This window comes from Ursus arctos, unplaced genomic scaffold (assembly GCF_023065955.2).
Source record: "Ursus arctos isolate Adak ecotype North America unplaced genomic scaffold, UrsArc2.0 scaffold_1, whole genome shotgun sequence".
In the NCBI taxonomy this organism is placed as follows: domain Eukaryota; kingdom Metazoa; phylum Chordata; class Mammalia; order Carnivora; family Ursidae; genus Ursus; species Ursus arctos.
In genome coordinates this window covers 99,405,462-99,693,819 of record NW_026622763.1, presented here as the reverse complement: position 1 = coordinate 99,693,819, position 288,358 = coordinate 99,405,462, and the positions used below count along the sequence as shown (strand labels likewise).

General features: G+C 41.5%; 1 protein-coding gene across 3 annotated transcripts; it reads left to right on the top strand.

Annotated features, from left to right (window-relative positions):
• The first annotated feature begins 53,631 nt into the window (after positions 1-53,631).
• PID1 (phosphotyrosine interaction domain containing 1) lies at positions 53,632-267,458 on the top strand. Of its 3 annotated transcripts, none has more exons than XM_026491775.4 (4): positions 53,660-53,955; positions 62,551-62,613; positions 151,102-151,248; positions 265,317-267,458. In XM_026491775.4, exons 3-4 carry the CDS (start codon positions 151,114-151,116, stop codon positions 265,791-265,793), a joined length of 612 nt encoding a protein of 203 aa, XP_026347560.1. In that variant the 5' UTR covers positions 53,660-53,955; positions 62,551-62,613; positions 151,102-151,113; the 3' UTR covers positions 265,794-267,458. The 3 variants fall into 3 exon arrangements, with proteins under 3 accessions (XP_026347558.1, XP_026347560.1, XP_026347559.1); XM_026491774.4 differs by lacking the exon at positions 53,660-53,955 and adding an exon at positions 55,300-61,701; XM_026491773.4 differs by lacking the exon at positions 62,551-62,613 and having other exon boundaries at positions 53,632-53,955.
• The last annotated feature ends 20,900 nt before the right edge of the window (positions 267,459-288,358 follow it).

Sequence of the window (288,358 nt, the reverse complement as noted above, 5' to 3'; positions counted from 1 at the left end):
TTCAAGAAACATCTGTTCTGCGCCAACAATTTAGGGTGAACAATATGGACTCAGGTTGATGGTCTTCGAGGAACGGCAGTTGGGGAGGAGGGTGTGTTGAAAGCGTTGGGTAGGAGGTGGGCAAAGGGTGTAGAATGTTGAAGAGCCAGACCCGGCTGTCCGTGTGCTCAAGGCTGGGCCTGCTGCATGCGCGGCGCCCTGGGTCAACTCAGAGTCGAGAGGCTTCTGTCTTGCAAGAGCAAGTGATAAGTGATTGCTGGTTATTTCTGCTCCAGCCCTGACTGTCCTTTTTCAACCCTAGGCATTAATTCTTCTGCTGTCAAGTGACGCGCCCAAGAATTCAGGCTGAGCAATTTACCCTCAGGGGCCGTGGCCCTTGGGGCTTTTTTAAAGGTCCTTTCTCACTAGCAGTGAATTTGCAAATGCCAAGGACATGGTTCAACCAAATGGAGAATTGTTTCAGCACAGTCGGACATTTGACTCTCCTTGTGGCAGAAAATAGCCCCGATCTCCCAGTTTCCAAAGACCTCAGAATTTTAATCCGTAAGTTTTCCATTTATTTGTATTAAAAATAGATCTTTCTGCTCAAAGCACTGTCAGACTGAAATCACTAATTTCAGATCCCGCTGTGGCAAAGGAAATGGGCCTGGGGAGGTTGGCAGCGCAAGGCTGCTTGGCTGGGTTTGCTTCTCCCAGGCTTTGGGGGTGCCCGTAGGTGATCATAGCTGCTCTATCCAGGGACGTGAGGTTAGCGGGGAGAGGTCCTGGCAGTCAGCTGTGCCTTTGAACTCTGCTCCGCTTCGTTTCTCCGAGTCTTGCACCTGAAGCGGGTTAGTTCTTTTTGGTTTTTTGTTGTTGTTGTCGTCGTTGTTTTTTAAATGGGTTGGTTTTTAAGCTGCCCATTAAATAAGAGGCATCGGAGGCCATTGCTCTCCCTTCTTGCCTTTGTTCCACAGACAGAAGCGTCTTGTTTGCTCCTAACGTTCAAGAGAAAGTCTCCTCCTACTTGAAAGGCGATGAGAAATGGACGTGCTCTGTGCACTCAGGTGGCTCCCCTCAGCATCCAGCAGCGTCCCCAGAGAATGGCTCCCAGCAGGGGTGACTTCCCAAGTGCCATTTTCCTCCAGTTAGCCAGCAAGCTCTAACTTGTCCAAATAACCATATTCCTTAAGGAACTGACCTTCTGTCTCACGTGCATAGTATCCAGCTATGTTCGTATATTTACAAAAGGCCTCCTTCTCCAAAGTCAAGACACGCAGGCCCTTCACCATGCACAGAGCTTGGGATGTATCCGCCGGGTCTTACTGAGGGCTTCTGTCTGTACTTAATCCTCCACCGAACACCGTTCTGCTGGACAGTCCGTCTGTGTCCCGGAGTGGTCTGTAACAGCGATGGGTCTGTAAAGGCCCACCCTGCTTGGCTCATCTGAGGTTGCAAGGCTTTTCCCCCTTTTGGGTTTCCCCCGCGGCAACAATATGGGCATTGTACGTCACTGAGGACGGTCTGGTGTTTTCATGAGCATCCTGTTCTGAGGTTTTGCAGACCACATTGAAGGCAGAAGCTACTATTGGACCACTTCCCCCTTTTCAGAAGTCCTTTTGTTCAGCAAGGAGAGGTCACAGTTGGTTGTAGCAACAGTGTCACTCCCTGGTGGGTGGTGGAGCATAGGGCACAGCGTCTCCCTGATTCTCAGATTCCTTCTCTGGAGAAGGAGGCAGCTCTTCGAGCCCTCCTGGACCGTGAGCTCTAGGATTTATTTCTGTTTATTGTCCGAAATGTCCAGAAATTTCCTGCCATTGCCAGTTGATGCACGAGTACTTTACAAGAATTGCTTGCAACAAATATAGTTGCCAAATGTCTTTGCAGTTTAACTGTTAGGTGATTTTTCTGTAAGATGCAGAAGACTTTGTGTTTTACACAAATAATTCTTCTCTCCCTTGGTGCCTTCTTCCGTTGCCCGTCCCCTCGAATGTTCTTAGAGCACCAATAATATTCTTATTATATCCGAAGCTTACAAAAGTCAGTATGTAAAGTCCTGAAATTCAGCAGAGTAGGAAGGCACACAGACGATTTACACAAGAAGTACATATGCTAAAAAAAAAAAAAAAAGCTAAGAGAAGAAAAGAAAAAAATTTGAATTCACCAGTAATGAAGCTGGTGACCTCTCAGGACTGACACCTCAGGAATGACATCTTAGAGCTGTAAAGTTCACTGTCTCCCAGGCGTGGGGGCAACAGCTGCCCTAAAATCTCCAGGTAGGAAGGACTAAGGTTGATGGAGGGGGAAGGAGTGGGGGGAATGGGACTTTAGGAAACAATCTGTGAAGTTAGATTGAATTGGTATGTGTCCAAAGATTGAGCAGAAGACTTTTTTAAAAAATTTATTTATTTGACAGAGAGACAGTGAGAGAGGGAACACAAGCGAGGGGAGTGTGAGAGGAGAAGCAGGCTTCCTGCCAAGCAGGGAGCCCAATGCGGGGCTCGATCCCAGGACCCTGGGATCATGACCTGTGCCGAAGGCAGATACTTAACGCCTGAACCACCCAGGCGCCCTTGAGCAGAAGACTTTGATCAGCCAGCTTAAAGAACAATGATGAGGGGAGGCACTCGGTTACCCCTCACCTCACCAAAAGAAGAAAGCCATCCTAGGGCACACTCTGTGAGGAGACACATGGGTCACACCATGTCGTGTCATGCGTCCAGAGCATAAGATGGGCTCTCTGCCTGGTCGAGGGGTAAGAGCCAAACTTAGAGCCAGATGTAAGGGGATCAGGGAAGGTCTCCTGGAGGGTGTGATTTCTGGGGGGAAACCAAGGGATGGCTTTGTCAACTGGGGAACCAGACGGGCTGGTGTGTGGAAGGAATGCATCACTCACCCAGGCTCTGGTTCGGTGCACGCCGAGTGCGCGCCTGCGTCGCACCTGTGTCCGTCTGTGTAGGTGGGCGTAGGTGTGTGTACTTAAAAAACAAAACTGCAATTATATTGATTACTGTTTTTTAACCTTTTTTTTTCAATGTGACATTCTTTTGGGAGCATTTTCCCTTCCTTAAGTATAGTTGTTGTTTTTTAAGTTTTTATTTAAATTCCAGTGAGTTGACTTACCGTGTAATATTACCACATAGCGATTCAGCACTTCCATACAACACCCGGCGCTCACCACAAAGGATAGTTTTCCATGTCTCTGTTCAAATACTTCTTTCCCAGGAAGACTAGCCAATGACCTGTGTCAAAGAGAAGCTCCTGCCACTCCCTAAACACCCTTCCTACTTAATTTTCTCCTAGTCCTAATCGCTCCCAAATAGACGAACACACATGTACATCCCGACAGGCTGTAAGCTGTGGGAAGGTGAGACCCTCCTCTCTATTGTTCACACCTGTCCCCTCCGGCTGGAGCTTCAGACTTGCACAGAGTAGGTACTCCATGAATATTTGTTGAATGACTACATGAACGAATGCAGGCCACAGAAGAGCCTACCGCATGGCTACTCTCTAAAATATGAACCTTATGTTTATTACTGGACATTCAAAGAATTTCCGACTTTTCACATTTGTCAGTAAAACTCCAATGACCATCTCTGTGCATAAATCTTCATCAGTTTCACGGAGGACTTCCTTCCCTGGAGGTGGCCTTGTGGGTAAGAGTTTGAAGGCTCTTGTAAGGGCCTCATCCCTTAAGGCAGAGGCTCTGTCTCGGGCATTCGGTGTTCCCACTGTGTAGCATCAGGTCCAGAATCGATCAGCTCGGAATGTTTGGTGAATGAACCAACTAAGCAGCCAGCGGAGCCAGAGGACCTTTGTGCCCCAGGGGACTGGGCGCCTGTCTCCTAAGCCCTCCGGGGACCAGCGCCAGGGTGGCCAAGTGGCCTTGCCCACGGAGGCCTGTTGGTGGACGGCTGCCACATGAGTTATCGTGGCTACTGAGAATGGCCGGGGAGCTCAGGCAGCCTATTGAAATGGGCTCTTTGCCCCAGGAAGCATTTTGTGGATTCCAAGGATCAGAGGGGACCTTAGCGAAGAAATGGATTTCATAGTCTTAACCTCAGAGGCGACAAATGTCTTCAAGAGTTTTCTGGGCTCTAATTGGTCATGTTTGGAGCAAGACCACAGTAGCGTCCTGGCAGAGGCCATCTGGAGCGCCAGGGGGGAGGAAGACAGGGGCTAATTGGTTATGTGTGTATCTGGTGGGAGGCTGAAATCTCTGAACACTGGCTGGAAACCCAGGGTTGGCCAAGCAGCTGCTCACTCCCAGGCTGGGAGCCTGGGACGCCGAGCAGGAGAAAGCCAGCCTTCCTTCCCACTTCCTTCCCGTGTGCTCTGCCGAAAGTCCCAGTCATTGCTTTCTTCCCCGTCGCCCACACATTGCTTGTCTTGGATTTGGGGTCTGTTTGAATGGGAGTTGGTCTTGGTCTGAAGGCCCAGAGCAGAGCCCCTTGTTTTCCATGGGAACCATTTGCCATCACCACGAGTAGCAAAATAGGAAAATGTGCGTTGGGAAGGCCCGTCTGTTTGTGGAACTGTGAGGTTGGGTTACAGGACGTTAGCACTTTTACAAAGAGGGCAGCTTACAGGAATCATTCCATGTAAAAAATTCATAGTTTGCAAATCACAAATGAGTCTAGAAGTTCTTGAGCTCTGGGAAGTTAAGCCTATCGGATGACTCCCTTAGACTGTTCCTGCATGGCCACGGTCCAATCCAGCCACCAGCTGGTGGCTCCTGGCTCCAGAAGCTCCCCGTGGCCACTTGGCAGGGTTTGGTCTACCATACAGGTCTCCCTGTTCCCGGAACAAAGCTCCTGGGCCCCAGTGCGGGCCTTTCTCTTTTCATCACACTGGTGTTTGCCGCTCTAAGACACAGGTTCACTTGTTTCTTGCTGGTTTGGGTACATTTTAAATCCTGAGGGTGCAGCTCCCTGTTCACCAGGGCTGGGAGACCAGAAGCTGGTGGGAAGAAGCGAGGTTACAGCAAGAACCTACATGTCACTTTCAGAAGATGCTCCGCGGCTACTCCTGGGCCCGAGTGAAGGAAATCGGTGTTTAAGGGCAGGAATTTGCTCCTGCTGGGAGCGTTTAGCCTCTGTCCGGGTCTGGTCAGGGGCCTATTTTACTCCGTGTACATGTGTGTGGGTTCAGATGAAAGGATACTCTGGCCAACCATAAGCCACACACCACAGAGCATCACAAACCGCTAATATCTACCACCTGCTTCACTTGCCTTCCAATAAATAACGTCTTGTTTCTCTCTTCTCAAATTGACAGCAAAAAGTTGTAAATGTTAGGCCTGGGGACTTGATGATTCACAAGATGTCAGCTGATGGCTCCTGAATCCTGTCTGACGCTGGGCATATTTGGGATTAAAGGTTATCTATCCGTGTGCAGAGTTTGGTGCCTTGACCTTGAATGGAGTCCCTACGGAGATTTTCTCTTAAGCCTGGCTCCTGAGCTTGGCTGCGCCAGGGGGGACAGATGAAATGAAGGATGCCCAGTCAAACTTGAATTCAAATAAGCTCAAATAACTCTTTAGTGGAAGTATGTCTTATGCAATATTTGGGATGTACTTATACTAAAAAATGTATTTGTTCTCTGATATTCAAATTTCACTGGGCTTCCTGTATGTTATTTTCTAGACCTGGAAATGGTAGGCTTAATGCTGGAATCATCTGGAAGTTTTGGAAAATACTGATGTGTCTCACCCCCCAAAATTCTAATTTAGTTGGTTTTTTTTTTTAAAGATTTTATTTATTTATTTGACAGAGAGAGAGACAGCCAGCGAGAGAGGGAACACAGGCAGGGGGAGTGGGAGAGGAAGAAGCAGGCTCCCAGTGGACAAGCCTGATGTGGGGCTCAATCCCAGAACGCCAGGATCATGCCCTGAGCCGAAGGCAGACGCTTAACGACTGAGCCACCCAGGCGCCCCTAATTTAGTTGGTTCTGATTGGGCCTGAACATAGGAGATTTTAACAGCTTCTCTACTGATTTTAACATGCAGAAAGGGTTGATCGCCACTGTGCTAACAGGGTGGCTTCTTAACTGTTTTCAGCTTTGCAGGAGCCCCTGTGTGGCTCCGTCGATTAAGCATCTGACTCTTAATTTTGGCTCAGGCCCTGATCTCAGGGTCCTGGGATGGAGCCCTGTGTAGGGCTCTGCATTTAGCAGGGAGTCTGCTTAAAGATTCCTCTCCCTCTGCCCCTCCCTCCCACTCGTGCTTTCCTTCTCTCATGTTCTCGCTCCTCTCTCAAATAAATAATAAATCTTAAAAAAAATTTAACTGCTCTCAGCTTTCAAAGCTTCACACATTTTTTTCATCTGAATGCTCTAGATTCCCTCAACCGTCTGCTTTACTTAATTCAATATTGTCGGCCAGTCAACCACCCTGAGCCTCAGTGCTCTCAGCTGTGAATGGGGGCATGGAACTGGGTTAACACGTGACCCTCAACATTATCCATCAAATCACTCCTACGTGCGGAGAAGGAGGACCTGTATGTATCCCGAAGGGCCTAAAGCCACTGGCCACAAGCAAGAAAACATTTTTGAGCTCTCATGATTTAATCTTCAAAATCCCTGTGAATTTTGGGTTTTCCTCTTTGTTGGACATTTGTGCACCTTAAAATAAAAGTAACGAATTGGTTTTCCTCTCCAGTGTTCGCGTAAGATTGACAGCAAAGGAAGGCGGGCTCTGTTTATCCCACAGTGTCGTGGGCCTCCTGGCTCACGCAAGATCTCTCAGAGGGAGCACACCCTGAGGTCATGCTCCTGGGTGCTGAGGTGTTCGTCGATCTCACTGAGACACAGTTACTACCTCTCTGCACTTAGAGAAATAGAGAACTCCAGAACTCGGTGCTAGGCACAGTTGAACTTGCTACTGGCTCAGGTCTCCTTCTGGCTCAGGAACAGAGAAGATGAACAGAGACAGGCTTGAAAAATGGCCCCAAACTTAGAAACACCCTGAGACTTCATCGATGCAAGACAAGGTGAGTAAATCATGGCATTTCACGTATAGAATTCTGTGCTAGTAAAAAGAATGAGGTACATTTTTGTTGTTGTCGTTGGCCCGGAAGGATACTCATTCCTTATAGTTGGTGAAGAAAGCAGATTACAGGATAATCTAGCCTGGGCAGTAATCAGAGAGATAGGTTGGGTGGGTTGGGGATAGAGGGAGACTATCCCGTTTGCTAGATTCGTTATAGCGCATCACTGGGACTTGGTGGAAACGCAGAAGCTCAGGCCTTACCCCAGACCTCCCAGTCGAAATCTGTTGTTTCATGAGCCTCTTAGATGTTTAGAATTCACATGCAATTTTGTGAAGCACTTCTTTAGACGACTCTGGGTTGAGAAAAGTGTCAAAAAATTAAAAATTTTTTTGAAGATGTGTTTGTAGGGTTCAGTATATATAGTGTGTGGGGTAACTCGTTATTTTAATCCAAGCAAGTTTCTACCACCTGTGCTGTTTCTCTGCCAAGGACGCAAGGCAGGATGGACCTAAGTCCGCCGTACTCTGTGTCTGGTGGTTTCTCTGGCTTACCTTGGTTCAGGTTCTCAAACACCAGCCTGTGTCTGCACGTCCCCATAGGACCGGGACTGAGCGTGGCTGAGTGTGTCTGCCTGTCACTCAAGGCTGCGGTGGCTGTGTACCAGGGCGTGGAGGCTGGCGTGGAGGACAGTCAGCCCTTCCGTGAGCTGACAGTATTTGCTAAGTGGCAGAGTGGCTTTGCAGAGTTTGGTCTGGTCAGTTAGGAAACCGGCTAGACCAGGGAAATGCTATGGTTTCTGGAATTGTAAATAATGTTGAACAGATCCCTTCTTCTAGCAGTTTCCAAAGCAGTCTGTCATAGCCTGCTCAGTGCCTTGGGAGGAATTTTCAGTGGAGAACGAAGCAAGGCTCTGTTGGTTTTGCTAATAGGATAAACAGTTCTCCTCTGACTTGCAGACGGGCGGCAGCCCCACTGGACGCTCTCTCCGCACATTTCAATATCCTATAAACCATCCTATGAGAAGGCTGTGCCTGCCGGAGATAGGGCCGCAATGTGGGATCAGAAAATCTGTGAGCCAGAGTCTCTGGCAGAAACTTCACTTTTAAAGGAGAAGAGGGGTATCTAAACAGAAAAATGAACTATTACAAAAGACCCCGGGGCTGTCTCTTTTGAGCCCCCTGAAAGCCAACTGTAGACTTACTCCAATGGCCCACAGGATTCCCTGAGCCCAGTGAGAAACTATCCAAAGGGATCGTTGGGGATTAATGAAGTGTTACCAGCTCACAGAGTTAAAGTGTGCCTGGGTCTAATTAGCAGAATAAAAGATGGAAGCGCAGGCTTCATTGGGAGAAAAATGGTGGCCCTGGATGACCTAGTTTGGCTGTTCTTGCTGGCCTGACAAAGATGAATGGGAGGACAAGTTCTGCTTTTGATGAGACCCAATGAAGTGATGTCTACATTTTATAAGGTCATATGCAAACACTTCACCCTTGCCAGAAACCAATGTGTAAACATAACCGCAGAAGAAACACAGATCCTAGGAATGACCAGTCTGTTGACACTTGGAAAACCACTTGGACCCCCACATCGAGAGCCAGTGTTCTCTGATTCTGCACCATTTATTTTTACCCCATGGTTTATGATCTGAACATTCTTCATTTAAACCCAAAGGCTCTTTCGGTATCAAAAAGTTGTATTTCCTCTTCCTCCCTCAACAAAGTAAATGTCTGTTGTCTTCTGTTTAATTGCCTGGGAATGAGCCATGCTTTCTAAAGCATGAAAACGAATGGGTATCGGCTTGCCGTTGTGTGACTCAAGTGTTTGTGCAGAAAAAAGAGGTACCAAATGGAGAAAGTGTCACTGGGGACATCTGCTAGCTCTTGCCCCATGGGAGTATCTGGTAGGGTTTTGTTGGGATGTAGATTTGCTGACCCAAATCTGGGAGGGAGTGAAAATGAAATCAATTCAGTCCTTATCTCTTACAGGTGAGTTCCCTGGAAACCAGGCTGTTCCCATGTCCCTGCCCAAGATGTCTCCCATCCCTGGAGTACCCTGCTCCTTCTTCTTTGTCAGTTTCCCCCCAATCGGGCCACCTCTGCCGGAAAGGTTTCTGTTACCCTCATGATACGTCCAACCCCCAGCAAGTAACCTCACACTTAAAAAAAAAGTAGCCTAGTAGGCAACAAAATCATGAGAGGCAATTTTCATCTTTGGATTTCATAAAATATCCAAAGCTGAGTGTGATGGGTTGGGGGTATGGACAAAGAAATAGCCATGTTTCTTTAAAATCCCTTCTTGGTACTCTCGTTGCTCTTAATATCTTTTACTTGGATCTCTTCTTTATCTTTTCAGTCTCAGTTCCCAGTAAAACATTCCCCAAACTTGGCCTAATAATCCCTTGACTTTGTGGTTTTGCAGTTTGCGGACTGGGGAGCCAGCTTGCCTGTGTTACAATCTCTGCCTTCTCATTTGTAGCTGTGTGTTCCTGGTAAGTTACTCAGTCTTTTCCCACAGCTGTAAAATAGGGACAAAGTTCATATGAGTTAATACACGTAAAGTACTCAGAATCATGCCTGGCACACAGCGGGGGCTAGGTATGTGTTTACTGTTACTATCATCCATTTCACTTCCCCGCGGTCTACTCTTTCCAACAGCTAGTAGGACCCTCTCTTTCTAAGACACAATCCATCAACCACTCTCTTTTGCTATTTTTCCACCTGCCCAGTACCCCAGGTCTCTCTACCAAAGCAGGGGCAGGGATGAGGAGGAAGAGAGGCAACGGGTTATCTTGTAGCAATACTTTTTCTCCAATACATCAGCATGCTAAACTTCTAAACTTTAAAACCCAGGCAATGCTGTCTCTGTGACCTCTTTTAATCCTCCAGAGAGAGCTCTTCCTTCCCTTTCTTGAACCATATCTGTACATCTTTCTACTATTGTGCACCCCACCCAAGCCAGCAGTATGTGCTTGTCTTTCTAATGGCACCGCCAGCAGTGAACGTCTTTGAGGGGAGGGAACGTGTGTTCTCTATCACAACCACGGTATTGGGTACACAGAAGGGGCTCAGTCAAGCTGGTAAAACACAATCAAATGAGACCTTCCATTGCTTACGGAGAAGGCAGCGGTGTTCTAGACTTGGGGTGGGAGGGGCTGCAGAGGATGGGGTCAAGGAAGGCCATGGGGTCGTCTTGCCACCACTCCAGCGAGGCAGAGTGCGGAACCGCTTCACGCCGGCGCAGAGTCGCTCCAGCTTGCAGCAGCTACGCTCTGAAGGGCTCCTCGCCCGGCGCGCGAGAGTAACGAGTGCTATTGACAGTAAATACGATAATTATCTAATGACATTCATAAGTGTCTGAAATACTTGGCACAGTGCCGACGACAACATGGGAGCCGTTTTCTGTTTCTTGAAATGAATCTGACTCATTTAAAAATAATCGCAAACCAATCAGCACCAACAAAATAACCCGTATGTTGGATAAGCATTTGGGGTCTTCTTCTGCCCCTCTGAGAGTACGGGCACGGAGCTTTCCCATCCTGTCCATGGGCAAACACTTCCTTCTCTGGCTGAATTTGCCTTTTAAGAAGACTAGGGCTTGAGGGAGAGTGAAAACAGGCCTCTTTGGAGGCTCAGGTGTTAGAGAGCAAAGCTTCTAATTAAAATTAGACCGGGACAACCCAGCACAGAGGCTACAGAGGGGACACCTGCGTCCTGCCACCCTACCCTACCTGCTTTGTGTTGGGAGAAGGCAATGCCTTGGGGGCAGGCACACTGCTGGGGCTGAAAAGAAGGTGGTGATGACCGGTGAGCGTTGCCTGGTCTTTCTGTGTCAAGGTCCAGGATGACTGCTGGTGCTGGGAAGAGCTTCAGGTGTTCTCGCTAAGGTCGACCGTGACCAGGCCCACAGAGAGGGCAGGAGGGGGCCTTCCCCTGCAGAGGGACATGTGATGGTGGAGTTTTGTGGAGACAGAGAAAAGCAAGCTCTCTAGAGGAGGGCGAGGCCGCAGTTCCCATGCGCTTCAGTGTGGAAAGTATGACTTCATCCTCCATACTCAGGTACAAAAGCATCATGTTTGTTTTTCTGAATCATATTCAGCCTGGCTTGGATTCCAGCCTTCTCCTGAGATAAGGTACAAAAATCTGACACTTACACAATCTTGAGAGGCTGAAGAAGAGCCCGGGGTCACTGGTGACCTCTGAGCTACTGAGGAGACAGGGCAAGAGTCCCTCAGAAGATACAGAATGGGGCACCTGGGTGACTCAGTCACTTAAGCCTCCGACTCTTGATTTTGGCTCAGGTCATCATCTCAGGGTGGTGAGATCGAGCCCTGAGTGGGGCTCCATGCTGGGCGTGAAGCCTACTTGAGATTTTTTCTTTTCCTCTCTCAGCCCCTCCCCCACCCCCACTCATACACACATGCACACTCTCTCTCTCTAAAAAAAGAAGATGAGGGATGGGGGAGACCAGATGATTTGCCCACATTCTCACAACAGCTAAGAGACAGGGCCATGTTTCGCACATGACACTTCCAATCCAAGTCATTTGATTTGCCCTGTCTCCTTCACTGGCCAGAACATTCCACAGGGTAGCAGCTCTCAGCAAGGCTGCCGTGGAGAAGCCGCCATGTGCCCACACAACAATTCTGCAGTGCCAGCGTTGTTCTCACCAGCCTGAGGGACGGTTACGAAAGCTGAGTGAGAGGCTTCCCTGTGTCCAAGTCTCGTGCCCAGGGTTCAGAAACCAAATAGGAAGTGAAACCATAGAACCATCTGTAAGTGAAAAAATAAAGAAATGAGGAAGCCAGGAGGAGGAAGCATTGAAATGAACCCTGATCTGGTACCAATGACGGTTGAATAGGGGCCATGACATGATCAATGACAGGAGTCTTTGTTTTATTAAGAACCAAAAGATGATTGCAGTTCTTGCAACTTTTATAGTAACTGGAGAAGAGCAAGGTGTACCTAAAAAGAAACTTACTGGACAGCCCAAAAGGATATACTAAAGGAGTTTATGGTCAGAAATACTTATATTTTTCCTCCAGAACCATCCATGAAAATTATAGCTGACATCTTCCAGTGTACAGCAAAGCACATGCCAAGAATTGATTCCACCTCAGTTAGTAGATACCGTACACAGGAAGCAGGGGCTGATGCCATTCTGGAACTGGCCAATACTCTAACAGGTGTGTTGGAATACGGTAGAACTGGACTCCAAGTTGGCCTGACGTTTGTTCAATTTGCACTGAGATTATCATTCTTCTGGGGGAATTGGGATGAACTTCTATATGGAAATAGCAAAAATGAGAGCTGGGAGAAGACTCTGGGCTCACTTAATAGAGAAAAGGTTTTAAGCCTAAAAACTCTAAGTCTCTTCCTCTGAGAGCGCGTTGTCACTTACCGAGTAGGATCCTTACAGCAACATTATCTGACTTCTCCATGCCAGGTCCTCTGCAAGGTACTGGGATATAATGATTAATTAGACCTCAAGTTCACTGCTTAGTCCACGGTCTGTCTCTGACATGCTCAGTTCATTCAGTGCAATAGATTTAACCCCAGGTGTCTGTTACCAGATACAGAAGCTCTAGAAACAAAGTGTGACTTCATAGTTCATGGGATCAGTGAAGGTATTGCTCACATATCAGTGGTCCTTGGAATTTAAATAAAATTGATGCCGGTCCCCAAGCTCATGAATAAGGGACAGCCAGTGCCTTCTCTATATTTTCTGTCAGTTTTCAGGGTCTCATGGATTCACAGTTCTTGCTGACTCTGAGAATCTGACAGATGTCAAACTCATAAAAGAAATGTCTCACTTTCTACAGCTTTTCCTTCCTCCGCTCCGCTCTGATCCACATATGGAACTCATCCTTTTTGTACCAAAATATTTTATACCAATTGGGGTCATATCAATGAACAATAGTATGTAGGTGGACACTGAAGACCAGAAACGAATTATTACCAGTCAGAATAGACATTCGCTGTAAAAAAAACTCATGTGACCACTGGTACATAAAGCTGGTAATCAGCTCTCCATATTAAGCAAATGTAGGGATAACTAATTTTAATGAAAGTACGTGGACTTGGGTTTTACAATTAAAGGATGCATAATATAATATTGTATGGTCCCATCTTTAAAGGGCTTTCTGGCGTGTCATGGGAGTTCCTCATTGGTTGACTTTCTCGGGAGTTCCTGGCCCTCCCCCATAGTGCTTGATCATCTTTCCCTGGGACCCTCTTTGCCAATCCACGCCCACTTGCTCTTCAATTTTTCTGAGGTACAATGTACATAAAGTACAATAAAATGCATTCATTTTAAGAATACAATTTAGTGAGTTTTAACCAAAGTGGGAACCCAATTAACCAACACCGTCAAGACATAGAATCACCCAGAAAGTTCCCTCACGCCCTTTCAGGAGGTATCATCCCCATCTCTGTCTCCAGGCAATTAATGATAGGCTTTAGGCCATTCTAGTTGCATCTGCCTTTTCTGTACTGTACAAATGGGACCATTCAGATGTATTCCTATGTGTCTGTAAATCTAGTCATGAGATTGAATTTCACTGCAAAGACATACTTCACTTTATATATAACATTCCCCTGCAAATGGACATTTGAGTTTCTCTTTTTTGACTATTACAAAGGATGCTATGAACATATGTGTACAAGACGTCGTGTAGAAATATGTGTTTATTTCTTTTGAGTAAATACCTAGCAGTAGAATTGCTGAGTTGTATGGTAAGTATGTATTTATCGTCATGAGAAACTGCCAGACTGCTTTCCAAAGAGGTTGTACAAGTTTACCTTCCCACAAAAGATGCACAGGAATTCCCGGTGCTCAACAGCCTCACCAAAATTTGGTGTTGCCAGTCCTTTTCCTTGTCGCCGTTCTATTGGGAGTGCATCTGCGCTATCTCATTATTAGTTTAATTTGGCTGCGATATTAACCATCTTTTCCTGTTTCTCGGTCGTTTGTATATATTGTTTTGTGAAATGTCTGATTGGCTCTTTGGCCCATTTAAAAAATTGGGTTGCTTATCTTTTTATTAGGATGTGTAGAATTTATATATTCTGGGCACAAGTCCTTTGGCTTTTACCTGTTTTGCATATATTTTTTTCCAGTCTGTGGCCCACCTTTCCATTTTCTTTATGCTATCTTGTGCTATCTTGAAGAGAATTAAATTTTTGTTTTTGACGTAGCTCAATTATAAGTTTTTTCTTTCATGATTTTTTTTTAAGATTTTTTATTTATTTATTTGACAGACATAGAGACAGCCAGCGAGAGAGGGAACACAAGCAGGGGGAGTAGGAGAGGAAGAAGCAGGCTCATAGCGGAGGAGCCCGATGTGGGGCTCGATCCCACAATGCCGGGATCACTCCCTGAGCCGAAGGCAGACGCTTAACCGCTGTGCCACCCAGGCGCCCCTCTTTCATGATTTTTACGTTCTGTGTTCTATGTAAGAAATGACTGGCTACCCCCAAATCATGTAGATTTTCTCCTGTGTTTCTTTCTATGTGTTTATAGGTTAGCCTTTACACTTTCATGATTGGTTTAGCTTTTGCAAATAGTATGGAGTACGAGCCAAGAATTATTATACTTTTTTTTTTTTTAAGATTTTATTTATTTATTTGACAGAGATAGAGACAGCCAGGGAGAGAGGGAACACAAGCAGGGGGAGTGGGAGAGGAAGAAGCAGGCTCACAGCGGAAGAGCCTGATGTGGGGCTCGATCCCAGAACACTGGGATCACGCCCTGAGCCGAAGGCAGACGCTTAACCGCTGTGCCACCCAGGTGCCCCAAGAATTATTATACTTTTTTAATGGATATACAGTACCAGTTTTTGGAAGGAAAATGCTTTTGAATAGCCTTGATATCTTTGTCAAAACTCAGTTGACCATCAATATCTTATACTTTTCAGTGTATAGGTCTTTCCCCTCCTTGGTTAAATTTATTTTTAGATACTTTTTTCTTTTTGATGCATTTATAAATGCCATTGTTTTCCTAATTTATATACTTCAGTAAAAAAGAAATCAGTTGACTATATATGTGAGTGAGTTTCTTTCTGGACTGTATTCTGTTCCATTGATCTGTATGTCCATCCTTACCCCAATACCACACTGTCTTTGTCACTGTAGTTTAATGCTGTTTTGAAAGCAGATAGCGTGGGGTATTACTCTGTTCCTTTCTTTCAATTTTGTTATGAATATTATGTTATGAATGCAATTCTAGGTCCTTAGGTCATTTTATTTTTGCATACATTTTAGAGTTAGCTTGCAAATTTCTAAAAACAAAACCTTTTGGGATTTGATTGGGTTGCATTAAATATTTAGATCAATTTGAGGAGAAATGGAATCTTAACAATAGTGAGTCTTCAAATCCATGAACTTGGTATATATCTCTCTATTTTTTTAAAAGTCGTCTTTAATTTCTCTCAACAATATTATGTAGTTTTCAGAGTACAGAACTTCTATGTGTTTAATTAAATTTGTCTATAATTATTTCATGTTTTGATGCTTTCTGTATGTTCTGAGTTTATTTTTCAACTATTTGCTGTTATACGGAAGGAGAATTGATTTTTATATAAACTTTCAGGCCGCATCTTTGCTGAGCTTGCTGATTAATTCGAGGAGCTTTCTTGTAGAATTGTTCAAATTTTCTATACACATAGTCATGTCACAATGTCATCTAAATTGTCAAATTTCTGGTATAGATTTATTCATAGTATTATTTTTGTTATTAGCCCTTCTTATCCTTTTAAATTGATAGAATTTATAGTAATGTTCCTTTTTTTATTCCTGATATTAGCAACTTGTATTTTCTCCCCCCTTTTTTTTCTTGACCCATCTAGTTTTCTGCTTCTTAAAATGTAATCCCCAGAAGCATTAGAATCACTTGGAAACTTATTAGAAATGAACATTCTTGGGCCCTACTCCAGACCTATTGAATTAGACGCTCTGGAGTCAAAGTCCAGCAATCCATTTTAATAAGAATTCTTGGTGATTCTAACGCAAGTTAGCTTTAGAAGCTGCTGCTTTAGAAAGAAGCTTATGAATTTCATTGATTTAAAAAATATTTTTGACTTACTTGAATTTCCCTATCATTTGTCCACTTTCTATTTCTGCTCTAATCTCTTTCTTTCTTTCTTTCTTTCTTTCTTTCTTTCTTTCTTTCTTTCTTCCTTCCTTCCTTCCTTCCTTCCTTCCTTCCTTCCTTCCTTCCTTCCTTCCTTCCTACTGGTGTTTAATTTGTACATCTTTTTCTATCTTCTTAAGGTGCAAGCTAAGTTAATTGATTTTAGACCTCTGTTTCTTTCCAATGTAAGCACTTAAACCATAAATTTCTTTCTAAGCACTGCTTTGACTATATTCCATAATGTTTGATATGATTTATTTGCATTTTTATTTAATCCAAAATATATTCTAAGCTTACGTGTTATTTCTTTTTTGGCCCTGGTAAGTTTAATTTTCATATATTTTGAGATTAGTTTTCCAGAAATCTTTTAGTTATCGGTTTCTAATTTAAGTCCTTTGTGGTCTTATAATATAATCTTTATGACTTCATTTCTTTTAAATTTATTCAGAATTTTCTAATGGTTCAACTTATGGCCTATGTTGATTACTTTTCCTCAGGCAGTTGGAGAGAATGTGCATTCTGTTATCGTTGGATAGAGTTTTCTACAAGTGTCAGGACAAGTTGCTTGATATGAGTGTGCTTACTGATTTTCTTTCAATTACTGAGAGAGCGCTACTGTAATCTCCAACTGTAATTGTGAATTTAGTTCTCCTTTTATGTTAGTCTTTGCTTCATGTATATTAGATGTGTACACTGTAGGGATTATTATGTCTGTTTGACAAATTGATTCTGTTTATCATTATGAAAACGTTCTTACTCCTGTTCTTTTCATTCTATAGCCTACTTTGTTCACCATTGATATCATCACTCTAGCTTTCTTTTTATTAGTGTTTTCATTATATATATATATTTTTTCATCCTTTTATTTTTACTTATCTCTGTAATTATAGTTTAAGTGAATTTCTAGCCAGCATATATTTGGGTCTTTCTATTTGAATCTTGCTTTTTTTATCTGTTATGATAGTCTATCACTTAATTGGGGTGTTTCAATCATTCATATTCAGCGTAATTATCAATAAGTTTATATTAACATTGACCATCTTGCTGTCTGTTTTATACTTGTCTGATTTGTCCTTTTTTTTCTTTTTCCTGACTTCTTTTTGTTTTTTGTATTCCATTTAAGGTCCTCTATTGGCTTATACATTTTTGTTTTATTTAAAAGTGCACCATTTATCTTTTTAAAAATTGTATTCTATCTTCAAATATGTTCTATCACTTCATTTCATGAAAGAGACTTGCGGCAGTGTATTTCTGGTTTCCTCTCCCATGCTTTGTGCTGTTGTTGTCATAAATTTTCCTTCTACATATGTTTAAACTTATAATTTTTTGTTTAAACAGTGAATTATTTTTTAAAGAACTTAAGAATGAGAAAAATTTATATTTATCTGTATGTTTCCCGTTTCTAGCACTCTTCCTTGCTTAGTGTAGTTCCAAATTTCTACCTGGTTTTAAAGGTGATGGTTTTCAATACATGGATGGAGCTAGAGTGTATTAAGCTAAGTGAAATAAGTCAGAGAAAGACCAATACTATATGATCTTACTGATATGTGGAATTTAAGAAAGAAAACAGATGAACATGTGGGAAGGGGAAAAAGAAAAAAAAGGAGAGAGGGAAGAAAACCATAAGAGACTCTTAACTATAGAGAACAGACTGAGGTGACTGGAGGGAGGTGAGTGGGGGATGGGCTAGATGGGTGACAGGGATTAAGGAGGGCACTTGTGATGAGCGCTGGGTGTTGTGTGTAAGTGATGAATCACTGAATTCTACTCCAGAAACCAATATTGCCCTGTATGTTAACTACCTAAAATTTAAATTAAAACAAAAAACAAACAAAAAAAACCAAAGGCGATGGCTTTAACAGTAAGTCTTTGGGTAAAATTGGTGGGAAATTAGGTGAAGGAGATTTGGAGTAACCAACTCCTAGAAGATCCTTAGTGCCATCTTACAGACTTCGGACTACCTGAAAGCAACGCAGGTTATGAGATTGCATTTGGATTATAGGAAGATCATTTTGGCGCCTGTGGAAACATTTATTTGAGGAGCTTGAGAGAACTCAGCTGCCTATTGCAATAAATCAGAAAGAATGATTCAGACCTGGAGAGGACTGATTCAAGAGAATTTCAGGAGCTAAAATTAATGGCACCAGGTGGTTGACTTGATGTTCGGGGGAGAAGGACTTGGAGAAGAACGGATGCCTTCTGGATTTTTACCTGGTGACCAAACATGGTCGTGACACCAGTCGAGAGAGAGAACATCGAAGAGCTAGTTTGTGGGAGAGGGGGGTGAGTTCAGCAGTGAACGCACCACGTTTGAGCTGTTTGTGGGTGACCCAACTGGGGAGAGATGAATGTGTAGCTCTGAGGAAAGGTTGGAGTTGGGCCTTTAAAATACAAAATAATATCCATGAGTATTTGGTAGCTCAGACTACTTACCAAAGACAGAATTTGTCAAGATGCGTGATAACGAATCTCCTGCATCAGCTTCATCTGCAGGTGGGATAAAGTTGGCAGGTTCCTGGGCAGCCAGTAGGATCGAGAACCTGCATGAATAAGCCCCACAGTGGATTCTCAAGTAAAAATTAAAAAAAAATACCAAAAAAACCTGATTTAAAAAGTAAGAAGAAATTGGGTATGTAAGTCTTCCCTCTTCTGTGTTTTCTCTCACATACAAAAGGTGTGTGAAGTCTTGAGAGCTGAGGCTGGAAGACACCTGGTGTTGGATGTCAAGCACTGGTTATGGAACATGAAATCAGTAAACAGATCTGCAAATGAAATGGAAAAAGAGCTTGTAGTGGAAGTGGGTTTTTATGTTCAAGTTCAAGAAAAAGACACTTTGAAGGCCATGGGTGATTATATATGAAGTGAGAGGAGGAGGTTACAAAACTGCAGATGATTTTAAATATTAGGATGATTTACTAAAGAAAGCAGCAATGAAGCCCTCTTTCCTAACAAGATATCGTCATTGTAGCCTGAGAACACAAGGACTGCCTATCTGGATTAAGCCCACGGTCATATCAGCATCCTGTCTCTGACAGTGGGACAGAGGATGCATTCTTGGGCTCTGTGAGGTTCTTCTTGAGGTCAACGCACAAGGTTAGAGTTTCACCTTCTTCAATTCTGGTTGTCGCCAATATTGATTGCAACTCTACCTGCTTATATAAAGATATATGTAAGTACTTGCACAAAGTGCTTGCATAACTACTTATATAAAGATAGGCAAGAGAAGCATGTTATGATGAATGATGGCATGCTATTGCCCGGATGTGTTGACCTTTCTTATGCAATGTAAACAAGGAAGGTGTAGTCTTCACATTGTTTAATATCAATTATTAATTTCTCCTTGGGATATTTTTGGCACTTTCAGAAAAGTGGAGACCATGTTTAGCACATGAAATAATAATTCAAAAGCAGTGAAGAGTATGGGGGTGGTTAGCTTTCAGGGCATCTAGAAGTTATAAGAGATCTTGAAAAGAGTAACTATAATTACTGGCATTACTGAATATGGTCAATGCCCTGTTTTAAGCATTTTATGTATATTAATTCCTTTAATCTCCTTAAAGGCTCTGTCCGAGGTAGGTACTATCGTGATCTCATTTTACAGATGAGAAAGCCAAGAAGCCCAGAAGTCACCCCAGGTCGCAAGCTGGTAAGAAAGAGTCAGAGCTAAGATTCACATCCAGGAATGTGGCTGTAAAAACCTGCACATCATAATGATGAAGAAGACAATAAAGAATAGAAACAGTGTAGGGGCGCCTGGGGGGCTGAGTCAGTTAAGCGTCTGCTTCTTGATCTTGGCTTAGGTCTTAATCTCAGGGTTGTGAGTTCAAGCCCTGTGTTTAAAAAAGAGGAAAAAAAGAATAGAAACAAGGTAGGATCACTGAGAAAAGAATGAAGCCAAAGACCTGAAAAGAGGCTTTAAATAAAATATTTTTAGCCTACAGGAAATTGCATAAGTAGCCGAGGTTAAAAAATACTTAGAACAACACATTATCTTATATTAAAAATGGAAAGGCTTCTCTATAACTGATCTTTAAGATTCTTTCCTCGAATTCCACCATCTGATGTTACCAATAACCAAACGCTGAGCCCAGCTGTGTTCTGAAAGCCCTCTCGCATCCATGATCCCCTGTGATCACTCACTGAAGTTCCACCTGTGGATATGCAAGAGCATGTCAAGAAATAGAGCATAAAAATGTGGCTAAAACAATTGAGAACAAAAAATGGACTTCAAGATTACCTCAAAATAAAAACAAGATATAAGGCCTGCAAAGTTTCTCAGAAAAGGGGACCCAGAAAAGCAAGGGGAAGTCTCTGGGCTCCCTTAAACTGTTTCTGACGTCAGAAGCAATGAAGGTTTAGCAGGAATCAGCACCTGGCTGGTGGAGAGCTACTAAAGACAGCTTGCTTCTGGACCAGATGGGCTTATTACCAGGTGTGAGGAAGGCTCCCGGGAGGGCTAAACTGGCCTTGTTAATGGACTTTAATGAAATTTGGGAAAAGGGAACAGTGACAAAGTCTGTAGTAAAATACGTATTGCTCACTTTATTTAGGAAAAATGTATAGGCTCTTTACAGTGAATTTTGACTAGAAAAATATTTGCATTTATTACCCTCAAACCAGAAGGCAAGGAGGCAGAACGAAGCACAAGGCCCACTGAGGCAAAAAATGAATGGGAGAGGCAGGCTGCTTGGAGACCTTCTTTAGGGGACAACGGGAGGTGCCAAAAGGGGGTTGGAGTTGCCCTGCAGTCTCATCAGCTGGATGAAGTGAAAGTTCTTCCCAGGAGCAGGCAATTTGGGGGTCATGGGGAAGGTGTGTGAGCACACATCTGTGTTTGTGAGTCTGGCCTTAGACTTGGGGGGTTGAGAAAGGAAATTGGGTTCATAGTGATGAAAAGCCAGGAGTCTAGTACAGTCCAGTATAATCAGCAGGAGACAATAGGTATATTGAACAGCAATGCGGGTGGTCACACACAAGGCTAACAAATGTGAAATACAGCTTTACGTTCAAGAATGATGAAGAGACACATTTAATACAGTTCAACATAGAGTGATTTGGGGAGGAAGACATCAGTGTATAAGAAGGACCCCTTAAGGGGCGCCTGTGTGGCTCAGTCGTTAAGCGACTGCCTTCGGCTCAGATCATGATCCCATAGTCCTGGGATTGAGCCCCGCATTGGGCTCCCTGTTCAGCAGGAAGCCTGCTTCTCCCTCTCCCACTTCCCCTGCTGGTGCTCCCTCTCTTGCTGTGTCTCTCTCTGTCCAATAAATAAATAAAATCTTAAAAAAAAAGGACCCCTTACCCTTAAGTCTAATAAAAAATTCAAATGATAAAAGAGTTGAAAGAATGATGAAGAGAATGGAGAGTTTCTTTAAACTTGTCAAGTGTAACTCTAGAATAGAGGGTATGTGGTCAAAGCAGTTTTAATTGAGCTGTACATGCAGGATACCAACTGGTAATGTGCTTCTCTGTTGGAGATCTTCAAAAATTTGTTTTTATAACTGTAGGGATAATCTGATTCAAAGGCAGGTGATATCCACATTTCCTAAGGATTAAAGAGTAATGCCTTTAAAAATACATTTAATAAGGAGATTGGGAATGATATGTAGGGACCATTTAATCTGTTACGGAGGGACAATATTTGCAACTTTGTGCAAGTCACTTTCAGCACCTGATGCAGTGTCACAAACCAGTAGGCACTTCACAAATGTCTTGCAAATAAGTACATATTTGAATGAGAAAGATCTCAGTTATTAATGCAGGAAGACACAAGAAAAATGGAGTATGTGTTTTAAAAGGAGAAAGTAGGGTGAAAAATTTTAACTATGTTTGTATGTTTTTCCAATGAAAATGGGAAAGCTTGAGTTAACAGAATTATAAGCACAATAATTCAATAATGTCTATTTGAGGCCAAAAAGCTACTTTTTATTATTTTCACTTTATTATAATTTTGATTTCAAAGATATTTTTCAAAACATGCTACCTCAAATAGTTCTGTGCCCACATAAACTGGAGATTTGGACTAAATGTGTAGCCTCGGAAGCATCCCCCAGCTCCAGCTATAAAAACCTGCTCTCAGCAGGCTTGCTTCTGCCCAATCTGATCCACTGAGAATCTGGTTTATACGGTGTTAGTGTCTCCTTTATTAAGGGATGAGGTGGTAGGGTGGGGGTTAGGGACAGTGTCTGTAAATTCAAAAGGAGTCTCTCCTGTGTTATGATGCCTACACTAGCTCTGGGCTTCCACTTCCCTATCTGCTCCCCACTGTGGAAGACAGTCTGCCCTGGGGTCACTTCACACCTCTGTGGCTTTGGCTCTATTCTCCTTAAACCCTAAACAAAGCCTTGTACTGCCCCCCTCAAATCATCCCTATATGTTATTCCTCATAAATGGACTTGTCTTCCAAGGCTCTTACCCTGCCTCGTGTGGATCCCCCAGTCTTTACTAGGGTGCATTTAAGAATCCTACCACTTCCTCTCATAACACCCCAGATGGACACCAACCCTTCTGAAAGTGGGTTTTTCATGGCCTGCTGGCCCTTCTCTCCTGGTAGCTACTCTTGTGTCTCTCATTTAGTCTCTGGAGTCCCAGCAAGTCTTACGTCAGTGCGTGTGTGTAGCTTTGGACCATCTTTTAATATGAACTAAGGCATAGTTTGATTCTTCAGGAATTGATCATTTTCATTGACAGAGAAAAATCTTTTCACCAAGGATCTAGAGCTATGGTTATGTAAAAATCAGGGTTCCCCAGAGAAACAGAACCAATAGGAGATTGCGTCTGCATGTGTGTGTGATTATAAATATATAGTGGGGAGCTGGCAAGCCCAAAATCCATAGCGCAGACTAGGGAAGCTATGGCTTAAACTCAATTAATAAGCCTTCATTTTCCCACATTCAAATACAGTGGCTTATAGGAAATAAATACAAAGGCAACTATTTACAATCAGATATCAAAATAATTTTCAGGAAAGAAAAGGTTCTTTGTTTAAAAAGAACATTCTAGAAAATATATTGTCTCAGATCTTTCAATCTGGCTCAAACTTGATATGAAAGGTACTATTGACAAAAGAAAAATCTACCAAACTGAATGAAGGAAATGGATAAAAATATTTATATAAAATTTATTTGGTTGGAGGGCTTATAAAGCTGAATTGATAGGTCTATGTAAAACTTGAGAATATTCTGTAGATTGAGTTAGAAGAAACAGAGTGTACTAATTACATAGATTTAGAAGAACATGTGTGGGGGGCGCCTGGGTGGCTCAGTCGTTAAATGTCTGCCTTCGGCTCAGGCTGTGATCCTGGCGTTCTGGGATCGAGCCCCACATCAGGCTCCTCTGCTGGGAGCCTGCTTCTTCCTCTCCCACTCCCCCTGCTTGTGTTCCCTCTCTCACTGGCTGTCTCTCTCTCAAATAAATAAATAAATAAAATCTTAAAAAAAAAAAAGAACATGTGTGGGTCAGTGAGGTATATGGAGGCACAAGCAAGATAAAGAGAGAGACTGTCAAGATTCTATATTCCTGAGATGAGAGCATACAGCGAGCCAGGAACTTGGTTGGGGTCAGAACAAGTGGTCAGAGATCTCAATTAAGAAACAGACAACGTCAGAATCATTCCTTCTTGCTGGGCACAGCATTGTCTCCTCAGGCTAATGATTTATAATGAGTAGAGCCACCTAGAAATGAATTACAAAGTAGTTAGGAACAAAACAGCTATCTTGCAAGTTTCCACTTTGGAGACAGGATTTGGGGTGAATTTGGAAGGGGTTTGAGAAAAAAGAAACCAATATGGTGAAGGGTTTGGGCTGGGAATAAAAGAGACACTCCTATCTACTCTAGAGCGTCTTAGACATGGTATGTGACTGCTATTTATCTTGTCACCCATCAGTGCAATTAAGCCCAGTGGATTCCTGGCTTGTCTGGTATTCTCTTTGGATGGAAGAGGACCCAGGAGGATTAAACAAGATCATGGGTTTTAGACCAGGACTGTCATGTTATTTCAGGGACAAAGAGATCTCTAAAAAGGGATTAGTGGCATTCAGAATAGTTGGGGAGCATAGACTGGTGTGATTATACAGGAAGTCCTGGAATGAAATCATACTTCAGAGAACTTGTCTGAGAAGTAGATGGAGCAATCAGGACGCGGTAAGGAGATTCAAACTCAGAGTCAGCTGAGGTCTGAGTAAACGAATAAGGGTAGAGGGTATATATGTTATGTTCAGAGCCCAATTACTTGGGACAGGTGATGGGGTTCCAACTGATAACAAAGGGAGAGAAATTTTGTTTCTATCTTCTCCAACAAGAAGAATGGTAATAAAACTGTTTGTTTTATACTCTATAAGATGGGAAGAAAAAGGGAAGGGAGATAGAGAAGTATTAAGAACATCTAGCAATTTCAGATGGCTTATTTTATAAGGACCAAAGTGAACAAACCGGTGTGTGAGCTGAGTCACTGTCAGGAATCTGGGAACCATCTGACCCTGGGGAATGGAAGTGGGGCCAGGGGATTAGTGATGAACAAATGCTCTTCCAGTTTTGAGAAAAGGAATTCTGCAAACTACACACTGGCAAATCTGATTTTATTCCAGGGAGGGCTTCTAAAATAGAATATTAAACAGATGGCGTGTGAACACAGAGAAGAGGAAGCAGTGACTCACTAAGGAAAGTCATGCCAAACTCATAATCATGCTCTTTTTTATCACGTTCCTAGATTGGTGGAACAGGAAAAATGGGGGGACACCTTTAGAAGAGCCTTCCTTGATTTCAAAAGAGCATTTGCCAAAGACTCTCATCAGAGTTTAGAAAACACAATAATGAACTATTAGCGGAACGATGGGACAGTCAGGTGAAATTGTGGCTGTTTAAACAATAACCTCCAAAAAAAGTGTTGATTAATAGGTCGATGTCCACTGCATGAAATGTTGAAGAGAAAGGTCCCATGGCTTGGCTCCCGGCTGACTTCACCATTTCGTCAATTGCTTGGCTCAGGAGATAGAAGGAAGACCACATAAAATTTGCAGATGATACAAAGCCGAGTGACAGAAAGAGGTAATATGACAGATGCATGAATTGAGATTCAAAACTATTTTGACATCTAGGACTCTAGGCAGAAACCACTGAGATAAAATTTAACAAGGACAAATGTAAAATTCTATACTTAGAACTTCACGGATATGGAATGTTAATGACCTGCCCAAATTTCCAACCCCTCAGGCTCTAACACTGACTACAGAATCCATGTGTCTCTGCCATTTTGCCTACTGGCATGACCCTTTAATTTCCCTGGCCAGAGGTGGGAATATAAGAAACTTTTTATTAGTATTTCCAGCCATGCTGTTGGACTAGCCCTGAGGTTATTATTGCAATTCTCACTTAAACAAGTGTTCACAGTAACTGACTCCCAGATTCTATGGCCCTGATCTCCAGTCTCCCTTTGGCTGTGTCCCTGACTCTGTTGCTCAACACCTGTCCATTTGGATCTTCATGGTAGTTGACGCTATGGAACTCGGCAAACCCCCTGCACTGGCCCTGCTTTAATAATTGTCTTTTATCCTGGGCTTTTGTTTGCAGTACATAACTTGTAAGTTTGATACATGATTTGAATGCGCTTCAAGCTCTTTCCTCCCATTGACTGGCTGGAAATATCGTTTTCGGTCCAAAGCATGAAAGCAATCAGCTAGGTTGAAGTTGAAGCCAAAGATGTGATTATGACCTCCAAGGAAGCAGGTGCAGAGTAAATGAAGGGAGCCAAAAACTGAAGTTGGAGGGAAACCAAAGTTGTGGTTAGAGTAAGGAAGACTGCAGAAGAGACGGAGAACAGGACAGCTAGAATGGTGGAGGTAAACCAAGAGACGGTGTCACAGAGGCAAAGCTGTGGACAATTTTCAGGTGAAGGGACTGATCAATAGTGCCAAGTACAGCCAAGATGTCCAAAAGGACAAAAGACCTAAATTATTTCTATTGGATTTAGTGAAGTTTGGATCACTGATGGCACTGGCAGAAGAAGCTTCTGGGGAGAGAAATGGAGGAAAAGGCTAATTGCCACAAGTTGAAAGGGAAGTGGTTTGGAGAAATGGAGATAGGGAGAATCACCAGCACACTGCAATAAGGGAAAGAGAATGAAAGAGTAGTAGCTAGAAAGGAGCAGAGTGTTGGATGAGGGAAGGCTGTGTGTGTTGTTTATGTATGGGGCAGATAAAATGTCATCAGAGGAATATATGAAAGATTCATAAAGAAAATGTGTTTTTGATGTGAGGGAAAATCCCTACAGACCCACCTGTATATTTTCTTGTTCCTCCTCCCACCTCTCTTTCCTCTTTTCATCCCACTTCTTCTTCCTTCCTATCTCAGTCCTTCTGTTCCTCTCTCCATCCTTTTTCCTTTGGAGGTCGGGGACCAGGCTTTGTATTTTTCTGAATTCACACTACTGTCTTCATAGCCTTGTTTGACTGGGCTCAGTGACATCATGCCTGAACTACCATGAATAGGGGCTGCTCGAAACACATGCTAATAATGGAATTGTAGTGCTCTAACCACTTTGATACTTTGTCAGTATCAGACACTAACAAAGATATTTTGAGGGATATGCATATTCACGAGGGTGTACCTTGAAGCAAAGATAATGTCCAGATGGATGAAGGTTCTGCAAATCATGTCATATGTGGAAAGTTACATGAAACTGAAAGTTACATGAAACTGAAATTACAATAGTCCCCCTTTATCTGTGGGGGATGCCTTCCAAGACCTCAAGCGGATGCCTGACACCAAGAATAGTACTGAGTCCTGCATATGCTATGCCTTTTCCTCTACAGACATACTTATGATAAGTTTTATCTATAAATCAGGCACAGTAAGAAATTAACGACAATCACTGGTAAATAAAATAGAACAATTGCAACAATGTCCTCTAATGAAAGTTATGTGCATGTGGTCTCTCAAAATGTTTGTAGTCTTTGCCCTTCTTCTTGTGATGATGTGGGATGATGAAATGCCTATGTCATGAGATGATGTGAGGTGAATGACGTAGGCACTGTGACTTAGTGTGACTATTGACCTTCTGACGATATGTCAGAAGGAGGATCATCTGCTTCCAGACTGCGGTTGACCGCTGGTGCGTGAAGCTCTGAAAAGTGAAACTGCATGAAGGATAAAGTGGGGGCACTACTATAGTTTGATGTTGGGAAGAATGTGCCATGTGAGTCCTTTGATTTGTTCTCTTCCTGTTGCTAGAAGCTTGAGCCGGATCACATTGCCTCAGGGAGGAGATGGCTCCTTGCAGTCCCAAGATGGCTTTTGAGTTCTTTCCTAAAAATTCCCAGCAAAAGCCCTGATAATACTCTTGCTGGATGACCTAGGTCACCTGTCCATCCTGAAAGTGGCCAGGGAAATGGAATAAATTATCTAGATCTTCTCACCTGTTCCATCCCTTGCATTGTCTTTATTAAACCATGGGGAGCCCTAAATCAGGCAGCTTTGGGTAAGGGGGAATGGAGAAATCAAGATTGGAAAGCCAACAGTAAAAATGCACAGTGCAACAGTATTCTCTGGGGGATTGTCCTAATTAAGAAGGAGTGCCCATGCTGAAGGTTCAGAAGAAGGAAAAGCAAAATCAAGCAATTATTGGTTGTGAACTCTTTACATTTTTCTCCCCTGAACATTGGCTGGTAAAATTGCTTTCCTACATTCCTTTCTACTCCCCTCCCTTTTTTTCATTTTATGCTTCTCTTTGGAGTTCATCTCTTATTTTCTCTCCTCTGTCTCTCAAATCCCAAAACCATGTTTAGGATGAGGTAAGATAGCAAGAACAGGCATAGCTAAGGGGTAGTGAGAAGGTATCCTAGTTTTACCCATTCCTCCACTTTTCCTCTCTATGCCCCTCCACCCCTGGGCCCAAAAGCTCCGCTTATAAAGAAATCAGATATTTTTAGTGTGACTTTATGAAAATTGTACCATTTTTATAGTCAATATGTGTCAAAAACTATTTTGCCTTTTTATTAAAACTGTTCCTGACTTTGAGCCTTGATTCTCTTTTATCCTATGGCTCGATATTCAATTGCATTTCTGCTTTATGCATTCAGTACATAGTTATTGAGTTTTTGCTCTATAAATCTGTAGTCATCAATGACCACCATGGAGAGTGCAGAGCAGGCCATACCTCATGGTTCTATCAATGCATGCAACAGACCCAAGAACCTCTATGGCTGTTACCTTCTGACTTTTTGTTGACTTTCCTCTGTTAATCTGTTAGTGCAGTTGGCCAAGACCTTGTGTATTGACTGCTACGAGTCTGTAGGCTTGGTCTATAGAAACACTTGCTTGCTTATTTCCATTCCCACTATTAGTTAAGAGTTGTAATGTCAACTTGACTCAGTACTCTTCTGACCCTATGCAGTGTGATCAGTGAACTCCAGGCTGGACCCTGGAACTGCCAAAACATTTGGAGGTGAGACAGGGAATCTGACTGTACATATGAGTAATCTGGTCATTTCTCTTTTTAGTGGGGGAAGAAAACCAGTTCTCCAGTTCACTTCCCCATTGGCATTTACAACTCTGCTGCTTTCATGATCCCTGGGGGTAAAGGTTGCAAAAAAAAAAAAAAAAAAAAAAATTCAAGCTCTGCAATTTTTGTGCTTAAAGAAGTTGCTTTCTATTTTTTCTCCCCCAGCAACAAAGTCTCTGGCAAAACCCATCTCTGCTGGGCTGGATTCCACAAAGAAGAATCTATGGGAGAAAAAGCATTAGAATTAGGTGTAATTGCTCTGGGTAGATGACTCACCCAGTGTCTTTTCCAGGCACGTATTGGCTTGGTGATTTGCTATGCTTCTCCTTAACCCTCACCAAAATGACCAAGAATGATCCTGTTTAGTTTTTCTGATTCCACTGTTACATACTGCAACAGTCATTAATCAGTCAGTTCTCAAAGGATCAATTTATTGAAATTTGTTTTCCTAAAAGCACAGTGAGGAGAAGAATGCAGTAGGGGCCCCAGGTGTGCTCTGGTGGTGCAATGAAGACGAGGAGACTGCACGCACAGCAGTAACTCTGACTTTGCTCGTTCCAGAGTTCATAATGACGTGAGAAAAAGAAATGCTCCTCCTCTTTCTTCACCACCATTCTTCAAAACTTCAGGAGGATTTGTTAGGGTAACAGCAGTTTCAGCATTAAACATGATGCAAAAAACTTTCTCTATCTTGGAAAAGACACTCATAGGTCTCACAGCAGCCAAGTCAGATGAAAAATGTAGGAGTGCAGATTACTGCCTACCTGGTTTTTCAGCTGAGGAGTAAAAACTAACCAAAGATGTCTTGGGCACGTTTGATTCGGTCCTTCGAAGCACTGCACTTAGGAGCCACGTGGGTTGTGGACAGAGCACATGGGAGCAAACAGTAGAGAGAATGAGCTGCGTTTGGTTTAAGCTGATGGATACTGAAGGTCCTTATTAATGCCATCCCACCCTACTCGTAGTCTACCTTCTAGAAGCCTATTTCTGACTTCTCATCAGGAGAAGTAACAAAGCATAAATGATGCAGACACCATCATGATTATGCTTATTTGTCAATCTGTAATTCTTTTGTGGGTTTCCTCGTAGAAATTGGGAGGTTTGTCACAAGACTCTCCCATATGCACCATTTGACCTCAGTGATTTCTCCGCCATGTAAGATAAGGCACTGCCCAAGGTGTAAACCTCTGTCAGAATTCCAGTTTCCCTGTGTTTGGGTATATATTAATGTAACTAATATACATGCATATCTTTATTAACATCAGCTAGAATTTAAATATATAGTATGTAGCTTCCAAAGTTGATGTATCACACCTCTTACAAAAATTTAATAAAGTAAACAGGTAACTTGGGGTTTGCTTTTTTCCTTCTTTCCTTCTCTGTCACCGTGACATTTAGGATTGGATAAATGACAACCCATTGAGTTTGAAAATTTCCTTCCCCAAATCTGTTTTTGTCCCCTTTTGTGGTTTCCATCTCCTGGGAGCAGGATCTCTGATTGTCCAGTTCATTTCATTCAGAGAACATACATTTTCTACTTCTTTATCCTTTTATTAGGAAGGTAAAGTTTTTTTATTTATCTGTTTTTGTTGTTGTTGTTTCTTTGTTTTTCTTAGTTCAGATCTTTCTCCAGGCACTGAATCAGGTGTGATTCTAGAAGGCAAAATTGGGGGCGCCTGGGTGGCACAGCGGTTAAGCGTCTGCCTTCGGCTCAGGGTGTGATCCCGGCGTTCTGGGATCGAGCCCCACCTCAGGCTCCTCCACTGGGAGCCTGCTTCTTCCTCTCCCACTCCCCCTGCTTGTGTTCCCTCTCTCGCTGGCTGTCTCTATCTCTGTCGAATAAATAAATAAAATCTTTAAAAAAAAAAAAAGAAGGCAAAATTGGCGGGGGGGGGAGGGGGTTGGTCAATAACTAAAAATAATTATGAAGTCATGTTACATAAATTCTTCAATGAACAGCCATCAGTGGTGGTGGAAAATCACAGGGTTGTTATTTTACTTAAGCTAAATAGAGGAAACTCCATCCAAATGGGAACTAATTGAAAATGTCTTTTCAAAAATGTCCTTCAGACTCTTCAAAATAAAGATTGCAAAGCCTAAATGGCTTATAAGTGTCTATAAAGGACATAGTTTAAATGTTCAGTCCCAGGCACAGAAGAGTTTATATATGAAGAACTCTAGGCTCACTTAAAAAATGGACTCATTGCATTTGATTTTCATAATGACCTAAAGATTCTTTGGAGGTTGGCAGAACCCAACAGATGCGTCAGTCTTGTCAATGACAAGACCCACACAATTTCTCACGTGGACCACTTGATTGTTTATTACAACCAAACAATGTATTAACGCGGTTGACCGATGAATGATAATTCAAACTTTTATTTTTGGCACAAAAGTCTGTTTGAGTTTCAGGATCCTAGATTTTAGTTCATGATACTGAATTCTTTGAAAATCTCATATGGCATTTTAAGTTTCATTGTGTGGTTCCCTCAAATTCGTAGGTGGAAATCTTAACCTCCAGTACCTCAAATGTGCCTGTATCTGGAGATAGAGCCTTTAAAGAGGTACTGAAGTTAAAATGAGTTAGAGTGGGCCCTAATCCAATCTGACTGATGTCCTTATAGGAGGAAGAGATTAGGACACACAGAAAGGCACCAGGGACGTGTGAGCACAGAGGAAAGACCATGTGAGGACTCAGTGAGAAATGTTTTTGCAAGCCAAGGAGACAGCTCTCAGCAGGAATCAAATCTTCCAACACGTTGATCTTGGACTTCTAAATGTGAGAAGATAAATTCCTGTTGTTCAAGCCGCCTAGTTTGTGGAATTTTGTTATGGCAGTCCTAGCAGACTAACATGACATGCATATCAGCAAACCAACGCACTACCCATATCGGCTGTTGATTGGTCTTGTCCACAAATTAGGATATGTTGGCTTATGATTAGTATGCAACAAATTAGAGCAAGATGTATTTCCATACCCAGGATGGACTGAAATTCTGGATTAGAAATTTTATTTCCTCTAAAGAATCTAGATGAAAGATTATATAGTCATGTGACAGTGATTAAGCTGTTTTTTTTTAAGGGCACCTGGGTGACTCAGTCAGTTAGGTATCCGACTCTTGGTTTTGGCTCAGGTCATGATCCCAGGGGCCTGGGATCAAGTCCCGTGTTGGGCTCCCTGTTCGGTGGGAAGTCTGCTTCCCCGCTTATGCTTGCCTATACTCTCTCTCTCAAGTAAATAAAATTTTTAAAAAGATGTTTGTTTATCAATGAAACAAACCTCCAATGCCACCTCTACACATATCCTTCCATGAAGAATCAAAATTCCTTGTTTGGAGCAGTGAAAATTAGCTGTTAGTAACATTAGTAACATTAGCACCAGCTTTCCTGGTTTTACAGTTCACCGTCTGCACACCTGAAACCGTCAGCCTTCTACTGAGCACTTTCACTACCCAGAGGGTCCACTGTGTGAAATGTCTTGGTTCAGAATGGCTGAGAAGTCCCATTGCCAGCTATCAGTGTAGCCTGTGGGCGTGAACAGGACAATGGGGGAGGATCCAGCATCCAGACATCAGTACATCAAATAGCTTCTTTAGTCCTTTTGTCTCCATGGCCTTCAATTGCTCAGGTGCCAGGTTGGAGTTCACCTGTACTCCGAAGAAAGAATGAAGCCCGAGGAGGTTTCTCTGCAGCCATCAACATTTGTGGGTCTGGTGAAACCAGGCATCATCTCCAGCATGTAGTCGTCTAATGGAAGTGACCTACACTTTTGAAACCGCTCACTCTACCCACCCCATATTCATCTTGAATTTTAACTCCATGTTGTGCTATACCAAATACAGTCCAGAATATGTAAGATTAAGATGTGTCCCGTGTGTTTCTGAAAGCACTTAACTCCCCTTTATCAGTTAAAGCTTTTTTTTTTTTTTAAAGATTTTATTTATTCATTCGACAGAGATAGAGACAGCCAGCGAGAGAGGGAACACAAGCAGGGGGAGTGGGAGAGGAAGAAGCAGGCTCATAGCGGAAGAGCCTGATGTGGGGCTCGATCCCATAACGCCAGGATCACGCCCTGAGCCGAAGGCAGACGCTTAACCTCTGTGCCACCCAGGCGCCCCCAGTTAGAGCTTTTTGATACCAGTCACAAAAATATATTTAGGCTAAACTCAGCAAAACAATTTATATCCATATCTATATCTGTATCGAGGGAGGTTACAAGAAAAAACAAGGAAACAACAAAACCCCACAAAAAAACAAAAACAAAAAGCAATGCAATACTGACAACTTACAATTAAAGAACCAGACAAAAAAATAAAGAGAAAACAGGCAACTCTGAAGAATTTTGGTAGCAGGAGCAGCCAGGTTTTGTCAGGCTTTGCTGCTGCATTTAATCAGCTTCAGCTGGCCTCAGTGTCTTCATGACTCTCCTAGGATTCTAGTCTAGGAAGGTTCTGGGCCTTTGACCATATGGGTTACCTGCCCCTTCTTTGGCTGGAGAGGGCAAGGTACCTTGAGTAACAGTTCCATCCCACATGTGCAATGAGGCAGAGACCTTCCCCCACTCTTCCCCCTGCCCCAAATCATGACGTAATGTCAAAGGAAGCGGAGAGGAAGAGTGGCAGCCAGATGGCAACAAACAGCCACCCTGAGCTTCTTTACCGGAGCGAGTTGCACTTGAGCATCACTTCTGTGGTTTGGGCATACTTTAGCGTGCATCCGGCGGTGCTCCTAGATGCTTCTTTTCATCTGGCAGCTGGTCCACTCATCTTGTCTTATGGACAGAAAGTGTCCCTTCTGCTGTGTTCTCTCTATGAGGGATCCATTGGCTGCTCTCAGGGTCCACTCTGGATTCTCCATCTCAGTACATCTGGCCCTGAATTTGTGGCATACTTGTTCTAAAGCACTTTGAGATCTTTTGGCGCCATGAAAAGCTTGTTCGTGTAAATATTATTATTAATAGTCATTATCGGAAACAAGGAACATCTTGTTGGCATGAGAAAAAGAGGAACCAGTTCTGGTTGTGTGCCAAGTGAAGCAGCTGTGTGGAGCAGACATGGAGCTCCGAGCTGCCAGACACGTTGGAGAGCTGCTCCTCACTTTGGCATTTTGGTGGAATTTCCCAGAAGGTGGCAGAGGCCTGGGAGGTTCTAGGCGTTGGAATGTGAATCTATGTGCTTTAGGGCAAAGTAAGCTTTTTCCTTAGGCTGACTGTGTTTGCAAAAACTCCCAAGGGCCGCATTCTGTCCTTCTGAGGCTTCCAAATGAGAATGTGTATTCATGAGACGGGATATTTCAGACCTCCTTGGGTCTAGGGGCAGGAGCCCATTTGTGTCTCTTCCTTCTGGTACCCCAAAGGTCCAGAGAGTTGGGGTACAAATGGAGGGGGGTCCACTTGGGAGTGAGAATCATGCAAAGTTACAAAAAATGGCCTTTCCTACCATGAACGAACCGATCACAAAATCCAGCCAAACATTGCAAAATGACGTCCCCTTAGTTATTGTACTGTTGCATAATGTTTAAAGCATCCAACACTCAAAGAAGAAGCACAGTTCTATTGAGTACAATAGCATGAAGCAAAGCCATAATATTCAGTGTGGTATTCATGGTGGATTAACCTATCCACTGAGGAAGTTGTGAATGCAACCAAGAGCTTCATGGCTGGACCCATGGAAATGAATGTACTTGGCGGAAGGAGATGTTGCTGGGAATTTCTTGTAGTGCCTATGTAACTTCTTGTTTCCACGGGATAGATGGGGAGAGAATACCGAGCAGCTAGAAATAGAAGAAGGTCACAGGGTACCTCTAAGGAGACTTTGAGTTTTTCTTCTATAAGCAACATGGCTGTTTGGTGGCACCGGCAAACCCAAACCATGGGAATGGAGTGAAGTCCATGGATGGTAGGAGTGTATTCAGGATGGATCTGAGTGGCTAGGACAGATCAGAGCGCAAAGTTCTGGGCAAGCTGGAAAGACTGGGTTCTGCTCCTGGAGGCATGATCCAAAGCAAACTTCAGGGATGGAAATCCAGGAAGGGAAACTCCCTATTGCTCAGACTTTCTCTGCCCCCGGGAGCTTGGTTGACATTTAATGACAGAGATTGTCTGGTGAGATTTTTCAGTTCCAAGCAAATTTGGTGCTTATTTGTTTTGAGTCTGAAAATGTGAAGGAAATCGTATTTTCTTAGAAGGATGATATCAGACCCCCTTGCGTACAACAGATCTGCTTTTTGTTGGGTAAAAAATTTGATAAGGGAGAGAAGCCCTTCTACAACCACTCCCCACAAGAACAATAGTGAAGGGGCATGCTTCTGTAATAAAAAGGAATCTGAGGTATCTCTAAGGGGCTGAGCCCCTAAACTCTAAGGATGTTTTTCCTGCCTGAGTGGGAAGGGCTGGAGCTCAGAGCAATAGAGGAGATTTTGTCTGGGGTGATGGCGAAGGGGGTGGGTAAAGAAATGAAGTGGGGGCACTTAGGAAATATTCAGAGGTAGCACAGAAGTGTCTCATAGAGATTTTATTACATCTTATTTCTAATTCTCTACCCCATTGCTTTGTGAAATTTTCAGGAGAATCTAAATGACTTTGATATAAAAAAAATATGGTGTGGCTGGTTGTGTTTGGAAAATGGGGCAGTGGGCTGTTGCTCTCATGGTGCTATGGTGGTGTGTGTAGGGGTGGGGCTGGGGGGGGCTAGGTGGAGAAGCCAAGGTCGCCCATGAGAGATCTGCCATATCTGACTAACCAATTCAGCCAGCTGTCGCTGTGCCTGGCTCCATGCTAAGCCTTTTTTATATGTTATCTCATTTAATTTCCACAATGATCCAGCACGGGAGGCACCAGGGTGTTTTCTGTTAAATCCGTTTCAATAGCCTCGCTCCTCAGATAAGAGGCCATGAGCATCTCACCGTCAGGACTGGATTTTATTGATCTTTGTATCCCTATTGTCCATTATGGGCTATGAAGGTCCTCATGCACATTTGCTCAGTTGCACTGAACAATGAGGAAGATAGGATTGAAGATGTAGATTGAAACTAGATTATAGAGCCTTAACTGACACGTCAAGTTTAGAATCCATCTTAATTATTGGGGTCGTTGGGGATGTGACAGGGTGAACCAGCAGGATGGAAGTGTTTTGATCAAAAGTCCATTCCAGGGGCGCCTGGGTGGCTCAGTCAGTTAAGCGTCTGACTCTTGACCTCAGCTCAGGTCATGATCTCAGGGTTGTGAGATCGAGCCCTGCGTCAGGCTCCACACTGGGCCTGCTTGAGATGCTCTTTTTCCCTCTCCCCCTGCCCTTCCCGCTCTCCTAACAAAGAAAGGTCATTCCATTTGTCTTGGCTTATAAGCCTTCAGCAGGTAGGAGTTATATTTTAAAGCTCTAGCTGATGCAACACTCTATCTTGCATGAATACGCTATTTGACATGTCATTTTTGATGATTGGCTATAATATCAAGGGTGAACCCAAGGGGTATCCCAGAAGCTAAAGTTTCCCTCGGAGTTGTCCTTTGGTTTATAAAAGAAAATAGGTACAACAAAGCCTATTAAAACAAAGCCTATTTTTAAGGATGATCGTTCTACAAAAAAATAAATGTTTGGTTGGCAATAGATAATGATTAATCTGGCCATTACCAGAGGGCCATGGTTTAACATAGTTCTTCACATCTCTTTCCACTGTGGTGTCTTCTTCAAGTCTCCATTTGTATATCTTGCTTAATTTGGCAAGAGTAGAAGAATCAGAGAACTACAGAAATCACCCTGGAGCAGAAACACGATAATCAGCCATCCCAATGTCTCCCTACTTGAGTCGGCCTAGACAGTAATAAGAGGACCTAAGCTTATTTCAGTTTTTCTAAGAACTTAATAGAAACCGTATATTTTCCTATGATAAGATCATGCAGGCTAACTGAGATTTGCTTATTTATTTCTGGCAAGTATTTCACCAGCCTGATATGCTCACCTTGCTCATCTCTTGCTGATTGGAGGCTCTGATTCTCAGTTGTATACATCTTGGAGTAAAGAAATGAGAAGAAAATGGAATTATTATTTTATAAGCAGTTCTTTGGTGGTAAAAATATTTTCACACAACTATTTCTTGAGGAACGTGCAAATAAAAATGACCGTTGGAAAGGATTGCTGAAAAGTGATTTCGTCCACTGTGCTCACTTTTATTGATGGGGGGGATGGAGGTCTGAGGGTGAAGCTGACCCCAAGGTCAGGAGGCCAGCATCTTTCCACCCCAACACCTGTTTGATTGTCCACGCTGCCTCAGATCCTTTGTTGAGCTGGTGGAAAGTGCATCTCCCCAAATAGGTTTGTTCAATGTGAGGTTCCGGGAATGGCCAGCAATCCTTGTACCGATGGATGAAAGATGACTCCAAACTTTGCTGTGAAAGAAGAAGGCAAGGGGGTCAACGCTCAGAGACGAAGACCCTTTGCTCTTCTCTGCTCCCGCCTTCATTGGTCCTTCGGGATACTCATCAATCTTTATCACTGTTTCTCAAGCACGTCATGTGTGACCAGGGGTCTTACTGGAACTGGGAAGATCTGTTTACAGGAAAGATACGATATGCTAATCTGTGTGTTGAGGAGTTCTGCTAAACATAGCCTAGGGGACGATGCCTAGGTTTCTTAGATCAAAGGGCAGCTGTTTGGGCCAGGAAAGCTTCAGAGGGCAACTCTCCAGGGCATTCCTACGGGACAGTGGTCACTTAGGCCTTGGCATTCCAAAGGCCTACGCCCTTCTCCGAAACCTTCCCTCGCCTCCAGTGGCCTCCGTGTTACGTTTTAGCAAGCTAGGTATTATGGCTGATTTCATGCTCTACATTCACCCCAACATCGAGGAATCTATATTCTCCAAATTCTTTTTTTTTTTTTTTAAAGATTTTATTTATTTATTTGACAGAGATAGAGACAGCCAGCGAGAGAGGGAACACAAGCAGGGGGAGTGGGAGAGGAAGAAGCAGGCTCATAGCGGAGGAGCCTGATGTGGGGCTCGATCCCATAACGCCGGGATCACGCCCTGAGCCGAAGGCAGACGCTTAACCGCTGTGCCACCCAGGCGCCCCAATATATTCTCCAAATTCTATCCCTACAACCTGCCACTTCTGGTTTTCCAGTGAATCTAAAGCAATGCCAGCTCTCGTTTTGGGTACTAACGGCTGCCCGATGACGTGGACCTTGATGATGTATTTGAGGTGAAGACAGAAAGAAGCCCACAAGCGTTTGCTAGACCTCAGGCAGGACGTCCTTTAAAGAATCATCCTGGAGGCTTTGTTCGAACACTTCCTGCGCCTGCTCCCGTCCATCACCGCCTTGCTGCTGGGGCTGCCTGCGAGCCCGCCGCTTTCTTCCGAGTACGGGGGCCCCGAAACAGAGGAGCCCTCATCAGAGAGAGCAGAGCCTCTTTGTGAGCACGTTCGCCTGGGCAGAGTGGCCTCAAACCACTTTTCAACATTCTTTTTAACCAGTATTTTCTCCAGTGTAATGAAAGAAAATATTGAAAAAGAAAAATATGCTTCTTAAGGGAAACAAATTGCTCTTATTTGAATCAAAGGAAAGCACACAGCCAGCCCGAATTTCAGCAAGACAGATCACATGTAAATTGCTGCTAATTCTGGAAAATGGAATATAGAAGACACATGACCGCTTTCTGAAGCAGAAGAATGACACGTGTAAAATACTGACCTTGTGATGATGAAACAGAAGATGTGAAAAATAGTGAGAGTCTGTTCTTCAAGATACTTGCCTCTCACTTGATTGAAATAAACTCAAGGCCTGCAGCGTGAAACAGAGATTTAGGGAAAGCTACAGTAAGCGAAATAGGAGGGAAATGCAACAGGTAACCGTTGCACCCTTTTTCAAAAGAGAGAACACACGTAAGGATGTCACCTCCCCAACCCCGTGCCTGAGGTTCAGCGAGTCCTCCCCCCCAGGTAGTTCATCACGTTCGTGGTCATTCCCCCGCCCGAACCCAAGCCTGTGACATCCATGCGGGACCTGGCCACGGAAGGGACTTGCGCCTTCTTCTCTTACTTGGCTTTTTCAATTGGGATGGGAAGTTCAATTTCAAAATAATGGTAAATGCAATTTAGGAACGTTGAGTTCAGCCGGATTCATCTGCTTATTGGAAAATGAATGGGGGAGTCCTCCCCAGAGGTGCTGCAAAGCTACCTCACTCAACAACGATCGAAGGGGTGAGTGTCCTTCCTCGCCGCACACGCCATCTGGAGGGTAGCTAGCAAGAGTAAGAGCTGAGCACTGGTCTGCCCTTGTTCTGCCTGTGATGCCCCGGATGGTCTTTGGCATCTACCAAATCAGAGCTGGCTGCTTTTTCCTTTATGCACAAATGCTTTATGCTTTTTCCATACCACTTTATGTGCAAATTTGAAAGCTGTGGATAGATTCCTTTTTTTTTTTTATGTGATGCAACCTGGAGGACTATTCAAAGGAACTCTTTCCTAATGTGATTACCAGCTCTCTGATTTGAGAATTTTTAAAAATTGATAAAATTAGAATAAATAGTAAAGAATTATGGCACCGAAACTCAATGCTCCAAATAATAGAGCAACAAATTCATGACTTGTAAGTTGTTTATAACATAAATGTGGCCGAAGTGGAATATTTTAATTATAAAAGTCATTCTGGAAGATAAAATAAGGACACACAGAAGTTGAATCATGGTAACGCAAGATTAAACATTGTACTCCCGAAAGCAAGAATATATTTCTTTTGAAATATATATGGAACATTTTCAAAATAGGCCAAATATTCACACATAAATAGAACAATAATAAATAATACACAGCATTATAATATCATCTGACTGTGACAAAATAAAAAAGAAACAAATAATATGAACTTTAAATTTCTTGATGACTTAGAAACCAAAAAAATAAATTTATGTTCTCATAGCATCATAAAGAGCATTCCTAATAAAAATGAATGGAATGTGTAAAAGAATTTGGAAAGGGAACAGCACATAAAGGTTAAAGATTTCCTATTTAAGCATACACTAATAAATTTCAAAATGTGTACGAAGCAGACAATTACATGAGAAAAGGATATGAACAGATAACTTACAAAAGAGGAAATACAACTGCTTTCAAAACAGAAACTAACGATCAACTTTACTTATAACTAAAGAAATGCAAACTAAAATCATAAGGAAAGCTTTTTTGTTTGTTTTTAAGTCAAGAAAAAGAGTCTACTGAAAATGCCCAATGCTAATGAGGTGATATTCTCATACTTTGTTGCTGACTGTATACTTTCACAATCCTTTTTGGAGACGATTTGGCAACATGTACCAAGACTCATAAAAGTTCTCATATCTTCTGAATACTTCTCAGGGAATATTTTCTAAGGTTAAAACACGTTGGGAAACTAGGGGATGATTATTCTTACACTCTTCGCTGCATTTACGTCAAGGTTGTTTGGGGAATTTCTTAAGTGGAAAAGGGATTCTGGACAGTCACTCAGGAACTGGCTCAGCGAACAGTCTGTGGTCAATGCCAAACCACAGAAAGAGGGTGAGATCAGGCAATGATGAAAGGGAGGGTGTTGCCAAGATCCAGCCCCGGGACATGGTATGCAGAGTCCCAGGAGTCGAGGAGCCTTTGGAACCACCACGATGGACCTATCTCCTTCCTGGGGACTTTCTAGGTGGTTGTCATGAGCTTGTGCTTTGGAGACAGACTAGGAAAGTTTGAATCCTGGACAGTTAGCTGTGTATTCTGTGTAACCTTATGGGGCTCAATTTTCTCTTTTATAAAGTAGAGATAAATATAGTGCCTGAAGTTGTTAACAGCACTAAGGAGCTAATACACATCAGGTGTACCCAGTGCTGACACGTTTCGATCATGAACTAAACCTTGGTTTTTACTAGTTGTCATATAGCTGCTGGAGACTGGGGAGATCAGGTCCCAGTATATCGCTAGCTGGCTGGATGAGTCTGGACACATTAGTTACTTTCTCAGAGAGTTGTGCTAGATTAGATATCTCTCAGGTCCCTCCAGCCTTAGAGATCTACTTATGAGACAGTCCTGTACAACCTTGTGTCAAAGAGCTTAACCTATTAGAGCCAGATACACTGAGGTACGAATCCCAGCTATGTCAGTTTCTAGCAATGTGATTTGGGGGCATAATGTTTAACCCAGTGGCTCAGTTTCATCATCTGTAAAATGGGGCTAGCAAGAGTTCCTACCCCGTAAGATTGTTGCAAGCAGTCCGGCAGATGGTGGTTCCAAGGTACACAGCAGAGTGGCTGGCAAAGTTTAAGTGTTCAATAGAAAACAGCTCTTGTAACAATTCTAGCATGTTTTGATTCTGTCACAGGTTTTTGGCATTGGCAGCGATGTTTGATATGCAGTAAGCATCTGATTTCAGATATTCTACCCGGTGTCCACATTAAACTATAATTTCTGAAGGGAATTCATATATTTTACAGTTCAATTTCTAGCTACCAGGTAGGTTCAGAATTCTGAGTAGTGCTGGTATACTTTGATTTGGGGCTCAGAAAATGAAGTTAGTGTTCTTAGAGATCATTCACTGTACTGGAGGAGGGGTTAAGGATGTTGGGTTTGAGTGAACTTTGAGCGTAATAACATCCTTTGGGAACTACTAGAGAATAAATGGAAATGGGCTCGCTAGTTAACATTATCAGGTGGAATCCATTACGGTGGGATCACGTGTTCGGAATCAGCAGTTCTATGGAGCCGGTTGGAACTGCTACCAGCACTAGTGATGCCGCACCAGGGTCTAGCAGCTGAAGAAGCATCAGTTGATAACAGAAGTTTCCTATTTCAAGACCTCATCTGCCTTACACTAACATTAGAATAGAAACTATCTTCAAACCCCTCTCCTCCAATCCTCCCCACCCTGTCCCACTCTTACCCACCACATTTGGTGTTAGAGATCCCCAAAGGGCAAATCACACAGCGAGTCCCTGCTCTAAAAATAGATTTGAAATGTGGTGAAAAACTTTGGAACAGGCATAGGTATTAAAGAATTCCATTAGTGTTATTGATGGGCCACATTACACACTTTTAATGGGGTCATTAGCCAAAGAAGAGAATAATAAAATTTTAAAGCTGGAACAAAGCTTAGAGGTAAACTAATCCAAATAATGTATTTTACAGATGAGAGAAATGAGGAGGAAAGTGACTTTCTCAAAGTCACTCAGTGGCAGTGCTGGGGCGAGTGCCCAGTCCGGGGCTCGACACGCACCGGAATCCTTAGGGATCTCTGTAAGTATTCCTACATTTCATGATGACATCCCAGTGTCTGTGTTATTCAAGGAGCAAGAGATGCTTATAAAATTTATGGACTCGTGTAAAATATAGCATAGAAAAGAAGCAGGGGTTCTGTTGTTATTCTTTCTTACCATTATTAATGAGTCTTTTGGGGGAAAATATCTCAAAGTTGTCAAATGATGGATATCAGCCCTGAAGCTTAATATTGAAAAGCTCACTAACTCACCAGAGACTAAAATCACATAAACATTGCCACTGTATCTCTTAGTTCCACACCATGTTCTCCTGTCCAATTTTTAGCTGAACTGGAAGAGTAGATATCAGGGAAGGAAAGATGAAAAACTTGACTCACTGCAGGTAGCCCGAGACAAGCAAGAGCGACCATCTGCTGACGGTGACAATCTCAGTGGGAACATAAATGGAGCGCTCAAAGCTTTTGTACTGTCAGTCGGAGAGAATGTGGCCTTAAATTAAAATAATCAAAAATATAAAAAGTATGGACCATTTGTATTTATTCACATTGTCTTGTGTTTATTTGCAGAGGTAGTGGGAGTGTTTTTATGGTTTTAGTCACTGACGAATGTCTGGAATCATGATTGAAGCCAGGTATGTCTGACTCTGGTGTCTGAGTTCTCCCCTGCTAGAGAAGGTTGAGAACACTGCAGCCCAGGCGAAAGACAAAATTCAAAATCACCTGTAGAGCCATCATCTAGAGACAGCCATTATCAATAATGGAGTAGATTTGCTCCTTTGCTTATTTTCCCCTTGCCTTAGATTTGTTTGTTTGTTCGTTTGTTTCTATCTGAACATCTACCTCTATCTTCATCCTTATCCCTATTCCTGTGTAGTTTTTTCAGGCCAAAGATAGGAATAAAGCTGGGGGATAGAGATAGGTGGACTCTGTGTATGTGTGTGTGTTGTTTGTGGGGTGGGTTATAGGAAGCACAGGACCTAATGAACGATAGGAATCTTTGACGGCCTGAACACGTTTTTGGAAGTGATGTTCCTACCACCCGTGGCTTTTTAGAAAGATTGTATTTATTTACTTATTTGAGAGAGAGAGAGAACATGCACGTGCATGGGTGGGGGGAGGGGCGGACGTGGAGGGAGAAGCAGACTCCCCACTGAGCAGGGAGCCCAACAGAGGGCTCGATCCCGGGACCCTGAGATCATGACCTGAGCCGAAGGCAGACACTTAACTGACTGAGCCACCCAGGCGCCCCTGCAAGTGATGCTTTTCAACAGTCGTGCAGACTAGGGGGAAGGATGTTAGGGAATTCTCGGTGGCACACAGTAGGAATACATTTTGTGTCATGATGTTACGTGTGCGCGCGCGCACACACACACAGAGCCGAAACAAGTGTTCAGGAAGCCACACTTGCCTTTATTATGTGTGGCACACTCTGATATTTTCTGTTCTTCTCTTTCTTATTTTGTGTATTTATTTTTTGACGACGCTGAGCATGACTCACTAAACTGATTTCGCAACGTATGAAAGGTGGGCTGAAAGCCCTCAGTTAGGAGTAGAAGAACTGGAGTGGTCAGATGGAGAAAGGGTGGTGGAAGACATTCACGTGTGTCTTTTCTGAAGAGCAGGGGCTGAGGGTGAAAAGACCCCCCAGCAGCCAGAACCGCGCTGTAGTTCCAACCTTAATGGAGCTCTAGTGGTTTGCTTGATTTGGGTGTTTACTTTTTTTCACGTTGAGTGTGAATTTAGTTTTGGTTAGGAGAAATAAACACAGAAATATTTTGGAAAAGACAGGGGGGATAATATTAAGAAAATATTATCATAAGTTAAAATTCTGGCATTATGTTTGCCCACAGGTCAGCTGTAGGGCCCAGGACAGGACTGTAATCTCACCCCTGCAGGGTGAGCTCTGTAAGCACAGAGTGGCCGTTCAATTCACCTGTGCACACCCACCCTGCGAGGCACGTCAGTCGGAGAGGATTTAGGCCTGCATAGCGGAGAGCAATAAGGGAAAAGGGCAGGGTCCAAAACGACATCTGTACTAGAATCTAAAATATAAATATTTATACGAATCATTTTTCTATTTGTACTTTCCAACTTTTAAAAATTCCGCAAGTATTACTTTGTATAATCAAAAGCAAAAAATGACTTCTTTTTCCCCCCTCTAATGGCTTTTTAGATGTTCACGCTTCAGTGCCCTTGCGGTTTCTAGAAAGAGGAAATCCTCACAGTTAAGCTTAAAATTGTCTCTTAATTTTTCTGGAAGCCTGTACTGGTGACAGGTTAAGGGGTGGCAGCTACTGCCCAGCCCTCTGCATCCGCAAAAGCGTCTCATGCCCTGAAGACGGAGCTGCCACAGGGCATCCACAAGGGCCCACAAGTGGGCTCCAGAAACAGTTGGATTCTGGTGATTTCTCAGTGTGATTGGACAGCATTCTCACTATTTCTCTGCTTATCTCGGGAGTGAGCACCAGAAAGATTCCCTTTTATCTTATTAAACAAAAATTTTTTAAAAAATTTATTTGAGAGCGAGAGTGTGCGAGAGAGCACAAGCAGCGGAAAGGGCAGAGAGATAGGAGCAGAATCCCTGGTGAGCAGGGAGCCCAAGGCAGGGCTCTATCCAGCACCCAGAGGTCATGACCTGAGCTGAAGGCAGACCTTTAACCGACTGAGCCACCCAGGCATCCCAAAGTTCTCTTTTATAACTTGAATCTACACAATCACATGTGCGGGCAAACACAGTCCTGTGACATAGTGACTATCCCCGCAAAGCAAAGCATCGACTAGTGATCCAATGCCTTGCTTTTCATTCCTTTCACTGCTTCCATTAAAGACCTTGACCATCAATGCATTTCACTGTAATTAAATGATTCATGTTTCCTGTTGTAGGAAAAAAATGGTATAAACGTTTTTGAAAACAAAAAACACAATGACAGAAGCACATCATTTTAAAACATATTTCTGGAAGCTTCTAGAAATATCCATGTGAAATGTTGAATTGGGCACTGGGTGCCGTTTGGTGTGTGGAGAAGGGGTTGGGGGCAGAAATAATTGCTCTGTCTAGGAAAGGACTTGTTGGTTCTACCCTCACAGTAAGAGCTCATATGGGTGTGCACTGAGTTAGTGGAAATCGACTTCACTAAATCTACATTTTATATACCCCTTTGTAACTTCAAGGCTGCCTGATCTCTCAGGTCAAGTTCTCTGCAAGGCAGACACTGAAGCAGAGATTTAGGAGCAGAGGTTTATTGGGGAGTTCTGTAGGGAACCATATCCAGAAAGGGCAGAAGCAGGACTGGGCAGAGGAAGAAGCCAAACAATTTGAGGAGTTTTGACTCATCACTACCGTAAGAAGAAGTAAAATATTTCCATCATGCTGGAAAGTTCTTTCATCCCTTTGGTTCTAATTACTGACCCCCCGCCACACACCAAGAAACCACTGATTTTCTTTCTGTCACTACATGTCTACAGATAAGCTCTGCCTTTTAGAGAATTTGATACAAATGGAATTATATAATACATGGTCTTTTGTGTCTCCTTCTGAATGTTGCTAAGATCCATCCACATTGTTGCTTGTTCTAGTAGTTTGCTCCCTGTTGCTGTTGAGAAGTATCCTGCTAAAAGGATAAATCAGGATGTTTAACTATTTACCTGTTGACTGATATTGGGGTTGTTTTCAGTTTGGCTCATGATCAATAAAGCTGCTATAAATACTTGTGTACAAAACTTTATGTGCACCTATGCCCTCAGTTTTCTTGGGTTTTTATCTAGAAGCGCAGTTGCTAGGTTGTGTAATGAGTATGTTTGACTCTCTAAGAAACTGCCAAACTGTCTTCTGAAATGGTTGTGCCATTTAATATCCCAAGCAGCAATGCTGAAGAGTCCTGGTTGTCCCAGTATTTTCCCCTCGATTCTTGAGGTAGAAACTCAGATAATTGTCTGAATGTAAGCATTTATTTTTATTTTTTAAAAAGATATATTTATTCCAGAGAGACAGAGAGAGCATGCACATGAGCTAGGGGAGTCGGGGGAGGAGCAGAGAGAGAATCTTCAAGCAGGCCCCCAGCTGAGCACAGAGTCCGACTTGGGGCTCGATTCCACAACCCATGAGATCATGACCTGAGCCGAAACCAAGAATCAGATGCCTAACCAACGGAGCCACCCAGGTGGCCCTAAATATAAATCTTTAAAACTATAAATTCCTCTCTAAAGACTGCTTTAGCAGCAAGTAACAATTTCATTAGACTGATGTTTATTATTATTTAATTGAAATATTTTAAAATTTCCTTTGTGATTTCTTCTTTGATTCATAGGTTATTGGACAGTTGCTTACTTTCCAATGTTTGTGCATTTTTCCAGGCATTTCTCTGTGATTTCTTTCTGAGTTATTTCTGTCGAGGTCAGAGAACACACTGTCTATGATTTCAATTCTTTTGAAGTTACCAAGGCCTGGGTTATGAAGCAGCATATAGGGTTAATACTCATGTGCACGTCAAAAGGATGTGTATTCTGCCTTTCTTGCATGCAGCGTTCTATAAAAAATCAATGACATTAAAATAGTTACTTTGCAAAGCAGAGCTCAATGCATCTTGAGCAAGGAGAGCAGCACTTCTCTTGGTTCAGAGGGGTCAAAGAATCTGGGAATTCAAGATTTCCAAGGGCATCGATCCGTGTTGCCAGCCCAAGCCCCAGGGTCTCGCTCCTTCCCAAACAGGGTGCTGACCTTGGCATAGAACTTCCTGGAGTGGAGAATTCAATCTTCTCTGGAGCTCCCCTCCCTGTATAACTAACTGATTCCTGGCCTGATACTCCGCTTTCTCCTCCACGTAGATGCGGGAGATGTGAGTCTCTCTATATGCCAGTAAGGAGGCACCCTGGCTTTCATGCCTTGCTGTAATCAGCAGCTGCATATCTTTGTCTTTCTCTAATGGGTCCACAGCACTCAGCACCAGTCATCTGATTCCATAATCCTTATAATTACTGTTTCCCTTAAACCTCTCTAATGCCCGAGACACTGCACCCATCAGCACATTCCTTTCCATCCGTATCCCATTTCAGTTCCCCGCCAGCGGAAGTTGTAACAGTCGCCCTGCTACAGCGCTTTAGAGATGGTGAGTGCCCATGGCCATGTAGTAGGTGGTCCGTCTCCCATACCCCCATTTAGAGTCTGTAAGCAAGTGAAGGAAGCAGGTTCAGACAAGAAGAGAAGGTGAACTGGGAGGCAGCTGCCACCAAGGATTTGGCTGAATCAGTAGCAGGCTCTGGAGCTGGAATGACCCTCTACAATCGTACTATCATCCCCATCCCCATTTTCACCCCTGTATCGACCAGTCTTGGAAGTGGGTTGCCCCCACGGAGGGAGCTAACCTCAGGCAAGGGAGGGGAGGTACTCGCCTGTGGGCCAAAGGCTCCCACTCCCAACACTGGCCTGTGCTCCTGGCTGCTCATGCAGTGAGGGCAGTGATGCCGGGGTGGGGGTGGGGGGACATGTCTGGATGGCACATTACAACACCCACTATGTTGTTACTTATCAGTATTTCCTGAATGCTGACTGCACTTCGGAGAGGTCATTGCTCATTCCCTGCTCCTTTTCTCCATCCCTGAAACATGACCGGTAAAAATGGAGCATGGCATACATAGGCATAGCCTCTGCACTAATCCACTATATCTCCAGGTAGTTTGTTAGAAATGAAGATTCAGTTTTCTCCTCTTCTCTCCAATTCTCCATCCATAAGGCCACTGACTTTATGTCTCTCTCTCTCGTGGTTTTACTGGAATAGTCCCAGGAATCTCTGAAGGGTGGGCTGGTCTGTCCAACAGAGCAGGTCTTGCATCACACAATTGTACCTGGAGGGGCGCCTGGGTGGCACAGCGGTTAAGCGGCTCAGGGTGTGATCCCGGTGTTATGGGATCGAGCCCCGCATCAGGCTCTTCTGCTGTGAGCCTGCTTCTTCCTCTCCCACTCCCCCTACTTGTGTTCCCTCTCTCGCTAGCTGTCTCTATCTCTGTCAAATAAATAAATAAAATCTTTAAAACAAAACAAAACAAAACAAAACAAACAAACAAACAAAAACAATTGTACCTGGAGGCCTTGAGTTAAGGAGGGTCAGTGTAGATCAAGACCCTTTCTCCCTTTCTTCCTTCCTCCTTCCTTCCTCCTTCCTTCCTTCCTTCCTTCCTTCCTTCCTTCCTTCCTTCCATCCATCTTCCCTTCTTTCTTTTTTTAAAGATTTTATGTATTTATTTGAGAGAGAGAAAGAGAGTGAGAGAGAGCACGAGAGTGGGGTGAGGGACAGAGGGAGAAGCAGACCCCGCACTGACCAGGGAGAGGCTCGATCCTGGGATTCTGAGACTATGACCTGAGCCGAAGGCAGACACTTCACCGACTGAGCCACCCAGGAGCCCCGATCAAGAAGCTTTCTCACCATGGATGCTCTTTCCAGGACTACTTCATTTCTACAAGTTATGTCCAACACATTTTCCATAGGTTTTAGGATAAGTAATTCTTGGCTTTGATGATGGAAGTGGGAAGAAATAGTGAAAAAAATAGAAATCAAGAAAAAACAAGAGCCTGGTTTTGTGTGAAATCAGCTCAGATGGAGAAGTGGTGGTGAGGTGGGAAGAGAGCATAAGGTGTGGCTTCACACAAGCCCCGCTGGGAACGTGTTTGGGATCACGTGGCTAATCAGTGAGTCAGGACCATGGGAGAGGGCAATGAGGACCCCGAGAAACCAGTCTGCAAAGAACATGGGAGCACACGCATGCCCCTGTGTGCGCTACCTGTGGGAAAGGCAGATCTGAGCCCCAGCCTCCATTCCTGTCCACTCCCCCAGGTTCTGGCTGGAATAAGAGCTGTATTTACCTGTCCCAAAGGATGGACAGCATGTTGTTGACATGGGCAGTATCTCAGAGAGGATGACAAGGGCTGTGGAAAAGCCGATGCGTTCAAGTTTATAGCAAATTGCACTAGAAGAAATCTACCTGGATCATCATATGCCTGGAGCACAGCCCACGTGCCATCTTCCCGTCAGAAGGACCTACTAGAAAAGTGAGCGGGCATGACTTGGCAGCATGGCCCATGCAATCTGAGTCTAGGGCAGAGGTGTGCATGAGGGAAGAAGGAGAGCAAGAGAAGGAAAACAAAAAGGAAATGAGGCACTGGGGTTTCATGTTAGCCAAACTTTGATAAATCTGTTAGTAAGTATTAAGAATGATTCAAAGTTTAGTGGGAAAGTTGAACACTTACTCGTTTTCTGTATTAGTTATCTAAGATTACTTAACAAGTCACCCCAAAACACAGGGTTTTTTAAAAAAAACCCATGTTATTTGCTCACGATTCTGTGGATCAGCCATCTGGGCTGGTCTCAGCCGAGTGGTTCCGCTGGGCTCACCTGGGTCACCCATGTGGCTGCTGTCCTCGGGTGGTGTGACTGAGCTGGCTGTTTGAAGCTGACCTCACTCATGTTGTTGGCTTGGCCCCCTCTCACACGGTCCTCATCTTAAGGAGGCTGGTTTAGGCTTCTATTTGCCATGATCTCAGGTTCCAAGAGGGTGACAGTAGAAGCTGCAAGATCTTTCGTGGCTCAGGCTTGGAAGGTCCACGATGTCACATCTGCAACATTATATCGATCAAAGCAAGTCACACATCTGCCGAAGGACGTCACCGAGAGACACCTGACTGCAGGCTGACCCTCGAGCTAGACATCCCCTCCCCTGTCCTTGGAATGTACTCTGCCCACCATCCCCACTTGGAGAGCTGTTTCCAAGGATGCAGCCTTGAGACAGTAAGGTGTGGTTGAGACCATCTGGATGGTATATATGACTGAGCCCCGTGATTCTGGCCAGCTGGTGCGGAGCTTGATTTGTCTTGTGGCCACCCAAGACAAGCCTTGTAAGTTGCCTTGCTTATTAAAACTGCCACCTCCCAATCTGGATTGGCCTAACTCTTCCTTCAGTCTCTCTTTGCCTTCCCTGTATGGGGGCCAGCTCATGAACCAACAACATCCAGCACAGATTCAAAGGGTGTAGATAAATTCCATCTCATAATGAGAGAAATAGGCAAGCCACAGTGCAAAGGGCTTTAGGGGAGGGGCAGGGAGAGGGATGATTGTGACCATTTTTGAAAATAATCTGCCACATTTCTAAGGCTGGGGATGATGGTATGCAGAAGTAAAGAATGACAACACACATCCTGGGTACTAACCAGTTCTGCCATTTGCCGTTTAACCAAGTTTGCAAAGATAAGCTATGAAGATTTCCTTTTAAGGGAGGAAAAGGGGTATCTTAACACCCCAATAAATACCTATCATTATATAGGGACGAGAGCCAGAGGCTCCATCACTATAGGGAGGTTCAAAGGTTTAATGAATTTTCAGACTTTTCTATATTGCTCGTCTACAGCTGTTTCAGTGATTTTGAAATAAAGTGAGTGATTTCAGAATAAGGACTTTCCAAGGCCTGCCTTGCTAAACATACCACCATAATAAAGTTTGCTAGCCAGCTGAATGAATTAGAAATATAAATGAGCTTCAATATGCTTTATCACTTTTGAGAAAATAAATCGAATAAGCAAAATCTACAGATACTCCAAATGGAAATGACTTAATCACAGGCAACATTTGATCATTTGAACATGGGAACTCCCCATTGAACATGCGTCTCCCCCTATCTTAGCTTCTTTCTGGTATTTATCGAGATTGATACATATTTTATACATGTATTCAAATTATGTACATTTTAGCCTACTTTAAAAAATCTTTAATCATGCCCTAAGAATTTTTTTCAGTTGCAACCCAGCTTTATAATTATCCTCTTTAATAGCATAATGTTTTACTATTTTTTTGATATTCTGGACCATAATTTAATTCACCAATTCTCCTGATGTGGATATGTAGGTTGCTTACCTTAGGGCTCAGAATCATGAACTAGATTAAACATGGCTTACAAAGCCTTCTAGGGATGGTTGTAATTCTTTTTCTGGAGAAAGAGTTATGTTTTACTCATCTGGGCCTTGTCAATCTTTTAAATTTTTTCCTGGTCATTTTTCTTGAAATGGTATTTATTAAGATCATTATAGAGGATTATGCACGAAATAAGGCACATATTTACGTACCTAATATTTCCACTCATTGCACCAAAACACCTCTCGGTTATTTCAAGAATGATTCCCCGCTCAGAACAAATCTGTTTACATTGTAAAGCAGCACTTTGAAACGCAGCAGGAGGGTGGGTGAGGTGCCCCGTCCCAGAAGAGAACCTTGAGAGATCTGGATGCAGTCCCAGCTCTAGCCAGTAGATGTCTCTATTTCATTCACCCGCTGTTGCCGGTTCCTCCTGAATGGGAAGGCTTGGGAGCAAAACTGATGGGTGGGAGGTTGTCCCATCCCTTTTGCCACCTTCCACCAGCCTCCTCCCTACACACCCTCCCACCCTTCGTTTAATGGTTAGTGGCATAAAGGTAATTGAAACAGGAGTGTCGGTTAAACACATTCTCTCTACCAGATCTGTTTGCAAAGTGAACTGGTAACAGAAAGCAATCTCTACAGAACTGAAGCCTTTTCTCTTTAAATAGCACCATACGCTGAACTAAAAAGCTGTATTACTGAGTCATAACAATTAATTACACTCCGAGGTGAGAAGACAGGATTTAACGCTCTAATGCGATTTGAATTTAGGCCGGTATCTCATCCCGCTGCTATTTAAAACAAAATCACTTTTCCACGGAAGCATCTGCAACTGAACATGATTTCAAAGCTTGAGTCTGAAGACATCTCTGGCAACCGAATATTCCCGTTTTAGCTTCCTGAGAGGTTTAATATGCACATTTGGATTTTCTAGATTTTTGCAATGAAGTGCATCGCTTTCTGCTTTGAGATTTGACAAAAGAGAACTAGGAGGCTGAGAAGATCTATTATTCTCATCAGGAGTTTTCTAGGTGTGGGAGGTGTGCAGGATAAGTTATGGGAAAACTAAAAATACCATCTCAAAACAGACCACATGAGCAAGCATCAGAGATGTATATCCACGGGGGGAGGGGTGAGGGCAGACCACCAATACCTCAGCGTAAGGGATTTACTGATAGGTCCAGAGCAAGCGGCAGGACCTAGGGAAGTGCCTGAGAAAGTGAGACCTTGTGCTTTTCAGGCAGAAGTTGGGGGGTCCTGTGTTCATCTGGGGAGACAGAGACCAGCCCCTGAGAAGCACCTCTGTGGCTCTGCCAGAGGCTCCTAGGACACCAAGGGTCCTGGACCTGCCAGGGTGGGTGATGCCGACCCGTAACTTCTTGGTCTGGAGGGAGCTGCCTGGAGCCCTGGTAAAGGAACTGTGGGAGGCCAGGGCCCTGGATCTGAAATCGTCACTGTACAGCTCTCCTCTGGGTGACTCTATGAACCTTGTGTTCCCAAGCCTTGGGGGATATGCTAGGAGGATCCGATAAGCTGAGGGCTGGATTCTGGAGTGCTCTAATGTCTGGAAATCATGCTACCTATGCACAAGATAGCACAGATCCTTCTGGACATAGGGTGTTAATTTTGAGAGTGCACAGGCGGCTTAGGACTCAGGCTGTGCACGTGTCCCAGTACCGAATGTTATCAGAACCCTTCTCCTCCCTGCCATCCCTGCTACTCCCTGGACCCTGCCTCTCAGGAGCTTTGGGCCCCCACATATACGTGCTCTTCCTCTGTCTCTGTTCTTTCTGTCCCTCAGATTTCCCACCATGCTCTCTGCCTGTACTGCATCGACCCTCCGGGCTCAGCTTAGCTTCCTTATCCTGCAAAGTTCCCTGTAGCCCCAGGCCCAGATGGTTGCTCTTTTCCCCAGGTATTGCATGGTCAGAGGACTTACAGGAACAAGTCAAGAACTGCTGCCCGGAAGTCATCTGAGTGTGCGCACTTTAAGCCACTCACTGGCTGTGTCACCTGGGCAGTGACCTAAATGCTACAAGCTTCATTTATCTAATCCATACGATAGGAATCTTGTAATACTTATCTTGCCTAGTTGTCAAGAGGACGGCAAGAGCCATGTTTAGGAAAGTAGTTACTTCATGGTGCGGACACTAGCTTGTGAGACCTCAGTCCTGGGAGCCCACAGGGGCCCCTAGCTTTGGGTTCTTCAGACCTCCTGCAGTCCCTGGCAGATCTCAGGATGGGGGCCTTGTGCTACTCTCCTCACCCAGGTATAGGCACCCTATTCCTCTGCCCAGCATGCCAGCTCTCTCTGTGTACGTCTTTGGGTCTTACTCCAGACATTTCCAGGGTCCCAATCTAAAGAAGCTCTCCTTTCCCCTTCTTCCCTCATCAGTTCTGTTTTATTTTCTCCCTAACATTTGCCGCCACCTGACCCAGTACCCCTTCACGTATCTTCTGGGTCATTGACCGGAGTCCCAACTCGAATGAAAGCTCAGGGAGAGGAGGAACATTCTCCTGTCTTCTGTTCTGCGCCTCTGTATCCCTCGGAACCCAGCATGGGGCGGAACATAATAGCTGCTCAGTTAACTCGACCAGGAAGAATGAATGGAAAGTCTGTCGCGCAGCACAGCGCCTGGCAGGTCGCAGGCGATTCAGAGCTCCCCGCTGTTCAATCGAAGCCCCCGTGCTCCAGGCTCTGCCCTCCCCAGCCAGTCGGTCCCCTCTCCCGACCCGGTCCTGCCCGGGGCTCCCGCGGGGGTGGGGGCAGGGCCGCTGGCTTTGGCCTCCCGGCTCTCGCGGCGGGATCTGGGGGCCCGGGGTGCTGGCTCTCGGGCGGGCGCCGGCCCCGGGCATGCTCAGAGCGCGCAGGTCCGGGCGGCGGCGGCGGCGGCGGCGGCGGCGGGGGAGGAGGAGGGAGCGGTCGCCGCCGCCGCCGCCACCGCCGTGCGCTCGCGGGCCCGGGCGGAGCTGCGCAGTCCTTTCGCAGCTGCGCCAGGACAGACGGCGCGCGGCCGTGCCCACAAGTTGCCGGCAGCCGAGCGCGGCGCCGCCTCCTCTGCTCGCTGCCCCCAGCGCCCACCCCGCGGCGGCCGCCCGCTCCGGGACGCACCTCCAGCGGACACCGACCCCAGATGTAAAGCGGGACCGCAGACCCTTGCCCCCCGGCGCGATTGAGAGTCTCGCCAGCGTTTCCTTTGCCAAACCCCGGCTGGAAGATGTGGCAGCCGGCCACCGAGCGCCTGCAGGTAAGGGGCACCCGCACGGCCGGGGGCCAGCCTGGAGGAGGAGGTGCCCCGGCCGCAGGAGCCGAGGGGGCGCCTCTTGCCCACTTGGCGGGGATTTACCCAGAGCGGTCGTGTGAGACGCATGGTTAAGAACATGATGCTGTCAGCTTACCCCAGCGCCAGGCACCCGACGGGGGCGAAGGGGTGATAAATTGACAAATGCATCGCTTCGGGCGTTACAACTTTTGTCTTGGGGCGTTTGTGTGTGTGTTGATAGATGTAAGATTGCACGTTCTGACCAGTAATTTTAGATTGCATTCCACTGACACAATTTACTGGTCTGGGGTTAGGGTTTTTGCATCCAGATTTTTTCTTCTTCTTTTTTGTCTCCATGAAAGACAGAACAAATGATTTGTGAAAGCCTCCATTACCATTATAATTTAGAAATATCAAACTTACTTTGGTTTGGTCATGGTATGCCTTTTATTTTATTTTATTTTATTTTATTTATTTTCCTATTTGTTGGTGCTCTCCTTTCATCTTCCCTGAACTTCAGTTCCCCCAGGTATTTTGAAAATCAAAAGTTAAGTTCAACCAGGAATACTTATGCTCTGGGTCATCCCATCAAAAGTTTTTCAGAGCTGTCCACTGAAATGATAGACTGCCTTTAATTTGGATTCTGAACAGGGTGTTGCGAAGGGGGTCAAAATGAGAAAAAGGGATGTTTACCGAAAAGAGCTCCTCCAGTGACGCTTGGGACCCTGGAATTGCCCAGACTGCAAGGTTTGATGACTGCCTTTTGCTCCCCAATATTCTCAAGAGAGGGGGTAGCTACTCTGCCAGATGAAATCCACTGAATCCTGCAGTGAAACTTTTGGCAGGCTCAGAGCCACATTGTTTCGTAGTAAACTTTGAAGAAGTGTTAAAGTGGTAAAATACAGCACCATTGGAGGCTGAGTGGGTCTGAAGACTTAGGATGTGGAAGGTTTCTCAATGAAAATGCAAAGCTCCAAATGCAGAATGCAGACTGTTCTTAGATGTTGGGAGAGGCTAACCCTTTGCCTGGGAATTCTCATACTGAGGATTAACCTGCAGAGGGCATTGCATTTAGCAAAATCAGATGCCCCCTATCCCATGTCTAAGCCTCCGTGGCCCTGTGGATTTGTGGGGAGTGGGTGCATATTAACAGAACCCAGGACCCCAGGCCAGTCCCCCAGGGTCTCAAACAAACTAAACAAAAAAAGGGACTTGTAGCCTTGCGGACAAGGTGGTGGGTGACTAACCTCTAACCTCCTCATCCTGGTAAGAGAGTATCACATCGAACTCTGAATGATTGACCAAAGGTAAGTGAATGTGTTTTGGTTGTGGCACCAGTTATCAATTGTGCATTTGAACCCCCCTTCGGTTCAGGGCATGGCTTCTATTCTAAAGGTAGGGGTGACTGAACGGGGTGGAGGGTAGCTCTTAGAAGTCCTTAGATGAGGCCAGAGTTCCTTGAGGTGGCTTTTCTCGCCTGGAGCTCTGCGCCTCTGCAAAGTTTGTGGATTTTTGTCTCTTGAAGTTATTTCTACCGGCCTGTTTTGTTTAAGGACTCCTGTGTGCTCCGGAGCACGTGACCCTTGGCAGGCGAGAGCTCTGGCTTGCGTTCCGCATGGCAATCGTTCCTTTACTAGAAACGTCGTCCTGGCTCCTTTGTGAAATGTACACATGTGTGTTTGGCACGAGTCTGGTTTATTACAGTTTGCGCTTGCAATGCATTTACTTCATTTTGAAGTGTCATGTTGAAAGAGCCGGGGTTTGGGCTTTTGAAAGCTCAGGTAAACATGTCTTATCACTGAGGAAGATCAAATCCCTGCTGGAAGGTTCTTCCCAACATGAGGCTCAGCTTCGTGCTCCCCCAATTTAAATTAGTCAACAAGCCCGGTTCTCTTTTAAAAGGTTCAGCTCAAGTCTTGCGATTATAGAAGTGAGCCAAATGGAGAAAAAAAATCTTCATAGTCCTGGCTTCTTTCCAAATAGCAGCTCAGCTCTTCTTTCAAAACACACAATTTGTATGCTTTTACTTTTCTTTTCTGGGGGAGGGAGTTGTTGAGGGTGAGGTGGTGAGTGAGCTGCGTGTAATAATATTTTATTTACATTCCTTGTGGTTATGTTTGTCACGGTCTCTGTTTGCTGTCTGGGATTTTTTCTTCCCCTTCTTGCCCTCAAGGCACCACCATATAGGAACGTTGGTTTCCGATTCCTTAGTGAATGGGATGCTTTATCTTGCCCTGATTCTGTGGCCATGGAGATGGTGATGGAAATTGTGTTCAATGGGGAAATAAATGATAAGTCCCACTCCTGAATGGAGTTACAGCCCCACCCTTCTTACACAAATCCTAACCTTCTCCTACAACCTCATTAATTTTTTTTTCTTCATCAATTTTTAATGCAAGACTTCAATTTAGATGAGCTGGAGTGCAGAAAATCCTTCAAGGAAGAATTCCCAGAGCTTCCTAATAGGACTAAGGACTCAGGAGCCAATTTATTGTACAAATACCTAGAAACAAAAGAGGCAAGGGAAGAAAAGAATGGCATCTTTTCTTAATTGATTTTATGAGTTCCTGCTAGATGATGCCCCTTCAAAGGGTCTGTGGCCCTGGGAGCGTGGCAGAACCTGGCTCAGGCCAGACAGTCACTCTCTAGCTAATTTGGGGCTGGCAACCAGCCTTTTTTGCTCAGGAAATGACATCTTTGATCAGGTTTGATTATCACTATCAATACTCACTTCTTTGCCAAACGAAATGATGCTGATGTTTCCCGATTTGAGGTGTAGCTGCTTGACCCAGATCCAGCCGGGGCGAAGCGACCTGTTGCCCCGAGCAGCGCTGAGCTGGATCATTTCTCATTCAGTCACACACCCCGCGGCAAGTTCATCTGCTCCCCTGAATGTTAAAACTTCTGTTGCATCCCACTCGAGCCCTGGCTGGGAGCTTCTGCCATTAAAAATATAATAGGATCAAAAGGGATGTGAAGATTTAAATTACCACCCCAACTTTTAAAAATGCATAAATATGGGCTCTTCCCTTTTCACCTTCTGTACCACACAGCGGACTTTTTTTTTTTTTTCTCTTGGAGGGACTCGGGAGAGTTATAAATTTTTAAAGAAGCAGATTTGAAACAGGCTTTTCTCAGAAAAGTGAAGGGGACTTTGCAGTAAAAAAAAAGGCTATGTATTGGTTTTTTTAACATAGAGATGAGATTACTTCTGGCCTTGGTATTTTAAAATTTGCATGGGTTTCCTAATTGTCTTAATTCTTGGGTAGAGGAGAATCTGTTAGAAATGACAGACTCATCCGTACAAGAGTGAGGAGACATTAGCCATAGAAGCGTGTATTTCCCTGGAGCATATGTCTTCAGTGAGCTCCCAGATACATTTTTCTGCAGGCCAGGAAAGGAGGAGAGCAAGAGAAAAATGAACGGAAGCTGAGTTTGAGACAAAGGAGGCCAACAGATCCTTGCCTGAGGGGTAGTTCTTACAAGGGTGGAGTGGGACGTGATGGTAGGAAGGTGTATGGGAAGCAGGTTCCGGTGAGTTCTAGTTGTGGAGTCAATGTGTAACTGTTTTCTCATGAGGTTTTTTTTTTTTTTTTTTTAAGATTTATTTATTTATCTGAGGGAGAGTGAGGGAGGGAGAGAGAGAGAGAGAGAGAGGGAGAGAGAGAAAGAATGAGCAGGAGAGGCAGAAGGAGAGAATCTGAAGCAGATTCTGTGCTGAGCACAGAGCCCAATGCAGGGCTTAAACTCACAACCCTGAGATCATGATCTGAACCCAGACCAGGAGTCGGAGACGTGACCGACTGCACCACCCAGGTGCCCCTTATGAGGGATTCTATAAAGGTTCCAATTTAATCATTTGCCTGTCTTCCCGGAGACTGAAATTTTTCCACGGCAGATCCAGAAAATGCAGAAGTTCAATCCATAAAGCTGGCTTTTGGCTTCTCAGCCTGGATCATTCTCTTGCACTCACCACTCTCCTTTTTATTCTCATTTTGTTCAGTGGCCAAGCATGAGCACCTTCAAAACGGGGTGAAATGAGGGCGGGTAGGGAGCAGACCAGATCCTGCCTTCTTTGGTTTCTGGTGAAACTCTGGGCTGGCAAAAAGGTTCAAGTAAACAAAACTTAAGTTTTACTGGAGCAAAAACTTTGGAGATTTTAGGTAAGAGCACTTTTGTTCCCCAGGATTACCTTTGCTTTCTCTGCCTTGCCTTAGCTGGTAGGTTTCACCTTCACTTGGACTGGGGATTGTTCTAGACTTGTTTCTCTATTATTATGTCCCTTTCACTTTTCCCCTGAGAAATGATGGAAGAACCCTTTACAGCGTCAGCTGGAGACCATTAGACCAAGCCCGCCGGGCAGAGAGAAGACTTTGGCAAATATGACACTTTTCCAGGCTGACCAAATTGACAAAAGGAACACAGATTAAGGAAGGTAATGACAGCGGCCTGTTGTTATAGAGCACACGCTGTGTGTGTGGCACTCCACTAAGGACTTTTATTTGAATTATCTAGTTCATTTATCTTCCATAGCTACTTTTATCACCATTTTATAGTGAAAGAAAAAAAAACAAAACAAAACCCAACAGCCAAAGATGTTAAATGATTTGGTCAGGGTTGGACAGCTAGAAATGAGTGGAGCTGGTATCAGAGCCAGGTGTTCTAGCTTCAGAACCTACTTCTTAACCACTACTCTGTCGTGCACAAGGATAAGACAATGCCCTACACATGCTGGGGCTCTTGTTACTAATAACTAGAATTATAGCAGTGGTGGTCCCAGTGGCTGCTTTCATCTTTCTTGTTGAAGTGGTATGGTTGCCTGTGCCGACAAAGGCTACCCTCTTTGGGTGGCTCACACCTCCAGGGGAAGTAAGCGGCTATGTCGTATTTTAGCTGAAATTCCCAGGTGCCATTCAACTGGAGCTCATGGCATTTATCCAGACTAGAGACCTTGAAGGCTGGTAATCAAGCCTGATCTTGTCTGCAGTCCTACCACATTTGGACCAAAACTGGGGGGAAGGGAGGAAGGAGGTTGGGGAGTTAAGGAACAATTGCTTGGAAATAAGTGGTAGGTATGCTTAGTGAGGCACAGATTTCTCACCAAATCGATTCTAGATTTTGCCATTCTTTCATCCCTCTTAGATGAGTAAGTACAAAGCCTTGGGGTTTATCATTTATAAAGAAACTTGGAGTGATCATTACTTTGAAGTCTTTCAGAAGCAGGATGCTATCTTACATCATTGGATCTTTCTCTGAGTTTGTCAGCGAAATCTCCACCAAGTGCCTTGCAAAATGCCAGCCTTGGAAACAACTCTGCCCCCTGGTTACCCATTGCCTAATTGGGCTGTTTAATGTTGACTGTACTGGGTTATCTTGGGGTGTTGGGCAACTTTTGCATTTTGTTTGATGTTCCAGATTGGCTCTCTCCTCCCTCCTCCCTTGGCACTGACTCCCATCTGAGTATGTAAATTAATCCTGTAAATTGGGTCCTGGAAGAGTCAGTCCTGGACAGACTGGGGAAACAGGCTCCGTTCCACAGGGCTGTTCGATTCCGCAAATAGTGAATAGCAGCAATGCAGGGAGTCGTTAGTGGTCAGCAAATAAAGGTAGTACAGAAACGCTCAGTAACACTGCAGTGTGCTTCACTCTGCCCCCTGCCCAAATCTCAACGGAGGCTTTGTTTAAGTACAGCATGAAGAAATAGTTGAGGTCGTTGTCCAAAGACCTCCTTGGAGTCTAGTGGAGTTAGTTACTATCATTTTATGTTAACTTTAAAAGGAGTTTTGATCCCAATTTAGCTGCCAACCAGTGACACAGCGTCAGAGTATTCCCCAGGTCCCAACCCTCAGGCCAAGAACTCGAAGAGGACAGTGTCAGGAATCAGACACAGACTGGCTTTGTGCCTTGGGCCTATTTCAGTGCTTCCAAAGTCTTGGGGAGCTCTCTCCCCCAATGCTGGTGCCATGTGGGGTCCTCATCTTGCTGAGGTCTTCTCTCCCATGCCTGATGGCCCAGAGCTCCTTCCTCTTCCCTCAGTGGCTGCCACAGTGGTCTTGCTTTGATAAGGGAGGTTTCAGCAGCGAGGAAAACACCACCTCCTGCTTGTTGAAGCTTAGATGCTCATCGAGTCTTTCATTACTTGCCCCTTCGGCCTTCTTAACTGAGGCCCTTACTGAGGGACCCAGGTGCAGACTCAAACCCTGGTCCCCTGTCCTACTCATTGCTATGGGTTAAGTTGTGTCAACACCTTCCGCCTCCCCGCAAACATATGCTGAAGTCCTAACCCTGCTACCTGGGAATGTTGCCTTGTTTGAAAATAGGGTCTGTGCGGATGTAATCGAGTTGAGTCAGTCTGGATTAGGGGAGCCCCCAATCCACTGATGGGTGGCCTTCTGAAGAGAGATTTGAAGGCACAGAGGAAGCACAGGAAGGAAAGCCTTGGGAAGACAGAGGCAGAGAATCGAGTTAGGCTTCCACAAGCCAGGGAATGCCGGGGTTGCTGGCAGCCACCACAAGCTAGAAGAAAGAATTGAGGGAGGGTTCTTCCTTAGAGCGTTTGCAGGGAGCACGGCCCTGCGGACATCTTGATTTGGGACTTCCAGACTCCAGAACTATGAGAGAATACATTTCTATTGTTTGAAGCTGCCCCATCTGTGGTAATTTGGCACAGCAGCCCTAGTGAACTAATGCACTAATGAAACCATATTGCTTTTGACCACATTCTCTGTATTTCTGGAAGCCTAGGTGTGCCTGACTTTCATAAACTGGGGCAAAATGAACGTGTCTCTATAGCGTGCTCTTTTTATACTGAGTGTGTGAATTTATTTACAGTGGATTCAGAGAAAATGAAAACAGACATTATAAAACAACTAAATTACTGCTTCTTTCTCCCTCATCTGCTTTGGTCAACATCCTAGGAACGGCGGCAAACGGGGTTTGTGTTGCTAAAGGGAGCGCCTCTGGAAAATATAGTAAATGTACTTCAAGAGGTAGTTAACTTTGGTCATTAAAATTATGGGATGTGAAGATGTTTGCTTTGAGGTGATCTCAGGGATTCTTTTCCAGGCAGGCGGAGACCAAGGAAGCCTAGGGTTTTATCCTCAACACAGTCCGGGTTGTCAGAGTCTCTGCAGGGTTTCTGGGTAGCTCCCCAACGGGGACAAGGGTGGGTTGACTTTAGATTCTATTCAGGGCCCCCCCCCCCCCCAGATGATGGTCTGGTTGCTTATTTGCATCTGGTTGGGTATTTTGTTTCGTTTTCCTTTTTTCACTTGGTAACGGTATAAATTATCTTAACGAAGAACCTCTTCCCGTTGCGGAACTCACTCTGAAGACAAAAAGCCGACGTCCCGAGGAGTCGTCACACTTGCTTTCCCGGCCGGCTCCTCTTGTCCACGCGGCAGCCCCAGGGAGGGCCGGGCGCCGGCTTTAGCGCAGGGCTGCCCGGGTTAGGAAGAGCCATCTCCCCTTTCGTTCTCCTCTGAGAAGTGGACCGGCAGGCGGGACGGGCAGGCAGGGACCCCGCAGAGCTGCCAGGAGGAGGCGGCGCCTTAATTGTCATCCTTCTGCGAGAACAGACCCGTCCTGATCCCTTCGTGACGGGTCCTTGCCTCACAGCTGCTGCTGCTTCGTAATTGTGGCTCTGAGGATAAACCCACAGATGGCGTCGCCCCGTCTTCCCGCCGCCTGCTTTGATGCCTTTCCAGTCAGGAACCGCTGGCTTCTGCCCAGGTGTGTGCGACGTCCCGGGGTACGAGCCACCGGGGCTGGGGCATCGTGGCGCCCCCCGTTTCCTCTCTGAGTGTGCTGTGGATATTCCCTGGGAACCGCGGGGGGCCGCGGGGCCATGGTGCTGAGGGGTGGCCGGTTTGTGTCGGGCCTAGATTCTCGGTAGCTTATAGTGCTGTGGGCGCCATCACAAAGCACCACAGGCTGGGTGCCTCGGCCACGGAAATTTGTGGTCTCCCTGATCCCGACGCCGGAAGTCCGAAATCAAGATGTCGGCAGGGTGGGTTCCTTCGGAGGCGGTGAGGGAGACTCTGTTCCATGCTTCCCTCCTCGCTTCTGGTGGTTTTCTGGAAATCTTAGCTGTCCCTTGGCTTGTGGCATGGTTGCCTGTCGGCACGTGGCGTCCTCCCTGGTGTGTCTTTTTAGAAGGACACCGGCCATCTTGGATCAGGGACCCACCCTCCTCTGAGCCTGTTTCTAGGTAAGGCCACATTCTGAGGTATTGAGTTTAGGATTTCAGTATATGAATTTTTGGAGAGATATAGTTCAGTCCATAACATTTACTTTAGAATTTTCTTTTGAGTACTTGAACCACTCACAACAAACAAACAAACAAACAAACCAGAAACCAAAAACCAAAAACCAAAAAAACACAACGGGAATTTCTTTTCCCCCAAATGGTAGTGCGGATGTGAAATGGAATGGCATATCTGCTTCATGTCATGGCTACTATTTTACACTTAATTTGATGGAAAAATTACAAAGCAATAGCTGCTTAGGGTAACAAGGTAAGAAATCAGACAGCTGGGAAGTATGCTCAGTTAATAAGCTTGTCCCTTTCTCTGTTCCCAGTTCTACCCGTGAAGGAAACTCATATGATCTGTCTGGTCGTGATTTTTCCACAACTTTCTCCAGGTTTGTGCAAACATATACAAATATATAGAGGCAAATTTAGGTCTTTATCATGTATTTCAGTAATATAATCATACTATATATGTATTTCTATTGCATTTGTTTTTTCACTTTCCAAAGTGTTTCCTAGGTATCTCTTCTGGTCAGTACAGTGCCCCCCCCTTCTCCATGATTCTGCTTTCCATGGTTTAAATTACTTACAGTCAACTATACAGTCCAGAAACACATGATCCTTCTTCTGACAGATCATTAGAAGGTCAGTAGTAGCCAAAGGTTACGTGACAATGCCTACATCCTTCACCTTATTACAAGAAGAAAGATGAGTACAGTATAATAAGATATTTTGAGAGACAGAGACCACATTCATTGAACTTCTATGACAGTATATTGTTATAATTATCATCAGTTATTGTTAATCTCTTACTGTGCCTAACTAAATTAAAATTTATCACAGGCATGTATGAATAGGAAAAAACAGAGCATATGCAGAGTTTGCTACTATTTGTGGTTTCAGACATCCACTGGGGGTCTTGGATCATATTCCCCATGGATAAGGGAGAACTACTCTAACATAGCTCCAACTCATTCCTTTTAGTATCTGCATAGAATTCGCGGTAGAGTTAGACCACAATTTGTTCAGTCCTTTCTGTATCAGGGCGTATCTGGGGCATGTCTGTGTTCTTTTGTTGTTCTCCTGCCTCCTATATAATACTGGTATAACTCCCTGGGCAGGTCCTTACCTACTTGCACTTGTATTTCTTTACATGGGACTAGCAGCACTGGAATTGTTACATCTAGGAGTATGCATGTTTTATGTTTTAGCAGCTGTTAATGAAGGCCTTCTGTGAGTATTCTGCTTTTTGATCAGAAGTGTGTGCAATTCTGGCAAAGGTGCAAAGAACATAGTTTGCTGGAGAAAGGATAGTCTTTTAAACAAACGATGCTGGAACAATGGGATATCCCCATGCAGAACAACCAACTCCAAACTTTAATCCGTACTTCATACATCTGGCATTCAAAAACTCACTCAGAATTCATCACAGGCCTAAATGCAAAGCCTTAAAGCCATGGAACTTCCAGACAAAGACAGTAGAAAATCTTTGTAACTTTTTATACATCAGCGTAAACATTCCTAACATCAAGGCAACAACCAGGTCTGTTACACCCCGATGTTTCTTTGGATTGGGCCAAAATTTCTTAGGACAATAACAAAATCATGATCAATAAAAGAAAAATTTGATTAAATGGGGCTTTTTCAAAATCAAAACCTTCTGCTCTTTGAGCGATTTTGACAAGAGGATGAATAGATAAGACACAGACTGGGAGAAAATACTTGCAAATCATATATCTGTAAGAAAGGACTTGTATCCAGGATATCGAAAGGATTCTCAAAGCTCAATAATAAGAAGATAAACAACCCAATTAAAAACAAACAAACAATTTGAGCAAAGAAGTTATATGGACAGGAACTAAGCACATAAGGCTGTTGAACATCATTAATCATGGAGAGAATGCAAATTAAAACCACAGTGAGATATCACTACATAACTCTAGAATAGCTCCAATTAAGGAGATTTCAACCACACCATGCGCTGGCGAGGATGTGGATGAACTGGAACTCTTACTGCTGACGGGGACCTAAGGTGATGGAAGGCAGAGGAATGAGGATCGGATGTGAGGAAAGAATTTGGAAAGGTTTGAGTAAATGTTTGGGGGCGATGGACGTGTTCAAAATCTTGATTATGGTGATGGTTTCATGGGCTCATATATATGTCACAACTTTGGAAGTTACGTAGTGTATTACGTGTTGGCTATACCTCTATAAAGCTGTTTAAAAAGAGTATGTGAAGTAGTCATTGTATGCCAGGCACAGTGTTTGGTGTTGGGGGAACTAAAACATGGTTCCTGCCCTCCCTTCTGTGAATTCTCTGTAGCTTTCACATTCTTTGAACTGGAAATTAAAAATCCTAAACTAGCATGTAAATAGCAAACTATTTTTTTCTTAGAGTTGCGTTCATTTTTTTTAAAGCATCCCTTTATTTAGTCCTTGAAATGGCATGTTTCACCAATGTTAGTTTGCCTGAAGGTCCTAAAGGAAACTAGTAGTTGAGCAAAAGAAGAAATCCCACCCAAAGTGTGGGTGGTTCAAGTTGGTGCCTCATTGTTCCTTCTGTCATTTAGGATGGCCCCTTTCTTGTTCTTGCTCCTGGTGGTTTGTCTCTCACTTATTTCCAACCTGCCCGGATGGCTTAGTCCTCTGAGGCCTTTTTGGCCCTTTTTCCCAGCACCTGGCTCGGACCCTAGTGGCCAGTAGACTCCGGAGATTGTGCTGTTGAGTGGGTGAGTTTCCAGGATTGTGGCCCCATGGCTGGCTGGACCACCTTCTTGATGTTCCTCCTCCTGCAATAGAAAGCAGAGAATACATCATGCCAAACCATGAATGGGTCTGGATTCCAGTTTGTGAATATGATGTGCCTAGCAGATGTAGAGTCTGGATTTCTTATGAAATAATTCTTTTTCTCATGAGTATGGCAACTCAAAACTTCAGCGCATAGTGACTTTACCAATGGCCTTTGAATCTTAGTAGAATGCTATTGAGAAGCAGTCACAAAAATAATGTTAATCTAGTTTAAAACCATTTTTTTTCTCCTCAAGGAGGAAAATTTAAGGTACCTGACTCAATCCCTTTTAAAGTAAAGTGCAAGGAGTGCAAGACTTTGTTCAATCCATATCTAAGGAGACCATATGGTATATTGTCCAATCTGAGGTCCCGTTGAGGTGACAGGGACACTATTAGTAATTATCTGGCAGAGCAGGCATAAACCAGAGTCCCCTGGCAAACCAGGGTGTGTGGTCACCCCTAAAAATGTCAGGTAACATGCTAGACTTCTGTTCCTAACTCTATCACTTTGGGAGTGAAGGAAAGAAATTTCTACAAAGAGCTAAGCGTGGTAACTGGCAATTACTGGGAGTCCATAAATAACTAATTCCTTTCCCTATTTCAGTTCCAAAGGGTAAACTAGGAATATCCTCAGAGCATCTTAGGGCTAGATGGATAATAGAGTTTTGGTGTTTCTCAAAGTGTGTTCTGTGGAGCCTGAGTTTAGTGAGCTACTCATATGAGTCTTGCCACAGAGGGTTCAGCCTTTAAATTGTTTTGGGAAGCAGTGGGGGAGATGAAGTGAGTCTGGTTTGCTGCAGTACTTCTTGTAGCCTTTAAGATGCCAGTGCCCCATGAATTTCCACGTGAGGGGAGGAGAGAAGCCAACCCTTTGTGGAGAAGCATCCCGCAGTCCAGAGTGCTTCAATACAGAACTTGAACTTCTTTAAGTTGACAAACTGTGAGCCTGAGGCTTGGCTCTAGCTTTCAAAAATATTTCCTTTGGCACCTTCAGTGTCTATAAAAACTTGACAAATTAGTTTCCAGGATTGAAAAATTAGAGGAGTTTATAAGGAAATCTGGACTTTCTGATTCTCTTAGAAAATGGGATGTTCAGGCCACAGTGGGTTCTGATAAAGTGGCTAATGGCTGGCACTGTTCTGTGTGGACGGGAAGCAGCCTCCAGCTTGTCCCAAGCCTTACAGAGCAGGTGTCACTAAGTCCCGTAAGCTGATGGGCCTGCGGCCCTTGGGTTTGGGACCCTGGTCCAGTTCAGCTCCTTTGTTTGGTTGGTGGGAAAACTAAATCTAAAATTCATGTAGTTCTTGGATCAGTATGAGGTTCTTGGTCTTCTGACTTTTAAAAGCCAAGGCGATAGAAAATTGTAATGACTACGTTCATTGCTCTGCAGGTGCAACTCCAGGAGCCCACCTTCAGGTGCCTGGAGGCCAGTTCTTCTCCCCTCTTTCTCGGGATCTGTGTGTCAGAGCTTGTGTGATTGGAGCAGGGACTCGCCACCGCCCCTTCTCTGCTGGGCACACAGAAGCATGAGAACCACAAGTGGCCTTATGCTTGCCATTTACTTATTCTGAGCACAGGGGAGGGCTTCCAGGCAGAAGTGGGAGGCTTCTCTGACTTTTCACTAAATCCACATCACTGTTTCCTGCATAGCCCATGCCAGGCAAGTGGAAATTTCTCATTGTTATAATATTGGCTCGTTTGAGGGCATTTTTACTGCCAAACTTTGGCACAGATTGCTTCCAAAAAAGGGGGGAAATTTAGAGGATGGAGAGTAGGTTTTAATTTAATGGCTTTCAGCATTTTCCTTGCAGATTATCAGCTTATGAAGAAATTCTCAAATGTTATTTCAGGAAACCTAAACTGAAAGACATCTTCAGTGGTGGCAACACCTTCGTATTTAAGAATCCCTGTTTCCACCAAAAACAGAACAAAACAACAAAACAAAACAAAACAAAACAAAACAAAACAAACCCAAAAAGGGAAACAACCCAAAAACCCAATACCGAATCACTCAAAAACATGCTGTAGATGTTTTCTGGTCCTCTTGGGAGCAGATCTGTGGCTTCACTTACCTTCCCAGATGTGTTGCTGGTCTCCTTAGCTCTGCCCATTCGTGCAGAATTATGGAATCTGATTATTTTTAGCATTATAAGTACATGGAGTTAACCAGAAAGTGTCTTAAGCTATAAACCAATGAATTAGACCTCTCACTCTCAACCAATCTATTTGATTTCTGGAGGCACGAACATTGTGTATGTCCTGGTTCCTCTGAATTAGACTGTCTAGTTAGGTTGGAGATGGTTTCCTATTGCTCCTCATTTGGACCCCCTCCCAATAAGCGTTTATGACTGTATTGATAATTATTCTGAAAATTATTGCACACTATACTCAGACTCAGAGTTGGGTTATTGTTTATCTATCTTTCCTTCTTATCTAACCTAAGTTCATCTAAACTGTTTTCCTATAGCACCTTTTATTGTTATTTATTTATTTTTTTAAGAGAGAGAGTAAGAGAGTGCGAGCAGTGGAGGAGCAGAGGGAGAGGAAGAGAGAGAATCTTAAGCAGACTCCACGCTGAGGCTCATCTCAGGGGCTCCGTCTCAGAACCCTGAGATCATGACTGGAGCTGAAATCAAGAGTCGGACGCCTAACCGACTGAGCCACCCAGGCGCCCACCTACAGCACCCTTTAAAACCAGAAATTCATCTGAAATAGTTTCTGCTGCACAGAGTTAACTCTGCTGTAGCAGAAAGGGGAAGAGATAATTCCGGCCAGAACATAAAGTTCTCGGCCAATCTAAAAGCTCAGAAAATACAGTTATGTATTAGATCCTTATATAGTTCTGAAAAGATTGATTTTTGGTTAGTGAAGAAAGAAATTCACATGTTTTTGAAGTACTTTTCAATAGAAGATAGAAATACCACTAACACATTAAAACAAGACTGAAATAAAACCCCTCAAATACCAGTCATATAATAAAGAATTTAGCTGTACCTGAAAACCTAGGCTAGCTAGTATAGCTGAGCCTGAAACCTCCAGCTCTGAGCTTCCCAGCAGCCTAAGTAAGAAGAGAAACATGATGAATTACTTAGGTCTCATTATCTAATAGAAAAATCTCTATCAACTCATCTGGAGCCCCAAGTGTTTTCCTAAATTGAAGACCCTAGAAATTACCGTGTGATTCCACATTGTAGCACAGACTCTTGGGTGATAATATTAATTGTAGTTTTTGACAAAAATGTCTCTAGAAGTTGAAAAAAATAAGTAGGAATGCTAAGACTGTTTATGTAGCAGTCGAAGCAGACATCTGTGAGTTTTTTCTGCCCAACTTCATTTCCCACCTTCTGATAACAGCACCCTGATCTCACTTTTGGGAATTGTTCGCCCTCTCTTGTGTCAGGGGGGACTCCATTTACTTCAAGGAGGGGGACTGTCAGTGTGCCCTCCTCTAGCTGTGGCATCCATGTGTGCTCCTGGTATCTAAGTTACTCAGACACTTTCTCCCAAAATTGGGATCCTGAGCAGGGTGATGAAAAGCCTGGAAATCTCCAAAACTGATTATTCTGCCCGCCGCGATCTGTAGTCCTGCTGCATAGACCCCAGGAGCTTCTTGATCCCCATCCTTCCTGAGCGTGGTCCTTCTGTATCTCCTTTCAATCTGGTATCACTCTGATAATTATTTTTTTTCTTCTCAAGTGAGCTGGGCTTGGTATCTACTGCTTGCAATCTCTGCAAACTCTGACTGATATACAGGAAGAATTTTCCTTGAACCCACTGAAGGTCAGCCTTCAAATTCTGTGTCATGAAACGTTCTATGTGGAACAGAGTTGGCGTGTGGAGAAAAGCGAGACAGCCATGCTTGAGGGTTCTCCAAGATACCAACCAGAAGGTCGTGGACACGTACCTGTCCTTGCTTATGGGTACCCTTTCCTTGTCAAAAGTGTGCTTGCTCAACTGGGAGATGCAGAAAGGGATGCAGACATTTCTCTCCCTGGAATTTTCCTCGCACATAGCCTTACTTTAGTAAGTGCCACCGAACAAAAAGAATCCTCATTATCCTATAGTCCTGGCCTGCAGCTTCTGCATTTTGGCCCATTGCTGGAAAATGATTTTTGTCCTTGTTTATAAGGGTGTAGCCCAACTATGGGTATCTGCTATAAATCTTAAGGTTTTTATAACTTGGATATCACTCTTACCTTTCTGCCAAATCTCTGTACTGAAAAAGCAGCCTATCATTTTAAGTAATGATGCTTTTACAACGTCCAAAACAAGTAAAGTAATTTTGGTCCACATTATAAAATGAATCCCTCTGGTCTCTGAGTCTGGGGTAGAAATGGTGTTGGGGGGCAAACAGCTGTTTTGGCCAAAATAGCCAAAAAGATCCAGTCTCAGGCTGTCTGAGTCTTAGTTCTCGAGAAACATTGGTAGTTGTTGGTTAAAAATGTGAATGGCTCCGTAAGTTCACTCTAGGACAGTGTGGGTTCTTTACCCCAGAAAGTTAAATATGTCCAACTTTGGCAGCCCTGACCTTCTGGGTAGAGAATGTAGTTCACTAGTCTTCAAGACCTGCTTTGCCACTTTGATTTAATACAAGGCGGAAATCTTCAAAACAAAGCTCTCTGAATCCAGGAAAGTTCATCTGGCATCAGTTAGCTTGGGCACCCTCCCCCCCCCCCCGCCCCCCTTCCCCACCCCACCCCCTTGTCTTTTCTCTAGGAGCTAGATGCTTTGTAGAAAATGAATGGCTTTGCAAAAGTGCAAATTTGGGAGAGTGTTGTACAACCAAAGAAAATTCAAATTAGTATTCCCCCTGTGGGAATCCTCTTGGAGAGATTGAAATTATACTTAAATATTCACGTATAGAGAACAGCCAATATCTGTTTTAGGATGTTGACAGACTATTTGAGTGATACAGCTCAGTGGTTTTCTGGAAGTAAGGTGGTCTAGAGAAGGAAGAATACAGAGCCTAAGAAAACGTACTAATTGGTGTTTCCTTCTCTCTGTTGTGTTAATGGTAAATAGCACAGACTCAATGCTGATCTCTTTACTCCTTGGCCCAGAGAACTGGCGTTTTTCTTCATAATGTAATTTAATGCCCTTGTTGGACAGAGGCTGGCCCGTGAGATATGTGTGTACTCTGAACAGGAGGGGACGTGTGCTGGCAGGGTCCCTCGGAGCAGGGCAAGCATTCAGCAAAAACTTGGAGGGAGTCTTTGGAAATAAAACCTAATTTGCAGGGATCTCTACCCGTAAGGTAGACTTGCTCTGTGATTTGGGGCCATATCTGTGTTTTTTCACTTTTGTGTGGACTCTCTCCCTTTCTTGCTTTTCTCCTCCTGCTTTCCTCACAACTAATGGGACTGAAGCTCTTTCCACTCCTGCATTTCGCTGAGCTCTCTTGCTCACTGCTGTTATCTTTCAGACATTTTTTTTTTAGCTCTCCCAGGGGGCGATGGACACCTTTTCTTTCTTCTGTCTTTCTTTTTCAGTGGCTACAGGCTCTTTGGTGGGCTGAAAGTCACAGCTAAATTGGACAAAAATAAGTTTGACTGTTGCTTCAAAGCCATTGTTTTTTGGGGAATTATTTTTTTTAATTCTTTTCTTCTCACTTTTCTTTTTGTTTTGGCTTATGGCTGAAAGCGCATGATCTTTGCCTTACATGGTCATTAAAACTCATTTCTTGGGTTGTAGATGGAGAGGGCAAATGGATTCATTTTGATCCAAGGCCTGGAAGAAATTGATAGACTGTTGATTGCTTGTAAAATGCACTTGAAAAAGTCTGTCTTGGAGCTCAGCAGATGCCTGCTTTCGTTATGTTAAGAAACTGATGCTATTTATCTTTTTTATTTCAATCATTGGCCTCTCTAAATAGGAAATTTAACTTTGATTTGAAGCTATTAATGCCTGCTGGTAAATAAGAAAATGCGTGATAGAGCAAATTATTTTTCGTCTCTTGCATTTCTTATGGGCATCTCAGACTCAGGGGAATTTTTATGTAGCATAACAATTTCATAAGTGTTAACATGTTTTTTTAAACTTCACATTATAAATAGGAGCAGAAGCCTGCTTCAGAAATTTAAAACTAGATTAAAGCTGGCCAGAGCAGAAGGCAAAGTCATGGCTCTGTTACAACTCACATCTTGGGGTTTTGGGTAGTCTACTGACAATGCAGTAGATTCAAATAAAATGCTCTTATTATGGATTAATACTTTTTGACCTATGGATCTTGAACTCGAGAGAGTCATGAAAATTTTTTTAAGACATCTGTGAACCCTGGGGCACCTGGGTGGCTCAGTCGGTTAACTGTCTGCCTTCAGCTCAGGTCATGATCCTTGGGGCCCTGGGATAGAGCCCCATATAGGGCTCCCTGCACAGTGGGGAGTCTGCTTCTCCTTCTCCTCCCTCCCACCCCGCTTGTGCTCTCTTTCGCTCTCTCTCAAATAAACAAATAAAATCTTAAAAAAAAAAAGATGTCTGTGAACCCTATGTGCATTTCCTATAGACCAAAAACATATACCTTGCAAATATATCAAGTACTTTCCAAACCTCGTGTGCTTTATTGAAAGAAATATTTAAAATCATTATGGATTCATAGTGACTTTTGGACTTTAAGCATATTTTCAAGTACTGGGTTATCAAAGTACTATATGTGGGTCAGCAGCATTGTGGGCTTAAAAGGGATTGTGGCATTTGAAAGAGGTGGGGGCCGTAGATTTGATTAATGCTGATTACAGGGGTGGGGTAAAAATACACTGACTTTGGTGGGTTTGTCAGAATGCTTCCCCTTATGTCCCTGTCTTACAGGCTTTACTTTCAGCAAATGTTATGGATCTTTTATTTTTGGGTGAGGAGCCAGACTGAATTATAAGGTGGGTCTAAAGAAGCGGTTCTTGTGCTCAAGAAGGTTTCAGTTAAATAGAAAGTAGATTGTTGTTATGGAGGAAACTTCCATCCCAGGACTATGGAGGGCAAAAGAGGAGAGCCTTTGTAATCTGTACCCTTTTACTGGGAACACGAAAGCTTCCCTTCAACCCTACCCAGGGGGATGCTGACATCTTAGGAATGAGACTATGTGTGTCCATGTATTGGTTGGGAGAGCAGATTTTTTTTTTTTTTTTTACGATTTTATTTATTTGAGAGAGAGAGCACGATCAGGGTAAGGGGCAGAGGGAGAGGGAGAAGCAGACTCCTCGCTGAGCAGGGAGCCCAACGTGGGGCTCGATCCCAGGACCCTGAGATCATGATCTGAGCCGAAGGCAGACATTTAACCGACTGAGCCACCCAGGCGCCCTGAGAGCAATTTTAATTGACACAGTCCTCTGACATGAACAATCAGTTGAAGCTGGTCCCACATGGTCTCAGATGGTTTTCCAGCCCATCTTTCAATAAGAGCATGTTGTGCAATGGCATGTGTTGAAAATTGCCAGGATTACTGAGAAAGGGAGACTTTCTTTGTGATTAAAATAAAAATCTCATCTAAGTGTTCTGAAGTTTAGAATTTTTATGTTTGTTTGGACAGATGCTATTTGGCTAATTTCTTATTTGGGAAAATGTTATTTAGTTGATACTGCTTGTTCTTCTCCTTTCTGCAGTCTTTTGCACATTGGATGTGAGAAGATTGTATGGAAAGAGGCCAAATGAACAAAAATGTTGGTGATTAGGCAGATTTCCTTTTCTCCCTTCTGTGGCCAGTGTTTGTAAAGATCTGTCCTTATCAGATGCTAAGGGGTTGCTTTGATGCTTGGGTCAAAGTCATGTACCATCTTCATCTCTCTACATCTTTTCGTGCATTCTGGACCATTTCCCACATTTTGTGTGTTTTTATGTTCGATGCCTTTGCTAATGCTTCCTTAGTTTGAAGTATCCTTCATCACTTGTATGCTCTGCCGAGAGGATTGTAGCAGATGAGACTGCCCTTTGTCTACCCTTCTTCTGCCTTTACTCCAAGTGCAGTGAATCATACCTTTTTTCTAAGTGTCCACAGTTCTTACGATGCAGTCATCCTGCTTAGCTCATTCTAGTTTTTCTTTTTATTAGAATTACTTGTGGAGTTCCACGTCCTAGAAGCCTCTAAGCCCTAGAGGCTGGGAACTGGGTCTTTGTTCCTCCTTGTATGTCCTTTGCACCTGGTGTAATACTTGGGATATAAAGCTAGGAGCACAATGAAAGCCCAGCGAATATATTTATTTCTGTAGTATTCAGTGAACTAATGATATTTTATAATGTATTTGCCATCTCTTAATTTCTTTGGAAGGAGAGGAGAGAGAGGTAGTATGGCATACATGTCATTATAAATCAGTGCGGATGCTAAAAGTGGAGTTTGACTTTTGCATTAAGGTGGAGGGGAAGTGGGAGGGTGGAGGGAGGGAGAGAAAGAGAGAGACACTTGTATTTGTCTTTAGAGCCAACTTTTAATGGGGAAGCACACAATTCTATGAGTTTGTATTAAGTTCTTTAGAATATATCCTGATCTCCTTGACATTTAAGTCAAAATATCATATATTGTATTTATCTTGTAACTAAGTTATTGCCTGCTTACCATAGAGTATTACCTGGTATATTTAATTTCAGTAATGTGAGAGATGTCAACACTCAGCTATTCATAAAAACAATAATTAATTAAAATATAAAATGTAGAATCTGTCTTGTTTAGGGTTATATCTGTTTCTTGGTAATGGTGGAGTTTTAGACGGGAGAGATGTTTAGGTTGCTTTTCCTTGTGTAAGATGAAATTGTCTCTAGTTAAGCATCTTCAAGAAACCCGGATGCCTCCAGGATCACTAAACACATGATTTGTTGTGCTCTAAAGCAAGGAAATGCTAAAAAGAAAAAAAAAAAAAAAGATTACTTCAAAAGGAAAAGAAACCAGCTTGATTTCCATTGACCAAATAGGGTACACACTGACCCTCAAAATAAAATAAATAATATCTGTTGTGGATTGTAACCCATTGAATAAAATAAGAATCTATGAGGCTATTCTGATATAAACTGATATAAACAAATAAATAAGTGAGGAAGGAAAGCTCTTGCTTATTACACAGTGTCAACTAATAAATAAGGCAAGAATGATGGAGCTAGGAACTCACCATTTTGCAACGATCATAATAATTGGTCCTGGCAAGGATTATTAGTGAGCACTAGAACCGGTGGGTGAATGTTTGATTTGGAACAGGATATTCACATAATCTCAAAGCATGTCTCCATAAATTATCAATTGAAGAAAGGGAAAATTGCACCTTTTCAGTGAAGAAATCAAGTGGGTATCACCTAAACAAATAATCAAAGTTAGCATCACTGGTGTCTCTTGATACGCTGCACTGGGAAGTACCACTTGAACGGAATTCCTGTTTTGGGAACATTTACTCTACAAAATAATCGGCTTGTGCTCTTAAAAAATATCAATGCCAAGAAAGACAAAGAAAGGCCAAGACGCCGTTCCAGACAGGACAACCAAGTGCAGTGTGCGATCTTGAATTCTGGGCCAGGAAAATAATTGCTATAAAGGACTTCATTGACATGGATGGTGGCATACTTTTATGACAGTTATGCAAGAGAGTGTTCTTGTTCTTGAGAAATATATAACTGAACATTTTAGGTGTGAAGGAGGGGTGACATCTGTAGTCTGTATCTTAATCTCAAATGCATGTGAGGGAAGGAGGGAGGAGAAAGGGGGAGAGGAAGCAGGGAGTGAGGGATGAAGGAAGAGGGAGGGGGAGGGAGAAGGAGAGAGGAAGAAGGGAGGAAGAGAGAGAGAGAGAGACAGGAGTGGGGAGGAAGGGGAAAGGAGAAGGGAAGGTGGGAGAAAGAGAATGAATGAGATCGAGAATATATTGTAAAGGAAACATGGTTAAGTGTTGATGGTAGATCTGGTAAAGGGTGTAACTGTTCTTGCTGTTTGGACAAATCTGAGATTATTTCAGAATAAAATGCTAAACAAAAACATGTTACATAGACGTGTTTGCAAAGGCCATTTCTCATGGTTTTGGGGTGGTGGCCACTGAACTGTCTGAAGCCTGAGGGTAGGGGCTGTTCTGGTCTGTTCCTCACCACGCACCCAGCACCCACTGCAGAGCCCAGTGCCTGGCAACAGGAAGCAGCCCATATATATTTATTTGACGGACACATGGCTGGCAGGGCCTTGAAGTCTCTCGAGCTGTGGAATATTGATCTTTGCACAAATGCAAATGCCAACTGGGAGTGCCTATTTTACGATTTTCCCTTGCAGCTAGTTATGGCCACATAACAAGTTCGTGGTAGCCAGTGGGATGTCAGCAGGAGTCTGAAAGGGAGGGTACCTGCTTCTCTGCTCCTTCTTGCTCTTTTCTGGTGGGAATATGAATGTAATGGTTGAAGGTTGAGAGGCCCTCTTAGACCATCTGGGGGGAGCCCTGTGCAAAGGACGGGTACAGAGGGATAGGCAGCTGGAACCTTGATGCCTGGGAGCTGCCACACTAGCTCCTGGTTCCTTACTCCAGACTTCATTTTTGTGAGAGAGAAAGAAACGTCTGTCTTCTTTAAACCACTGCTATTTTGCTGTTTCTTTCGTTCGCAAGTGGAGCTAATCCTACAGGATACTCTGTGTTCTCTAAGAATCCTCACTCTTGAATTTTTGTTCCTCTGTGGAGCTTTGTGTTCAGTTTGTCACATATATACACATTGACTGGAGAAATTCTCCAGCCTTTTCTTCTTCTTCTTTTTCTTTCTGTTTTCCCAGGGTAAAAGTTTTCTCTTTCTGAGCAGGATTCTGTTTCTGTCCTTGACTTGGTGCGTTAGTATCTGTGGTTTGGGGGACTTCACAGGCTGAGGGCACCCTCCTTTCTCCTCTGTCATGGCAAACCTTCTCCATTTTGCAACTTGCTGAATTGGCCTGAAAAGATGGTGAGAACCAGCTTTCCTTAGGAGATTTCTTGTTCTGACAGACCCAGCTGGAGACCGGATGTGCAGAGGTAAGCACTTGCGATAATCAGAAAATAGGAAATTTTAACGATTTCCAGTTGCCAAAAACATTTTGCTTCAGTCGAAGGATTCGGAGCAGGTTCTAAAAGGCCCTCTTCTGCCTGGTGAGTGTTGTTTAGCTAAGCTTTGTACTTTTTGGAATCCACTCATGTTTTTACTTGTTCAGCGGACGGTTCTTTCTTTGGAACTATTTGTTGCCACTAAGGTTTGCGGTGCGTTGGGTCCCACAGATAATAAATGGGTGTGGGTGCCCACAGCACGACATAAATAGAGGAACTGACTTCCAGCTTGTTTATTGTTAGACTGGTATGTAAGCAGCAAAGCTAAACTCCTCAATTATATGTGTGTGTTTCTGCGCAGTGGAACTCAGGAACTTGAAAGTGGACCCTGTAAGCATCTTGTACGACGTTCAGTTGTTTCCTTTAAAGGACTTATTTTTTAGATGTGACATGAATGAAGATTGTATTGGCTTGTGTGGTTCCCCTGGTCATACTATTTCATGATCTGGAGGCTCTGTAGTACGGAGGATGATCTCCTTCCGGTGGGCCATGTTGACTCCTGGTTCTCTGGCTAATGTGAATCTGAGAGATGCTTGATTGTCACTCGAATGTAAAGCATTATATTTGGAATTGCCATGGGTGAGGTCTTCCAGCTCTCTAAACCCCAGCTAGCCTGGGCAAGAATCAGTGGTGGCTATTGTATGCGAATTGTGATTGTATTCCTACAGAAAAGAGAACAATTCACTTATTTATCCACCCACGATCACCTGATGAAGCCCCTGTCACAGTTTGGTCTGTGAAAAAAACCAATCGTAACACCAAAGGAAACCAACCAGACAAATTGGAACCAAAGGAGGGACGCATGATAAGAAGGACTTAAATATTCCCTGGACCCAAGGGAGCCTGGTATGACAAGGAGGGAGGGATGAGCCTGGGAATCGGGATATTTTTGTGTGAGTTTCATGGAAGTTTCAGCCCCACCAGGTGGTTTCACTCTGACCTTGGGCAAGTCACACAAACTTCTGAGCCTCAGTTTCCTCATTCAGTAAAATGAGTCTAATACTAGAGTTCTAGAGAGTGTAGGGAAAAAAAAGTGTTTTGTAAATTGGAAAATAGGTTCAAGTATTATTTAGCAGTTAGCTAATTAAAGGAGTGGTACTGCCCACTCCGACCCCCAATGCTGATTTTCCTGGTAGGGAGCGCTGCAGGGTTTGTTTTTGTTTTTGTTTTGTTTTGTTATTTAGATTTTATTTATTTATTAAGATTTTAGATTTTATTTATTTATTTCAGGGAGAGAGACAGCCAGCGAGAGAGGGAACACAAGCAGGGGGTGGGAGAGGAAGAAGCAGGCTCCCAGCGGAGCAGGGAGCCTGATGCAGGGCTCGATCCCAGGACCCTGGGATCGTGACCTGAGCCTAAGGCAGACCCTTAACGACTGAGCCACCCAGGTGCCCTGGGAACGCTGTGATTTTGTGCTCTAGGTAATTTTTAAGAAGTTGTCAGAATATTTGTATGATCTGCAAAAACAGACTCTGGTTAAAATGAGTAACATTTCCATACCTTCAGGATTATTACTGTTAGTGAAAAGTTTTGAGAGAGAAATTAGGCAAAGCAAAACAAATTGCCTTTCTCCCTTGTCCATGAGCATATATAGACACCTGTGGCATTTACCAGGAAGCTTAGGGTGTTAAAGAAACATCATTTTCGTCTTGGCCCTGCTTGGGATAGAGAGGCATGTGTCCAAGGGAGAAGCTTTATGAAGTCATGTGTTCCAAACTGAATTCAGAGGAAAAGCAGCGCGAGGGACTTAGTCCCGCAGAAGAGTTTCAAACCACAGGTGGGTTTTTGAGAGTGTTGTCAAGGAGGAGATTGCAAATGCCATAATTAGTTTGGACAGCTCTTTTAAGTGTAAAGAGAAACATGCCTACTGGCAGAGATGGAGTTTGTTACACAATGGATCTATATGTGGGATTTTGACCTTAGACAATTGAAAAACAAGTGACATTCTGTTTATAGTACCTGAAGCTTCTCGTCATGGAGTTTTGAGGTTCTCCAGGATGGTTTCCCTACCTCTGTAAGCACCAAAGTGACTGACGCCGTGCTGATGTCATACCAAACATTACCAGAAGCAAAACGCAGACTGGGGAGGGTTTTGTAGGAAGCTTCTGATGGGAATTTAGAGAACAAAGTCTGGGAAATGAGGTTCTTATGAGGAAGTTGAGAAGGAAAGAGGATGTAGTTTCACTTTGAAAAGAGTGGAGAATTACTTTTGCTGATTAGACAATGTGTTGAGATTACAGGGATGGAAAAAGGTATTTTGTATTTGTAGTAAATGCATTATTTGGCAACTAAATGCAGATCAGTGGGAGAGAAGATAATCGGTCTTCTTAGGAGAGGTTGCATAATTTTGATTGAGTTGAAATGAAGAAGTATTAAAGGATTTTGTAGGGTTGAATCTTTTTTTTTTTTTTTTAAGAAGTGGTCTGCAGAGTCAGAATTTTGGGAAAGAGGGTCACTAATATTTGTTGCTGAAAACAATCATGCCTGGTAGCTTTGAGGGGACGCCCTAGAGATGGACTTGATTCCAGTGCTAGTTTTCACAGCTGGTTGCAATTGTTTGGATGACGATAAGAATCAGGGATACTTGGTTCTGTATTTGCAAAAATAATGATGCTTCAAAGTTTGGGAAGAAAGAAGTTTGAGTGGAAAAAGGCTACTGAGTAGAGTTTTTTTTTTTTTTTTGGATTATGATGAATGCTTGACAAGAATCTATGGTTTCTCTGCCGTACACGAGATCCCATGTGGTTAAATGAGGTGGCACTAGTTTTCTGTTGAGAACTAGAAAGTAACATATTTTGTTTACACAATGCTGGTTTTTGCTTTATTCTTATGTTTGTATTAGAAATGAGTAATTTAGTCTCAGAGAAAATACACGTGGGGCTCTCTGCCAAGACCCAATGCCAAACGCGAGTTTTGTGATTAAAGTATCCAATATTAATCTTTGCTTGACAAAACCAAATTAAATTTTTTAAAACCTCATATGATCTGAAAAGAAAGCATTATAACTAAAATGTAGGATCTAGGAAAAGTTGAGAGTTGCTAAATCGGGCTTTGATCAGTATAGATGTGACCTTGATCTTATAAAAAGAAAAGATTTTCAGTTCTCTTGGTATTGGGAGAATGCAGATAAAGGTGATTATAATTATGATTAATACTGAGTCTCCTTGTTTGATTGTTGTCCTTGGGGGGGGTGGGATTTGCACTGAGGCCAATATTTTGTTCCATTCTTTTTAATTTCTGGGCTTTAATATCCAAATACTGCATATCTGTGGAATGTTAGCCACAGAAATGTAGAAGTGATGTTCATTTATTAATTCAATAAATGTTTGTTGAGCATGTACTATGAACCAGATACTACGCTGAGCATTGTCTTTGTCCTCTGGGAGCTCATAGCCTTGAGAACATGAATATGAACATGTAATTATGGTACAGTGGAATGGTCCTGTAATCCAGTAGAGAGGGTCAGTTGTGAGCCCTGTCCTAGATGGGAGTCCTCCACAGAGGAGGGGTTCTTACCTTACCCTAGGCATAGATAAGAACATATGCAGAGCTGGGAACTTGAGCTTGTCCAGACAACAGTGAGCACACCACATGAGGCTGGAATGTTGGAGGGTGGCTACTGGGGAGAAGGGATGTAGAAGCTAACATGTAGTTGAGGCTTGACTGGGAAGGAAGGGTCTCATATGGGCTATGCCTGAGCATGGACTCCATCTTTTAGGCATTGGGAAGCCTCTGGCAGCTGAAAGGAGGTGAAGGATGCAGATGTATTGGTTGTAGGAATATTATTCTGGCAGTGACATAGAAGATGAATTAAAAGCAGGGAAATGAGGAGCCTGTTGGAAATGGTGCAGAAAAAAGAGGATGAAGATATCATGCAAAACAGTGACTACTGGGGGTGAGAAGGTGGTGGAGATGTGAGAGACAGTTAGGCAGCAGAATGGATTGACAGCAGGTTAGCGAGGAGAGAGAGTGTGAAGGGCAGCTGGTGGGGCATCATGCTACATGTGGAGGCTGCTGGGATCTGTAATAGAAGGGGGGCATATTTCAGGTGGCAGTGGGATAGGGTGGGGGCAGAATCACGAGTTGTCCTTTCAGACCTGTAACTAACTATTTTTGCTTGTGAGCATGCAGTTCTGGTTGTTATGTGGAGTACGTGAGTCACAGCAAGTGGTGTGAGTTTTGATTTTAGCTGGCCTCTAATTATGCAGAACAGGAAAACTATATTTTAGCTGTTGGATTAAATTTTTTCTACCTCATGATCTAAAGGCAGAGATCTCTGCCTTTAAAAATAACTATTTACTGAACAATAACTCTGTACCTGCTGTTGTGCTTAAGAGGTACCTGTTGTTACAGATATTTTACAGGCGAGGAGACAGATGCTTATAGAGGTTAAGAGTTTGCCAAGAGTGGTAAAGATGGAATCAAATCAGGGCTGTATTACATGCAAACATATTCTTCTATTTGATTTTTGAAAAATTATAACCCTTATGGAAAAATTATTGAAAAAATAGGAAAAGAGTCTATTTTAACTGCAGCAGATACATTGTAAGGTATTCTGGTTTTTATTTGGACATTTAGGCCAGTTATTAAAACTTTTCTGCCCATCTGAGAAAAATAAAACTGATTGATGCATGCTGTGAATTTTGTACGACTTAAAATCTCACCAACTCCTCAGAATAAATATAGTTTATCTTTTGGAATTATACTGGAAGAACTGGACATCTTGAAAACCCGTGCTCACATAAAGAATGATTTTACTTCTGTTTTATTTGTACAAAATTTAGATTTTCTGTGGCTAGGTAAGCAGTATTTTGTAGGCTTTATTTCTTGGTAAAATAATTTTTTTCCTTTGACTGAGGGTAAATCTGAAATAGACCCATCCTACCAAGGAATAAAAACCATCCACATGTTTAAAGTGATGAGTCAGTAACTTACAAACTTTTTAAAGCAAAAAAATCAACATTCCTGTTACCAGAGAATGACGGCAGAAGTCCTAAATATGTCATTTAACATGGTCAGTGTCAAAGAAAAAAATCTGGCAGGAAAATGTGATATATCGCCAAAAGAAGGAGTCAATAAAAACAGACCCCCAGAAGACACAGATGTTGGAATAGTAGGAAAAGACTTTAAAGCAGCTACTACAAATATGTTTAAACAATGAAAGTTTTTGTTATAAGGAGTGAACAATAGAGAATCTCAATAGGGAAATGGAAGCCATACATAGAACCAAACGGAAACTTTCAAACTGAAAAGTGAAATATCTAAAATGGAAAATTTTGTTCTATGGACTTAACTACAAATTGAAGAAGGAAGAAGAAAGGGTCAGTGAACTTAAAAACAGATCAGTAGATATCATTCCATTTGAAGAACACAGAAGAAAAAAAGAAGAGACTGAAAAAGCTTAATAGAGCCTCAGCAACTTGTGGGACACATCAAGCAGAAGAGGATACACGTGTAATTGCAGTCCCAAAAAGAGAACAAAGAGACTGGGGCAGAAAAAATGCAACAAATCATGTTTAAAAATTTCCCAAATTTAGTGAAAAATATCAATTTTTTTTTTTTTTGGAGAGAGAGTGTGAGGAGGGGGATGGATTGGGGTGGGGGGGAGGGTCAGAGGGAGAGGAAGAGACAGAATCTTAAGCAGGCTCCATCCCCAGCGCAGAACCCAGTGTGGGGCTAGATGGGGCTTGATCCCATGACCCTGAGATCATGACCTGAGTCGAAATCAAGAGTCAGTTGCTTAACTGACTGAGCCACCCACATGCCCCTGAAAAATATCAAATTTACAGTTCCAAGAAATTTAGCAAAACCCAGGTAGGAGAAACCCAAAGAAAGCTACACTTAAGCACTAAAAATCAAAATCATGGGAATGATCATGAAAACGATTAGAGAAAAGCAATCCATTACATGAAGGGGACTGTGCTGTGAATGATCACTGACTTCTCATCAGAAATGATGGAGTGAAGGAGATTATGGCAATGCCTTCTTTTAAGTATTGAAAGAAAAGAATAATTTGTCAACTCAGAACTTTATATTTGGGAGAGATATACCATGAACATGAAAACAGGATTTTCTGCTTACTAATAATTTGTGAACCTCTGAACTGAACAAAGTTAAGCACGTGTGTATGTTTGCAACTTAGTAAATTGGGAAGTTCTATGAAAAGGATATCACATTCCCCAATTTCCAAGCTTTTTTTTTTTTTTTAATACCATACATCATTTCTTCACAGGATGTCTCAGGGGATTAGCTTTATTTATAAAATGCTTCTGGAAATAAGAAACTTCAGGAATGCAGTATTGATATTACTTACTATTCATTTTTATGTTCAGGATGTCTCCAGAATGAAGTGATTTGGAGAATTAATTGGCAGTATATCTGTATCTGTAGCAATGGAAATGTGAAGTCTTAACCTACCTTGCATTTTTTTCCTTCTAAAACATATTTTTAGGTTGAATGGTTTTGGGTTGTTGCCAGGTGAAATATTGTCCAGCAGGGCTAAATTATTCCATGTTGCCTCTTTAGTCTAGGTGAAAATAGAACTCCTGCCTAGAGTTCCCAGTGCATATTTTAGGAGTACAGTAGTGCCAGGAATATAGGTTGAGTTGGATTGCAAAGCAATTATTACCTTTTGTGTCTCTGTCTTATGAGTGCTTACCTGTGCTTTTATGTGCAGTTTAATCATGAAATGTTGTAAATTAATGCTAGAAAAAATGCAGTTTGTATAAAGGTAGTCAGAACTACATTATAAATGACATAAGCCATCTAGTTCAAATGAAGTTTCAACTTCTTGAAATAATTCATTGAAGGATCAAGTGACTTAGGTTTCATTGCTACTGAGCAACATGACCTTGTCTTTGAATATATTTGCAAATGGAGCTTAAGAGATCATCATTCACAAGGTTTGTTTTGAATTTTTTGCTTGTCCTCCTCTCCTATTTCTCAGCCTGGTTCTAGGAGTCTAACATATCCCCTTTCCACAGTTGACTTTGAACCCTCGCATGGACCACACTGAGGGTCTCCCATTGCATTGGCATTGGTTGACAAATGGGTTTGTCCTTGTCTTCTTGCTTGTGGCTATTAAGGAGATGATGCAAATTCATCTCCCATTCTCTCTCTTGTTTCCTCCAGAAATGTGTCAGTCTCAGTCTCTTTTCCCTCTAAATCAAAGATGCCTAAGTACAGAATAAACTTCTAGAACAGTGGTTCTCTAATTGATCTCCAGATCTTCAGCATCAATCCCTTGGAGACTTGGTAGAAATACAAGGTATTAGCCCTCCCATGGATGTACTGAATCTGACACCCTGGAAGTGGGGTCCAGCCATCCATGTTTTCACAAGCTCTCCCAGTGAAAGCCTAAGTCTTGCTTAAGTTTGAGAACCATTACCCTACATGAAGGAAACATTTTGAAATAGTTTTTCTGTCCTGCTGGTTATTCAACAACAAAAGTAAAGCAGAACTCAAGAGTTCTTGGTGGTGGCAGTGGTGGGCTATTGGATGAGTTCCTTTCAAACCGAATGAAATACTTTAAATAATAACAATAACAATAATTAGTAATAATAATAAAGAAATAATAGAAACTAATATTTACACCACATTTTTCTCTCGGTCAAGCCCTTTGCACACGTTATCTCCACTAATTATTACAATATTCTTGAGGTTGGTACTGATGTGATTGCTGTTTTACAGCAAGGAAACAGGTTTAGGGAAGAAGTTGGCCAAGGCTGAGATGTTCAGTAGGACAGCCAGAATTATGATTCTGGTCAGACTAGGGCAACCATGTCATGACCCACTTGGTAATGCTGTCTCAGATTTCGGGCAATGCCTTTTGCCTCCTGTCCCAGCCCATATCTCCCGGTGAGGCTAGAGACCTATTCGTAAATGCAAGAAGTGAAGCCAAAGTTCATGTCATTACAGATAAGCTCGTGTCTTACTCATTTGTGATTTGCTCCCTCTCCCAAATTAATATCCAGAGCTACTTTGATCAAGTCAAGTGAATGTGGCAAACACATTCTTATAGTCTGTTTTCTTTCAAAAGTTGATCTCATTCTGGAAGTAACCAATTCACTGACCTTTTATCTTTGGGCTCTAGTTTGTGGTTTTCGAAGCTTTCCAAGATCAACTGAGCAACGATGTGGTTTGGCATTTTAAACAGTTAATGCAGTATCAAGTTGGATGATTTTGAAAGCAATTAATACTTGAATGAAGTCCTTATCCTACTGAGTCATGTTCCCCCCTTTTAAAAAAACTTTATTGGATGATTAGAGGCAGCCTTTCAAATTCCATTCCTGGTAATTGAGGGATTTATTTTACCTCCAAGATAGTTTTGTTTTCTTGACCAACAAGGAAATAGAATGTTTTAAAGAAGTAAGACAAGCCATATTAAATGGAGAGAAAAGGGCTCTCCAAATTGAAATTTAATATGATCATTTTTTAACATGAAAGCAAGAACTTCAATGAACCTTCAAAGTTACTAATTGATTTGACGCTAGCTCCACCCCCCCATCGTGGAGCTTCTATTTAGTGGAGGAGTCTAAAAGAAGGGCATTAATTAAAATTGGAATGATTAATTTTATTATGTGTAAGTCAGAATAAATTAATCCCAATGTCAGTATGAATTAACTCCAGTGTTAATAATTCCATAGAACTGCTTTCCATGGTTTGCTTCGGTAATTGAGAGTTTATCAGACATTCCTAAGGGTTCAGAAAAGCCTTTGTGTATGTGTGTGTCGGGGGTAGTTAAGGTGGGGTGAAGGACATGTAAGGGTATAGATACTTAAGAAATGTCACTTATACTTCAAATTCTTATTTATGTTAGGGTGGCCTTCAGTTTTAAGCAAAATACCTATTCAGAATGATAAAAGTTTCTCCTTTCTCTCCCACTGCACCTAATTACATTTCTCTCTACCAGTCTTAAACCACACAAAGGTGGAAATAGCTTTGCACTTGCCTGAGATTCAAAAACTGTTCTTTTTTTCCCTATTGCACAAAGTGGGTCCTTGCAAATTATTTCTACATGTCCAGTCAAAACCGTGTACTATTTAGAGAATAATGTTTGTTAGGACAGTTTGGTATGGCAGTATTTTTAGGGGACACTCTCAAATGAATAAAAATGGTAAGTGGAAATATTCATATAACATGTGTTTACTTTTTTTTTTCTTTTTCACCCAAGTCATTCAGAACAGTAGTGTTCTTTTTATGGGTTGACTACTCGCTCTGCAAAACTGACAAATGTTGGTGACTGAATATTTTCTCCTAAATCCTTTAATGTATTCACAGAATGAGTAAAAGTTTGGAATTGGTTTCTATTATTGTTCTCTGGATGTAAAAGGATTCCTTAGTTCCCACACTGGGTAATTTTCTTACACAGGACCTACCACCAAGTTCTATTTGTATTAATACCTTAGTATTAGGGTGAGATTTTACAGTATTTCAAAAACACATACATCGTGATCTGCATTGGGGGTCAGCAGTTTGTGTGGGTGTGTTTGCAAAGGGCAGGGCAGTATTTTAGGTTTTGTAGAACATTCTCTGTTGTAACTATTCTGAGGTAGTGTGAAAACAGCCATAGACAGTACATAAACAAACGGACATGGTTGGGTTTCAATAAAACTTTATATATAACAACACATCGTGGATTGATTTGTTCTGGGCTGCTGATGTATCTGTCCTCTCTAACTGTTCTTCCTGTATTTCAGCCTATTGGCCCCTTCCTTCTACTGGAAGAGGAACATCTGCTTTCCTTCTTCCCTTTGTTCAAGATGCCCCCTCACCCCAAATGCTGTCTTATCTGTTCAGGGAGAATGCTGCTATTGGGATGTGAATGTGACCTGACAGTAGCCTCCACTTCCCACCGATAACCGAGGTTTATACTTCTGGTTGACCACCTGCACTGGGCTTTTCCTTCCTCCTTTACCTCTCCAGGAAGGTCCCTCCTGAAGTTTCACTACTAGTAGTAAAAGGTGATCTTTGGAAAAAGGAGGCTGTTCCTTGGTAAGGGGAGAATCAGCAGTTGTGCTCCCAGATACAGAAGGGCTTGTGAGAGAACCATCTCCGTGAAGCTCCGACAGACCACTCTATCTGCAAATGGTGTCTCCCTGCTCCTCTGAGTCCCCTGGAAATTTTTGGACCTACCTTCATGAGATGCCTCCTGCTTCTCCCTCCTCTTCCTTTTGTCACTTGCCTTTCTCTGGGCTGAGTTTATGTTAGGGAGACCTCTGTTCTTAAAAGAGGACCTCATTCTTAAAAGTTTATACCTGAATTGACCCCTTCACTGACTGTCTACATGTACATGGTTTTCTTAAAAGCTGACACACATTACTAATTTGTTCATAGAGTAAATTGTTTACAGCCTTGTTCAGGTCATGTGTGGGCTATCATCAGCTCTCATGGAGTCTTGTTACAAGATGATATTCAGATCTTTTTCTCCAAAATACAGGCTTTGGTTTTCCGCTCCATTGAAGAATAGACTTTGCCGCAAACTGCTTCTTATGTGCAGCCAACCATGAGCCTCTTGTTCTCTTGCCCTCCGGATGCCTGGAAGCCATCACATTGACTCTCTTTTCATGGAGACTCTTCTGGTCTGGGCTTCCTCACTTCAAACTCAGTAGCTATTAGCCATTTTCCCCTCATCCCTTCGGCCCATCAATTTGAAGTACCTCTTAGGATTACAGGGTCACTGTCATGACCTATGCACTTACTGTAGCACAATGACAGTACTGGTCAGTTACTGCAACAGTGGAGGAAAACGACAATGCCAGTGTTCTAGTGTCTATGTCATGGGTGAATGCCAACATTAAAAAAAGGAAAAGAGTCAAGAAAAAGTCAGTGAAAATAAATCTTAAATTTCAAATGGAAGAAAATTATAAACATATTAGGAAATACCCATCTGGCTGCTGTTGGCTGTACTGCATCCTTCCTCCTGCCATGTCTCCCTGGAAGCTACCACCTTCTGATGGCCGGGTCAGCGGACCTCAGAATTCCTGCAGTTTTGCTGCCCTGAGTACAACTTTCAGAACCACAACCTTTGGGCAGCTCCTCTGCTCTGCCTGCTGCTTCCAGGAGGGTAGTGGCAGTTCTGATTTATTTCTCCTCTTGAATTCAGTCTTAACTTTTGCTCTTCTGCAGTGGAGAGACTCACTGCTTCCAAGGGCACTTTCTGCCACTGGCGTCAACCTATTGATCATGAAAGATTGGGGGTGGAGCCTGTACCTGTAGGAGCAGAGTGGTCAAGAGGAGCTGAGAATGACTAGGGGGAGGGAGGTTGAACGCCCAGGGTCGTGGGAGGAGGAGGAAGGAAGCTGTTGGTCAGATTATGAAATAACAGCAACATAACTGACATTTCAGTCCTTCGAATAATTCATGGCGTACTGGGTGACCAGGCTGCAGGAAACTGGACTTACGATCTCTTATGTAAGAATAACAGTTAATATTTATTAAGTGTTGTTACATGTCAGACTCTATGCTAGGTACTTGAAATACCCATCTGTTGTAATAACGGTTTTTCCAAAATAGGTCTTTGTTTGACAATAAAATGGTCATCAGAAATTTCCAGGTGTGCTTGCTTGGTCCTGTTAGTTTGCTATTCAGTAAGAGGTGAGCACACATCTGTAGCAGGCTGAATCCGCCCTCCCTTCCCGAAGTGTCCACACCGTAATACCCAAAACTTGAATGTGTTATGTGTGTTAGTTTCCTCCTGCTGCTGTAGTAAAGTAGCTCACATTTAGTGACTTGAAACAACACAGAGTTATCTTTACTGTTCTGGAGACCAAAAGTCCAAAATGGGTCTTTTTGAGCTTAGATTAAGGTGTTCATAGGGTTGACTTCCTTCCCAGGCTCAAAGGAAGAGTTTGTTTCCTTGCCTTTTCCAGCTTCTAGAGATTTCTTGCGTTCTTTGGCTCTTAGCTCCTTTTTACCTTCAGTGCTGGTCAGGTTTTCTTTCTCACACTGCATCACTGACACTAACTCTTCTTCCTCTTTCCTTCACATTTAAAGGAGTCTTGCAATGATCCAGGATAATTTCTCTACTTTCAGCTGATTAGCAATGTTAACTCCCCCTTGCATTGTAATATAACATAGCCACAGGTTCTCAGGATTAGGATGTGGACGTCTTTGGTGGGGAGCATTATTTTGCCTACCACATTACACTGTATGGCAAAAGGAACCTCACAGATATAATTAAGGTTATGAACCTTAAAATAGGTTGATTATCCTGGATCATCCAGATGGGGCCCACTAAACCAAATGAGCCCTTAAAAGCAGAGGACTTTCTCTGGCTGGCGTCAGAGAGATATGGCAGAAGAGAAAGTGTTACGTGACAAACATGGTTTCTGATTCACCTTGCGCAGTGCTACTAGGTGAATTGTTCTGTTTTGCCCAAGGACTACAGTGGCTCTCCTTTGTCCCTCCTGCAAGCTTAAAGTGCAGCTTCTAGATCCAGCAGATAAAGCTCATCTGTCCAACTTTGGTTCCTGTATTTGATGTCTAGCCAGTCTCCCTACTATGTTTCTTTCTGGGTCCCCCTAGACTTTATGCTCTTGTGCTATTCTTTGCCTTGATAACTTGTCTTTCCTCAATGTCTCAAATTCCTCCTCATCTTTCAAAGGTAAATTCAAGTCACTTTTTCCATGAAGCGCTGGCATCCTGATCAATGTACCTGTTTCTCCCCATATCATCTTTGACATATAGTGTTCACCTTATTTGTTAGGCACCATACATTATTTTCTAGATGTTTCTCACATAAGACTTAGTCCTCCAAGGTGCATGCTTCTTGAGAGTAAAGGCATTTTTCTTGATCTCCCATCACAACATGCCATAGTTAATACTCAATGAATGTTTGCTGAATGACTAACTAAAAGTGATTCTATAGAAATAAATGAGGCATATGCTTGATGGGAGAGGTTTCCTCATTGTAGAGTAATCACCAAAAAGCTAGCATACTGGGTACTTTTGGTCCCTAGGACTTTCAGACCTCCCATTTATTTAAAAAAAACCAACTTATTTATTTATCTGAGAGAGAGACTGTGTGTGTGCCAACCGGGGAGGGGCAGAGGAAGGCAGAGAGGGACCATCAAACTCCTGGCTGAGCATGGAGCCCAATGCAGGGCTGGATCTCACGACCCTGAGATTGTGACCTGAGCCAAAACCAAGAGTCAGTTGCTTAATTGACAGAGCCACCCAGGTGCCTCAGATCTTCCATATCTATAACTCTTTTTCTCATCTTGGTTCCCATCTCTGTCACCCCCACACCCACCCAGCTCATGTACATCTAGAATTAGTAAGTGGTTCAAAATGCCCTGTGATAGCCTGCCAGCTGGCCCATCACCCTCTGAACATTCCTGTGTTACAAAAGCTATGATTCTCACCCTCTTGCTCTCCCTGCACATCTAGAATCTCTCATTCCAGCTTTGATCAAGTAATCTGATGAGAATAATTTACATTATATAATGAAGAACTGATAGGCAGTTTTGACCACTTTGGTTTTTGTTTTGTAACAAAGATCTTACTTTAAAGATTTAACTGAGGGATTGTGGTTTGTGAAGAAATCCACTGTCTTCTCTTTTTGCCCTTCCTGTTCATACGAGATTCTTGGCATTTCCCATCTGAACACTTACACATTATGATATCGAAAAGCAGATTTAACAAACATACCCTAAGTCTCAATTCAGAGTGCTTTTTTGTTGCTTTAGTCTGCATTTCATACTTCATATACTTTTCCAGCAGTTTCTTATTAAGTGAGCAGATACATACACACACATACGTGTGAATTATCTATATGCACATTTATATATTTTGGTGGAGTGTACATGGGTGAGGTTTCAATGGGTGGGAGAGATTAGGAGGCACAACCTCTGGCTTCCATCTCTGTGTCTGTAGGTGAGGAGACTAAAGAGGAGTTGTGGGAAGTGGGTTATATAAAATGGCATCCCACATCTGGAATGTTGAGACACATTGGTGGCAACATTCATTATAAAACCACACATATGGGGGAGAACTGACCCAGGTTTGGAAACTCTGGTACAGCTGCAAACATGCTGCTTTGGAGCCACACACATTTGGGTTTGTTTCTGGCTCTGTTACTTGATCAGCCTTGGGTAGGTTTCTCAGACTGCCTCGGCACCATTGTCTTCATCCATGAAACAGGGCTGGTAATACTTGCCTGGCAGGGTGAACGAGCATACACGCTAAATACCTGGGACATGGTAGGTATTCAGTAATTGGTCGACTGTTGTTTTGTCTTGAAGGCTGAGGTGACATATTCATGTGATGCTACATCCCCAGGAGGTAGGGGGCATCCACGTGTGCAAATTACACAGAAGGCCAAATTTGGGGCTTGGAGGAGAAGTTTCCATAGACCAAAAGGATGAGTCTGAGTTTGTTGGGTTAGAGGCTGTGTGCTTCACTTGAGCTGAGCACTCTGGTTTGGCCTCATTGGCTTCCAGTGGACTGAGAGTCCACTGAGACTCCCCTGGTCCTCTAACCCATTGTCTAGCCAGACAGGTGGGCCGAGGTGTGGATGTTGTACGTTGTTGTTGTACATCGTACCTGACCCTCAGCCGCTGGGTTTCTGCTGGCACACAGTTTGGGGCAAAAACTCCGTGCCTTGCATGGCTGTGGTCCCCCATGGCTGGGCAGCCCTTGTTAACAAGAGAAGAGGAATTTAGTGATGTCCATGATTGTCTTATGAGGACGTACTGATGAGACTTTTTAGTTTAATAAACCCTGCTAAGTGTTAATTAAAACACAGAGAAACAAATCAACAGAAATGATAGTATATCTAATGCATATGTTTATCTGCACAGGAAGGTATACATATATATTTATTTATGTTTCTAGAGTGTATCTGTGTGTGTATGAAATGTATCCCTTTGGAAATTATAGTGTGCTGTATTTTGAAAAGTAGACTGCAATTTGATATAAAAAGTGAAGAAATGAACTTTTTCATCCCCAGTAACTCACACAAAGCTTCACAGGCAGATATTACAAAGCCCCAAGGGCAGCAATAAATTCCTCTTATTGATTTAAATCCAATTAGGGTCCAAGCTTGTGAAACAAATGTTGAAATCGTATGGCTGACAAATCAGATAACTTAAGGGGGCTTTATACCAAAGGGGCTTATAGAAGTTATTCACAGAGAAACTTCCAATTGTAAAAGAGATAAACAAGCTTTGGATCTGAGTGGTGTTTAATCTGAGTATGTGGTAAGGGCCAAGAAGGGTTCATATTGCAAAATGCAGGGCTTACTGAAGAATTTCAGTACTTTAAAATCCTAGTGGTCTCTGCTTCACTGATCAAGGTTTATTATTTTAGTCTATCTTCCTTCCTTCCTCCCACCCCCTTCTTTTTTCTTTCTGATAGTGAAGTGCAATATGGTACCTGCTTTTGATATCAAATTACAATTCCAAACACCTTTATTTCCTGCAGATAGATGTAAAACTCCTTGACCTATATTAGACATGATTATTCTCTTTTAGATTGGCAGCCCTTTCCGGCCAAGGTTAAACATTGCAATTACTCAGAGAAGTGTATGAGCAATGAATTAAAATGTTAAAAACATAGCAAATAATTTGGTGCACTGAGACAGTTGTTTCACTTCATAAATTCTTTGTAGGTCCTTCTCCCAGAATGCCTTGTGTCTTTTATAAAAGTCTTAATATGTACCATATGTGTAAATAGAAGAGCTAAATAAAACTTTATAGATCACCTGGGTGAGATTATTGAATAAGACATCTGTTTTAAGCCAAGTTCAGATGCGCTCTTTGTGGGTTCAGCATGTCATGATACAGGCTACATGAAGCAAAGAGGGTTTATTTTTGTAATTTTGAAGGTGAACTAAAGCTCTCTCCAAAAAAGAGGAACATATGGAAGAAGTGAGGTAGTAAATAAGAGATGCCCACCTGAAAATCTATGGATATCCTACATTTGAGTTGACTGTCTAGTAAAACATTTTGATAAGAAGAAAAATATATAACAATTTATTTATCACCACAAACTAACTGTAACATTGCTTTTAAACAGTTCCTTTGAATGGGGCAACACAGGGACATCCAATCACCTTGCAAGTTGGGGTAAAAATAAATGTGATGCAGGACTACAAAAAACGCAATGCAGTGTGAGGTCTAGGAAGCCATAGTGGCCTCAAGGTTAGCTTGTTGGCAGCATTCTAAGGTGAGGTGGTACTGTTGGAGAAAGGATGTGTTCCAGAGCAAGGGTGAGTTTTATTCCTGATCATTCATTCATTCATTCATTCATAAATCATTTTTCAGCTTCTGTTGTGAGTCACAGCCTTTACTGAACATAGGAAATTAGTGATGGCCTTAGGCTGTCCTAGATGACATTGAGACTAGGTTGAAAAGGGAAGTCAGCACACCATTTCTCTGCTATCACACTTGATGAGACTCCAAGCTGTTAGCCTTCAGAGTGCTGGTGTTTCTCTGAGATAAGGTGTATTTCTCATACCAAATAATGTAAAGGACCAACAAGGGATAAGTTCTCTCCTCAAGAATTATATTTTTAACAGGCTTCAAAATTCCTGTTTTGCATAAGCCTAAGATATTTCTCATGGTAAAATTTCAGGCACCAACAAATTGTATTCCTGTGTATAAAGGGACCTTAACCATTAATCTCTAAGATCATTTTAGGAAAAAGACTACCAACATGGTTTTAACAGATACCTTTTCGTTTAAATATGAAAGAGTGTGGAAATCTCTATCCACATATGTTTCCTGGATGTTTATAAATTGCATATGTATATATGCATAAAAGAATTATGTGCTCATTAAGGGACATTTTTAAAGCAGAAAACTTATACATATAGTTGTACTCAAAGACATTTGTTAAAACTCCTCAATGTATTGCCATTAGATCTATAATTTATCATCATACTTTTTTAAAAAAAGATTTTACTTATTTAAAGAGTGAGAGAGACTGTGTGTGCCTGTGAGGAGTAGGGGTAGGGGTAGAGGGACAGAGAGTATCTCAAGCAGACTCCCCACTGAGTGTGGAGCCTGAGGCAGGGATCGATTTCAGTGTTCTGAGATCTTGACGTGAGCAGAAATCAAGAGTCAGACGCTTAACCGACTGGGCAACCCAGGCGCCCCTATCATCGTACTTTAAAAATGTTTTTATATTTGCTATATATATATACATATATTAAATAGTAACTATAAAATTTAATCAAATCTTTTTGTGATTATTCTATCTGCTGAAATATATGAACTATGGAATGTAAGTAAACATAGATATAAATTGCTATTAACATTTGGATTGTTCTGTACTTAATGCTTAGATCTTGGAATACTTGACTTATAGACCCTCACCATATAAGGATGGTAACAGGAATCTGACTGCTTCTAGTGGAAGTGCTTCTAATAGTGGGTTCAACCAGAGAGATATAGCTGCTCATGTGACAAATGTAGGCATGAGTGATTGCTGGTGTTGGTTTGATTTGCTCCTCAACAATGCCATCAAGAATACAGGTTCTTTCTGTCTTTCTAGTCTTACCGAACTTGGTGTGTTGACTTTCATCCTCATGTGTTTACCTTTTGGTTGAAAGATGACTGCTACAACCCAAGTCATCATATTTATGGTCAAAGATGAAGAAGGCAAAAGATGTACTACCTTTATGAGCAAAATAAAATGTTTTCCCAGGATTCCCCAACAGAGTTCTGTTTCTATCTCATGGCCTGGCATTGTGTCACAAGCCTACCAAGGCTACCTACTATTTCTAGCCTCTGAGGCAGAGAGCTGAGGTGAAGGGGAGTCCAAAATCACTGCCACCAATAGGGTCTGCAACATCAAAAAATTGTAATTGCTGCTACTGGGCTGTCATCGTGAAAATGTAGATGTGCATAGTGCATTGGATAAAGAGGTTTGACCCAGTGTTGTTGCATAGAACTTTCTGTGATGATGAAAATACTCAGTCTTGTGTGTTGTCCAGTACTATAGTTACTGGCCACATGTGGCTGTTGAGCCCTTGAAATGTGGCTATTATGACTGAGGAACTGATTTTATCAAACATGTTTACTTTTATCTTTATTTTAATTTGAAAAATATTTTATAAGATTTATTCATTTTAGAGAGAGAGAGCTTGCACATGTGCATGGGCAAGCAGGGGAGGGGCAGAGGGAGAGGCAGAGAGTGAATCTCCAGCAGATTCCCCACCAAGCATGGAGCCCAGTGCGGGGCTTGATCTCACAACCCTGAGATCATGACCTGAGCTGAAACCAAGAGTCAGACGCTTAACTGATTAAGCCACCCAGATGCCCAAATGTGTTTAATTTTAATGAGTTTAAGTGTAAATAGGCATATGTGACTAAGCTAGTGCCTGCATGCTGGGGAACACAAATTTGAGCATTAAACCTATTTAAGTGATTTTGAGGAGCAGTGTTGACATTTGAAGGATCAAGTCCTTTTTGTGGTAAGTGTGAGTTTATAAAAATGGTTATTTCCTCATCTGTAGGTCTTTATTTTGTGTTTATGTGTTTGGTTTTGCTCCATAAAGTCAGCCCAAAGATCAGTTTCTCTGTCCAAGCACAGATTTCTTTGTAGGAAAATTTCTGTTTCTGGAGATTGTTCTTTTATCATTAAGAAAATATGACACCACTGCAAATTAAAAAAATAAAATCCAAAACACCCTGTTTTTGTCTACATCAGCACTATTGCAGTAACTGTGGAAAAAAATGATCCTTAAAGAGGGTCATTCTAACCATTTAGCTCCTGTTGTCTGCTATTGTATGAACTGAAAATGTGTCCCCTCCCAACCCAAAATGGTCCCAACTTCTGAAATGTGTGAGTTTATTTTGGATTTAATTTTATTCCTGGCAAGTTTCATGAGAAAGAAGTATCAGAGAAGACCAGGGAATTTTCAGTATTAGGAGTCCTCCCTTGTAATGTGGGTGTTGGTGAACATTCTGGCAGTGCACTTTGGCCAAAGCTCCGATGGGATGAACTTGTCCAAGCTGGAAGAGTGCAGACCTCAAATGTGCTAATGGGAACCATCACTGGCTCTTGGGGTCTAGAATCTTGGGTGGGGTCACTTGGATTGGGGAAGTGTCGTCAGTGCTCAGTTTTGTCAGGAGATGTGATAGCAGCAAGTCTGTTTATCCTCCAAATGTTCCTGTCACTTTGAGGTTCAACAACAATGCGTCCTTTGCTTTCTGTGACTTTGAGAACATAAGTAATGAAATTCTCAGATGTGAAATTCTTAAAAGCAACTGTTAAACTAATTCCAGAAAGTTGGGAAATGTGAGCAGTGCTTACCTTTTGACTGGGCCACAGACGTAGGTGGAGTGTGGACACTGCCACCCAGATGTCAGGCCTATGGTCCTTGAAGTGCTGTGAAGACTTTGTATCCTGGCTGAAAAAAGATGGCGCACTCAAAGGATTAACTGAGGTCACTTGAAGGACAAACTGTCTATTGAAATGTGAATAGGTCAGAGTTAAGGGGATGCACAGAGGTTAATGAAGCACCAGACACCAGGATCAGTGGGCTGCCGTTAGTCCTGAAAAGGGCCCAGTGGAGCCCCTCCCTCAGGAGAGAGGTTGCCAGGTGAGCTATGTCCATAGGTGGAGAGGATTCACTGTGAAAATCCTGGGCCTGGAGGAAGGGTGAGAAAGCAGATGATACTCCAGTGGCTTCTTGTTTCCTTCCTGTGATTCCCTTTGCCTGGTACTTCTCAGAAGCCTGAGGGCAAGTGAAGAGCACAACCCACAGAAGGTAGAGAGTAGCTCTTGAGGGTCGATGAGAATAACCAACGTGTTACCTAAGTTGTCCCATGCTTCTGTGTGCATACAGGCCTCCAAGCACTTGCACACGTGGTAGCTAACTCTAGCCTCACTATGGTCTCCATTTCACTCAGAAGAAGACTGAGCTCAGGGAGCTTATGCAGATTTCCCCACATCTAACACTTGGTCAGTGACCAAGTCATGAGTGCGAGCTGTTGTCAGATGCTGGTCTCCTGGCTCTTAACTTCTATGCTATGAGAGGGGTTATGGAGATGTAACAGAAGTTGAAAAACTATAGAAACCAAGCCTTATGGTAATCATCATAATCATGATAATGGGAAGAATGTCCCTGCCTTACATTTCCAGACATCATTACACTTGACCCTTACAGTATTCTTGGGAGTTAAAAAAGTTAGGTATTATTATTCTCATTTTACTAATGAAAAATGGCAAAGGTTTAGGCCAAATGACATGCCACAAAACAGTATCTCAGAGCTGGCGTTTGAATATAGGCTTTTAAAAAAAATTTCTGAATTCATTAGTGAGGCAAATATACTATTTGTTAATTAGAAAATGCTGGCAACAAGACAGGTTAATTAAATTAAGTCAGAAAACAATAAAACAAACATAGACATATTCTGCTTAAATATTAGTCTCTATTTTGCCTTATGGGTCACTATTTAATTTATCCATATTGAAAAGCCCACAGTGATGGTCCATCATAAAATAAATGAATAAATAATATGTGAATCTAAAACAAGAGGAAGGAAAATAATATTTAAATAAAAGTCAATCAATTAAAAAGAAACGGTTAGTTTAAATTTCGTATGGTGCGGCGCCTGGGTGGCACAGCGGTTAAGCGTCTGCCTTCGGCTCAGGGCGTGATCCCAGCGTTATGGGATCGAGCCCCACATCGGGCTCCTCCGCTAGGAGCCTGCTTCTTCCTCTCCCACTCCCCCTGCTTGTGTTCCCTCTCTCGCTGGCTGTCTCTATCTCTGTCGAATAAATAAATAAAATCTTAAAAAAAAAATAAATAAATAAAATAAAATAAAATAAAATTCGTATGGTATACCAAATACCACAATTAATTCCAGCGAGGCTCCAGAGTTTGACGTGAATGCATAATTTATGGAGAGATGAGCAGGAGATAGTGTGATCAATGGGGTAGTCTTGTTGGGTGTTATGCTTACTGGATGGCAGATCCAATGTAGCGGCTTTAAAAATGTTACTCCCGGGGCACCTGGGTGGCGCAGTTGTTAAGCGTCTGCCTCCGGCTCAGGGCGTGATCCCAGTGTTCTGGGATCGAGCCCCACATCAGGCTCCTCTGCTGGGAGCCTGCTTCTTCCTCTCCCACTCCCCTTGCTTGTGTTCCCTCTCTCTCTGGCTGTCTCTCTCTGTCAAATAAATAAATAAAATCTTTAAAAAAAAAATGTTACTCCCTATTTCACAGGTGAGAAAACTGAGGCCCAGAAACCTGTCATGGCCCAGCCCGTGGCAGATGATGGTGCAGTTTAGCGGGGAGGGCAGTTCTGACTCCAAATCCAGTGCAGTTAACAATCAGAGGTCTTAGGGTCATCTTCCTCCTGACCGTTAGGACACCACGATGTAAGAAATAAGCAGTTTCTTTTCTGGAAAACCTGTCAGATTTCCCTAAAATGAACAATCCTGTAGGTAACAGCAAACAGTAAAACAAACCAGGACCATATTTGCATGAAATATGACAGTCAAAGGGTTAAATTTTATAGCAAGTATTTTAACTGATGCACAAGAAACACCATGTAGATAAAGGGACAAGGAGTATGCATAAACAATAGAATATGCTTCGTAAACAAATTTGAAAAATTAAGCTTATTAATAATAAAAGAAATGCAAATTAAAATAATAATGAGATGGTATTTTACATATTTCCAATGAATAATTGTTTTCTTGTTTGTTTCTTAAGACCAAGGCTAGGAAAATTGCAAGGTTGTTGTTGTGGTGGCAGTGGAATTTGTAGAGCCTCTTTGGAAAAGCAATTTGGCAACAATTATAACGAATCATAAAATTTCCACACCCTTTGACCCAGCAATCCCACTCCTGGGACTTTATCCTGAGGCAATTATTAAAAAGACAACGAAAGCCATGTGTAAGAAAATAGTCATTGCAGTAATGTTTATAATAGTAAAAAATTGGAAGCCACCTAAAGGTCCCACCGCAGGGAAATGATTCAGGAAATTATGTGTTTGTATAACCATCAGATTAATTATGGAAGCTATATGGTAATGTAAGGATACTAATGAAGTCAATTGAAAAAGGAGTGAAAATTATATTTATACTGTGCCTTTAGCTGCTGAAAAGTCCACATATGGATTTGCACTGAAAGTAGATACAGAAAAATAAAAATAATGGATGTGCCATGATAGGGAGGCCAGTGGCTCGTCTCGGACTGTGAACCCGTGGGTGTTTGTGGCTCTGGCTTTTGGAGTTCTAAGAGTGTGACAGGAAGCATCCCAAGATCACATTGAATAGGTACATTGAAGCCAAGTGGGAAAAAGTTTTAGATACCGTCTTAAAGAGTTTGAACTCTGTCCTTAGAGGCATTGGAAAGCTATTGCAAATGTCATAACCAAATTTATGTTTGGGGAGCTCTGACAGCACTGAAGGCTTCAGAACAGGAGGGAGGCACTTAGGGTGGTACTGGCCCTGGGGTAATGAGAGCCTTCATGGAGCCTGGCAGGGTTGGGGTGGGGGCGGTGGAGAGAGCAACCCTAGAGAAATATGGGAGGCGGAATCACCAGCACATTCCAAGTGCTTCGGTGTAGGAGTGTGGAAGCGAGAGGAAAGGAAGGGCTGCTGCTTTCTGAGCCTAGACAGGGCACCATTAGAGGGATCAGCAAAGAGGGCTCCATTTTGAATGTGTTGGGAATATGGTTGTTGTGAAGCATCCCATAGTGTCTTCTATAGACAAGCTGGAATGCAGTTTTGTACTTGGGAGGAAGGGAATGGGGGATGGTGGAAATCAAGTGTGTTGGCTTATATGTGTAAAGTTGAAAGGTTAGAGGATGCCCAGGGAACATTTGTCTCAGGACAAAAGGGGTCAGCAGAGGGCAGAACCTTGGGAAAGTCCAAGGTTAGAGATGGTGGTCAAGAGGAATTGATGAAGTTGGAGGTGAATGTGGAAAAGGAATGAAGAAAGAGTCTTAAGAAGGAAGGAGTGAACAGGAGAGCTGACCAAGGCTGTGGGTCCAGAAGGTAGGAGCCCCATAGGAGGCCTTTGGTTGGGTCATTGGATCATAGACAATATAGTTCTAGTGGAGCATGGAGTGAAGAGGGGGGACAGAACCCAAATGACCGTGAGGTGAGAAACTCAAGGGAGAGGATGATGCTAAATTGCTCGACTTTAAGAAGCTCAAAAATAGAGCATCCAACTGCCCTGGTTTGCCTGGAACTCCAGGCATTTTCAGGATGCAAACTGCTCTGTGCCCTAGTCAGGAAAGTCCTGGACCAACCAGGACAAGTTGGTCACTCTACTCAAAAATGTGAAAGCTAAAATATCTGCTCTTTAAGTGAGGTTAAATCTGTGTGAGGATACCAGATGTCTATACATAATGCCGTTAAATAGCAACACAAGGAAACAAGCCTATGCCGAGCTGCCAATTTAGTGGGATGGAGGGTTTGGGAATATTTTTGAAAATATTTTTGGTTTGAAGCAATCTGGTGAAATTTTGGGAAAAATAAGTTGTTTTTCTTTTTAATTTTTAGTTAAAAAAATCAAGTCAGAGTGGCACAGTAAAACCGTAGGAAGTAAAGCAGTGGTGTAAACATTGACAGTTTTAAACTAAATGACTTCCTTATTTGAGTTTTCCAATTACTGTTTTATTTATTTAGTTTTAATTTTACACCAAGGCGACTAAAAAACCTATAACAACAGCTCATTAATTTACATTAATGGGGAAGTGGTGTGCTGTTTGACACATGAAAGCACTGAGTTTAAAGACACAACGTTCTAATAGACCATTGGTCCTAGAAAAGACTCAATTCATGTAGTGAAGCCAACTATACTTACAGAATCCTTGGTTACCAGGCTGAGCCTGACTGCTGCCACCTGCTGGGGGTTGGAATTCCAGATCCCCCCTGTTGGGTTTCCCCAGCCTCACTGCCTGTAGGTTCACTGGAGAGTGTGGGCCACTGGGGTCCTGGTGTCCAAGTCCTGTGGGCTTGGGGCCAACTTCTGGGTTTTCGTGACTCGTTTTCCTCATTGGTTGTACAATCCTTTTGTTAGAATTAAATACAGTGTTTGTGGAGTAAAGATGCCTCTCTGTCTGGGGCTTTTTCACCTGGCTACTTGTCACGTGCAAGTTCGGTACAGGTCGCCTGATGTTTTGGGGCCTTATTTTTCCTGTTAAAGAGGTTTCAAGATGTTGTGGGTTTAAAGTTAATCACATATATGGAGTGATCTGTGCAGAGTCTGACCCACATTTTTATGAGGTATTATTAGTTGTGGCCCAGTGCTTATTAGCCACATGACCTTAGGCAAGTCTCTCCCTTCCATTTTATCAACAAAAAAAACCCCTGACCTAGATGATCTCTGTGGTCCCATCCGATTCTTGAATAATACATTTTTCTCTAGTGCTGTTTGAAGCTTGGACTGAGATTAATAATTGTGCATTTGTGTGGTTATAGTAGAGACCAACTTTAAGAGGTTTCAGTTTAACACATCCTGACTTCTGAGAGTGAGAATTCAGTTGAGGAAGACTTTAGGAACCTAGACTACAAAGAAAGGAGTGTGGACCAAGATACGTTACTCTGACTCTATGAGGATCCATAGAGAGGCTCTGTTGAACCAATCAATATATTGGGTAAAACTGGGGCTTATTGGTCTTGCATCCCTGCTACTCATCTTTCCATTTGTCACTATAGCTCCTTCTCCCCCATTTCTGAATCTGGCCTGTGCCTTTGGACCTTAGACATCTTTCCACTCCTCTCTTCTCCCCTGAATCCCAGGGCTCTAAATTTGCCTTCTGTATATGGAACCCACTGCCATACTGGGCCCATCTACCTTGTTTCAGATCCTGGATGTCCAGTCTGTCTGCTCTCCCATCCTTTGACACCTGTCTGCCCCATCCTGCCTTTGGTCAACATTTTGGTCCTCCACATTATTGCTAACCCTGATCTGGCCTCTTCCCTGCCTTGCTCTGTCACTGCCTCAGATTTTTCTTGGCTCCATTATTGATTCCCAAAGCATGTGCAGCAAGAGTTACCCTGTAATTGTAGCTCGTACAACTTGACAGTGTGTGGACGTGGGATGAATGGGAATAAGAGGAAATGAAATGGGAGAAGATTGTCATTGATTTTTCTCTTTTATATTTCTTTTGTTGTCATGACTTTTTTTTACACCTTTTTTGCTCAGGAAGCAAAATCGTGGGGAGGTTCATTTCAAGGATAATCATTTCATGAGAAAATCCATGCCAGTCTGTATCATGATGTGTGTATTAGTATTTGTTTTTCTGAGCACCTCCTGTATCATGGGCACTGTCTCTGGTCCCCTTTTGGCCACTGAGAAGGAATTAGTACTTTAGTGGAGAATAATAATCAGGTACTGAAAATAAAGGGCTATTATAGAGGGTATATACGAAAGTTTTGGGGTGTGCAGTGGAAGAGACAACCAATAGTCTGCAGTGAGTCTTGCAGAGTATTCCCAGAGGGAATGACATTTGGGCTCAATCTTGAGGACATGCTAGGTAGAGGAAACAACACAAAACTTGAAAGAGTGAAGGATTTTTGGGGTGACTGGAGGGTCCATGAGTGGAATTGGAAAACAAAGCTGTAAAGACAGAGCCGGGACTGTGTTTAGAGGTACCTGGGAATGGTAGGATAAGGAGATGGGTGGTGACAGGGAATTATTGCAAAATCTGAATGAGTTAAATCTAAATTAATGCACTGTAACTATGAGAAGCTTGGGAAACAACTTTTGGTAGTTGTGTGCTGGGTATCTCAGTATTATTTGAAGGCAGCCATTCCGGCTCCTCTCCACAGTTGCCAACCGTATATTGCCCTTCTCCCCCTGTCCTGGCACTTGGGCGGAGTCTCCTCTTTTCTTTGAAGTCTCTCTGTTTTCAGGTGGAGCCACTTGTTGCCTCCTCATCCCCATTCTCTGACTTGGAGTGAGGTTAAGGAACCTTGTTAACTTCAGAGCCAAGGCCAAAGGAGAGGCTTTGAATAGACCACTCTGACTGTATTTCTTCTCAGTACTGTTTTCTCTCCAGAAAGGCACTATCATTAATTAAAGCAAAACAAACAAAGCAAATCCTAAACAGCTGAGCTTCGTATTTTCAAAGACCCATAAACCTCATTAGCATAAATGAAATTAAATTTGGAGCTTACCTAGTGCAATGTTCATTTTGATGGAGTGTTCATGCTTTGCTTTATTATATGGGATGGAGTTTTCTGGAGTTATTCTAGAGCTCTGATGGGTTTTCCTGTAGATCCTGGATAGAAATGGGCTCTGTCCCTAGGAAGCTGCTCCAGCAGAGAGGCTAACAGAAAGTCGAGGACTCTTGTGGTCAGCCTGCCCCAAGAGACTGGAATATGGACCTCTGAAACGTGGTTGTGTAGTACTTTGATCTATTTAAAAGTTGGATTTATACAACAAAAGTTGGACTTGTACATTTCACACTATGTAAATTATAACTCAGTAAAAATTCTAAGTAAAAAAAAAAAGTTGTTTATTTAAAAAGATCTTTAAAAAAAAATGACAACTTAAGATGCCTTTTCAGGAAAGGACTTTGCAAACCAGAGGGGCAATGACAATAACAATGTCATTTGTGGCTTTGAGTCAGGTACTTCTTTCTGTGTGTAGGTTTCCTCATTCTGAAAAGTAGCATGCTATAGTTTTGATTTTATTTCTGGGTCTTGTTTCTGGCTTATTTTCCCTCCATAGTGGAATAATATTTAATAAATACTTTGTAAAAACTGTTTAAGGTGTCAACAGCAGCAAGTATTACAGTTATTTACTTTTTAAGAATTTGATGGCTTGAGGATTACCTGCATATTTTTTGAAAGACCAAAATCTAAGGCCTTAATCTACTGATTATTCAGTTCTTAGTGTCTTCATCAGTTTACTGACCTTTTCTTTGGGTCGTGTGATGATTTACATGCTGGACCTCCTGATGGTGGGATATTCTTTCTTGAGTCCCTGTGTTGCTTTCTGACCCCATCATTTTTGGAGCTAAAGCCACAAGAACCCATGAATTACAAGGATGCTGGGTGCTGGCACTGAGAAGCAGATTGGCAGTATCATGCTCTGAACTTGGAGGAGAAACCTTCAGATGAACATGTGTGTCTTCTTCTCCCACTCAACCCAGTACGAGCTTTGCCCCTGTGGAAATTGAAGGGAACCATATGATAGGCAGCATATTTGTTGTTTGCCATTTTAAAGAACTAAGGTTAGATTTTGTTCTGCTGCTCCCTAGTATCTTTTTTATCAAGATCACAAGGCCAAGTTTTAAAGACTTCACCTTTTGAGAATAGCTCTTCTTAAAGCCACATGTCAAAACGCGAAAAAGACGGGTACATTCTCCTTCATAGGAAAAGTGATGCTCTGTTGGCTTTATCCTGGTGTTCAGTGATTTCCAAGCCATGTTTGGCAGAGGTGATGCAGGTGTCCTACAATTATTTTGATTTGAATTCTGTTTTAAAATATATGTAATAACAAGGCATCAGAGGTGGCCAACTATGTGACTGATTCTGTCCTAACAAGGTGGAGACCACTGGTACATTAATTGGAGATTGTGAATATAAATTCAACTTTCTAGTTTAATTTTTTCTGGTTTTGTAATAAATTTTCTCCTGTCATGTCTATGCACATATTTGGACTTATGGTAAACCATATCCCTGATTTGAAGTTAGCTTTATACAGTTCATTTTGGGGAAAGATGTAGTGCAAACATTTGACCAACAAAGGGTCTATTTTGTGAATATTCAAAACACTTACATAGTCAACGGGAAAATGACAAACAATCCAGTAGAAGAATGGGCAAAAATTTAATACATAGGGTAATAGAAAGAAATATATTTCCAATAAACAAACAAAAAGATGTTCAGCCTTATTCATTGCAAGAGCTGGAAAATGTAGCAGTAGTAGGCATCTTTTATCCCCCAGCTGTCAGGTAGGTAGTGCTTACAATGTAAAATGAAGCCCAGTGCTGTGGGAGCCAGGCATCATAGATACTTTCATTGTTTTTGTGGGAGTGTAAATTGCTCTGATCCCTTTTTGGAGGCTTTGGGCAATTAGTGCCAAGAAAATAAGGCACACTGTTTTGACAAGTCAGTTTCCCTTCTGTAAATTTATTTCACAATTGCCCCAATATTTGTACTTTTCTATATTGTTTGTATTAATAACAACAGTATACCTAAGCTGCTAGAAACAACCTAAATATCCATATATGACTAGTGAAATTATGGTGCCAGGATTTAATGCAACACTACAGAGCTTAAACAAAAGAGAGAGGGACAGAGGATTTCTCCTCTGTCCCTTTCGGGAGAGGGGGAGGAAGAAGGAGAAAGTGAGGAGGAGGGGAGGGGGAAAGAGAAGAGGAGGGGAGGGGGAGATAAAATGTGCCCTGTGCTGCTGTTAGGGGAAAATGTTCAATATATCATAAGAAGAAAAGGAAGCTATAAAATAGTAATTTGGTATGATCACATTTGTATTAAAAAAAGGAAATAGAAAGAAAATCTGTTTATGCTCATGACTGCATTGAAAATTTCTGGAAAGAGATGCAAAAGAAAAAAACACCAAACCAAACAACAAAACCTGCTGATAGTGCTTGACTCTGGGATTTGACATTGAAATTTAGAGAATGGGAGAGGTCTTCTATATTTCCCTATATGCCCTTCTTTGTTAATATAATTTCCTTTTTTATGCCAAGCATGTGGATCGTTAGTGATAGGAAAACTATTTAATGAAAAAGCCATCCATTTTTTCCTATTCTCTAATAATGCCTTTATCCTCTCTGTATCTGATTCTAGAATTCTATTTATTTTTATCCTAAATACTTATAGATTTGTTTTTAATTGAACACAGCTTCAATTGCCTTCAGATATACTTCTTAAGGAGTAATTACCATTCGATTGACTTGCCCAGACAGCTCCCTAGACTCTTGACAGGAGGATTGGCCAGGATTTAAGAACAACAAGGTTATTCCCTGGTGGAGAAATCCATGCTGCAGGTTTCCAGTCAAGAGCAATGGTCAAGAAAGTGGACTCCCAGGTCGCAGGCTTGGGTTTATATCTTGGCTCTATTACTTGCTAGATATGCCTTTGAGCAGATTTTTTAGCCTCTTTCAACTTGTGCTCAGTATCTGTAAAGTAGGGCTAGTTATAATACCAACTGCGATGGGTTGTAGGAATGAAAAGTTGTACTATTTATAAAACACTTAGAAGGGAGTCTGGAACTTAATCTGAATCACATCAGATATCATTCTTTCATTTTATGTTTATAGGCATGCCTACCTCACCTCAGTGTATCAGTTTTTACTTTTAATTTAAGATAGTCGGGGGTGCCTGGGTGGCTCAGTCATTAAGCATCTGTCTTCGGCTCAGGGTGTGATCCTGGCGTTCCGGGATCGAGCCCCACATCAGGCTCCTCTGCTGGGAGCCTGCTTCTTCCTCTCCTACCCCCCTGCTTGTGTTCCCTCTCTCGCTGGCTGTCTCTCTCTCTCTGTCAAATAAATAAATAAAATCTTTAAAAAAAAAAAAAAGATAGTCGGTCAAAATAAAATGGAACGCCTCTTCCGGTTCAAAATTTAATGATTTACTACCTCTATTTCTGGCATACTCTTTATTAAGTTCTACATGGCTTAAAGTCTATATGGTTGTTTATGGTGTTTGATAGTGTATTTAATTCTGGTTTGTTTTTTAATCAAGGGTCCTTGGCTAGCTTAATGAAGACAGTGTATTACATGATACATGTTTGTTTGTATGTTTTTTTCCATTGACAAAAATCATACACATTTTGTATCTAGTAGCATTGAGTATTTGAGAATAGAAGGAAGGCATAATGTCTACCCTTGAGATGCACAGGGACATATGACTTTAGAATTTTGGGGGAGGGACCACCTATAAAATGGACAGTGTCAATCAACATGTTGTTGATTGAGAAGGTGGTTGGAGGAAAATTGTGAGCAATTTATTATTCTTACAAGGGGGTGCTAGAGTTTAAGGTGTGGTAATTGTTCTTCCCTAAATCCACACTTTCTCTGCCTTTTCGGATTCTAAGTTTTGCCTTTGTGTCTGGTTCAGATTCTCTGAGTTTAATTTTCCTAGGTGAGAAAAGCCAGATCTCAAAACAGTTGATGGTGTGGACAGGGTATCCCTTGAGATAAATGACACTCAGTAGCCAGAGAGCCTGAGGAGTTGAACTCGGGCTGTGATTGGGTCAGGTGTTGGGAGGAGGGCTGCCCTGTGTCCTGGGTCCCTGAATTTGTCATATTTATCTTACTTTGTTCTCGCAGAGACACTGGAAGTTGGGCATTTTACCTGTGAACGAGTGGAGGCTTAGAGGGGTTAATTTACTTGCCCAAAGTTACAAAGTTCATAATTCACAGAGACTGGCTTGGATGGAGCCCAGGTCTGACCTACTCCTTAACCCATGTATCTTTTTCTTTCTCCCTCTACTCCTGGTTAACTTTGTTTTATTTCATGAACCAAAGTGTATGCTAATTCCTTCCCCTGGTGTCATTAATTTGTCCTGTTGGTTACAAGGGGGATTAGTTTTGAGAGTAAGTTTGGAAAAGAGGCTCAAGGTCATGGGTGAGGTAAGAGCGTGTACTAAATGGTGGGTCAGCTGAGAAGAGGAGAAGGGAATGACTGTGATCTGGGGCTTAGCTATCCTGCCTTCTGATTCTGTCTCTCCTACTTTGCCTTGCTGTGTTTTGGAATAAATAACTAAGCCTCAGTTTTGTTTTTTTTTTTTTGTATATGAAATGGGAATAATTGTACCTGTCTGTCAGGGTTGATGTGAAAAGTAAATGGCAAAAGCCTATAAAATGCCTCTTACAGTTTGTGCCTGAATATATGTGCCCCCAACTTTGCTTTATAAACCTTCAGACGGTGGCCATGACTGTGAGGTCCAACCCTTGCCAAAGAAACCCTCTGGTATATCTTTGTGGCCAATTCCTGTTAGTACTTCTACAAGGATATCTTTGTATGGAAATAGATTTAAAATAGCACACCGGAAAGACACCTCTCCAAACTTAGCCCCCTTTCCAGCTCTACGTAGAACATCAGGAGCTGCTGAGAGATGCTGAGGACTTGTCTTCAATTCTTAGTGACTTTCTCATAAAAGTTTCCTCTGCCATAACAAAACCTGGGCTTGTGTTTCTTTTGACAGAGGAGGGAAACATAAAGAAGTCACATACCAGGTGACAGCTATAGAACGTCTCTCTGTGATGACTTACTGCTTGATCTCTGGGTGAACTTTACAAAGTTATCCTTTGAAAGGAAATTATAAATTTCTCTGGAAGAAACCTTTGGGCACCTGATTTAAAGGCTTTGAGGACAAATCTATTTTAAAAATGGCTCAGGAAGGACACTGTTAGAGGGACAACAAGCACACAAACAGGTAGAACACTTAGCCAGCTCTTTCTTCTTTGTTTCTATTTATTTTTTCCACAGAAAATGCAAATTCTAAGAAAAAAGAGGCCAGAATAAGGGCCTCACTTTAAAGCACAAACTTAAGATGTGATCTAGGGTTGTCTGGGGTTAGTAAGCCAGTCTGACACTTTTTATATTTGAGAAAGTGTACTTAAAATTAAAGTTGATTTCTTAAAAGTGGCTTTGAGACACACTAAGTTTCTTATTCATTAGACAAATCTTCAGTTATTTTCAAAATTGTATTTAACTTCAAGTTGACTAAGATAGAGTTTTCTTAAAATTCTGATTAATGGAAACTTGGTAATAGTGCCAACCATTTCACTGTGTGTTGCTCTTGGATGGTACAGATAATGTTGCATTATGATGTTTCCTTTCTTGAAAAGTTAGTTTTCTGACAACCTCATCCATCCTGAACACAACCCAAGTCTGTCCAGAAGCAGGTAAGAAGAACCCTTGGCACTCAAACAGCTACCACAATGCCCAAGCATCATCATGTTCTGCGGACGGGACAGAGCTCACAAATGCATTTCGAAGATTTAATGTGGTACTATTTGGCTAAGGGAAATCCACATTTCTGTAGAGAATCACACATTTCTCAATGACCCATGAGAGCATTTCTCCATTTAAGCCCAGTATTATAATTTGTGTTCACATTGACAATAAACGTGATCAATAAAGAGATCTGTTTTACTCATACACTCTGTTTAAGAAAACCCCAAGTATGCAAATAAAGATTTTTGATTCATCCTAGTCAACTAAAGATTTGGCACTTAGATTTAGACCACTGTCCTCAGAACAGTTCCTGCCTGTAAATGTATCCAAAGAGTTAGTAAGGACCTGGGGAATATAGACGTTAGGTTACGCAGAACACCTCATTTCTCAGTACTTGAATGAAGAGTTACAGTAATTTTGAATCTAACAAATGCTGCTTTGCTCAAACCTGTGATTTATGGAGAATTTTCCCCCCAAACCAGCCTCCTACATTTTGTTGTATAATGTCTTTTATGTAATTGTTTCACTGCACCCCCCCCCATTTTTGAGGAAAGAATACAATATCATCATAATAAATATTTTTTCATTGTAAGGCAGCTTTATTTGGAAAGGGGTTTTAGAAAATACTGGTTAATGAAATTTTCAGCAGAGGCTGTCTGCAGCCACAAAAGAAGTGTGATTAAATTTTAATTAAAGTATACTTAATTAAATCCTATTGGCTGAAAGTAAATGGAAAAAGTTATTAACCCTCTTTAATTGTTTTCGCCAAGCTTTTAGGTGCCCTGCCTGGAGGGGACTGTTGCTGCTGGCAGACTGCTGGGTCTGTCTGGAGGGTTGGATCTTATTTTCTAATCTGCCATGGTTCACTGTTGGCTTCTGGTGCCATATTGGCACATGACATTCAGCTCCTTTTCTTAATTTTCCAGCAAACTATCTGCACATAAAGAAATACAATTATAGGACAACAAGCTATGCTCTTTGAATTTTTATCTTTACTTATATAGCAAAGGGTGTTGGGAAAAGTGCCTTGAAATCTTCTGACTTCTCCCACTCTCGGATTTTGTGGCAGGAATCCAATCTAGAATGCCGATCTTCTCGATGTCTTTCCATATGTTAACCGTTTTTTTTTAAAGTTCATTTTTTTTCCTTTTCTGATATGAAACTTCCTGGGAGCTCATCGTAGGTAGAAAGAAAAAGCAGTAAGCAAACACTCAAGGAAGGGGCCTCTATAAAAAATAACCACCTTATTCGTGGGAGATATTTTGTAGTTTTTTGTTGTGTTGTTGTTGTTGTTGTTTCAATGATTATGTGAGAGGATTTTTCAAAATGTTTGTAAATTTTCCTCTGTGGTGACATTTCCTTAATAGAAATGTGATAATCCTCATTCTGAATCTGATCCTAAATACCTTTCTGAGTGCTCTGGAAAATCACAATTTCTGCCCTTAAGCAATTGATTAATAAATTAGCTAAACTTGTCTGAATAGGCATGGGGGACCTAGTGTACTCAGAACTAAAGATAAACATGTCTAAGAGAGAAAAATGAAAGCATTGCACTCACAGCTGAAGTAAGGGCATCTCAAGGATGATGAAAAGTCATTATTTTTCAAAGCCAAAGGTGACAGATCCTGGAGACGCTATTAAATGAGTCAGGCGAGGTTGCAATAACTGATAGGCCCTAAAATATAAAAAGTGTGAAACACTATGCGTGTGTTTTTCCAAGTTACCATCCAACACTGTGTTCCTGGACAGTGGGTGGCTCTCTTCCATATGGTGATTCAGGGACCCAGGCTTCTTCCTTGCTGTGGTTCTACTGCTCCTGTGGGCTCGTTGCTGTTTGTATAGGTGGAGAGATAGCATGAGGAAGAGCAGTGACTTATTTCAAGTCTTTCCTCACTAGAGGCACCTGTCCTTTCTGCTCACATTCTGTTGGCTAGAACTCAATTGTCAGTTCATAGCTCTTTCCAGGGAAGATGGAGAAATGTGGTCTAGCTGAGTGCCTGAGAAGGAGGGGAAACAGATTCCGGTGAGCAGCCAGCATCCCTGCCATGGAGACCATCTAGGTGAAAGTTTGCAAGTGGCTGGCCAGCGGGCACACTGGCCTGCTGGTATATTTCCTTTGGCTAGCACAGTGCTTGTAGAATTTTAAAATTGTAGCCAACGCCAAAAAAATCAGGAGATTTCTTACAAGTGTCTGGCCTTCTGGCTTCTGTTGAAAAATCTGACTCGCTGGTGGTGGTTATCTCATATTCTTGCTTGCCACTCTTGTCTAGAGTTGTGTTGAGGCTCTACCTGTACAGAGGCCAGGGGCTCTTTTGTTTGCTGTGGTTCTGGCCACTCCCTGTCATCCCTGAAAAGGCCAAGCCTCAGTTTCCACTTACCACCTTATACCAGGCCTGCTTCTCTAACTCCCGCATGATGCCAGGATTGGAAACGAGAACACTGATTCACAGCCCTGATATCTTTCTCCTCTCTCCCCTCCATCCCTCCCTCCCACTCCCTCTTTCTTTCTCTCTCATCATGCCAGAGGAGACACTCACCTGTAACTGAGATAGGTCTAAGAAATAATATTCTGGTTGGTTAGGAAAGGTTTCTGTGAGCTTACAGAATTGTAAATGCTATTGGAAGGAAGGAAAGAAGGGAGAGAGAAGGAGAAGGAAGGAGGGAGAGAAATGAAGGAAAGAGTGAAGGGAATGCATTCTGGGCTTTTGAAACAAACTTCTAGATCTCCGCATGAACACCTAGCTGCATTCTGCATAAATATGTTCTGTAAGGCCTATTTTTTCTGTCTAAGATTTGTAATTGCAAATGGGATCTTTATCCTCTAAAACCAGAGTGTGGGAATAGATATTTCTTTTTGTGACAGTTGTTGTGAGGACTGATTATATACGCAGACGGTGGCTGTAAGAGACAAAACAGCAGTGACCTGAGAGAAAGTACTTTCCTTCGGACTGACCAGCCTGTTCATGGAGATTGTGAGGCCTGCACTGGAGATGCACCAAGTGATTGGGTAGTAATGGGGCACTCATTTTCCTTTACGGAGAAGTGTTAGAGGAAGCCAGAGTCTGGAGGTCACTGGGCAGGGGCTTGCCCACTGATCTTACAGGTAGGAGGACTCACTGAAGCCACCTCATCATGACCCAGTTGTGGTGGTAATTAAAAGAGGAAAACCTCAGGGCCTGGAGCTTGCAATTGCTGTTGGTCCAGATATGGCCAGAGTTATGAAATGGACACATTAAGGGAAGTGGTGCCCACGGCTATGGGAGTCACTGTGAGTTCAGCAATGACAGCACAGTCTTGTATCTGGGAAGAGTTGGCTGCACCCTAAACCCTGTTGCTAGAGCCCAGGTGGCAGGTGGTTGGGCATCACAGCCACACTCAAGGTATCTGCGTCTCAAAGATGAAGGCAGTGGTTTCTGGTCCTCACTGTAGATCAGGACCACTAGAGAGGTATTTAATAGTACAGATTCTGAAGTTCCATCTCAGACCTGTTGTATGTAACAGCTCCGCCAAGAGAAGTTCCAAACCATATTTACGGCCCCATGGTTTTGTTTAATGGAAGAGTAGAATAAAATTCAAATCCAAGTCATTGGTAGGGTGACCCCATGCCAATCCCATGCATGTCTATCTCTAGACTTCTGTACGTTAGATTCTACTCTACATTAAGAGTCGTGTAAAACATGGCTTTACATGTTTTATCTTTAAATTAATTGATTTAAATTAATAATTATGTTAGTAACAGGGAAAGCAAAGTTAAATAGAGCTTCTATTTCATGCCTGAAGAAAACCAACTATTGATCTACCAAGCTGTAATCAAAACACAGTCATCACCCACCTTGCTTCTCAAAGTATGTGCCAAGGAGTATCAGAGTCAGTGGGAGCTCGATAGAAATGCATATCATTTGGTGCCATCACACATCTGTTGACCCAGAATCTGTATTTCAACAAAATCCCCTGGTAATAACTATTCACACAAAGTTCGAGAAGAACCGCACTACCCAACAGATGTTGGAAGCCAGATACCTTCTGGAGAAATGAACAGGCTCGTGGTCTTGTCCCTGCCAATGCTGATGTGTGAAGTGATGGTTGACAGAGCACGAGCTTGGGGTTTAGCCCAGCAGATGGTTCTTAGGTAGCGCTAGGTATACCTAAAAAATACAGTGTTTGATTCGGTCCCTTTTGTGGTATTTGTTTAACTTATGATGTCAGGGTTAAAGAGCTAGAATTGAATCCATTTACCTTGGACCGTAAAAACAAAAACATATAGCAGAGCACTTCTTATGTATGAGTGTGTATCCGAGCTTTCTGGGCATGAAAGTGTTTATTGTTGAAGTTCTGCGGGGATAATTTATAAAGTGAATTTAAGAGTCAGGTCATAGAGTCAACTAAACTTAAATACATTTTTTATGCACTGATTATTGTTTTTCTGTGACTCATATCCCTTTCCTGATAATGCTTGGGCAGAATATGATGAACACAGAAATGCTAAAAAGCCATATTAATCATTAGTCATTACGGTTGTTAAGATCTTTGGTATGTTTTGTAGTTATACAGGCAATAATTCACTAGCAATAATTATTTCCTTAAGCAGTGATTTTTAATTTGCTTTCAGAGGCCTATCCCCAGAGTGTGGCTCGCAGATACCATCTGAGCGACAAAACCACCTTGGCAAAGGATTTTATACATACTTGTATGTTTCGGTCTGAGTAAAAAAATTCTAAATTTCACCCAAAGCACACAGGATCTATTTCGGCATCAGCCTGATAATGAGACAGTAATTGGTGTGTAAGCCGTTCATTCTCCAAGTTTTCTCACGGGGCATAATTTGTCTCTTATTTGTCAGGGATGGGTTCTGGGAAACAACACTCCCATTCATGATGGGCAGAGCAAATGTACTAAAACATTATCATAGCTGGGATTAATGGTCCACTATGGATTTATGTCAAGAATGTTAATGATTTGTTTATGAATAAGTGGGCCTGTCGCATGGTGAAACAGTAGCCTGCAGCATTGCTGAATGGACAGTTTGCTTGCAGAGGATTCTTGGAGGAAATAAAGACTCTTGCCAGGCCTTTTGCATCTCTTAAATCGCTACTGTGAATTGACTTTGGAATTTGAAATGGTGGCATTTACTTCACCAAGTCCTGTGCTTGCTGTTGCAGACCTTGTAACTCTAAATTTTCTTGATATAATTTGGAGAAAAATATTTTTTTTAAGAGTGAGTCTAATTTGGTTCTGTAAAAGACGATGAAAAAATAAGAATTTAGTTAAAGCTCTCATTGAGCAAAATATTCCCCTGTCCCTATTCCCCCGTCAGATGATGGTAACACAGAATCAAACTTTTTTGAAGTGCATGTTGATGTATGGAAGATAGGGATTTACAATAGATTTTAATTGGTAGATAAAAGTCAGTTATTGCTAGGTAGAGTCCACGCAATGACAAATAAATCAGCATTATATAATGATTCTTATACGCACATGTAGATTGATGTAGAAATGTGTGTATATGTTTGCATATATAATATGCATGTGTAATGGGTGCTAGTGTGTGTGTGTGTGTGTGTGTGTGTAGCTTGCCATGTAAATGTTTATGATGTAATTTAATGATGTGTATTCTAGCTACTTTTTAAACATTCACCTTTTTATGAATGATGATTTTGGCTTTCTCTTAAGAAGAAATTTAAACTTAAATGTTATTCTATTTATATAAGATTAATATCTTTTTTTTTCTTTTTTTGCTTTGGAATAGAATTAGTGTAGTCAAGTTTTTCTTGACTTACATTCAAAGGATCTTAATAACTTAAATACCAAAGTAACTTTATATAAAGTTTTAATTATAATCTGAGAAGTTTCGTACCACAAATAATGACCTAAAGTATATTAATATCTAGGCTCCTATATAATCAGAAAAAAATGTATAATAGTTACTTAATGAAAGTGACTTCTGTATTTACTAGGCAGAAAGGACCCATAATGATTAATTCACTCGGTCCTTACAGTAGTCCTAGTTGTTTTGTGGCTATAAAGTCATGGAGTCAAGCCTCAAATCAGAAACTTTTGTGTCCAGATCACATGTTCTTTCCAGTGTGGCATAACACATGATCAAAGCCCATGTGACCTCACCCTTCATGTCCCTCTCCCCTTTTTGTATTAGTATTATGCTGTTTCAGGTAGATAAACAGACTTGCTGAATGCTGTTGAAAAAAAAAAAAGGTGGGCACAGATGACCTTCTTCTAGGGATCAGAGAACTCCTTGACATGATGTGAAAATTTTGTGTAAATCTCTTGTTCCTTAGGTTTTGTTCATGATCTTCCAAAGAATCATTTGTCCATTTATCAAGTTATTAACTCAGTACATGTCTAATCATACTGGAGTAGCTGGACATGTGTTCTTTTTTATCATCATGTTGTAGAGTAAATATGACTCTGAAGTTAGGAAACTGATCTTCCTACGTACTCCCAAGGTGATCTCATTTCTCTTGAGTCATACCCTATGGAGCTTATATTCCACTCTTAACTGGCAGCTCTGGCTATAAGCAACATAGATAGACTTGACTTCTTCTGACCATTCTAAATTTCGCCATCTTAGAAGGGACTGAGTACAGGCAAGTTTGGCTCTTCCATTTTAATTCTGTAGCAGACCTCAGTAAGGTCTGTTGTCATTAAGCAGATGGTTAGATTTGGAATAGAGTTGTTAGCAGAGACAGATTAAAATTAAATCCAGATGATATGTGTTGAGCATCAGCCATGAGCAAGGCAATATTCCCCATGCTTGGGGATGAGATGAATGAGGCCCGGGCAGGATGCTCAAGGAGCTGGTATGTCCACTCATGCATAGATTGTGATAGGATTCACCTGTGTGCACAGCTCCTTCATATTCTGTCGCTCACATTTGTGTCCATTGAGCCTTAGCCCGCTAAATATTTCAAGGTAAGAATGCTCTACTAGAAATGCTGAATTATAGTAGTATACTATGTATAAAATACATACTATTTTAGTATATATAGTAGTATACTGTGTATAAAATATAGTAGTATACCATGTATAAAATACATAGTATACTATGTATAAAATACATATATACATAGTATATATGCTATATACTATAGTAACATCTATCGTATAGAATGTATACATAGTTATATTATTTATTTTTCTTATGTTCCTGTATCTTGGCTTTCGGATTTCTTTCCCCCATCCCTTCCATAGATGTGATTGTAATAAGATTGATTCTGCAGAGAGCTAAAAACCTGTCCCGTTACCCTGTAGCCCTACCTTTGTATCAGGAATTTTTCACCTGGCTCTATTGACCTCAAGGACTGTCATCCTCCAGGATACTTTCAAATCGTGGTGTTCATTAGAATCACCAGAGGCTTTTGTTAAAAATGGAGATACCTTTCTCCTACTCAGGAATCTCTATTGTAACCAGCCCCCCAAATGATTCTGAGTTAGAATAGGTTCTGTACATGGACTTTATAGAGGAATGACCACAAACCTCTGGAAATTTTTCTAAATTTGGATTCTGTTTATTTTTCTAGGGACAGGATCCACAACTTTATTTAAAATCTTAAAGGGGTCTGAAATCCCAAAAGAGTTTATGAGCCACTGTTCTTGTGGCTGGAGTGCAGGACATTAATTGTAACCATACGTCTGTTACTTTTTGAGCTCAGGAGGTAAATGGATTGAATTCACAGGCAGTGTGATGAAGTCAGATTGTAATTGGAATACTATTAGAATCAACCATTTTTACTTTCAAACTAAAAATTCACTACTTTTGGAACACTGTTTTATGTCCTTTTTCAATAGCACTTAAAAGGCAGTACTAGTTGATGACCAGGTGACATTTACAGAAAGATTAAGTTTATGTTATAAACGCAGAAGTATGTTACTTATACCTTACCTGAGCCAGATGTGGTGGAATGTGCAGGCATTTTATGTTCTTATAGTAGAACAGGCAACCTGAAACCCTTTCAGGCAATTAGCTATCCCAGGCCAATATCCCTGGAAGTTTTGAGTTTATGCCAAACTCCTCATCTGCCTTTCATTTTCATAGAAATGGAATGGGAAGAAGGCGTAAATAACTCAGAGCAGGCATGGTACTAGTATCAGTGAAATAATCATGTTATCAAAGTAATTGACTCGAATTCCAAGAACAATTCTGCTTTGAGGTTCAAAGAGAGAAGTGAACAAAAGCCAAATTGATGCCTGCCCTGGATTTGTAGCCTTGTCAGTTCTCTAAAACTTCTTGGTAATGAGGACTCTTTTGCAGAGTAGTGATAAGAACCTCACAGTCTTCAGACATGTTTTCTGTGCTTCTAGATAGTCAAATTAATAGGTGGTGTTTCTTTAGGGATTAGGTATGCTTTTCTCTCTCAGAAATATTTGACAGTTGTTCCTCGGAATCATCAGGGTCCTCTCTGTGAGTGAAGAGACAAATAATTTAAGTGCTAGCTTCACTTCCATGTCTCTTCACATAATAGCAGGAGGCAGGGAGGAAGTGCAGGCCTAAAAACACTGTGGGAGCTGCAGTCATGTGGCTTTGGCTGGTTAAGGCAGGGAAGATTTTTCATCTTCAGAGTCAGAAAAAAAATGCCACCGAAGCAAAACTGAATGTGAGGTATCATTAAGAAAATGCAAATCAAAACTACAAGGAGAGAACTACTACTTCACACCCATTAGGATGGCTACTATCAAAAAGAAAATGCAGAAAATAACAAGTGTTGGAGAAGATGTGGAGAAAGAGGAACCTTGTGTGCATTGGTGGGAATGTAAAATGATAACAACCGCTGTGGAAAACAGTATGGCAGTTCCTAAGAAGTTAAAAATACAATTGCCAGATTAGCCAGCAATTCCATTTCTAGGTATATACCCCAAATAATTGAAAACAGGGTCTTGAAGAGATGTTTGTGCGTCCATTTTTATCATAGGATCATTCATAGTAGCTAAAACGTGGATGGATGCACAAAATATGGCATCTACATATGGAATGCAATTCAGCCTTAAAAAGGAAGGAAATTCTGACACAGCTACAGTAAGAATTGTCCTTGAGGACATTATTAAGCTAAGTGAAGTCATCCAGTCACAAAAAGACAAATGCTGTGTGATCCCACTTTTCTAAGTACTTAGGATAGTCAAAATCATAAAGACAAAGTAGAATGGTGGTTGTTGAGACTGAAGGGAGGGAAAAATGAGGAGTTATTACTTAAGGGGGACAGAGTTTCAGTTTTGAGTGTGGAAAGAGTTCTGGTGATGGAGGGCAAAGGTACTTAATACTACTGAACTGTACAGTTAAAAATGGTTAAAATGGCAACTTTTATGTTTGTGTGTATTTTGTCACAATAAAAACATGGAAAGAAAAAGAAAATGATTTAAAGGTGTTTTCACAGGTTTTTTTTGAAAAATGTCTTTCTTAGTTGTTTGTCCCTTGTGGGCCAGCGGTCTTTCAGAAATGAGAATGCAGAGTGCAGAGATTTAGGTCAGGCCGGGATCTGCCAACGAGGATGCCGCAGGGAGCGTTCAACATAGGGAAATGGTTACTGCCTTTATTTAACAGACATTTGTTCAGTGTTCTTCTGTGCAGGGTGCTGGCTAACGTGTAGAGTAGACTCAAAACCAGATCCACTTATTCCTCTTTTTGAACCTGATAGTTCTGCCAGGTTCCTGAGATGCCTTTTTGTCCAAACAACTGAAATAGTCTTAATTTTTTGTTTTTGTCTTGAAAACAGTGGTATTTTCATAGTAAGAGATTTCATGGTATAGAAAGGTTTGAAAAACACAGCAAAACTCATTAAGACTGTACTTAATGCTTTGGTGTGTATTTTGCAGCTTGTTATATATGCATACACAGGCATACACATTTATTTACAAAATAGGAAATAGTCAATGCACCGTGCTTTGTGACCTGCTCATTTGGGTTAATATATGTCACTTGACATACTTCCATGATGATGTGATTAGTTCTTTATTTGCATTTTTAGTGGCTAGGAAGAAATTTAAGAGATTGTTAGATGTTTTGGTGAACATCATGTCTTTCTAATGGCGGAGGCAAATTTAATTATGAAAAGAAAAGCAACGTGGTTGAAATGCAAGAATATGGAGACAAACACATAGCAGAGTGGGCATTGGAGCTCACACTGGTGGCAGAAGCAGAAGCAATGACAGCTGATAAACATGGGAGGTTTGGGGGCAAGAGACCTAGCAGAAGCCTTGTATTCTTCTTGGGTGCCGAGCCTTGTCAGAGGGTCTGGTTCTGAATTGTTTATATTTGCTCTACAAGCTCTACCATGTGCATAGCAGAGTCTTAATTGCTGGTAGTACTGGGTTAAAAGACCTTTTCATTTCCCTGGAGGAGCTGCTGGCATAGTGAGGGAGGCAGACACAGTCACTCACAATAATTCTCCGGTGAGATATACAATATATAGGGATTTGGGCCAGCTTTTCACAGTGAATTCAGCAGATATCAGGCCTTGGAAAGAGAGTTCCTTTATAGTGTCTATATGGTATGGGGTCCATATTGATGCTAATTAAGTCATCAATTATTTTCTCAGTGTCTTTTTGGTATAAAGGAAAAAATAGGGGCGCCTGGGTGGCTCAGTCGGTTAAGCGTCTGCCTTCGACTCAGGTCATGATCCCAGAATCCTGCTTAGGGGGAAGTCCGCTTCTCCCTCTGCCCCTCCCCCTGCTCATCCTTTCTCTCTCACTCTCTCAAATAAATAAATAAATTCTTAAAAAAAAAAAGATTTTGGGATAAATGTCTCCCAAATAGCTCTTTGTATATATTCACTTGATTTTTTTTTGTCCTGTAAATAAGGGAAGTGCAGGCAGATACGCTTACCTGGGAGAGAATATAATCATTTCATAGATGGCCATGGCCTCCCTGCCTGCTGGCCCCTGGGTAAGTTGGGGGAGTGAAACAACAGAATTGCTTTGAAGTCAACTGTACTAATCCATATCCCAGATAAGAAGTCTTGTCTAGGCATATGTGTTTGAGAGTTACTGCAATATAGCTGGGATTCAAAACCATAGAACAGAATGACATTACCCAGGAGAGAGTGTGGGCAGAGAGGTGATCTGAGAACAGAGCTCCTTTGCTGGCTACTCCTATACTAGACCTTGATATGGTTTATTACCTCATCAACTGCTGCCCAGGACAGCTGTTGCAAACATATTATTGTTTTACACCTTGTGAATGTTTGAAAACTATTTATGATGCATATATAAGTCCCTAAGAAAATTTGAAAACTTCATGCAAAAATTTCATTGTTTCATTTTGTATCTTTCTAGTACAATGGGAAGGGATAATAAATTTGGGGAGGATTTGTGCATATAGTTTCCAAGAAATATTTGTTTCATTAACAATTCTTTCTCAGTATGCCAGTTTTTGTAGCCTCCTATTACTTTAAACCTGAAAGCTGTCAGGATTTTTATTTGTAATTGGTTGGATTTTCATCAAGAACTCAGAAAAATTTCATTTCAGTTATTCAGTGGTATCATCAGTTTAAAACCTTGAACTTTGAACCAGAACACTAGATTTTGAATGGATCGTTTTTCAGAGTTGTCTTTTTGGTTTTTAATTAAAAAAAAAAAAAGAAATGCAGGGACACCTGGGTAGCTCTGTTGGTTAAGGTTCGCCTTCAGCTCAAGTCATGATCCCAGGGTCCTGGGATTGAGTCCCATGTTAGGCTCTCTGTTGAATGGGAAGCCTGCTTCTCCCTTTCCCTCTGCTTGCTGCTCCCCTGCTTGTGCTCACTCTCTCTCTCTGTCAAATAAATAAATAAAATCTTTAAAAAAATGAAATATATTTCAAGTGTTTGTAAAACAGTCATTAAAGGAAAAACAATGATTTAATAAATAGTAACATTCCATTGTATGAAGAATTACAAAGAAAACACACAGTATAGCTAAGGCAGTGGTGCCCTCATCCCCCTAGTCCATGAATCTCAGAAATAAAAGCAAGATGAATTATATTAGTTGTCCTCTGTTATGGTAGGAAATTTTAATCTTGTTATGGTACCACATTGTAATTGTTTATCATCCAACACAATATGTTTAGTGTGCATTGTTTCTATAATTTTAATTATTTTGTATTTGACATGTATGGTGGTAAATCTGTGCCATAAAAAAAGAAATATATGATTTGTAGTTTACAGTTACATAAGGTAGGTAAAGCATAATCCCTAATTACTATTCTTAAGTGATTTCACATTCTTGCAATGTGTCTTTCCTTTTTGAGTTTGTTAGAGTCAAATTAGTATATTGATATCTGATGACTTTTCACTGGATAGTGGGTGTAATTTTCAGTGCTTTAAAACAACAACAACAACAACAACAACAACAACAACAACAATAATAGTGTCCAAGAAACTTTTTCTTTTCCCTAGTAATGTTATAATTTTTTTTAATAGTTTTCCGAAATGTACCATTGAGGGCTGCCCACTTTCATTTATATCAATTAAATCAACATTATAATTTATATAATTCACATTCTTTGTGTGCCTTTTTTTATACTTGATTCTTCAATTTCTGAAAGTGGTTTCTTAGTGTCTCATAGTATTTGTCTGTCATTTTTCTTTTGAAATTTGAATATATTTTGTGTTATATCTTTTGATTGTGTATTATTTGACACATAAAGATACACGATCATTGCAGTTTAATTGAAAATTGTGCTCTTTATATTCAATAATAAATGTTTTTGTCTTGTATCCAACAATTGATGTTGTCTTACTTTTTGTCTATTTTCCATCCTTTTATTTTTAACTCACTTGTATAGTACTATGTCAATGTTACTTACTATGATGTTCTAATAGTAAAAATTCAGTAAAAGATTTATGTTGGCCCTAGGCAAAGCACATAATATACATTTTTTATAATCCATACAAAATCTTTGGGAGGTAGATATCTCACTATATGGTTAAAGGAAGTGAGACCCAAAGCATAAACATAACTTGCACTTAGTGAAGCTGGGGTTTTAAGCAAGGTCTGTCTGACCTTGAAGTCTGCTCTGCATTGTCTCTGAAGGTAGTTTATAAGCAGTTTGATTTGAGTTGTATGTGACCCAATCTGAGAAAGTTTAACAAGATAATTTGACCCATTTATATTTATTGTTACAACTGATGTACTGGTAACCATCTTGATCATCTTATTTTGAGGTTTGTTTTTTCCATGCTTCTTTATACTACACATTTTAAGTATGTTTAATTTTGTTTTCTCCAGTGATTTGGAAAGGATAGTTTTTTAACTTTGAAGGTATAGATTCTTTAGTTATCTTTGAAGAATGATTTTGAAAAACCTAACCTATATTTATTTTCTTATCAAAGTTAACAATGAAATTGTGTTTTTACTTCCGCTAAGTATAAAAAGTTCAGCAAACTTTTATTTTCTTCTCCTCTACTTTCCAGTCCTTGAAAATATAACCTAAGGGTTTTATACCCAGGCTATTATTGTTGACTAATTTTTGCATTATACATCTTCACTTTCAAGGAATAGTTTTGAGTTTTATCTTCAGGGTATTATATTTACATATTAATAATTTTTTAGATTCACCTTGATGTTTAATGGTTTTAGTGATCAATCCTCCTATTATTATACCTTTCCTACCCTTGAATCCTTAATTTTGATACTTTTCTCAGTTCAGTACATTTATAAGAAAAGAAGGAAATGTGGGTGAAATATATTTTAAATACTTCCATTCCATATAAATGGCCTCTTGGGTCGATTCTTCATTGTTTTTATCAAAATTTGGTATACTCAGGCTGAAAATATAAAAAGACATAATGCCAGGGCTGTTCATTGCAACACCAAATTAGCAAAAGCCTGAGAATATCTCAAAATCCATAAGGAAGGGACCAATTTAATAAACTATGGGACATGCATGCTCTGAGTAATATGCAGTTATGAAAAGAAATTAAGAATTATCTCTAGGACATATTGATAAGCTAAAAGAAAAAAGAGCAAAGTGGGGAAGGTTGTGTACAGTACCTTATTGTTTAAGGAAGGAATGGAGAAATATGGATGTGTGTGTGTGTGTGGTATATATATAGTGGTATGTAGCATGATAAACTAAAGAACTAAAAATGGGAGTTACTATGGAGGAAAGAGGGACAGAGTAGAGGGGCTGGGGATAGAAACTAGAATTTTATAAATATAGCAGAATTTTGCAAATAATTTACATAATTATAGGTAAAATTAAAGCAAAATGAAATGTTTAGTCTATAAAAACTGAAAGCAATATTTAAACAATGAAAGCAAGTTGTTTCTTGCTTTATACATTTCTATATCAAGTTGGCGATTTAACTTTATAGAAAGGCGTTCATCTGACTGTCATTTACTGGTGAGATTTAACCTAAATACAAAGAAACAAGTCTGCAGAGATATCTTAAAATGCTTTTAGTAATAATTTGCTTTATTGATCTTTTTTATAGTAATGAAATTGGCATTGTTATTCTGAGTTGAATGTATACGTTTCTATGTATGTGTAATATATACATGTATATATGCAAGGTATATATGTATATGTTCATAATACATGTATACCTAATCATTGTTTTATTCTAATACTGTACAGTATTCTTCCCTCTATTACTCCTTTACATTCTCCTCTGTGTTCATATACTTGCATTCACATATACTGAGATATATAGTAGGATATATATAATGTTCTATTATATATATTCTATATACATTATAAAATAGTCCAAATTAGTAATTATGTGAATGTGACTAAAGAACGAAAATTTTAGTAAGTATACATTCCAAGAATTAAATATAAACCCTGTAATCCTAAATTTGATTTGGGAATATCTTTGTATTTAGTGTAATCCTCCTGTTAGTTCAGTTCACATTGTGCTTAGTTTTTAAAATTTCTGTTTCTTAGAGGTAATGTCATCTTATATGCTATTGAACTTGCAAAAATGGCTTTCTAAAAGTTTCTCCAAATTCCTATATAAATAATATATGAAAACTTGATTCTTCATTTAAGTTTTTAGAATGACATTTTCTTCCTCTTGTTCTAGAATATTTTTCAAAGGCTCTGTGTTGTTACTTCTTTTTGTAAAAGAAGTGCCTAAATTCATAAAGATTGAGGTAGTAATAAATCTTATGTCTTCCAGTGCTTTAAACCAATTATTTAGTTTTTGCGTGTGTGTGTCATTTTTTTCGTTTTCTGACCTCAAGATGAAATAGCCATTTTGAAATTATTTTTTGAAAACTCAGAAGGTTCAGTATTCCCTTGGAATAGCTGTGGATCTGCTCTAAGCCCAGAACAACAAATTAAATTTAATTCCCTCCTAGAATTTTCATTAGGTTTTCTGGACCATAGCTCAGTGGCAAGGGACTGGAGATTATTCTTGTTATGCATGGAGGTAATAAGTCCTCTTTGACAGTGTCTTTCCATTCCACAACTTCAATACTTCTTCACAATATTGCTTGCCCTCTTGGGAAGCCATTTTGAAAATAACATATGGCTTCTTTTTCATTTTGTGAAACCAGTGTTTAATTTGGCTGGGAGCAAATTGTACTTGACATTAATTCTACTTGTTTTTATTTCTGGAAGAGCAACTCTGAAAGGTCATTTTCCAATAAGGCTACAATATAATTTTATTAAGTGCATACTATTTATTACATGGTAATTAAATTCTTCACACACACACACACACACACACACACGCACACGCATTCACACATGACATGACAAATAACAAAACGCGGCCCTTTTCTGTAATTTTCTGGAGACCTGACCCACAAGAGCAGCGATAGTATCATTTGTGTTTACTTGTGGTCTGTGTGGTAGACTAACAATGACTGCACATTTGTTGCTACTTCTCCCTTGGTAGATGGAGTCTAATTCCACTCGCATTGAATCTGGCTTGGCTTTATGACTTGACCAGCAGGCTATGGCAGAAGTAACTTTCTGAGACTCCTGATGCTGGGTCAGGTGCAGTGTTACAACAAAAGCTTCTGCCCAGGCCTTTTAGAACATGCTCTCTGGAAGCACTGAGCCACAGCTAAGAGAGTCTGACTACCCTGAGCCCATCCTGGAAAAGCCATGTGCAAGGGTTCTAGCCAACTTGAACCTAGCCTTTCCAGCCAGCCCTGCCGTGTTTCCATGAATTATGTGATTTAATCCCCACACCAACCCTGTACATTATAGGTGTTATGATTAATACCAGTTTACAGATGGGGAGATAGGCTTAGATAAATCAGGAAGCTCTATAAGATACATCTTTTAACCTCTAGTCTTCTGTATGCTGTTTCTTAGATTCTTCAAATTGTGCGTTGTGAATTATAGTTTCCTATTTAAGTTCAAGAGTAATTTCTTTTTTATTGAACCAAAATAAATTTCATAGTTATAAAGTAGTACAAAACCACTCTTGTGGGGCACCTGGGTAGCGCAGTCGTTAAGCGTCTGCCTTCGGCTCAGGGCGTGATCCCGGTGTTCCGGGATCGAGTCCCACATCGGGCTCCTCCGCTGGGAGCCTGCTTCTTCCTCTCCCACTCCCCTGCTGTGTTCCCTCTCTCGCTGGCTGTCTGTCACATAAATAAATAAAATCTTAAAACAAAAAAACAAACCACTCTTGTAAAGAGACTTCATTGTGTTCAGTGCACTTGATTCTGCTGCTGTTGATATGTTGGGACACAAGAAAGAGCCAGAAATGTCAAATGTCTTTCAGTCTTTGGGCGTGTTGTAAGGAGGCCACCCTCCAAAGTGTCAGGCACACCTTCCAAACAGAAACAGACTAAAGCAGCTACGCACAGTCCGTAGAGATGGATCTTGGCAGAGAGTGTAGAAAAGGTACTCCAAGGCCAGTTAGTGAACAGTCTTGTGCATAGAAAGAACTATTTCTTCATCTTAATTATTAGTAAAAAAGTAAATTGTCCCTATGTTTTTGTATTTTTTAAATATCCCCTATTTTCTTCTAATAATTTTTTTCTTTCTGTGCTCTTAATTATATAGCGTGTATTCATCCTTATGGAAGGAAGGAAGGAAGGAAGGAAGGAAGGAAGGAAGGAAGGAAGGGAGGAGGGGAGGAGACCAGGAAAACCACTAACATTCCTTGGGTGCCTCTAATTAGTCAGACATTCTACTGGGTGCTATCACCCCTGCTGTTAGCATAGCACATATGTTATTCCAGGTTTAAATTTTAAAGCATTTAACATTTAAATTTTTGAGGCTCATTGAGTTTTCTAAAGCTACGTGACTCGTAGAAAGTAGAACTGGATTCCGAATCCTTCTAAATCCCTATTTCTGACTCTATGCCTCACTATCTCTCATAAGCCTGCTTTTTGGTTGGCAAGATTTATTTTACTTACATTTGACTTACCAATTCTTTTAAAAACCCTAATCCAATTTAAGAGTGCTGATTCACATATTGCATGGCATTCCCTGGTGCTCAGAACTTATTAATTTTGGGTGAAGTATTAAGAGTGTCTAAATATAAGCTCATGAATGAACTTGCTGAGTGGATTGAAAAATACCCCTAAGCCTTTTGGGTCTTAGTTTCAGGGCACGAATTAGCTGCTGAACTCACATTTACTCATGGTGAAGATCTGTTTGAGGCACTGGTGGATGTATCGTTTCATGTGTTTAGTGGGACTTCCTTTATAGATGGAGCTGGGCTCTGCACTGTGCCAAATGAGCCCTGGGAGAGGAACCCACTTATATAAGTATCCCCTTCAGTTCTCATGAATGAGTTATGCTTGCGTCCTTGGAAGCACCCTCTTCCTAGACCACTGGGCCATGTGGCTGAGCTGCTGGCTCCCTTCGCTTGATACCTGTGAACAGTTTTTTCTAGCCCAGTCATTGCTAATGGGGACAATTTTGCCCTCCTCCCAGGAGGTATTTGGCAATGTTGGAGACAACTGGGAGATGCAACTGTTATCTAATGGGTAGGGACCAGGGATGCTGTTAAACAGCCAGTCACGCCAAAAGAACCCCACAACAAAGATTTGGGGGGCCCAAATATTTTTTTCATTATTGCTTCACCGAGAGCCTTTTAAGACATTTTAACGTAATAACACCATCCCCAGTGAATTTTACTATATTATACTATATAACGGTTTATGTATTGAAGGTATATTTGTGCTTCATATATAAAAAGAGTAAGGCCTTTTTCAGCCTCCCAAACCCATTTTTGCCCCCATAGGGACCATACAGCCCCCATTGAAAGTTGCTCCAATGGGCCAGTGGGCCACCTTGCGGAGTGAGAGGCTTGAAGAGAACCCAGATCACAATTAATCCTTGAATAAAATAGAAGAGAAACCAAAGCAAACCAAACAGACAACAAAACGGGAAGAGCCAGTATGCCTAGGAAATTAACAGAGTGCTTGGAAGCAAACTGTTCCATGCAGTATCATCACAGTCAGCTCTGAGTTGCAGATGGGTGGATGAAACAGGTTCTCACTTTCTCTTTCTCCTACCCCTAAACAGGCAAAAAATCTCCCAAGTTCTCCCTCCACACAATCTACAGATAGGAACTCAAAGATCATATCCTGTCTTTACCTGCCCATCTCCCCTGTGGTTGGTCAATGAGTGGACATCTAGGTTTCCTTAATTCATTTTAACAGTCCTCAGTGACATCTGTTCAATATTTGGCAGCGTACCCTATGCCGGGTGGCCCCCAGGCAGACAGACGTGAACCCGAGCCCCCTGCAGCCTGTGGTATAGCCCAGTGTGGCCCAGCTCTCTCTATTCACATAATACAACCAACAGCACTTTGATACCTTATGCCGTTCTCCATTTTTACATACTTGGATGCTAATGGAAGCATATACTCCACAGTGTCATTAAATCGATACACCTTATTAGGTAATACATTTATTTAAAAAGGAATATTTATGTCATTGCCTTCATGGGAAATCCGTCTCATTGCCATGAATAGAAGGAAACGATCAAAACAAAGTAGGAAAAAATAATTGACAAGATATTATTGTTTTCTGAAGGCTCTGAGCTTGCAGCCAGTACTCTTTGGGCTAAAAAGAAAGATTTATATGTAAGAAAGGTGTTTAGGAAACTGGCACCAAGCAAGACTGTCTCCTTGATATGATTTGAAAGAGAATTGAAGTGGGCATGACTTTCTCCCAAGGTGATTGAATACTGCGTAATGCTGTCTCTGTGAACTAAAATCATTTCCTGTACCCCAAGGGTCTCTCTTACATTTTGGGAAACACTTGTCAGGCTCAGACCAGTTAACATTATGCTCCTGCCTTTTCTGCCACTGACCTGCCCCCATCTCATGCAGTCGCATCAATAGTGAACTGTAACTATTTGAAGTTTCTTCTTTTTCTTTGTGTGGCTAGTCCCAAGCACTGTGCCTGGCATGGAGCAGCCACTCAGGGTTTATCTGTTACTTGCAGTGTCCAATGATGTGTCCTCATTGTGCAAGCCCCAGGTAATCCACAGGTGGCGCTGCTCCGAATGAGGGCTGAGTACAGCTCAGTGGGCACGTGCCAGGTGAGCAGAGTCTGGGGGTGGGGGGGCGGAGAGAGAGAGGGGACCTCTCCGCTTACACCTGCCATTGATTGAGGTTACCCTGTGCAAGTGCAACATACACAGCTGCTCTGTATAAGGGACAGGAGATGCAGATTGATAGATAGGAGGGATTTGTGCTTTTCAGATAGACTTAAGAAGGATCCTCTTTGTTCTGAGGAGCACTTACCAGTAGTTGTCATTGAAAGAAATCTCATACAGAAGATAAATAGACTTTACATAAATATTTAAAAGCAGCCTTAAGAAAGACCAGGGAGGTTTAAGGAGCAATTATTTCATATAATCATCTCTTGTGGTGGGATAAGTATGTAAAAATCAACATTTCTTTAGCAGAAAAGTGTTCTGAGTGGCCCTGCCTCCCTTCCCTGCCTTCCTGCATTTCCTCCTCTCCTCTCTTTCCTCCCCGATTCCTCCCTCCCTTCGCCGTTCCCTCCCTTCCTCTTTCAGGAGAGCAGTAGACGCACCCCAAATCACACAGCTGTCTTCCTCCTGGGTGGAGGCACTGGTCGACCTTCGCAACCACCAGGGAATGAACGGAAGCTGTTCACAGAAAGTTAAAGGAGGAAGGGTTCAGGGTCAATGCCTGACATCTCTGTTTTCAAGATGAAGAAACCCAGAGAGAATGAATGACTTAGTTCAGTCACATTCTCGTGTGGCCGCAATTGTGTGCGTTTGGTGACATGTAATTTGTGGCATGTGTCATGATTGATGAGGTGACTATGGTTTTAAAAGCCAATAAGAATAAGGAGGAATAGGAACCGGACTAGTTTGCCATTCAGCACATATTTTTTGAGCCACTTCAGTGGCGTGATGGGGCAAATGCCTGATGAGAGCAACGGAGTGGAACTGGGCAAGAAGGCAAACAAACTTAGGAAACTCTTTTGCTATGGAAGAGATGAGAGAGATGGAAAAATGGCTTTTGGGGGTGGGCTCAAGAGAGGATTTTGGTTCAGCCAAAGAAGATTATAGCATGTCTCATGCTTATGGACACGAGCCTGTAGAGAGAAAAACATAAAAGCTAGGAGGGTGGAGAATTGCTAGAATGATGTCCCTGAGTGGGCAGGAGAGGATGGGATCCATGTGCAAGTGACACCTAGGGGCACAGGTGCAGCATCTGGAGAAACATGAGGCAAGACAGGGTCTCCCAGGACAATCCTGAGGGGTATACGCTTAGAGGGGTTCTCTTTTGTGGGGCACCAACTTCGTCAGAGAAACTGGAAGTGTATTAGTTACCTAGGGCTGCTGTAACAAGGTACCACAAACTACATTTAAATGTATATTTATTTATTATCAGGAATCGGCTCATGAATTAAGGGAGTCCGAGAAGTCCCAAGATATGTGGTCAGCAAGCTGGAGACTCAGGGGACCTGATGGTGTAATTCCAGTCTGAGTCTGAAGGTCTGAGACCCAGGAAAGCTGATGGTATATGTTCTAGTCTGAAAGTGGGCAGGCTCAAGACCCAAGAAGAGCTGATGTTTGGGTTAGGGTCCAAAGACAAGGAAAGATCAATGTCCTAGCTTGAGGCAGTCAGACAGGAGGAATTCTCTCTTACCTGAGGGAGGGTCCGCCTTTTTGTTCTATTAAAGTCTTCAACAGATTGGACAAGACCCACACACATTGGAGAGAGTGATCTGCTTTACTCAGTCTGCAGATTTAAATGTTAACTGCATCTGGAAACACCCTCACAGAAACCCACAGAATAATGTTTGACCGAATATCTGGGCACCTCACAGCCCGGTCAAGTTGACACATAAAATGAACCACCACAAGTGGCTTAAAATAATAATTTGTTCCCTTATAGTTTTGGAGGCTAAAAGCCCGAAATCCAGGTGTTGGCAGGGTTTATTCTTTTTGTTGGTTCTGAGGGAGAATATTCCCTGCCTTTTCCTTCCCTAGCTTCTGGTGGTTGCCAGCAATTTGGCATTTCTTGGCTTATAGACGTATCACTCCAAGCACCGCCTCTGCTGTCACATGGCATACTCTCATGTGTGTCTGTGTCTGAATTTCCCTCTTGTTAGAAGGACACCAGTCATTGGGTTAGAACCTACCCTAATCCAGTTTTACCTACTTACTTCCGTAAACACCCTATTTCCAAATAAGATAATATCCACAGGTTCCAGAGGTGATGACTTCAAACATAGCTTTTTGGGAGTGGGGGGAGGACACAACTCAACCTGTAGCAGGGAGCAAGACCCACAGCTGAGAATGAGGATGGGCAAGAGAAGGTGTAAAATAGTCATGTGAAACTGTGTGAAAGTAAGTAATTAACAAAGTGCAGAGAGAATGCTGAGCAGCCTGATGTGCCTGCTTGGGGTTTATGGTCATGAATTTCATGTGAGACCAGCCAGCTTGGTCTTGTGGGTTTTTCCAGCCATATTCATCTCTGTGCATGCAGCCTTGACTTGAGCGGAAGGTCGGTTTTGCCAGGGTTGGTTTTCCAAGGGAGTTTGATGAGGTGGGCATTACAGGTGAATGAAAGGAAGTTGTTATGAGGATTGACCTCAGATATTGAGCTGAGTAAGAAAGGCTGAGGATAGGAGAGGGGTGGGTCACAGGAATCAGGCGGTAGATGAATGGGTCCCTGTATGGTTGAAGATGGTGGGAGTCCCAGGTATTCAAGAGCGAGCTAAGAATATAAGAGATCTAGCCAGAGAGTTGGATGTTTAAGATGCAGCTGTGGACAGTGGCTTCTGAGAACCAGAGATTTTAAACAAATTTCCTAAAACCACTCCGTTGTTGTTCTAGGAAGCCTCTTGTATTACTTCTGACTATGGCATTCAATCTCCTTGCCCTAGGCAAATGCAGACAGTTATTAATTTTCATAACAAAAAAAGTAAGCTCTTCACACCAGTGGTTCTTGCTCTATTTCTTGTCTTCATCATTGAAGTGAGAGACATCTCTGGTAATATTTACAAAGAGAAATAAAGCAGAATTTCATTTCTGAGCTATTTGATTGCAGTTCAGTGGTTCATGACTTATAAATGTGAAAGTAGGTTGCTAAGGATATTATAAATTATGAATTGGAATCCTTTGATTATCAGTGGATATGCTTTGCTTATAAGAATATTTGGGGATAAAGCATCAGTGTGACTTTCTGGTTCATTGTCATCTTTTATTATTTATAATGTGGTAGAGGATCTGATTCCCAAAGATATTTACTGATGGATAGTTTGATCTTGTCAGTCTCTTCTGCCAAATTCTCATGGACTTCTCCTGGCCTGTAGAATACAGTGTTGTTTTTTTCTGACCTGACCCATATCTGTTTTTTTTCCAGCATCATCTTCTGTGTTCACCTTTTTATACCACGTATTTTGGCCAAACTAGACTCCCTGCTGGTTCCCAAGTACAAGGTTTGCTGTTTTCTAGGGGATTTTGCCTCTTCTTGTCCTTGTCCTTGTCCTATTAACATCGTGTTCTCTCACGGGACCTTCAAGGCCCTGATCAGAGGCTTTCTTGTGTATCAGGCTTCCCTTTCATCTTGTGACTCTCAAGTATTAGCGAGAATCAGAATCACCTGGAGGGCCTTCGAGAAGGCACATGACCCAGTCCCACCCCGGAATTGCCGATTCAACAGATCTGGGGTTGGGAGAGCCTGACAACCTGCACTTCCGGTGAGTTCCCAGGTGACACGGATGCCACAAGTCTGGAGGCCACACTTCGAGAACTAGTGCTCAAAGTTCAAAGCTTTTTGTTTACATTGACATTTTGGAGACTTTTCACCCCCAGAACTTTATTCTGTCACATGGCAAGGATAATATTAGCGCTAGTGATTAAACAATCATTATTTATCTCATGCCTTTTCTATGCATACAAATTATGTACATTGGATGGATTACTCATTTCCAATCAACTACAGTATTTGCAAAACTTGAGATTTTATTGAACGTAATTTAATCTCGGATGAGTCAAGAGGCACCTCTGTTCTATGCGTTGCCTAAAGTGTATTATTCTAAATGTCAATCACAGTTTTATGGTACGCTAGATAAAATTAGGTCATTTGAACTTTTCGCAACTGTTGATAAAGCAGAGATTTAAAAAACAAGGGAAGCTTCAGATTTGGAACACGTCTACAAATTGCATATGGATGGAATTATTGGCATTTATTAGAACTACGGGAGATTTATCCGGTCCTTTGGACCTGGCTCTTGTGTTTGGTGCATATCTGGGCTTGTGCTGGGGGCGGGGGGGAGGCATGTCTTGTGAGGGGCTCTGTCCAGAAGAAGAGGGATAAGGTGAGTCCAGACAGATGGGGCTGGTTCTGAGCAAAGGTCCTTTTGGTCAAGAAGGGTCCAGCCTCTTTTGTGGCTTTGCGCCGCTCCATCCACGGCTAAGTCCAGGACAAACAAATGACCTACACACAGCTGCCTTTGCTTAAATCAGCTCAGCAGACTGTGTTCTCATGCAGCCAGATAAAATCTGGCATTTACTTTGTATCTACTGACCTTTGCTTTTAGGAGAGATTTTTTTTTTTTTAAATCTGGGAATCTTGCATGATTGAGTTTTATAAAAATATTGCATTAAAGGGAAACTACAATCTCCAATAGATTAATTATGCTTCAGTTTTTAAAAAAGGGATGCCATCGCCTATGTATAAATGGTGTCAAAATTTAAGGGTTTTTTTTTTTTTTTTTTTAACTTAACACTTCCTTTTGCGTTGTTTGTCTCCCCCAGCTTCTCTCTCTTTTTGGTGTTCCCTGTTCATCACCCCATTTTAAAGGTTTGGCTTTCTAGCTCTGAATGAGAAACATTTTCCTCGTGGGGCAAAAGAGCAGCAGCTTGAGGAGCACAGACTTGTGCTAATGTCTTAGAAGAGATGGGAGTGAATTCAGCTTCATTTCTGAAGGGCTGGTGGGGGCTGATAGGAGCCATGAGAGTCCCCCATCTGCAGGCTGTTTTCATGGACCAGCCAGTCTCTGGCCAGTTCCCCTCCCTTTCCCTGGGTTTCTGGGAAACCTAGGATTTGCAAACCTTCCCTGAGTGGATAAGGTGGGGCACCAGCCTTAGGCTAGGGAGAGGCGACCTTGAGCTCTGGGGCAGCAGAGTTGCTAAAGGTCGTGGGACCAAGGCAGAAGAATTTTCACGGCTCCTTCCAAACACATGCGAACCAAAGGAAAGAGTGTGCAAATGAGCCAGCAGTTGAAGAGATTAGGCACAATTTCTTTGCACAGAGTTTTCACCTCTGACCTTTACAGAGAGGGTCCAGCTTTGGGCCAGGGCCTTAGTCTCTATAAAGTCAAGTTGAGACCCGCCCTAAGCTGCCGTGACTCTTTACATGGTCTGTACACGTGCCTTGCCATCTTGGCCTTTCCCGACTCCAGCCCAGTGCTCATACGTGGCCTACCTCTCTTTCACATGTTTTTCTGATGCCCTCAGAGTGTAAGAGGTCCTTCCCTCCTCTGAATGTTTAGACACACATAGATTCAAGCACATAGTGTGGCTCTGTATATGTGAAACGGAACTGTTAAAAATTAGTTTCAGTTTGGGCAAGTCACAGTGCCTTTGTAAATAATACGATACATTTAATTGAATACAATCAATAAATATACACAATAAGTGAACAGAATGTTTTTATCCTGACCAATTATAGGTAATGAACCATGCAGTTTAGGGCTTGAGTAGCTGAGAAAGATGGTTATACAATAAAAATTAAGGATGAGAATACAGAACAACAGAACAACACCAGTGAAAGATCATTACCTGTATTTTTTTCTTTAAGAAAACTGATTGAAGAAAATAAACCAAAACCTTTAATAACCACTATTGAATCAAGATACCTTGGGATATCAGCTCATGGGTTTGGGGTACCAAGGACTAATGACTCCCAGACTCAAGAGGTGGCCCATCCTGCTCAGCCATGGACTGGCTTCCCCTCTGTGATGTTGTGGTTGTGCTGTGGTCTCTGTCCTGGGGATGGAGAACCCCCAGGGTGGGGGGTGCAGATCACAACGTATCACGATCACCTCAAATAAGAGAAGTTCTATTTCTTTCCTTCAGCTTCTGATAATATGAAAGCATAGTAGTGGAGGGATTTGATAAAGAGAATTGGCTTCATATTTTGATTCCATGGATATGCAGTTTAAGAAAGAGGGAAAAGTAGAAACCCAGCCCTGGTCTCTGACTTTGACCTCTGCATTGATGCTGGGGCTGAGATGGTCATGCTGGAGAGAGAAGACAGTTCATGCGGAGGGGCCCTAAAGACGACAAGTTTGGGGCATTTTGACTTGGGCATTTTAATATCTTTTCATGTGAATCCTTTCCTTATCCGAAGCCAAAAATAGCCATCTTCGGAATTCACCCATCAATGAATAGGTCACTAGGGGAAATAGGTCTCTTGGTGTTTCAGAAAGTTGAAAAGAATAAATGTTGAAATCTAGTATAGTAAGGAAGGATTGAGGAAAGCAAAAAAAACCCCAAAAACAAAACAAAACAAAAAAAAACAACACAACACAACAAAACAAAAACCAAAGGAAGAAAAGAACAATCCTAGTGTTGAATGTCATTAACTGTGGAGCAACGATCCTCTCTATAAGAATGGCTGACATCTACCGCTCTAGCCGTGTCAGGACCTGTGATGCCAGCTGCTCTGCCTCTTTTACCCAGTTAATCCTTAAGCAGTCCTGTGAACTGTAGGCACTGTAACTGTCCCCATCCTAGATGATCAACCTCCAGCGTGGGGAGGTTAAGGAAACTCCCAAGTTCATGCATCTTCTCTTTTACATGATAGGGTTGAAAAAACATCAATGGCAACAGATGGCACAGAAGATGACATCCATGAGGCATAGTTGAACTTAGGCATGGCTGATCTGCACACTGCGTGTTACAGGAAAAGACCTTGTATTGTTAAGTATCATTTGCACTATCTGTGTCGACTAGAGTTTTTGAAACTTTCTGGGGTACAGGCTTTTGAATTTTGGGGCTTGGGGCCTCGTTACCTAATAGAAACAACATATAGCGCAAGCTGTGTTGGGAATGCGTGCTGAATCCAGGAACTGAAAATCACATGCCCCCGGGCAACATCTGCTGGCTGTGTGACTGTGAGTTGAGGCAAGGCAGGGAAGTTCTGAGCCAAATGGAACCAATTAACGTGCACTTGGACGTGGACCTGAGGTTGTTTACCAAGCCCACTTGCTGGTGGAGAGTCAAGTTTCTTTATCCTTCTTGTTTGTAATTTAATTTGCTAATTGTCTTTAAGAAAAAAAGGGTTGTAGGAACTTTGGCTGAAACTGCAAAAATTCAGATTTTATGAGCATGTTGAATGTAATGAAGGAAATATAAAGTGGTTCTAAATTTACACACGAAATATGCACCTGTTTTGAATTTGTAGCTTTGAAAGATGTCACTTTTTGGAATAAGCACAGGGAGCCTGTGTTGTACTTGAGGCAGATAATAGGAGGCGGCAGGCATGGGGATAGTGAAGTCCATCTTCAGCAATTGCAGAATTCCCCTCCCCCCTCCAGAAGTCCAGTTTGGCATCAGTAGAAGATTTTACGGGAGAAATTGACCTAGCTCTCCCAAACTTACCTTTGTGGCTGCAGATACAACAAAGTCCATCTGGATCTGTTTCCTGAGAGAGGAAATGAATCAAAATTGTGTCACACGTATCATGCAGTTGTAATACCATGATTATTCATGTTTGCGTTGTAAAAATATCGTTTCAAATAACTCTGAACCATAATGTCAAGGCCCTCATGTTTAGGTCGATAATTGACTGAAGGTGGTGAGCGGAGGCAATGATAAGAAATGGTCTTACTAGGCTGCCTGGGTGGCTCAGTTGGTTAAGCATCTGCCTTCGGCTCAGGTCATGATCCCCTGGGATCCAGTCCCACATTGGGCTCCTTGCTCAGCAGGGAGCCTGCTTCTCCCTCTGCCTACCACACCCCCTGCTTGTGCTCTCTCTCTCTGACAAATAAATAAATAAAATCTAAAAACAAGAAAAGAAAAGAAAAAAGAAAAGAAAGAAACGGTCTTACTTGTTTTAAGTCAAAAGAAAATTTGTTTAAGACCAGTGGTCCCCAAAGAGGGATGGGTATGGCGTGAGGGCGGGATTCTATTAGAATCACTTACTTTTAGGGCTGCCTGTTGTTGTTTTTGTTGTTGCTGTTGTTTAGTATTTGAAAGTATTTATTAAGTGTCTTCTTGCTGCTGGGAGATACACTAATGCTGTTCACAGAGACCTATGATAGTTTTTATTGACAAGCTAACCAATAAACAAGAACAGCTTAAAATAATAAAAAATTATATTTGACAAGGAGAGTATGGTCTGTGGCCCTAATAATGAATCACTCACTCAAGAGCTCTTTGTTTACCCAATATTTGCTTTCATTTCTTATTATGCAACACAGTGAACAGCGAGGAAAGCCTGACTAAGACTGCAGTGGGGTTGAATTTGTAATGACTTTGCTGTGAGATTTTGGTAGCTTTAAATAGTGTCTATAAGCATGATGTTCTGGTTATTTATTGCTGTGTAACAAATAACCTCGAGCATTAGCTGTGTACAACAGTAACAGTCATCTGTTTTGCTCACGAATCTTCAATTTGGACAGGACTCTGGGGGGCGGTCAGCTGAGGCAGCTCACCTGGGGCTAAAGAAGCCCCTTCAAGATGGCTGATTCATATGGCTGGCAAGTTGGTGCTGGGTGTCAGCTAGGAGCTGAGGAAGGTTGTCCTGTTCTCCACAAGCACTTCTTGCTGGGGCTATTCGAGGTTCCTCACAGCGTAGCAGCTGGATTCCAAGATTTAATGTTGCAAAAACAGCAGCTGGAAGCTGCCAGTCTCCTAAAAGTTGACGAGAGGGGACATAGACCCCTCCTCTTGAGGTGAGGGGTGTCAAAGAATTTGCAGCCATCTTTAATCTACCACAGACCAAATTAGACCACTTATCTTTGCCTCTATAAGCTGTTCACTTTCATATCTTTTGATATCTTTCAGGGTACTTCTTTACCTGTACTGTCTCCCCTCAGCCTCCTGACCTTTTTTCATGCATTTTCAGAGGGGGCAAAAACTGGTTCTTGAAGAGGGGAGGACCTTAGATATTACAGTGGGGATATCTATACCACAGAACATAAACAGATATATAATACATCTGTGTTTTGAAATTTCATGGGGGTGAGGGAGGCAATTAGGAAAAAACAAAGTCTAAGAAGCCTCCTTAGGTGGGAGAGATAATCTAAAAAACTTTGAGAAACACTGCTTTACTTCCTGCCCAGATGTGTTATCTTCTCTTCCATAAAGCCTATCCTAATCCAATCCCAGCCAAGTTAATTGTTCCCTTTTTATACACTTATACACATTTTATTTGTATGTTTGCAGTGTATTTAAGCTGGTTGTATGATGCCTTTTTCTCTCTGACCAGACTGAGAGCTTCCTAGATACATAATATCATGTACCTGCAGTATGCCTATAGTCAACATACACCGAATTGAATTAAAATGGACTAAGGGAATTAGGTTTTATCTTGGTTTGGGTTCTTCCAGAAATAGACCCTGAGGTAAGGATTTAAGTGCAAGTAACCTTTTGGAAAGTGAAGGAAACACTGGTGGGGGGCACGGAAGTGGGGCAGGGAAAGAGAGGAAGCCCATGAAGGGAATGCTCTCAAGCCATCTACCATGTGTGACCAGGGCTCAATCCTGTGGGGGAAATTCTCAGAAATGTAAAAAAGCCCAAACCAAAACTAAACCCAAACAAAAAAACATCAGAGCTCGGAGTTAGACCACTTACAGGGCTGAGGAGCTGGGTATTTATACTCCTACTCTCTGCCATTCAATGATTGAGGACTCCCAGGGCTGTTCATGGGTTGCATGAGTTTCAGGGGCTTTGGGAGAATCCGCAGGCAGAATGAAGCAGGCACTGATAGTGGAATTCAGAAGTGGGAAAGCCTGCGGGCTGAGGGCAGAGCACCAGGAGTAGAAGCTAGAGGCTCCCTTAGCACCGAAGCACTAAGCTAATCAGAGGAAAGATGATGAAAGGTTTTTGTTTGAAATTGGGAACTCTGACTTTCTCCTTGTCAGTTTTCGTGGTTGAAGTTCAGCCCCATGAAGACAGGAAACATGCCTGTCCTCTTCAATACTATGTACTCAGCTGAGTCCTGGACTCAGTAAAAGGATTAATGAATAAATGACTGAATAAAACAGCACTGGGATTTAAGAGATATGTTCTTTATTGTGTTCCAATTCAAAAGAGGTCGGAGCAGGTAAGATACAAGCTGGTAATGAAAGCTGACAAGTGTCAGGTGCAATTTGCCTTCAAGAACTCTTAGAAAGCAAACAGACTAGCTACAAGGTAGATCCGTTCCTGGGGGTGGCCTGGGCTGCTTATTGAACCACTGGCATTTTTGTAACTGATCAGTCAAGGGTCAGATTCAGGTCCACTGAACTCAGACAGGCCCAGGCCAGGTCCCGCCCACTTACTTGGTTGTCTTGTCCTGAGGAATTTAACATCTTGGATTCAGGTGCAGTGAAAACAAATAATATTAACTGGCCAGTGAAATGGCTGTGCTTGGATGAGCTTGTGATCTTGGAGAATATACATGGTGTGTACCTTTCCTCTCCGTCATGGGCTGAATGGCGTGCCCCCCCCCCAAAAAAAAAGATATGTTGAAGTCCTAACCCTCAGTCCCTCAGAATGTGACCTTACTTAGAAAAAGGGTCTTTGCAGAGATAAAGTTAAAATGAGGTCATTAGTGTGGGACCTAATCTAATATGGTGTCCTTAGAAATTTGGACTCAGAAGCAGACACACACAGAGGGAAGATGATGTGAAGACACAGAGACAAGGTAGCCATGTGCATCTACAAGTGATATATCTACAAGCCAGGGATTGCCAGGGATTGCCAGCAGGACGAGAAGCTAGAGAAGGCAAGGAAGGGTCTGTCAAAGAGAGTGTGGCGCTGCTGACATCTTGATCTTGGACTTCTAGACTCCAGAACTATTAGACAATAAATTTCTGCTGTTTCAAGCCACCAGTTTTTGGTACTTTGTTAGGGCAGCCCTAGGAAAGTAGTACCCTTTCTTTTCTTTTTCTTTTCTCTTTTTTTGACAACGACTTTTCCAAATGGTTGTCCCCTTCCTCTCTTTCTTCTTCTTCCTCTTTGCTTGCTTTCTTATGTATAGCTACACTGATTAATAGTTGACATTTGCCTGCCCTGTGGGGTCCCTTGGTTTAGGAAGGACATTCCATTCCTAAGCCATTTGGAGGACAAAAGAGAGGCTCTTCTTCAGATGTTTGGACCTTTTGGCTGAAGCTCAAAGGGGATCATTTTCCTCATTGAAATGCTTTGCATCTATACCAGGATTGGGTGGGAATGAGCCTTTCCTGCTGTTGTAGAGTGGTGGGACAGGCCTCGGAGATGGCCTGTCTCTTTTACATGTTGCTTCTTATGGGGCCGTAGGCACAGATCCGTTCCTTTCCAAGGAAACTTAATGGATTTTTCTGATTTCAGGGGACTCAAGTGGGGCCATTAGTCATGGTTCTTGTGGCTGAGAGTTGCCGGCTTCCTGCCAGGGAGGTGGGATATTTGTCTGGCTGTGGACCTGGACCAGAACTGATTGCCAAGGTGATTTTCAGAAAGGAGCGGTCTGGCTGATGGTAGCAGGAGGTGGTATGGAATCAAGGAATGGAAGGGAATCAGCTAAGAGGAGTGTGACTCAGGCATGATTTAGTTTGAAGGCATGGTTTTTTTATTCCAATAATGTTGTTTTTTTTCACTTAATTATTTGTTTCTGCATTAAGCATTTATTTAGTAGCTCCTCTGTGTCAGGTGCTTAGCTAGGGACAAGGGATACAAAGAGACAGTAGGGAAGCAGTACCTTCATGTGTGACAGGTGGCATGGAAAGCCTGATTATTCTCCACGGCCCGGTTCAGGCAGAAAGGTTAGTTTTACCTGGCCTGGCAGGTAGGGAGTTTCAGGAAAGCCTTTGTAGATGTGATCGTAACTGAGAGGAACGCCACCGGAATATAAGAGCTGTCTTCCTTGATATGGACAACTTTTTACTCTTATTTTTTTAAAACAAAACTCTTCTGAAGGTATCATGTATAGCAGATGAATTCTCTGTCCTCTGTGGAGGACTACTGCCTAGTCTCTCCACTGAGCCCTGATCAGAGCAAACTCGGGCTTGCCCAGTCTCCACCGTGGTACCTTCCTGACCATTTGAAGCTTGGGGACAAGATTATTTTTAATTTCTTTCCAACGTAGTAAGATGATGTTCAGTCGTGTATCCACCAAAATATAGTCCTGCAGAGGAATTTTGCCTGGTGAAAACGAAGTGAAAATAAAACCAAATGAGTGTGGCTGGAAATATATGTGTGTTAGTAACACTTATGTGCTGTGTCCTCCTGAGCAGAGGATTCACTGACACCATGAAGCAAACATTTCCAGTTGGAACAGGAAGGTGTCCCTGGGGCTGTGCTCAGGGACTGAGTGACGTCCCTTGGGGGAATAGGAGAAACAGCCTTTGGAATCTTAAACTCAAAACATTTGGTTTGGTTTCCAAATCTTACCTTGTTTTGTCTGACTTCAGTCTTTTAGAAGTGTGTTTATGCTGTTCTGTTTTTCTTCTGTGCTCTGTGCCCTCATTTATGGTTTGGGAGGAAGACAGTACTTGGGGTGTTTCTTGTTGTGCACTTGCTTTGGTCTGGGTTTTAAAGGCTGCCTCGTGTTTCACTCCTGCTCATGTGTGCGTCAAAGAAAGACGTGGTTGGGCATCCACCTGATCTAGGCCTCAGCTACGAGATAATTGCAAGTAGCTGCCATTAAAATTTACAGAAAATTAGTAGCAGTTAGCTTTGGGCATGATAGAAAATATAATTAGCAAAAGGAAAGAGAGCAAAGGAAAAAAGAGGAAAAAATTACTTGCAATTCAGCAACTAGGAGGTGGTCCTCCTTATGCTTTTGTATATGTGCTTCCAGAGTTTTGTCTTTAGAGAGAGAGAGAGAGCGTGCGCATGCGTGAGCAGGTAGGGGAGAGGCAGAGGGAGAGAGAGAATCTCAAGCAGACTCCACACTCAGCGCAGAGCATGATGTGGGGCTCGATCCCATAACCCTGAGATCATGACCTGAGCCGAAATTGAGAGTCGGACATTTAACCGGCTGAGCCATGCAGGTGCCCTGTGCTTCCAGATATTTTCAAGTGGTTGTGTAAATTTAAATGACGGAAAATAGGGAGGGAAAAGAATAAAGATAGTGTGTGTGTGTGTGTGTGTGTGTGTGTGTGTGTGTGTGTGTACATGTGTACCAGTTTCTCCTCTAGGTAGTTCATCGTCAGGGGAAATACTGCACCAAATGTTAGCGACTCAGGGCCTTGACATCAGAGTACCTTAGAGTGAATCTGCCCTGCTTTATTCAGAATGTTTTCGGAAGGTAAATGAGATAATCTTGTCAAGTGCCTTTGGCACTTCATGAGAGGTGTGGACCCATCTCTCTCTCTCTCTGTCTCTCACACGTTTATATCAATGACTGGTCCTGTTGTGTGATGAATCATATATTTAGACTCATGACTGAACCTAGGAGTTTCTGATTCCAAAATCTTTCATTTCATTCCTTGCATTATACTATTGAGTACAAAATGAAGTCTGTTATGCAGTTTTATTTATTTATTTTTAAAGATTTTATTTATTTATTTGAGAGAGAGGGAGGGAGCAAGTGAGTAAGCACAAGCAGGGGGAGCGGCAGGCAGAGGGAGAAGCGGACTCCCCACTGAGCAGGGAGTTCGATGCGGGACTTGATCCCAGGACCCTGGGATCATGACCTGAGCTGAAGGCAGATGCTTAACCGACTGAGCCACCCAGGAGCCCTGATTGTGCAGTTTTAAAAGATGATTCAGCAGCAACCTTATCAGCTCTAGACGGGTGCAGAAGTGATAAGTGATCAGGCTGGCGTGTTGGTTGAGGACTGAACCAGCCGTGTTGTTACCGGGCTGGGCTTCTGGGCCTGGCTGCCTTTGGAGCCTGTAGCTCAAGGGGGACATTGGACAAGTAACTTCACTTTTCTGGGTTTCAGTTGCTTCATCTGTGAAATGAGGGTATTGGTCTAGGTCCTCTGGAAGGTTGCTCCTACTCTTTAACATTCTGCATTTCTGGGTCGTAATTCCTCCTACAGAGAGGTTCAGGGTTCATGTGTGCACATTTGTTTGCAAGGGAGCATAAGGCCAAAATAGAAGAGGAGGCATCCGAGAAGGGAGGGAGGGAGCTGACCACAACCAGATAGCAGTCAGCATCCACGGACATGTAAATATCTGAGCTGGAAAGAAACAGGGTTTGGGGGAAAGGACCTTTGGAACTTGTGGATAATGCTAATATGTATTTCATAACATTTTATATGTATCTCTCCAAATACAAAGTGTTCTTCCGTGCACTTAGTTTTGGTTGATTAAAAATATAAATTTGACTCTGGCTTCTGCCTACAATGAAGACAGCAAGAAGAGCATCACTGTCCATCCTATTAAGAAGAAAATCCAGCTAATTTACAAAATCAAACCTTCTCTTGAACCCACCAAAGAGCCAGGGTCATAGTACATCCAACTGGCATGAAATACACAGAAAACAAATCTTCCCCCAAAAAAGACACCACATGAGTTATGGCTCACTTGTAGTGGGGAACAGTGGAAGATGGCCTGCAGGGCAAAGGGTAAGAAAAATCCAGCTAACATCCTTAACTTATTTTTAAGGTCAATTGTTGGTAGTACTGGCGTGAAGAGCCCATGGTTACTCTTTACCCAAGGGGAATTCAAAATTGACTCATAGGCCTTTCTTAACAGAGCCACACTGGGACTCAGGAGATCTTCTGCCAGCCAGGCTGGAAGCCAGAGCAAACCTCCTTTGATGATCAATGCCTGGGGGAGGGGTGTGGCTGCCAAGGTCAAGGGCATGCCCCCAGACTCTTTTCTTCTAAGGAACACAAGACTGCACAGCTGGGGAAGGGTAAAACATCCTGTGCTCTGAGGGCTTAGGTGAAGACCCATTGTAATGTGTGGACAGGAAAAGAAAAAAGTCCTCTGCATCCGGAGAAAAGGCAGGGAACCACCCTGGATCCAGACAAGTAGTGATCTCTGAACAGCGGGGACGGAGACAAGATCACTGAGAAACCCTGACTTCCAAGACCATAGGGCACAGGACTTGCATAAGGCTGAGGTGGAACAAGAGGGAAGTACCCTTCCTTGCCTTCCCCTCAACACACTCCCAGGCTAGAAAGCACCTGGTATCAAGCAATTGCAGTTAACCTATGGGGGCTGGGGATGCACAGGGAGGGAGATGCTGTGAGCCCCAAATGTACGGAGAAGTCTGCAAGGTGGCGCAGGAACATTGAGACACACCTCCCAGAAAAGTAGACCCCACCCTAAAGACCAGGTCATTCTACAGGAATCGAAATCTGTGATGCAGCAGTAAAACCCAAGCGAGACCAGTTCCGGACAAGATTGACTTGGCTCAACACAGTGACACCCAAGCAGAAGGAATGTGGTCAGTTTCAGGTGAAGTGCTAGTTCCCTGGGACTCTTCCACACATGATGTCCAGAATCCAACAGGAAAATAGGAGAGGCACAAAAAGCCAGGGGGAAACCGATCCATAGTGAGGAGACAAAGCCATTAACAGAACCAGGCTCAGAGATGACTCCGATAGGGAATTTAAAATAACTGATAGGGGCGCCTGGGTGGCTCAGTCGTTAAGTGTCTGCCTTTGGCTCAGGGCGTGATCCCAGAGTCCTGGGATTGAGCCCCACATCAGGCTCCTCCACTGGGAGCCTGCTTCTTTCTCTCCCACTCCCCTTGCCTGTGTTCCCTCTCTCGCTGGCTGTCTCTCTGTCAAATGGATAAATAAAATCTTAAAAAATAAAATAAAATAACTGATAAATATTTAAAGGCTCCAGTGAAAAAAGTGGAGAGCAAGCATGAATGTATGGGGAATTTCAGCAAAGAAAGAATCACACAAAAGTGCTAAGAGAAACAAGAATAAGAAGGAAAACAACAACAGAGTGAACAGAGATGAAGATGACCTTTAATGGGCTCATCAGTAGACACAGCAGACACAAAGACTGGGTGAACTTGCAGATAGGCCATTGTATTGATTATTGATTTTTCTGTGTTTTACTTTATTGATTGATTTTCTCCTCCAATCTTTATTATTTGGTTTCTTCTACTCACTTTGGGTTTCATTTACTCTGTTTATTCTTCCCCCCCTTTTTTTTTGTAAAGTTGAAGCTGAGTTTATTGAAGAGAGAACTTTCTTCTTTTCTAATATTGGCATTTTGTGCTATAAAGTTCCCCTTACGTATGTTTTAGTGGCATCTCAGAATTTTTGATGTGTTATGTTTTCATTTCCATTCAGTTCAAAGTACTTTCTGCCTTGTCTTTTGATTTATTCTTTGATTTAGGGGTTATTTGGAACTGTGCTAGTTGCCACATATTTGAAAATTTTACTGAGATCTTTCTGTTGATTTTCCTTTGTAGAACTTGAATCCTAAATTTACTGAGGTGTTTTTTATTTTATTAAAAAAAATTTTTTTTTATGGTCCAGAATTTGGTCTGTTTTGGTGAAGTGTATTCTGTACCCTTGAATTCTGTTGGTTGGTGGTGGTATTCAAACTTTAGATACCCTTGCCGCTTTTCTGTCTATGTATTCTATCCATTTTGGAGAGAGCAGGATTGAAATCTCCAACCGTATTTGTAGTTTATGTCTATTTATCCCCTGTGGCCTATCAGTAGTATTTGCTTTTTTATATTTCGAGTGAATTTCTTGTAGACAACATAGAATCGGGCCTCCTTCATCAAATCTCACTAAATCTGCTGCCTTTTTTACTAGGGGTATCAATTTTATAGATTTTAAATCTATCACGTTATGACTTATTTTCTCTTTGTCTCATCTGGGTTTTTATTGTTGTTACCTTTTCCCTCTCCTTCTGCCTTCTTTTTTATGAGTCTGTTTTTTTCTTTTCTATGAGTGCATGCTACTCTTTGGTTTGTTATTTTAGTCATTGCTTTACGGTTTATAGCATACACCTTTATTTATTTATTTATTTTTAAAGATTTTATTTGTTTATTTGATAGAGAGAGGGAGCACAAGCAGGGGGAGCAGAAGAGGGAGAGGGAGAAGCAGGTTCTTCGCTGAGCAGAGAGCCCCACACGGGGCTCGATCCCAGGACCCCAGCTGGGATCATGACCAAAGCTGAAGGCAGGCACTTAACCCACTGAGCCACCCAGGCACCCCTAGCATACATCTTCAACTTACTGTCTTCAGATGATAGTGCACCATGTCCTGTGTACTGTCAGGTGCTTACAATACCATATTTCCGCTGCTTCACCTTTTCTGACCTTTGTACTCCTGTGTACGTGTGCTGAAATCTTCCTCCTCCCCAGTGAGCTCTTCCAGAGCCTTGGGGGCTTTCTGCGGGCTCTGTGGGCATTGAGTTATTTTTGTGCCTCTCCCACATAATCTCTTGAGAGAATCTGTGATGCTCAAAAGAAATGCTTCCATAATTAAAGCTGCATGGATAAATACGGGTGTGTGAACATGAGTATTTTCAGTTAGTTTAATAATAGCGATCACTTTAACAGATATAGACAACCTTTTAAATTTAGGAGTGTCTGGAGGTAGGCCTTTAAAATTAAGTTGGAACTTTTTTCAATAAGGCAGTTACTAGGACACTTTGCAGCAAGAAGGGAAATGCCAGACTGCTGTTGGTCTTTCTTTTCTTGAAATACCAGATCAACATAAACTGCATTAAAAAAAATTAATCCTTAAAGTGAAAGAGTGCGATTTTGAATATGCTTGCTGGCTTTGGGGGGAGATTTTCCAACCCTGTTTCCTTTTAAAAAAAAGGACAAAATGAAAAACAAAATTTTGCATTAAAACCTACTTACATGAAAACTGAATGTAAGTAAATTTTTCTTATATTCATTCATGTGATTACTCTTAATCATTTAACAAATCATTTGCTGTTTCTTTAACAGGAAATAATTTTTTCTTGCTTTTATATTATTTTTTGTTTTGTTTTGTAAAAATGCCAGAATAAATATTTAAACACAGAAATCTAAGAATTTGCATTAAAAATGATCAGTGAGATCTTCTGAAAGTCACAATGGAGTATTGCTATGGTTTCTTTTCTCATGCTTGGGGCTTGAATCTACCTTGTTAAAAACATGTAAGGAAACCACAACAAAGTTTAATTAATTCTTACATACCCCCCAAGTAATAAAATGAAGTGTGGTTATGAACAGAATGTGAAAGCCCTACTGATTTCTGCACGCTGGTACAAATTAACATTTGTTTGGGGTACTGAAGTTTTCCATTTATTTGGCTCACCCACTTGTTCCTTGTGATTCTCTTCAGGAGAACATTTGCAATATTTCTGAAGCTTGATGAGGGCCTTACTGAATCAGTAATGTGCAAGTTAAAACTGACCATTTTAGCCAGCCTTCACAATGCAAGGATGAACCAGGGATTAAAACCTTAATGCCTTTTCTTTAATTTGAGTGAGGAGAGTGTTCCAGTTATCTTAGAAAAAGAGGAAGCAGGATTTGCCTTCAAAAGATGCTTTATATTTTGGATACAGAGTCAATACAAAGGTGAGATACACCCGATTTGAATTGGTAAAATATGTAAATCCTTGCCTGCTAAACTGTCAGAGATTAATGTCTGAATAGGAGTAGGAAGCGCCAACTGTAAAATTATACAGGGCATGGCGATTACCCCATCCGCATAATGGGGCTTGATTTAGAGGCTCTATTTTAGGATTGCACATAAAGCACCAAATGCAGAAAGCCGAGCTTTGTTTAATTTGTCCGGGGCAGTGCCCTAATTTTCTACAACACTATTCACTTCCCTCCTTTAAGAATGAATAACACATTTTCTTTATGGAACTCTGTGCATCTTTCATTTGGGAGCAATCGCTTTTCCAAGCTCCTCTATTAGATTCCTCTTTTATTGCCTTTTTATAATGCTCCTGGATTATGGTAAATTGCATTGTCTTTGTTGCACTTGTCTACCCACGCAAAGAACAAGCAATACTATTTTTTACATGGCATAACGTACCACTTTACACTTGACAGATGGGAAAGCTGAGACCTGGGAAATACAAGGCCATGCATTTCTGATAGAGCTGGTTGTCCCATCTCCCTCTTTGCTATCGAGCAAGAGAGCTTGCCACCTGAATTGGTGTCACTGTGGGTACGCTCTTTGGCTATCTCTTGAGACTTGGAATTCATCTCATTTTGGCAGGAGCTCAGAGGACTTTACTGTAGGCGTGAATAACCTGGGGACTGTAAGACCTCCTTTAGATTATTATTGGTGTTTTATCATTAAGGCTTGGCCTATTCAGGTAACAAAGTGCAAGATTCACTATCTTTTTTTTTTTTTTTAATATAATGTTGCTCTTGGCTTCTGCAGTTCAACATTTATGAAGTCCTTTTAAAATTTTGTTAATGGCTCCATTTTATAGCCTCGGACGATTTTTCTTTTCATCAAAAAGTAATTTGTGTTGGCGAGACTCTTAGTTGCAAGGCTCAGACACCTAACCCAAGTGCGCTGAAGCATCGCAGAGAATGTATTGGTTCGTATTCTCCGTAAATCCGTGGATGGATCTGAGTCAGATGCGGCGGGAGCCAGGGCTCAGCAATGTCAAGTCTGTGACCCTCCGTATCTCGGCCGTCTTTGTCTCTGTGCGGTCTCATTCTCAGACTGACCTTGGCGGGTGAGCAGGTCAGCCGCAGCTTTGTACTCACATCACCCTGGCCTGGCAACTCTGTAGTTCAGACTTCTGGAAGAGTCTATTCAGCCAGTCTTGAGTTTCCTCCGAACCTTTAGCCAGGGACACGCGGTAGGTACTCGGGTGGTCAGCCTGTGTCCCATATTCTTTCCCAGAGTCAGGGGACAGGGACAGCCCCGCTCCACAGAGCAGCTAGAGAGCAGTGGAGACATTTCCTCCAAGGGGGCACAGGAGTGTTCTTATCACAAACAGCTAAAGCTATCACACTTCTACCACTAGAAGATTTACAAGAGCAACTCAGAGTTACATAAAAATGTTAATTTTCTATAAAAAGGACATATTATTGTAGACTCAGTGACTCATCAGATAATTCACAGTGTATTTCCCTCTTTACCCTCATCCTTTCATTGTGGGCAAAAAGGACAAAGCCATTAAAGAAAAAAAACCATTTTTTTTAAGGGACTCATTTCTCAATTTCATGTTCAGTTACTGCCTTAGCGTCTCTGTTCAGCTCGTCTGATGAACTCACCCGATTTGCAGTTGTCATTTGATTTCCCAGTCTCCAGCACTGCGAGAACCCCTTTCAGGCAGAGGCTAGCATTCGATTTCTGCTCCAGCTGCGCCTGCCACAGTGGCTGGCTGAGCACAGGTGTTCGGGGAAGGTGCACGCGGTGGGCCGGTGAGCTCCCGCGGGGCACACGCCTGCTGGGCGGAGATGCAAGGCTCTGAAGAGTTAGGTAACTCCGGTTACACAGCCCGTGTTGAAGTTGGCATTTGAACTCCATGGTCTTCCTGTCCCCAATTTCGGGTTTTAAAAATGTTTATTTCCTTCTTTTACTTGGCTCTCTGGCTGTGTGTGTGTTCCAATCTGCAGCTTCCCATCTCTCTCTGTGCTTGGCGACTGGACCAATAGCCATGACATTTCACAGTGGGGTCGGGAGGACAGCTCTCAGAGCTTCTGGGCAGCCTTCATGAGAATAGAGTCTCCTCTGGGGCCATCTTTAGGAACTTACTGTGTGGCAGAAGTCAGGCAGAATTGAGCCGTGGTTTCATGTATTTCTCATAGAGCTCCAGCAAAATGGCAGATGGGGGGACAGTGTCCCCACTTGCTCGTTACCTCCTCTTCTGAGCCATTCTCCCCTTCACCCTCTTCATCATATGGCCTCAGTTGCTGTCCCACATTGGCAACCAACTTTGCCTCTCGCTCCTCGCAGACATCTTTGTAACCCCCATGTTGGATGAGAACCAATTGGGAACAAAGAAGCTTCCAGATTCATATGAAAACTTACCTTTATGTTTTTAAAAAATACAAATCAATACTCACTGGGAAAGATAAGGACGAATCTCTCTCCCATTTGAAGAAATACCAGGCGTGGCAACTTTGTATCCTAGAAAGTGGCAGTATGAGTCAGGCTTAGATCAGAGAGACGGAACTAGTAGGAGATAAGCATCAAGATTTATTCAAGGAACTGGTTTAGGCACTTGTCGATGCTGGCGAGGCAAGTCTGAGATCCTTGGGGCAGGCTATCAGGAAGGGTGGGCTGGAAGTCTCAGCATGGACAAAAGCTCCCATTCGCAGGTACAAGTTCCTCCTCCTCAGGGAAACCTCACCTCACCTGTTAAGGTCTTTCAGTGGATTGAATCGAGTCCATCCAGATTATCTAGGATATGTCTGCAATTCAAATGATTATGGACTTTAATCATACCTACAAAATACCTTCATAGCAACACCTGGATTAGTGTTTGGTTGAGTAACAGTGTAGTAACCTAGGCAAGTGGGCACATAAAACGGACCATCAGCATGGCCAGTTGGGAGTTCTAGTAGATTCTATGCGGACCTGTGAAACTGTTTTAGGCCCTTGGGATCTTTCATTGAATAAAATAGTTTCTGCTCTTATGGCATTTGTATTCTAATGGAAGATGACAGAAAATAAGATAAACAAAATACCTAATTTTGTAATGGTGATAAGTAGTGATGAGAATAACAAAGCAGAGGAAGGGAATAGACAGTGATGAGTGTATATGTGTGCAGAGCTGGCTACATAATTTGTGAGGCCCAGGGCAAAGTGAAAATGCAGTATCCTCTACTCAGAAAGTCAAAAAAAGTGGCACCAAAGGTACTGAATCATAAAACCTTTTCCTTTCTTCCCTGAATCTCTCTCTGCAATAGTCATGGTGTTTTTCTGTTTGGCTGGTTGGTTGCTTTTGCTATTTTACTTGTAAGTAAAGAAAAATTCAAAATTTAGATTATAATGTGACTCTGCCAGTCATCATTATGTTGTGCAGTGCCCACTTTAAATACAAATATATAGGAGTGGAATCATTGAAATCACACGATCTGCATTTCCTTGTTCATGGGTGCATCTGAATGTTGTGTTTACCAGAACAATGGAAACACTACAAAACAAACTCACCCGTTTTTCTTTCATCTCTAATACATGCACATTCTCCCGACACTTGACCTTTGGTTTACTGATTCACGAGGAGGGACAGATGGGAGGAGGAGGAGCTGTGGCTGCCCTGCCTGTCCCTTTCCTTCTCTGTTGTCGTTTTCAGTGTAAGTGGGTGCCTACTACAGGAAAGTCATACAAATAAAAGGGATACGCTAGGGTTCCTTGATCACTCATGTTTGTTAGAACAAACTGACTTCTTTCTGCATTTGAAGCAAGTTCTGCTCCTAAAGCATGGCCTCTTGGGGCTGCCAGAGTGCTTTGTACTGAGCCATAGGCTTAACATGCTTTCCTTGTACTCACTTTGCATCTCATTGAATTGCTAGGATCAGGGGTTGCACATACGGTGTGTATCTCCTCTACTCATGCATGTACACTACTGTCTCATTGGACTTAGCTTACAAAACGCAAGTTCAGAGATAGAAGTTATGAGGGGTTTCAAGACTGTGACATTAACCGAAGAGCATTAAAACAATCATGGAGCTCTCCTGACTATGGAACTGTGTCGTAAGGTGGCATTTGATCAAGGTCCTCAAGAAGATCAGGAAGCCAGGCATGCAGATACCAGGGCAGGAGTAGCATGTTCAGAGCTCCCAAGGCACATGAGTCTTTGCCTTATTCTCAGAAGAATAAAGAGACTATGGTGGTTGGGTGCAAGTGAGAGGGTGAGGAGTGGGAGCCAAGGTTAGAGAAACAGAGGTCCCTGAATTGTGCATGGGCTTCAAGGCCAGGGAAGGGACTTGGAATTTTTCTGAGAAGAAGGGAAGGCTTAGGAGAGTCTTAGCAGGGGGGTGACAGGCCATGATTTGATTTTAGAAGGCTCTCTGTGGCTGCACTGTGGTAATACCCTGCACTGGGGCAAGGTTGGAAGTGGTCAAACCAGCTGCTATGGTGGACCAAACAAAGATGGGCCTGGACTGGGTGTATACATAGCAGTGATTAAATGTAATTGGATTCTGGGCATATTTTAAAACCAGTGCCAGTGGGAGCTGCATATAGAATAGATATTTACCTAGAGTCCAGCAGATGAAATGGTCTATTGAGAAGTAGTGAATTTCCTAAAGTTCTTCAGCCAATGCATGGCAGAACTGGGGAAGGCAGAGAGTAGGGGTCTTGTGTTGTTTTTCATTGGGTCTTCTCCTTTTCCATTAGCTCTAGACTGCTCCCCCAAATAGCTCTGTTAGCATTCTCTCCTGAACATCTACCCTTATTTGGCTGACATGGGCCTGGTTGAACCTCTAGGATTCTATCTCTATATAACACTTTGAAAGAACTTCTCAGAGCAAGGTCCTAGGTGATTCTCCCATTAACCCCATGTTTCCTTGGTCTCTGCGTGGGGGTTGGCCGTCTCCCACGGTGTCACATTGGTGCTGTCCTGACAGTTTTTCCCTTCATTTTATGAAGTTTCTCTTGACCTCCCCTAGTAAAAGAGAGTTTGTAAAACAAAGATTTTGCTCCTGGGTTTGATGTACACTTGTGCCATGTACAATGCCAAAAATTTTAACTGCAGCTGGCTTGCTTGTTCTTTATTTATTTATTTATTTATTTATTTATCTATCTCTCTCTCTCTCTGTCTATCTATTTATCTATCTATCTTGCTTCTCAGCACTTTCAGACCATGCTGAAGTCCAAGTTGAATGTCCTCACACTGAAAAAGGAACCCCTTCCAGCAGTCATCTTCCATGAGCCCGAGGCCATCGAGCTGTGCACCACCACGCCCCTGATGAAGACCAGAACTCACAGTGGCTGCAAGGTAAGTGGCATGTGGCCAGCAGGGGTCCTCTTGGTGGGACAAACCAAAGGACTCATAGCCTTAGGATACTTGTTTCCCAGTGGTGACTTCTGAAAGGAATGAAAATATAACACAACTCATGAGCTCCAATGAGTGATGGTTGGACGAATCCATATCTTGCTGTATTTTTATTTTTATTTATTTATTTAGTTAATTAATTTTCTTTTTTTATTAACATATAATGTATTTGTTTCAGGGGTACAGGTCTGTGGTTCATCAGTCTTACACAATACATAGCACTCACCACATCATGTACCCTCCCCAATGTCCATCACCCAGCCACTCTATCCCCCCAGCCCCCTCCCCTCCAGCAACCCTCAGTTTGTTTCCTGAGATTAAGAGTCTCTTGTGGTTTGTCTCCCTCTCTGGTTTCACCTTGTTTCTTTTTTTTCCCCTCTCTTTCTCCTATGATCCTCTGCCTTGTTTCTTAAATTCCACATATCAGTGAGATCATATGATAATTGTCTTTCTCTGATTGATTTATTTCACTTAGCATAATACCCTCTAGTTCCATTCATGTCATTGCAAATGGCAAGATTTCGGTTTTTTGATGGCTGTGTAATATTCTGTTGTATACAGATATAACATCTTCTTTATCCATTCATCTGTCAATGGACATCTGGGCTCTTTCCATAGTTTGGCCATTGTGGACATTGCTGCTATAAACATTGGGGTGCAGGTGCCCCTTTGGATCACTACATTTGTATCTCTGGGGTAAATACCCAGTAGTGCAATTGCTGGGTCCTAGGGTAGCTCTATTTTCTATTTTTTGAGGAACCTCCACACTGTTTCCCAGAGTGGCTGCACCAGCTTGCATTCCCACCCGCAGTGTAAGAAGGTTCCCCTTTCTCCACATCCTTGCCAACATCTGTTGTTTCTTGACTTGTTAATTTTAGCCATTCTGACTGGTGTGAGGTGGTATCTCATTGTGGTTTTGATTTGTATTTCCCCGATGCCAAATGACGTTGAGCACTTTTTCATGTGTCTGTTGGCCATTTGGATGTCTTCTTTGCAGAAATGTCTGTTCATGTCTTCTGCCCATTTGCTGATTGGATTATTTGTTCTTTGGGTGTTGAGTAGGAGATCTTGATGTATTTTTAGCAATCAGGGCTGCTCTCCATCGTTTCCAGGTATACATTAAAGATATAAGTTCTAGTATGTATGAATAAAATAGTCCTCTCACTGTGTTTGCTGTAGCCCTGTGGAACTTTGGGGCTTCCCCAGAAAAGTTCTGTCCTTAGTGATATTTCCTCCCTTTGTATTTGCATTCTGAATAAAACACATCTTAAAGAATAGAAAACAAGTTTCTCAATAGTGTACTTCTCCTTTGGGGGTTATTTTGCATTTTTGTTTGGCTTCAGCTCTCCAAATTGATACTAATATTCATGCCTCAGAATCCATTAAAAAACATTTTTTTCATTTATGTAAACTGTAATGCTGACCTTAAAAAAAACCCTAGAATTGAGATGTATAGTTTTGGTAAGCTTTTGGGTTCTTTCTCACACGGTATTCTTTTTTACATGAGTTGATGAATATAGCGGTCAGTTCAGAGGTGACAAAGAAAATATGTTTATGCATATTTTGTCATCAGCAAGTTGTTTTGAGGAGTAAAAAATTAAATAAGGGGCAGAAATTTATTTTGAGTAGTGAAAATAAAATAAAACAAAAATGTATGTTTGCATGTGGGTTTCTATTATAACTTTGTAGACACACGCCTCTCCTTGTTGCTTTTCTAGGTTAGGGAAGTCGAGGCCTGTCGATTTTTCTTGCCAGAATATTCCATCCCCTCCCCTGTTCCTGCATTGCTCTGGTCAGATTGGAGCCTACAGAAATCTTGAGTGATGGCTGTGTACACAGAACCCTGCACATGTTCATCCGTCCCACAAATACCCAGTGGGTGCTCACTATCTGCCCAGCACTGGGGACAGTGGGCGCAACGCCCACCAACATCTTTGTAGGGTTTAACTTCTAGTTGGGGAGGAGGGAGGAGAAAGTACAGGTAAACAAGCATTGGCTGTTGAGAAAGCCAGTCTGGAAGAACCTGTGGAAGAGTCTTTCAGGCAGAAGGGACAGGGAGCACTGATTCTCAGAGGTGGAGATGGTCTGGGTGTGCTTTGTACTGGAGAGGAACGGGCAGCGGAACCGGGAAGTTGAGGAAGTTGTGTTCTGTGGTGCGGTCAGGCCAGGGTCCAGGTAGAGGATGAGCCTTGTTATCATGGCGGCAGGGAGTTTAGCCTTTGTTCTAATTACTGTGGGGAACCGTCAGATTTAGGCAAGGGAGTTATATGACTCCACTACAAAAAAGTGATTTTAAATGGTAAGTAAGCTGAGGTGAACTTCCAGCTTCCAAAAAACACTTGCCAGAGGCTCTGCTTCAACTGGAGACAGTGGAACCACAGAACTGGCCTTAGGTCCCCTTGCCTACAAGGGGAATTGATGATACAAAGGAATTATAAAAATACTCATTAAATTTGAAAGTGATATGAGATCAAATTGTGTTATATCTACTTTAGAGATTTCCTAGAGTCATTTTGAATTCTGTTCCTGTTGGGGAAAATGGTCCCTCAAAAGCAAGTTGAAGTCAGTAGGGACAAGTGAAAGGAGGAGAGTTTCATTTGATAAAGGCTGCAAAGTATGTTTAAATGGGAGGGGAAAAATGCAGTTACAGAATAAAAGATCTAGCAATCCAATTGGGAGATGAAAGAAGTGTGTGTGTGTGTGAGAGAGAGAGAGATAGAAAGAAATATTTGCTAGAGAGTGAAATATTTGCTAGGATAATAAAAACTATTATTTTCATGAAAAGGAGCATAGGGTGTGAGATTTGTGGAGTAATTTTTTTTCTGTGTATTGCGTTAGGTTATGTTTGCTTATTGGATATTGGAAAAAATAGAAGGAATTCAGAAGAGCACACGGAAGAGAGTGAGAGTGCCCTGGCATCAGTCAGTGGGGCTGACTAGACAAAGGGAGATCATCAGTGATTTCACCTGGACACAGGGAAGAACTTAGGCATTCAAGGTGAAAAACACATTCCACTGTGCTATAGAAAGTTTATGAACTTGCCATCCCTAGAAATTTTGAAGATGAAATTCCAGGAGTAGATAATCATGATCTGGAATCAGGGATTCGGGCCAACTCTAGCTTTATGATTCTATTTGAAGGAAGAAAACCCCCAATGTATCATTCTTCAACTTGTATACCGTCATGCCCTTTAGACAGTTACGATTTAACTTAAACGCACTGGAGTTACATTCTTTAATTCTCAATGACAATCTCATGTTTGTGTTCAGAGTCACATTCTTTCGATAAAAACACAATGAAAAAGTTACATGTTTGAGCCTTGAAATTTCTGTTTAGAATGTCCTGGCCTCCCCATTTTCCCCCCATCATCCACAGGAACAAAATGCAGGGCTTCCTCTCTGATTCTTACGAGTAACTTAGCTCACAAAATGCCAGCTGCAGAAGGAGGAGCTCTCTCTCGGGCTCCCGCCTGCCAGGAATAATGAGCACAATGTAGCCCAGGCCCAGCTGCGAGACCAGCAGACAGGACCCTCCGTCAGCACACACTGTTAGTTCTTTTTGCCTAAACAGCTCTCCAGTCGTGCTTGCATAACTGTGGGTTTGGGGAGGGAGAGAGGCAGGAGGAAGCAAAGGAGAAGGGAGTTGAAAATGGATTATGGGTAGCACCATCGAGGCTCTGGCTCATCTCAGATTTCCCCCTTCCCTCTGATCTGTATTCTCGGTGGGTCCTGATGGGATTGCCCTGCCAGGCTATTCATGTTGTGGGCAGCTGGGTCTTTGTGTGTTTTCCTCTACTGCTGCCACTTTTTTTTTCTGGAGTGGAGTCATTGAACTGCAAAACCCACTGCATACCATTAGGACGCGCCTGCCTGCACTCTTGTTGGAGCTTTTCAGAGTATCCGATGCTGTGTCTGATTTTGCAGCAACAGCAACAATGGTTGGTCACGCCTGGCTTCTCCCGCATCGCACCACAGAATCCTAGGTGGCTTTGACTTGTTAGCAAACATTTATTTAATTAATAGTCATTGAAAACCTACTGTGTACATGGAATTGTGGAGAAAGGCATCAAAGCGGACGTTGCAGGTAATGCAGTTTGTAGTCAAGTGGAAGGAATAGATGAGTGCCTGAATCAATAAACCTCCAGGGCTGCTGGAACTTGCGTGTGTATCAGAAAGCCCTGGAGGGCAGGTTTCTGGACCTTCTTTCCAGAGATTTCGATACAGGCGCTCAGCTTAGCAGGCAGGAAAGAACCTGCACTTAAAAATAAAGTGTGCAATTTCCATGACTGTGGGGCCCGGGCACTGCCTGGAGCTTGAGGACCTGAGCTGCAGAGTGGTGTGTGAGAAGAGCCACGTAAGTGACGTATGTGGATTCACATCTGGGGAGGTGGGAGATAGGCCGGGACATGGAGGATGGAGCTAGCTGGCCGTTGTATGGTTAGAATGGGTTTGCCACAGCTGACCAGGAGGCTGACATCCAAGAAAGTATGGGGCAGGGTGACGTGTGCATCAGATAATGTTCCTTACTGACAGTGCCTTATCCTACAGGGGGCGCTGTTCTTGGTTGGATTGACTCACTTCTGGGCCTACTTGCCAAAGTTCTCAAAGCCTTCATGAAATGGTGATGATGGTGATGATGATGATAATTAGTAATAAAATACTGATAATACAGAAATGATGATAATATAAGGAGCTGATGTTTATTAATACATTAAGCACTCTCCTATGTACTTTTCATGGTGTAGAACCATTGGGTCTTCATTGGTTCAAGTGCCATCTGTGGCCCCATTTCACAGGTAAGTTAGTTGAGGCATAGAGAGGTTCTTTCCTGTACTGGAGTATCCATTGAGTAACTGGCAATGCCTGCATTTGAACTTCATCAGTTTGTCTCCATAGTCTCTGCTCCTCCCCACTAGATTCCACACCCTCTTAATGACCTGTGAGTGGCTCCCATGTGTGTCCTAAGATAGCTCTTAAAACTGGCTTTGTCATGTGATTTTAGCAAGTCATTTTGCTTCTGCAAGCCTCAGTTTCTACATCTTTGATAGGCCAGAACCAAGGTCACTGTATTTAAGGTCTAAGACTCAAATTTACCTTGTTTAATTGGATTAGAATTTTGTCTTTGTTCACAAAACCCAGAAAGCATGAGGAAAATGTACTAAAAGTATCATATAATTTTACCCTTAATATGCCTCTCAAATTTGGTTTTCGAAAAAAAGAGAAAAAGTCACATTCCTTGTAAAACATATATAGGAAATAAAACACAAAATGTCCATTGAATTCCTGTATGCCCATGTGAACACTGTATAAAACCTATTCCACAGAGATAGTCTCCAGGTTTATGGCGTTTATAGTTTTAAAGCAAAATAGTAGCAACACTGGAATGAAGATGCTGACACACAATTGGGGGTCTAGCACATGTTATAACATTTATCTTTTATTTAAAACCTTTTATAAAGTTTGTGAATGGTGGTAGTTTGAGTGCAAAGACATCGATGATTTGAAGAAGGAAGGTGACATAGAGGACACATACCTGGGGAGGATGGGAAGGGAGAGAAGCCAGAAGGAAAGGCAGGAAAGTTGGCAGTTCCTTACATAGGTCTCCTGTTTGGATCTGAATCTACCTGCCTTTGTTCTGGTTTACCTGGCTGTCTTTCCTCTGCACTTGTTCACTATAGGTGGGTGGACCCAGGGTCCTGAGATTGGTCTCCAGGTCTGGTTCTTCTCGGCCACCAGACAGGCTTTGGGAATTGGTGGTGAATAGGGCTAACTGAGCATATGATAGTTCTTTCTGCTCCCCACCCCCATCCCTGGTTCTCTCATTGCTCATGGTGAGAGTGCCCTTGTCTTCATTCTGCAGCTTGGTGGGCATCCAACTGCCTCTGTCCCCTCACGCTTCATTGTGGGCCCCACCGGGGCCTCACCTGGGCCTACTCTCCCATAGAACGCTCTAGCTGCCTAATCTCTCCTCCCTCTGAGTGAGGCACCTGGCTTAGCATCATGTGAAGTCCCATCTAAGACGCTCACTGTCCTGTTCCCTTCTGTGAGGGCAAAAGCCATCGAACAATCTAATTCCCAAGAGGGGCCTTGTGATTGATTTACAGCATGAGGATTTTTATATTACTCTTTTTGAGGTTCGTGCATTTAGGAATAACTGCTAGTAGTCACTAGGTCTCAGGAAGGATGTGGCTGATATCCAGCGGCACAGGGCAGAGAAGTTCCTGAGCTGAAGGCTTTGCAGGCAGTCCTCAAATCCTTCCATTCTGTGCCCATGTAAGATGGCCAGTCTTAGAAGTGAATTCCAGCAACCCTACTTACGATCTGGGCTCCTGATCTGAATTTAAATATATTTAAAATTAGCATCACATGTGTCTATTTCACACATATTTTTGTGTTTATTTGATCAGTTTTGTATTTAATTAGAAATGTAGTCATATTTTCTCATTTTTTTTTCCCATTTTAACCAAAGGCCCCTGATTTTACCCATTCACACAAAGGAGAAACATCGATTATACCGTGTCGTCATCCTCATTGAATGCATTTTGCAGCCTTTTCTTGGTGTAGGTAATTTGGGCATGGCATGAGTCCAGTTTTGCCAATTGTGCAGACTTTCTCCTTGCAAAATACATGTCTGATTTTGATATCAAGACAGAATACAAATAAAATAAAGAATAATAACATATGAAGTAAGATTCAGGCGTGTGGTCTTTATTGGCTCTTTAAAACCTCTTGGTTTAAAGCAAAATGTAAACCTCTAGATTCAGAGTAAATGGTGTCTAATTCGAATCCATTTTCTCTTTATTCTTTCTCAGACTTTCCTATAAACAAATCAAAGCACATTGACTTGAGCTTGTCTCCCCAAATGTAGAAGGTAGAAGTTGGCGTGAGCTCACATCCGTTGTTTAAGAGACAAGCTTTTATTTTTCTGCAATTTTTACTCTTTGTTGATTTGTAAAATTTCTGACCTTCTCTTTCCCTCCTTCCTCTCTCCCTTCCCTCTCTTTCTCCCTAATTTTCTTCTTTCATTTCTTTCTTCGTCTACAAGAATATATATTGCACACTCTCAGGATTTTCCAGATGTTAATAGGGACACAAGGATAAACAATGGTTTTGGGTCTTTTGGGTGGAAATAACAGAAAAACCAACTGGAATTGACTTAAGTCACTGAAATTTATTTGCTTTGGAATCTGCAAATTCCAACAGGAGGGAAGAGGGAAGGAGATGCTAGAGAGGCAACAAAAATGTCCATTGCAGAAAAGATAGGCTTAATGATCTGAAGGCGGACACATACATTCAGTAGGAAGAGCAAGGGCAGTAGAAGCAAGTACAAATTCTCAGGTTGCAGAGCATGGGTGGGGGGTCTTTTCTTCCGTGTTGCAGCCCAGCCCATCCCCTTGAGTACACATGGAGATGTTCTTGCACAGATGAGATGAGCCTCAGTTTGAGAATCGGCTACTCTCCAGGGCCCCATGCAGGCAGTCATGAATGACCATCAGCTAGCATGTGGTTTGGCCTTCTGCACTGAGGGGCTTTTGTTTTCCTGGTGGGTGGGGGTGGGGAGAATGTTCTCATTCATTGGAGAAATCTTGAGCCCCCTTTTCAGGCTTTCATTCCATGTTTCTCATTTGGCAACCCATTATTCAAGGTGGAGAAAGAGAGGCAGGATTTCAGAAGTCATGAGTTCAAGCTTGTGGAATTTGAAGTTTCTGTGAGACCACCACCAGGCAACACCCAAAGGGAACCTCGTTATATGGAGGCAGAGTTTCATAGAGGTCTGGTCTCTCAAGGTGACTGGAGCCATGAGAAGAGAAAGGAGCGAGGCAGACTTACGCACTTACACATGGAAGCATGTACCCACCTCTGATGTTTGAGGACCAGAGAGAAAGAAGAATCACTGGAAAAGGAACATTATGAGAACAAGAGGATGGTCCTCCCCACCAGGCACTGAAACTGTCCTCAGTCTTATTCCTGTCATTTTATCCTACACATGGTGCCCACTCTCCTGGCCACCCTGTTCTAGTCTCGGAAGTGTCGAGGGGAGAAAATGGAAACAACTCTGGGGATGGCTGAAGCTCTTATATTGTTCTAGAATGGTCTTTGTGTATACGTTTGACATACACACTACTTATGCTACAGCTGTGGTGCCTAGCATGGGAGGATATTTTGATTGTGGTTGTAAACTTTTTGGCTGCAAGTCTCCCCTTAGGACTTTGAATTCTGTCCTTCAGTCTTCCCACTGACAGCTGTGGTGGCTTTTCATCCTTCATGAACACACCTTTGTTATTTGATGACTAACATCTTTTCATATGAGGAGTTGTTTTTACTTCAGCTGATCGAAGTGTTTAGAGTGGTTATTATCATTCTGCGTGAAGGCTTGTTGAGTGGGATTGTAGGCTTCTTTATGGGGTTTCTCTACCCTATGATGGGTGCAGTAGAGCTGTTTGCCCCATTGAGGTATTCTCTGGGAATCTTTGACACCTTCAAACTATTAATTTCCTGGTGCCCCACAACGTGAGAGCTGTGGCTGAAAAATGGGCATCAGATGTGGCAACAGAGCTTAATCTTTGGACTCATGTCAAAGACTATATCTTCCTGTATCTCCAAATGTCACTGCCTACTTTACTTCTTGTCTTCAAAAACTCTGGGGAGATTAGCGAAGATTCATTAGTGAAAAATGGGAAAACAACCTAAATGCCTGAAATTGATAGTATGATATTTTTGCTCCACAACATTAAGGAAAACATGCAGTCATTAAAAATTCTGTTGTGGAAATTATACTGTTGTGGGAAATGTTCATCATGTATTAAATGAAATAAAAACCTGGTTGCAAAATGCTACTAGGATTTTATTTTTGAATAATACTGAAATATGAACAGAAGTGATCCCTGGATAGCAGGATTCTGGGTAAAACTTGTGATTTCCTTATTTTTTTCTTTTTTTTTTTTTGCATTTTCTAAATTGTCAACAATGAACAAATATTACATTGGTAGTTAGCTTTTAATAATACATTTTAAAGAATAAATGTTTCTTTGGACAGAAGTTTGGATGGAAAGCTATGTGGAAGAAACTCCATTCTAATTGGATCCTTTTGGAAAACAGCTTCTTCTAAGTCACCCTGACTTAGACATTTGTTTCTTCTCTTCGCCCAAATCAGAATTTCTGTAGCTTCAGAGAAAGTGACATTTTCCCATCTAACTCGTGACTTGTCCGGTGTCAGACATGTCTGGTGTGTTCAGCTTAATAATTGTCAACCTACTCAACTGCATTTGCAGGGATGATGGGGCAGGCTGCTTAGTGGCAACCTCAGTGGTTAAAGCAGTAATTTATTCTCTCAGGTTTGGGGGCCAGAAGTGGAAGATTGGTATCACTGGGTGGCAGTCAAGGTGTCAGGGAGTTTCCTCTGGAGGCCGTAGAAGAAACTTGGCTGCTGTAGGCAGTCCTTGGCTTGTGGCCATATCACTCCAGTTTTTGCCTATTTGGACCCACTACCTCCTCTTCTTCTGCCTGTTTCAATGCCCCCCCCCCCCCCGCTTTGCCTTTCTCTTGTTTGGATTTAGTGCCCACACAATAATCCAGGATAATTTCCCTAGCTCAAGATTTTTAACTTCATCAAATCAGCAAAAACCCTTTTTCCTTATAAGGTAACATGTCAAGTTCCAGGGAAGAGGACCTAATATTTTTGGGTGGTCTTACTTGGCCCATTATAGATAGTTTCTTTATAAATGAGGAATTTTAGAAATGCCAAAATTTCTAAGCAAAAAGAAATATAATGCTCCTAGTTAATCAGTTGTTTAGGTTATGTTATTTCTTGAGCCCAAGAAAATGCTTGCATTGGAATTCAGAAAACTACTTTAAAATACAGAAAAATGACGAGTATTGGTCTGTAGAACGATCTTGCTCCTATGTTGAGCCAAATTTTCTTTGTTTTATTTACTTTATCAAAATTTCTGAAAAGGAAGAGCTATCTTAAAGTTTTGAGTGGGATCATGGGTTTATGTCCTGACTGTTTGTAGTTTACATATTAGGTGAATATGCTTGTAAAATATTCCATAGTTCTACGACAGGTAGGGGGAATAATGTTTTGCCTCCCTCCCCCCTTTTCAGTAAAGCTTTAAGGATAATTTTGAAAATGATACGGAAAATAAAATATTATGAGTATAACGTGTGTGTCTGTGAGAAGTATCTCATTATGAAGCTATTTTCCCCTCATGACTTCCTGTTTAGATCGTTTGTCTTTGAAACAATTTGTTGGTTTAGTCCTGAAAATTTAGTTTAATCATTATCTGAATTTAGGGTTCAGTTATTTGGGAAATATGTTAATTATTTTACAAATTTTCCTGGACTAATTCTGTGCATAAAATATAGTTCCTCTGTGGTAGACTTCATTTGTGAGGCAACCTACAGAAACACCACACAGAAAACCAATTAAGTTGGTAAAAACTCATTAATAATATACTTTATGGTTTCCAGCAGAGACTGTACAACTTGCTTGAGATGGTTTCAAGGTTAAGATAACTTCAAGCTAAAATCTGGTTTATGCAAATAGGGTGCTTAAATGTAAGAAGGTAACGTTTAAAAGACATTTTCAGCTATATATGTATTTTCTACTTATTTTTGGTCATGTCATTTTTTTTTCAGTGTTCTGTTTACTTTTTACACTAGAGGAACTTGCATGTTACAGCACCAGTGCATCTGCTACTGGAAGGACTGGTTTAATTTATTGTTTGTTAAATGGAGAATGTACGTTAAATAAGGAAGCATCAGAAGGCATAGACTGAATATAATCTCATATAAGCCTAGACTTTCTTTGCACGTGATTTTTTCTGCCTTAAGTTTTAAAACTGTGTCAAAGCAATACCTGCAGAGATTTAAAAAAAAAAAACAAACCTACCAAATAGTAATGAAAAATGAAACATAAACTGTTTACCTGTCCCCTTCATCCCTCTCACACCCCAGTCCTGTTCCAACTAATTATTTTAGCCATTTCTTCTTATGCTTATCTTCATATTTCAAATGCTCTACTTTTACCATTTAAGTCATATCTTTTGACTGGTTTGGTAGATAAAGATTTAGATCTATAATAACTCTACCCACTTGCCTTCCTCCGTATTCCTAACATAGTTACTTCTGAAATTTTAGTTATTATCTGTGTGATAACTGAAGAGTGGGTCGAGGCACCATGATTTTATTTCCTTTCTTGCTCAATATTTTTTGAATTAATAGTCTATTATTTTTAGCTTTGACAACATTTTCATCACTTTATATATACTAATACTTAATTTTCCTCAAATGTGCTTTCTGATTTAGCATATACCCATCAATATGTGACTCAACCACTCACTTGTGGAGATAGCATATTCTTTCTTTGTGTCTTCCTGAACTTCCTCCAGAGTCCATTGTGCTCCTGCGCCTGACAGAGTACTGGCCCCTAGGCCATTCTCACTGCTGTGACTCTGGGACTTCTCTCCTTCCGGGTGGATGCTCCTCTGCTTGCTTCTTCTTCTTTGGATTTCCTTCTGTTTTGCTGGAGCATGCATTCAAGGAGTAAAAATTGTGTGCCTTGTATGTCTGAAAATTTCTTTATTCTGCCCTTACCTTTTTGAAAGTTTGGGTATAGAAAGGAAGATTGGAAATAATTTCTACCTAAAGCTATGAAGGTTGTATCTATTGACTTCTACTATCCCCGTTACTCTTGAGGGATCTGATCCTATTTGATCCAAATTGTGATGTTCCTTTGTATGTGACTTTCTTCCTCCTCTACTCTCTGGAAAGTTTGGAATGTTCTTTATGTTTTTTGTGCTCTGAAATTTCATGACGAGGTGCCTTAGTGTGAATTCTACCCCCTCATTCATGCATTTGAAAAATTGTGTGCCTTTTCCACTTGGAGACTCTTACTTCTTGATATTTTGGGAAGCCTTAAGTAAAAGTCCTACTTCCCTTCCCAGTTGTGGAACCATTTGAGAAATAAGAAACATGATACGTGATAAATTAGATAAAAGTAGCAGTTTCATAATACTTGGTTTGGAGGATGTGGCTGTACACTGACTGGGTTTCCTAAAGTTTCCAAATCTTTGTTGGAAGCTCTAATAAGTTCTTGTCTCTTATCTCATTCATTTTGTCCTTTTGTGCTTATGACTTAAAAATGTCCATTATGATCGGATTAGCGGGGTTTGAAGAAGACATGGATGTCTAAGGTCAACTTGCTATCTTTATCCTCTCGATTGTTCAGCCCTCTCTAAATTGCTAATCTTAGCTGTTTGAACTTCTCTTGTTTTATATCTTTATCTAAGATGGATACAGCGATCCTTAACTTACTTTCAAGCTTAAAGAAATATTTATAAAGTACTTTCAGTTTTTCACAAGAGTAGAGCTGTGTAAATAAAATACCATTGTTATTCAAATATAGCTCCCCTTGGTTTGAATGGAAAGGTCGATAAACTACAGACAACACGGTAGCAAAGGAGAGTATATGTGGTAATAAATAACCCAGATCATAAAAAGGTCGCAAATTATGCTCTTAAATTTGTACAGATATTTCTTATTATATTTCTGAGTATTTCAACCTCTGACTACCTAGCAAGTAAATGATAAAAACCACTGTGACAGCAGGTGCAGATGTGTTCCTTGGTGTGCTGGCTGTTCATTTCTTTGTTTTTACTGAAAATATGATACCTTCATTTCTTGGCAAGAGAAGTGATGTCAGGGCTTCCGTGCATACTGAGATCTCTAAATGAGACATTAGTCACATTGGTGTTTATGAGTCACCAGGCATCTTCATAAACCAAATCCAGGAATTGAAAAATAATTTGCTCAGAAAGTAATGGGGATAAATGAAGTTTATCATCCTGGGACACGGGGAAGCTACTTTGTGAGATAAAAGATCCAGCTGAAATTAGTTTCTCCCCCACATTGATGGATTAACGCATTCTCTTTAGAACTTGTTTTTCACCACTTACAAGCAGTGCTGGAATTCTCACATGTCACCATCTGGCTATCCCATAATATTCGTAGGGCAGGAAAGACGTTGTCCATTGTAACAAAGACATTACTGATAGTCTCTTCATGGGATGGTACAAAACACGGGTTTGCTTTTCTGCTTCGTTAACCCACCAGCTCATTTGGAGCCCATCTTGCTTGTGTATAAAAACCTCTCTCCTCTGTCCTCTCCTCCTTATTCTCATTCTAGAAGCTTTCTAAAGCCCTTTTATTCCTCGTCCCTTCCTTGCAGCCCCATCCCCCAAGGGTCCAGGCCCTTCAGAGCATTTGGCTTGGGGACAGCGAGCTCCAGGGGTCCTCAGGGCCCTGCACATAAATCTTCTGTAAAACAAACTTTATGACAAAAATGGAGTCTTTTCTATAGCAAAAACCTGCTGCACTTGTCGTTCTTATGCCAACAGAATCTTGATTTCATGTCTCCTTCATGAGAGTCACGTCTCAGGAAAGAGAGAACAGGGAGGAAGATAACTCATTCTGCCGTATGTATGCTGGAGTCATTGAGAAAAAGAGTCAACGGAAGGGAAGTTGGAGACCATTGTGACAAAGAAAAAATTAGTTTATTCATTCATGGTCACTAAAATCCACTGCTACGGACTTTATACAGTTCTTCTTTTTACAATCATATGTCCGTTTAAACAAAATAAACATTCACTAATGATCACTATAAATTGACGAATATATAGGTTAAATCTATGTACTTGTTACTCACACATGATGTGTATTTTTAAAAGATACAGAATGGAAATCTTAGGAGAATGAACTAAATCTGAAATACATGATATTGTATGTCTATCTTCATTGTGATGGTTACCATTAATTTGGGCAAGGCTCTTCTTTAGTAATAGTGGGTGTAAGACCAAATTTCAGATGGCTTTGATGATGTCAGGGTTTTCAGATGATCTTGTTAGACCCAATGAGATCATCAGTTTCACCCCAGAATGAGATGGAAAAGATGACATACCAAGGCGGGGGCGGGGTGTATCAGCTCTGTCATTTTCTTGATGTCTGCTTATGGGTGCATTCTGTTTATTATCTAAAATCTGCCATTTATTTGCAGGAATCTCAGCTGGGTTTTGTTAAAACCAGATAACATGACCCATAAGTCCTCTGAGATGGACTATAATGACCTGAGTGATCATGTGAGTGAGGTGTCCACATCAACTTCTTTTCTTTTTTATTCTCTCTCTCTTTTTTAGAAGATTTTATTTATTTGAGAGAGAGAGACAGTGTGAGAGAGCACGAACAGGGGGAGGGGCAGAGGGAGAGGGAGAAGCAGACTCCCTGCTGAGCAGGAAGCCTGACTTGGGGCTCCATCCCAGGACCCTGGGATCATGACCTGAGCCAAAGGCAGGCGCTTCATTAACTGAGCCACCCAGGCGCCCCTCCTTTTCACCATATTCTTATGTGTAGCCGACTTGTAGCTCCATATCTAACGTGTGGACTGGCTGGTGTCAGTCTGTATATTCATGCTGAATTTATTTCATATTTTTGAAGATAAAAATAACCATAGATAGAAATTCTAATGTATTGTATCCCCAACTGAGGGAATTCTATCAGGTACCTCCTGGGGTGTAGACAGCTTGCTTTAGAAACAAAGGACCTTGTCTCCTGTGCTGCAGACATCGAGGCTGCTCCCTGGCTTTGGAAGAGCATGCCAAGATCATTCGGTGATGTCTGCCGTTGTTCTGGGCAGAGAAAGTGATGGGCTGGTGTCAGGTATTTAGCTCCAGACCAGATTCCTCTCTTGGACCCCACTGGTAGGTAAGAAAGCCTAGACCTGTCAGACTGGGTGATGCCGGTAACAAACAGATAGAAAAGCAGAATTCCCATTTAGCTTTCTTCCTCTGCAGACCAATACTCTGGTGCTCCTCCTTCCTGTACCATGGGAGAGATAAGAATAGAATTCATAATCGCTTGTGTGGATGCTAAAGACATCAAAATAAAGTGCAGTTCATCAAGCTTTGGCCAAACTCTGAGATTTATTGACAACCAGTAGCCGGCTGTTATAGCTGAGATGGTTCATTAGCTGCGGCAAACTCCACATTTATAGATCAAGATTTCTTTGGAGTAAGTAGAAAAGATTTTCCCAATGTTGGGGGTATTTAGACTTAGGAGTTTCTTTTTCTTTTTTTATGTCTTGTTCAAAAAGTCATAGCACAGGGGTGCCTGGGTGGCACAGCAGTTAAGCGTCTGCCTTCGGCTCAGGGCGTGATCCTGGCGTTATGGGATCGAGCCCCACATCAGGCTCCTCCGCTAGGAGCCTGCTTCTTCCTCTCCCACTCCCCCTGCCTGTGTTCCCTCTCTCGCTGGCTGTCTCTCTCTCTGTCGAATAAATAAATAAAATCTTAAAAAAAAAAAAAAGTCATAGCACAGGTTCCTAGAAGAGAAAAGTACTAAGATCAGCACCATCTAAAATACGGAAAGTTCCAGATACTATGAAAGGAGCAAAATTGTTTCATTGTATTTGCAGGATAAATAGATTCTTTACCTAGCTCATTAATCTGTAGTCATTTGTCTTCAGGCTCTAACATTTGACTCATTAACTGATGATTATGCCATCACTATGGAGAAGGTGGCATTTGGGACACTGTATCCCTTTCTTCTTTCTTTCTCTCTCTTTCTCTCTTTTTTTTTTAGATTTACTTCTTTATTTTGAGAGAGAAAGAGATGGGGGAGAGAGGGAGAGAATCTCAAACAGCCTCCCTGCTGCATGCAAAGCCCAACATGGGGCTCAATCATACAACGCTGAGATCATGACCTGGGCCGAAATCAAGAGTCAGACGCTCAACTGACTGAGCCACCCAGGCGCCCCCTTTTCTTCTTTGTTTTAAGCGTGACTAAAGATAAGCTAAGTGCCCTGACCATGATGTTGAAGCAAGACTGAGAATGCACGTATTCCAAGGCAGGGTTTGGTGTGGGGAAGCTGTATTTTTCCTTCCCCCTTCTTTTTCTGGTCCTTGTCTTCTTTTCTCTCAATGTTATCTTTACTTCCATCCTTTTTCTTTCGACCCCTTTCTTGTTGTTCTTCTTACTCCTTTTCTCCCCACTTCCTGCTTCCATTCCTACCTCCTAACACAGGTCCTCTGCTTAGATAGGCTCAGGTCACCTGCACAGGCCCAACACATCTCCGTGGCCCAGGGAGGAGTATACTAGCTTGGACGTGTCTCCTGTGAGGAGCTGCTCAGACCCACCCGGACTCCCAAAGGGAAATCTGGGTATGTCTTGACTGTGGGAGGGAGAAATGGACACTGCGCCACAGTAAAAACACATGTCTGCCGTAAATAGTCCCCTTGTTTTTCTGAGAAGGAAATCAGTGTATACAGTCATACGCAGTGAGATGGTGTTGGAGAACCCTGTGAGCCATAAGGTGTCATGTTTTCTCTATTGTTTTGGTTCAGTGAGCACCCAACAGTCAAGTGGATATTTTAGAGAAGGCTGAGAGGATGTGCCGGGGTCTCTGCAGGAGGCTCTTGGAACCCATTTTGAAGAGTGGGGATTTCAGTTGAGTTTTGGGGATGGACAGATAGAGGAGAAAGACTGCATGAGAAATCCTGAGAGGCTTGTGACAACACGGATGGACCTGAAGGACATTATGCTGAGTGAAACAAGCCAGTCACAAAAAGACAGACACTGTGTGAGCTCACTTACCTCTGGAATCTAAAATAGTCATACTCATTGAAACAGCAGAATGGTGACTGCCAGGGGCTGGGGGTGGGTGGCGAAAATGGGGAGATGTTGGTCAAAGGATACAAAGTTTCAGTTTTGCAGAACGAGTAGGTCCTGGGGATCTAATGTGTAGCGTGGTGACTATGGTTAACAATATTGTAAACTTGAAATTTGCTTAGAGGGCAGATCTTCAGTGTTCTCAGCACACACACAAAAGATAACCCATGTGAGGTGATACTGTGTTACTTAGCATCATTGTTGCGTGCATTTTATAATGTATACATGCACCAAAGCATCAAAGTTTACACCTTAAATATGTACAATTGTCACTGTCAGTTATACCTGAATAAAGCTAAAAAGTAGTTTGTGAGCACGATGCTCTTCTAGAAGAGAGCTTGCACGCCAGTTGTGCAAGTCTTTGCACACTTACTGACATGAACATCACTATTTCCTCCCTCCTTCCAAAGGCCCAGGAAAAGAGGGCAGAGGCTGCTTTCGGCTCCGATTTGACGATGGAGGCAACAGACCATTTGCTGTCAGTTATCCTCTAGGGTCCTGACAACTTGTTTGTCTTGCTCCAGGCACATGGTTTCTCAGTTCTAGCCGAGGTCCAGCGCTTTCTGCGGAGAATCATGTTAGGGAGAAGCGTGCCCCTTTGTTTGCATTTGGCCCTCCAGACATCTGCACAAAGGAAAAGCTTTGTCTGCTTTACATATAGAATGGCTGATGCATTTCCTTGTGTTCCAGCAAACTCTCTCCCTTGCTTTGTTCCAGCTTCTCAAACAGAAAAATGGGGAGCCCATCCAGCGCGGCTTGTAATGCCTTGCTATGTCTATATTTATGAGTTAGCTTCGCAAAGTGCTTCCTTTATAGAAGGCATAACTCAGTCCTGGATGTGCAGCCTCAATTACCTGCATAATTGAAGTAGATGCATTTGACATAAGTCCACCTATTCCATTCATTCCTACAGAGAAGTGTCTGCTTGTCTTCATTGTTACTTTGTTTATTTTTGCCTTTCAACACTTGAAGATTGACTGAACTTACAGTGTATTGAGTTCAAGCCTTTGTTCAGTCCTTTGCCTTTGTTCAGGAACTGTTGTATTTAAACCATTAACAGCTAATTGGAAACCTCAGACTGAATTTAGTGTCCTTGATTTAATTTAGTCCTCTGGTAAGAGATAAATGTCATCTTTACTGTTAGAAATTAACTTAAATGTATTTTATGGTAAAGAATGATGAAAGAATAAATGATGATGCTTTATTTTTTACACTCAAGGCCCCCAGTTCTTTTCATTAAAACACATATGTCACAAGCTGCTTATCCATACGAATATGCATAGTGTACTTGACAGAAATCTTTCTATCGTCTCTGCTCTTTTGTTCCTGGGACTTGCGCAAATGTATTAAATAGAGCAGCTGCTTATGAGGAGTCAGAAAAGGGCATTGCCTTGTGTAGTTTATTTTACTTGAAATCGATGACATATGCAAAAGTTTGTGATTAAAGAATGGCCATGAACTTAATTTATTAAATCTCTTAAATGTAAAAAAAAAAAAAATCCTTCATCTTCCCTTGGCCTTTTCTCTTCACTGTTTTGAGCAAAATAAAGCTTAGTAGTAGGAAATACCTTGCCTTAAGGGAGTTGATTTTTCTGCTGCATAGACTTTAGTATGGCTCATTTCTATAAAAGAAACATAAAGACGTGATAAGTTCTGGTATAAGATCTGTGAGCCTGCTGCTTAATGTTCTCCATCACTGCTCTTTTCTAGGACTGCAGGGGATAGTTTTGGATGAAGGTAGGGCTGAGGATTTTGGGGGAATATTTGAATTTTCTCAGGGGGTCAAAAAGTGCTTATCGATTCTTTAGTCAATTTATGTCCCTGAAGTTCAGGATAGTCAGCCAATAGATTTAAATTAAAGAGAGAAAGTGCCAATCCTTTATTGATTTCTTAATGGAAGGTAAATAACCCATTAGCCTTTATTCACAAAAAGAGATAGAAGAAACTATTTTCATATAGGAAATTTGTTTCAGGGGCATTAATATATGGCTAAGTTCAAAAGGGAGGGATATTAAATTTCTAAAATGATTCTCCTTATTAACCAGTGAAATATCAGAAAACTCTTTTATACTAGTTATCTGTTGCTGCATTAAAATTACCCCAAAACTCGTGGCTTACAGCAACAGACAGTTATTATCTTACAGTTTCTGCGGTTTGCCAATCTGAGTGCAGCTTAGCTGACTGTCTCTGCATCGGGGTCTCTCCTGTGGTTGCCATCAGGCTGTTGGCTGGGGCTGCAGTTTCATCCAAAAGCTCAACTGAGAGAGGTTCCCTGTGCAAGCTCACTCAGGTGGCGGTTGGCGGGATCCAGGTCTTTGCAGGTGGTTAGGCTGAGAGTGGCAGTGCCTCGCTGGCTGGCTGCCAAAGATTTCCTCAATTCTTTGCCACAAGAGTCTCTTTCTAGATCAGCTGACCCCCATCAGAACCAGCAAGTGAGAGAGCAAGACAGGATAAGCGAGATAGAGGACAGAATCTTTTGTAACTTAAACGAGGAAGTGGCATCTTAGAAGCAGTCACAGGGGCCAGCACACACTCAAGGGGAGAGGATTATACAAGGGCCTGAGTGCTAGGAGGTGAGGTTTGCTGGGGGGCATCTGAGAAACTGCCCACCACATCTGCTGACCACTTTTTCAGACCTCTTTTCATTAATTAATGGACAAGCACACATTGAACTTGCCGCTCAGAGTCTGGTAATCTGAGTTTTACATTTCACATGATTGTGCTTCTCTCTCTTTAAACCATGCCCATCCTCTGCTTCAGGTCTTCTTTGCCACTCTGAAGTTCCTTCTTGACTTGGGATGCTTTAACGTTATCAACCAATCCTGTTTGCTGTCTGGCCACGAACATCATGAGAAAATTCTTTCTTTAATGTTGTGTAGTGATATCTGCACCCCCATGTTCAATGCAGCATTATTCACAGTAGCTAAGACATGGAGACAACCTAAGTGTTCATTGACAGATGAATGGATAGAGACAATGTGGTATATACATATTCAGTGGAATATCATTCAGCCATAAAGAGGGAGGAAATCCTACTATTTACAACCACATGGATCAACCTTGAGGGCATTATGCTAAATGCAATGAGTTAGGCAGAAAAATACAAATACTGTACGATCCCATTTTATGTGGAATCTAAAAACAAAAACGAACTCATAGAAACAGAACGGAGATTGATTGTTCCCTGGGGCTTGGGGGTGTGTGTGTGTGTGGAAGAAATAGGGTCGCGTTCACCAGAGGGTACAAACTTGTAATTATAGGTGAATAAGTTTCAGGGACCTAACGTACAGTGTGCTGACTATAGTTATCAATACTGTATTGTGTTATTGAAAGTTGTTATGATAGTAGATCTTAAAAGTTCTCACCATGACAAAAACACAGATGTTAATTATGTGAGGTGAAGGATGTGTTGACTAACCTTATTGTGGTAAACATTTTGCAGTTTATACATGTATTAAATCACCTCATTGTATACATTAAGCTTACACAATGTCGTATGTCAATTATATCAATTAAGCTGGGGGAAAAAAGAGAAAAAGAAAAAGGTGATTTCTGAAGTCGGTCATATATACATAAAACTTTGTTTTTTTCATGATGTTCGCTCCCAGCCCCAATGACCTAGCTAGTTAATTTGGTTGATTATGTCTCATTTGACAAAAGTGGGAGATTAAGGCTTTACTATGCTCATGAGATGGTTGCGGATGAAGGATTTAGAGTTTCGCGCTATGTTTTTATCCTGTTTCCTTTCCTGCTGAGCAATAGTGCCTCCTCTGAGCTGGAAAATTTCAATCAGGCAGCTGGTGTGGGGACTTTTCTTCTTTCCTAAATGCCTGTGTGGATGATCTGTGTCTAGTTAACTCACGAGGCTACCGTGCACGTGAGGCCACATGAAGGATTTTACCCACCTAGTTAGCCTGGTTTTATTCCTTGAGCACAGGTGGATTCAGAAGCCAATTCTAATTCTGCCTTTCAGTACTTCCGTCCCCTTGAGCAACTTAACTTTTGGTATCTCTTTTACGTTATCTGTAAAATGGGAATCATATTTATTTGTCAAAGTTGTCACGAAGACGAGATAAGATGGGGATAGGTAGAGGTGCTCAAGAGGATAGCTATCACTTTGTTTGCTTTTATTTTCATTTATTTATTTTTAAATCCCTTAGCTCAACTCAAATACTTTTTAGAAAGAGATTCCTTTATAATTTGTTTCATTAATGACTTTTTAAAAGGACATCATAAAATTGACCATTTGAACCATTTTAAAGTGTATCATCCGTGACATTCAGCACATTCATGATGCTGTGCAGCCATCACCGTGCTCTGCTTCTAGAACATTTTCATTACTCCAAAAGGAAATCTCATACCAATTAAGCAGTCACTCTCCATTTCCTACCCCCCCAGCCCCTGGCAACCACTAATCCACTTACTGTCTCAATGAATTTGCTTTTTATGAGTATCTCATATAAGTGGAATCATACAATATGTGACCTTTCATGTCTGGCTTCTTATACTTAGCATAATATCTTCAAGGTTTCTCACTTTTGTTTCATGTAGCCGTTTTACCGATGTCTGCTAGTTACAGGAGCAATTGAATGAGGAAAAATAATTCAAAGTGTATGATCTCTGAATCATACAGGGTGAGGATAACGTCATTTTTGTAGGAGGACGAACCACACCAACCATCCAAAGGCTGAGAATAAAAGTGGAAGGTATGCCCGCCAAGTTCATTTCTAAATGAACTTCTACTGCAACTGCTTCCCTTCTCTTAGACCTCCTTTCCTTCCCTCTGTGGGTCCCTCCCTTGTACCTCCTCACCCATCCCCCCCACTCATCCCTTCTCATTTGCTACCTTCTCTCTCCCTTCCTTCCATTCTGTATTCCTCTCTCTGTACTTTTTCCTTCTTTGTTTCATCATTCTCTCTTTTCTTCTCTCTGTGCAAAGGCAGAACTAAAATAGGTTAGTACTCAAAATTTCGATTTGTGGGGATTTATCCCAAGTGAACATAGCCAAAGTAATTGACATTAACTTTTGGGATCATATAAAAAGCCTAATATAACAGCTTGGTTTAAAAAAAATGATCTATCTCTTGGAAAGAATACTCTGTAGCCACAAAAAATCATGGTTAATTGAATATTTAATGACGGAATATATATTTAGAGATAAAAGTCCTTTTTACAAAGTAGTATTGCAATAGGGTCCTCAGATTTTAATGAATCAAATAATATTACATGTACTCTATGTGCATCTTTATGCAGAGAAAAATCAGATGATGCACTTAAAATTGTAACAGTCGTTATCAAAGTGTGGGATGGCCACCAGTGGCTTTTAGTTTTCCTGTTTGTGCTTATTATAGCTTCAAAATTTTCAACACTGGACATGCATCAACCTTTGGAACCAGATAAAAAGGAAAAAAAACATTGTTATTGAAAGTATGCTAGTAGAATAGCTCAATCCTTGGCCATGAAGCCAGAGATCGGTCTTCGGTGTAAAGGACTGGCTGATGTATCTCGAATGAGATGATTTTGTCCCCAGGAATATTTGACAATGTCTGAAGACATTTTTGGCTGTCACAACTGGGAGGTGCTACTGGCATTTGGGGGTAGAGGCCAGGGATGTTGCTGAACGTCCTATAACATACAGGATGCCCCCCCCCCCATCCCTTCACCAACAAATTATCCAGCCCCAAACTCAGCAGTGCCAAGGATGAGAAACCTGCTCATTGGCTGGTGTAAATATTTTAAATTAGTTCATTGGAAAATATCAATGGAAGAGGTCAAATCACTTGGGTTGTTTTTAATGGGTATACAGAATTAATTTACTTTCAGATAACACTACACTGAACTAATTATCTAAGGACTTGGGATGAAATCAAGCTGTTTTTCTACTCTCACCTGTTATCAGCAGATTTTTTTTTTTTTTTTTTAATCTGGGCTGCGTATCTCAAAGAGAAGAAGCCAGGCGATATGTTTGAGGGTAGTATGTTGATACTGATTTAGGACACAAAATTTCCATGGACAAACGAATAGAGGTAATTGCCATAGAGAGAGTACTCCAGTCGCACAGAATGAAGAGAATTCTGGCTGGGGGAAGAGTGCCACCTACTGAATTGTGTTTGGGTTTTCCCCAGGTTCTAATTTATGCAGGTTTATGCCTGAAAGTGTTACTTTCCATTATTGATCTCACACATTTTCTTAAGTAGTTACTGCCACAGTGTTAAACAATATTTAGTTATTATTGGATCAAGGTGTAATTAGAAACAGCTGTGAACAATTGCATGCCATCCAGCTCCTGAAGTAGCAAACGAAATTGTACTTGAAGACCTCGGATTGATTAACACACATTGTATCTGGCAGTTAAAACAGCTCCATCTCCAGTTCGAGTGCTGCCAGCTAGTCGCATTGTACCAAGATAACCAGAAAGATTAAAAATGCATTCAATACACCATTTCCAAATGTTACCAAGTTAAAAAAAAAGAAATTAAAGCACCTAGTGTTTGCTGTGACAAAACTGTCAATATTTTATCCTTTCCTCAGAATTCCAGCCCTGATCTTTTCTCTCTGTATATTTTTATTTATTTTTTGTTTCTTTTCTTTTCTTTCTTTCTTTCTTTCTTTCTTTCTTTCTTTCTTTCTTTCTTTCTTTCTTTCTCCCTTCCTTCCTTCCTTTCTTTTCTTTTCTTTTCTTTTCTTTTTCTTTCTTCAAGTAGGCTCCACATCCAGCATGGAGCGCAACACAGGTCTTGAACTCACAACCTTGAGATCAAGACCTGAGCTGAGATCGAGTTGGATGCCCAACCGACTGAGCCACCCAGGTGCCCCTCTCTGTATTTTTAAATGCCTATTTAAAATGCCCTCATCTTTTGCCGAAGTATTTCCTAAAAAAATCTTTACAGTGCAGTGCATACATTTTAATATATCTATTTAATAACTATATTTTTAGATAACTTGAAAAACCATTTTGAATTACATGTTGAATTGGACAGGTCAGATAATTACCATGATGAATCTCTTTATTGGGATTAAATAGTTTGTCTCATAAAATTATATGCCTCTGTGTAATATGTTAATTCTTGTTCCTAATCAAACATTTAATTACACAATGAGCTTGGATAAATTTGTAACCTGAATCTAAAACCCATTCATACAAAATTCAAAATGGTATGTATCACAGACAAACTAACAGTTTCTAGCATTTTGGTTCAAAATTTTAGCAATATCTGCCAATAATAAACATGAGGATTTGTGACAGTTTTCAAGTCCAGGAAAACTTAAACAGCGCTAATGGCTGCAAACGCTGGATTTCATGTGTTTATTTATTTATACTGACTTGTGGGTTCAAAAGCACTTTTATAACGTTAGCTGTTTACTTGATTTCTCTGGAATGGTGGCTGCCTCTCACAGGAACACAGGGGAGCCAGAACCTGAAGAGGCCTTCCTTTTTCCGAGTCTTGTTGCCTCTTTCAGAAAAAGTTCAGCCTCTTTAGGAACTGAATTTTGCTCAGTTGACCTGTGTGATTTATTCAGAACTCTGTTGACTCGTGAGATGCTGGCTTTTAATTGCTAAGTAGGATTAATTAGTGAAATCCATGTCTGGCATGAGTATTTTGTGGTACCTTTCGGTAGAATGGAATTTTGTGGGAAATAAATCACTCCTAAAGCATGACTGTCATGGTAATTTTTGTGTATGAATGGGGTTTCTTTACTCTTCATGGTTGTGTGTGTAGAACTGTCCAGTATTTACTAAAGTTTACTTATGCTCACATGCTATGGGTTGAATTGTATCCCCACCCAAATTAGTGTGTTGGAGTCCTACCCCCCAGTACCTCAGAATGTGGCCTTATTTGGATATAGGGTTGTTGTAAGTGTAATTAGTTGAAGATGAGGTTGTCTTGGAGTAGGGAAAGCCTTTAATCAAATATAGCTGGTGTCCATATGAACAGGGGACATTTGGGCGTAGACATGACACGGTGAAAATGCCTCATGACCAGGGGAGTTATGCTGCCTCAAGCAAAGGAAGTTCCAAAAGCTAGGAGAAAGACCTGGAACAGATTCTTGTCTAGCATGGCCCTGAGGACACCTCGACCTCCAGCTTCTGGCCACCTGAACTGTGGGACAATACACTTCTGTTGTTTAAGCCAACAATACACTTCTGTTGTTTAAGCCACTTAGCCTGTAGTCTTCGCTACGGCAGCTCCAGGAAACCAGTATATCAGGCATTACGGACCTTGCCATTTCCAGTTGAGCTCCACTAACATTTATGAGCACTTACTTCGTTCCAGAAGCAGAGCTAGATGCCAGCGACACAAACTGAAGTAAGCCTCCCAGGAGCCCAGCCTTGTGGGAGAAGTGGACAACAGGGATCAGGGAAAGTGATGTCCCTCTATGTTCAGAGTCGCCAACTGCAGATAGACCCATGAAGTCACCTAAGAAACCTACTAGCTCCCCAATTATCTTGCTCAGATTCATTCCATAGTGACTATTGAAGTCACCACTGTCCTCATTTCCGTCCAACCAAAGACTTTCTGCTCCTGCTCCTAGGATATTTCTTAAAGATGGTATTTTTAAAAACTTTCCAAAAGGGCGGTTTCCTTTTCTTGCTCTCAACCTCACACCGGGTCACCTGCCCCATTTCCAGGTGGCTGTACTCTTCTCATCGCTCGGGGGCTTTGCTGGGACTCACACCCTCAGTGGGGAGCGTTCAGGAAGGTGCGCGGGCACCTGTGCATCTGCAGGGTTCCAGACAGGCTGCGGACGAGAGAGCCATTGAGATGACTCCAACCTGCCCTTCATGACTAGTTATTCCGAGCTTTGATTCACAGTTCCATTATAGTGAAAGTTCAAGGGTATTATGTTTAACAACTTTTAACACCAGTTGGTGAAAGTGAACTGACGTTTATTTTGTTGATAAAGCTGCATAGATGCAAGGTTGACAATAGCTACTTAAGAGCAAAGTGTCCTTGAGAAATATTTCCTTCTTTGTGTGCCCGCTTCAGTTTCCGGGTGGAGCCCTTCGTCGCTTCTTTGCTGCAATTTGTGTGAGCGATGTAGCTGGTAGGTTGCCATGGTTACCTGAGCCCACTGGGCAGAGGACAGATTTTCGTTGTAATTAGTGTGAACACCACAGCCCAGCCGTGGGCACCGCTCTTGAGAGGAGCCACCTCCCCTATTAAGCTTGTGCCGTCACCACACGGGGTGAAATGAGAAAGAGAAACATGGCCTTTTCTTCTGTTCCTTCTGCTCAGACTCTCAGGGCAGAGACCATGATCCACTTGGGGGATAAAGACAAATCAGATTGTTGTTAGAAATATGCTTCTTCATAGTACTGTTTGCATAAGCTGCTATTCCAAAGTAGGAATGAATAAATACTTTCTAAGTAGCTGAGATCGACTTAATATGCTTATGTAGAACCCAATGCATTATCCAGTTGAGGAGAACTGCCAGGCAATGAAATGAAAATTAGAATATCTCCTACCATAGTGACGTTTAGATTGTCATAGGTAGAAGTGCCTGAAATTGCCGATATGGAATTTTCAATAAATTAAGTTCTTTGGAGCCATCATGGTTTGGTGGAAACAACCCAAACATGACAGGCTTTGGACTCGGGGATTTGGAATCAAGTCCCAGCTCTGTACTTACCCAGTTTGCATTCCCAGGTAAGTCAGACACCTTCTCTAAGCCTCAATTTTTTTCATCTTTTAAAAATATGATGTAAATATTTAGAGGGTATTTGTGAGCATTAGAGATAATGAACATAAGTGACCTGGGAAATAGTAGATACTCCAAGCATGGTGGTAATTATTATTATCATCATCATCATTATTATTATTATTAGTTTTAGTTTTCAGTTTAGAAATAAATTGAAACGAAGAGAAGCTAACAGTTCTGAATGCACTGTTGGTGTACTATTCATTAAATAGCTTGGTTTATCCAAATATTGTCATCATGAAGTCAGTCCACTATATTCAAATAAAAGGATTCTTTGGCTTTGAACAGTTTTTTTCCCCCCTTATCAAAGATTCTCCTTTCAGCAATAGAAGTAATAAATAAGTCTCTTTGCACATTTCAACTTGAAGTACTTGGAACTTTGTACAGTTATACCAACATCAGAGAGCCTTTCCCTAATTGCTGAAATGCAACAGCTGGTTAATGGGAGAAAATGCAGCACTGCTATTTGGACCAAGATTTTAAAATATTTTTTTATTTGAGTTTTTTTTTTTTTTAAGATTTTATTTATTTGACAGAGAGAGGGAGCACAAGCAGGGGGAGAGGCAGGCAGAGGCAGAGGGAGAGGGAGAAGCAGGCTCCCCACTGAGCAGAGAGCCCGATGCTGGGTTCGATCCCAGGACCCTGGGATCATGGCCTGAGCCGAAGGCAGCCACTTTAACCAACTGAGCCACCCAGGTGCCCCTCTATTTGAGTTTTTAGAGGGAATTTAAAGGAAATGAATTTTCCTAAGCTGGATTATGCTTTGAATAAGTGCCCTGTAATGAGCTCACAAATGTTAAGTGTCTTTACTTCCTCCTTGGAAACACTTCCAGTTGTCAAGAATATGTGAAGTTTGGGGGACTCCGGTGTTAATGTTTTAATCCATTTACCTTTTGTGGGGAACTTGCTTAGTAATTTACCCCCTTACAAAATGTGTGACATTGATGCGTAGGGAATGGGAGACACAGACAGAGCCCCTGACAGCTCTCACTGTATAGGAAGGACACGTACCCTCATCAACGGCACCAGTGCATCTGAAGGAAGCATGAGTCCTCAGAGGAGGATGAGCCCCATGGAGGTTAGACAAAGAGGAGCCAAAGAGCAGGCACATGGCAGTGGTTTCCCAGGCTGTCCCAGAGACAGAGGTAGATACAGAGAAACAGAAGCACAGACAGAGAGACAGTCACTGTGTCTGGTCTGTAAAAGTATTCCAGTCATAGTGGATTGTGTTAGTTCATTGAACCTTTTTGTGATCTAGAACAGTGGTTCTCAAAGATCAGGGGTGCGATTTAGTCCTCTGGGGGACATTTGGCAAAGTCTGGGCACGTCTGTGGTTTTCACTACTGGGGAGGTGTTAATGGCATCTAGTGGGGAGAGGCCAGAGATGTTGCTAAACATCCTTCAGTTCATGCAATAGCTCTACAACAAAGAACTGCGTAGGCCGGAACGTCCATAGTGCCTAGGCTGAGAAACTCTGGTCGCCTGGTCTAGAAAAAGACACACCTTCAGACTGGCCCATGTCCTTTTCTCTTACTCTCTGATCAGAACGTCCCCTTCTGATGGCCTATTTTGCATTTTGGACACCTTGACTTAAGAAAGGGGTTGTCTTAGTTAGCTTGGACTGCTGTGACAAAATACCATTAACTGGGTGGCTTATCTGCAACAGAAATTTATTTCTTATAGTTCTGGAGGCTGAGAAATCCAAGATCAAGGTGCTGGCCAATTTGGTATCTGATGAGAGCTCTCTTTCTGGTTGCAGATGGCTGTCTTCTTGCTATGTCCTCACTTGGTGGAAAGAGTGAGCTAGCTCTCTGGTCTCTTCTTATTGGGACACTAATCCCATTCATTAGCGCTCCAACTTCATGATCTAATTACTGCTCAACAGCCTCAGCTCCACATACCATTATGTTGAGGGTTTCAGCATATGAATTTTGGGGGACACATAACAGGGTTGTCTTAGTTGGTAAATAGTAGGTTCTAGCCTCCAACAGAAATAAACTGGAAATCTTGCTCATTCATAAGTCTCTTAAAATTCAAGTCAATTCTGAGTCTGATTAGTTTGAATCCATGGGAAAAAATGGATCAGGAATCATAAGAAATAGGTCCAATTTCTTTGCCCATTCTGTAAAAGTGAAAACAGAGAGGTTGTGTTTCACCAAGCAAGGAAGCAAAGAAGTCACCAGATCTTTTCTCTTTATCTTCTGGACCCATGGCTGGATTATATCTCCCAGTCCCCCTGGCAGGTAGGTGTCCCCTATAATTTACCACTGAAATGTGGGCATACATAACGTATTCCTTGTCCAAGCCTGGCCCATTAAATGTGCAAATGGTCTTTGATTCTCCTTCTCCTCCTACTGTTTACATGGAGAAGGTTCCAAGTTTCAAGAGGAGGGTGGAGTCACAAGCCGAGAGCCTTGGTTCTTGACCAGTTGCATTGAGGAAGCTCAGCCTTAGAGTGTCGCATAAGAAAAATAAACCTTTATTTTGTGAAGCCACGAAAATGTTGGTTATTAAAGAAGTTTTTAGCCCGCTCTAATGATAAAAAAATGAAACAGACAAGTGCAAACATGAGGGGGACACTTGACCTATGGGCCATCTGTCTGGGACTATGTGGAAAAATTCACCTTCATCAAATATGCAAAGATACAAAATTAATGATGCTGTCTTCCGTATCATGTTTTAAAATCAAAGAATTCATTAAACTTCCTTTATCAGTATTTTGCATGATAGGCAAAAGCTTATTTATGTCTCAGCCAGTCATTTTAGTAATTTCAGGTTTTTAAACCCTGCATGAAGATTCATAAATTGACATATTATCCCCTTAATGCTAAGTGTTGCATGTGAGTCTGGGATTTAGCTGAGAAATGTGGAATATGAAGTTTTTTGCCAGACCATTCCCAGTTGGTTGCGCATCTCAGGAGCCAAAGCTTATTACTTTCCAAGTTGTAATTTAAACTTGTTAAATTGCCTCCAGACCCATCTTTTTCATGTAGCACAATGGGAAAAACTCAGTGCTTTGGTTCCAAATGCATTTCTCTTTTATTTTTCTCTACCCAAAATCCTACCTCCTTTGGGGCTGCATCATCATTATTTCATAGAAACTTTGGGCAGGAACATCTTTTTATAAAAACTTTTTGTTTTTCTGTTTGTTTGCTTGTTTGTTTGTTTTTTTAAAGACATTTGCCATCGCATCTGGCAGGTGGTGTGGCTCTTTTTGAGAGTCTTTCAAACTTGTGATGTAGTCACATTTTAAGATCTTTGTGGGATGGCTGTAAGGAGAAATTAAGCTTTGTAAGTATGTAGAAAATTGACCTGGTAAACACATTAGAGGTGGATTATCCTCTATTGCTCCCTTAATAGAACCCAAAGAATGTGCAGTCCATAACCATTTCAGAACCTCACAGGGGCTTTGTTGCTGAGAAACGGAAGGTTCAAATTTTGTTCAATATGCTCAATATACTTCGGCAGAGAAAGCCTTCAGTGGTACACCAGCTGCTTGCCTGAAGACCAGCCTCGCACGGGCTACAATGCATGTGGGGAAGTGTGCACAGAGTATGCATACCAAGTATAGTCAACACGCATCCCATGTTTAAATATTTAAGGAATGGGGTGATTTTCAGCAAAATTATCTTATTAAAAATTATTTTATTCCCCTGGATTAGAGTCTCCAATGCATGTTTATAGGGAGGGGGAAGAAAGGGGAGGGCTGCTTATATACTTCAGTATGGTAGAGCCTATATTCTAAGCAGTTTTTTCTTGTTTGTTCTTTTTTTTTTTGTCGTTTTGTTTTGTTTTGTTTTTGTTTTTGTTTTCCTACATGTTCCAAGAGGCAGGTTCTGCAGCATGGTCAGATCAGGTATGATGTGGGTTGTCAGTTACCGGAATAATTAACAGAGAATTTCAAATGTGTTGAGGAAGAATTGGACCAAAAATGAAAGCAGCTTTTTTTTTTTTTTGCTACCTTTATTAGTCAGGGTGGAATGTTATGCTGCAGTAACAAACATTCCCTAAGTGTCAGTAAGCAAAAACAATGCAGTAAGGCAGGTGTATTTCTTACGTACACCACATACCTGTTGCGGGGGGGGGGGGGGGGGCTCTGATTCATGTCATCTTTACTCTGAGACCCAAGCTGATGGAGGTGCCTCCATATAGATTTCACAGGTCACAGGAACAGGAAACAGAGCATGGAGAACCACAGGTGGGCTCTACAATGCTTCAGCAGAAAAGAGACACACATCACTGTTGCTTAATTTTATTGGCAAAAGCAAGTCTTAGAGCCAAAGCTAACTTTGGAAACACAGGGAAGTGTGATTGTTCTTAATACCAGAAATAGCAACTGGGTATCAGTAAATAGTAATAATATTTACTTCACTGTCCTGTGAAGTAGGTTACACTGCAGGTAACACACTCACACACATGGACATAGACATTTAACCCTAAGCCCAGTCATAAAATTGGCCCCCAGGGGAAAATGAAGACTCATTATGGGAAATTTTAGAAACATAGCTCAGAATAGAAGATCCCCAAAGAGTTAGATCTTCTGTCTGCAACAACAGGTACTGGAAAGGCATTTTGTTTTAGGGGCCCCTCCTCCACCCTAGGCTCAGTTAGGAACTAGCCCAACATAATCTCTGAATTGAGAGTATTTAGTTTTTCTGTCTCATTAAAAAATAAATAAATAATAGAGCTCAGATTAAATTTTGATTTTTCTTGTAACTTTCCTTTCTTTTTAAGCAGCAGGTCAAATATCAGTGAGAATTATGGCCACAGATGTGAGACATGCTCCCTGAGTCTCATTTTCAAGGTCTGTTGAGTAGATGAAAGGCAAATATGAAGCATGTGAAAAATACTTTATTTTAATTTTTATAAGATTTTTTTTTTTTTTTTTTACTTTTAAGTAATCTCTGTACTCAACATGGGGCTTCAACCCATGATCCTGAGATCAAGAGTCACATGCTCCACCGACTGCACCAGCCAGGCACCCTGAGAAAAATACTTTAAACATGTAATTAGAGAGAATTAAAGGTGGTGCTCTCAGAATTGACTGCTGTAGATATAACCTCGGTTCTTTCTTGTTTGTAGCTGTTTACAGCATTAAGATAATCTCATATCATTTTTTTTCTTTTCCTTCTTTTGTTACAATTCTTTTTTAAAAATTTCCTTTGCTCAAAATAAGTAAAATGCCAGTCGCCTGGGAGAAGTTGAAAGGAAGACCACAACAATAAAATGGAGCCGTCCTCATTGTGGGAAGCCAGGACAGGTGGCTCGGTTATGATAAGGCGAATACCCACCTAATGTAGCCACCAACAAAACCAAAACTCCAGACTTTTGACACTGCTCATTAGCTCAAGGAGAAAATAATAAAATTAACTCAGCGTGGTTCCTGAAGAGCAAACATTCCATTTTACTTTGCCTTTGCCCCAGGTTTTAATTTCTCAAGCCACATACAGAGAAAATCTCTCATGCTACCATCAAGTCTTGCTGTGTTTTATTTAACATGTAGCAGAGCCTGACAGAAATCTGACCTACCGAGGCAGCGTCCCCTAAGGGGAGTTCATTACCTGGCATTGGTCTACTTTGTCCACTTACCTTGAAGAAAATATTTGCAAATCATATAGCTAATAAAAGATTCGCATCTGGAATGTATAAAGAAATCTAACAACTCAGTAATAGAACAGACAAATACCCAATTTTAAAAATGGGCAAATAATTTTAAGAGGCTTTTCTCCCAAGAAAATATGCAAGGGGTCAATATGTGCATGAAAAGATGCTCAGTCTTTCAACACAAGGGAGATGCAAATCAAAACTACCGTAAGGTACCACTTCACACCCACTAGGATGGCTAGAATAAAGAAGACAGATAATAACAGATGTTGGTGAGGATTGGGGAAGGTGAGAACCTCATACGCTGCTGGTGGGAATGTCAAATGGGACAGCCACTTTGGAAAACACTATCAGTTCCTTAAAAAGTTAAGCTAGAGTTATCATATAACCTAGAAATTGTGCTTCTAGGAGTATATACCCAAGAGAAAGTATCCCCAAATAAGTGAAAGCATATGTCCCCGTAAAAACTTGTGCACAAATATTGAGTAGCATTATTCATGACAGCAAAATTTCAAACAACCCAAATATCCAACTGGTGAATGGATAAATAAATGTAATACAACCATACAATAGAAACTTACTTGGCAATACAAAGAAATGAAACAATGACACATGCTAGCTACAACATGGATAAACCTTGAAAACATGATGCTAAGTGAAAGAAGCCAGTTACAAAAGACCACGTCTGCCATGATTCTATTTATATAAAGTGTCCTGAATGGACAAATCTATAGAGACAGATAGTAGATTAGCGTTTGCCTGGAACTGGGCAGGGTGAGTAGGTAGTGAGGAGTGACTGCTAATGGTTACAGGCTTTCTATATAGTGTGATAAAAATGTTCTAAAATTAGATTGTGGTGATGGTTGCACAATTCTGTGAATATACTAAAAACCACTGAATTGTATACTTTAAATAAGTGAATTGTATGTTATGTGTATTACATCTTAATAAGGCTCTTCTTCTTCTTCCTCTTCCTCTACCTCTCCTTCTCCTCCCTCTTCTTTCCCCTGCTCCCCTCCCCCATTTCCTCCCCCTCCCCTTCCCTCTCCTCCTCCCCCTCCTCCTTCTTTCTTTCTTCTTTCTTTCTTTCTTTCTTTCTTTCTTTCTTTCTTTCTTTCTTTCTTTCTTTCAAGTAAGATGAATTTTATCCAGCTCCAATACTGAAATGTAATCCTGCTTGGCAAGTTTTCTGGCTCAGTAGTTTATAATGCTGTACAGTGGGTTCCAATTTCTGGTTCCAAGTCACCTAAGGAACTAGTAATAGCTCTTTACTGTTCTAATGATCCCCTTCTCAGCCCTTCTCCCCGATTCCATCCCTCACCATCTATACTGAGATGTCTCATTCCCTGCTTCAGAACAGAACTTCAGAACTGATATCCATTTGTTATTATGGTACACTTGCTTTCCTTCACTGTGCTCTGCAAACGCCGGCTACCAGCTTGACCAATGCATGTGCCGGCTGTGTGATGCTGGAGCTATCTAGAGCTTTATCTAATCTCAGTGCCCTTGGTCTGAGTCTTGGTTTACTGTAGGGTCAGGCACACTCCCATAATCAATCAGAATGCCCAGGTATGGGGGCCTTGGGGAAAGGAGTTGCAAAACCCTTTTAGAGAGAGGAGTAACTTCCTACTCGGGATTCCAGTGCAAAACCATTCAGTGATCGCTGTGTGTCATTGTACCCTATATGCCGTGCCACTGGACTTACCTCTAACAGAACCACACCTGGATATGACTGTTAAAGCCATTCAGCCTAATATTGTATGTGGGCTACATTTATTTAAATATTATAGGCACATAATAAGTTTTTGTATTAATTAATAATTGTGTAGAAACCATCTCTCTGCTATTTTATGCAAAGGAAGGTTGAATTGTTGTAAATTATGTAAATTTTGCCATTAACTTTTCAGCTACCGAAACTTCATTATCTCAATGAGGATTTACTGTAAACTATAAGGAAAGTAAATGCCGATTCTCCTAGAGATGTTGATGAAAACTGCATTTTATTAGAAATAACAGTCCAGCTGTTTGCACAGCTCATTCTCTACCTTCATACAGGTGTCTGCTCGGTTGGGACCTTTTTTAGACTCCTACCCTAATCAGCCTGTCACAAACCACAGGATCCTATTACTTCCTATCTCTTTGCCCTTCATTGTTTTTCTCTACAGCCATAATCACCCGTTTGTGTCATATTTATGTCTTTATTGTTTATCTCCTACATAGAAGGTAATCCTCATTAGGCAGGACTCTGTTAATCTTGTTTGCTCTTCTGTCTGAGCACCTAGATCGGTGTCTGGATTCTTGTAGGTACTCAATAAATAGTTATTGAATAAATAAATAAATACAACCTCCCCCTCCTCCTCTCTCCAAAATATAGTTTGAGAGAAGAGAGCCGCACAGAGCTTATAGCAAGTGAGTAGCTCATTTCTCTGTTGTGAACTACTCATTACCAGCTTCCAGACACTTAGTATCACACAGACAAAAGGAGAGAGAATGGTGACGTTCGGAGGGTTTTCCCATTCAATTCCCTTTCCTGATGACGAGATTGAGGGTCCAAGTGGCAAAGGGACTTCCCCTTGGTTACCACAAACGTGAGTGACAGAATGAAGACTGTACCTCAAACAATGCCATTCCTAGGTGCTTGGTTCTCGAAGTTAGAATGTGGAGAAAAACACTAAAGTTACATTGGAACGTTCAGCCCCTCTACATTTACTAACCACGGTTATATAGTATTACAGTCACAACCCAAATGTCAGCAGGGGAAGCTTGCTCCTTGGAGATTTGAAAATCACTGGCTGTGACCCCATCTCTCACGTGGTACTCCCCTCAGGGATTTGTGGGTGTAGGGAGAGGTGGTGCAGTATTCCTACTTTAAGTAGTCCAGGATCACTGCCTTTTCTTTTATATGCTGTCCCTTTGCCACTTTGCCTTATTCCCAAATGGCCTCTCTAGGTATTTTGTTAAACCAAAACAAAAGTTATATCATACTCTTTGGAGGCAAGAATGGCTTTCATCCCCCCCCCAAAAAAAGGCAATAAAAAAAGGGATTAAGAAAAAGAAGAATGGCTCCCATCAATGATGGCTTTAAATAAGGAATATAAAATATGAAGGTAAGCATTTGAAGTATTTTCACCCACTATCCACTATTATTTTAGGTGCTGTATTATTTGCTAAAATCTTCAGGCATTGTCCTGATAAAGTAATATAATACTCTGGTAGGGATGAATGGTACAATAGAAAGTACACAGACTTTGGCGGGCATCATGGCCTTCCTATGTCCTACCAGTCTAATTTTAGACAAAGTAATTGATTTCCTTAAACCCTAGTTCCTAGATTGTAAAATGGAGGAAAAAATACTTTATAGGCTACTGAGAACTAAATGAGGCCATATATGTAAAAGTGCTTTGTTATAGAAGATGGCATGCAAATAATGTCACCATTGTCACTGCACACATTCTTAGGATAGTTCTATTTCTTTAGAAAGTGACTGCATGAGTTCCCCATGCCTCCTGTCCCAAGTGGTACCTTAGTAGCTGAAACTCTGCAAATGATATTCCCTCTGGGGTGGAAAGGTGGTTCAGGTAAAGAAAACCAATTATGTATAATAAGTTAGAAAGCAGCTTGAGAAACAGTTTGCCCAGTTGGATTTTGTTAGTAGGTAAGTTTAGTTTCATAAAATGCGCCAAATACCTGTGTTCAAGACTCTTTTGCTGCTCTGATGTACCAGATTTCTTGTCTTATTTACTCTGGTGAAGACGAGAGTACAGAACCATACGAGTTCAGAAAGTCTCCTGAAGAAGTGTCCATTAGCTAAGGCTAGAAATCTGAGTAGCAGTGTGGTGGGTGGTGGCAGGGAGGGTAGGAAGAGTCCAGGCAAAGACAAGAGTACAAGCAAAGATCCTGAGGCAGCAAGAATCTTGGCATATCTGAGACACAGATGTTGAAGGGATAAAGCAAGTGGAAAGAGATTATGGAAATAAGCAGGTAAGAGCCACTGATGATCTTTGGTCTTGGGATGGTCTTCTGGATGTATTTAGAACATTGGTGATTTTGATCTCTGTGTGGAGCAATGGGAAATTATTAAAAAACTGAGCAGATAAGAGCATCAACATTCTGGCTACAGGGAAAGGAAGGTTAGAGGAAGGCAGGGCTGCATAAGAGATCTGTTAGGAGATGTTTGCAATAATCCAGGTGAGCAATAATGTTAGTTTTGACTGGGGAGGTGGCAGTGGAGGGAGACATGATGGATCTGAACCCTTTTGGGAAGGATGGCTTGAAAGGAGGTGGAGCCCCAGGGAAGGGAAGATTTTGGTGATAGCTCCTTGGATTGGGGCATGGGGAATTGGTGGTATGGCATGACTCCATTTACTGACGAATGGATGACTAGAAGGAGAACAGGTTTCACAAGTTTTGTTTTTGTTTTTGTTTTTGTTTTTGTGGGGGCAGTAATAAAGAGTCATCTTTGGACCTGCTAAGTTAAGCTATTATAGTAGAGATGTCAATTCTGGCTATATTGACCCAGAGCTCAGAATAGAGAAGTGGGCTGCAATTAGATGTATCCAAGCTGTCCCGTTAACAGTTGGTGTATAAAACCATGTGAGAAGATGAGGTCATCAAAGAGAAAAAGCAGATGAGAGAAGAGGGCCTAGGCCATGCCCCCAAGAAACAGCTGTTTGGTCTGTAAAGATGTACATTATAGGAGATCATCACTGGCAGGAGTTAGGGTAGAGATGGCCTGGTTGGAGGCCATATTTATATATCAGGAGGAGAAAGTCACAGAGGAAACCGAGAACAAGTAACCAGAGTGGTGGGTGAAAAGCTAGGAGAATGTGATGTTGTGGAAGGCACAGAGAGATGCGTGAGATGCTGCTGGGGGCACAGGGAGGGTGTGGTACCATTAGGATAGCGGATAACCCAACTACCACTGGGTTAAACCCTGAAATGGGAAGTCTTAGGATCTAATTTTTCTCTAATAATTCAATGGCTCATTACTAAGATACCGAGAATTCCCCTGCTGACCATTTCTAATGATTAAGATGATTTTTTTTTTTAATTTCACTTAGAAGCCAGTTGGAAGGTAGAATGAAAACAGGAAGCAATGAGAAACTGCACTCAGGTGACTCACCTCTGGATTTTGGGGCCAGTAGAAAACCCATATAGTAACTTTTTATAAATGCTGTCTCTGGATTGTTAAGTTGAAGACCTTGACAAAATAAAACGTTGAAAATGGGCTTTCCGGTATTACTGGAGGATGTGGGGCATGTCTGTTGTGTCATTATTGTGCACCGATGTGCCCATGGTTTCCTGATAGACGTTTGAGTCTTGACTCTGAATAAGGAAGAGACTAAAGAACAAGATTTAGGTGAAAGGTTTTTAAAATACAGATTAGGAAACCGTACTACTTGAAGGACTCATGTATTTCCTCTCTTTAAATTCTGCTTTGAAATGTACAGTTTATAGTAAATTTTTTGAACATGCTCAAATTTTTGCTTGGGTTTATAGAACCTTCTTTAATTCTTCAGTAGTACACAGCTGAGTAAAGAATGTAGCTGCTAGTTTTGGTTCATTGGTTGGGTTTTTCACATAAAAGAGCAGCATAAAATAAGAAACCGGATTCTCAGTTGGATATAAATTCCAGATAGTCTGTTTATGTTTCAAACAATTCAGATGGTTGCATATCTAAACTCATATCTTTTTATCTGTCAATACTAATATGTGAAGGGCATAAGAAATTTTACCTTTCAAGTTAAATTAGGTCTATCATTGGCTAAGAGTCAGGATACCTGGTTTTATGGATCCAACAAAAATTTATAGAAAATCCATTGTGCCAGTTCCTAGAGATTCATGAGATGCCAAGTCCTGATTTGAGAGAGCTTATAGTCTAATAGGGGAAGATGAGTGTGTATGGATAATTATAAATTTCTATTACAAGATGTGTTTTAGGAAGTCAGAGGAGGAACATGAAAGGGTATGGGGAAGTATTCAGAGGAGGTAATTATGTGAACTGAGTCACATTGAGTCATCAAGGTAAAGAGTAAGGACCTGGAGGAAGGGGTCATTTGGCATGAATAGCACAAAGTTGCCTCTAGTGGAATGGAGGGAGGTGTCAAAGTAAGGAGGGCCCAGATTATGAAGGACATGCAAACCAAGTTAAGGGCTGCTGAAGAATTTCTAGTGGTTGCTTGGTAGGTAATTTATGCATAATAGGAGATCATCTGTGGTCAGGTTAGAGCAGGTTTGGAGAGAGGGGATTGAAAAAGATACCAGTATAGTGGTTCGGGTGTCGGACAGAGGCAACGTACAAGAAAATGAGCAGTGAAAAGATGGTTGCACCCCTCAGAAGCATCCCTAAAGAGTGAGAAGAAAGATCTAGGTTCTAACGTCAATGTCAGAACTGTATTAGTGTTCTCCAGAGAAGAGAGAGATATGTATTTAAATGAATTGGCTGACATGATTGATTGTGGACACTGGTAAGTCCAAAATCTGCAGGGTGGGCTGGTAGACTGGAGACTCAGGGAAGAGGTAATGTTGCAGTTTGAGTCCTAAGACAGTCTGCAAGCAAAATTCCTTCCAGCTCAGGATAGGTCAGCCATTTCCTAGTAAGGCCTTCATCTGATTGAACAAGGCCCACCCACATTATGGAAGGTAATATGCTTTATTGGGAGTCTGATTTAAATGTTGACCTCATCTTAAAAATACCTTCACGGTGACATCCAGAATAATGTTTGGATAAACATCTGGCTACCATGGCCCAGCCAAGCTGGCAGGTAAAATTGCCCATTGCAGTAACTAAAGGTCTTAGGCAAATTACTTTCAATTTCTGAGTCCTCTCCCAGCTCGCTCATGTATAGAATTATGACATTGGATTAGATACCATCTAAGATCCATTCTAGCCTTGAACAAAATACATTTATTCTTTCTTTGCCATGGAGTTAAGAATGGGTGTTGCCTAATTTATTCTGAGATTCTAGAATTTTAGATCCACAAGGTACTTTGGCATCTACATGGACACATTCATGAATGGATGATGAGGTAGGATGACTGGCTTAATTCAGATGAATAGTGACTCCATTGCTGTCATTTTAGGATGCCATGCCCCATAACAGATATTTTCCGCCAAAGTGCACGAAATCAGATTTCTCTAGCTTAAATCATGTTTGAAACTTGCTGGGAAGCTTTCCTATTTAAAAGACCCTTTACTTAGGTTCTGTTGGGAATTCAGGTATTAGCACACACTATTGGATTTTTGTGAGGTAGAGATCCTTGTTAAGGAGAAAGAATCTTCCAAGACTACAGAAAAAGCGAAATATGGTTCATGTTACCAGGCGGACTCACTCGATTCCAGGGAAGAGGGGTCTCTTGCACAGGGTGGCATCTATGAGCTAATATTAGGGTTCCATTGCTCCCCTGCTGATATGAGACTTTCAGAGATAGATAGAATGTCTCGTTTTTCTGAAAAACATGTCAGAGACACTTCAGCCCTTCCATTTCAGAGAAGCGTTTCTAGATGGCAAGTGCATTGATATAGCCGAGTATATTGATGGGAGGCTTAGCGTTTTAGTTGTGAACCCTGACATTAATGGAAAAGCTAATCATCAGAAGCATTTTCTTCTTAGCAGAGAAACTAGGAAAATTTCTAATAGGCTCAAACCTTTTTGTTGTTGTTCCTTCCCACCTGTCTACGGTGAGATTTTGTTTGGCTTCGCTTTGCCAGAGTGTTATGTGGACCAATGTAGGCTGAGAGCTTTGTATGGATGAAATCGTCTTAGCAGTGAAATCATGGATGAAGAGCTCTGAACATTTCAAATTAGTTATCACACGCCCTCCAATAGTTGAAGTTATGTGCCATTTACTGTCACCCAACTCTAAAGATTTTAGGACCTTTAGACACTAATCTCTTTGCTCAATCACAGAAATTGGAACGTGATATTCATCTTTGAAGCCTTTGGCCAGCTTTTCTCTTTTGCTAAGCTCGCTAGAATTTTGTCTCTGACATTTCGAGACAATTTTTGAAAGATCATTTCCAAGTTATTTCAAATTACTTTCATTCTTATTTTGATGTCCTTCAGTTTATCATATAATCAGGACTTGAGGCTCACTGCTGCCCTTGGACAGGCTGTTTCAAATCTACTTTACTTCTCAGTCAATATATTCTTTATTAAAAGACTTAAAAAGATTTTAAAAGTCCATTAAAATGTTTAAGCCTCTGTCTCATTTTGGAACAGTGTTTCTGTTGTTTTGTCCACATGGAGTATTCAGTCTGTGCAGAAAAAATATTAGAAAAAGAATTCATTTTCTATTACTTAAATTGGGTTGTGAGAGGTCAAAGTGGCCCTGTTTGAGTTCCTTTGCCTTAATCCCATATCTCTCGTCCATCCTTTCTTGTTTTTTAAAAGACAGATTTCAAGTAAATGTACACCTTTGAAGATTTCTGGGTCAGAAAATACTACTCTGTTATTATGTCCTTTTATGATTTAATTTTTGAGACAGTAAAATTGTAGTGGCTTCTGTTGCTCCCCCACCTTCCCTTGCTGTCTTGGGCTCCCTCTTGAGTGTCCAGGTGAGTTGCCAGGGAGCAGGGCAGGGAAGAGGACAGAGGGGATGCAGAGAGGGGGAGGAGGTCATGGCATTGCCCACCCATCCTCACTGCCCTCCATATGACTTCTCCCACCCTAGCAAGGACTAGACCTAAAATGTGATGAGCTAGAGCATATTGAAGGGTTTTCTTTTCTTTTAATTCCCAGGGAAAATAAACAAGATATAGTAGTTATGACATTTTTTGAACAGTTTAACCCCTTTAGAAATGGTCGGTCTCAATATTAGACCTTATGTGTAGTTTTATGTATGTATTATGGCATCATGTATTGCTTATAATGATTATAATATTATATAATAATTTTCATTCAGAGATTTAGGTTTCCTCTTTATCCCATGCAGTTAATTTTTTTTTCCTCAGTTGTCATCTCTGATTAAAAAAAAAAAAAAAAGTGTTTGCCACTTTTTTGATTTCAGGTCTTAGGGACTTTCTCCAGTGAGCAGAACTGTTCCTAGCTGGCTCTGCCCTGTGACGGTATCCTTGCTGTTCTACCCCAGGAACTGCTCCTGGGCTCACCTTCCATTGTGTCCGGGAGCCTTCCCTTTCTCCTCCCTCAGTTACTCTTGCCTTCACTCAGGGAGGCCCTTCCTGTTAGATGGGGATCTCATCCTTGTCCTAACCTCTCTGGGGTTTGGTTCTTGGTAGCTCATCTTTCCCAGCAGGGGGTGGGCTGTGGTCACTCCCGCACCCAGCTCTGGCTCCAGGATCTCCAGCCCAGCTGAGTTCAGATCCAAAAGGTGCTGGGATGAAAGGTACTTGGATCTGAGGTTGCCTCGCAGGGTAAGCATCTAGGCATCTGTCCAGCAGATGAGGGAGACATTCCCACAGATCCTTCCAGGAAGCACAAGCAGGTGGAGTGACTCCTCTAGTTACAGGACGACTAATTGGAGTCGTCATTAATATGTCCCATGTGGTGAGGTAGAGCACATTAAGCAGCTTGCGCGCTAAAAGGAAAAAAGTTGGTTTATGACATGGGACAGCCGCAGTGATGGAATCCATGTCCCGGTTGCCCTGCAGCTCTGGCTAGCCAGCATATGCACCTGCTGTTGGTTCACCAGATGCTGATCCATCGGGCTTGCTTTTCGCATGCCCTAACCCACCCAGGATGCCAAGCCTTGCCATGCTGTTGTAGGTTCCAGGTATTGCATCTGTGTCCTTTGGATGCATGTGTGCTAATTAAAGATATAAAATATGATTATGCCAGATAATTATAACAAAAACAGATCATACTTCAGTTTTCCGTTTGTAACGATTATTCGACTGGCCCATCCTCAGTAACTTACCCACAGTGGTGATTTTGGGGGGCGATATTGACAGGGGTCTAAATCATACGTCATCTCTTGCCCGATGCCTTGTGTGGTGGGGAGCTCGCAATTGCAAGGCAGCTGGTGTGAGGTAATGATGCAATTTGTGTCTGTGGACTGGCCCACACGGGATTCAGTGCCACAGCCCTCCATACATTACCATGCCAACTACTGTGTGGCTGACACACAGGCTTTTCTACTTCCCTAATTGCCTGGAAAATTCCATGTTGTTTTTCTGAATCTTTGCCACGAACACACAAATACAGACTCTGTTAGAACTCTGGGTTTTCTACAGCCTGAAAGAACTGAGTTTGCACAAGCTCCAAAGACCTCCATTGCCTTATCTTAAAGAAGGTTCAAAGAATCTCCTCAAACAGGTGACTCTGCAAATTACCGTGATGATTTTCATGATTTTTTTTCCAGCAGAAAATGTTTTTGAAGATTGAAATCCATTGTCTGTTTTATCCCTATAAAATCCCTACAAGTCTTGTTACCAGTGAGCTTTCTCTTGTAACATTTTATAACACTGAATTGTTATTATTACACTGAATTAACCGTGTGATATGACCTGAACATTTCCTATGTTTTATGCTTTGTCATCATAAAATCTAATTGATGGAAGTGTCCTTTTTAGAAGTGTCCCAATTTTTGCTAATGTTATATTAAGAATTCTTAGTTTCATTATTCTGTTATTGAGCCTGATTTGTGAGGTGCTCCAGAAACGGAGACTCTAGGCTCTTTATTTCTGATCACCAGCAGCAGGAAGATGAAGTGCCCCTCACTCAGACAACAGTGTCTGGGCTCCTTGGCTGTCCCCATGGACTGGCCTTTACCTGCCCCTCTGGCTTCATTTTTGTCACATCTGACTCCTACTTTGTGTTCCACAGTTGCCAGATTCCCAATTTTTTTTATGCCTCTGTTCCTTTTCTTATGCTGTTCCTTCTTGCTAGACTGCCTTTCTCTACCTTCTTTTCCAAGACTCTTCCAACTTATTCTTTAAGACTTTGCATGGACGCCATTTCCTCTAGGAAGTGTTCCCTGCTCTCCCCTCGCCCCCAATACAGCAGGCTTCCCTCTATTAAGACACTTGCCTCCCCATGAGGAGAGAGATCATGTCCCTGTCTCCCTTCCTTGGGCAGGGTGGAGTCACTGTGTTCTCGCCATTGTATTCGTGTCACCTGTCACCCAGTGCAGTGTGCTCACCATGGTGCCACAGAGGGGGATCACCAAAGCCGAGCTATCATGGGACCATTATTGGGCTCTTCTAATAAACTGACTTAATAGCAGATCAAAGCCACAGCTGTGATTTAAAATTTTAAAAATATACTGCTTCTGATCCTTTGGATTTCTGGGTCTCTCTTTCCTAGGAGTCTGTTAACCCAGTTAGAAAATACTGGATTCAATAAATACAGTGAAACACATAAAGTATTCCTTTTCATTTTTCCCTTTTTTTAAAAAAAATTCAAAACTGTACAGTTCTTGTCAGAATCAAAAGAGCTGAGAAGGGTTTTAAAGCATTTGTGTGTGTGTGTGTGTGTGTGTGTGTGTGTGTGTGTGTGCATGTTTCATGAGTTTCTGGTCATTCATTCTTGGTTTAAGATGACATAATTTCATAGCCATTGAAAAAGTTGTCGAGTAAATACTCTGGAGGAGAATGTCTCAGATTTTCATGTGCCAGCCAGACACCGGGGGCTCTCAGGAATGCAGATTCTGATTCAAGTACAGCTGGAGAGAGGCCCGTGATCGTGCATTTCTAAGAAGCTGCAGGGAATGTCTGTGAGACCAGTCCACAGACCACATCTAGAGCAGGGAGGCAGGAACACTCAGATGGTGGGTCTGTATTTTTATCGGGTGAGACTTTAAAAGCAAAATTGTTTCCTTCTGTTTCAAAATGCTCAAATGACAAAGCACCCCAGATAACTTGATGATAAGAAACTTGAGCAAAACTCCTATTGTTTGGCTGTCTTATGCAGGACAGTTTGAAGTCTATGCAAGCTCATGTCATATAAACAAGATGTGTGGCGTTTTTCAGCTCTTGTTCCTGGTGGTCAGATTTAGAGTGAAAGGAGGCATGCTCCACCATTCTGTTTAGTAAATTTTGCTAAGAGTAGCTGGTCATTTCATGGCATTCTACGCAATACATTGTCTCCCATTCCCATTGAGTGAGTAGAATATCCTTGTATCCAGAGATGAGGCAGCCTTTCTCACTGGTTCCAGAAAACCCCTGAGCATTAGATCCCAAGGGTTGTATAACAACTCCTGCAAACTGGGAGGCTTTCAACAATAGATTTATTCTCTCGCGGTTCTGGAAGCTGGAAGTTGAGACTAAGGTGTCAGTAGGGCCAGGACTACGTGGCCATGTTCCCTCTGAAGGCTTCAGGAGAGAATCCTTCCCTTCTTCTAGCTTCTGGTGGCTCCTGAACTTCCTTGGCTTGTGGCTGCATCACCATGATCTCTGCCTTCATCCTCACATGTCACGTGCCACCCCCCCATGCCTCTCTGGGTTTCAGATTTCCCTCTCAAGTCTAAGGACGCCAGTCGTTGGATTTAGGACATACCCTAAATCCAGGATGATCTTACTTCTAGATCCTTAATAACATCTACCAAGATCCTCTTTCCCAGTAAGATCACAGTCACAGGTACTAGGGGTTGGGACTTGGACATATTTGGGGGTGGGTGTTATTCAATCCACTGCATCCTGGTTCCTTGATTGCATTGTGAATCCAGGACAACCCACGGTTGATGCCAACACCCTGTTATGTGAAGAGCAGATGGGAGGCGCTTTGTACCTGTGTGTCGGAGGAGGGGGTTAAGAAGGTGTCTATGCCATCTTTCCCACCCTCCAAGCAACCTTAATGAGAGTTAGGGAAACAACAACAGACAAGTATTAGATTTTTATATGGGGCAGAGCCTGTGTAAAGACTTTTTAAAAATTTTTCATTTTATCTTTGTGACTATGACCTATCAGTTACTGAATGATATTGATGATTCTTCACTTACAAGAAATTTTCTTACAGATAATTGGTCATTTCTTCATTTCTTCCTCTTTTTTCTTTTTATCTATTTCTCTACCTCTGTACCAGCCTCTCTATTCCTTTTTCTCCTCTCTTTCTGACCACTGACTGAACGACCTATCTAGTTTTCCATCCAACTGTCTAATGATCTGTTCAGCTGTTTTAACTCCAGCTCATTTCAAGAAAATACTAAGGCATTTTCAAGAACATTGATTGTTATTGTCTGTAAGTCTTGAACAGCAGTTCTTTAATTACTCAGATAAGAATTTAGAAGCTAATGCCGATTACTGCGAAGGTAATATATTTCTAAGGCAGCAAACTGAGGGCTTCAGAAGGGAGGGGGTGGGGGAATGGGATAGGCTGGTGATGGGTGGTGGGGAGGGCATGTATTGCAGGGTGCACTGGGTGTTGTACGCAACTAATGAATCATCGAACTTTACATCAGAAACCAGGGATGTACTGTGTGGTGACTAACATAATATAATAAAAAAAATTTTTTTTAATGTAAAAAAAAAAAGAAAAGATCAATCAATGGATCAAAAATTCAGTGTATAGACAGCTTTTCATTTCCAGCTGGTTGCACAAAACATGATATATCCCCTTGTATAGTGTAAGTTTCGTATTCCCCTACCTGTCTGTTTGGCTAGCTTGTTCTACAGCGGGGCAGGATAATGGATAGAAAGTTAATTCTTAATTGTATCATTTCTGTTAAGTCTCTGGAAGATGAAAAGAAATTCTTTGGCTGTTTGCCATTAGAGAGGTAGGGAATTTGGTCTTACCTTTCAAAGAGATGGCTAGTTAACAAATGAGTTAACAAGTAGCTACTGGGAGATTCATGAAGGGCAAAGTGCTTCGTGCCTTCTAGGATGGTTCACTATATCTTCATATATTGAGCCCTAGTTGGCCATGGCCATCCCACAGAATTCAGCTGTTTTATTTTAGGCTTCATCTCAGGATCTGGAATCAGTTGAAACCAAATTTTCTAGAAATCAATATCACTGCATAGATAGGTTTCCAAGACTCTAATTGTGTCCATGGAAAGGAATATACAATTTATTCATTGGTAGGGAATGAGGGCTAAACCAGAATAAAATGATTTTAAATGTTTTCCTTTAAAGATGAGAATATGTATCTTATGCCAGACTCACTGCTATGGAAATATCCGATCCCCGAAGAAAACGTGCTACTTTGGGTTTTCAAATTATTTGCTCTTAACCCATGAAGTTGAATTTATGTGTAGATGGTAGATCCTTTAGCAAGCTATGGGACAGCCCTTTATTTCTTTAGGTATTTCCCTAGGTATCCAACCCACACAAACTCCATTGCACAGAAAGAGAGATAATGCCTTGTACAGAGTGGTGTTTAAGAGGAGACAGGGCTCTCTCTGCCTAGGGCATCCAGACTCTGCTTCTCACCACCACTGTGGCTTTGGGCAAAGTACTTCCACCCACTGTGCTCAGTTATCTCATCTGTCAAATGGGGCTATTGGAGTCTCTATGTTATAGGCTGGTTGGGATGGTTAAATAAAACGCATGTGAAATGATAAGCACAGACTTGCCCTAAGGCAGCTCCATTCAATAGAAATATAATATGAACCACATTGGCAATTTTAGATTCTTAAATAGCCTCGTTAAAAGTGAAAAGAAACAGGTGCAAATAATTTTAGGAATATATTTTGTTGAACCCAGTATATTCCAAATATTTTCATTTCAACATGTGATCAAAATTATTAATGTCATATATTCCTTTATCAATCTCTGGCTGCCACTCATGGTGATTCAGTCTCACTTGATCTGGGGTCCAGCCCAGTCTGGACATGCTTGCAGAGCTCCCAGCTGGTTCCCATGGACAACCCAAGAATCAGATCAGTGTCCTAAGCAAATCACCTTACCACACCCTACCGTGAAATGGATGATGCTGTTGGTGAGAACAACTTTGCATTGCTACTGATAAGAACAAACTATGATACTGATAATGAAATGTATTGTAAAATACAAAATGCCACCGGAAGGCAAGAGCTTTCCGCTATCAATAGTTGCATCAAAATATGGAGGGAAGTCGGTCCTCAGTGGACTCTCCTCTCAGAAGGTATGCTAAGGACCTGTGTAGTCTTGGCTTTGATTCTAACTGCTCTTGGCTTTTTCGTCAGAGGAGGCGCATTTATCCCTCCCCGAAACTGGTGTTTACTGAGCGCTACCTCGGCATCAGGCTGGATGGATAAGGGACAGAGCGTGTTCTTGGAAGTAATCCTCACTGGAAGCAAGTGCCAGCCCCATCTGCTTATTAGCATTCTCTGGGGCTCTGTTTCCTTGTCTGTGACTGGATGCCATGTACGTGGCTGGGCTTTTGTGGGGCCTGGTGTAAATGATGACCACATGCACATACCTCGAGTCTGATCTCTCCACCGCACCGGGCATTCTGCTGGGCCCTGTACCTGCGTGGGGGTTGTTGGTGACTCGGGGAACGGGCCGTGCTTGTGGCCCTTTAAGTCACTAGTGTCGCTTGAACAATTACAATAGCTGGTGAGCACACACATCCCCAGAGCCCACACTCCTTGGCCCTCTCTCCCTCACACTGACAGAAGAACTCTTTTTTTCCTTTCTACAGAAGAGATCCCAAGAGATTTGGCCTAATCCATGTTCAAATGGACTATTTCCTCTGTCCTGCGGGGAGAGATTGGTTTAGTGGGGCTGAATCGGTTATTCAGTTTTAACTGCCTGCAGCTGGAAGGAAACCCTCCCTTGCTGATTGAATTCGCCCTGGGGAGGGCGGGCCACTGCTCTCCACCTGGTGCTTCTGGAGCGAAGTGGGCCCCATCAGATGATCAGATAGGAGTCCAGGCTAAAGGAAGTGCCTCCATCTCGAGGGCTTATGGAAATTCTTTCCTAGTATTCTCAGAGATAAATTAAGCAGTAACACATTACGAGGTTGTGGGCTTTCATGCCCAAAGATGTTTCAAAAGTCCATTGGCCAAAAAACAAACACCCCCACCCCAAACCAAAACCTTTATTTTACAGATGCACCCAGGACATAACTATCTCATGAGGTGTTCGTGGTCACCTGTCTGGCTTGGCACACATTCTGTTTACTCTTCGGGTTCTTTGTCAGAGCGGTGCCCTTGGTTCTGTTATGTCAGGCATTTGTGTCTGTGCCTCTGTGTTTCTAGGTGAAGCAGTTCAGGCCCAGAGAGGTGGGGATCTGCCCCAAACCATGTACCCATAGTATGGACAGTCAGCATTTGTGGATCACCTCCCTAGCCAGATGGCTAAGAAATGCTGCCTCTGGGTGATCCCATCCCTATGAGTTAAAGCACTAATATTATGCCCATTTGATGGGTCAACTCGGAGAGTAGGTCACTTCTCAAAGGTTCCACATTCAGAAAGCGATAGAGACAAGATGAGACCCTGAGAATCTCAGCAGGGCATTTCCAAGTGAGCACCTTCTGTATCGGGTTTATGTAAGTTGGAAGCTCACTGTTATAATTAACAATTTACTGTGAGTTCAAAGCAACAGGGGAGATGCCATAAGATAGTGTATAATTAATTCCTAATGAGTGACATGGTCAATAATTGCCATATGAATTCAGACTCATTTGAGTCTAATGCATTTTTAAAAAATAAGATAAAACATATAGTCGGCTAATCACAGCTTCACAACCTCCTACATTCTCTGCCAGGAAGTCAATGCTTAGTCTATTTTTAGTTGTATTGTTGCACAGGCTGCGCACATTAAACATTTCTTGAAAACATTTACATTTACAGGGTTGCTTTGTCAGGCTAATTAGTAGCTGTCCCACAGCAGCTGGTGCAGGGACCATTCAGAGTCTGTTCGGTTGAACCATTGTCTGGAAGAAGGCTGAACCAAGTCACCAAGTGACTGGCAGGAGGTGCAAATTCATTCATTCATTCCTCATTCATTGAGTCCAGCTCATTTGCTAGTGTTGCTTCAGAGGAGTAGAGAGCTGCCTCTGGGGACTCGAGTCTGCGCAAAAGGTCAGTAAACCAGGTAAGGGAGCGTTTCCTCAGGCTAAAAACCCAATAAGAAATATAAGTCTGATTCTGGAGAGCATCCTGCTTCTTTGATGATCCAAGGACAGGCAGTGGTTTCCACGTCTGCTGAATCATCAAACTTGGACAAGTTCTTGGTTTGTAAAATCCCGCGTATTTGTCGAGGCCATTTTTGTAACCGGTGGCCTTGAAATCCCAGTAGCTTAACACAATGAGTCTTTATTTCTTGCACCCAGCAAAGTCTGATTTGCTCTCCTCCAGGGTCGAGGGTCTCATCTCTGACCATCTGGTCACTCCAGGCCCGGGGACCTGGATCCTCTGCGTCTAGCTGACAAAGACAGCAACAGTATGGACTCTCTGCCTCTTCCTAAAGGTGACCTGCATCAGCTCTGCCCTCAGCCATTGGAAGTGCCAGTCCCACAACCCCACCTCGCTGTAGGAGGCTGGCAGTTGTCATCTAGCAGAGTGCATTGGTCTAAGAGGGGACCCTGGTGTTAGTAGGCACCGGAAGTCTCTCCCACACCTAGCATGGTTTTAAAAATAGAAATCTATCTTCTCTGGAACATGCACCACTGGATCATTTTATGGTTAAAGTGAGAAATATTAGCCCTAAAGAGGTTACGCTCTGTCGACATTTGATGTCTGATGAACAGACTTTATTCTACCTGCCTGTCAGCTCTGAAATGTGAACACCAGGGCAGCCCCCTCATCATCCGGGTCCTTGGTTCTGAGAGACTGGGTAAAATCTCTACTAAAGCCATGAGGAACGCTGAGGCTCCAGTCCCTGAGAGATGGCATTTTCTGCGTCCTTTATTGAAGGCGGTATGGAAACTGTCCTGTGTTACGTGCTGCGTGGCAAGTCGACATCTGTTTTGCTGGCCTAAATCCTTCCCCAATACTCTGGGCCTGGTTTTGCCCACTCTGCACAGCAATTTTGACTCTAATTGTCAGGTGGAGGCCTCCCAGGACAGACGCTATATATAACAATACCTAGAGGGTTCTTTTCCTGTGGATTCTGTTGAGATGGCAGGGATATTTGATGAGCATGACTGAGTCCGCAGTCCGTGAAGGGAACACAGACATCTCCCTGCCTAATTATAGTCGGCACCGGAAACAATGCAGAGTCACTCCTCACATCCGTCTTTGGTTTCTCTTCCCCGAGGAACAGGAACAAACTTTGAACTAGTTTGGGGAGGAATCGTCTCTGCTCCGTCTTACCCTCCTCCTTACCTGTAGGCCTATGTCATTCTTCCTTCCGTCATCTTCTTGCTTCAAGACCCTAATTACTGAGTCTCTGGCTTGGCGCTAGTTTTCCCATTGCCGCTGTAACAGATTGCCACAAATTTGATGGCTTCAAATAACCCATTTATTATAGTACAGCCCTGTAGGTCAGAGGTCTGGAATGGTCCTCACTGACCTAAAATCCAGGTGGCAGCATGGCGGTGTTCCTTCTGGAGGATGTGGGGAGAACTCATTTCCTTATCTCTTCCGGCTTCTCGAGGTGGCCTGCGTCCCTCGGTGTGTGTCCCCTTCTTCTGTCTTTAGAACCAGGTGACCAAGTCTGCCCCTGGGCGTCACTCTGACGTTCACTCCCTCTTCAGCCCTGCTCGTGCACCTGCAAGGGCCCCGATGACCACTCCGGGCCCACGTGAGTAATGCAGGGCAGTCTTCCTATTTTAAGGTTGACTGATTAGCAGCCTGTGAATCCAGAACCTGTGAATCTGTTACATTATGTGACAGAAAGGAGTTAACCAATGGAAGTAAAGTTTCCGGAGGGTGAGGTGTGGACATCTTTGGGAGATGGTTATTCTGCCTCCCACAGGCTCCACAGCCCACCCTGCTCATGGTGTGAGAGCACCAGTTTGAGTCGAGACTAAGAGGGAGCATTTGAAACTGGTGATGGAGAACACAGTCTCTCACATTAGAGGGTCTGGGATTTCTTGCCTTCATAAATTACTATCTTTGTGAGTTTAGGCAAACTCTATCTTTTCTGTGCCTCGTTCCTTGAACTATAAATTGGACATGATAATAGGATTGCCCTCAGAGAGGCATGGTAGTTCTAAATAAAATAATACCTGCAAACATTTTGCCCAGCATTTGGGCCATAGTTAGAACTAATATACTAGCTGCTAGTACTTACTGAATTACTGTCGTTGATCACACAGGGCATGGCTCTGTCCTGTGTGGCTCAGTTTCTGCACACACCTGAGCTGGCTTTTGCATTCTCTGGGTGAAGGCGAAGTTGTTTTTCAAGTTTGCTTACAGAGGAGCATAAATGCCCATTTAGAAGTAGAAACTTTATATTTGCTACCCTGTCCTGACACTGGATATTGATGCTTTTTTTTTTCATGCTGTGTCCAAGGTCCTATGCCAGTGGGTGCAAATCTACCCATGTACAGTGATTAATAAAACCCACATCTGCTGCCTCATATGTGGAAAGTCAAGAGTAGAGTAGAAATCAGTTCTATGTTTCTACTCCTCACCCAACCTAGTCCTTGACTTCTCTTTGAATTAAAATTAATTTTTTCCTTCTCTTGTAGAGCCATACTCTAAGAATTTTTCAACTGGTTTCTGACTTACTGATTATATAGTGCAAGGCTTGGGGAGAAGGTGGGGTGGGAAGGAGATTGATATTTTAAACTATGTCCATGGTTGAATGATGCAAACATTGTCGAGAAATAGTTCTGATTCCTGAAAATTCCCAGGCATTGGCCAACATCCCCAGTGTGGCCACAGTGCACCAGGCAGGACCTGGTCCTCTGGCTATTTTCTCTGGCAGAGGGAAAGAAAGTCCTCAGCATCGCTTTAGCATCAGAGAAATGCAGTGGAGCAGAAAGCCAAAAAATGATGATGGAGACTGAGCCAGGAAAAGGAATAAAGAAAACTGGGAAAAAGCATGAACATGGTGAGAGCAAATTGCCCCAGGCTGCCAAAGAAAATAGTCCATTAACTCCTAACTCGCTTTGAATAGGAAAACCTGGGGCACACATCGCTGGAGAGACCAAATGAGGGGTAGAGCTTTGGAAAGGTCGAGTGAGCCTGATCTCAGAAAGGGGAAGAATTCTGATATCAAGGTGGGCTGTAGACTAGAGACAGGAACTTCATCCTTCCCTATTAAATATTACGTGGGATATATTATTATCCTGAGTTCTTCTCCACCAACCTCAGGAAGGAGCATTCTCCATATGTTTTAACCAAAAGGAAGACATTTCTTCTGAGAGGAGTAGAAAATCGGGGGCACATAGTGGGGTACTCACAACTTTAACAAGTGGAAACTACTTAAGAATGTTTTAATGTGGTTTAGGTATGAGTACATTGGACAAATAAACTTTGTTTAAAGGCTCTGAAAGTCCTGTCATAAAAAATGGTCCCCCTTTACAATATTTTCCAAATTTGCTTAACCATGATATCCCTTTCTCTTCCTTTTATCTTTAGCTTTTTATAGAGGCAGTGGTTGGTGAAACAAATTTAGAAGCAATACTTTTCTATCTTTCTCATTTTACAAATGAGGAAATGGGCCAGAATTCTCGTGTTTTGTACAGAGCACAACCATTGCTAGCTGTTGGCCTCTGAGACTAAAACGAGTCTTGGCCCCCAACAGGAGCCCTCTTTGGATGTCAGACAACATAGGCTTATGCTTCAGTGGGCCCCTGAAGGACGGTTTTGCACTGAGCAAGACTTGTTGGACCCAAAGCTCATGCCTGTGGTAAGAAACCCAAGAAATCCTGGCAATAGAACAAGAGCTTGACCTCACAGAATTCCTGGCTCTCATTTCAGAATGATCCAGATAAATCTTATGTTCCATGTAACTTGCAGCAGCATTTTTGCTTATTGAAAGCAATAATGAGGACTTCCCATCGCTTCTCTTTTCAGTAGAATCAGACCATTATGGTTTCAGTGCAAGACCCATTCGTTAACTCTTCAGTAAGGATAAAGAGGAAAGCTTTAGGCTTGTTAGGTTAAGAAAAGAAAGAAGCATTTATAAATGTTACTTCTGGGGGAAAACGGTAGTTAGAACGCGCTTGTACAGAACGACTTGATATTATCTAAGTACCTATAACGATTAGTCAGAAACCACTCCTTATCATACTTCCCTCTTTACGATGCCATTCTGTTTTTCCAAAGAATAGTTTCTGACATTGTCAACTAAATGAATTCTTTTTGGCAGAATAGCCTCAGGGTTCAAATAATATTGGATTCTCATGCTTTAGGTGGAGGTAATTGGGACAGAAAGAAACTTAGTGACTTCTAATTTAAGGCATATATTTGCCCTTATAACTGCAAAGGCCACCTGAGACAGCTATGTTAGCTATGATGTCCCAAGTTAATATGTTCAGGTTTTCAGTCAGAACGTTCCAGAACCAGATTTCTATCTAGTCTGACTTTCTTCAATACATTCAAAGCTCAGTATTCCCATTGTGATGGAGAACACTGGGCAAAGTATAAAATGGGTGGCATTTGTTCCTTCCATGTTGTACTCCCACCAAATTAAACTTCCTCAACTTGAGGTTTTCAGTAAGGCACTTGTATACCCCCATAAAGTGAGATTTCACACACAAGGTCAACAGAAGTTTGTTTTCATAAACACTTCATGTATTTCTATCTCGAAAGTTCCTTAAAGGCTTCATTTTATCTTGTAGCAGTGGTGGACTTCAAACGTGGTTGTTTTGTAGAAATGTTTTATTTTTTAATCAAACATGGGGTGACTTTAACAAGCTATTTTCACAGCTGAGTTCCCAGTGCTAGAGATTTATGGTGTGTTTCATATGTTCTTACTTTGCTCTCCACTCTTGACTTGTTTATTTTTCATGACACATCTGAATGCCTTCTTGTAAGCAAGGCCCTCTTCTTGAGATTCAATTGTGGGGTTATTAGTCTAAGGGCACATTACAGGGATCCTTAGTGAGGGGTTAAGAGACACAGTTCTGAAATTATTTTCTTTTCTGACCAAACATATGCATGGTGTTTTCCTCCCATGGAGATATAACCCAGACTTCAATTTCTGAAAGCTTTGAGCACTTAGGGCTCTGAAGCTTTTGATATTACCCATCTGATCCTTTTAGACAGCCCCACATCATTATCTTCCAGCTGAACCACTAGGTGGGAAAGATAAGAATTCTAAAGCTGAAGTCAAGAACTGTAATGCCATCATGAGTCAGATGTGTTATTGTAGGGCTGTCTTCTTTATGTCATGTGGTCAACTTTTAGTGAAATTACCCCATGACAGGGACCTTAAGTGGGTGAAATGGAGATGTCTTTATTGATGATATGTTAAGGGAAAATTGCTGAGTAAAGAGTCTTTTGAGTGAAGATTACAAATTATCCTCACTCCATTTAGCAGGGATATTGCCTCCAAAACAAATTATTTAGACTAATGCTGACACTGTCCAAAAGTACCATGCTCCTTACTCAATAAAATGAGAATATAAAGGAATATGTTAGCAATTGCTGGCATTGTGATTTCCTTTCTTAATTCAAATTCATCATAGTTTTTCTAAAGTAAAGGAAAAGCGTGATATTTCCTTAGATCTGACCTCTAAATGAATGTCTTAAAATTGTAAGAGTAATTCTAATACAAATATGGCTTATAGACAAACAGCTTTGCTTATTGACAAAATGATAGACTTTGCTTTTAAACATTTCTGTATTGCTTATATGAGTATTCTCCAACACCATTTGACATGCTTATAGATTTCCCATGTATTAAAAGTCATATATAAGATGAAGCTGTTATAATTTACTTTCTCGCACTGAACTGATAAAAGATGTCTCATTCTTTTCAGCCTCAAAACTGGGAAATCAAACAAAGTAGAACCAAATAGATTTTTTTTAAAAGTCCCGTAATAATCACACATATATGGATGAGTGGTAACTTTAAGGCTATAAATCAAAGACTTTTTATGAGTATGCCTCCATCCAGAAGAAACATTTTTCATTCTGTAGCTTTCAGTAAAGGACTGATGAGTCTGTTTGGAGTTGGGCAAATGTTGGGTGTGGCCTGGGTATGCAGTATGTGATGTACTGACAGATTCTAATGCCTATAATGAGCATCTTTGTATGAACAGTTTCTGATATGAAAAGAAATTTGCTTATCAATGCAAAGAAATCCATTGATATGTTAATTTATGCAAGCATCTCTTCGCTTTCTAATTCACTCCCCCCAATAATGGAATCGTAATTGGATTTCTGAAGGAACATGCAGAGAAAGCAATTTAAAAGTAATTCGTTAATCAGAAATGACTCCAAATTCCTGGAATAAAGGAATGAAGACATGTAGCCTTTGTCCCAAAATACAAAAAAGGTCAATTTCCCCTAAATATTATAAATTGAGGGGGGCTTATCTACCACAACGTGTGAACCTTAGTGATGCTTCAGATTCTACCATTATAGAATTGAAAGCTTTCTCTCTTTGTGTCGAGCATTTTTCTCTCCCCCTGGCCTTGAGATGGAAAAACTTAAGGTAGAGGTAATATACCAAATCTTAATACCTTAATCTTTATATTTTCTATTTTTGTGTCTATAAGAGAAGAAACCAGGATCTCCCTGTGTTTGTATGGTTCAGGGGTTAGGGAAGGACACAGGAAACGTTGCTTCCCTGTCCTTTGAAGGGGGAAAGGGCAGGGAATCATACTCTGTGACTCAGTAACTGTGTGGCTTTGGCTTGTTACTTAATCACTTAATCATTATTGATTTCATCTATAGGATGCTATCATCAGATTGTCTTGGGGATTTGATCAGATAATACGTGTAACATAATGTGTGTAACATGGCACTTGATCTGTTTAAAATGGTAACCTGACTAAAATCATCTTCAAAAGATAGTAGCACTTGAAAAAGTTTGAGCAAGAAGTAAATTTAGGGCCTTCTGGCTGGCTCAGTTGGTAGAGCATGTGACTCTTGATCTCAGGGTCATGAGTTTAAGCCCCACAATGGGCATAGAGCCTGCAAACAAAACAAAACAAAACAAAACAAACAAGCAAAAGAAATATCTTTATAGGTGACTCTTCTTCCCTAATACCAACAAGTAAGAATAATGTAAATAAAACATAATAGCAGCTCACATTTATTCAGTGTTGACTCTACACACTGAATACTGGCTCTTTGCTCTTCTACCATTTTATTTTATACCCACAACAATCTAATGAAGCAGGTACAAATAACCCTACATGATTAGCAAAATGAGAGGTTCTCGCAAGCAGTAGTGAATGCTCAGAATGGAGGTGTGTTTGTGTAAAGATAAGACTTTAAGAATGAGAGCTCCTGATTTTTTCCAGTTTGCTAATTAACTCAACCGAAGATATGCCCAAGGTTTGATCTCTGGGAAGGAACTAATATTTACTGAATTTCACACATTTCAATTAATTTCATGTTTTTGTCAACCTTGCAAAAGGTAATGTTACAGATGAGATCTCTGGGGCTACGAGAGGCTGAGTGCTTGGCTAATAGGTATATGGTTAGTACCTGATAGACACTGGGCTGTATCTAGGACCCACAGATTCCAAACCCATGTGCTTTTCTTTTGTCATGCTGAAGTGACTGGGACAGACATGGTGCCTCTCATAGAAGCAGGAAAACCAGGATCCCAGATGGGTTTGGAGATATATTCGGCTGAAGCCAGTTTTCCTGATAAACTTGAGAAGCCATTTTACTGGATTAGACAGATGGCAGTTGGATCAGCTCTGAGAGATGTGGATTTAGGGACCATTCCTAGACCAGTGATCTTTTCTCTTTACCTCGTTTCATCCCATCGCTGACTTCCCTTTGTCTTCTCCTTTGCAGGATGAACACATGAGGGTTGGGGACTTTGTTGAATTGCCTAAGCCTCTCTCATCCTTGTTTTTCATTTGTTTTGGGCAGCTTCTCTCTGTGCTGGGCTGTCTGACTCCCTTTACTAGACTCTACACTTCTTAAGTCGTGGTACTATGTCTTTCCATCCTTGTACCATCAGCTTATAGTGGAGACCCTTAGATAACTAGGCAGTAAATAAAAGGTTAAATATTAAAACATGTGCTTGAGGAGATTGTAAATCCATCCTTTATGCAAGTAGAAAATAACTTGTTGGGAAACTCATTGGATTTATCTAGGAATGAAGTAGGCATCGATAATGGCGAGAGATCAGTGTAGCCCTAGACATCTGGCTCTGGCTGCAAGAAGAGTTTGGATGTGCATGGGGCTTCCAAGGCTAGCTAGTATTTAGCCACATGTGCAGTGGGGTATCAGGAGTATCAGGAGTAATACGTTCACGAAGGACAGACCAAGTCAACAGGAAAAGGATGATTTCTGGGCAGCAGACACGTGTTACTCACAGGTTCCAATGGAAAACTCGAATGGATTCCAGCCAGAGTGTTACCATTGCCACTCACTGTGAATATCAAGGCTTATGTTCAAGTCCAATGAATGTGAACTGATAAATTTTGGAGAGTTTGTTGATATTTCCTGAAAATTCAATACTCATCAGCTTTTTTACCAGAGGGAGTTTTTATGATTCTTACTTTGAATAGATTCTCTTTTACTTATTCATGTCAGCCTAAATACCTTGCTCTTTTTAAAGGGAATTGCATGCCCCTTGTGCTCATAATCATTTATGTGGATTTTAGTGCACATATTTTCAGAGAGTGATGTAACTCTCATTTTCTAGAATAAAAGAATAGATCTTATCCCTAATGGGAAATAATATCACGTTAATTGTGTCTAAATGGGAGTATGCTTGTTTTTGTATTTTAAGATATGTAGTATACGTAATTATTTATAGATATACATTGTAGAAGACAAATATCTTTTTGCAAAGTCCTACACGGGGCTTTAAGTGAACACAAGAGAAACTGTAGTAGATAACAGTGAGAAGGATAAAAGACCCAGAGATGAAGGCACACCAGCTAGTTAATAGGGCTTTCAAACCGTGCATACAGCAGAGGGTTTACTATCCATGCTCCCTCCTTGTTCTCTTTTTCAACCATCATCACCCTGGTTCCTTAAAAGTTAAAGCCGTTGAGTAGTGACACAGTGCCAGGCACGTAGTACAGACTCAGCAAGTGTCTGCGTGGATGAATCATGGAATGAACACATGTGCATGAGTGAATGAATCATGACAACTCATCACCAACTCTTCTCTCGTTTCTTGCCTGGCTTCTCTCTCAACCCTAGTTCTCTGCAGTAGAACCTTCATGCATCAGTTGGGATTCATTGTAGAAAAAGCACCAAGTATTTTAAGCAGAAGGGGATTTAATACCGGAAAGTAGGTATGTACAAACTGCTGAAAGGGCTGGAGGAGTAGGACTCAGCAGACCACTTGTACTATTGTGTTCAGGAACTGTCCAAGCTGGGATCGGGAAGCTGAAAGCTACAAGCCCTTGGCACAGTCACTGCTGCTCCTTGACAACCACCTGCCTCTTGTGACCTGGCAACGAGACCCAGCCAAAGCAGCGGGACAAGGGTCTCCACCTCCCTTCCGTGTGTCTTGAGAGAGTGACAGGTGGTAGGACGTAATTCTCATCAGTGCCTGCCTCAGTGCCTTGTATGCACGCAAATATTAAATAAAAGTCGGTGAAAATGAATTCGTCTGATATTCTACAGATTCTGGGTTTGTCTGTTTATTATAGATCTTGTTATTTCATTTCTAAGTTGATTCACTTATTTGATTAGACCTAAAATAACAATAAGGAATTCATTACTAATAGGGTAACATTCAGGTGTTCTGAATAAGGACCACGTGGGGAAACTGTTTGGGGTCATCGTCTTTATTTTAGGGAGGTTTGAACTGAAGGGTCTGGATTGAGTTTGAGCTTTGCACGGTAATTACAGTTGAGATCAGATTTAACTGGGATAAATTAAATAATAACCTTTGACCGGGAAATAGCAGTGGGAACAGCTCACGTATGTTACATATTTGGGCTGCAAAACCATTTTGACCAAATGGGTCTTTTACTTACTTAGAGAACCACAGGCCACAATCAATCTCAATTTCAGTCTCCCTCTCTCTCATTTATTTCTCTTTTTTCAACCCTGTGCCCCCATCTATCTACCATGGGGTGCTTTACTGTAATCCACAGAGAAAATATACCTGTTAGTTACTGATAACTGACATTTTTCAGCCAGCAAAACCAAATTCACCACTGCAGTCTCAAATCTATATTGCCTTTCTTTAGAAATAAAAGCTCTTTTCCTAGACAAATTACTGAAAATTGGCTCTTTAGTATTTTCAAGTATTAAGGGTATCATATTTGGTAATTAATTATGTATTCCATATATGTTTAGCTATTAATTAATATGCCTCCTAGCATTTTACAGATTTCATAAAATAAAATCTGCGAGAAGCGTTCCCTTGTGAAAAGCATTGGGAAAGCCTTTATGTTTTTACTTAATTAGTGTGACGATAAGAATTGCTCACTTGAGGGAAAACGCCAGAGTCTAAGGATGAAGGTTATTCCAGTGGGATGATCATTACCTTTTCTTTCTAAAGGAGTCCAGTCTATTCAAGGTTGACACAGCTAAAATCTTAATAGAGACTAAACCCACAGGGCTTGCACGACTGAGGACCAAATGTAACTCTGAGGAATGGGAGATACCAAAATGCATTTTAACCAGTACCTTTCAAAGTTTGTAAATAGGCCAGTGCTTTCAGCCATTATTAAATTTGTAAAGCTATACTGGTATCAGTCAAGTTATAGCTGATGGCAAGCAGCAAGAGGGAGTCACCAATGGTCAGCAATGGCTACCAAGGGAATAAAAAAGAACGAACAGCTAAGAAATCTCTTCTCACTCCCCTTCCTTTGTTTTACTTTTGAATATCTTGGAGTATGAAAATAAAAGCTCCTTTTACTATCTATGATATACCAATTTGAAGTTAGAATTGAGCTATCAAACAGACCTTTGAGAGTCAAGATGAAGAATCTCCTGAGCAAAGTCTGGAAGTCACCATTGCCAACAGTGCTTTGATTGTAAAGGCAAGAGGATGTATTTTGGTGCCTCTAATCTTATAAGCTAGGCATAGCTTATAAAGATAAACAGAAGAGGACCTGGACAGAGATGAATTCCTGCAAAGATAAGGAAACGATCTCAGGCAGTGTTCACGGGAAGTAGTGAACTGGCTTTTTGCAGTTAGGAGCTGGACGCATGGGGCTCGAGTGTATTTGTTGCCTTTGATTTTTTCTTTTGTAGTTTGTGACAATAGGATGCAACTGGAGTGAAAGGCTTGGTGTGATTTTGAAAAACTACAATAAAATTCTTATGTATTTAGGCACTGACACTATGTATTTAGGCTCATCTCTGTGGTACCGACTTCCTTTCTCTAATGATGGGAAGTTGAGGACAAGAGACTATTTCTTATTGTTCAGGGGCTCCTGTGTCTACCTACTAGGAGGATGGATTCTGTCCACACCTTTATTTCATCATGAGGACCCCATTGTCTTATTTCTTTACCTTCCTCTCCCTCCATTGCTGGGAGATAACCTGGTGCTTAGCGTGTTGCCTCCCTCATCACGGTACCCTCGGGGCCTGGCATATGAGAGTTGCTCAAGAAATGTTTTCAAAATGAAGATATGAACAAGGGAAAAAAGAAATCCTTGCCAACCTGCCCCAGATACCTTTCCTCTCATAGACATCCACCTGTTCCATTAAGAATCTTTGTAACCTGCTAAAAAGATAGGATGTTTAGAAGCTCCCAGATTTGTTTGCAAGAAGCTGTTAGTGAGAGGAGCTCAGCTCTGCTCTTGGGGGTTAGTTTTTACACTTGGCCGTGGTCAGAGACCTCATGGATGGAGAGGGCTGCTCTGCAGCTTTGTCTCCAGGACTTGTGCCCAGGGCGGGACACTGGTACAGGCATTGACTGTTGCTCTATGCTGCCAGTGGGCTGTCAAGAAAAATGCTATAAAGCAGACAGCTTTGAGTCAGAAACATCTGAGGCCCAAATCCTCATCATCTTCTTGGCTGTGAGGCCGTGGCAATTTTTCTAGCTTCCCAGAGTCTGTTTTCTGTGGCTGCACAGCTATTGTTAATGACATCTAAAAAATTTAAGTAAGAAGTGAAAACTTGGCTTTTGAATGTATCTCTGTTGTAAATGTTTAAGGTCATGACAAATTGAGAGTCAGGATGTAAAGGAGAAAACCCTTTGCATTCACTTTCTTTAGTTTTTGCTCAGAGAATATACAGATGGGGTGTGTGTGTGTGTGTGTGTGTGTGTGTGTGTGTGTGTGTGTGTTTTAAGGAGAAAGAGAAACTAGAGAGACAGCAGACTTGGTTACTCAATGGTGTATGTTTGAGCAAATGTTTATTGATGGATGACATTCATACTAAAAAGCATAGAAGTCGTAAGTGTCCAGCCTGATGGATTTCCACAAAACCAACACACTCATGTGGCCAGCACTGGGATCAAGAAATAGAACCTTACAACCTTTGCAGGAGTCCTTCTGTGCCCCTTCCTTTCACTGTCAGTCACTTCCTCCTGATAGTGTAGGCACTATCTTGATTTTTGACGGCATAGATTGGTTATGCCGTTTTTGAACTACATAGAAATGGAATCTCACAGCAAATACTCTTTTAGGCCTGGTTTCTTTTATTTAGCAGCATGTCCTTAACAGTGATTTCAAATGATGCAGGGTCCCACTGCACCAGATATGAAGAATGCGTCCATTCTCTAAATCATGATTAATTTCATTTTTGTTTTCATTTAGTTTTGTTTTTGGTAACAGATTTCTGGTGTGATATCTTGGACTTGGACTCTTCCCACAGGGAAACACCTAATGTAATCTGATAGGCGGTCACCTAGTGGATTTGATCAACGTTGAGTGCGATGTGTGTGTCTCAGAGTGTGAAACCTTAAATACTTCAGCTGTCTTCTTGACTTCACCTGCTAATCCTTCCAGTTATTTGAAAAGTAAAAACGTAGTATTCATTCTGACAGCAGTTTGTGGTGAGAAATCGCGTGGTGGTCATTGGCTGCCTTCCTGGTGTGCGTGCGTGTATGCATGCGTGTGTGAGAGCTCACTTGTACACGCGTGTGTCATGATGCTGGGATGGAAAGAATGTTATGTCCATGCAGATGCTCTGCAGATCTGAAGCATACAGCCCTGAAAGATAGTACTTCTGTTTAGAAGAGTAATCCTTTCAAATGTGACACATAAATCACTGTCTCTGTCTCGCTACCCACACCAGGAGTCTTTAATTGGCCTCTTTAGCTAGTATGTCATTTTTACTTATTACCTACACTTTCGTCTCACTCAGTAAGGCCTCGGCGAAGTTATTTTGCAGAGGTGAAGTGTATGTTTCTGCTGCATTAGCAGTTTTGTCATTTAAATTATCTCTGTTGTACTTTTATGAAACCTTTAAAAACAGTACAAACTTAAGCTTATGGAAAGTGCAAAGAAGAAATCATCCAAACAAATTATCTTTTAAAAATAAAATATATTAGTTTTTCCTGGTCCATTGTATTTTTGAATAGGTTCCGAATTTAAATGTAAATAAGCCGCTCAAAAAGTATGTGGATTATAGTCTCTGAAATATTGGCTCTTACTTTTAATGTTGTTGATCTGAATGTAATTGCCTGTTTTTGAAATGAAAGACAATTTTCCCCTAAATTGATTTTTCAGAAGCTGTAATCAGGTCTTTTTTGAAAGCCCCCTCATGCTCTCACTAATTTCAAGTTTGCCTGATTTACACTATCACAAGGATTGGTACGGTTTTGTGTAAGACAGATCCACTGGAATTGAAACGAATCGTGTGGTGCGATGAGCCATGTATCTAACTAACTGAAGGACAAAGGAGCAGGCTTGGCTGGTGAAATTTGCTTTTCCATGTATGTCACAGGTCATGGGTGTTATTGAGATGTTACAAATATGTGCTTTTAAGCAATGTTTCTTCATGGGTATCTTCTAACTACCGTTGGACTGACATTTCCACCAGAGACAGTCAAATGACCCTAAGCTTCTAAAATGTTTCAGAATCTGAGTGATTGGTTGGCCAGCCAGAATTCTCTTCAATCCAGTCTCGCACACCTTAGTGAACACCTCTCAAACCTACAAGGCATGGAATGCAAGAGTGAATGCAATCACTTTCCTGGCTTTAAAGACTCATGCTGTCAGGGTGCCTGGGTGGCTCAGTTGGTTGAGCGTCTGCCTTTGGCTCAGGTCATGATCATGGGGTCCTGGGATGGAGCCTCATGTCAGGCTACCTGCTCAGTGGGGAGTCTGCTTCTCCCTCTCCCTGTATCCTTCCCCCTGACTTGTTCTTTCTCTCTCTCTCTCTCAAATAAATAAAAATCTTAAAAAAAAAAAAAAAGGGGGACTTATGCTGTCACGGAGGTCAGAGAAGTCTAGAATCCTCTTCGTGAACTTCCTTAAGGACTGAGGAAGTCACATCAATATTGTGTGATTGTTTCCCCCTCTGCATGAAGACAATACTTGCTCTTTGTTTTTCACAAGGATATATAGTATGAGGATGAGAGAGATGTGTATGCAGTGGGCTTATTATTTTTTTTAAGTTATCTGTATCAGGAAAATAATCACATTAAAATAGATGCAATTATCATGATTTATTTGCAGAAAAACATGGTACATTTTTTAATTTAATTTTACTTGTTAGGGAGCTTTGTCTGAAGTTGTTTAAAGAGAAAGAGAGATTCAGAGCCCAGGAACAAGTGGAAGAAGAAAACATCTTTTTTAAAAAGAAGTGACTTGATTTCCTATTGGCATGAGCCATCTCCTTTGAACTATGAAGGAAAATAAAGCAATATTTTTCTTGGGCCATATCCGAAGAGAGAAGTGAGCTGCTCGCTAGCTGTGAATGATGCAGCTTTAATGCACTGGAGAATGTGAATGTGTGCTTGTCTGAAGTGACTCGAGAGTTAATGTTCTGCATTCCGTCTAACATGCCATGTCATGTCGGAGTCGGCCACCAGGTCCCCAACTTGCTCTTTGTTCTCGAAAGGTTTACCATCTCTGCTCTGAGTTTGGTGAATCCTTTTTTTTTTTAAAGGATATGAAACAAATCTGCTGGTGGTTGAGAATGGGTTGCCTGAGCTTTGCTTCAGGGGCCGAGTCTCCTCCACATTTGTTATTAATCAGGAACGTAATTATATTTGGAGCAAGGAAAAGAAATCATTTGTCATGGCAGGCCGGGATGAGACAGTCCCTATTCACAGGGCTGTAAACCTACCAGCTGAATCAAATCATTATTGCCAGCTCAATCATTTTAGGTTAACCTGGAGGCAAAATGGAGAATTGTCAGCACCATTACCAGTTAGAAAGGAAAGATTTTTCCCCCCATTCATTGGCATGATGAACAAGTGAAAATGCCCCCAGATGGATATGCCAAGAGAGTAGTTTCTCTTCTTTTGCAATGATAGCCATGTGGGCATGGAATAAAGAATAATGAGAGCAAATAACACAGGAAGTGGTCAGTAGCAGGAAGACAAGAATTCAGGTCTGACCTTGTACCCTCTTATCCCCGAGATGGCCAGTGGCATGACTAGAGAACCCAGACACCTTCGCCTTGTGGAGATCTAGTTTGGAGCTTGCGTGGAGCAACTGTGGAAATAAACACTGGGTCTGTGTCAGCCAGCAGAATGTAAATATTTAAAGTGTCTGATTGGCAGTGAGCTGTTTCAAGAGCCTTCTGTTTATAATCATTCACTGAAGTAAATGTTTCCTGTTATATAGGCAGCATTTGGAGGTTACTGAACTTCACCGCCTGGGCTAAAGTAACACAAAGAACGTAAAAATCTGGCAGCCATGGAATGCCTTGGCTACTTTTTCAATATAGAGCCAAGCTTTCACATCTCGCTGTCATGATGTTGCCCCCAGCAGGTCCCACGTGGTGCTGGCGTTTCTGAGTTAACGGTCGTGATGGAGGGTCGTAGCAACCTGGGTTGCCTTAGACTGTGTGCTTGGCTTCCTAGACAGAGAGTGTACTTGAAATAAACACATCAGCTCTGAACACATAACCTTTCGATCCCAATAGCTTCCCTGGGTCAAGTTCACTTTCATTGGACCAGAGATCTTCTCACAGCAGAATCATTTCTGACAATCACCAACGGATAACAAAATACCCACATATTTTGACTGTTTCACCAAAGAGATGGTTCTGAGTCAGGCATGGGTATCATGCTTCTCACTTATATTTTGTTCTGTTTTGTTTTTTTGAGATTTTATTTATTTGAGGGAGAGAGAGTGTGAGTGCAAGCAGAGGGAGGGGCAGAGGGAGAAGCAGACTCCCCACTGAATGGGGAGCCCGATGCAGGGCTCTATCCCAGGACCCTGCAATCATGACCTGCGGCAGACACTTAACCTACTGAGCCACCCAGGTGCCCCCTCACATCTATTTTAAATAATGACCCTTTTGTCCTTTGTTTTAACTTTGATTGCATCAAGTTGTCTGCCTTCAAGCTTGTGTTTATGCCAACCTTGATTCAGCTTTTGGGCGGAGACTCCAAGACTCCTTTCCCTTATCTAATTTAACATATTATTTGCTGGTAACCTCAGATCTCATTTTTCTTTACCCAGCGATGGGATTGTCGCATAGCCGAGTAGTGTTCCCTGACCCTGCATTCTCCATGTGGGTGTGGTGGTCACTCCACCACTTGGTATGAAGTAAACACTAAGATGCATAAGATGAATGAATGAGTGACTGGCTGGGGCCCATGTTATCAGAGAATAAGATATTAAATTGGACCACGGAAAGGAATGGGTTTTCTGAACCGCGGGGCAGAACTTGTGCCTGTGGGGCCACATTTCGTCCAGTGAGCCTGTCCAAAATTTCCCATCCTTACCATGGTTTTTATTGCCCATACCATTTACCTGCTTCATGAAATTGCATTTGCAGTGTCCAGTTTCAAGACCTTCATGTCTATTAATGCATAGGTGTCACTTTCCTAAGACTTTTTGGAGGGCTTGCTCGTTTTCTCTTGCTGCTTTAATAAATTACCGCAAACTCTGTGGCTTAAAATACTACCTATTAATTGTTGCACAGTTTTAGAGGTCAGAATCCCTGGCGGGCATGGCTGGGCCCTCTGTTTAGGGTTTTACAAACTTGGGATCAAGCTCGTTGGCTGAGCTGCATTCTCGTGTGGAAGACTTGGAAAATAATCCACTTAGGGATCATTCAAGTTGTTGGCAAAGTTCAATCCCTTGCAGTTGGAGGTCTGAGGTCCTTGTTCCTCTCTGCCTATCAACCGGGGGTCCCTCTTTGCCCCTGGAGGCCATCTCCATGCCTCTTCACAGAGCCTTGTCCATCTTCAGAGCAGTGGCAGTGCTGGAATCCTTTTCATGCTGTAGATTTCTCTGACTTTCCCCTTTGCCACCATGGGAGAACCTTCTCTGTCAAAGGGCTCATGTGATTAAACCCGCCTGGATAATTTCCCTTTCTTCGGGTCACCTAGTAAGTAACCTTAATGACACTGGCAAGATCGCTTTTGCCTTGCAAAATAACGCAATCACTGGAGCGGCACCAGGGAGTGAAGTCAGGGGTCCATTAGCGTTCTGCTTACCACAGGGGGTGAAGGAAAATTCATCCCAGATTAACTGCAGGGCAGATTGCTACATTTGAACATGTAACACCATGTCATTGCTCCTTTTCAGCATCCCAGTCCACATTTCAGCCATGGCCTCCGAATCTTACAGAGTCTAAACGAGGCTCCGAATCACTTGCAGACTCGAGCTGTTACACCTTGTCATGTTGATATTTCAGGAACCCCTGGTCTTGATTCTGCAGCAGCTCTAGACTTGGAAATGTAATTGTGGGATCTCTTAAATAATACCGAGGCTGCATGCCCCCATTTTCATGTAGGTTACGCTACCGATTTTGTGTTTTCCTCATTTGGTTAAGTATTGTTGAGACAACTGCTAGATGAGTCCTAGCCGAAAAGTGTGTCGGATGTGCCGCAGTCTCCCTGAACTCTCCTGGCTTTGAGAATTCTATGGTACTTTTCCTGAGCTAGTTGCAAGCTTTTAGCTGCATTGCTCCACCCGTCCCGACATGCGTCATCTTCTGCATGCACCAACCACCACCTGTTGTCTGTCCAGCATTTAACTCTATGCAGCATGCGCTCTTTGCATCCCTTGATGAGGTAAATACCTTTCACGGCAGGGACTGAAGTGGCTGTATAAACTAGAAGTCTTATTTTGTCATTCAGAGCCAGGAAGCTTAGGGGACCTCAGATGGCACCTTCTCCCTGCTCCAGTGATTTCATCCTGCTGCTGCCAAGTGGTCTTTCCTAAAATACCATTTGCATCAAGACACTGTTGCCCCCCCAAGCTCGTCAGTGGCTCTCTGTCAGCTGCTAACTCATCTCCAAGCCTCCTGGCCAGCCCTAGTTCTCACTGTTTCCTAGATGAAAAACTCGCCTGCGGCCAGCTTATATCTCAGTATTTTCTCTCATGTACTGCTCCTGAATCTATTACATATCTTAGCAGTGTACGTCTTATGTTGCTTTGTAATTGTTTGCTCTTCCCCGGGAGACTCAAAGCTTCTGAAACACAGTCACTGTGTCTTACCTCCCTTTATCACTTGGGAGTTTGTGTGGGTCTGCCGTGTGGTAAGTACTCAGAAAGCATTGGCTAACCTGATTTGAACGTGCCTCTCAAGAGATTATTGAGTAAATACGTGTTGAGTCCCTACTAAGGTCCCGCACTCTGCCAATGGCTGAAAGATGAGAGGTGAACAGGATGTGACATCTGACCTCGAGAAGATCCTGAGTTCCCAGAGAAAGACATGGACTCGATCATTCTGTGATGAGAGCTCTAAGCGAGGTGTGTGGGAGGTATGAGCATAGAGGTCAAAGCACCCTATTCCACCCGGTGGGCCAGGGGAAGACTGGGTAGGCCACTTGGAGGAGGTGCTATTTGGAGCGTGTCTTGGGATGAGGGGGCATTCACAGAGCAAGTCATCATGACAGAATGGGGGATGGGAGAGCCATTCCAAGACAAGAACACAGACATGTGCAAGCATAGACAGGTATAAGGGTGGGATGCCATCAAGGCAATGTGCTTAATTTGTTAGAACTTGTGAGCCAGTTGTGAAAGGCTGCAAGAGTAGGCTGAAGCCAGATTACAAAAAGCCTCAAGTGCTTCAAGTTTTGCCCAGTAGACACTGGGTGGCCATGAAAGTTTTTTTAGGAAGTAGTGTGTGATGAGATTAGAATTGTATCTTCCTTTCTTGATTCTTTCATGTGAGCCGTGGAAAGATGACAATTTGCCTGAATGTGCTGTTGGCCAGGCAGCTGACTGCCTGCGTCTGTACTCTTTGGTGGCCCTGCAGCAGGTCCCTGGAGGATGGGCTAGAGGGGGTGGAGGCAGGAGTGAGCATGGCCCGTGCAAGCCAGGCCTGCCTCGCCCTCCCTTGTTTCTGGCTGCCCAGCTGCCCGGGTCGCAGCTCCCTTGCTCCCTCTGGAGAGGGAGAACCCTGCTGGACTCCACTTCCCAGCCTCCGTGCCCAACGCTCCGTATCCATTGCCTTCCTCTCTGCCTCCTGTGGCTTCAGCCACATTGCCCTGCTCTGTAATAGCTGATACAGTGTCTGCTTAAAAATCCCCTTTTTCATGACACATCTCCAAAGGCAAGAGAAACAAAAGATAAAATGAACTTGTGGAACTTCATCAAGATAAAAAGCTTCTGCACAGCCAAGGAAACAGTCAAAAAAACTAAGAGGCAGCCCACAGAATGGGAGAATATATTTGCAAATGATACTACAGATAAAAGACTGGTATCCAAGATCTACAAAGAACTTCTCAAACTCAATACACGAGAAACAAATAAATAAATCATAAAATGGGCAGAAGATATGAACAGACACTTTTCCAATGATGACATACAAATGGCTAACAGACACATGAAAAAATGTTCAAAATCATTAGCCATCAGGGAAATTCAAATCAAAACCACACTAAGATACCACCTTATGCCAGTTAGAATGGCAAAAATTAACAAGGCAAGAAACAACAATTGCTGGAGAGGATGTGGAGAAAGGGGATCCCTCCTACATTGTTGGTGGGAATGCAAGTTGGTACAGTCGCTCTGGAAAACAGTATGGAGGTCCCTTAAAAAGTTAAAAATTGAGATACCCTATGACCCAGCCATTACACTACTGGGTATTTACCCCAAAGATACAGACATAGTGAAGAGAAGGGCCATATGCACCCCAATGTTCATAGCAGCATTGTCCACAATAGCTAAATCGTGGAAGGAGCTGAGATGCCCTTCAACAGATGACTGGATTAAGAAGTTGTGGTCCATATATACAATGGAATATTACTCAGCTATCAAAAAGAACGATTTCTCAACATTTGCTGCAACATGGACGGCACTGGAGGAGATAATGCTAAGTGAAATAAGTCAAGCAGAGAAAGACAATTATCATATGGTTTCTCTCATGTATGGAACATAAGAACTAGGAAGATCGGCAGGGAAAGAAAGGGATAAAGAAAGGGGGGTAATCAGAAGGGGGAATGAAGCATGAGAGACTATGGACTCTGAGAAACAAACTGAGGGCTTCGGGGGGGGGTGGGGGAATGGGATAGGCTGGTGATGGGTAGTAAGGAGGGCACGTATTGCATGGTACACTGGGTGTTATACGCAACTAATGAATCATCGAACTTTATACCGAAAACCAGGGATGTACTGTATGGTGACTAACATAGTATAATAAAAAAACATTAAAAAAATCCCCTTTTCTTCCTCCACAGTCCGGGGGGGGGGGGACAATCAGTACTTGATACATTTCAATCACTTGGTCTAGGGCTCTGTTCTTTCAACTTCCAGATTTCCTAATTCTTAAAAGAATACAGAGAAGAAAGTTTGTCTTATCTTATTTCTTTCCATGCCACTGTTGATCTCTTCAGTGGAACAAACTGAGTTGCTGAAAATCTCTTGAACTTAAGGGAAGGATAGGAACCCTCTAGTACCCCATTTTCTGTCACATACCTTGAGTATCATGGGCACTTGCACGGAGGAAGTTAAGGAACCAATTATAAAAACTGAGATGGAACCAGAGTGGGCAAAACGACTGATACTATAGAAGCAGGAGGAAAGGGCTTCACTATATATTTTACTATATAGTAAAAAAAAAAAAAATATATATATATATATATATATATATAATAAAAACATATAGTAAATATATATAATAAAAATTTAGTGAATATATATATATATTTAGTAAAAATACATATAGTAAAACACATGCTCCCATCCTTGGAAAATCTTGTGAAATAGGGAAAATAGAGATAATGAATAACTATTATGAGTAAAATAAACCTTATAGCAGCCATGACAAACAAGAAATGTCCCAAAGAGACTTTTCTGGAGCTGAAGTAGAATTCCAGAGCCAATCCTCCGTGGCCCCTCACTTAGGCTCATGCTCATCCTGGGCTTTGACTTATAAATGTGCTTTGACTTGTGGTTTACAATAACTTGGGGAAAAAAACAACAAAAAAACAAACCAGAAGTAGGTCCTTTACATAAACTCCTTTTTGTAATTTTCAATTTATTTTGTCCCTTTATATTTTAAACTGCTTCCCCCACAAGCACTTGATATTGTAAACAGTTCTGCCTTGGAAACTTAACATGACTTGTTTTGTTTAGTTGATGCTATAAAAGCATTTTTATTTAAACTACTCTTACTCACCCCAACATTTCCCCAAATTTTCCTCATTATTTTCAGCCAAGTGTTATTTTTCTCTTTGTAAAAAAAAAAAGGGGGGAAACAAGAATAAAAAATCATTATGATATGATATTAATATGCATTTAACTTGGTAATTAGCCAATAAGATGGATTTTTCCAGTTTTATCTCCCTGGAAAAACTTGACTTCATATTAGCACGTTTCATATTATGTCACAGAAATGAGGACTGTTTGGTCCCTATCTATTTTACCTCTGCTATTCCTAGCATGGTGTCTGTACTGGTCCTAGAATATGTACCACTCTCTCCATGTTACATCCTTATCTCCTACTCTAACCCTAGGCCTTCAAGGGAAAGATCTAAGGCTCTTTGGGTAACTGGTAGCACTCAGCATGGTAGACTGTCGAGCAGGCATTCAGGAATACCACCTTGAGGAATTCATGAATGTATTTTCCTTGAGTTACATAGTACATTTCTCAGTTACATGTGGCTATCTTGATTACAGATGTCATTCAGGTCACTTTTTAGGGTTTCATTGTGGTTATACTTTGAAGTTCATTTTAAAATTATGAGTACCTTTTCCCTTAAAAGCAATCCATCAATGTTCATGGACACATGGTAGGCATGATAGACAGGTCAGGCCTTTGTGAAAAACAGGGAAGATACTACTTGTTATGTAGTCTGTTTTGCTAGAATACTAAAGATAAAATCTCCCAGTGTACTATGTAATTACAAGTTCTGAACTTTTAGTACACAGACAGAAAAAAATTAAAAAATAACACATAGTCGTTGAACAAAGTTTTGTGCCTGTTTTTTTCTTAGATTTCCTCAACAGCAAGCTCAGATCACCTTGAAATCTCTGTGTCTATGTTGCCATCTATTTACAGACTTTTGGTTGTTTATAGAAAACAGAGTTGTGCATTGTTTTTCATTTCATAATTCATTTACATACTTTATCATCACAATTGAATTTCTAAAAGCTATTTGATATCCTTGACATGTTTTAGACTGGGCTAATCAACTCACTTCTACCCTAATTAATTAAAAATAGGTAAATGCCTTCTGGTCCTTGGGATCTGTTGAGGCACTCTTCATTGAAGAATTATGAAGAATCATGAGATTGTATTTATTTTTATTTTTTAAAGTTTTTATTTAAATATTTTTTAAGTTAATTTTTTGAGAGAGAGATGGAGCAGGGGGAGGGGCAGAGGGAGAGGGATGGGGGAATCTTAAGCAGACTCCCTGCTGAGTGCAGAGCCCAGTGCAGGGATTCAGCTCAGGACCTGAGGTCATGACCTGAGCTGAAATTGAGAGTGGGACACTTACCCGACTGAGCCACCCAGGCGCCCCATGAGATTGTATTTAATGCAGGAAGTTATTATCTCCTAAATTCACTAGCTCTTTGTACAAATGTGCACCAGTTTTACTACTAAACAATACTGTATTAAAAAGATACTGTACAAAGCCCCCATGCCTGTTCACGTTGGGTTGCTTGCTTCTCATTCTCTCTCCCTTCCTTCCTTCCTCTCTTTCCACATATTCCACTTGTATCCAATTTAAATTCACTCTGTTGCTACTCTCCCACCCTTTTTTTGTTACTATTTTTCTTCCAAATTATCTTTTGAGCTGCGCTTTGCTCTGGACTTACAGGGATGGGTCCATGTCCCAGAAAACCTGGAAGAGTGAGTAGCTACATAGAAATCAAATATCTTCAACATCATTAACTGAACAGGTGGCAGCATTTATGAAGCTTCTTGTACCATTTCCATAAACAGGTTTTACTATCAGATTTACCATTTAAAAGCCCTGTAAGACCTAAACGTAAATCTTGGTTTATCTGTCTGTAGCGATTGATTTATGCTTTAATGATTTCTGTTTTGGAGACATCTTAACAACAGCACATTTAATTTGGATGCTGCAGGGAGATCACAGAGCCCCATGAAAGAGAATGCGTGCTTTCTTAATTGTGTGCAAATGATACTATGTATAGGGACTTACATGCACTGATTTCCCTGGATCACTTTTCCAGCCCCTAAAATAAGAAATTAAGGTTTGATATAAACTTATTTTCTTTCAGCTATATTTCTAATAGCCAAAGTGTTTAAGAACCCAAACGTTCTGGCTTCCTCCAAAATTACCTTCAATGATAAAAATGTATTCACCAACTTGGGCCAAGTTACATTAACTTCAGGTTTGCTGAAATCCAGTAGAGGTTTGTCTGGATCTGCAGTAGTGTTTGTTGATTTCTTTAAAAGGTGATTTCAGTTCTCTTGCACTCTGTGATGTCTAGACTTCCTACTGGATATTTATAAAGTGGGACAGGACAAGTTCTCGGCCTACTGTAAGGGGATGGCACTGGCTCCATTAAAGACAGGAGAGTATTGATCTTGTCAGAAGACATGTTTACTCCAACCTCCAGCAATATAAAGCAGGCAAGCCGTGAAACCACAGCCTCATCCTCCCATTTTCGGATAAAGCTTCGTTTTTGCAATAAATTGTTTTTTAAGCTGCCTATGGTTATTTGGTCTAATGCCAGCTTAAAGACGGCAGCATTACCCAATTTGTGAAGATAACCCCGTTTTAGGCCCTGCAATTCAGTGTAAGCCCCTTGCTGAGTAGTGCTGTCTGTATTATAGCACTGGGGTGATAGGGAGGTATTTGAAGCTTGGATTCCGATTTTGCAAGCACTCTGATATCTTTTAGTAGCTCCTTATTTTCCCCGAAGATGTTTTTTGCACCCAGTTAGGATCCTTCCCACCTGATTAAAGTCCTGTCTCCATGTTCACAGTAGGTTCACATCAGGTTTGGGGTGTCCATTGGCTTGGAAATAGCAGAAACAAAACTGCGAAATCCATAAAAGTTTTTAATGTGGCAACTTTAAAAGAAAGCCACAGCTAAAATGCCCATGAACTTGAAAGTCTATCTCTAGAGTTGAGCAAACATTTATAGTTTCATATAAAGTTAGTAGACATGTGGACATTAAAATTATAGTAGTTAAACTTGTAAGATTTTTTAGAGACTCCATTTCCAATTATGTATTATCATCTCTTAGGCTGTTACTGTTTGTGAACTTTTAAAGAAGTGTAGAAAATTGCCTGGTTCATAATGAAGTGGTGAGTTGCTGTATTTGATTTTTCAACATGCCTAGGGCTAGAGGGATGCACTCAGTCATATTATGCCTTAGAAAATGCGAATTCAGCTGACAAGAGAAACATAATCATTATTTGTGTCGATTTGTATAGGATCCCATGGGTGTTCAAAACTGCCAAAGAATGATCCAAGATTGAGAAGATCAAATGAAAAATTTCAATATTATGGCTGTTGTAGAAATTAAATTACTTTTTACAGGACCATGTGGAAAATGTTTTCATCCATTGCAAAATGGTGTTTAGAAATGAAACAGGGACTTCTTATCATGGGGCCATAATTTTTTCACCATAAACATCTTTGAGCCCATAGATGGCAATGGTTTCAAAAAGTTGTCTATGGTCATAAACGAGGAGATGCTGAAGAATTTTCTCTTACTGTGTGGCTTTTCCTCAGCAGCCTCTTCTTTCCTAGCTAAATTATTTCCAAATTAGAATTATAATTTCCTCCTGGGGGGGTTAATCACATCAAATAGAGCTTGGCATGTCTATGGTTCCACGTATGGCAGAAAGATGTTTGAAAAAACAAGACAAAACATCCCTGGATGGAGATATATATATATATATAGGCTATGAAGGAATGGCCAGCCGAACTCCATCTGTTCTCCATTTTTCCCCATCTGTAAAATGGGATAATAATAGTATCTACCTCATAGGGTTGTTATTAAATGACAGAGTGAATGTGAAATCCTCAACAGAGGGTCTGGTGCTTATCTAGAACTCAGAAAATACTCACCAGTAACTGCAAAAAAGCAACGGCAACAACCACACAGAACCTCAATGAGAATAAGCCTTCCTCGTGGCCAGTGCCATGTACTCACCTACGTGTTAGGTAGCTTCGAGGATCCTAAGGTGATAGAACGGACTGTTGCAGGTGGGAATTGTAACTTCTCTCCTGGGGTCCCTCTAGAGATAGTCCATCTGGTAGCCCAGGGATGAAACTCTTCAACTCAGAAGTGCCTTTTGCTCCAAGGTTTGTTTTTTAAATTACAGTGAAGTTGCATTTAAAGAACATAATTTTCTGCTCTTCTTTAGTTTTGGTAACATTTATTTGTTTTTTTAAAAAACAAACCAAGGGAAATTAAACACAAATATATGCACTTACTTCCCTTCATGGAATAGATGTCTAAATGTAGACATTTAGATTAACCATTTCATTATGAAACTTAGATTTCTGAACATTGCAACGTATGAAACATGTACCAGCCTGCCAAAATCCTCTCCCTGAGCCCTGTATAAATTGTTTGGGAAGGTTTGTACACACTCGTAATGAAGAGTCTGACTCCAATTTTTGACATTTTACTGCGGACAGCATTTGAGTCTTTCGCCTGCATCTGGGGAAGCTCATAAGGAAACCCAGATACTCCCTCCTTTGGCGCCGACGGGAACCCACACTCAGGACCCTCACCCTGTCCCAGCCCCTAACTGTTGCGCAAACCTCAAGCCAGTTGCCTTTCGCTCCTCTCTCAAGGTGTTGTTGGACCTCCTTTTGAAGCCTGCCTTCTCCTCCCTACAAACCTTTTTATACCTTCTTGGTTTATGTTGGCGGGGGAGGGGTGTCACCAGTCTGAATATTCAAACTGAGTTTTGGGTGGGGGACTATCCTCTTCCCGTGGAGTGGCCAGAATAATATTGGATATAAAGTTTACTATCAGAGCTTCTTATCTGCATTTTAGATATTATTTGCATGTTCTAAATATTGTCAGAAGGAAGTAACAGTGATAACACGATAACAATAACAGTGATAACAAAGTCCTTACTTTCTGCTAAGTATCATATTAAGCCTTTACGTGGATTAATTATTTCTTTAATCCCACAACCGCCATTTGATCCATGGTATCCTATTTTCAGGGACAAAATTGAGGCACAGAAAGATTAAATTACAGTTTCAATGTCACGTAAGTAGTAAGTGGCCAAGGGGGGATTTGAATCCAGGCGGTGTGGGCTCAAGTACCTCTCTGCTCCGTTGCCTTCCCTTTCATATAAACCTAGTACACAATCTTTATAAAGCATTTTTTATTGAGGAAATCATCCTTGAATTTCCTCTTTGCAGCCCTCACATATTAAAAAAAGAGGTTATAGCACATATCTGAAGCTGTATACATATTGTAGTCTTGAGCAAATCATCATGCACCAAGACCAGGGCTCCTTCCTCCCAAGCAAACACTGGTCCTGTGCCTAGCAGGCAACGACAAATGTTTCTTGAAGTGAAATAATATGCAAATATTTAGATATGAGTGCTTTCTGTCTTCTGGTTTTTTCCTCTTGACTTCTCTTGTCAAATTATTGATTTGTGCCTGTGGGTGAAATGCTCTCAGAAAAATCAGTTGGAATAATGGAACAGAATTTTTTAAAAATTACATTCTTAAAGGAATGTGTCATTTGCCTGATAAAGCAGTAATGATATTTTAGTGCTTGGCACTTGCATGGTAGTTTGTATTATAGACTGCTGGAATTACACCTAATTATATGCATATACAATTTACCGTCTGGATGGTGAGCCCTGAGAATACAAAGCCAACATCTTATTGAATTCTGCATCACCCACTGCACTAACAGACCTTCACACATGGGCATTTCTCAGTAAATATTGATTAAGTTGTTAAATAACTATAAAACTATGTCTAAAATGCATAGATTGTACCTCAGAGAAATAGCCAGCAGGTACCATGCTGTTCCATCTGCTTTATGCTTATCAACTCTGGTCCCTAGAGTAAGGCAGGGCTACTTTTCTCCACTGCCCAGAGTTTCATAGAGAGTAAATTCTAGAACTGTGCCTCATTCACTGCCATCAACATCACATCAACCATGCCTGCCGCCACTCTGCCTTTCTATCTGGAGTTGAGATCTTGAAACCCTAAGCTTACTCTCCCTGGAGAGGAAGATCTTTGAAATGTATTCAGCTGCATTTTTTTTTTTAATAAACCTACCTGAAAATCCTTTGTTTTCAAAAAGATGGAATATGGGAGAAGATTATGTAGTTTCCCTACCTGACCCTACTTCCCACTTCATCTCATCTAAACTCTTCTCATTAAAGAAAGGAAAGACATTTTGATGATGGTTATTTAGGGACTAAAATTTAAAAGACATTTTAAGGCTGGAGCTGGGGATGGTTAATGTGAGAAAGATGTTCTACCTTGAAGAGGGAAAGAACGGAAGGCGGGGGGGTGGGGGGATCCAGGCAGAGTTTCTAGGCGTTCTGAGAGGGAGGCGCTGGTGTGGGCTGCTTAGACTTTGGAACCAGATAGTCCATCCTCGGTTGAAATCCTAGCCTTTACTTCAGTGAAAGCAGCAGACCCTTCTGCGGGCAAGTTACTTAACCCCTGTTGAGGGGGGTCTCTTCCTCTTCATCTACAAAATGGGGACTCTGATTCTCAGCTGCAGGGTTGTTGTGAGGAAGAAATGGACAGTGCCTCTGAAGCCCCGATGGTCACAGCTGACCCTCTGCCAACAATCCCTCCATTAGAGCAGGTCCCTGTGTCCATGAAACACAACTACTCTCACCCCTCCAGCGCAGGTGTCATGGGGGCTAGCCCGCATTCAGACCCAGACACACTTTCGACCTCAACAAAGTCAGAAAGTTCTGTTACTCAGTTTCTCTACGAAGGAAAGAAAAACAATAAATTTGATCTAAATACCTATAGTTGGCAAAATAACATAGTAGAAAGGAAGCTCGACGCCCTGATTTAATTACTTACCAGTTTTTGTAAAGGATGCTTGCCTTACAGAGGAAGTCATCTAGAGTCAAAGACAAGTGGTGGCATTCAGTACAGCTGGACAGTGTAATTCTGTGGACTATGTTGGGTTTTGCTGCGTACCATGCTGATGAATAAAGGGGGGAGGTGGAGACAAACCTCACACGCCAAGCGTTAGAGACAAGCCTTACAGCCATCTAGCTCCTGACACCATGGAGACGGTTTACTGACACACTGTGCCTCCCTAGGTCACACTCACGTCTTTCCTGGGAGTCCTCCCCGGTGCTGCTCCCCTTCTCAAGGCCAGGGCAGCCCTTGGCTTGGCTCTACAAATACACATGAATGGTGGTCATCACAGTGAGAGGCTTCACGGTTGATGAGGCCCGCGCCTTGACACCTAAATGCTCCCAGTCAAATGTAAGAGAAATACATCTAGACAGAGACTTTCTATGGGCTTCATGCACTGGGAGTAGTTAAGCAGGGAAGTTACATGGGCACAGAGAACTGAGTCCCTGAGGGACTTCAGGGAAAGTTTTGGAACTGACCTTTACTTCAAAAAGATGAATAGGGAGAGCTGTTGCAGAAAACGGGAAAGGACATTCCAGCAGATGGAACTGCATGTTCAGAGGCCCAGAGGACAAGACACAGTACAGTGCGTGTGTGGGGATGGAGGTGAGAGGTGAGGAGCATCATAGAACTTCCAGTGTGAGGCCACAGCTTGGAGAGAAATGGATGACGGTTATGAATGGGTCAGGAAGGGTCCTATTTGCCAGGTCAGGGAGATTAGACTTTATCTTGTAGGCAGATCTCTCTCACCGGTGACTTCATGGAATTGATTTGGGAAGGGGGATGGTTTGGAAGGAAGCAGGGTGACCCGTGAGGGCGCCACATGAGGGCCATTGAGGACCTGGAGCAGGACAATGGGAGGAGACAGGATTGTGCTTGCCCCAAGGGCCTGAAGTCAGTGGCCTCAATGTCACAAATGAAGAACACCCAAGTCTGAAGTGGACTTTCCTCCCTTCCTCACCTGTGACCTGACACATCTGATTAAAGCTCTTGAAGGTCTTGTATAAGCCCATCATTCCTATAATGACTTTAAACTAAAGAAAGAGAAAAAAGAAAGAGTTATTTAAAGGTAACTATGGTATATATTTAAAAATTCAGTTATAATCAGTTTCTATGGAGTTAGAAGAAAACTTGTGGACAGGTGGGGTGTGGGTGTTCATGGGCTGCGTGTGGGTGGGCCAGGCAAAGCACATGAGGATGAGGACAGTGATTTTCCCACTGGCTTGCCGTGATGAAACTTGAGCCATTGGATGACTTCATGGAGAAGGGATTATTAGAGTTTAATATTCAAAAAGGAGTCTTCAGTTTGCGTGTCATGTAGCCCCAAAATAGAAACTCGCTCTTTTTCAAATGTCTGTCTCTAAAGGGCCAGAAGATCTGGAGCAGAACATTCTGAGCTCGTTCAAATCCAGCCCAAGTGGCATCACACTTTGTAGAAAGGATTCGGCCTCGTGAAGCAGCCGCCGTGTCTCGCACTTCGGCCAGGATACTAAGACCACTGTTGCTTTGCCAGTGGTTTAGATCTCTATTTTTACATATACAAACAAGAATATCTTTCAAGACAGGACTGTTCTAAGTCCTTGTCTAGTTCCTGTGTGCTTTTCAGGTTTCAGCCCAGGTGTTACCCTCTTTGAGTGAGGTTCTTTGACCTCTCTGGTCCCACCTAACACTTCCCTCTGTCACATAACACTTGGCAAATCGAATTGGAATTGACCTGTCTTCCTGATAGACCATGAGGTCTTGGAAGGTAGGGACTGTTTGATTTGTGGGTTTTCAACACCTGGAGAGTGTGTGGCATAGGTTCGGCATTCGGTAAATGAATGAATGCGTAGTATCCTGGATTCTACTGTATATCAGCTCCTGTTGTGCCCATTTTGATAATCTAGTTCTGGTTTTCTTCCCCCCCCCACCCCTTTTTTGTGTGGTGTGTGTGTGTGTGGCTTAAAACATAGTTCTATCTGCCTGGTTCCTTTTAGCCACAGTGGAGTTAGAGTTAGTAAGGCTGTTTGTAAATCCTTAGGTTACATGAAAAAGTACAAATTACACTGTTTGTGTATTTATAAAATATTTTAGTTGGAGCCTGTGCTTACATTAATAGTTTACTGTCAAGCATACAAATTACTTTCATCAGCCACTGGTAAATACACGTGACCACTGGAGCAGGACCCTTGGAAATGGGTTAGAAGATAAGTATGAGGTGGTCAACATGGTAGCGACAGTCTGTTGAATTTATCAGCCAGGTAAATGCCTTACACAGTCCTCTCTGATTTTTCTCACTTTTGCTGTTTCTTCTTTTAAAATCCCAAAAGACCCATTTGTAACTTTATAAAAAGACATGCAATGAAAAAAAATCTTTTCTCAAGAGGAAGCTGTGACCTCAGTAAACCTTGGGAAAGACTCCGTATGGTTTTAATTTTTTTGATTTAAAAATTGCTGCACGTGTGTGTGTCTGTGTGTGCACTGCATGTGTGTGTATTTGTGCTTTACTTGGACAGGGGTGTAAAGTAGGGAGGGATTTAAGAAATTGTAACACAAAGGGCGTTAATATTCCTTCTGACAGCAGAGACTTCCAAAACACCACAAAGCCAAGTATTGCTACTTTCTCCAGACTCTTTTTGCAAGATCTAATTGATCACAAAAGTGGGAAAAAGCGGTCATCAACATTGCTTATCATGTGTTATATCGACTGTGTTTTGGAGAAAGGATTTTTTTTCTTTTCCTAAAGACTAGACTAGAACTTACTTTTTGTCAAAGGGGAAGTCAACTCTAGAATCCTGGAATCTTGCTAGCAGTCAAAAGAAGCATTCCCTTCACAGTACTCAGATGAGTAGATTATTTTATTATTTTTTTTCAAGAGTTTATTTATTTATTTAACAGACAGCAGGAGAGAATGCACAAGCAGGGGAGCAGCCGACAGAGGGAGAGGGAGAAGCTGGCTCCCCAGTAAGCAGAGAGCCTGATGCGGGGCTCGATCCCAGGACCCTGGGATCATGATCTGAGCCGAAGGAAGACGCTTAACCGACTGAGCCACCCAGGCGCCCCTTGGATGAGTAGTTTAAATTGAAAGCAGAGTTTCTGAAAGTCCAGGTACTTATTGTTCAGCCAAGGTCTTTCTCTGCAAGCACCTTGAGAATGTACGTTCATCTGTGCAAGCTGTTAAGGTGGAAAGCAAACTATCAGTTTGGGGCCAGTGATTGGCATCTGGTTATGCTCTCCGAAGCCTGGCTCACTTAAAAGCCTACTCCAGGCTCGTTATATTTCACAGTTTTCATGGCCACCATCTGTTCACTGCATGGAATTGCCACACCTTTCCACGACTCCAGCACATTTTCCATTATGCTGGCTTTATAAAGTCTTCGTTATTAAATGGGCTGTCTTTGGAATCAGCATCTGAGTAAAGTACATTTTGTTTCTCTTTAATTATGTGTTTACTTCAAGAAGTAAAAGGTTAGTGTAGAAGATTTTTGCATGATCACGTCGTCCTGTAACTTCTCAAAAGGTCTCTTCAGAGAATAACCACAGTTTAAATAATTTTAAGCCATTCATGGTAGGCAATTGCAGTGTGGCTTTTCAAAAACACCAAACACACCGGCCCTTTTTTTCCCCTTCTCCAACGTCACAACTTTTCTTTGTCAAAAACTGGAGAATTTACAGATTTAAAGAATCAATCCCAAGACAGTTGCGCCTGTTTTGAGGAAGTTGAAAGAAAGTTCAATGCTTACTGCCATTCAAAAGTTTCTCGAAAAGCATAATTGATATGCAGCCCAGAGCATCCCCCTGTCCTCCAGACTACCTGGTGGTTACACAAAGTCAGCTTATCCAAAGTTTAAGTCATCATTTCCTTTCCCAGATTGTTCTTTTTTCTGTGAGTGGCACTAGCTCCCCCCTCCCCCAACTCAGTAAGTGTCTGAGAGGACACTTCATCCAATGTCCACCCATGACCACCAACATCCAGTCAATCATGAATCAGCTTGATTTTCCTTCTCACTACCTTCTCATCCCCTGCCTCGGCATTCATACCTCTTCTCTCTTCTACTCGAACTGCTGTGGTCGCTTCTTCCCGTGCCTGCCTGCTATGAATCCCCAACCCATTCACCACCATGGCAGTCAGTGGGATCCTTCTCAAATAAAAAGATTAATGAATACTGTTTGCCTGCTTGAAACTTGTGAATGACTGCCCCATTGAGTTCAGGATAGAGTGCACATTTCTTTCCCAGCCTCAGTATGACCCCCCGTGCCTTTCATTTCCTCACATCTCCACTTTGAATCTCTTTCTGGGGGATGCCTCCCTGTTTCCCTGAGTTTGGGTTTGGTGCATGAGCCCCATGACACTCAGTGTTTCCCCCAACACAGCACCTAACACCCTGATTGTAAGGGTATGTTTGTATCTCTGTATCATTCTCTGGACTGGAGGCTCCGTGAAACCAGGGACTCTGGTCCCTGTTACCACCCTAGCGCCTAGGAAAATGCCTGGCATGTGGTATCCACTCAGTAAACGTCTGCTGAATGAAGGGAATTTTCCTCTGGGGGGATGTTACAAGGTGAGACAAAATGTCATTCAACAGATCTTGCAGTTGGTATATCCAGTTATAGTTGCTAGAATCCCCATGTGAGGTGAAGGCATCATGGCACTTACATAGTCAATTCGTTAGCTGGGACCATTTAATTTGATTTATTGTTCAGTTCTTCAGTGCTCTAGCATAGTTGACAAGCACACTGCAGTGGGATTCGGAAAATGCTTGGGATCAAGCCCTGTCACTATCCCTTAATCTATGGGACTGGACACATCAACTGATTTTTCTGAGACCCCATTTCCTCCTCTGTTAAATAATGATCCTAAAATTTACATGTGTGATCGCACGTGCAAATGCCTGACCTGATGCCTAGCACATAGCAGGTATTCAATAAATGATAGTTTCAAGTATTGTCAAGTGCGAGAGCTAAGAAATACTGCTTTTTCATGTTGGTCAAGATGTTTTGGTATTTATTACATGAAATCAAGCCACTGGATGTGACGTAATTTACCAGTTCTGTCTTAGTGTCTTCCTTTTACTTTAAAAACTATTAATACAACTTTAACCAGCCTTACCAAACACACACACACACACACACACACACACACACACACACACACACAGCATTTTCATCAATTCTATTTTGTTTGAGATCTGTTTTCTCATTTCTCTCTTTGTATCTTACCCTATAGAAAATGCATGGTTTAGCTTCAAGGAGAGGAATGACCCTGTTTCTAAGTTGTTTTGTTGGTTTGGAGCAAAGGTTCCTGAAATAATGTGAAATGTATATATAAAGAAAGACATTAGCACTATTACCCTTACAGGTAATTTCACATGTATCTCCTCAAAGCATTGTCACACTTCTTGTTTTTTTCAGCCACAACACTTTTCATGGATTTTTGAAGCACTGGTAATGGAGCTTTTTTCTCTGCAGGCATAGTTCATGGTTGACAAATGTGTCTTAAGGACATGGTACAATTGATGGTAGGAAAAAACAGATTCAGTCTCTGCCTTTAAGGAGCTCTTTTTGTTTTTGTTTTTTTGTTGTTGTTTTGTTGTTTTTTTTAAAAACTTACTCTCCATTTAATTAATTTAATGAATGTGATTAAAAGCACATCTATTGACTTGCGTGCTTATCGAGTCTTTGAAAGTGCGTGACAGTAAGGTTGATTGGAGATGAGTAGCTGGCAGAGTTTAGTTCTAAACTATGCCCTCGAGAGAACCACCAGAAGAGTGCCACAGAGCATGGGGGGCATCTTCACCGTATAACCAGGTCATAAATTTGAGCATTCGCTTAACCAGAAGAGAACCCTTCTTCGCCACACTAGCACTCACTGAGTTATAATCAGTGGCGATCCACGGGGTGCCTCCTCTGCTCCAAACACAACCAGCTACCACCAGAAACCAAAACAAACAAAGAAACAAAAGAAGACCATTGGAGAGTTTCTGCTGTGAACTCATCTCTTTTTCTCCTCTTCAGAATGTGGTATTTTCCATTAAAGAAATAGAACACTCTAAAGGGGATGGGTAAAGATGCTGGATGTGTTTTTATTGATTTCCTAAGGAGACCTTTAACAATCTTCTATTGTGCATTCATCCCGCGATGATGTAATGAGGAGTAGATTGGGAAATAGTTTTCTAGTGTTCAGGTGTTCATGCAGAGAAGTGGCTCTTACAAGCCCATGGGACTTGTATTTACTCTGGCTACTCTTTACCAAGGGGACACATAGCCATTCACAGAGGCGTAATTGACCTTGCTAATTGTATCCTGCCTCGGAGGAAGAAAAGCTTTGCATATCTAATTGCTGTTTAATTCTTTTGTAAACATTTAGGTCAGCAAAATATCATTGTCCCATTTCTGATGCATACTGAATACTGATTTTAAGTATCTTCATCTTGTCCAGCTCATAATGAACGTGGGTAGAAAAGGCTGTGCCCATTCTCTATGCAATAATTTTGAGAAGAGCATTACTCTATGTGTGAATTCCCAAATGTCTTCTCAACCACTCTCTGGGAAATTGAAACAAAGACCCCAAACATAGTTCTTTTTTTTTTTTTTTTTGAAGATTTTATTTATTTGACAGAGAGAGAGACAGCCAGCAAGAGAGGGAACACAAGCAGGGGAGTGGGAGAGGAAGAAGCAGGCTTCCAGCAGAGCAGGGAGCCGGATGTGGGGCTTGATCCCAGGGATCACACCCTGAGCTGAAGGCAGACGCTTAACGACTGAGCCACCCAGGCACCCCCCAAACATAGTTCTTAAGGCTGACCAATTCTACCAACTAACGGAATCTGCAGTATCTTTTTAACCAGGTTCATTCATTGGTGATATTTCTAATATAATATTTAAGTATTTTACTTACAAAATTCTGATTTTTTCATAGATGATCTTGGCTATCTTGGTGTAGAGCATTTTCTTACTCAGATTTTATTCTGTTTTTAGTATTTACCTTTATTTATATAAGGCAAAAAAAAAAGTGGCTTATTTTGCAGGAGGAAGGAGTGCTAGACAGAACCAAAGATGAAAAATGAGTGTTTTTATTAACTTTTGTGTTTTTCTGGTTTGTTTTTGTTTGTCTGTTTCTGTGTTTCCACAGTGGCATTCCACACATCTTGAGGTCAGCAAAAATAGTAATTTCTGTCTGTTATGTTAAAGTTGTGTATATTACTTTCCATGTGAAAAAAAAATCTTGGAAAAATATCGTGTCGAGTGAAGCCAGCAGTCCTTTGACTGAATAGACAACTTCGTATTTTCTTCCTACAAAGGAAGGAAAAGCTCCTCTTCTCCTATAGGGAGCAGGCAATTCTACCTCTCTTTTCATCACTTTAGGTCATGAACATTCAGGAAATACAGGTCTCTAATATTAGAATATATTTGAAGATGGACCGCTAGGGACACTGATGTGAATTTATCTTAATCATGCTGGCAGTGCAATTTACTACTTTGGAAACTGATTTTAACAAGAAGCGTGTGACCATCTTGTGACTCTCAGATTGCTTGTTGGTTGTATAGGGAAGGAAAGAGAAAGCAAAGCAGGTGAAGAGAATTAATTTGATTCTGGGCTGTCATTAATTTTTTATTTTTAAGGGATTTATTTATATTATATCATGCTGAGGCGGTATTAATGTGCTCCATTTAGCATATCAGAGTCCAGTTTCCTAAAGAGAGACCAAGTAATCATCCAAATTACTCCTTCTTCCCAGAGAGATATGTTCAGAGGTCAAAGACAAGGGGGTAGTTGTCTAACAAAAGGGAGTGTGTATCTGATTTCTGAGGCCACCATATTGCTGCGTAACAAATCACCCTGAAATTCAGTGGCTGGTTGTGTGGCAATACTGTGGACATGTGTGGCAGAGGGTTTGGCCATTGGTTGGGGCCATGAATCAGTCAGCCTCCCACAGGGAGTCTTTCTCTCTGGCTTGCATACCTCCGTAACATTCTGTAGCTAATTTGGATCCAGGAGCTTTGAAAAGAATTTCTAACAGCAGCCATGGAGATTTCATTTGAGAATTAAGGAACAGTATGAGCTTTACCACTCAAAATACCAGACTGTGTACAGTACAAAAATAACCTGCCCTGTCTGGTTAATTAGGAGTTCTCTGGAATTTGAAATTCTTCAGGATTTGAATCCAGTTCTTCTTCTTCTTTTTCTTTTTTCTTTTTTTTTTTTTAAGATTTTATTTATTTGTCAGAGAGAGAGATCGAGTACACAAGCCGGAGGAGTGGCAGGCAGAAGCAGGCAGAGGGAGAAGCAGGCTTCCCGCTGAGTAAGGAGCCCCATACAGGACTCAATCCCAGATCTTTGGGATCATGCCCTGAGCTGAACGCAGACACTTAACTGACTGAGCCACCAGGCATCCCTTGAATCCAGTTCTTAACAACTACTGTCCACTTGGGCAAGCTATCCAACCTCTCAGCCTCAACTTGCTCGTGTGTGAAATGGGAGCCTTGACTCACCAGATTAGAGTTGAGTACAATGCCCTATGTGGAAATGCTTTGCAAACTTAAAGTGCTACAAATGACTTGTCTTTATTGAAAACAAGCTGTGTGCCTGTAAAGGTTCAAATCCAGCAGCTGTGGCTATATTCTCAAGCCCTGTCCTGGTTTTTAGAACAAAATTGGTAGATATATTGCTAAGTTTGTTTAGATATGCACATAATGTTGTCTTCGGCTTTTCACATGATATATTTTTGTATTGAACCAAAAATGCCTTATGTATACAGATAACTTAAAAAACACCAATATTTGGATTTCTTTTAGTTCGATTCTGTGATTAGGAGAAACCATAGTTATTGTCAATTTCTTTTTTTTTTTTAAGATTTATTTATTTTAGAGAAAGAGAGGGAGAGAGAGAGTGCACGAGCAGGGGGAGGGGCGAAGGGAGAGGGAGAGATGGGAAGCTGACTACCCACTGAGCATGGAGCCCAAGGAGGGGGCTCGAACTCATGACCCTGACCTGAGCCAAAACCAAGAGTTGAATGTTTAACTGACTGAGCCACCCAGGTGCCCCAGTTACTGTCAATTTCTAATTATCTGCATATAGGTTAATCCAATGGGGATGTGCCCAAGGCAACTCTACCTTTTTATCTTTTTCCTGACAAGATTTTCTCCTCTGTTTTGTTTTTGTTTTTAAGAGAGGGAGAGAGTGGGAGGGGAGGGACAGGGGCAGAGGGAGAGGGGGAGAGAGAGAGAGAGATGGGACTACATCTCAGGACCCTGAGATCATGACCTGAGAGGTGGACACTCAACCGACTGAGCCATCCAGGCACCACTCTCCTCTGCTTATTTTTAAATTCCTTCTCTTAAGTTGTGGCTAGTGGGACACAAGGAAAGCCTTTTAAACATGTTACATTACTCTTGTTTTTCTTACCCTCTTCCTCCTTAGGGAAGGTTGAAGCCAAGAGATGTCACAGGTAGAGACTGGTATTTGGCATCACTCTTAGGAGGTCAGCTCTGCATGAGGAGCAGGAAAGAGTTGCAAAAGGAACACATGTCAGGAAGCTCTGCCTCTCTCCTCCAGTCAGGCACCTTTCTCAGAGTTGATTGGAGATTTGTAAATTTTTGTGAATTTGAGGACCAATCAGGAATGATAAGCATAAAAGACCATGATAACGAGTTGGGAATTTTCCAGGGGACTCATTCAGTCACCATGTCTTGCCCAGCATTTTCTTTATAAAGACTCTGGTTTCTTCCCTTCTCCCCATTTGTACCGGCACCGATTTCTCTGCCAAGGTACCCAGGCCTGCGTTATGACTTTATCCCTCATAGGAAATTTCTGCATAAGGCAAAATTCTGACTTTTAGGCAGACATAAAACAAACATGTATTTGGATTTTATTTTACTCATCAATCAATGAGGGAAGTAGGCAGATGTTATAGCCAGTTCAAAAGAGAATCTGAAGGATGGGCTCATTGATATGATCAGGAATATTGAAATGACTATATATATGGAAGCAAAATTGTTATCCCCAGTTTGGGGGTGGGGGAGGCTTGGGGGGATGGGAAGTCGCTCAGACTGCTTCTGGACAAGACAGATTTGCACATCTATACATAAGAATTATTTGCATTGCTATCACTTACTTGTAACTTATAAAGTTGGACAGCCCTCCCATAGAGCCCAAATCTGATAATTCAGAGGGCTACTCCCTAGAGTCTAGACAATGAATGCATAGTTTTCCATCGAGGTACATTTTCCTTTGTGAGTGGCAAGTCACATTGTGGTTGACTTTGGCCACCTCCACCAGATTAAGCTTCCAAAATACTGCCTTTATTGAGCACTTGGCTGGCTCAGTCAGTAGAGTATATGACTCTTGATCTCAGGTCGGCTCTTGATTTCAGAGTCAACTCTTAATCTCAGGGTCATGAATTCAAGCCCCATGTTGGGAATAGGGATTACTTAAAAGAAATACTGCTTTTATCATCTGATTCACCCCACCAAATCATCATTCCTGTTACTGATTCTGGTCTAGTTGGAACCCTTATAAGTCACCAGGTTCTTTCGTAATCTCTTATGTCCCCAGCATCACATGCTACCTCTCTTCAAACACGAACCCTATTTCAGTCAGATGATCTTCTTCCTTCCACATGTGCATATGATTAATTCCTCAGTCAAGCCTTATGAGCAATCTGTCCTTTTTAACCTGTTCACCCCCTTGTTCAAGGCAAGTTCATCTCAGTCTTGTTAAACCTTGCCTCTTAGGACGTCTTGTTGGGTATATGCATTATACCAAACTACCCATCACTTAGTTATCTGCTGTTTCGTATTCTTGGGGGACCACTTCATGTTTATTGATTTCAACCTGAATACAAACTCTTCTTTTTTTGAAAAAGTGCCCAGCATCACTATGAGCATATAAAACCACCCATTCTGTAGTTATTCATCTGTAATTATCCCGTCCTTGGTTAGTATCCATTCATATGATTAAAACAAGAATTGAATGAATGGGGAGGAATGGAGAAACTTTTCCTTTCTTGAAATTGTTCCAAGATTCAATAGACTTCTTCTGAATCTTAATCCTAAAACCTTCCCCGAAGATATTCCAAAACATGGATCATGGGTCCGCCTTGACCGGTTGCTTGGTTTAACTTTAGAAAGAATGTATTTCTTGGGAGCAGAGGTCACTCGATATTTCATTGTTAAGCCCCTTCAGAGTAATTGTTTAAGGTAACGATAAACCACAAAATTCCATTTTATATTATGTCCAAAAGCAATCATCCAATTTGGAGGGTGAAAAGTTAGCCTTGGTCGGTATAAAATGAAGTGAATTTGAACTCTGTGTATGATGAGAGGGTGTACTAGAGGCTTTACTGTCCAGGTTCGCCGTGGGACACCTGCCTTTCAGGCTGATGGAGCCTTGAAAAGGACAGGTGCCACCAGATAAGAAGATACGATTTTCTCTTCCCTCATGAAGACAGATTTTTGTCTGTTTTATTCACTTCTGTCTCCACATGCCTACAGCAGCGTCTGGCATATTTTAGATGCTCAGAAAATATTTGTTTTGAATGAACAAATGCTTGTTTTTCATTCTCTAATCAGCGTAACATATTTATAGTTTCTGAGTTTACAGTTTTTGAAAATCCTATTTTGGTGGTGTTCAATTAAACCATTTCCCCTAATAGATTTAAAAACTCAGGCAGAATCTTAGTTTTATGAGAAATGTCCAGTCAGGAAAAAGAGAAGTTAATACAATTTGAACCAGAATATGGCCCATGTGTATTACAGACTTACATACATTTATATGCCTCACAGGTGTTTTAATTGATAGAAATGTGTCTTCTACCTAGAAGTGGTTATATTATGTTTATGTTTACTTATGTTCTATTAGATTTTTGTGGCAGAAGCTTTTGTTGCTCCTAATCGTGGCTGACTAAAATATCACTTAAGATCATTTACTTATTGAAATACAGTTTTCACAAAAATTACATTTGGCACACATTAAAGAATAAAAATTGTTTGGGACAAAGATGTGTTTTAATGTTGGAACCTTTATTAAATACAGTTCCTGCTTGTAAAGAAAACTCACAAATACCATTAGTAAAATTCTGCTGATTTTTTTTCTTCATCTGCCATCAATATTCACATGGAACTGCTTGGAATTGCTGTCACATGCTTTGTCCCTCATCTCAGTGAGATGCCAGGTAGCCTTCAGGTAGTTTTCAGTTCAATTTTTTTCTTCTTGTTTGAAAGGAACATTTCCCACAGGCCAAATTGGACAATAGATAACCAAGGAAATTTATTTCATGTGTAAAGGCTTCTGGAGGAGAGAATGGCCCGACACATAAATCTGTCTTCAAAGCAGCAAGTGCTTTATCGATCCCCAGTTGTTGAAAAAAAGGCGGTCTCTGAGCCAGATCCCAGCAGTTAGGTGAGAAGGCCCTTGGCAGCAGGTAGAAACTCTGGAGAAGAGTAGAAACTTATTATGGAAATGTATTACTAAACATAATAGTGAAAATAGAACTATCTTTAAAAGAGAAAATTAAACAGGACAGTTTCTCCTCACAGCGAGCATTATAAAGAAGTCTAAGGCTTTGACAGGAGCCCCCTCGCACATGTATGAGTATTTCTGTGTGATCTTTTCCAATAGCCTCGAGATGATGTTCTGTTTGTACTTCTGGGCCGTTGTAACCTTTGGGCGCACAGGTGCTAACATATATAAATTACGTTTATCCCAAATTCTGAATAGTTTGGCATAATAATACTGTTAAACTGCTTTAGTGAAATTATTCTTTGCTCATGGAAGTGGGGGTGGGAACTAACCAGCATCCTCCAGATGGGACACGTGAGGAGAGCCTAGCTGGGAAGACTCCAGGCCTGTGTGGGACTTTGAGCTCTCACATTTCTCTGTCCTTCAGGTGAGCTGGAGAATAGGGGGTGCGCCTGACCTCTCACTAGGGGGCTAAAGCTCTTCTGAAGAGAGCTATTTGGTCTAGGTCTGTCTATAGACAAAATGGGAAGGATGAAGTCCGATGCTACAGGAGGAAAGTGTTATCCTCCAGATGGCCTAGGAGACAGGAAGAAAGGATTCAGGAACTGGAGAAGAATCCAAGCTGAAGCAGCAAGCTGAGCCACGTCAGTTTGTAACCATCATGAAGGCAACACCCCAGCCCCTCTGTGTGCTGGACATTTATTCACATCCCCCCATTTGATTTCCTCCCTGTAACAATTGATACTGTAGATGTTGTTTACTTGTATTACATGATAGACCGTTAGCTTCAATTGTCTTTTCTCCCCCACTGCTGTGCTCTCAGAGTCTGACAGAGTGGAGACACTCAAACATTTGTTGAATGAATCCTCACTGTGTGGATGAGGAAACCAAGATCCAGTAATTTGTCCAAGGCCAGGCAGCAGCTGATTAGTCCAACTGTTTGTTATAAAATCCACCGTTCAGTTAATGATAAGGATTTGGATTAGTTTAGGCTCCCAAAGCTGTTGTTTTTGCATAGTCATCTGTTCAAATGGATTAAAATTTTCTTTTTGTTTTCTTTTTTGTTCCATTCCTTTTTATAAAACTCGACAGACAGTTTGAGTTTGTTTCATCCATGCAGTAGGAGAAAGGAAAGGAATGGGGGTTTGCACATGCAATGGTCATCAAGCAGAAGTAGAGTTTGTGCAGAGCCCAGGATTCGCAGCCATAGTTGGGGGTGTGTAGAGAACCCTACAAGGAAATTCGACACTCAGGGACACTGGAGTCAGACCACTTGATCGATTGGCCCTCCTGCTAAATTTCTATACAAGCTTTTCTCTTAAGTTGTATGTATTGTAGGCCTGATGGATTTCTAATCTATGCGTAGCAAATGGTTATTTTCTTCATAGAAAATGGTAGGAGATGCTTTAAAAAATTATAATTTAAAGCGCACTGATTGACGTTAAGCATGTGATGGGGGGGGTGCTCAAATTATTTAAATAAACCCTGAGGCCACTGCCAAGCTGGGAGAGGTATTAACAGCTTACTCCTGAGAGAGCCTGCAGTGGTTTGTACGGAGCTGCCCTGCTTGTTTGAGCTGGGACACTGAATGGCTCGCTGGCTGATGGCGAGACATATGTCTCTGAGAGTCCCATACAAGTATTCTGGATGCACACACCAAAATCCACACAGCATGATGTAGAGCGGCCAAAGTTTCGTGGGACATTTCCAAATCCGCCATTACTTGGCAGTTAACATGCTGTGAACTGAGGGTATACTTATGTAGATATTTGGAAAGATGGACTGTTATTTGTTTATTTATTTATGGAAGATGGACTTTTTAGAAAGGAAATTTTAAGGACCAATGAGCCTATTCCACATAGCCTAAAAAAACTCTCCAGATGTAGAGAGCCTGTCTCACCTCAGAATAATAGATTTGCTGCCTGGGCCCATGATTTCCCAGCTTAGAATTGATGCAATTTTAGAACTCTGCTGGAGAGGCCATACATTTTGACAGGTAGAGAAATCTCCAAGGTTTTCATCAGTCATGGCCCTCATTCTGCATTGTAATATGTGAGGGGGTTGTGAAACTAAGAGATGTATACTCGAATGGGGGAGTTCACCGATATGGCTACAGTGCCTTTTGTATGGCTGAACATTCTCGGTCTCTCGTCTTGCTTCAGGGAAGGCACTTCTTTTGAGATTCACAGAAAGATAATCTAAAGAAACAGGAGCTGTCATCTGGGAAAGTTCTATAGCCAAATGATTTATTATTTTGGCAATTTTCCAGTTTTCCTCTTCCATGATCAATATTTATAGAAGTTTGCCTGTGTAAGGTTAATTGCACATGAATGCATACATGTAGATGCGAATGTATATATATATATATATATATATATATAAATACGTATATGTATATATCTTGGTGTGTAAATTTTTTCCCAAGATTGTGATAAACTAAGTTGCTAGAGAATTAGTTGCTTTGGGGAAAAGTCTGTTCCATGTGTCTAGGTAATGCAGCCAGTTGTTCTCAGAGTTATGTATGTTCTTTGTAGATGACTTTTTTCTGATTTCCCCCCTCTGACTGAATTTTAAAACAGCATGAATACAGTCAGCAAGTTTCTTATGATCTTTTGAGTGGTAGAAAAGTAATGTCAGATTTCTGAGCTGCTAAACTTGGGAAAGAAATTGGAACATGCCTCTTGTATTATCTTTTGAGCTCTTGATTATCAATTATCTGAGCTACTGATAATCACAAGGTAATAGAGACATTGAAATGTATCTGGCTATTTATATTTGCTCATGGGTGAATTTCTGATGTTCTGGAATTGTCCTGCATTTCAAATATATTCAGGCTACAGATGAGGATTGCCATTATCACCGGAATTGTCTATTATTGTTCTGGACATATTGGCCAAAGGAGTGACATGTAAAACAAAATGAGACTCAAATACTGGAAAGAAGATAAACAACCCTCTGTAGAAACAAAAAGGGGCAAAGAAATTGAACAGGTCATTCACCAAGGGAGAAATAAAGATCACCAACAAACATGAAAAAATTTAATCTTACTAGCAATAAAAAAATAACACGGTAACTTTTTTCATCTGTCAAATTGACAAAGATGCTAAAGGTAGTGATGACCATTGTTGCAAAGTGTGTAGAAAGAGCCTCATACATAGCTATTGGGATAAAACTTGGCAAAATGTTTCTGAAAGGCACTTTTAAAATATACACCAAAATTTTAAAAAATGTTCATATTCATCACTGCCATAGTTCTACTTCTAGGAATTTAGTATAGGCAATATGTTTTTTCTTCTTTTGCATTGCTAATCCCTTTACTGATTAATGCAATGACTCTTTTCTTGGAAAAATGCTAATATACAATCAAGTTTGCATCTAATTTCTTGGGTCATGTGGTGATTGCCAAACCTCCAGCAAAATGACAGTACCCTATACTGCAATATAAATTTTGCACAACACTCCAGATACTGTTACTTTAAAAATTGTGAAGAATTCATAAAATAAAATCTGTGAAAGTCCATATTTAATATATTTCATGTATAAAATTCTAAAAATAAAGCATAATGTACAATCTTGCATTTATAAAAAAAATAGCATAGCGTACATTTTCATTTTAATATACACCATTAGCCACTGCTTCTGGTTTTCCCTTTGACTTCTGCCCCATCATAGCCCCTTCCTGCCCTGGTTAGCACACCTAAGTGAAGCTTTTAGGACAGATCTTTGGACCACCCCTGCTACTCTGGCCAACACCTTGAAGTTGCAAATTTTGCTTTGTTCCTTCTTTCCTATGGAGGAGAAGCAGTATTGTTAAAGAATAAACAAAGGCCAGCCAAGGAAGGATTATCTCTCTTTTGCAACAGAGAGAGCTGTCCCCTTTAGGAGACCCTCCCACCAGGCAGTGTGCAGCCTTTATTATAATTTTTTATAGAGTTAGGAATGCAGCAAGGATTGGCCAGAGGATGTGGGTAGAACAAAGCGTGGTAATTAAGAGGGCTGAATTTTGTTGATGGTGCTACTCCAAAAGGGGCTTTTCAGTTAGGGGAGTCTCCATTAAGTTAGGTCAGTTAGGAGGGTTTTTGGAATGGTAAAAATTAGCTAGATGGTATAGCATGTGGCTTCAACTCATTTGTCTGCACTCAGGAAGGCACACTTTGAGTCGTAAAATGGTAACTCCTGCTACCACATACAGAAGGTATTGAGAAGTAATCTGCCACTTTAGGGATCACCCTGAAAAGCAAAATAGTTTTAAGTAACAGTATATATCACAAGGGGAGATTTTGATTTCATTACATCCCCAGTCTTAGTATGAAGGTACTTGAGCAAAGAGGGAGTGTCTGAATACAGATACCATCTTGATTCAAAGAAGTGACATGAGAAGCACTTAAGAACTGGGCTCTGAAATCAAACTTCTCATGCCTTAACCTCTCTGCTAAGTGCCTTAACCTCTCTGTGCCTCAGTTCTTCCTATATAAATTGAGAATGAGAACAGTATTTCTCTCCCAAGGCTACATGAGAATTAGTGAATTCATATATTGGGTACATAAAACAGTGCCTGAGAGTTATCACTTCATAATATTAGGCACTGTTATTATTTTTATATTTGGGATGAGACCCACAAGTAAAATAATCAGAAATATTAAATATTTTTTAAAAATTTAATTTCCTGGTGACATAAAACTGAATATTGTCATTTTTTAAAATCTCATTTTGTTTTTATTCTTTTTTTTTTTCCTAATCGGATCATCACTTAGTGCAGTATTGGCTTTAAATGAAGAGGATTATGCTTTGTTTTGCTTTTATCTTATTGTGAGGTCAATAAGTCATCGATAATTGGCTTAGCTGGGGCTCAGAATTGATTAGCACAAAAATCACTTCTCTGCCTGTCTTCCCCTGGTTGTCTGAGGGCTTCCGGTTTGAAACTGGAGCTCGGTGGAAAAGTTTGCTTTGAGCATGTTGGCCAGGAAGGAAGTGGAGGAGGCTGGTGTGATGTCTATTTGCAGTGCAGACCTTTGGCCTAGATTTCAATTCCTTTTGCTAGAAGAGTGAGGGATTGATTCAAGAAAACTGGGACCACTCTGAGCACAAAATGTAGCTGTGTTGATCCCGCTGAGCAAAGAGTGGTCCAGAGCTGGGACAGCAGCCCTTTTCCCAGGTTCATTCAAACTTTCCATGGTTCTTGGAGCCCATGGTGCTTTGTAGGGTCACAGGGGAATTTTCCTGGGCACCCCAAAATAACTAACTGTTCTTTTATTGGGAGCTCTTCTGCAGCAATCCAAATGATAGGAGATCTTGCCACATTAATTTGGGCAATAGAAACTGAGTTTGTTGTTTTATTGGGAGATTTAAGCTCATATAAGGGCAATAGTGAGTAGAGCTTGAACTGTATGTCAGCAGGTTTAAATTGGTGAATTTCTTATACATTTTTAAAGCAAGATGGAATCATCAAGTTAAAAATTTTGTCCAAACCAAAATCTAACAAGGGATCAAATATTTTAGGGAGGTGACTCTGTTCAGAGTCTTCCTTTGAATCTAAGTTTCTAGTTAGAAGAATAAAAATCTCACTTGTCTTCTGCTTTTGGAGGATTATTGGGGATAGTGGAGAGTTTAATTAGGTTAGAGGTAGTTTTCATTACCTCGGACTAAATTATGTTTTTATTTCATATTTTTCCTGAAAGAAAATTAAGGGGGAAAATTAGGATTTGTTTTCCATCAGATTTCACCAGGTCTGTTAATTTTCCCACTGTATACCTCTACAAGAAGAAGAGCTGGGGCATGTTTCCTCAGGCCACAAAGTGCATTTTCATATCTCTTTCTCTCTCACTTGCACGTGGACACATGCGTGCGGGCACACACATCACATTTCTAATTTAGAGATGCTAACTTTTCTCTTAGCATTCACACACTGCAAGCTTTGCAAGGAAGGAATTTCAGGAAGTTGGGGGAGTGTGTATGTCTGTGTATTAAGACTAAGGTTTGACTGGTGAAAAATTGTGGCCTCCCTCCAGCGTGTTTATTTTTTTTAACTGAATCTATTTGCTCGGTGGAAGGAATATATTGCCCTGCTGCAGCGTGGCTCCTGGTAGGGTGAGTGGGTTCTTTGATGGAATCAGTGAGAAGCTCCAAGAGCCATTTTCTCCTTTAACCCCCAGACTGAATTGCCACCAGGCAGAGCAGAATGACTGTGGAGAGAGACAGGCAATGTCAAGTTTGATTTGGGCCATCGGCACTTGAGGCAGATAACGGAGGCCTTACTGTCACAGAGGGAGCCTCACCTGCCAATTCTGTGATTGCACAAACTCAAGGAACAGGGAACATTCAGTGACAGTGCAAAGATTTGCCGCCCTTGACCTGAGACACAGAGTCTGTGACTGACAGAAAACTATGGGAGATGGCCAAGAAGAGCCATCCAAAAAGGAGAGTGCAGGGCAGGCAGGGAAGGCATCTGGGCTTGGGCTTGAGACATTTGATGTTGAACAAAAGTGTCCTTCCAGGTTCCGGAAACTCCTCATCATAGCTGGGGCCGGGAAAGGAAGGTTTCATATCATCTCACTTCCACCCCAAACTCTTTCCCCCATCTGTTTGTTTCTTGCATAGCCTATCCAGGTGCCCATTCATTACCTTCTGAGCACATTCACAGTTTTGTGAAAAGCACTGACCCAACAAAATAAGGCATCACTGCCAACTGAGGTAACAGAGGCCTGGTAGTAGAGAAACCTTGAACAAAGCAGGAGAACCCTAAACAAACTAAAACTACCACCAGTCTGTTCCTGTTCCTTCTAACCAATCAGTGAGGAAAGTTAATTTTTAAACTCCTTTAAATATGAGCTTAGCTATATTTCGGGCTTCCTTGATATCTTATTTTCTCAGGATACCAGTCATTCATTTTATTAATTGAGATGATTATTGTTATTCATTATTATTACATTATTATCATTCATTCATCATTACAAATAGACCAACATCCAAAAGGAAATAAACTCACATGAAACTAGCCTGAATTTTAAGAGTCTGAAAATGGTAACGCTGAGTATGTTATCATGCCATTAAAAAGTTGAAAGTTAAGGAGAGTTAGCTGATTTTTTATTCTTTATTCTGGGGCTCACACAGTGTGTCATATGCTGTTAATGTGGCACCCATACTTATAATCTGGGAGTCTGCACTCTAACATGGGCTGTTACTGTGAATTCCCAGGTATTTATATAGAAGGCAAAATGGAGGGAACTCACAAGAAGCACAAGAAGAGATTCCTGGGACTTGGGCAGAGTGAGGCCATCTGTAGAGGGAGGCTACAGAAGAGAGAAGCCAGGGCCTCCTGAAGGCATGTCCTCTCTGCCCTGAACTCCCCACAGGTCGAGCAAATGCTCTTTCAGTGTGAGGCTAAGATGGCCTGTCCCCTCTGGAAATGAGGAACACAAACACTCATCTTTACTATTTTCCCAAGTATAACTCGGTGTTGAAGAAAAATCAAGTCTGACTTTCTTAGTCTACTTCCCTTCAAAGACATCATAACTTTGATTCAGTATAGAATCACTGTTACAGAATCACAATTATAGAGGTTGAGAGCTGACAGTAATTGAGGAACATTCGAGCAATCCCTAACAAAAAGGGATAGTGAGAAAGAGGATTTATGGGGTGTGGAGAGGGGAGATAGTGGTGAAGTGGTAGATCCCACCTGCGTGAGGGTTCTCCAGAAAAACAGAACCAATAGGGTGTGTGTGTGTGTGTGTGTGTGTGTGTGTGTGTGTGTGTGTAAAGAGATTTATTTTTTATATATGCACTGTATATAGTGCATAATAAAGGGTTCTATTGAAGATAATTGGCTTATGTGATTATGGAGACTAAAAAGTCCCTAGACTTGTAGTTGGCAGCCGGAAACCCAGGAGAGCAACTGGTCTAGCTCCAGCCTAGTTCAAATCCAAAGGCAGGAGAAGATCAATGTCCCAGCTTGAAGACAGGCAGAGAGAGAAAATTCTCCCTTATTCCACCTTTTATTCTGTTCAGACTCTCAAGGGATTGTACGGGGCCCATCCACACTGGGGAGGGCAATGCACTTCACCCAATCTAAGGATTCAAATGTTAGTCTCCTCCAGGAACATCCTCACAGACACACCCAGGATAATGTTTAATCGAATATCTGGACATTCCAGAGCCCAGTCAAGATGACACAGAAGATTAACCGTCACACTCTGTTCCTGGTAAAGGAGGAAGAATGAGCTGAACCTGCACCAGCTGTCTCCGTGACAGGGCTTTGTGCTCCTGTAGATCCATGTATGACTGTCCTTTGGGTCCTAGTAGCTCTTATCACCCCAAGCATCTCAGCATCCCGATGAAGCTGGTGTTGGAGAGAGAGAGTGAGAACATGGAAACACACAGAAACTCATCAGAAGCATGTTGAGAGAGCTCAAAAGAATCAGTACAAAGGCCCATATGGGAAATTCAGTGCCTTTATGGGGAACTTATGTGACTTTTAAAAAGAGACATTTCCTAAAACAATGAAAATAAAATTCTTCTAAGAAAGAGATCTGCTTTCCAGGCTTAGATCTGGAAGTCATGCTATCTGTATCTTTGCTTTATGTGTATGAGGTTTCCGGAGCCTAGAAAGTCAGACCCATTTCAAAGGATATAGACTAGATGTTTTCCTTGTTCTTCCCTTGCTGGCCACATAGACTTTCCTTCTGATGCCGTTCACAGGTCTCCTCCTCCATTTGCCTTGTTGAGTTTTCTGCTTACCTGGGCTGATGGTCTCCATGGCTCTTTGCCTCTGCTGAGCCAACCAGAGGGAAGCAAAATGGAGTCTGTCTACTGGGCAGTGATCATAGACTTTGCCCTGCTAGTATTACTCTACTGTGGCTGAAAATAGGACTCTTCTGGCTGCCGAGCAGGTGCTTCTTGAAAAATAACAGAAGAGCTTCTTGCTTTTCCTTAATCCATCAAGATTTGAAACCTTCGCTCCAGTGCAAGTGCACTCTTACTAAAAATAATTGTACTTGTTGAAGTGGTCATTCATCTCAAAAGATTCCGGTGAGTCGGCTTCGTTCCTTATTCTCATTTTCCCAACACTGAAAGAGAGACTTCTTTCTTTTTTCTTCTCTTAAGAATACACTCATTAGCAATGACTTTAACCAGACACTCTTCAAAGCTCTAACATAAACCTCTGTAAGTCCTTGCTCCTGTATTTCTAAATATTTGATATCACTCTCTTTTCTTACAAAGAAATCTAGCAGGAGAATTCTTTAGGGCTTTTTTTCAGTGTGATAACTCTACTGTGGAGGTGAATAGTTGCAATATTATCAGTCACACTATTTCTTTGAGCAGAGCTGAATAGTTAAATAGTAAGAAAGTTACGGTTCCAAGGTGACTTTTAACTAACAATATAAAAACACGATGGGGCTAGTCATTAAAAATTACTTTCACATCATGCATTGGGTTCTATTTGGAAACAGAAGGTAAATACAGTAAAGCTCTTGAGTAATTACAGATTTTGATTGTCAGAGGTGTTATTTCAAACACACACACACACACACACACACACACACACACACACGTGCACCAGGACAGTTAGAATAGTATTCGTCAACCGTCACTGAAATAGGTTGATCCGATCAGCATGATGGGGTGATTTTGATCAAAAACAGATCCTTGGCTGCATGTATCTAAAAGCTAAACCTTCAAGATTGTCTACTCAACTATATATGCTTATAAAGGTATTTTTATTTTCCATATAAATTAGCGCTGAGTCAAGTATTCGATGATCTTGTTTAGTTTTGTTCTCTATTACCAACTCCCTTCCAAAAAGGTTATATCAGTTTGTACCCCAATCTGAAGTACATGAGAGTGTCTATTTCTCCATAGCCTTGTGAACACAATGTGTGCCATACCTTTTATTTTTACCAGTCTGGTAAGTGAGAAAGGCATCTTGGTGTAGTTTTAGTTAGCAGTTCTTTAATTATGAGTAGATCTTTCAAGTAACAGTCAGTCAGGTAAGACATATTCTAGGGATTTCATTCAGTTTTCTACAAAATATTATCAGTATTTTAGTTGACTATACATTTTTAAGTTACACAGTGAATATTTCCATTGTACACTTAAGCAGTTGCAAAGGATATAATTTTTATCATATTTAAAATACTGTAATTTTATTTTTTAAGTTTTAAAAATATTTTGTTCATTTATTTCAGAGAGAGAGTGAGAGCCAGCAAGAGAGAGAGCATGAACGGGAGGGAGGGGCACAGGGAGAGGGATGCTGAGCAGGGACCCTGATGCGGGGCTCGATCCCAGGACCCTGGGATCATGACCTGAGCCGAAGGCAGACACTTAACAGATTGAGCCACCCACATGCCCTTAAAACACTGTAACTTTAAATAAAATTGCTGCATGACTCTTTAAATGTAGTCAATATAACCTATGTTATCAAACTAGCATCTCTTTAAAAAAATACCATGAGCATACTCTTCTTTTTTTTTTTTTTTCCAACTTATAATAGTACCTTGTATGCCAGGCACTATTTTTTTCCAGTTTTATTGAGAAGTGGTTGGCATTCATTGTATAAGTTTAAGGCGTATGACCTGATGGTTTGATTTCCATATGTTGTGAAATGAGTACCGCAATTAAGTGTAGCTGGCACTCATTTTCTCACATAGATACAATAAAAAGGAAAAGAAAAAAAGAATTTTCTCCTTGTGATGAGAACTTACAGGATTTACTCTCCTACCAACCCTCCTGTGTATCATAGATGTGAGCTGTAGTCATCGCTTTGTGCATTATGTGCCTAGCACCTATTTATCTTTTATCTGGAAGTTTCTACCTTCTGACCACCATCCTTCCAATTACCCTCCCTCCCACTCCTGCCTCTGGTAACAAGTCTGAACTTTCTGTCTGTGAGCTGGGTTTTTTTGTTTGTTTATTTTCATTTTGGGGGGAGGGTTGTTTATTTGGTTTTTTTAGATTCCACATATAAGTGAGATCGTACAGTATTTGTCTTTCTCAGTCTGACTTATTTCACTTAGCATAATGCCTTCAAGGTACATCCATGTTGTTGTAAATGGTAAGATTTCCTTAATTTTTTATGGCTGAATTATATCATCTATCTATCTATCTATCTATCTATCTATCTATCTATCTATCTCACAACTTCTTTATCCATTCATCAATCAATGGACATTTAGGTTGTTTCCATGTCTTAGCTATTGGGTCTTGGGAATGATATTTTGGATATGACACCTGAAAGATAAGCAACAAAATAAAAAATAAGCAAGTGGGACTTCATCAAACTAAAAAGTGTCCGCATAACAAAAGGAACCATCAAAAGGCAATCTATGATGGGAAAAAAAATGTCAAACCATATATCATTTGCATAACTATATAAGGGGTTGATACCCGAAATATATAAGAACTCATATAATTCAGTAGCAAAGACAAATAAACAACAATAACACCAACAAATACCCAATTAAAAATGGGCAAAGGTCTTGAATAGACATTTCCCCAAAGAAGATCTACAAAAGGCCAACAGGTATTTGAAAAGATGCCCAACATCACTAGGCATTAAGGAAATGTAAATTAAAACACAATGAGATATCACCTTGTGCCTATTAAAATGTCCATCACCAAGAAGATAAGAGAAAACGAGTGCTGGCATGAATGTGAAAAAAAGAAAACCCTTGTGCACTGTTTATGGGATTGTAAATTGGCACAGCCACAGTATGGAATACAGAATGGGGGATCCCAAAAAATTAAGAATAGAACAACTATGGGGTGCCTGGTTGGGGTGCCTGTAAGTGTACAACTCTTAATCTCAACTCAGGTCTTGGTCTCAGGGTAATGAGTTCAAGCCCCATGTCTTAAAAAAAAGAAAAAAGAAAAAAAAGAAACTACGTGTAATCCAGCAATTCCACCTCTGTGAATATATCCAGAAAGTGAAAATACTAACTAGAAAATATATCCATACCCCCATGTCCACAGCAGCATTACTTACAATAGTTCTTCTTTAACCATCATAAATTCTACAGCATTTCTTTTCCTCCTTGATCTCTTACAGTCCTTCTGTCCCCTCCTGCAGCCCTTGCAACCCCATCGAATGCCATCCTAAAATAGTATCAGTGTCTGATTGAAAGGTTATTGATCACCCTATGAGATTACACAGAGAATTGGATGTTCAGATCAGAAATTTCATCCAGGACCAAACTTTACTAATAATTTCAAGGAAACAGCACAAGCCAAACAAGGTGAGATCTGGGATCATCCGTGAGTCTTTTTCAGTCCCTTCTTGCTGCATCATAGGTGGTCTAGCCCAGATAACACAGAAGATACCTAACACTGTATGTGGTTTTAGTACTTATGTGGAGGAGAGCCCTCTAAACCTTGAGACATTTCCATTTTATACTTACACGTATTTCCATTTCCATTTTATACTTAGTTACGTAGCTTAAGAGACGTTTTCCTGGAAGCCATGTGCTGTAACTCTACAGCTTTCAGGTTTGTTTACCACGAACAATTCTAGGCAAACAGATACACCCTGCAAAAAACATTCCACAGATAAGATCTTTCCTGCTAGCATATGGCACAAGATCTGTTATTAACAAGCTGACAAGGAGATTAAACCAGACCATTTCTTTCTTTTCTTGGGTCACTCTCCCTTTCCCCGGTAAAGGGAGAGAATGGATTTCAGAATGTTGTTCAATCATTTATTTGCCATCCTGTCATATTTCTTCTGCAAGGAAAATATGTAAATATTAGAAAATTTTAAAAACTAATTTTTGACCATGTCTTTAAATATAAATATCTTCTGGTTTGAGTTATCCATACAATTAATATGCATATGCATTGATCAGAACAGCATAAATGTATTACAAATTTTGATAAATAATTATAAATAAAAGATAGCTTAATTAGAAAAACAACTCTTAATAAGATGGATGACTTTTTTAATTGATATTTTCATTGGGATAATTGATTCACACGCTGTTGTTAAGAAGTAAGCCAGAGAGTTCTCCAACACTTTACCCACTTTACTCCAAGGGTAACACTTTGCAAAACTGTCATGTAATACTGCAGTCATACCCTCCACCCATCTTCTTCAGCTTTTCCAAGTTGTACTCAGGATGCGTGCGTGTATTTGGTTCTGTGCAACTTTTGCACGAGTGTAGGCATGTTTCCAGCCTTCTAGCCCCACAGTGAAGATTCTAAATATGTCCCTCACAACAGTGAGTCCTCACCCCACCCCTGACCCCAGCAACCACCAATCTGTTCTCCATCTCTAAAGTGATATACAAATGGAATCCTACAGTATGTCATTTTTCAGGATTGTTCATTTTCATGCAGGAAAATTCCCTGGAGATCCATCTGGATTGTTGCAGACAATCCATCCGGATTGTCAATAGTACATTCCATGGTAGAGCTGTGCCACAGTTTACTTAACCATTTGCCTGTCGAAAGACATTTGGACCAATTCCATTTTTTGGCTATTGCCAATGAAGCTTCTATGAACATTCATGTAGAGGTTTTCGTTTGAACATAAATGTTCATTTCTCTGGAATACATAGTAATTCCATGTTTCATTCGCCTCAGTGTACCTCTCTTGTTGCAAACCTTCACTGGCCTTTGATCAAGAGCTCTAGACTTGCAGCCCAGAGATTGGTGTGTTTATTTTATTACCTCCAACTGAATGTTGTCTCGATATGATTCCTTCCAAATGTTTAATGCCGTCTCTGGTCCATTTCTAATGAATTGTGCACTAAGCAAAATGAACTGATAAAGTGCTACGAGGAGTAAAATTGGTGACATTTTTCACCTGCCACCGTGCTTGTCCCTTGAATCCATTTGTCAGGATAACTCTCAGGCATTGTGCTCCATATTGATTTATCATTTAGGGAATCTTCTCATTGTGAACGTTTTGGGGCCTGGAGAGCTCTGCTGAATGTCTGTCTCTCTCCAGGATACTCTCCTGAATAGAAAACAGAAGGGGAGATATTAGACTTGTCATGAAATAAATTGCTCTTGCCCCACCGAGTGGAACAGTGACAGGTTTGACCATCCTTGAGCCACCTCACCAGAAGGGGCCCGATGAGGGGATGTATGTTTCAATGTGGTGTCACTTTTATTAAGTGACTTTGTCTTCAGGGGCACACTTCAGTACCTTCCAGATAAATTGCTTCTGTCTTTGACAGTGACAATGACAATATTTCCAACTTCACACATCCAAGAGCCAATTGACAGGACAAATCGTGCATTGAAACAGCTTGATAGGCACAAGATGGGGCAAAGTGTCTCGAATCACTCTACATTGGGACAAAGGTATAATAATATGAATCATAGAAACAAATCTATCACTTAAACACCTAATTGTGAGACAGAAGCTGTATTTAACAACTGAAGCAATGTTCGTTTCTTTATTAGAGTGCAAAAATAGTACTTAATTATTTTTTGTTATTGCGTCTTAGTAAATTTGCTTTTTCCCCCTGTGATGTACATTTACATAATAAAAGTAAAACATATCTCCCAGTAAAATTTCTATTAATATTTTTATAGATTCTGTCAACATAACACATGCAAATACTTGGAAAGATCTTGCTGAACAATAAGAAAAGTATTCTTAATATTTATGACCTTAGGAAAGTTACAGAAGTAAATACATATCACTAAACAAAGGAATACGCATAAATGTGCACCAGAGGAAATGCACTTTGGAAAACGTAACTTGTACTGCCAGCATTGTTGCTAAGAAGAAAATTTAGAGTAAGTCTGTGAGCCTTTCCAGGTCATCACCATCCCCTTTGGGGATAACAAAAATGTGCTGTTGATACAGGCTTACCTTAGGCCACCAGGCTCATCTGCCTCTGGGTCAGCGGACTGAGCCTGGCCAAACAGATATAAGGCAAAGACTTCAAAGCATAGCTTCAAGGAAAGTGGCAACAATCCCTCCTCATCCCTGTCTAGCCAAAGGACAGCTGGGTGTATTCCTGAAGAGGTCTGCCAAAAAACAGGCCCCAGAGTGGCACCCAAGATTTACTTTGGAGAAGAAAATCCTCATTTTGATCCAGAATCGTCTGGGCTTCTTAGGGATGACCCACAGAAGTCTGGAGGGCTAAGGAGTAGAACCCTGGAGGGTCACCAGAAGGGATTCCCAGGTCTGCTGAGAGCTGAGCTCTGGCCTCTCAGGCTGGCCTTTTGAGGCTCTCCTGCCTTTGTTGAGGGCTCTGTAAAGCCCTGCTCACCATGTGTGTGGCTCCCAGAGCAATTCCACATCACATGCTGTCTGGCTTGTTGGTACACCACCCACAAGGGCAGGGTTAGAGCCAACACAGCACATGCTTAATATTTGCTCCTTGGAACTATTCTTTGAAATAGGGATTGTTTGCTTTGCAAAGCACCGTTTCAAGATTCTTTAGGAATAGGATATCTGCATATTAAGTGTGCATTCTTGTCTCCGTCCTTCAAATATTGATGCTAGCTAGCATCACCATTTAAATCCCTGAGTTATGCAAACAGATCTCAGGTTAAGGACAGTTTAACTGATTCCAAATTCCTTTTTGAATGTTAAACAAGACCTGGCAAAGTGTCTGTCACCTTTCCATGTTCCTGACCGGGTCTCAGTGTAGACACTTGAAGAAGTGGCCAGAGAGAAGGTAGATGACATAAGAATGAAAAAGAAAAAAAATAATAATAATAAAAGAAAGGGTCCAAAGGCTCTTCAGGGAAGATTGGGGTAGAGGGAAGAATCTGGTCCTTGGGGTAGAAGCACTGTGTCCCACATCTTGCTCTTTCAGGGACCAGCTGTGTGATGTTGGGCAAGTTATCAGAATCATCATCTCTGCAACAAAGCGGTGGTGTTAGGCAGGTATGGTGGCCCCATTTAGCATTGAAAACCGAGAATGTTGATCATATAGCTTTGAATCATCAGGAATTTATTGCAATATAATTATCAATACTTTGGGTTTAAACACTGGCAACACTTGTTATTTGGATCTCCAAAATAAAGGAGAAATCAAAGAAAAGTAGAATAGATGCTGGGCAGCCTAAAACAACGCATCATTTTACTCCAATAATTCGATAAAGGCAAATTGGTTTGATGTGCCTGGAACATCCTGAGAGTGAAGACACAGATGTCAAGGGAGGCCAGGAACCCCTTTTTTCCAGTCATGAGGGCAAATGTCAAGTCACCAATGGTGTTGTTGTTGCCAGGTCATTTTGTTTGGGAGGCAAAGTCTGCCTTGGCCCTTCTACCTCCATATCTCTCTAGCTCCTACTTGTCTTCCCTTCTCCCTTGATTCTCTTCCAAAGCCCTCTCTTGCCTGATCTTCTACCTCTATCTCAGGAACCCAAACCACAGCGAACGTAAAGATATGAGCCTACGTAGGACATAGCTTGAACAAGGAACGGATTCTAAATGGGGATTTTTTTTTTTTTTGTCCCCATTGTGCTGTATGAAAGACCTTTTTGAAACTAAGAGAAGTTTTCTGGATTCATTGAAAATGCTCAGAGAGGCATGTGTGTGTTCTTCTCACACATGGGCCCGCCTTGCCCATGTCATGCTGAGTCCTGTAACCTTTGTCTGTGTACTGGGAGGGAACATAAGCTCCAAGAGTTGTATTAATTCTGTTCACTAATATACCTAGTTCCTAGTAGGTGCTCAGTAAATACTTATCAAATGAATGTGCCATTAAAAAATTTAATTTTCAAAAGAAATTGATTTTCAAGCCCAAAGCTTATTACTTTTTTTTCTCAATGACTTCATAGGTTTCACTGTGAATAGCATTTATTCTTTAATACCTTCTTCATGGCTTACAACATGTAATACAAGTTCAAGGTCATAATTAGCATTATGTCTGTCTTTAGATTGAGGATTTTTAGGTTCTTGGCATGTGGATCCATCCCTGCTCTTCAGAGTGTACAGTGGTTGCTTGCTTCTCTGCGGCCCACAAGGAAGGAGACAATTCAAGCTGGGATTGTGATCTCAATGTTCTGTCCCCTTTCTCCACAAAGTGCAGTATAATGTCAGAGAAGAGCTTGACTCTGCTATTGGTTCAGAGTTGGCTCTTCTTATCTTCTGCCTTGTAACCCAAAGGCTATAGGATTCCCAGTCTAGTATTCTCCATCTCAAGTTCATATCATGTTATTTTATGTCAGCTGAGGACAGGAAGTCTCCTACAGATGATGAAAGAACACCAAGGATTTTTATATCCCAAGAAAGGCCTCTGGAGAAGCTTTGATCTGGATGTGCCATCCTGCAGAAACCTCACAGTAAATGGAACCAAAGCTGGACTCCTGCCGTTGCGCAGCTGGGTTTGTCCAGCTTGAAGGTCCAAGATCCCCAAGAAGCCAGGTGCTTGGATTCTTACGTGATCATCCGTTTCATTCCCCCTCTTTATTTCGGGGCCTCTGTCATTAGCCTCTCCATCCCAATGTCTGGTCTAGAATGAAATGAGTCAGGACCCTAAACAAGGGGTTTTCGGGCAAGAATGAAATATTGACTGGCCACCAGGAGGAAGGGATGGTGCTGGCTTGGTTCGCCAGAAGGCTCCATGTCAGGCAACCAGAGTTTGTTTTGCCACAGATGAGGAAAGAATGGTGATTCATGAATGGCGAGCTGGCTGCGCTGTTGGAAAAGTCCTGGGTGGGAAGGAGAGTTTCTGAGGACACTAGTATCTCCCGACTGACACTGGGAATGTTGCAGATGCTCGGGCGGGCCCCTCAACTCCATGGCTTCTATGGATTTTCACACGCCGTGAATATTCTCCAGTAATTTTTTCAGTCAGGATTGGGCAAAGCCCATTCACACACATTGCAACCGTCTGTGTCTGAGGCATTGGTGTATTCCATTGAATGACACATGGGGAAAAACTTTCATTTTTTTTTTTTTTTTTTTTTTGCTCTGCTTGTTTATTTCTCTCTGAATGATTCATTCTAATAAGTTTCTTGCCCAATGCCTATTCCTGCAACCTTAGAAAAGATGTTAGTATTTACTGCATATTTCCAACTGGTTGTTACTCCCCCGGAAGACTCGCCCTGTCATCTTCTGAGTCCCTTTGTTCCTACACCCTGGGAGGCAACAACTTTAAAAAAAAAAAAAAAATCTGTCTACCATTTTGGACATTTAGTGACCAGTTTAGTGACTCAAGGTTTCTCGTCTACTCTGTGGCTCTGGAAGATTTCAGCCTATAAGGATGAGGCTCAGAAGGGACTTATTCATCTAGAAAACATTCACCTCTTTCATAGATGGACAGGATAACAAGAGTCTCCTTAACCAGACCTGAAACGGTGTACAGCTATGTTGGTGGCAGGACCTCCTGAAGCCGCCTTGCACATTGAGTCCTGTGTTTTTCCTCCTAGGGAGGAAGTGCCCAGAGAGGGGTGTGAAAGAAAATTTCCCGCACAAGGAATATTGTGGCAAGAAGTGATGTCTCTCTAGAGAGAGAGTAAATCCCTGCCACAGCATTGACATGGAAGGCTACAGAGATAATACGCGGTATTTGGGGGTTTCCGTCTATTGACACGCATGGATCCTGTGGCCTCATGTCGGTAGAGGACATGGGTGAATGCACAGCATAATGAAGCTTTGGTATTTGGAGACAGCTGATTTTTTTTTAAGTGTTTACTTTAAGTTTTCCTTTGAAAAATAGAGCCATAGGTATATTTTTATTAAACCATATATAAAAATTAAAGGGAGAAATTAACATTTTTAAATTAAAGCCTGAGGAGTTGTTGTTGTTGTTGTTTTCCGGTGACTTAGAGTCAACAATAGGGGATAATGGCAGACTCTGGAGAACTTAAGGGAGGGTTAGCAAATGTGCAGGCAGGCAGTAAATCATTGACTTATGAGGGGAAAGGGCACAGAGTGAGGATTCCAGAACACGGGCCATTACGGATGATAACAGGGCTGCTTTAAAGGGGTCATTCTGAGGGGAAGCTGTCTTGTACCTCATGTCATCATTTTACATTCCATTTTTAGGGAAACTCCATTCAGGTCATTCTTTTTCTATGTCTCTTTAGGAAATGTCAACTTAGCATTGTTTCTTTGTATTTATGTTATGTCCTGGGATTTCTGACATCATCAACTCCACAGTCGCAACAAAACAGAGGTTTCACTGACTTCCCAATGTTCACCCAGTGACATCAGTTTAGACCCTCTGGCTCGTGTTTTATGTTGACTAGTTCCTATAGGAACCAGAGAACAGTTCATTACTGGGACTGCCTAGAAGGGTTTGGAAAGGGTTAGCTCATTTAACTGAAGAGGAGACTCAGCTAAGAGCCTTACTAAGGCCTGAGGTGAGCAGACCCTGGTCCTATCAAGCAGCTTATCTTATCGGAGCTGCTTATCTAGACGATCCGCCATTGTCTGGCATGTCGGGGCCATGTTTGCTAATTCTGTGCTCGTACAAAGGGCTTGTCTGTCCACTCCCGCCTCTGTAGTCTCCATGGAAGATCGCGATCGAGAGCAGACATAGATTGTGGAAGCCCCAGTGAACATTTGGTGTGGTTGGAGGCCCCTGTCGGTATCACAGTGGAGAGGAGGCAGTCCCTAATCTCCTCTGCAGGCTGAGTAATACTTGGCAAGATGAAGCTGGTGGAATATTCAGAATTAGTCCTGGTAGAACACGTTTATGCTTCTCTTGTCACAGGAAACTTTTGGAAAGATGCCAAAAGTCTGCATTTCTTGAGATTAAGCAGTTTGTTTTCTTTGATTTCATTTTAAGTAGGTTGTATTTTCTTGAGTTTTAGAAAACATATATTATATATGGATATTAAATATATTAAAAATATATGTGTGTGTATATGTGTGGTGTGTGTGTGTGTGTGTATAAAATTTTGTTATTTGTGCTCTATTTTACCTGGGAATTTTAGAAGGTTTCTGAGTCTTACTCTCTGCAATTATATAGCCAGGAATAAAATTTTAAAGAAAGGCTTAGGCCCCTAATGGCATGGAAAAGAGTATCATTTATGAAAGCACCGCATAAGAATACTGTCCATTCTTTGGGAGGACTCACTGTTCTAGGATGCTCACAGAAATCCAGAATCTCTCTTACAGTCACAATATGGGGAAAATAAACAAAAAGCGAGTAGGTGGACTCGAATGGAAACGTTTCTCATCCAATAGCAAAGTGGCTCAGGAATTCAACAGGTATCTTTTTAAGATTTTTTTCCGTGCAGTTTTCCTCACAAATCATCAAAATGTTCCTGAAAGCCCAGCACCTTGCAGGACGGAGAACGCGTCCTGGTGCCACCACCTGACCTAGGGTTCGTATCTTTGAAAATGGGCTAGCGGTAATCATATTCCATCCTGAGCCACGGATCCACAGGGCTGTCAACGAAGCTGGTAGACACACAGTGTCTTTTGTCTAAAGTCTGACGCAAACATTAGGTACGGCTTATTCAGCATCCGTGTGACTTGATTTGGCTGTGATACGCGTAAGTGACGATTTAGGACCTCGTGCTTGGTGGGCAGTGCGCTATCCAGGTGACCTTGGTGAAACTGGGCCATTGAATGAAGATTACTTTCATAATAAGTTTAATACCAAAGAGGTTACATCTACGTCCTACATTCTACCTCAGAGCTTTAAAATTGTTTTTTTTTTTTTTTAAGATTTTATTTATTTATTTGACAGAGAGAGAGACAGCCAGCGAGAGAGGGAACACAAGCAGGAGGAGTGGGAGAGGAAGAAGCAGGCTCCCAGTGGAGGAGCCCAATATGGGGCTCGATCCTAGGACTCTGGGATCACGCCCTGAGCCGAAGGCAGACGCTTAACGACTGAGCCACCCAGGAGCCCCTAAAATTGTTTTTATAGAGGTTACATATTATAAGTAGCTTTCATTATTATTTTAGTAAGCTCTTCGCGTACTCATCTCTGCCCCATCCTTCTCTCAAGCACACTTCCAAAATAAAACTTCATTTCCCTTAAAATCTTCAGTTTTCAAGTCATAAATATTTATAAGAGAGGAATACATTTTTCCGAGTTACACATATTTACTACTATGAAATTGCTTTCGATTAGAGTGAATTATCTACAACTTCTAATGAAGTTCTTTAAGCTCATCCCTTAATGATATCATGTTAGACGGCATTGGCTGGATAACTTTTTTAAAAAGTGTGTGTGTGTGTGTGTGAGCTTAGAGCAAATTGAGGTCGAGTTCCTCCCTCTGAAGGCTGTTTCTATCAAATAGAAACATGGTTATTTCTAGTTTCAGTGGATAGAAAGAAAGAATGCACTTTTACTTCAAGCACTGAAGCTCGTTTCCCCATTTCCTTTTGAATTTCCAAAAGTAAAGATGTCCTATAAAGAAATGAGGTATTGCTACATGGTACCACTTGGATGAGCCTTGAAAACATTATGCTCAGTGAAAGAAGCCAGACGCAAAGAGTCTCATACTATGTGCAAATCCAGAATAGTAAATCCATACAGACAGAAAGCAGGGTGGAGGTTGCCAGGGCCTGGGGGGAGGGGACGATAGAGAATGACGGCTTCATGGGTATGACGTCACCCTTGGGGGTGGTGAAAATATTTTGGAACTGGACAGAGCTGATAGTTGTACAACATTTTGACTCCTAAATGCCACTGAATCACACACTTTAAAGTGGTTAATTTTATGTGATGTGAATTTCACCTCAATAAAAAAGTAATAAAGCTGTTAAAAGGAATAAAGGTATCATAAAGTACCCTATACAGAAAGCACATTTGCGGCAAGTATGTAAATCAAGAACTCTTTATTGTACATTTACTCCAACCCAGAGCGATGGGAGCTATCCAGCCCGTGGCTCTGCTTGTGGGGTGAGGCACTTGCTTTTCTGTCTGTGTCATTTTCCCCTTCTGTCTCCTGCCATGTGTTGTCAGTCCCATCTCAGTAATGTCGGCCCCATTGGGCTCTGTCTGTCCTTTCCCTTCACCTCCACCACCTCCACTCCCGATCCGGGCCCTCTTGCCTCCTGGCTGTGCTGCCCGAGCACGCTGCTGCTGCCCAGCCCTTCCCATCTGTTCTCCCAGGCATCGGATGAGTCTTCCAGGTTCACAGCCTCGCTCCGATCCAGGCACTTCTGGGACTGTAGACCTTCCATGGCGTTCCCTCGAGAGCAGGGATGTCCCTACTCCCTAGACTGCCTGCAGGGCCGTCTTCCAAAGTTCAGCCTGCTTTCATCCAGTGGCAGCTCACCTCCTGTCTCTTTTCCAGGGCTACCCTCTGCCCCCACCTCCTGTCTTGTCAGGCCCAAGCGGCCTATTTGCCCAAGTTGTGGGGAGGGGGTTTGCCTCACTGCAACCCCTTTCCCTTCTGCTCCCTCCTTCTCTCACTCCCTTCATGTGCTTCTCCTACCGGGTTTTTGAGACCCCATGTCTTGAGATCCAGTGACTCTCTCCCCTGAGGCCCTCCGTCAGCAGGATGCCATCACTCCCTCCTCTGAATCCTCCGGGGTACTTTGCTTGTATCCCTCGCCTGCCCTTTTCACGGTCTGCCTTCTGTTATGGGAGAGGGTTAGCGGTTGGCCCAGAACCACCCACCCTGTGAACTGTGGAACTAGGATATGAATCTTGACTTGCCTGCTTCAAAGACCGTGCTGCAAGCAAATACCAGTGACCTCCTTCCTATTGATTTTGGACCTCTCCATCTTCTCCCTCCCCCTTCCCCATCCCCCCTGGCACTTTGCCATTGTGCATAATAGGTTCCCGATAAGTATGCCGTGAATGTGCAGCACTGTGCCTCTTTACAAAGAAGTTGTTTTTTAAAGGGACTGTACAATTAACTCTTGTTTAAGAGATAAACAAACCATGAAAAAACGCAACAGTACGTAACTTCTGTGTTCTGCATTTTTTTCTATGTGGCCTTTATAGCCTCACTAAACACAGACGTTGATTGGCGTCATTGTACCCAAATCTCCTTTCTCATCATTCCCATGGACCTTTTTCTGATCTCGTCTTCCGCAAATTGACAGTATTTACATCTGTCTCATCAATTTTGAATCTAATTATATATTATTTCATGTTATTTCTTAAATGATTTCTTCACTTTTATGCATTTCCATAATGCCAGTTGTCTAACAGTGGCAGTTCCATGCATTTTGAAGGATGAAAAAAAAGAAAGAATGAAAATTCCTTCTTAGTATGATAATAAACAAGTGTTTTAAAAGACACTATTTGAGGGGTGCCTGGGTGGCTCAGTGGGCTAAGCCTCTGCCTTTGGCTCAGGTCATGGTGGGGGTGGGGTCCTGGGATGGAGCCCTGCCTGGGGCTCCCTCTGCCCCTCCCCCCACTCGTGCACCTGTGCATGCACTCTCTCAAATAAATAATTAAAATCTTTAAAAAAAGACACTGTTTGAATCACTTGGAATTATTTGTCTTTGTTTTCATGCTGCCCGTCTAGCTATTAGATAAGCCAGCATTTCAGTCTTAACCCATCTGTGGATCTTTCATTTATTATCACTATAACCAGATGCCCATAGTTTAAAACTTGTTTAGGCTGAAAAACAACTGAGCACTGCTATACTTAAAAAATTATCTTGCTGGTTGGAGGAGGGGGTGGGGAAAACAATCATGTTTTAAGCCATAATGTAAATGGAGCAGTTTTTGTGTCCTTGGCATTTGCTGGAAGCAAAAGCTTAAGTGAAATCAAACACTAAGAGAATTGTAAAGAGATAAGGAGACAAGTTTAATAAAGATTTTTTTTTCCAGATGCAGCATCCTTTTGACTTCCTCCTGTCATTAAATTCTGCATGTGTTTGGTTGAAAGTAAACTTCAAATGGCTTTATGATTTTAAAGAAATGCCAAATTATGTAAAAAGATCATATTGTTACTCTAATTTGAATTTTAAAAGGCGGTAGGGAGAGGGGAGGGAAAGTGGGTCTCTAGAAATTAGGTTTTTTAAAAATCCAACGCTACTTAAGGCATTTCAGTACCTTTGCCAAGTGCTCGACTTGTAAGGGAGAAAAGGGAGATATTCTGGTAACAAGTTGGTTTTGTTTTGTTTTGTTTTGTTTTGTTTTGTTTTGTTTTGTTTTGTTTTGTTTTAGGGAGCTGGAAAGATGTCTCTCCACCTGCCCAAAGTGACAGTGTGACTGTCTGAGAGCATCTGAGTGAACAACTAGAAGGAAGAGCCTAATATTGACCTTTCCCTTTTCCTTCCTCTCTTTCCTTTGCAGGTTACCTATCTGGGTAAAGTCCCCACCACAGGCATGCAGTTTCTGTCAGGCTGCACAGAAAAGCCAGTCATCGAGCTCTGGAAGAAACACACGCTAGCCCGAGAAGATGTCTTTCCAGCCAATGCCCTTCTGGAAATCCGACCATTCCAAGTGTGGCTCCATCACCTCGACCATAAAGGTGAAGCCACAGTCCACATGGATACCTTCCAGGTGGCGCGCATCGCCTACTGCACCGCTGACCACAACGTGAGCCCCAACATCTTCGCCTGGGTTTACAGGGAGATCAACGACGACCTGTCCTACCAGATGGACTGCCATGCTGTAGAGTGTGAGAGCAAGCTCGAGGCCAAGAAGCTGGCCCACGCCATGATGGAGGCCTTCAAGAAGACTTTCCACAGTATGAAGAGCGACGGTCGGATCCATAGGAACAGCTCATCGGAAGAAGTTTCCCAGGAATTGGAATCCGATGATGGCTGAATGAACTGAGTGTGCTTCAGCATGGCGGCATTGGTCAAGGAATTCCAGATGATAGATGAATAAGCAATGATTCAAATTTGGGAAGAAAAGACTGCCAAACTATTGGCCGACCAAGCTTTTTAAATTCAGAAGAGCAATTCTAAATCTAAAGAAATGTATTATTAAAGTAATTACATTACATTGAAATCTGCTGCTGCTGTGACTGTGAGGAGGGTGGGCGTGTGGATGGGGAGGAAAGTTCTAGACTCTCTTCTTTTTTTTCCCCCCTCATTTCCCCATGCCTCCCTGTAGGAGACCTCCATGCCAGTTATCACCACTCTCAGGCAAATACACTGCGGCTGTTATTTGATGAACCATTCCAATTTGCCTTATGAAATCCAACAAGAATGTTAGATGCACCTGTAGGATCCCTAGTCGGGGGGGGTTATGGGGGGTTGCAGGTGCAGGTGTGGAGGCTGCAGAGCTAAAGGACACCTCAGGCTCATCCTGAGAGCCCCTCTCCCTGGCATGTTTCAGATTCTCTCCTCAGTAAGCAAATCAGCACAGCCTTTATATGAGCTTTACAACTAACAACCTGATAGTTGGCAGTTAATTCACAGTTAAAGATAATGCTTTTATTTACGTAAATATATCAAGTAGTACCCTCTTATTGTATTCACTTCATCTATTTTCTTAGAATACTTGCGACTACTAATAGCTGCTTTCCTCATCCATCCTCATCTACCCTCTTTCCCCTTCCAACCCAGCCAACACCCCCAAGGGATGGATTCTCAGCATACGCTGCAGGACACAAAAAAGGGAAGAAATTAACCAAGCAGATGAAATAAACAATCAAAGTAGGAGTTTCAAACAACCACCACAGCCACAGAAACCTTGGAAAAAGGGAACGAGTTATCAGCAAGTGAGCAAACTCCATGTAGGTTGTCCTTTGATCAATTCTGATTTATAGTAACTTATTTAGTTGATGGTCCTGTGTGATGAATCCTTCACGACAAGCTTCAGATCTGATCGGGCATCACCAAGGAAGCCTTGCCCCCATCACTCAATATTGTACTCTACTAGGGAATGTGCTGTATACACCTGGCTTGTCTAGAGAAACTGCGTCCTAAAGGGAAGTCTGACCCTGTTATCCTAAAATTGGTGATACCTTAGGGGCAGAGCTGCCGGTTTATTCACTGTTTCTAATGAGAAATGCTCACTAAGAGAGCCTGAGATGTCTCAGTTTCATGGATCTTTAGATATCATCAACACAGAGTCAACACTGAATGCAATTGAAAGTGTTGGTTCAAAAACATACATTTAAGGCTGGGAGCAGATGGCTAGTTTTCCAGGTAATGCTGCTCCTTGATGGAAGTCTGTTTTTAATCCCAGTAATGTTAAGGGCACTGGGGCACCTTTCAGAAGCCTTAAATGAGAGCTCACTGAATCCAGAGTTAGGGTGTCAGCGTTTTGGTCTGTGTATCTGCGTGTCCGTGTATGCGTTTGTGTGTGTGTACGTGTGCCCCCGTGTATGGGTCCAGTTTTAAGGCATGTAGAATGAGCATGGAGTCGTATTGAGAAGAACTCGCCTCTTGGAGATATTGCTTGCTGCTCTACACACATGTAAACTATTCTTTAGCATAAATGCATTCACTCTTTAATAAAAAATATGTTTGCATTAATAAAGCTGAGGACTTTCATACTTTATATGTCTTTCCTTTTTGAAGTAATGAAAACCTGAAGGACAGAATAGATCAAATTGAGTAAAGAGGGAATTCTTTCTCAAAAGCATTCCTACTGGGTCATAAATAACCCATTCCTTGATTGTGTTTAAATAAATCTTGTTTTATTTTTCAGTGCTCAATTTATATTTAATTCACTGAGATGATATCGTGTCAACCATTGAAATAGTTATTCAGTGTGGCGGACTTATTTCAGAGGGGACTCTTCCAGAACGTTTTGCAAGTGATCACTATTTATAAAATCTTGCATTCCATCTTGGGAGAACCTGTGCTGAAATCCTGGAAGGTAAACACGGAGTGATTCCCTCTGATGGCACTGGTTAAAAATGTTTCCTGCAGGCCATGATTTCTCAGAACACCCCATTAATCTCACAAGACAGGTGGCCATGGAGCCTGTGCGTCTTGAGCAGTGCCCTTCATGGACTCCGTAACCAGCATCAAGCCTCCTGAAGTGAAAATATGAGAGCCTACTGAAGAGGGACACCCAATTAAGAATTACCACCCATCTCCGATTCAAATGGCATTTTCCCTCATTGACCTTTCCTCAATTTCAATTTCACTACCTTGTCCTTGAATATGCTTCTACGAGGGAGGGGGGGAAAAAAGAAAGAAAGAAAGGACCCAGCCAGCATCTATTTCAAAGCAACGCCATTTTCCTCTCACAGTAAAAGTTAAATCCCAAGTGCATGTATGGTTATTTATCGCAGAAAGCGTTTGCTGTTATTTTTTCCGGGGTACTGAGTGTGACATGCTAAGTAATTGGCTCTGATAATATTGCCATGAGCTTTTGCTTGAGATGATTAGTAAGCAATTTAAAGATAAATACACAACGAAATCTTTCAAATAGCTAATGAAGCCTTTGGGGACAGGCAGTATTAACTCTCCTCAGAGGGGTGATTCAGACTTGCATTTTCTTTTTTAATGCTTTGTTTTCTCCCTTTCTGTACTATATGTTCCATACTGGTGGTCACAAGACGGTTTCGTGTACGTTAACTCATATTCCCCCCAGAAGGTTTGGCAGTTACTTTAGAGATGGAGACACTCCGATTCCGAGAGGTTGCATAAGTTGGCTAAGGCAGCCCACCGAGGATGTGCTCGATGGAGACTTCGAACCCTCTGACTTCAGGTCCAGGGCTATTCCTCTGTTCAGGCAAGATCCACCTCCTTGGGATTTTTTATTTCCATTCTTCTTAAATCCTCTAGCTTACTTTATTTTATTTTAAGATTTTATTTATTTATTTTAGAGAGAGAGAGAGGGGTGGGGCAGAAGGAGAGGGAGAGAATCTCAAGGAGACTCTGCTGAGCATGGAGCCTGATGCGGGGCTCGATCTCACGGCCCTGAGATCACGACCTGAGCCGAAACTGAGAGTCTGACCCTTAACTGACCGAGCCACCCAGGCACCCCTCTGCTATCTTATTTTAAATTCGCATTCTACACCACTATAAATAAACATCCTTTGCTATTCGTTTCCAAGTATTTTTGATAGCAATAGAAAAAGTTTTAAAAACAAACAAAGGCCCAGGAAGTTTTATTTGAGCACAAATAACATAATATGAGATTTTACTTAAGTATTTTATTGGCTGTGGTCAATGGACAAAATACTCTTTCCACCCCCTACAGAACCAAGATTCATGGTTTATTTTGTTTTTCTCGGGACATGTTAAAACTCTGAGTCATGTCCTTCTGCTACAGGATTCTAGAGCACCCTGTAATTTCTCTTCAGTCATTCACTGCATTTTCAATTCTATCTTTATTTGTATGATTACGTAAGTATATGTATGTGTATATATATTATGTAAGTATCTATTTAAGCCTCTGGGGTGTAAGTGTCATTAAGATGGGGATTTCATCCCTTTTGGTCACATTTCCTCTCTAGTCGTATATTACAGAATTCTTGTCTTACACTCTGTTCTGTTTATTTCTGCTGCTGAAAACAAAGAGGATGGGTATTAGGGGAAGGCATTTTTATTTTTCTGACAATACGAATCATATGGAAATAACTAATTTTCCCCCAAATTTGTACTTCAGAAAACATTTTTCCTTTGTCCTGTCTTTTGCATTTTCATACTTTTTCCCCCCTCTTCCCCTTCTTCCTTTTCAACTTTAATATTTAATTATTTACGCAACACCACTCCAGACTTTCTCTGATTTGACAGGAAGAGCATATGTGCTCTGAATCCGTGATCACATTTTAGTTCATGATCCACTGATGCAAACTTTGACAGTACTGTCAAACACTTCAGATTATCCTAAATTGCTCTTACTTGTTATTATTTTTCAGTCAGATGGGACATGATGACAATTTAATTCATCATAGCTATTTCTTAAGCATTCCAAAAATGTGCGATATATCTTCTCATCTCCTTGGTATACCCTAAACTGAACTGGAGTGAGGCTGAAGGTTCCCTTAATTGCCAAATTCTGATTGATCTTCAAGAAACTTTCCTTTTAGACACCAAGATTTGGCTTTCAGCGTAATTTTATGGGACACAATTGTTCAACTTAAGACTCTGGCTGCTTCTTTTGAAGAGGTACCAGCTGATAACAGTTACCAGAAGAGAACTATGTATGGTGCATAAACCCCAGGCTTAGAAAGAAAAACAACTGCATGGGTAAGAGCAAATTGCTAAGAGGAAGAAAAATCTAATCCATCTTATATTGGACATTTACAAATAAACTACAATATTTTTTTAAAAATGAACCTAAGACATAGTCTTGCACACTTGACCAAAGCTGACATTCACAAAGAGATTTGGGGAGAATGTTTCTTTTGGAATGTCCTAGTAAGATTATTTTGGGTTTTGCTTAGGCACCCAAAATTGGTTATTTAAAAATAATCAGAATAGTTTGTGCTTAGGAAACCCATGACTTCCATTTAAAAACATTTTTAAGTTCCTACTAAGTTTTCAATAGCTTAGCTTGGAGGCTACCCTAAGAAGGTACTGAGGTGATCTGAAAAGGGAATTACTGAAGTATTACCCATTTTTAAGCCCTTCATAATAAATCACCAATAATTACCAATACTTTCATGTCTATAAAGTCATTTAACAACTATTTTCTTGATAAAAAATGTTCCATCTCTTTGTCTAAACATACCTATTAGACCAAGGTTGAGCCATTTAAAAATATGAGATTTGTAAAATAAAATATGATGCTGGGTAGGACCTAGTTGATTTCAAACCTGCCATCATATGGTGCTGGTTGCCATTCCGGAGCATTCTTTGTTCTTTGGGGGCAAAGCCCAAGAGAAACATTCAAGGAAACACCCACTTGCAAGAAAGAGCCAAGAAATGACTCCATTCCAGGGTCACTTTTTAATGTAAATTTGGGATGAACCAAAACCAAGATTGATCACAGATATGAACTAGTGTTTCTGATTCCAATTTTCCACAGAAAACAAAATGCGATGTCCGTAATTGGATTATCTTCATGGCAATGCTATTATGGGTATAAGAAGATTTTAACTGGGGGACTTCGGATGGGATTAGACCGTTAATTTTAGTCTTTTGCCAAATTCTTATTGCCTTTCTCCATTTTAACTGCAACAGCTTTTCCTAGAATTTAATACTGCATTTTGAGAAACTAGTAGAGTAAAACCTCATTAATTTAGATAAAACTAATTAGGAGTTGGTGGTTTTGGGCTTGAAAAGCTCAAGTTTTATGTTTATCTTTAATAAGCAAAATAAATAGGATGAATAACGTTGTTACTGGAAGTGTTTGCCTGCTTGGGAGAAACTGCTGCCACATATTACAACAATTTACTAGACATGGTGTAATTTCAGCATAAGTAGAAGCTGGTACAGCTGAAATTGAGGCTTTGATGTGCTGGTTTCAAGCCATTATTCTTTATTTATTAAAATGGGTTCTCCACTAAGCAACAGATGGTTAATGCAATTCTAGGACTCAGAGTCCTTGGAAGCAATGAAATTCCTCTTCTACTCATCATTTATATCCATTTTTATCTTCAGTTAGTATAACTCCTTGATCTGATTAACATAACTCCCTCCAAAAACTAAACTCTTCCTGTTTCTCATAGAAACATTGCTATTAAAATAATTGAAATTACTTTCTGATCATCAAGCTTTGATAATTTTCTCTTTGCTACTTGTTTTTTTCTTTTTTACATTATTAAGACACTAAATTATTGGGGATCACCTTACAGAGCTCAGTAACTCATCGAGATTATATAATAAGTCAGTTATAACCAATTATGTTTAGATGCCTGGTTTGTATTTAAAGTTTAACATTTTACTTTTCAGATTGGTTAATGTGTTTATGATTTGCAGTGTTCCACTATGAATGTGGTCATCATGTTAGCTCCGCGTGGATGGGCTATGAGGTCTGGAGGGTCTCTGCACACAGAATAGAGTTTGCGCCCTGCCAAGAGGACGTAATAGACCAAGTGGGCAGCACGCTCTTCCAAAGGAAGAGGCACCTTTTCACAACCCATCAGCCAAGGGGAATTTGCCTTTGCATAATGATTGTCCCAGAAGGTAGATAATTTTTCTATCGGGGTAGAAACTTCTTTCGCAAATAAATAGCATCTTAAAATAGCAGTCCTGAGTTATACCCATATCCTTATTCTCAATGTGTTTTTTTCAGACATGTGAAATAGCAAATACTGGACCCTTTTCACTATATTACATGTTTCATAAACCAAAAGAGGGCATGTGAGGCCCACCAGTGACCTTCTAGAAATAGCTCTTGAAATCACATTTTGGAGAAGAGCCATCTTATCTAAAGTTGCCTAACTTTTAGGCTCAGAATTGCAACAGGTGTGAGCTTTGAGTCATCACATTCCAAGTGCTGTTCTATGAGAACTTGTATTTTAAAGAATCAAAATCATTGTTTCCTTCGAGTCGTTTCTTCTCCATGACTCTCGAAGGAAAAGAGTGAGGCATCCCACACATTAGGCAGTCTCAGAATGGAAGAAAGATTCATTCTGAGTGACTCTAGGGATGCCAGAAAGCCTCAGAAGCTGAAGGTAAAACTTGGCCCCTCTCTCATTCCAAGGAACAAAACTCTGGGGCAGAAGTCCTATTTATTTCTTCTGCTATTTCGATTCAACTACTGATCCAAGCCTTTCCCATGGCCGGGAGTGTCAAAGAACAGTGGCTCCTGAAGATGGGGGGGAAGGAGCCCTGCATCATCTACAATTTGGTTTCAGTCAGACCAGCTCTGTGACCTCAGATCACTTCTGGACTTGGGACATTTGTCTTTTTGTCTGCAAAGGTCTCCTGAGAGCCCTCAAAGGCCATAGTAACAGGAAGTTCTCTGGATTACTCTTCTGTGAGAATAGCTTCTTATCTGAACACAGAACCGCCAGCCCCACAGTTCTTCACGCCCAGAGCTCCTATTGTCCTAAACCTCAAATGTGATCACGCCAGAGTTTTACTTACAATCTTTCCATGTCCTCTTCATTGTCTACAAGAGAAACTAGTTACTGTCCTCCCACCCTTCCTCCACCCCTTCCTTAATTGTATATGTTGCTGTGATAAATGAGCTCCTTCTCACGCTGGCTCTCACCTGCTATTCCAGGCTCAGGTTTGAACCCTTCTCTGTGTTGGCCTGGGCAAAGAACTTGACATCTTGGACAAAGTATGTAACATCTCAGTGTCCTCACCTATAAAGTGAGAATAATAGGTGTCAGACTGATAGAGCTGCAATGAAAAGTAAACGAGTAAATGTAAATGAAGTACTTAGCCCAGAGCCAGCATTTCTCTAGTGCTCAGTTAATGCTCAGTTAATGCTGCTCTGTGGGGGTTTTCATTTTCGCTTTTTAGTCCTTCACAAGGACCTGTTGGATAGCCGCAGTGTTCTTAGTAATTCCACAAAAGGGCTGGACTCTGGGCTGTGGAATGCCCTGCTCCTGTGTCAAATCCTCCCTTCTTTGTGGATGCAGCTCCTTCTTCCAGGCTCCTACAGACTTGTGAAAATCCACTACAGCCCTGACACAAGGCCATTATTTGCTTCTATGTCTTCCTCACCCCTTATCTGAGAGTTTCTGGAGCAATGCTCTCCCATAGATCTATACTGCTGGCCACAGGTGTAATTTAAAATTTTTTAGTAGTCAAATTAAAAAATTTAAAAGAAAGAGGAGAAAATAATTTTAATAATATACTTTAACCAAAATAGTTAAACTATTATCATTGCAACACATAACTACTATAAAATGCATGATTGAGCTATTTCACATTCTTACAATACAGTCTCTGATATCTGATATATACTTTATAGGCTACAGCACGTCAAGTGCTCAATAGTCATGTCTGACTGGTGCTGCTACACAGTCCCAGAGGGTGGGCACAGTGGCCTGATCCTCTGTGCACCCACAGAGTCTGTCTCAGTGACAGACACACTCAGAAATGCTTATTTAATGAATAAAATGGAAACCTGATTATAACTCCATCAGGTGTATGAGTGTATGAGTTTTCTAGGGCTGCTGTAACAAGCTGGATGGGTTAAACAACTGGGACCTCACACCTTTGGAAGCTAGGAGACCAAGATCGAGGTGTTGGCAGGGTTAGTTCCTCCTGAGGTTATGAGTGGAAATCTGCCCTGTGCCTTCTGGTAGTTTCCTGGCCATCTTTGGCATTCCTTGGCTTCTGCACCATCACCTCGCTCTCTGTCTTTATGTTTACATTACTTTCTCCTCTGTGTGTGTGTGTGTGTGTGTGTGTGTGTGTCTGCCTGTCTGTCTCCAAATTTCCCCCTTTTATGAGGACATCAGTGATACTGGATTAGGATTTCATTTTAACTAATTTTACCTGCAATGACTCTATTTCCAAATAAGGTCACATTCTGACATACTGGGAAGTAAGGCTTCAACATATGAATTTGGGTGGAGGACACAATTCAACCCATAATGGTAAGGCAGCTGGTAACACTGAGCCATGTTTCAGAGCTCATGGCTTGGAGGCTTCAGTGCTGATGATGGTTCAACTCCAAATTCAGCATTTTTTCTGCTCTTGCCCCTGTGGGAAGCCTTCCTTGTCTGGGTTGGGTGTCTCTTGGCCAGCCAGGATTGTGGTTGAGTTATCAAGGACGTAGCAGACAGTCCTTTGAAGTATATTTTCATTTACATTTTTTTAAATTTCCTTGTGAAACAAAGTTAGCATGGTTCTTAAATACATACGCATTTCAAGGAGATGAAATTCCCTGAACTCAGCCCTTTCCCATCTCCCATTATTATGTCCTGTCTGGTAATCGCTGGCTTCGGTTGTACGCTGAGGGAAGTGAGGTTGTGAGGAAAAGCAGCCTGAGAACTAAAAAAAATAAATAAATAAGGAAGTTTGAAGCAGGCAGGATGGCTCTTCCTGTATGTGACAACATTAGGCAACTCTTAGGCCAAGTTTTCCAGGCCGGGACAACCTTGGTCTAAGCCAATGCCCACAATTCTCCCATGGAGCCCTTTGTGCTTTTCATTGGGAATTGGTGTCTTCCAGACATCGCAATATGATCCAACCCAAATCCCCACATCACAAAAAGAAGAAGCCTTTGAAGGCCAGAATTTGGAATTTGCCAGTAACACAGGGATTGTGGTGCTTTTCCGCCTCTGCCGTTCCAGGCCCTGCGGCTGTGTCCCGCGTTGTCCCGAAGCATGCGCTCTGTACCACGCTGCAGAACCAGGTCCCTCCGCCTCACGTGGAAGAACAGCATTCCCCAGCATTTAAAAAGCAGCTCCGAAGTCGCTCTGTCACAATAAGCCCATACCAGAATTTGGCCAGCCACCAAAGAGAATTTATTACTAAAAATTATTTTCCAGACCGATTATTCAGTTCTTTCTTTTAAAGGTCCGACTTTGTTATATCATGAATAAAGTTGCCTTTCTACAAATTGCCTTTTTCTCCACAGTGGGCTACCATCAGAGAACTCGCGACACATTTTCTTTCTCCTTTTCTCTGAAAAACTAATGAACCTTGCAATTCTTTTCAACATTATAGTTTTGGTTTTGCAAAAGTTTATCTTTGTTTTTAGGCAAATTCAAATGACACTATAATATAATCTTTATCGGTAGCTGTTGGAGGAGATACTTAAGCATTAGGCTATGGGATTTGAACACGTTCTAGCCTTTCCTTTTTAGGTTCAGAATATCTTAGAAAAGGAACTCAGGAAAGCATGTTTACAGGCTCTTCCTGAATATATTTCTGGAGGGATGGTTAGGTCCAAGATTAACAAGTTATTTCATTCATGCTCAGCAGTGTCCATTGGCTACTCCATGGACTCCACCAAAGACATGGGCTAAAGAAGGTAAAGAGAGAAGAAAGTTTTGAAGGAACCGAAATAATGGGAACTAATACTTTTGAGCATATATGAGGTACAAGACACTTTAAATACATCAACTTATTTAATCTTCACAAATCCTATGTGGTCAGAATTATTATCCCCTCCTTATGGATGAAGAGTTGATTTTGGAAAAGCTTAAGGAAGTTGGCTGAATCCCATAATCACTTAAGAAGCAAAGCTAGGATTTGACCTCACTACCCACTAATACCAAAGCCTATGATTTACCTACATGCTCCAAGGACATTCTGGGTTCACTCTGTCCCTGCAACAGCCCAAACACCTGACTTTTGGGACTCCCAAGTTGGGTCCCCAAATTTTCCAATGGATCAGATAACCTCATTCTCAGGTCCATCTCAGTCTTGAGAACATAGTGTCTCTGTGCTGTGGATGGGCCAGCCTTTAGTGACTTTTCAGAGCCTTGCTTTCAACGCTTGTGCTCTCAGTGAGCCCTGGGGATGGTTCTTCCCCAGAGGGGCTCCTTTTCATGAAACTAAAATGCTTAACTTCCCCAGATGATTTTGGTAGCTCTTTTTGATCTGTGCTCTGGTATCTAAATGTATTTCCCTGGTCCAGGAGAAAATAAATTTCGGTCTTCCTTTCCTTCCATGCACATCAGGAATTGAAACTTGAGCTTGAATGATGTGAGATTGAAATGAGATAAAAATAGAAATGAGGGGCGCCTGGGTGGCTCAGTAGTTAAGCGTCTGCCTTCAGCTCAGGGTGTGATCCCGGCGTTCTGGGATCGAGCCCCACATCAGGCTCCTCCGCTGTGAGCCTGCTTCTTCCTCTCCCACTCCCCCTGTTTGTGTTCCCTCTCTCGCTGGCTGTCTCTCTGTCAAATAAATAAATAAAATCTTAAAAAAAAAAGGAAACGAACACTTATAAAGTGTTTACCATGTATCAGGATTTAAGATTTTTCCTGTCATTTTTTTATTGTATGCTTCCCAAAATGAAAATGCTGATGGAACTATTATTCAGCTTATTTTACAGTTGAAGGAAGTTAAGTTTAGAGGGGTATTTGCTAAATGGCACCATCCTGGAGAGGCAGTCTGAATTCTGAGTGTGCATGTCTTAGCCAGCCTTTCAGGTGGGTGGAGGCTCTTGACCCAGGGCCTTGCGCAGGGCATAGCTCACTCCAGATAAGTCACTGAGATGGTCCTGCAACATGGCTCTCTCTTAAACCGCTCCTATCAGGCCAGCACCTGTCTTCTTGGTAAAATAAATTATACGTTGGAGTCTGCTTCAAAGTTTTTATTCTGCAGGACAGAAGTTTGAGAAGAAAGATCTACCCGTGTCTTGGGCATCTTTTACCTATTTTAATACCACATTAACATTTTTTTCAGATGAAAATATGGAGACTTAGATTAAACGATTTCTCCCACTTTCCGCAGAGCTAGACTAAGACTTGAGATGCTCTTCTCATTCTTAGTATGAAGGGTATCTACTATAACATGGCAGAGATGAGCTCTAAATTATTTACTTTTTATGTATCTAGTGTACACCATCATTTTTATTCTTCCTTAAAATGTTGCATTTCTCATCTGAGAAGTTCGATAGTGGAAATGCAGAATCCATTGTGAATCAAGGACTCTAATGTCTAGTGTGACTATCCAAATAAGAAACAAAAAAAAGTACTGAAATTGTTCTGAGCGTAGTTGGATCTTAACAATTGGGTCTTTGTTTCCCAGACTCTTTTATGATTATAAATGTGTTATTTCATGCACTCCCATTTAATCAAACATACCATTTACTCCAATGAACCTTGAATGGTATAACACTAATTTTCATGACTTTACTAAAAATGGAGGCCATTGTATCATAATTATTGTTCAGTTTTTAACACCCTGTAATTTTCAAGAACTATTATGTCTATCTGCCATCAGCATTTTTGTACAAATAAGCCTGAGAATACACTGCTGTTCTTTAGTATTATCTCTTCATTACTTCATCTTTGATTTCCCAATTTTAAAAGAAGATGTTGATATTCACAACCAGATTGTTATTTCCAGGAGAGATATCACAGCTTGGGCTTTATTTAGCGGCATTCCCTCTGTAACTTCAATTCATAATCTAAGAAAACATGTTTATAATAGAGAAGAAAGGAAGTAGTCATCTCGATATATCATCGTGTCAAGAGCAACTTTCTCATGTTGATGTAATTAGGGAGTGATTGTTCCTTCCAAGATTTTCTTTTATTTGCTAATGAACATGTAATATCTTCCGTGTATATATGAATATATATGTATATATGACTCACTTAAAAATGACTTCTTTTGCTCTTTAATTCTTTAATTTTTGGAAAGAGAAATATAAACACAATGTTGGCTTCCCTGGTGAAAATTCTTCCCAGCAGACACAATATGGTCTGAGATACTCAGGAACAGCAGGTAATACACAAAGTCATTTCTACTGGAAAATATGCCATCTGGAAAAAAAAAACAATTTGTGGAAATGCATGTGAGTATGATGGTGTTATTCTAGGTTAATGATGATGGTAACTGCATCATCAAAGTAGTTTTGTAGCACTAAATGCAAGAGCATTTGGAAAGAACCATCATGGATAGCCTTTGGTGAAAATTTCTGGTAACTGCTTCATGCATTTCAAAGTCAGAGATTGAACCAAGACCACTGTAACTATTCCCATGTACTGGATAAAGTGCAGGAAGCGGGGCAGAGGGAGGCTTGAGCATCAATATAACTGAGAAAACTGTTTCTTAGAGTTATCTTTAAATGAACCCACGGTGAGCCGACGCAGAGTCCTGTTGTGCTCTGTACCTCAGTGTGCTGGTCACTTCTAGTTCCTCGTATACTCACACCAGTGGCCTTCGCATATGCTGCAAAGAGCAGTGCCAACTCCTCATCCTCAGTCCTCGCATCCTAAACCCATTCGCTGTGACACAGATAATACTTCTTTACCTTTAAAGGAGTGACCGGAAGTCCTGCACTGCACTCTACTTGCACAGCGCTGTGCGGATTGTCTTCCAAGCACTAATCCTAGCTGTACTTGTACTTATGCTTTCCTTGGTGTGACTCTGTGAGTAATGGCTGTCTATTCTCCCTAAATCATGAGTTCCTTAAATGCCTACCACAATGCTTGCCACTTAAATAGGACCCATAAATAGTTTCTGAATGAATTAATGACTTGGCTACAGAGTAGTGAGGACTACGGCTTGAGGTTCACCACTCATTTCACGAGGCATCGGGGGCTTGGCTGGGGGGCAGCATCTTTGCTGGCTGCTTGGGAGCATGGTCGGTGACTGTGGAGCAGCGGTTTCATCTGTTTGAAACTATCTGGGTTGCGTGGGGATCAAAGTCTGGTGGATTAGAAGAACTGATTCCTTAATCAACAGAGTCAAAATGACTTCAAAGGGATTTCTTCATGGGAAGGACTGGGCAGGAGTACGGAGGAGGGTCGAAGCCTGGATGTAGGAAACGTTAAATCTTCTGTTCTGACTTTGGAAGCTCTGTTTCTACCACATTGCAAATGTTTCCAGTTTAGTTACAGGCGTGAGCCCAAAGAGAACCGTAATGACTAGAATCACAAGAGGACTTGGAAGATGATTTGACAATTTTCTTTTCTCCCAGATGGAGACCTAGAGAAATCCAGGGACTTGCCCATGACCCCCAGGGTGAGTGACAGGGTTAGATCTGGGAATCCAGTGTTCTTTCCATAGGCTAGACTCCTGTTTCTTATAATGGTAAGTCTGCCTCTTCTATGCCTGGGGACCCTCACTGATGTGCCCTACCCCCTAGAAGAAGGGTGATCTGGGTCAGTCATTTAATCCTTTGGGATCTCAGGATTTGATTTCCCACATGTAAAACAATAGGCCATGCTCTAGAATGCCTAAAGTACCTTGAATTGCAGGCATTTGTTATTCTACACCAACCCTCTGCTCCTCTCAAGCTGTGGGACTCCCTGGACGTCATTTCTAAACCTAAGCCATGTACTTCACAGTGTGACATGGAAGCTCGACATTAATACTCGGTTGCATTTGTGTAGCACTAACAATATGCAGGATACAGTCCTGTGTCTGTGTAGTAACTAATATACTGTTCACTGTGACCTTAGGGGAAACACTTCTATTTATTTACTTCTGTTTAGGGATGGGGAGAGTGACACCCAGGAAAGTTACATGTCAGGTCCAAGGTATCACAGATCCTAAGGGCAGGGCTAGGATTTGAACTCAGGTAGCCTGGCTCCAGAGTTTGTGCTGACTTGGTGCAAAGATAACCGTCCGTACAAAGTGAAATTCATTTTTCAACTTTATTTATATATTATTCTTTTTCCAAAAAGTTTCACAGTATCTTGCAGTGTCTATATCACATACAAAATATGTGAATAAATAAGGGAAAGGAAAATTGATGGGTAAGTCAATACCAAAAATCTTTTGAACACTTTACTAAATGTGGGCTTAATATTTGGATCAAGTGTGCAAGTGGTAAATGCAAAAAAAAAAGGGGGGGGATCACTTGGAAACCTCCATCCATCTGAGATAGGATTTAGAGAAACTATTTTTAAGAACCTCCATTGAGTTGTAGGAGTTTCTCATGTATTTTGGAGACTAACCCCTTTTTAGATATATGGTTTACATATTTTTTTCCTTTCCTGTAGGTGGCCTTTTCACACTGTTGATTGCTCATTTTCTGTACACGCACTCGCTTATTTTTGTTTTTGTTGCCTGTGCTTTGAGTTTCGTATCCGTGAAATCATTGCCAAGACCAATATTATGAAGATTTTCCTCTATGTTTTCTTCTAGGAGTTTTACATTTTCAGTTCTTCCATTTAAGTCTTTAATCTGCTTGGAGTTGTTTTTTGTGTAGGGTGTAAGAGAAGGGTTTAATTTCATCCTTTTGTATGTGGATATATAGTTTATCCAACACCATTTGTTGAAGAGACTACCCTTTCCTCATTCTGTATTCTGAGCACATTTGTTGAAGACTGTTTCTTTTCCTGACCCACTCTCCAGCCACTGAAGTATTGTATCCTTCTGGCTCCTTTGCCCTCTGGGACCATCTGGTTTCAGCTAATGGACAACACTGGCCAGAGATTGGAGGATGGGAGAGGGGGGGTCAGTGTGTTAATACCCTCTGGACTTATCCCTGCAGGGTCATCCTGAGCCAAAATAGTAAGAAAAAAATTCCCCACGCTCTTTGTTTTCGGTACCATTATTTTTTATACATGAACTTTCCTTATATTAGATGTCATTTTTTGGGTAGTTTACAAGGTAGGGATCTATTTTAATTTAGTTTTCTGTATGGCTACTATTTGACCTGCCACTCTAAATTCAGTCCTTTCCTACTGGTTTAAAATGATATCAGATAGGGGTGCCTGGGTGGTATAGTCCGTTAAGCATCTGGCTTCGACTCAGGTCATGATCCTGGGGATCCTGGGATCCGGTCCTGGGAACCAACCCAGAGAAGGGCTCCCTGCTCAGTGAGTCTGCTTCTCTTTCTCATTCTGCCCCTCCTCCGGCTTTTGCTCTCTCTCTCTCTCTCAAATACATGAATAAAATCTTTCAAAAAAATAAAATAAAATGCTATCAGATATACAGTATATCAGCTTGTTTGATTTGTTTTTGTATTTTTGCATATTTTTTGTGGTGAGGTTTTTTTCAATGAGATTTTTTTTCTGTCGGCCGCTTTATTAAATGTAATATTATCTAGTATGCTTAATCCTCTGTTTGGTCACACATTATTTATTCCTATTTTGAATAATAATGAAATTATTATTTAGTTCTTCCTCCTCTCTCTCCCCTCCCTTTCACCACCAATTTTAATTGAATATATTATTTTTCCCCATGTTTGCCTTCATATCTTTAAATCTATACTTTTATTTCTATTACTTGATTTATTGGTTTTAAATACTCTTTTTTTAACCACAAGCTATAAAACTACTGGAAAGCAGCATATTCATATAATCTTCACCCCCTTCTCCCCAACTTCCTTTCTTGGCTTTTGTGTAAATTATTTCAATTCTGTATTGTTGAGGCTTATTATCCGTAAAGATCGTTCTAGGCCTATAATTTGTCCTTTGGCAAAGTCCTCTTGTTTGGTCTATTTAAAGCTCACCTTGAATCCTTTTCCCTTCAAATCATTTTTCAACTATTTTTTTTAATCAAGGAAAAAAATTAAAACTAATGAGAATTTTACTCTCTGAATTCTTATATGTGCAGAAGTTTTGTTACCTTAAGTCTTCAAGGGCAGATAAAACTTGTATTTAATGCTTTCTTGCCTTGAGTATTTTGCAGCGTGCTCAGCTGTCTTCTTGTGCTGATCATCTTCTAGACACAACGTGGAATAAGATGCTACATGGCCAACCAGATTTCCTCTCTTATGGTGATTTTATATCTTCTTGGCTGCTTAAATATTTCTTTATTGCAAAGATAAATAATTTGTCCTCAGTACCCTTAGATCCAATGTTGGCTTTCTATTTCAGCATTTACTTGGTCAGAGCAGATGCCTTCAATCTGTAGAGACGTATTTCCTTTGATTTGGGGAAAATTTTCTTTAAATATATCTTAAAATGTTTTTTCTCTATCATAATGATTTTCCTTGGGGCATCAATTAAACTTTTTAAACCTTGTATCCATTTTAATTTTGTTTGCTTGTTTTTTTTTTTTTTTTTCAGTTCTGTGTTCTCCATGTTTTATTGTATTTTTCTTACTGTTGCTCTTTAGGACTTCTTTCTAGGATTAGTTATTGTTCTTTTGCCTCTTTTTCTTGAGTTTTGAATCACCTTTTTTTGGTCTTCCTATATTTTCCCTAAACTTTTTAATCTCAGCTTTGAGATCTTGTTTTATAGAGGCCACAGCTTCAGTTTTTCTTTTTTTAAGTTTATGACTATGTGTTTAGTTATAGTTTTGAGCTGCTGCTTGGCAATATAGTTCTGGTGCGTCTATATTCATCTGCCATTTTTTTTTCTGTTCCTTTTTGTTTTAGTCAGCTCAAGCTGTCATAACAAAACCTGATAGACTGGGGAGGCTTAAACAACAGAAATTGATTTGCTTATAGTTACAGAGGCTGGAAGTCTGAGATCAGGGTAAGCCATGAAGAGAGTTCTCACCAGAACCTCACCAGGCCAACACCCTGAGGATAAGGGCCTCAACATATGAATTTAGGGTTGGGGGGGCACACACTCAGTCCATAGCACTCTCTTTCTTTTCTTCTGTAATATTTTTGTAAATATACTGTGCTTGTTCGTTTTTTAACTTTATGGAGAGTGTAATATGTCTCAGTGTTTCTCAGAGTGTGGTTTGTAAAATCTTGGTCATCTCTGAAAACTTTTTTAGGGGGTCTGCAAGGTCAAAACTATTTTGATCACAACACTAAAATCTTATTTGCTTTTTCATTGTTTTGACATTTTTACCAATTGTGCAAAAGCAGTGGCGGCCGAAACTGCTCGTGCCTGAGCGTGCATCAAGGCAGTAACGCCAGAAAGTACTGGTGGTCATCGTTGCCGTCACAGCCATAAAATCACAGTTTAAGAAAATTCCCAGTTTTAGTTTTCTGTAAGAATGTTATTAATAAAGGAGAAATAATCGTTAATTTTATGAAACTTGTCCCTTAAGTACATGTCTTTGTAATATCTGCACAACGACAGGGAATTACACATAGAGCACTTCCGCTAAATACAAAAGTATGATGAGCTCCTTGCTCCTGGAACACCATCTTCACATGAAAGAATAAATGACAGAAAACCTAAGCTTATTCAGAATTGAGTGTTTGGCAGATATTTTCTCAAAAATGAATCAAGTGAGCCTGTCACATCAAGGAAGATGAGTGGCAATATTTGTTGCCAATGAAAAATATCAAACTTTTGAGCAAAAATTAGAATTTTGGAAAAACTTCATTTACCATTCTGAGTTTGACATCTTTCCAACACTTATGACTTTTCTGATGAGTTCAGTAGTGATGTTAACAGTATGATTTCTCAATATTGCACAATAAACTGTGTCAACATTTAAAAGATCTGTATTACTTAGTGAACTAAATGACTAATGTGTGATGTCGCAAAATTATGCATGGGTAAAAGATTCATTCAAAGTGTGAGTTAGATCAACGGATTTTAATGTAATAGGGTAAGAAAAGTTCATTGTTATGGTTTCATATTCTCCATTCTAAGTGTCCTTTAAGAAACTACAACATTTCAAAGTTTTTAATATTAAAGAAGAATATCCTCAATTATCTGAAAAGGCTTATAATAAAATTCTGCTCCTTTTCCAACTACGTATTGTGTAAGGCTGGATTGTTTTCATATATATCAACTAAAACAACATAGCTCAACAGATAAAATGCAAAAGCAGATATTAGAATCCAGGGTTTTTTTTATTAAGCCAGACATTAAAAGATTTTAAAAAGGTAAACCAGTGATAAGAATTGTTATTCTTATTTTTTGGTTTGGAAAATATATTTCATTAAAAACTTCTTATTCATGTTAAAATTCAATGGTTTTACTATTGTTAATTTTAAATGAATTCTACTTTAAAAAAATCTCTTGGTTTTTATTTCTTTTTTTTTTTTTTAAAGATTTTATTTATTTATTAGACAGAGACAGAAACAGCCAGCGAGAGAGGGAACACAAGCAGGGGGAGTGGGAGAGGAAGAAGCAGGCTCATAGCGGAGGAGCCTGATGTGGGGCTCGATCCCATAACACCGGGATCACGCCCTGAGCCGAAGGCAGAGGCTTAACCGCTGTGCCACCCAGGCGCCCCTCTTGGTTTTTATTTCTAACATGGTAAATATTAACAGAGAAATAGCCCACAAAAATTAAGCTTTTGGGGATCCTCAATAAATTTCAAAGTGTGATGAGGTCCTGAGACCAAAAATTTGGAGATCTGCTGGTTTAATGGTTAAGAGCATGGAATCTGGGGCCAGAGGGTCTAGGTCTAAATTCTGACCACCACTGTGTAGTTCCATGACCTTAGGCAATTTATTAACTGCACTAGATTCTTTAACCTCCTTGTGCTTCAGTTTTCTCATCTGTCAAATGGGGATAATAGGAGAAGCTAACTTACAGGTTTGTTGTGAGGATTAAACATATGTATATTTATGTTGCCTGGCACATAGTATGAGCTATATGTGTTACTATGAGATTCATAATACTAATGATCATATCATCGTTACTCAGATTTGATTGACACTATTATCTTTTTTAGCGGGGTTACAGGGGTAGAATTTAGTAATTCATCACGTACATATAACACACAGTGCTCATCACAACAAGCGTACTCTTCAGTACCCATCACCCGTTTACTCCATTCCCCCACCCACCTCCTCTCCAGCAATCGTCAGTTTGTTCTCTTAACTATACAGTCTCTTATGATTTACCCCCTCTCTTTATCTTATTTTTGCTTTCCTTCTCCTATGTTCATCTGTTCTGTTTCTTACATTACACATATGAGTGAAATCATATGATATTTATCTTTATCTGGCAACTTATTTCACTTAGCATAATACACTCTAGTTCCAACCATGTTGTTGCAAATGGCAAGATTTCATTCTTTTTGATGGCTGAGTAATATTCCATTATACATATATATCTCACATCTTCTTTACCTATGCATCACTCAATGGACATTTGGGCTCTTTCCATAATTTGGTTATTGTTGATAATGCTGCTATAAACATTGGGGTGCGTACGTCCCTTTGAATCAACACTTTTGTATCCCTTGGATAAATACCCAGTAGTGCAATTGCTGGGTTGTAGGGTAGTTCTATTTTTAACTTTTTGAGGAACCTCCCTACTGCTTTCCAGAGTGGCTGCACCAGTTTCCATTCCTACCAACAGTGTAAGAGGGTTCCCCTTTCTCCAAATCCTTGCCAACATCTGTTGTTTTCTGAGTTGTTAAATTTAGCCATTCTGATATGTGAGGTGACATCTCATTGTGGTTTTGATTTGTATTTTCCTGATGGTGAGTGATGTTGAACATTTTTTCATGTAACTGTTGGCCATTTGTATGTCTTCTTTGGAGAAATGTTTGTTCCTGTCTTCTGTCCATTTCTTAACTGGATTAATTATTTATTTTGGGTATTGATTTTCATGAGTTCTTTATAGATTCTGGATACTTGGCCTTTATCCAATGTCATTTGCAAATATCTTCTCCCATTCCAAAGGTTGCCTTTTAGTTTTGTTGACTGTTTCCTTCACTGTGCGGAAGCTTTTTATTTTGATGAGGTCCCAATGGTTCATTTTTGCTTTTGTTTCCCTTGCCTCTTGAGATACCTAGTAAGAAGCTGCTGTGGCCAAGGTCAAAGAAGTTGCTGCCTGTGTTCTTCTCTAGGATTTTGATGGTTTCCTGCCTTACATTTAGGTCTTTCATCCATTTTATTTTATTTTTGTGTATGGTATAAGAAAGTGGTCCAGTTTCATTCTTCCTGCATGTTGCTGTCCAATTTTCCCAACACCATTTGTTGAAGGGACTGTCTTTTTCCCATTGGATATTCTTTCTTGCTTTGTCAAAGATTAGTTGGTCATATAGTTGTGGGTCCATTTCTGGGTTCTTTATTCTGTTCTATTGCTCGATGTGTCTGTTTTTGTGCCAGTGCCACACTATCTTGATGATTACAGCTTTGTAATACAGCTTGAAGTCTGGGACCAGATGCTTCCCACTTTGCTTTGCTTTTACAACATTCCTTTGGCTATTCGGATGTTTTCTGATTCCATACAAATTTTAGGATTGTTTGTTCTAGCACTGTGAAAAATGCTGATGTTATTTTGATCAGAATTGCATTGAATGTGTAGAATGCTTTGGGTAGTATAGAAATTTTAACAATATTTGTTCTTTTTTTTTAATGTTTTTTTATTACATTATGTTAGTCACCATACAGTACATCCCTGGTTTCTGATGCAAGGTTTGATGATTCATTAGTTGCGTATAACACCCAGTGCACCATGCAATACGTGCCCTCCTTACTACCCATCACCGGCCTATCCCATTCCCCCACTCCCCTCCCCTCTGAAGCCCTCAGTTTGTTTCTCAGAGTCCATAGTCTCCCATGCTTCACTCCCCCTTCTGATTACCCCCCTTTCTTTATCCCTTTAATCCATGAGCATGGAATGTTTTTCCATTTCTCTGTGTCTTCTTCAATTTCTTTCATACGTGTTCTATAGTTTACAGCATACAGATCTTTTAACTCTTCGGTTAGATTTATTCTTAGGTATGGTTTTAGGTGCAATTATAAATGGGAGTCCTTGATTTCTCTTTCTGCTGTTTCATTATTGGTATATAGAAATGCAACAGATTTCTGTACATTGATTTTTACATTCTGTAACTTTGCTGAATTCATGAATCAGTTCCTCAGTTTTTTGGTGGAGTCTTTTGGGTTTTCCACAAAGAGTATCATGTCGTCTGTGAGAGTAAAAGTTTGACTTCTTCCTTGCCACTTTGGATGCCTTTTATTTCTTTTTGTTGTCTGAATCCTGAAGTTAGGACTTCCAGTACTATGTTGAACAACAGTGGTGAGAGTGGACATTTCTGTCATTTTCTTGACCTCTGGGGAAAAACTCAGTTTTTCCCTGTTGAGACTGATATTTGCTGTGTGTCTTTTGTATATGGCCTTTATGATGGTCAGATATGTTCCTTCTATCCCTACTTCCTTGAGGGTTTTTATTAAGAAAAGATGCAGTATTTGTCAAATGTTTTTTCTGCATCTACTAAGAAGATCATATAGTTTTTATTCTTTTTTTTATTAATGTGATGGATCACATTGATTGTTTTTCAGATACTGAACCACCCCTGAAGCCCAGGAATAAATCCCATTTGATCATGGTGAATAATCCTTTTAATGTACTGTTGGATTTGATTAGTTAGTATCTTGTTGAGAATTTTTACATTCATGTTCTTTAGAGATATTGGTCTGTACTTCTCCTTTTTGGAGAGGTCTTTGCCTGGTTTTGGAATCAAGGTAATGCTGATTGGAAGAGTTTGGAAGTAGAATGAGTTTGGAAGTTTTCCTTCCCTTTCTATTTTTTGAATGGCTTCAGCAGAATAGGTGTTAACTCTTCTTTAAGTGTTGGGCAGAATTCCCCTGGGAAGCCATCTGGCCCTGCACTCCTGTTTGTTGGGAGATTTTTGATTACTGATTCAATTTCTTTGCTGGTTTGGGTGTGTTCAAATTTTCTATTTCTTCCTGTTTTAGTTTTGGTAGTTTATATGTTTCTGGGAATTTATCCATTTCTTCCAGATTGCCCAATTTGTTGGCATGTAATTGCTCATATATTCTCTTATAGTTGTTTATATTTCTGTGGTGTTGGTTGTGATCTCTCCTCTTTCATTCATGATTTTATTTATTTGGGTCCTTTCTCTTTTCTTTTTGATAGGTCTGGCTAGGGGGTTATCAATTTTTAAAATTCTTTCAAAGAACCAGCTCCTAGTATTGTTGATCTGTTCTACTGCTCTTTGATTTCTATATCATTGATTTCTGCTCGGATCCTAATTACTTACCTTCTGCTGGTTTTAGGCTTTATTTACTATTCTTTTCCCAGCTCCTTTAGGTGTAAGGCCTGTATTGCTACGTACTTCCCTCTTATGACCACCTTTGCTGTGTCCCAAAAGTTT

Bases quoted from the DNA above. Each gene is read 5' to 3' on its own strand.
- PID1 (XM_026491773.4), top strand. From the start codon at position 53,926: ATGTGGCAGCCGGCCACCGAGCGCCTGCAG. The intron at 53,956-151,101 runs GTAAGGGGCACC...CTTGCTTCTCAG, and splicing joins CGGCCACCGAGCGCCTGCAG to CACTTTCAGACCATGCTGAA. The intron at 151,249-265,316 runs GTAAGTGGCATG...TTTCCTTTGCAG, and splicing joins GAACTCACAGTGGCTGCAAG to GTTACCTATCTGGGTAAAGT.